At 40.8% G+C, this 288,358-nt stretch overlaps 5 protein-coding genes and 1 pseudogene across 7 annotated transcripts; 2 read left to right on the top strand and 4 right to left on the bottom strand.

Annotated features, from left to right (window-relative positions):
* Nucleotides 1-58,280: 58,280 nt before the first annotated feature.
* LGSN (lengsin, lens protein with glutamine synthetase domain) lies at nt 58,281-89,668 on the bottom strand. Its single transcript, XM_084752405.1, has 6 exons — nt 89,565-89,668; nt 77,541-77,658; nt 76,707-76,868; nt 65,413-65,539; nt 63,147-63,435; nt 58,281-59,521 (listed from the first exon to the last, which is right to left on the bottom strand). The coding sequence occupies exons 1-6, from the start codon at nt 89,592-89,594 to the stop codon at nt 58,322-58,324; spliced, it is 1,926 nt and encodes a 641-aa protein (XP_084608531.1). The 5' UTR covers nt 89,595-89,668; the 3' UTR covers nt 58,281-58,321.
* Nucleotides 89,669-96,968: 7,300 nt separating this feature from the next.
* LOC311582112 (uncharacterized protein) lies at nt 96,969-253,097 on the bottom strand (the record flags this gene model as incomplete). The annotated part of the gene is made up of 5 exons (XM_084754865.1): nt 96,969-97,058; nt 99,830-99,908; nt 134,299-134,374; nt 219,609-219,729; nt 253,012-253,097. The coding sequence occupies 4 exons, from the start codon at nt 253,095-253,097 to the stop codon at nt 99,850-99,852; spliced, it is 342 nt and encodes a 113-aa protein (XP_084610991.1). The 3' UTR covers nt 96,969-97,058; nt 99,830-99,849.
* LOC311580665 (large ribosomal subunit protein eL21-like) lies at nt 169,267-169,799 on the bottom strand. Its single transcript, XM_084752336.1, has one exon. It carries the CDS (start codon nt 169,765-169,767, stop codon nt 169,288-169,290), a length of 480 nt encoding a protein of 159 aa, XP_084608462.1. The 5' UTR covers nt 169,768-169,799; the 3' UTR covers nt 169,267-169,287.
* Nucleotides 253,098-253,756: 659 nt separating the features above from the next.
* Nucleotides 253,757-257,432, top strand: LOC311582114 (uncharacterized protein). The gene is made up of 2 exons (XM_084754868.1): nt 253,757-253,890; nt 257,009-257,432. Exons 1-2 carry the CDS (start codon nt 253,852-253,854, stop codon nt 257,102-257,104), a joined length of 135 nt encoding a protein of 44 aa, XP_084610994.1. The 5' UTR covers nt 253,757-253,851; the 3' UTR covers nt 257,105-257,432.
* A 47-nt stretch (nt 257,433-257,479) lies between these two features.
* PTP4A1 (protein tyrosine phosphatase 4A1) lies at nt 257,480-261,911 on the top strand. Of its 2 annotated transcripts, none has more exons than XM_084754863.1 (5): nt 257,480-257,612; nt 258,775-258,867; nt 259,151-259,281; nt 259,878-259,952; nt 260,509-261,911. In XM_084754863.1, the coding sequence occupies exons 1-5, from the start codon at nt 257,508-257,510 to the stop codon at nt 260,783-260,785; spliced, it is 681 nt and encodes a 226-aa protein (XP_084610989.1). In that variant the 5' UTR covers nt 257,480-257,507; the 3' UTR covers nt 260,786-261,911. The 2 variants fall into 2 exon arrangements, with proteins under 2 accessions (XP_084610989.1, XP_084610988.1); XM_084754862.1 differs by having other exon boundaries at nt 260,505-260,659.
* Nucleotides 261,912-278,622: 16,711 nt separating this feature from the next.
* Nucleotides 278,623-279,162, bottom strand: LOC311580548 (large ribosomal subunit protein uL15-like; annotated as a pseudogene). Its single transcript has one exon. The product of its transcript is annotated as a large ribosomal subunit protein uL15-like (transcript).
* Between the last annotated feature and the right edge of the window lie 9,196 nt (nt 279,163-288,358).

Genomic DNA, 288,358 nt, shown 5'->3' with positions numbered 1-288,358 from the left:
CCTGGTGGCACTCAGAGGAAGGACAGCAGGCTACCAAGAAGAGACTTGATACCCTATGAACATATACAGGGGGAGGTAATCCCTCTCAAGAACAGTCATAGGGGAGGGGAATAAGGGGAAAATGGGAGGGAGGGAAGAATGGGAGGATACAAAGGATGGGATAACCACTGAGATGTAACAAGAACAAATTAGCAAAAAAAAAAAAAAAGATGGCTCATGAAAAATGAGGACGGATTACAGAGAACTAGAACAGGTAATACCATCTCTGTCACTGTCAGTGTGCTCAATTGTGTTTTGACAGAAAAAAAAACAATTGGATCTTTACACGTTGTTGTGTTACACATGGTTAAAGCTTTTTTAAAGTCAGTTGTAGTGGTGCATGCTGTTAATACCATCACTCAGAAGGCAGAGGCAGGAAGATCTCTGAGTTCAAGGCCTGCCTGGACTACAAAAGTTCCAGGATTACACAGAGAAATCATGTCAACAAAACAAAACAGAATCTTAAGTAGTCCATTTGTCACTTGCTCAAAACAGGTAGGCTGGGGGAGGGGGCAGCTTCACAAGCCTGCCCACCATTTGAAAAAAGAAAACAGGCTGCCTTATGCAATGCTAACCTTCAGTGTCATAGATTTGCAACAGTATTTGGAAGAACAGTACAAATATTTACAGAGTTATAATGAAGCATGGAAAATACCACTCCCAGGAGCCAGAATGCTATTGCATTTCTGTTTTGTGAATAACTAAGCATATCTTTTGCCTACTCTATTGGAACATACAAGCTTCTTATTATAAAATTAATGGTTATTTTTCTCAGTAGATACTACTTAACAAAGTTAAATCAAGACCAAATAAACAATTTAAATAGACCTGTAGCAGTTTAAATAGAAGTAGTACTTAAAAGTCTACTAACCAAAAAACTCTCAGTCTTTCAAAGAAAAGTTAATGCCAACATTCTTCAAATTATTCCACAAAATAGAAATAAAAGAAACATTGTACAATTTGTTTTATGAAGGTACAGTTACCCCAACACCTAAAACACACAAAGACTCAACTAAGAAAGAGAAATAGAGACCAATTTTCCTCATGAATGATGCTAAAATTCTCAATAAAATATATGCAAAACAAATCCAAGAACACATCAGAAATATCATCCACCATGATTAAGTAGACTTCATGCCAGAGATCCAGAGATGGCTTGACATAAATAAATCAATAAATGTAATCTACAGTATAAACAAACTGAAAGACAAGAACACATGATCTTCTTATTAGATGTAGGATATGCCCTTGACAAAAATACAACACAAATTCATGATAAAATTCCTGGAGAGTTAAGAATAAAAGGGACATATCTCAACATAATAAAAGTAGCTTACAGCAAGCCTACAGCCAACATCAACTTAAATGGAGAGAAAGTAAAGTGTTTCCACTAAAATCAAGAACAAGACAATGTTGTACACTTTTTCCATAACTATTCAATAAAGTATTTGAAGTCTTAAGTAGAGTAATAAGACAAATGTAGAAAATCAAGAATATACAAATGAGAAAGGAAGAAACTAAAGTACCTTTATTTGCAAATATTATAATGTTATACATAAATGAACCTTTAAATTCCACCAGTGAAACCTCTGTAGCTGATAGACACTTTCAGAAAAGTAGCTAGATACAAAGTTAACTCACAAAAGTCAGTACCTCTCTTATATACAAATGACAAAAGGTCTGAGAGAGACATTAAGAAAACACTTAGCATCAAATAGTATAAAATATCATGGTGTAACTCTAAACAATGCAGTGAAAGAATTGTGTGATAAAACCTTAAGACATTGACACGAAGATACCAGAAGATAGGAAGATCGCCCATGCTCGTGGATCGGTGGAATTAATGTAGGAAAGATGACATCCTACCAAAAACAATCAACAGATTCCATGTGATCTCCATCAAAATTCCAATGCAATTGTTCACAGAGCTTAAAAGGTCAATTCTCAGTTTCATATAGAAACACATAAAAACCAGGATACCAAAAAGAATCATAAATAATAATGATAATATAATAATAATAATAATAATAATAATAATAATAATAATAATAATAATAACAATAATAATAAACTGCTCAAAGAATCACCATCCCTGCCCTCAAAGTGTACTACACAACTGAAGACATAAAAACGCATGGATTGGGGAAAAAAACAGACACATTGATTAACAGAATCAAATTGAAGTCCCAGGCATAAATCTACACACCTATTGACACATGAATTTTGGGAAAGAAGCCATAAATACATATTGGAAAATAGCATCATCAACAAATGGTGCAGGTCCATCTGGACAACTGTATATGGAAGAATCTAAATAGAGTCATACTTATTATTACCCTGCACAAAAATCAATTCCAATTGCATTAAAGACCTTGAAATTAAACTAGATACACTAAATCCGACAGAAGACAAAATTAACAAATTGCCTCGAACCTTTTGACACAGGGAAAGATTTTCTGAGTAGAAAATTGTTAGTATGGGGACTAAGATCAACAATTAATTAATAGCATTTCATAAACTGAAAAGCTTCTACATGGCAAAGGACACCACGATTCAGACAGAGACAGCCTAAAAACAGTAAAATATTTTTCAATTCCACATTTTATAGAGGGCTAATCCTAAATATATAAAGAACCAAAAAAACCTAGATATTCAGAAAACACATAATCCAGTTTTAAAATGGTGTACAGATATTCCTCTGAAGAGAAAACTCAAATGACTGAGAAACACTTAATGAAATGTTCAATATCCTTAGCCATTAGGGGAATGCAAATCAAAGGTACTTTGAAATTTCATCTTACATCTGTCAAAATGGCTAAGATCAATAAACAAGTGACAGCTCAAACTGACCAGGATGTGGAAGAAGAGGAAAACTCCACTGCTGGTGGGAGTGAAACCTTGTACAACTGCCATGGAAACTACTGTGGTGGTTCCTCAGGAAGATGAGAATCTTTGTACCTTAAGGTCCAACAACCACTCTTACAGATACACACAAAGAATGCTTCATCCTTCCACAAAGACATTAATCATGTTCATTGCTGTTATATTCATAATTGCCAGAAACTGGAAACAACCTAGATGTCCCCCAACAGAAGAATAGATAAAGAAAATGTGACACATTACTCAGCTATTAACAGAAAGTGAAATAATGAAATTTGCATGGAAAGGGATGGAACTCTAGTTTCTATCCACTAAAAAAAAAAAAATAATAACCTGAGGTAATTTAGAGCCAGAAAGACAAATATGGTATATATTTACTTATATGGGATATTAGATATTAAGTCAATTATAACCAAGCTACAATTCATAGGGCCACAGAGTTTAAATATAGAGTAAGGGACAGGGTAGGAAGGGAAAGCAGATATATCTCCTGAGAAGTGGACACATGTTCCTATCCCTAACCTAGATAACCTAGAAGCTATCTCCAATTGATCACTCATTTTCTAATGAAAATTTAGTTTTCTCCAAGGGAGTCTCACTGGGCAAACAAACTAGTCTTAGGATAGGCTGCATGCCCAGCAGGACACACCACAGAGTAATGAACTCTATGAACTCTTTAGATGTTTCTTATCTCATAATGTTACGTCGTGGCTTAGTCTTTATCGTTTTTTTTTTCCTTTTTCTTTTTACTTTATTTATATATTCTCTCTGTCCCTCTCTCTCTGTCTCCTCTTTGTCTCTTGTTCTCTCTCTCCCTCTCCCTTTTCCTTTCTCTCTCAGTCCTTTGCATATATATATTATGGATTTTAATTTAGTTTTTTTATAGGATTCTTTAGTGAGAATAAGAGGGTCTCTGCATCTATATATGTTTCTTGTGCCTTTTTCTTGAACTCTTTTCTTTCTGTTTATTTTGTGTTATTCCAATGTGTGTTGTTTTTGTTTTATCTCATTGTATTATTATTATTATATCATCATCATCATCATCATCATCATCATCTTCATCCCATGGAGTCTTGTTTCTTGTTTAATGAGAGACAGAAAGGGAGTAGATCCTGATGGGAGGAGGATAAGAAGCAACTGGGAGGGATAAGAGGAGGGGGAAATGTAATCAGGAAGTATGTGACAAAAAGAATTATTTTAATTAAATAAATAAATAGAAATTAAATTAAATTAAGCCTTTGCCATTTGTCTTCAGAACTTTCAACTTCACTGTGAGGTCTTTCTCTAATTTTGTTCAAATATATATTAATCTTTCCCATTTAATGTGTATCTAAGTTTTATAACTTTCCCATTTATAGATTTTTATGTCAAGATTATTTTATTAGAATGGTCTTACCATTTTTCAATAAAATTGTTTTCTGCTTACAAATTTCTGAATCACTCGCCATCCAGAAATAAAAATATGATCCCTATATTGTGTGTGTGTGTGTGTGTGTGTGTGTGTGTGTGTGTGTGTGTGTGTGTGTGTATTGAAACATTCAGTATATACACACACTGAAGCATTCAAGTTGATGTGTACAGAATCACTTATCTAAGCATTAGGTCTGGTCTTTTCAGTCGACTACAAGGAAAACACAGGTAACTTAAGCCACAGTTATTTCTCACACTTCTGAAAAACAGGAGCTCAAGAACAAGGTGCCAACATGTCTGTGTCTAATGAGAAAGCATTGTCTGCTCCTCTGAGCCATCATATGACTGAAAAGGAACAAAGGGATTTTCTAGACTCTTTCTAAGGGCACCGACATAACTCACACAAGTTTCACTCACACAGCTGAATCACCTCCCAACATTTCCTAAATTCCTATAATAATCACAGTTGAGGTTGGCACTTCAGTATAGAAATCTGTGGAAAATACAGTTTAGTCTACGTGTGCAATCAGACTGAGAGTATTTTACTAATAAACACTTATTAAAATTATCTTCTAGGTCTCAATTTGATGTCTTAATGTCTTAAAGCTATAGTTCGCTACACATATATATTTGAATTAGAAATACAGCTAATGAAATGAAAAGCCGGTTTTCTAGATTAAATTATAAAACCCTGCACACTGTTCCTAGGGTTCTAAAATACTTCACAAAGAGACTGCTTGTATTTAACAGGGCCAAGTGTTTCTCAAACATTCCTATCAGGACTTTACTCCTCATTCATAAGCAAGTGATAGTCTGGTTAAACACAGGCAATATAATTTAATTCATTACAAGAAACAGATGCTCAAGGCAGCAGAAATTAAAATCAAATGCTTCCAACAGCTAAAATTTTATGACCAAACTTATTATTTATACTTCCCCAAAGTAACAATAAAACTGCTATGTTTCAGATCTCTTTGGGGAAAATGCAAATAGTTTACTCAAATAAATCCCTATAAAAATCCATTAATGCAGCAGTAATACAATGCAAAGTACCATTTGTTCCCAGAGAAAAGAATAGACAAAAATGTTACAGCATTTATACTGCATAGCATAAAAATATAAAGTATATCCATGTGTGCACATTTATCAACAGAAGAGATGTACATAGCAACAGTGCATGAGTTTTTAATCAGCACGAAGGTCAGCTATTTAGAGGAACCCATCAGTGTTGGAGCCTCCAGCGCACCCTAAAGCTGAGTATGGCTGATGAACACCTTCTCTGGGGTACACTTGACTTAGAAAACTCTAGAAACAGTGTTTGTATCACGCTCGTGCTGTTTCGAAAGATATTTCTCCCCAGTGACATAAAAATGGCTGAACTCCCAAATTCCTTTCTGCTTCCTCTTTTACTTTCCCATGGATAGATAATCCTGGGTTGTTGTTTTGTTTTTTTTTTTTATAGTGATATGCAACACTGTGGGCCTCAGCTATTGTGTGAGTTCCAAAGACCCATAGGCATAGGAACTATGGTTGTGAACTTCTCACTGTAGATGTATCTCGAGCAGATGGCGGCCCAGCAGCTACCTACATCCATCAAGAGCTAGGGGAACACGGAAGCCAATGGCTACATGAAGCCATTCTATCAGTGTTGCCAAAATATGAGAGAAAGAAAGAGAATGAGAAAGAAGAGCTATTTAATCAGAGCGTAAATGGGTGTGAGAGGAAAGTGTTCTGCTTGATCTTGGGAAAAAGATTCACAAAGGTGTAGAGTAGGAGGAGCTACAGTGAAAATAATAGAGGCTGCTATTTTTATTCCTTTTGCAGATAACAGCGGTATGCTGAATTACCCAGTTCCCCAAACCACAGTGTAAACTGCTGTACTTTTTAAAAGCCAGCTGAAACATTAGACCGGATAATGCTAAATACCTCCTGCGGCATATATCATTCATCTGACTGGGATTATATTGCCTACCATTTAATTGGGGTTCTTTTTCCTTTTGGCTTACATATTCTGACCTGACTGAATTGATAAAAGGAAATGTCCCTTGGGTATATTTTGTGATTGTTTTGACATGTATCCCAGGCCGGCCTCCTTAAACTCTTATGTTGCCAAGGCTGGGTTTGAACACTCTGATTTTTTTAAATAGTATTATTAGAAAGAATTTTTTCTCTCTCATATTATGCTACCCTAAGTTTCTACAAAGGTGTCAAAAATAAGATGGGGCAGGGTGGGGGAAGTCAGTCTGTTCAATAAATGGTGCTGGAAAAACTGAATACCCACCTAAAGAAGAATAAAATTAGGTCCACATCACTCACCCTGCACAAAAATCAATTCAAAGTGAATTAAAGACCTGACTTGAAGACACTGAAACTGCTAGAGGAAATAAACTTGAAGATATAGGTAAAGGCAAGAACTTTCTGAATGGGACTTCAATAATACACCAAACCGCCCTAGGAATTAGCAAATGGGACTATGGGAAATTAAAATATTTCTGCAAATCAAGACTATCTATCAGCAAAATACACTGACAGCCTGCAGACTAGAAGAAGAGCCTTGTGAGCTGCTATACTTTAGTGAGGGGCTTAATATCTAGAATGTATAAAGAATCATAGGGGTGGGGTTGGGGATTTAGCTCAGTGGTAGAGTTCTTGCCTAGCAAGCTCAAGGCCCTGGGTTCGTTCCTCAGCTCTGGGGGAAAAAACCCATAGAAGTGCAGAGACAGTTCAGCCATTAACAGCTAGGCTCACAACCGAAAAATCAAAGGAATGTTTTTAATGCATAGGAAAAAACAAACGAACAAACAAACAAAAAAACCTACCTATAAAGCAAATGGGCTAATCAGATAGTTCTCAAAGGAAGAAACACAAGTTGTCAATAAGCTTTTAAAGAGTGCTTAACACCCTCAGCTATCAAGAAAAGGCAAGTTAAAACTACTTTGAGATTCTGTTTCATCCAAGCCAGGATGGCTATCGTAAGGAAAAGAGAAATGTCAAGGCTGAAGTAAAGGGTGAATGTTCATTCACCACTAATGGAAGTGAGCTCTCAAGACAGTTAGTATGGCGGTAGCTCAATAATGTGAAAATAGAGCTTCCGCAAGCCCCAGATAAGCCACGCCTGGGCACATATGTATGCAAGGAGGCATCTATAGCCAATCACAGAGATACCTGCTCATCCACATTTATTGCTGCATTATTCACAATAGCCAGGAAATAGAGTCAGCCTAGATATCCACCATCAGATCAATAGATAATGAGAATGTGCATAGAGAGACAATAGAGTTGTATTCAGCTATAAACATAAATGGGATCATGAAATCTGCCATAAAAATGGATGGGTTTGGACAGTATTATATTAAGCAAGGTAATTCTGACTCAGAAAGATGAAAATTGCATGTCCTTTCTCATGTACAGATTATAACTTAAAATGTCAATAGGAACAACTGAGTGTGGGTATATGTTGTGAAACTAGTGAGGTGACTGCAAGCAGGGCGAAGGATGTGCTGAGGAAGGGGAAAGGGCAAGTACAGCGGGAATGTGAAAGCAGAGAGGAGGCTGTGTGGGTGGAAGAGTAAAGGGGGAATCTGGGAAATGAGGAAAAGACAAGGAAGGCAAACCCTATCTGTAATGTGATCCACTGGTGAGTTTCCAATACCGTACTATTTCTAAAGTTAACATTTAGCAGTCTCGCCTGGTTTAAACCTCCAACTCTCTAGAAGAATATTATTTTTAAATGTCTCTGGTTTCGGCAATAGTACACTACCACCAAAATTCAATTCCATTCAAATTCTAACAAACTCATATAATATTAAAAATTCATTCTGTCATCACATGCAGCTGTGTTTGACAAACTTCAGGAATACTTACCAACACAAAGTCTTATAAACCCAGTGTGTATTTTGCTGTAAATAAGCTGCATATTTCATGACCTTCTGTTGAAAGTATATCAAGCCAGGCATGGTGTTACACACCTTTCACCTGGGCACCTGGGAGGCAGAGGCAGTTGGATCTCCGTGAGTAGAGAGCCACCTTAGTCTGTATAGTGAGTTCCAGGTCAATGGAGGCTACATAAGTAGCACTGTCTCAAAATACATTTATGTGTGTGTGTGTGTGTGTGTGTGTGTGTGTTTGTGTGGGGGATAGGGGGTGTTTGTGTGAGAACTCTTTTATTAATCCATAGATTCAGCATCAGTTAAGAACCTTACTATTTAATTTGTTAAATAACATATTTAAAGGACACATGGTTTGGCTGGATGACCAAAATATGTCTGCACCAAAACTGAATCCATAAGAGCAGTAAAATTAATTGAGAAATGAGGAATGGTGTCTAAGGCCATCGATAATTTGCAATACATGCTACAGTAACTCTCTTTCTTTTAAGAGTCATTTGTTTTCATAGCAGAATCACTGGGCTTTTTTACTGACATTTTAATAAAACAATTTCTTAAGTAATTAATTTTATACAGCATACGTAGTCTGCTTAATTCCTTATCTCAGTCCATCTTGTTGGTTAACTGGCTGCATCAGTTTTCCACAGCTATTTACTATCAATGAACTAAACTTTTCCAATTCTTCCTAGGAAGTGAAAGAATTTCAATCTACTTTCCACTCAGTGGCCTTAATCACTTGTCACTCAAAATGCCAGCATAATTCTTTCTTTCGTATGGGCTATACTTTTTAAATCTGGATACTGTTCTATAGTTATAAAAATTGTCGTCTTTGAGTCAGGTTTTTCTTTCAAAATCATTTCACAAAAGAAATTTCAAACAATTTAATTATTTTCTACTATTTAAAAATAATATAAATACAGTGTACACCTACAACAGGGATAAAGCTGCATAACATCACTTCCTCTGAAGCTTTTTTGGTTGTTGTTGTTGTTGTTGTTGTTGTTGTTGTTGTTGTTGTTGTTGTTCCTTTTAACATGAGACTAACACTAATTAGGGAGGCCTGACAGTGGTGTTGTACTCCTTTAATCCAAGCAGAGGCAGAGACAGGCAGATTTCTGTGAGTTCGAGGCCAGCCTGGTCTACAAAGTGAGTCCAGGACAGTCAAGGCTACACAGAGAAACCCTGTCTCAAAACAACAACAACAACAACAACAACAACAACAACAACAAAACTAAGTAGGGACCAAAAACTGTATCTACAATTTCCCAGGGTCCTGTAATATCCAAAAAGCAATTAAATGAGGAATGAACTAGTATATTTTAAAAAATGTCCCTGAATGCAATTGCTTGCCTTTTTATAATTCCCCAGGTGAAACTGAACCAAGAACAAGTCCTAGAGAAAACTAAACCCAGGGCCGGTGAGATAGCTCACTGAGTAATGGTGCTTGCTCCCAAGCTAACAAGCTGAATTCGCTCACCAGAATGGAAAGAGAGAACTCTCTCACTGAAGCTGTCCTCTAGCCAGTCACCACATGTGTGCCATAGCATGCACATGGGCACATAAATAAACTATAATGGATACATAAATAAACAAACAAACTAGAACTTTTTCCCCAAACAGTAAATATGTAGAGAATCCTAAAACTAGATCCAGAAAAGCCCTATTTGATTCAGATAAATCTTTAAATTACTAAATAAATTGCTTCATTTATTCTGCATTTAAGATTATTTTCCATTCCAGCTATTCAGCTGAAAATCCAGTTTTCAGATCAAACTGGATAGATAGTGGACACATTAACCCTAACTGATGAATTGCTATAGAACTGAAAATTGACTGAAACACACATCAAATTTAGAAAATTCACTTCCGTGTTTTAATGGCCAATACAATATTATTTTTAGGATCGCCAGGTGTGCTTTCATGGATGATTTTATATAAGTTGAATTGTCTTTAAAGGAAAGCAACTTGATTTTATTTATTAAATCCCATTACACTTATTAAGGGGAAGTTGTTGAGATGTGAAGGGAGTTCTAAGAATGAATCATGTCCCATCCCAAGCCCCATGCTATCCTGTCATCTGACCTATACCAGCCCCTAAGCTGTCTTGTCACGTGACCTGTCCCATGCTCTACGCTATCTTGTCATGTGACCTGTACCAGTCCCTAAGCTATCCTGTCATGTGACTAACAGCAGGCTTTGCCATCCTATAGGCATCTGGATCTCTGCTCCTTCTGGTGCTTTTGAATAGTTTGCTGCTTTACTTTACTCTGGACCCATGAGGCAAAGCAACCCTTTCTCCCTTAAGTTGCTTTTGTTTGGGTATTGTCACAGCAACAGGAAAAGGAACTAGGAATAAGAAAGACCATTCAGACAGGGCAATAGCTAGGACAAATAAAGCAGTTACATGCCACACCTAAACTAAACATCTCCAGGCTCTCATTTTTCCTACAGGGTTGGTACCTAGTATCTCTGTCATACAGGTGAGGAAAGTGATGAAGTTCACACTGCTAACAAGAGTAAGGCATCTGACCAGAGAGATGGAGTAGCAGTGAAGAGCTCTTGCTGCTCTTCTAGAGGACCCATGCACAGTCCCTAAAACCCATGTCAGATGTCAGATGGCTCACAGCTGCCCTATAGCTCTGGTTCCAAATAATCAATGTTGCTTTCCAGCCAACACAAGCACGCATGCGCGTGCACACACACACATAGTTAAATTAAAATGTTAATATATATTTTTAAGGAATAAGAGCGCTCAGATATGATATCGCACTGAATTCTATAAAGATCCTAAATGTTGCCCCCCAATTTTATTATTTATACTTTATAGCTGGTTTTTAAAATTAACCACATTCAACAGTTAAACTATCTTATTAGCTATGTTTCCTTTAGATTTGTTTCCAGTCCATTGCATTGGCACTTGTTAAAGGAGCTATTTTGATCTTACTATTAATAGCTCCTGTTCTCTCTCATTTTCTTGACAACTTAACACTCATTTACTTTGTAAAAGGACCCTCTGCCTACTGAAGGAAGGAGGAAAAAGAGAACCAAGTGTCTGTTCCAGGTTTAATGTAACTTTTAAATGCAAGTATAATTTATTTGTGGGGGGGGGCGGGAAGAGAATATTCTCATCCAGTGTAAATCACTAGGACTCAGTATGGTCTGGCTACGAGGCAGTTACACAAAGACAATCATGTGCTCTTGAAGCCAGACTCCAGGTGTCCAAATCCAGCTTCACCACTGCATTCACCAAAACTCATACATTACACTGTGTTGTTGCTTTGATGTTGTTTTGAGGTTTCGAGAAGATTAAAAAACAGAGAGGCATCTAGAACCATGTAAATCATATAAAGCATTATTGAAAAGTGTTCTAAAGTATTTGACATGGAGAGAAAGACAGGAGACTGACCCCCACTAAGGATACCATGTAACAAATCATAGTTATGGTAAATGTGTGCTGTGCAAGTGACCCAAAGGTCTTAATCCTTTGTTCATCCATTGCAAACTGAGACTCTGCAATTTGTTCCAGATCTGAGTCGTGTCCTTCTTTGAAAATACTCTCTTTCTTAATGAATTTTACCTTATACCACTAAAAGAAAACAGTACAATAAAGGGATAAGATTGTGGCTTATATTCTACTAACTTTGGCAGTATACTTAAAAACAAACAATAAGATGTTTACATTATCTAGCACTCTTGGCTACTAGTAAAAAAACAGGAATAATGGTTCACTGATGTTGTCTGAGGGATGATTTGCTGAAATCCTGCATCATAATGTATACACTTCAAGTTCCTAGTAATTACAGCCCAACATACAGAGACCTGAGGAGCTCTCCTCCCACTCTCTTCCTGTACTCAGGCCACTTCCAAACAGAATGGAAAACTGTCCAAATCTCTAGAGTCAGGTATGGTTAATCACAGCATCTGGGAAGCAGATACAGATGGATCAGGAGTTCCAGGCCAGCCTCAGTTATATAGCAAATCTGAAGCTAGCCTGGGATTCAAGCGACAAAAAATATAAGCAAGCAAATAAGGAACCTTCCTCAGGACCCTATTGTGTTGGATTTACACCATAGTGTACACCTTAAGGCTGTATAATCTCCTATGGCCTATTCGCCCTTTCTTCTATAGGATGCTGATGAAAATGATACAGCCCTAAACTTAAGTAAAAACAAGACTACATTGAAAAGATCTTGGCCAGTTGTGTGCTCTCTAAAAATTATTGTGCTCAAGATTATCTTTACCACAGCTAACTCCAGATAATTTCCTTCATGGTCAAACTCCTTGAAAACTTTCACTCTAAGAAACAGAAGTTTGATCTATCTATTCTTGGGAGTTAAACACTACCACTAGAAAACCAAGGTGAAATAATTATTAAATAATCATTCCAATGACATTTTTATCCAATGCTTTCTTCCATTTGAGTCTAAAACTTACTCACACTGTGTTTTTATTACATGCATTAATTAGGACACTGTGTGTTGTCTCAACATATGCACGTAGTGTTCACTAATCAAATCTTTTCCTGTCCTTACATTTATATTTGGAGCCTTTACATTCCTGTCTTCCAGGTCTTCATAAAATACATAATAGTTTATTATGAACTGTAGTCACCCATTGTTTTAAAGTGTACTTATTAACTACCTTTCCTTGTTGAGGCCTGTTTTAAACTAAAGGGGAAAATTAAAAATGCTCTACTAAAATAGAGTTTAGAGTCAAGTTACTTTACTGTGAATTAGAGTATGTGGTAAGGAGGGGAGGAATATAAAAATTATTTTGTTGTGAGATAGACATCTTTGAAATATTCTCCTTTGTTGCTTTTTAGCTAGCTGAATATTCTGCTACATGACTGTTGATGTCACCTATGATGTCATGAAGATGGCAGCCATACAAAATGCAGCCTACCAACTATGTAGTTCCCAGTATCTCCTTAAAAGTTCTAGAATGGTCTCTGGCTAAAGACCGGTGCAACACACATCAAGCCATGTTGACAGTCTCCTCCAGGTGGTATCCCTACTGTGTTTAATGTTTTTCTGCTGCTTCCTATCTCTTGCTGGCTTCTTAGGGGTTTTGATGATCTAGGCAGAGGCAGAAGTTGCACACTCAGTCTGGATCTGTTCTGAGGGTCAATTTCACTGTCATACTCAAAACCTCCCAATCATGTGTTGCCTTAGCAATGTCATCAGCAACCTCTTTTGGAGCAGAGATGAAATTTGGGTGCCAGGATGGTTTTGATGCCAACCTCACCTCCATGGTACCTGAAGTATATGACTTTGACCTCACTGGGGCCAAACTTGGGTTTTATGGTGGAGGTGAATGGTGTCAGAGAAACCTAGTTTTGTAATGGCCAAAGTTGTTCCTCCTCCAAGCCAAAAGCCATGAAAATAATTCTAAAGAGCAAAGTTAAGCCTTTAAACCAGGATTGCCGCACATGCCTTTAATCCCAGCACTTGAGAGGCAGAGGCAGATGGATCACTGTGAGTTCAAGGCCAGTTTGGTCTACAAAGCGAGTCCAGGATAGCCAAGATAACACAGAGAAACCCTGTCCTGAAAAAAAAAAACAAACAAAAACCAAGAGTAAATATAATAATAATAATAATAATAATAATAATAATAATAATAATAATAATAATAATTCCTTTCATATGGCCACGAAGATCACTGGCATCTCTCTGGTGGAGTATGTATGGTTATTATGATGATAACCCTGACTGTAAGCTTGATAGGATGTCTGTCTTTATTTCTCTTCCTATTGCTATGATAAAACATCCAGACCAAAGTAACTAAAGGAGAAAGGAGTCTACTTCAGCTCACAGTTTAACATAGAGTCTGCCAGGATGAGGAAGGCATAGCAAGAGGAGCTCAAAGCTGTTGTTCATATTAAGCTCACATTGCAAGAAGACAACAAGGGAAGGCATGGGTGCTAGTGTAGGAGCCTGGTTTCCCCATGTTATACAGTTCAGAGCACCAGTCCTGGGAATGGAGCTACCAACAGAGGGTGGGTGTTCCCACCATACACACATGCTCAGAAGCCCTTTTCCCAAGTGATTCCAAGTTCTGTTGAGTTGACAATTATCACCAATCACTATAACTGTCGTGAAAGCAAATCTCCAGGCACGTCTGTGAGGGATTATCTAGATTAGATTCACTGAGACAACTGAATCTTAAATATGAGTAGAAATGTTCCGATAGCTGTTTACTACACTGAGTAAAGACAAGGAAGCAAGCTGAGCACAAGCATTCATTGTGTTCTGCTTCCTCGCTGCACACAGGATATGACCAGCTGCCTCACACTCCTGAGGCCATATCTTCTCTGCCCTGGCTGACTGTCACTGCAACTGTGAGCCAAAATAAGTGCTTTATTCATTAAGTTGCTTTTGTAGGTAAGGTATTTTGTCACAGCAGTGAGGAAAGCAACTGAAGCAAATATGCATTGTTACCTTTACTAGAATGTTCAAGTTCAGTAGAGAGGGGAGTTAGCCTATAGAACAGTAGTGGGGAAATATTCTTGCCACAGTGGCTCCTGCTATGTTAATGCCAATAAATTTGTAGATATGTAAGTCTCCATAAATCTAATTCTTGAAGGATAAGATAAAATATGTCATTTGTAGTTTTCATATTTGTATGAAAAGCCTAATTTTGTCATTTTGAAAACTACTCTTTAGCTCCAGGTAAAAAATTAAAGTGGTTTACTAAGTGATTGCACTTGCTGCAGTGAGAGCAAAGGTCAAGAAAGACTTTATGCATCTACTAACACAAAGAATATTAGTGAAAATAAGAAGAAATTTCCTAACTAATGAGAAGAAAGCAATTATAGTGATATCGGATTACAAGCATGAAAGTTCATGAATGAGAAATACTATTTAGTTGTTCAACAAAAAGAAAATCAGAAAAAAAGAAGCCAAGATACAGCTAAGATGTCAGCAACTTTGAGTAGAAGACAAATAATTGAAAAAAGATAAGTGTGATTAAGAATAATAAAAAGATAAATTATAAGAATATTGTGACAGCACAGAGGAATGGCATGAAGTTTAAAAAGAGAAGTTAATTAAGACTGTTTGGAGGATTTAGAAGTGGCATGAATCTTTTTTTGTTTTGTTTTGTTTTTAATTTTATTTTATTAATTTATTCATATTACATCTCAATGGTTATCCCCTCCCTTGTATCCTCCCATTCCTCCCTCCCTCCCATTTTCCCCTTACTCCCCTCCCCTATGACTGTGACTGAGGGGGACCTCCTCCCCCTGTATATGCTCATAGGGTATCGAGTCTCTTCTTGGTAGCCTGCTATCCTTCCTCTGAGTACCACCAGTTCTCCCTATTCAGGGGACGTGGTCAAATATAAGAAAAGCATGGGAGAATGGCAAAGTTGAAGGATCCAGAGGATCCTAGAAACCTACAAGAAGAAAATTATGATAGGCAGATTTGGGCCCAGGGGTCCCACTCAAACTATGGCACCAGCCAAGGACAATACAGGCCATAAACTTCAACCCAGATCTAGGGATGAATCTTTAAAACTGTGTGAAATCATGAGTTTGGAGAGACCACAGTACTCTAGGTGCTCCTATGGAGTACTCTAGTTCAAATCCCAGCACCCACATCAGAAACACACAACTGCCCATAACTCCAACTCTAAGGAATCTGGTGCCCTCTTCTGGGCCCCAAAGGCACCTGCACAAACCATCTATAGACAAATACATATAAAGGTAATTATAAATAAAATATTTTAAATTGGTCTAGATGAGAAAATAGAATGAGCAACTGAAGCAGAGGATAAAAGGTATGTGGAAGCATGGGAACAACTTTTCAGCTAACTAAAAATACTTCTGCATTGCTAGATTGCAAGGGCTAGGCAACTTATAACTAGGAGGAAAGCATTGAAAATAATTAGTATCATCCTATGCTTATAGCACCCTAGTATAGAAAGAATTATTCTTTCTATATCAATTAATGCAATAAAATATTATGGCAACAGTTTTCTTTAACCAGCTAGTTCCCCAATGATTGAGACAGAGAGACTCTGATTTATGATTCAACTGTAAGCACTGTGCTGTTCAGATTCTGACCTACTCTAATCCTAGTACCTTTAAACCCCACATAGAAGTTAATTACTTGCTAATTTGATGACTCCTTGGATGGCTTCTGCTACATCAGACTGTCCTTACAACCATGTGATCATCGCCATCTTGCCTCGCCTCGACTTCCCTCTCTCTCCAGCTTCCTGTCCTCCTGCCACATCTTCTGCTGTCCGTTCTCTCCCTCCTCCCTTTCTGCTCTCAAACACAAGCCTGGGCACCTAAAATTCTACATCACTCTCTTCTGCCCAGCCATAGGCTTCAACCTCTTTATTTAACCAATCAGAGATAATTAGGGAACATTCTGTATCGTCACATAGTTACAGGAGATGGTTCAACATTTATAACAATGTCCATGCAGGGCTGTAATCATATCTCAAAGCTTTGAAATCAGCTTTGAAAACACAGTTGGACCTTCCTCTAATAACTTAGACTTGAACTCTGAACCATAGTCCCCCTCAAAAACAATCAAATGTAGTGCAAACAATTTATTTTCTTTTCCTACCAATCAAGGCACAATCAATAGGATAGCTACATTAGCATATGCAAATTTTGTTCCTAAAATGCAACAAAAATAAATCAAAGTTTATACAAATGTACTACCAGGACAGAGAGCAAGGTTTCTTCCTAAGCAGGCAGCAGAATTTGACAGCATTAATCATGTGGGTTCTGGCCTTAGGCCATGCCAGAGTCACAGGATATGTGCCAAGGAAAACTGCAGATTTAGAGTAGAACCAGCTCAAGAGAGAAAAGTGAATTGTTGTTAACCAAGGTGGAACAGATGAACCAGCTAAGCCCTTTGATGTTGGACATAGAGCTCCAGTACTTGGAGTTTTTCCTGCTGGGTTTCAGTCATTTTACTTAAGAATTTCTTGCCTATACCCAACGTCTTTCCCTTTGAAATGGTAATGTATACTCTGTGGTATTGTATGTATGTAATTGCTTTTTTGATTTTATAGGGAGTTACAATTAAAAGATTGCTTTGAGTCTCAGGAGAGACTTGAACTTTGAAACAGCCTTGAACCTGAAAGCCTATGGGAACTAAAGGCATTTTTCCACCATGATATGGCCACAAGCATGGGGCTGTGAGGAGACACCATGATAATGGCAACTCTTAAAAAGAAAAACATTTAATTAGGGCTGGCTTTACAGTTTCAGAGGTTTAATCCACTATCGTCACGGCTGGAAGCATGGCAGCAGGCAGGTAGACATGGCGCTTAGTGAGGAAGCATAGTGCAGAGTGAAGGAGCTAAGATCAGAGGCGGCAGGAAGTGAGCTGACTTAGCCTTCTGAGACCTCAAGGCCCATCCCCTAGTGGTGCACTTCTAACAAAACCACACCTACTCCAACAAGGCCACACCTCCTAAAATTCTACTCCCTCTGAGGCTATGGGGATATTTTTTTTTCTTTTTTAGTTTTATTTCTTTTCTTAACATATACATTTATATTATTACACATAAGTAAAATAAACTACATACAGCAGGACTAACCACAAGACAATCAGGAATTATATAAATGTTACATTCATAGTGAATTGGCTATTTGTATTTAGCAAACTTGAAGGAAACATCTTTCCTATCTTAGTGAGTCTAAAATTCTGAATGAAAATCAATATCTATCATATCTCATCTCTATTAACTTAAAACATCTATACAGACCTAAAAAAAACATCTTAACCCCTAAACAACTAAGCTTAATTGTAAGACTAAACTATGTGGTCTTCAACCCCATCAGAGACTTGAGAAGGAATAAAACTTAATTACCTGAGTGAACCAGAAGGGCAGGTTAGCAGCTTCCAAAATGAAAAGATGACAAAGACAATTTACTGCCTGAACAGTCACCCAAAACTCTCTATTACATTGGAACTTCATCTTCAGCCTTCTGGCCCAATATATGTCTGACAGACATATTTGCGAGGCAGGAACTATTGAGGACTTGCTTACCCTGTCTTGGCAGAGTTTGGCCATCGACTCTGCTATGGGGCTGTTCTTAGTCAAACTGCCACTGGTAGGATGAGGAGGAGGGCAGTGGAACATTGACTTCTAGACATGACAGTTGCTGTTGCAGCTATCAGTTTACACCGACTGTACAATATCAAGCCAGGAAAACTTCCAGTTTGAACAGAGAAAGGGCTCTGAGGCCCTACCCTTATCAGAAAAGCTATTAATAGTTAACGGCTGCTAAGGGAAGGAGACTCACTCTCCTTTGAGGTATGACGGCTGATAATTTGCCCATGCCTGTGCAGATACATGCTTATCCACATGCATATGGGAGATAGGAGGGAGAGGTGGAAAAATATAGTGATGGACAGATATGGCAAAAAATATACTGTATAGATGTATGAAATTTGGAAATGATAAATAGATAGCATTGTTTAATTTTTTAGGTTTTAAATTGCCAAGTTGTGATGAGTGACTGAAAAAGCTCTGTTCAACATTTGGCTTAACCACGGATAGAGCATCATGCAGTCTCTCATGGCATCAACAGTGATCCCCAGCCGAGGGGAACTGTTGTTCCCAAAGAGCTGGTAGCTGTTAGTAGTTACAGTTTTGCAGTCACAACATACAAAAGAAAAGAACAGTGACCTGGAACAGAAGAGAAAGAACAACCAGGTGCTCAGTTCCTCGGTGAATATGAGTGTGCTCTATTGAAAGATGATAGTGATGACTCACAATGACACACACAGATGGCACGAAGCCTCCCACCATATTTTCAATAGGGCCACTGAGTGGCAACAGGTAAATAATATGCAAAGCACATTCAAATCCTCCCCAAGACAAGATGTGGGTGATAAGCAGTTCTCACTCAAAGCAGCGATGAAGAGTTAGTCTCCTCAAGCAAATATGTACTACATGAGAAGTGCATGTTTATAAAGGAATCGGAACCACGTGGCATATTTGCTGCATATGACTGGTGGAGGCATAGTAGGAACTGTTGAAAGAGAAAGCAGAAGTAACAACATGCCCCCCATACTAGCCAATGTGGAGCTGTTGTGAGAAAAGAGTGACAACAGGAATGAAAGGCACAAGGATTTTATGTTCTGTGGCATCCTTGAGAAGAGCACAGAAGAGATGACGGATCTAATCCTAGAGACACTAATTGTGGTGACGTGCTGTCAGAGACCTGAGATTATAGGACACCAGATTGTCCACTCTCAACACTCCTTAGGTGACGATGTTCACACATGTGTTTCTAAAATCCTGCAACTGATTATGTGGGTTAAATGTAACCCAATGAAATGAGAACAGAAATGATGTCTGTGTGTCTTCAGGGAAGGAGGCATTCTCCCAGTTCTCTCTCTCTCCCTCTCTCTCTCTCTCCCTCTCTCTCTCTCTCCTCTCTCTCTCTCTCTCTCTCTCTCTCTCTCTCTCTCTCTCTCTCTCTCTCTCTCATCAGTGCAGCTAAACACAAATTGTTGACGTAGTGTTCACACTATCAGGGCTAGGTTTAAATCCAGTGTTATTAGTCTTCTGAGTCTCTGCTCACACCAATCACTGCACCACGCTATCTCTCACACACAAATCCCATTTGGGAAGTCACCAGGAGAAATGAACATACATAGAGCCCTCTCTTAGGCCCGCCTTGGAATATTACAGGGAGTTAGAAGTGCTTACAATTATTCTGATATCAAGAAACTGTCAATCCATGGTGTGTTTGTTTGTCTTTGGTGCTTGGTTTTGAGGCAGGAAAAAAAGGAGTGAAGTCAAGCCAACCGTGCATAAAATTAGCATACTAGGAAACGGGTTGGCAAAAAGGAAGGACGAACATATCTGGCTAAGAGCTTGGTCACAGGGATTCTCTTCCATGCCTAGAGGTGACCTGAGGCTCATTGTGATGCTAAAATGTACAACCAACCCTCGGTGGATTTTAAGATGCTAATGAGATATGCAATGTATGACAGTTCTACTTGGAACTGCATGGAACAGAGGGTGCCTGGGAAACCATGGGCTATGCAATGAGCCAAAAAGCCAACACACCCACACACAAAAGGCCCCACACTTTGTACTGTGGAACCACTGAGATGCTAAAGATCCATCTTTGCTCTGGCCTGTTCCCTACTGTAGAAGTACATCTTTCTCCGATAAAGGGGCCCTGCTGTATGGTAACTGTATACCTCTATTCGATCCTTTGTTTCGGGACACAGAAATCTGGAACTTGCCTGGAGGTGCACAGTGTTTTATGCATTTAATTCGCATGACCTGCCAGAACTATTTACTCTCTTTTATACACAAAAGTGGTCATTAGAACCATTAAACGAATGGCCACATACCAAACAGAAGAGCTAGCAGTAAACCCCTAGGCCAGGCTCACACCCCACTGCCTCTGGGAAAATGATCTGTAAATGTGCTATAATTACCCTCCCTTGCACAGTGATTTCAGAACATGTTGTTCAGAAGGAGCTATGTATATATTTCTGAGAATATATATTCATATTGTGTCTACTGTACAGCCCTGTTTTTTAAAAAATTGAAGAGGCTTTTTCTTCTCCAAATAAAACAGGTGTGAAGTGAGAAACTGATATTATTTCCTCTTCTGTATATTATTTTAGTCCTGGTTGACATTTATTGGCAATGCATAAAGCAGATTAATTTAATGAGATGGATACATGTTTAAAATAATACACATAGATTACCTGAGTTCTCTGAACATCAGGTATTCTGTGTGATGTATTTTTAGAGGTAGACTGAGACTTAAAAAATTAAAAATATCTGACTTGTGACAGAAATATACACACATACATAAATGTAAAAATATTATCAAAGGGAGCATGAGTAACTCACTCTGGCTAATATTTGTGATGACTAATTTTGGTTCTCTCTCTACAAAAGCACGCGCGCGCGCGCACACACACACACACACAGGTAACCTATTCACACTAAGAAACACATCTCAGAGGCCAGGCATGATGATGCACACTTTTAGTCCCAGTGCTCTGGAGGCAAAGACAGGTGGATCTCTGAGTTTGAAGGCAGCCTACTCTACAGAGTGAGTCCAGGACAGCCAAGAACACCCAGAGAAACCCTGTCTTGAAAAACCAAAAAAATAAAAAAAATAAAAAAAATAAAAAAAAATAGAAATAGTGGGCTCACTTTGCCTCCTATAGCTGGGTCTTGAATTTTGATCATTTCCAAGACTAAGCTATTTTGCTTGAAGCCAATTTTTGAGGCTTCTGTTCATCATCATGGAGCTGTCAGAGATACTCGACCCAGTAAACCCAGAAATTCCTTGGATGTTTCTGAAGTCCCACAGGCAGAAATGTCAGCAAAGGTCCTGAAGAAGCTGACCCTCAACCCTAGTGCCAAGCAGTCAGTACTTCCTTGCATTGCGGTAGCTACCTGATTAAGAACAGTTCAGTCTCATGAGGTCCCATTTACTAATTGTTGACCTTAAGGCCTGGGCTGTTCAGGAAGTTATCTCCTGTGCCAATGTGTTCCAGGCTCTTCCCCACTTTTTCTTCTAACTGATTTAGTGTCTCTGGTTTTATGTTGCAGTCTTTAATCCACTTGGACTTGAGTTTTGTGCATGGTGACAAATATGGGTCCAATTGTATTTTTCTACATGTAGACATCCAGTTAGACCAGCACCATTTGTTGAATATGCTATCCTTTTTCCATTGAAGAGATTTGGCTTCTTTGTCAAAAATCAAGTGACCATATGTGTGTGCATTCATTTCTGGGTCTTTGATTTGATTCCATTGATCAACCAGCCTATTGCTGTGCCAGTACCATGCTGTGTTAATTACTGTTGCTCTCTGTACTGCAGGAGACATTATCAACAGAACAAAGCAACAGCCTACAGACTGGAAAAAGATCTTTACCAACCCTACATCTGACAAAAGTCTAATATCTAAAATATATAAAGAACTCAGGAAATTAAACACCACCAAACCAAATAATCCAATTGAGAAATGGGGCTCAGAACTAAAAAGAGAATTCTCAACAGAGGGATATCGAATGGCTGAGAAACATTTAAAGAAATGCTCAACGTCTTTAGTTATCAGAGAAATGCAAATCAAAATGACTCTGAGATTCCATCTTACACCCATTAGAATGGCTAAGATGAAAAACTCAAGTGACACCACATGCAGGCAAGGATGTGGAGAGAGAGGAACACTCCTTCATTGCTGGTGGGAATGCAAACTTGTACAACCACTTTGGAAATCTATCTGACACTTTCTCAGAAAACTGGGAATAGGGTTTCCTCAAGATCCAGGTATTCCACTCCTTGGAATACACCCAGAAAATGCTCCACCACACAAGAAGGACATATGCTTAACCATGTTCATAACAGCCTTATTCCTAATAGCCAGAACCTGGAAACAGCCTGAATGTCCTCAGTAGAAGAATGAATAAAGAAACTGTGGTACATTTACACTATGGAATACTACTCAGCTATTAAAAACAAGGAAATCCAGAGGTTGTGGACAAATGGATGGAACTAGAAATGGTCAAACTGAGTGAATTAACCCAGAAGCAGAAAGACTCACATGGTTTATACACACTAACCCAAAAGGCACGTCCCATGAAACTCTTCACTTACCAGGAGATTGGGATAGATGTGAGGACATCCTACTGAGACTCTAGGTAAGAGAAGTATAGGAGATGGGGAAATAGAAGGACCCAGAGGGTCCTAGAAACCTACAAGAAGAACATTGTGATGGGTGGATCAGGGCCCAGGGTGGGGACTGCTCAAACTACTGAACCAACCAAGAACAATACAAGCAGTAAACATCGAACCCCTACTCTGATCTAGCCAATGGACAGGATATCCTCTACAGTTATGTGGAGAGCAGGGACTGACTTTGACATGAACTCTGATGCTCCATATTTGACCACCTCCCCTTGGTTGGGAGCCCTGGTGGCACTAAAAGAAAGAATACGCAGGCTACCAAGATGAGACTTGATAGCCTATGACCATACAGTGGGGGAGGAGATCCCACTCGGTCATAGACCTAGGGGAGGAAAATAAGGTGAAAGCAGGAGGAAGGGAGGAATGGGAGGATACAAGTGGTGGGATAACAATTGAGTTGTAATCTAAATAAATTAATAAAATTAAAATTAAAAATTAAAAAAAAGAACAGACCAGTCGAAAGCAGAAGTGAAAAAAAAAAGTGCCTTTCCCAGGAGAAGGGTCTGCACGTTATGATATCCTATAGCAAGGATGAAAAGATTTATTCAGATTGAGAGGAAACTAAGACGTCTTCATGGAAATGAGTATGAAGAGAACAGTGAGCCGTTCAGATGTCTCTGCACTTTCTGCCTATATTAAGGATGGGATTCTTCCGAGAATACTAAAATAGTGAAACTTAAGATAATCGATTTAAAGTATACACTGTCCTTACTGCTGATAATGCCTTGCAGCAGATGTGAAAGCTTTTTTTTTTTTTAAGATTCAGTTTTTCCCAGGGCTAGGGAATCTCTTCCAAACTCATTAACCTTTAAATTATAGAGAACGTGTGGAGTCCGAATGCATGCAAAGTATGTGAATGACTTAAGTTTAATTTGACCCAAAGAAGCGAGAATGAGTAGACAGTACTGGGTGAGCTTCAGAAACCTCACGTCTGGGGGTAAGAAAGAATGTAAATAGAACTTGCAGTAGTTTGGTTTAGAAGGTGATGTGAATACATCTTTGGATTTTCTAATTGGCATAAATTAGTGATAAGGGCAACCTTGTTATCTTAGTAATAAATAAATGCACAAAATAGATTAAAATGAACCATTGGAGTTTGGGGATTTTTTTTCTACATGTGTATGCCAATACATGTACAGGTCAGAGTGACTTGTCAGTATTTGTCCACCCATGGATCACACTCAGTTGATCAGGCTACCAGACTTTGTGGCAAGCACCTTTAACCACTGAGCTGTCCATCTGGCCTCTTGTTTACATTTTTGTGTCTATGTGTACGTGTGTTCCATGGAGACAGTGTTAAGGGTCAGTTCTCCCCTTGTGGATCAAACTCGGTGTTGCAGGAATCCTGGCAACCTGATAGATGTTTTTTTTTTTTTTTTTTTTTTTTTTTTTTTTTGGAACAGACCTTACTATGCAGCCCCGCCTGGAACTCATTCTATGGACAAGAAAAGGCAGAGACTCAAATTCAATAGAATCTTTTCTTTGCTTCTAGGGTCTTGGGGATTAGAGGTATGTGTTATTAATGCTGCTTATTTTTGTCTGAGACAGATTATCCATGTCCTGGGCCTGCCTCTATCTCCCAAGTGCTGACACTAATGTCTGCAAAATGTTTGCCTATGCATTTGTTCATGCTATGTAATCAAGAATAATTGATCAGTATACTCCTTTTTAAAAAGAAAGAAAAAGAAATAGAAACATTGAAGAGAACTCAACCTAAAGTTAAGATAAAATCACAATAAAATCTTTGATGGTTATTCATTTTTTTAAATGTCAACTTAGCAACCCTGATTAAGTATGATCTATTTCTTTTGTTTGTTTTTTATTAATTTTTAAAAACTTTTTACATTATGTAAAAACATTTACATAAACATAAACATATTATTATACATATATACAATAAACTACCTATAGCAAGAACTGTGACACAATCGGGAATTATATAAATGTTACATTCTTAGTGCTTTAGATATTTGTATTTGGCAGTCATGAAGAAAACATCTTTCCTATTTTGTTGCATCTAAAATTCTGAATGTAAATCAATATCTATCACATCTTGTCATTATCAACCAAAGACATCTATCTAGACATGAGAACATCTTAACCCCTAAACAACTAAGCTCCATTGTGAGACAGAACTATCTGGTCTTCAACCCCATCAGAGACTTGAGAAGGAATAAAATTGATTACCTGAGTATACCAGAAGTGCAGGTTAGTGGCTTTCCAAATGAGAAGATGACAGAGACAGTTTGCTACCTGAATAGTCACCCAAAAGTTTCTATAACATTGAAGCATCATCTTCAGCCTTCTGATTCAATATATCTGACAGACATATTTTTGAGGCAGGAACTATTGAGGACTTGCATACCCTGTTTGGCCGTCAACTCCGCCTGCATCCAAGCTTGCCCTTTTTTAGTCAGAATTCTGTCTGTGGTAGAAACAAGGACATTTTTCCCAGTGGCTTGGTTGCCCCACTTGAAGCCATCTCCATAAGGAGGTCCTTTGATGCTCATCATTCTCTTTGAGGTAGGCTGGGTGTTGCCACGAGTTAACCTGCCTCATTGTCAGTGAATCTTTAAAATAAGAACATCTTTAAGTGCCATATTCTGTATGTCTCTGAGGTTTTTGAAGACTTAATCTAACTATTTTACCTTAGCTTTCTATAATGACCCGTTTCTTAACTAATCAAATTTAAGTTTTAAGCTCTTATTAATAAATCATTTATAAATATAACTAATTCAGTCTCTAAACCCTAGTCTATTTTAAACAAGTAACTACAAGAAAATAGCTGCTCTTTTTCTGTAATACTAATATCTTCTTAACAGAAAAACATAGTGTCAAAGGTTTTAAAAAAAATCACCTAAAATAATATCAGAAACAACAAACATTATTATTAGCAAATATATATCACTCTTACTTCTACTTGAAAATACATAAGACTGTACATTTCCACAGTGCTAGAAGCTAGGAAATCAGGAAAAAACCTGGTACCAACTGGTTTGGTATTTGGTGAGGTCTATTTTCTGCTTATAATGTGGTACCATTTTGTTGTGTCCTCTGGAGGACAAATACGGTGTTGTCATATAATAAAAAATGATGAATGCGCCAGAGAGCCCTTGGCCACCCCGACTTTACAAGCCCTCACACATGAGGGCAAAATCCTCAGGACTTAATCACTTCTTACAAATCCCATTTCTTAAGGAAATCATAAAACGGGTTCAGTTCCAACATAAATTTTGGAGGGATAAAATCATGACTGTATTTTCATAGTACTTTAAACCATTCTAACATATATATTAGATATATATTATCTATAAATATTATTAATAAAAATACATATATATATATGGTTCTGAAAATGCAAACATATCAGTTTCAAGTTTTTATTCTATGCAAAATATTTATTTATTTATTTATTTATTTATTTATTTATTTATTTATTGCATCCGAACTGTAGTTTCCCCTTCCTCTCTTCCAAATACCTCCCACCTCCCCTCTTCTCTCTTCCATTTCTATTCGGGAAAGGGTAGGCCTCTCATGGGTATCAACCAGCCATGGCATACCATGATGCTGTAAGACTACTCACCTCCACTCATACTAAGGATGGATGAGGCAACCCAGTAGGAGGAAAGGGTCCCAAAATTAGGCAACAGAGTGAGAGGCAGCCTCTGTTCCCACTGTTGGGAGTCTCACAAGAAGATCAAGCTACACAACTGTTACTTATGTGCAGAAGGCCCAGGTCAGTGCCATGCGGGCTCTCAGATTGTAAGGTCAGTATGTAGGAGGCCCGATGAGCCCAGGTTAGTTGATTCTGTGGGTTTTCTTGGGGTGTCCTTGACCCCTCTGCCTCCTGCAATCCTTCCTCCTCATCTTCAGCAGGATTTCCCAAGCTCTGCTTAGTGTTTGGCTGTGGATCTCTGTAACTCGTTTCTATCAGAACTGAGCTGGGTGTCAATTTATAATTATAGCAGAATATCATTATAAATCATTTCATTGGCATTATTTTCCATTCATGCTTGGTTCTATTCTAGGTATCTGGTTTATCCAGCCTCTAGGTCCTGGACTTCAAGACAGTGTCGGGATGGCCTCCTTCTCGTGGAATGGGTCTCAAGCTGGGTCAGTCATTGGTTGGCCACTCCCACAGTTTCTATACCACCACATCTTTTACTCCAGCACATCTTGTAAGCAAGACAAATTGTAAATCGAAGGTTTTGTAGCTGGGTTGATATTCACATCCCTCCTCTAAATGTCCTGCCTGGTTGGTTCAGGCTCCATATTTCCGGTTACTAGGTATCTTAGCTAGAAACACACTCATAGATTCCCCGTAGCTCTCACTGAACTAGGTTTTTAGTTTGACCCAGAGATGCCCCCTTCCAATTCCAGTTGCCTCTCCCAGTACTCTGTGTTTACGGAATGTCTTGTGTATTGTATAGATGTATCGCTTGTCAATTAAAAAAACCTATGGCCTCTAATAATAAAGCATAAGGGTTCTGTAGCCAACAAGAAGCATTGTCTATGCATACTTATGCATGTCTCAGCCAGTCTCAGAGCTAATCCCTCGTCCCCTCCTGATCACCCCTCCCTCCCTCATTCCCTCTCCCTCTCTCCCTTTGTTTCTACCACAGACAGAATTCTGCCTTAAAGAGGGCAAGCTTGGATGCAGGCAAAGTCGATGTTGATGGCCAAAGTCTGCCAAGACAGGAGAAGCAAGTTCTCAATAGTTACTGCGTCACAAATATGTCTGTCAGATATATTGAGCCAGAAGGCTAAAGAAGATGGTCCAACATTATAGAGATTTTTGGTTGACTATTCAGGTAGCAAACTGTCTCTGTCATCTTCTCACTTGGAAATCCACTAACCTGCACTTCCGGTATACTTAGGTAATCAATTTTATTCCCTCTCAAGTCTCTGATGAGGTTAAAGAACAGATAGTTTAGTTTTACAATGAAGCTTAGTTGTTCGGGGGTTAAGATGTTTTCAGGTCTAGATAGATGTTTTAAGTTGATAATGACAAGATGTGAGGGAGATAGATTTACATTCAGAATTTTAGACACATCAAGATAGGAAAGATGTTTTCTTCAAGGCTGCCAAATACAAATACCCAAAACACTAAGAATGTAACAATTATATAATTCCTGATTATGTCATTGTTCTTCTTACTATAGTGGTTTATTGTATATATGTGTAATAATATAAATGTATATGTAAAAATAAAAAATATTTATTTAAAGAAAGATAGAGATGTAAATTTCTTTTCTTCAAATCAAAAATTACCTCAAACCATGTATTCTAAATACTTTTCCTATCCCATCCTGTACTGACTTGCATTAATGCCAAATAAATAAGTACTAAAAAAACAAAAACAAAAACAAAAAACAACTATGGCCTATAGGATAGGTAGACTAGAAGGTGTGAACTCTAGCTGACAGAAAAGATGGTTCTGGGATAGCACCAGGCACTTGAGAGTCACCCAGGAATGTGTGAGGACAACAGATTCATGGTACCTAAGCAGAGGCAACCAGCCACATAGCCGACCTAAGTATAGAATAAACTGGTTATTTTCAGTTATGAGTTAGTCAGAGAAGAGCCTAGCTATATGACCTAGGTATTTGTAAAAATATTTTGAGTCTCATGAGTCATTAATCCAGGAACTTAGGGCCAGGAGGAAAAAACACTGAGGCAATCTCTCCCTCCATCCTCCCCACACCTGATCCCTCCTGTTCCCATCCCCACCCCTCCCCTATCCAGATCCACCTACTCCTGTCCACCTTCAAGGTCCCTTCTATGAAAAATATTTTAATACAGATTCTATCTGATAATCCTTACCTAATTTCTAGCCCTGTTCACTTTCACTTCTTGGCAAATTTTATAGTGTCTATATATAGTACCTTCCACTGCCATTTCTTCAAATTAGGGTCATGTACAACATATGGTTCCTCAGTTTTCATCAACAAAGTAAACTGAGCTTCATGATACATCAACAGTTTTCATAGTAATCCCATTTTGATGGATGGAACATGGAGCAGAAGAATCCAGTGAAGGAAGCGTGGGGTGATATTCACTAGAAAGCCGTAACAATGGCTGTGAGTCTGGGTTCTTCCAGCTCACCTGCAACCATCTGAGACTTAACAGAAACATAATAACTTCCAGAGTAATTAAGCAACTATTCCAGTGCTGGCTATGTATATAGTCAGGAATTCAGAGAGACCTTAGGCGGAGTTCCTGAGGGAGGTCTACATAAACATCATTACAGAGGCAAAAATTCGACCATTTTCCTTACTTGATTTTTGCACCGTTAACTATACTAACTAAATATATCTTTGTTACCAACTTTTTAAATTTTAGACTAGCTTAATTACATGGATTTACGTATCTGATACCTCTTGCAGCTGTCATAAATTGCTATAAATCTGACATCACAAAAGAACAGAATCTGGATGTGGTGGCATATGCTCAGAGTGGTAGCATTTGGGAAACAGAAGCCAAAGGACTGTCTCCAGTTTGAGACCAGTCTGAGCTACAACGTAAGTTCAAAAAAGAAAAAGAGATAGGTTATGGAGGGCATGGAGGGGGAGGAGGGGGCAGAGAATGGGGAGAAGGCAGAGGGGGAAGAAGGAGGAGAAGGAGTAAGAAGAAGAGGAAGAGGAATAAGGGGAGGAGGAGGAAGAGGAGGCAGAAGGAGGAAGAGGAGGAGCAGGAAGAAGAGGAGGAGGAGGAGAAGGAGGAGGAGGAGGAGAAGAAGAAGGAGAAGGAGAAGGAGAAGGAGAAGAAGAAGAAGAAGAAGAAGAAGAAGAAGAAGAAGAAGAAGAAGAAGAAGAAAGAAAGAAAGAAAGAAAGAAAGAAAGAAAGAAAGAAAGAAGAAGAAATAGGGATTCATTCTCACTGGCTAAAATCTATGTGTCCTCTGATTCCCACAGGGAACATACAATTCTTCAGAAAATCTTAGATGAATCACCCAGCTCAGAAAGCTCAGAATCTTTAATTTTACCTCACCAAAAAAGCCCTTTCTGTCATCTAAGGTAACAAACAGTTTTGGGTCCCAGAGAGTAGACATGGCACCTGGAGGGACTGCAAGTTTGCCTGCCCCAGTAAAGTATTACCAAACCAGTTGCTAATATTTTATGTCTTAGAAAGTTGTAAAATTATAACTAAATTTAGGAGTTCTTTTTTTACATGTTTTGAGGAGCCTCCATTTGATTTCCAAAGTGGCTTCAAAAACCAAAGTGAGCCTGCTACAGAGACACTGGAGTGTCCATGATCATTGCTACACTGTTTAAAATACTCAAGATATTCAATTAGCCCCACTGCCCATCGACAGATGAAGGGTAGAGAAATGTGTTGTGCAGACATAGTGGAATTCTACCCAGTCACAACGAAAACCAAATGACATTTCCAGGAAAGAACGGAACTCAAGAGGATTAGGAAAGGGGACTGATAAAGACAAATGCCAATTTTTTTTTCTCTCACTGAGAAGTAGGGGAGGGGGAGGACAGGAATCTAGAGGGGAAGCACCAGGGATGCAGAAGAGATGGACAACTGGAAGATGAGAGAGACAATTGAAGGTTATAGAAGAGTTAAGTGTAGCCAGAGCCCATTACACACATAGAAATGCCCCCAGTGAAACTCCTCACTTTGCACAAGTGCTTATCACCAATTTTTTTAAAAAAATTACTGTAGCCACATAGACTAAGTAAAACACATATTTCCTTTCACTGAAGTAAAGAAATCACCAATGTTTTTAAATGTCATGAAATAAATTTTAGACAGCATTATTTGATGGACCCAAGATGTGTCAATAAAAATACATAAAATGGCTTGAAAGGTAATGACATTCAAGCCTTTCTCTTAGGAGCATTTGACAGATGCATAGAGGACTTTTTTCATTTTTAGTTTAGTTTTGTGTTTAAATTGACATGTTAAAAACTCCATATATTTATTAGTTATCATGGTATTTTGACATACATATACACCCTGTAATGTTAAATCACAGTAAGCATTTCTTTCTCATGAAACTTTAGTCATGATTTTGTTAGTAAAACGTTCAGAGTCCTTTCTCACGGCACATGGATGCATGCACAACAGTTGTTACCTTATCTCTGTCCTACAAGACATCACAGCAGCACTTCTTGGTCCTATCTAGGACTCACCACCCACTCACCAGATTTTTCCTTCTGAGTTCTTAAAAGACAATGTTAATGTCAATGTGTGTCAGTAATTTATTCCGCAAAGAATACCATTTAGTTAAATTGGAACTAGTGCCGTTGCTGGGACTATGCCCCAGGTTCTTTTGGTAATAAGAAAATAGCAACTTCAATTGTTTCTCTGATTAAAAGTAAGGGAATTCTGGGAGTTTCCGGCATAGAGTGACAGGTCAGAGACAATAAAGAGCTGTGTGGATGTTCTAATTCTGAATCTTGTCTTTTCCTCAGTTCTACGCTAGCACAGGCAGGAAGAAGCAAGGACTGGTAGCTTGACCTGAAGGAAAATCCACACAAAGAAAATTCCAATTATTAAGGTCACCAGAATGGATCCATCCCAGCAACTGTGAACTAATTAAAACTCCTTCTTCATCATACCTACAGACAGTGATAGGAAAAGCTCTCTTCCTAGAAAAAACAAAAAACAAAAAACAAAAAGAAAACAAAAAAACAAGAGAAAGGCGTCATTCTTAAGAAAAATAAATCCAATAGCATTTATGAAGATATGCAGGCTGGAAGCTGCTTAGACTGTGAGCCTGACTCTTCAAAAAATAAAAGCATAACATTTTTATTAAGTGTTCAGCCAACCTAGATGGCTGGCAGATGGCTGATGATGTTTCCCTTGTTTGCTGGTTGCTTTTGTTGACCATTATTGCATTCTGTAGGTGGATCTGACACTTTATTCTGATTAATAATGAGTAATTATAGAAAATATTACTTTAACTTGTAAACCTTACCTGATATGCATGGGTGGCCCGTGCATTCCAAACTAAAAATGCCCATGAAATTGAAGTCAGAACATGTCATCTTTTCTCATGACTGCAACCATGGCAATTGGGCCCAGTAAAAGAGACAAATTGGAGTCTATACAAGGCCTTGGGTACCCTCCTACTGCCCACAGCCCCCTTGGCTTTCCGACTACCTCCTCTCCTCTTCCTGGCTGTCATCTCCCTGGGGCACCCGTCTCTCTAAAGACAGAAAGAATCCTGCCAAAAAAAAAACATTGACCTGTCTTGCAACCTTCTTCTTCCTGGGGACTTCAGGCTAACTCCCTCACCTCCTTCAAACCTTTACTTAAAGTTCTCTCTCATACAAGGAGGCCTGACTCAGCTGTCCTTCACAACACCGTACAGTGGCCTGCTCCACTCCTCCGCCAACCCCTTCCTGCTCCTCGTTGACACTTGTAGCCTTTAATTTCTTATGCAAGTGACTGAATGACTGATGGCTCGTCGACTGATTTCTTTGTTGTTGCTGTTTCTCCCAAACTTTATGTGAACAGTATGATGACCAGAGGTTTCGACTATTCTGTTTGTTGATGTACTCAAGATCACGGAGTTCAAATGAGGACAGAGCAGGCCTTTTTAACTGAATGTTGAATAAGTGAGTATAACCTGAGAAAAGAGCCTATTAAGTATATCCTAAAAATGTTTAAGTCAGGTGGTGTTTTTTTTTTAAACTGTTTTTTATAGATTGGCTAAACTCAGAACTTTAGATGTTAAATGATTCACTCACATCAAGCAGCGAGTAAATGAGCTCAATAGCTTAAATATTTTCAACATACCCCAGTGAAATTTCATTTTCTTCCATTCAATAATTGCTTCTTAAGTGGTTATGCCGTAAAAGGTATCAAGGTATAAAAATGGTAAATGTGAGTAAAACATGGAAGTTACCCACAAGGAACTTGCCTTTCTCAATACATTTTTTTGAATGGGAGCACTCAACAACTGATGGAGGATCAGTCTGGCCACCTATGATAAACACACATGCCCCGTGCTTTGCCCTGATCAACCTGTCTGAGGCCCATTCTGTGATTCCTGGCTGGAAGACTTCACCTTAATAAAGAATGTGTGCTTTTGTCTCTGACATTATGAAATAGACAGTAATCTCCCTTCTGTTCTGTCTTTTTCTGTATTTGCCTTTTAAAGATGTATTTAATTTTTAGTTCATGTGTATAACTGAGTGAGTTTATGTGCACCATACACATGTATGTGCATGCAGAGGCCAGAAGAGCCTGCTGTATCCCCTAGAACTAAAGTTACAGATGATTATGGGTTGTAGAAAATGGGTGCTGGGAACCAAAACCAGGTCCTCTGAAAGAGTAGCAGATGTTCTGCATATCTTAACATCTCTCTAGCTCCTATTTATTAATTAATTTATAATAATTTATAGTAATTTCATATAGGTACAAAACACAGTACAGTATGCCAAAAATTCTATAGTGTGTTTAATAATCAGAACAAAGTAGGTGGCATCTCAGACATACATAATTTCCTTGTGTCAGAGTATTCAAAATCTTCTCTATTAGCTATTTTGAAATGTGCAAGGAATTGTCTTAACTATTGGCTATATTCAAACTATTTTACTGTGGAACACCTGGAGTAATTCATTCTATGCAATTGTACTTCTGTATTCATTGCCCATCCTTTCTCTATTTGTCTCATCTTCAAAATCTTCCTGGATCTGATAATCACTATTCTTATCTCTACTATTTTGAAGTCAATTTTTGTTTCCATACCTAAGTAGGAATATATGGAGTTTGTCTTTCAATCTCCGGCTTAATTAATAACATAGTTTTCCAGCTGCGTCCGTGTTGCTGCATGACAGAATTTTATCTTATTTTTCAATGTTACTTTATGTGTATGGATTCTCTGACTATGTGTATGTCTATGAACCACAAGCATGTCTGGTGCTGTTGAGACCAGAAGATGCTGTTAGATCCTGTGGAACTGGAGTTTACAGATAGTTGTGAGCTTCCATCAGAGTGGTAGGAATTGAACCCAGATTTCTCTGAAAGAGCAGCCAGTGCTCTAAACTACTGTGCTACCTCTACAGACCCCCCAAATTTTTATTTTATTTAGTTTTCTTTTTAATGCATATTTTATTTATTATAATTTATTCACATTACACCCTGGTTGTTATCCCTTCACTCTTATCTTCCCATTCCTACCCTCCTTCCCTCTTCTGCCTATTCTGTCCCCTAGTCCTCTGATGGGAAGGGGGATGCCCTTCTACCTCAACTGTCTGGTAACAACCCATTAGGTCTCATCAGGATAGCCTTCATCCCTTTTTTCTCTGTGCCTGCTAGGCCATCTTGCCAAGGAGCAGTGACCAAATCATGGGTACCCGAGTGCATGTCAGAGGTTCAGCAGCGTCCTCCCTCCCCACCACATGGAGAATCAGCTGTCCATCAGCTACTTCTGGACAGGCGTCTTGGTTCTCTGCATGCGTTGTCCTTAGCTGGTGCATCAGTCTGTGCAGGGCTCCCTCTGTCTAAATCTACAGGCCATGATGGTCTCCCTGTGGAGCTACTGCTCCTTCCCTGACCTTCCATTCCCCCCCCCCAATCTTCCCTACAACTTTCAATGCTCAGCCCAGAGTCCCAGTATCTCTCCAGATACCTTCCCGGGTGAAGTCTCTCAGAGGAGATCTATTTTGGGCTAATAGCCACTTATAGGTAAGTATATACCATGTGCGTCTTTCTGGGTTTGGGTTACCTTACTTAGGATGGTCATTTCTAGTTTCATCCATTTGCCTGGAAATTTCAAGATTTCCTGAGTTTTAAGAGCAGAATAATATTCCATTGTGTAAATGCACCAGAGTTTCTTTATCCATTCTTCTGTTGAGGGACATCTAGGTTGTTTCTAGATCCTGGCTATTACAAATAAAGCTGCTATGAACATAGTTGAGTGTATGTCCTTGTTGTATAGTGGAACGTCTTTCAGGTATATACCCAGGAGTGGTATAGCTGGGTCTCAAGGTAACACTATTCCCAATTTTCTGAGAAATTATCAGATAGACTTCCAAAATGGCTGTACAAGTTTGCATTCCCACCAACAGTGGAGGAGTGTGCCTCTTTCTCCACATCCTCACCATCCTGTGTTGTCATTTGAGTTTTTTATCTTAGCCATTCTGATAGGTATAAGATAGAATATTAGGGTCGTTTGTTTTGTTTTGTTTTGTTTTGGGGTGTTTGTTCAATATTTTTTACATATACATTTATATTATTACACATATATACAATAAACTACCTATATCAAGAAGAACCATGACATAATCAGGAATTATATAAATGTTACATTGCTAGTGTTTTGGCTATTTGTATTTGACAGCCTTGAAGAAAACATCTTTCCTATCTTGGTGCATCTAAAATTCTGAATGTCAATCAATCTCCCTCACATCTTGTCATTATCAACTTAAAACATCTATCTAGATGTATGAGAGTCATTTTGATTTGCATTCCCCTGATAACCTAGGGACTTTGAGCATTTCTTTAAGTGACTCTCAGCTATCTGTTATTACTCTGTTGATACTTTTCTGTTTAGCTATGTACCTCATTTTTAATTGGGTTATTTGGTTTAGTGCTGTTTAATTTCTTGAGTTCTTTATATATTTTTAAGATATTAGCCCTTTATCAGATATAGGGTTGGTGAAGATCTTTTCCCAATCTGTAGGCTGTCACTTTGTTCTGTTAACAGCATCCTTTGCCTTACAGAAGTTTTTTAGTTTCATGAGGTCCAATTTATTAATTGTTGACCTTAGAATCTAAGCAGTTGGAGTTATATTCAGGAAGTTGTTTCCTGTGCCAATGAGTTCCAGGCTCTTCCTCGTTTTTTCTGCTAACATATTTAGTGTGTCTGGTTCTATGTTGAGGTCTTTAATTCACTTGGACTTTAGTTTTGTACAGGGTGAGATATATGGATCTATTTGCATTTTTCTACATGTTATTTAGTTTTCTTTTGGGTATATGCACCATCGTGTTCCTCCAAATATTAACTGATAGATACCATTTGTTTTCATTCCATGGCTATTGTGAATACAAATGCAATGAAAATGGGAGTGGAGATGTTTTCCTGACATTTGATTCCATTCCCTTTGGATATGTCCCTAAGAGCAGCACTGTTGGATTCTACGGTAGTTCTACCTCTAGTTTTGTGAGGAACCATCATACTAGTTTTCACAGTGATTCTATTCATCTACAATTTCAACAGCAGTTAACCAAGGTTCAGTTCTTTCTGGATCCCGACACAGTTTTGTCTTTAAAATATTTTATATCCCGTAATTAGGAGATAATTACATAGACAAACATATTTCTACCATCCTTAACTGCTAGGCTCCTACTAAGTGGGTTCCCCTTTTCCTTTGATATGATGTGTGTATTGAGACAGAAGGAAAATAAAAAAGAATTTAAGCAAATATTTCAGGCCTAAAATCTGGTTATTCTCCAGAATGGAACTTATGCTACAGTATTTTCAGATGCTAACACATTTTGACAAGGCAATAGAGCAAAAGATTATTAAATTAAAGAACCAAATTAGCCCCCCCCCAAAAAAGAACCATAAGATTTTCCACTGGCACCCATTCCTAGTTTCTTCATAATTGATCCAGAACCATGCTTTTCTGTTTATGATAAAGATGAGAAAAGACTGGACTGAGTCAACTCTGGGGAAAATATTGCATCATTGACATGTAATGTGATTTACATTAGATGTGAGAAAATATTAATGCTTTGAGTCTGACTATGAACCAAGATCTTGCTTCATTTTGTGATTTTCACAAAATCCATCCTAATGTGCAAGGTAGGTGAGCTCAAAAGCACAAATAAAATTGTGTGTGTGTGTGTGTGTGTGTGTGTGTGTGTGTGTGAGCACATATGTATGTATATATACACATATGTATATAATCACTATAGAGTCTGGTTGGAAAAGAATAAAAGAAGAACACTTTGTAACTGCCTTTTGAGGAGTAGAAAATCTATGTATCATGGTGGATCAGGTATTGGTCCTGAAAAAAAAAAAAGAACAGTGAAACAAAAGACACATAAATGATCAGGCACACAGCATAAAAGGATGTGTCATGAGTTGCTCAGTTCTGCGAGGTTATGGTACATCTAAGAGGAATGCAGACTAGAGACTGAAACTAAGACGTGAAAGTACTGTTCAAGCAGGCCAGTGTTGGGGGGAGGGTGACCAATATCTAAACTAAGCTTCAGAATGTATTTCTATCATGTTATTAATAGGAAAATAACCAGCAAGGCAAAGAAACTGTGTATGTAAGATGCCCCCACTCAAACATGTGAGATTATTTCATACATACTTTGATATTACAGATCCAAGATGGAGAAGCATGACACAACTCTAATATGTTTTACCTAAGCAACCTCTCCCAGGTGTGTGCTGCCCTGAGAGACCTTGCCTGTTGGATTATTCTTTGGTGTGGCTGAAAGTTGTCTGAAGAACCCAACTACTGAGAGAGGCTGAATTGCCAAGCCTAGAAGAATCTGGCCTTTCCTTAATTACACAAGTCCAGTCTCAGAAATGCTAGTCTTTTGCATGAACACTTGATAATATGTTGAGCCCCTACTTGATGACTGCTGCTTGAAGTAGATGCCTACCACTCAACAACTGCTAAAACACAGCTGCCCTAGGTCCTACCCTGTCCCCAGTCACTGGAGAATGAACCACGCAGCTAAGCATCCCAGTTCTAACTAAGTAGGCATGACTCATGATTAGGTTCTCTCTATAATTATAAATGATACAACATAGAGGTCCACTGGAAATCTTCCTGTTCTGTCTCTTTTCCCCCTGTTAGTATGTATAGAACACATGTGGTTCTCACATCCCTAGAGCTGCTGGGGCCTTGGCGGCCTTCTTTCTATATTAATTCTTCTCATATGCTCTTCTAGACCCATATAATGACCAATATTTTAATGTAAGGCACTAATAGTTTAATGCTTCTAAAAGGACAATGCTTCTGGCGCACCAGCAGGTCCTTAGGGTGTTGTAGAGTAAAAAAGGAAGAAAGTCTGCTGTAGCAATATACCACCTTTACTGTCCTTTTTCCTTTTTCTCTAAACTGGGCTTCGAATAGCAGGAGATGGCTGTTTATCAGCAGATCATGTGGTTTTATTTTATTTTTGTCATATACAATCATACATTTTGCTCATGTGAAGTATTCCAGACCTTTGAAATTGATCTGTCAAAAAAAAAAAGATTATTCTATTTAAATTCGACTCAAGATTGACTTTCTTTTTCTAGACTTTGGAAGGAAGTGAGATGCAAATGCAACCTAACAATTCCAAGATTATATTTCTGGTTATGCTTGCATTTCTGAAATGGAAAATAATGAATCTATGGATGAAGGTTTTAATACTGGTGATAATTGCAAAGGCTTTTAGATGATTAGCTGGAAGATACTAATAAAATCACACCGAGACTGTCTAAATTTTAAAGGTAATATAATGAGACTAAAATAAGGAACAACCCAGACTTTTTTTCTCTTAATAGGTGACAATTAAGCCTTATGATTGCTCCAGGCTTAGTATTCTTCTCTACGAGTATTATCACTCATAAAAAATATTTTTACAACATAAAAACGATATCAACTTCTTAATATTGTCCACATGACAACCATGCAAAGCCCCTTACCTGTGACTTCACAATGTAACAAAAGAATGACCAAGCACAGACAGCATCAGACCTGAGAATGGCTCCTCCAAGCTTACACGACTGTACATGGCAGCTGTAGGACCCAATCCCTCCTGTCCTGAAGTACGATGGGGTTATCTGATTGGATGCTGTGTATATCAAAATTTAGGTTTAATACTTTTTCCCAAACCTGCTTTCCTCAGTCTCCACATCTCCTCCTCTTTCCCTGTCTGGAAGGGGACTTTCTAACACAAGTTTCTCTTCCCTGCACACTGTTTCTGTCCTCAGCCATCGGCAGTATTGTTAGCCATGGAGCTAACAAGTCAATAGAAACTAATGTAACAGTTGTCAAATCAGATACCATAATTCTGTTCTCCCAGTGGGGTCCGCAGAAATGTGACTACAGAGGTGTTTTCATAATTGCAAATCTTGGAGGAAGAGCCCTGTTTAATCAAACTGAGCAGAGGTCTGGGATGAGGCTGTTGACAGTCTGTGAGGTCTTTCTTCGTCACAGCAAGTTTAGAAACCACTGGGTAAATCAAAGCAGAAATGATGGTCAATAGTCCTTACAGGCCAAGGACAAGCACCACTCAGCTGCCCTTCTGATCACCTTTCAATGCTTTCAAAACCCTGGTCCTGCTCAGACACTGGCCCAGATCAATTGCTTCCGGATGTCTGGAGTAGGGCCTGAGCCTGAGGACTTTTTAAAAGCTCCTTGGGTAACCACATGTGCAGTCAGTGTTGAGAATCCATACTTTAGTGATGGGCACAATCTATCTGGCCATTTCATTTTTATCCCCTGGTTCATGTCTCTGTCCCTTGTTCTGTCTCTAGATGGCAATTATAGAGGTGTCCTGTGAATGTAACTGCACGATTACCATCTCTGGCTTGAATGTCTAAATGGCCTGTCTTCTACCTAATCAAAATATTTAAGCACACAAAACTGAAATTTAAAAAAAGAAAATTTACCTTAAGTTTTTTTCATTTATCTCAATTTATATCTAAACTGATTTTAAACATTAAATAATTTTTTAAGAATTGAGTTTTAATTCCATCTGTATAAGTACAGCATTGTATTTCAGATGTGTTTTCCTCCCATCCCTTAACTCCCAGAATAACAACTCATGAGACTCAGAATATAATTACAAATACTTAGGCCATATAGCTATGCTCTTCTCTGATGAAACCATAACTTGAAATAACCCATTATACTAAGTTACCTTCTGCCACATAGCTAGTTACCTAAGCTCAGGCAACATGCATCCATCTTCCTCACTTCTTGCCAGCTGAATCTCACACATCTGGCTCTGTACCAGAATCCCTTCTGCCTGCCAGAAGTCCCACCTATTTCCTCTCTAATCTATAAGCCATAGGTTTTTTTTAATTGACAGGTGTTGAATTTATACAATACAGAAGAGATTTCTTCTATACCTTCTTTAAAATATTTTACTTTTGTTTTGCAGAGACGAGAAAGATGTGTCAGTGCTTAAGAGCTTTTGCTGCTCTTTCAGGGACTAGGCTTTTTTTCTTAGCACCCACATGTCAGCTTACACACACCTTTAATCCCAGCACTTGGGAGGCAGAGGCTGGTGGATCCCTGTGAGTTCAAGGCCAGCCTGGTCTACAAAGTGAGTCCGGGATAGCCAAGGCTACACAGAGGAAACTCCGTCTTGAAAAACATAACCAAAACCAAAAATGTCTGTATCTCTAGTTCCAAGAAATTTTCTTCTGACCTGGTGAATATCAGGCACACATGTGATGCACAGACATACATGAAGATAAACACCATTGTGCTGAATGGTTTTAGTCAACCTAACATAAACCTAACCAAGAAATATCTAAGAAGAAGGAATCATGTAGTTTTATTAGTTTTTAATTATTGAGCCATCTCTCTAGGCAAGGAAGAAGGAATCATAACTGAGAAAATACCCCCATTAAGATTGACCTGTAGGAACAAAGCCACACCCTACAGACTGGGAAAAGATCTTTACCAACCCTACATCTGACAAAGGTCTAAAATCCAAAATATATAGAGAACTCATGAAATTAAACACCACCAAACCAAATAACCCAATTGAGAAATAGGGCTCAGAACTAAAAAGAGAATTCTCAAAAGAGGAATATTGAATGGCTGAGAAACACTTAAAGAAATGCTCAACATCTCTAGTCATCAGAGAAATGCAAATCAAAACGACTCTGAGATTCCATCTTACACCCATCAGAATGGCTAAGATCAAAAACTCAAGCAACACCACATGCTGACAAGGATGTGGAGAAAGAGGAACAGTCCTTCATTGCTGGTGGGAATGCAAACTAGTACAGCCACTTTGTAAATCTGTCTGGCGCTTTCTCAGAAAACTGGGAATAAGGCTTCCTCAAGATCCAGCTATTCCACTCCTTGGAATATACCCAGAAGATGCTCCAGCACACAACAAGGACATATGCTTGGTTATACAAGAACATGGTTATGTTCATAGCAGCCTTATTCATAATAGCCAGAACCTGGAAACAGCCTAAGTGTCCCTCAGTAGAAGAATGGATAAAGAAACTGTGGTACATTTAGACTTTGGAATACTAATTAGCTATTAAAAACAAGGAATTCCCAACACTTGTGGACAAATGGATTGAACTAGAAATGATCATAATGAGTTAACCCAGAAGCACAAAGAGTCAAATGGTATATACTCACTTATATCTGGACACTAGCCCAAGGGGCATGTCCCATGAAAGTCTTCACTTACCAGGAAAGTGGGATAGATGTGAGGATGTCCTATTGGGACTCTAGGTGAGAAAAGTATGGGAAAATGGGGAAATAGAAGGATCCAGAGGATCCTAGAAACCTACAAGAAGAACACTATAATGGGCGGATCTGGGCCCAGAGGTTCTGCTCAACCAAGGACAATATGTGCAGTAAGCGTCAAACCCCTACCCAGATCCAGCCAACTGACAGGACATTCTCCACAGTTAAGTGGAAAGTGGGGACTGACTTTCACACAAACTCTGGTGCCCCATATTTGACCATGCCCCCTTGATGGGAAGGCCCGGTGGCACTCAGAGGAAGGATAGCAGGCTACCAAGAAGAGATTTGATACCCTAGGATCATATACAGGGGGAGGAGGTCCCCCTCGGTCACAGTCATAGGGAGGGAACTAGGGTGAAAGTGGGAAGGGGGAGGATACAAGGGATGGGCTAACAATTGAGATACAATATGAATATTATCAATAAAAAACTTAAAAATATTTTAAAAATATTGACCTGGAGACAAGATTGTAAGAACTTATCATTAGTGATTGATATGGGAGGGCCCCACTCACTGTGAGTGGCACCGTGCCTGGGTAGATGGTACTGGAGTATATAAGAACTCAGGCCATGCAAGCCATGAGTAGCAAGCCACTAAGCAGCACTCCTCCATGGTCTGTACTTCGATTCCTGCCTCCATGTTTTTGCCTTGAGCATTTGCTCTGACTTCACTCAATGACGGAGTATGATCTGAAAATTGTAATCTGAAATAAACTTTCTTCTACCCAAATTGCTTTTCATCATGGTGTTTGTCACAGCGATACAAATCATAACTAAGGCAGAAATTGCCACTGGATTGTAGGATATCACTGTGTGACAGGCCTATCCACATTGTCTGAAGTTGGGGAGTAGGGTGTGGAACTTTGGGCAGAACAGACACTATTGTGTAGGAGTATTGGAAGACAAGGATGCTGAGAGCAATGTAGGCAGTGCAAGCCTGGCTTGTAAGTTTCATAGGGATGTAAAAACCACCAGAGCCAGGCGTGGTGGTACAACCCCACACTCAGGAGACAGATACAGGTGGATCTCTGAATTCAAAGACAGCCTGATTTACAGGGTGAGTTCCAGACAGAGTTATAGTCAGGGCTACACAGAATAATCCTGTCCAAAAAAAAAAACAAACAAACAAACCAAGAAACAAAAGTAAACCAAATAAAACACAGCAAAAAACTAGACCTGTTTGGGTGATATTGTAAGTTAAGAATCTGCAGTTCTGGTCAGCTGGGATTAAAGGGTCCATTGTGATTCAGAAGAGAGGAGCATCGTTAAGTCAAAAACTTCTGGGCAGTGTTTCCTTAGGTTCAGCACACAGAAGCTATGGTCCAGACAGAGTTAAGGCTGGGTGTGCATTTACTGGCAGCCAAACTTGGTAATAACTAAGAGTTTCCCAGATGACACTGGTTTTTGAAGGCATGCAGGAGTCATGGATAACAGCTAAGGCAAGGCCATTGGTGAAGGTGCAGCCTCAGTTGCTGCAGCAGCCCCAGGATTGAAGAAGTCATGGGGAGAAACTGAGGCTTGACACCCTGTGGAAGGGCCAGAGTCCCTAAAGAGAACTCATAAGAGGTTATTGGTGAAGACACAGGCAGGTTGTAATGGAGACATCAGAATTTTGGAGTTGACCGTATGACAGAATGATTACAAAGTACAGAAGCAGCTGTGGGGTGGGACCAGTCTGATGTGCTATGTATGTTGTGCACGGCAGAGTCAGAAAGGTGAAGCTTTTCCAAACCCACTGGAGATTGTGAATCCCAGACACCTTTACACTGTTGGACTTCAGTTTTCCTTTGCTCTGATTATAACTGTGCCCTGGTGCTTCCTTTTCAAACTAAGTATATGATTTTTATTTTATTTTACAGGAGGCCACAGTTAACAGTCTTTGAAATGTTAGAGAGGTTTGACGTTTTAAAGAGACTTTGGGTATTTTAAAGAATCTAGTCCCAAGATGCGCTCCTCCATCTATTGAATTCTGTTAGAGAAGCTTACCTCTGTACTGCTTGCTTTCTTCTCTAAGATCTCTCATTCCCGTTTTTTCTTTTGTCTGTACTTTTATCATTGTTTCCATTTTCGTCTTCAGAACTTGAACTGTTTTATTGATTTCCTCCATCTGATTGTTTGTATTTTCCTGAATTTCTTCCAGTGCCTCTCTAAAGGCCTCTTTTATGTCTTCAACCTTTTTGTCTGCACCTTCCTGCATTTGTTTATGGATTTTCTTCATTTCTTCCATTATTGTCTTCATTACTAAGGATTAGATGTCATTTTCTTGTATTTCAATTGTGTTTGAGTTCTCAGGGTTGCTTTCTTTGGGATAAGTGGGATCTGGAGATGCAATACTGTTTCGGTTTTTTGTTGTTTGGGATGTAGCTCTCTGATGTTGGGAGGTAGCTTCTGGAGTCCCTCATTGGTCCTTGAGAGCAGTTTGTTGGTGAGTGATTATAGGTCGGGGGCCTTTGCCTGTGGTGGTCAGGGAACTCTTCCCTGGGACAGGCAGGTGACCTGGTCTCAGCGCCTGAAGACTTTGCTCTACACTCTGGGCTCCCCACTGGGTCAGCCAAGGTATGTGCTGGTGCTCTGCAGCCCCAGTATCAGTTCATGGTAGTGTATGTAAAGACAGTTGTCCTGTCTTTGGCTGGGCTTTGAATACCCTGCCCTTGGGCCTTGGGGCTTTCTGTCCTAGGCTCAGATCATCCTAGTGTGCCTGAATCCCTGCTCACTTCTAGCAGTTGTTTAGGTTTCTGCCTGATCCTTCCAGGTAGTGGGGCCTAGGTTCCACCCTCCAGAGAGTGAGAAGATTCTGCCTTCTTATTGTTGTTGGTTAGCTATATTTCTGCTGTACCCACTCAGGCCTGCCCAGCCTCTCTGAGAGCATGGAAGGCCCTGCTGGGCTATGGACCCTGGCTAGGCTGGGTCAGTTCTACCCGATTGTGCAGGACCAGTCTGCTGGGGCAGATGGCTAGGTTTCTGCCCCATCCCATTTACGCCATGCAGCTGTGGCTGTATAGAGTGTCCACAGCCATCTGGTCCCCCTGGTAGCACCTGGGGCTTTCTGTGAACTGGTGCAGGGCAGGTGGGTGGGGATTTGAGGACAGATCCACCCATTTTCCTGAGGTTTCCCAGGCCAGGAGCTCTGGTGCTTCACTGCCCGTAGTTCAGTCTCATATACTGAGTTCATACTATAGAGCCCAGATGCAGTTTGCGGGCAGGTTCTGGTCCAGACTCTGGGGACTGGGCCCTTGTCCTCAGTGGGCACTTGATGACCCGAGGCCAGATCCGCCTGTGGTCTGCACTGTACAGACCCCTCTCACCTAGTGTTCTCCAGGTCTTGAGGTCTGTGGCTCCCAGTCGGGTCCATAGTTACCTTCCTGTAGATCAGATACAGTGCGTGTTCAGCACCGCCAGTGGTACATAAGAAGCAACTGTAAGAGGTTCGTGGTATTAAGCCAGCACGGGCAAGATAGTGAGACACCATGTCCAATACATTTTTGTTTTTCTATTCTTTGTATTTGGAGCCCTAGGCTCCAAATAACTGCATGCTTTTTTCTGTGAGAGACTAGACATACCATAGATAAAATCTCCAATGTTATTGAAGATTAGAAGTAAAAGTACCAGAATTGGATGCAGTGTGTTTACATCAAACTGTGCTGTTACTACCGTTGCCAAAGGGCATCATCAGTAGAGTGAGGATGATTCAGGTTCCTGAGAGAAAATGGGAAGCCAGCAGCTAGCACTGAGAGCAGAGAACATCCCGAGTCAGACAATCTGAGCTAATAAGGTGATAACAGAATGAAGGGTCCTGTGCCAGCAGCACCTACTGGCTTTTTTTTTTTTTCCTGGAACAGGTTTGAATACACTTTTTGTCTAAAACTTGCCCTCATTGCTGAATTTTCTCCTCTGAATGTGTTTGAACCTGGGCCAAGGTGCTTTCAAATTCCCTTAAGGGTTGAGATGCTATCTGCAGTTTCTGTCATAAGAACATAAAATAGGATAGCAACAGTCTAGTGATTGGAAAGCAGAGAAAAATTGAAAATTATCTCCAGCTTATGTCTAAGTCAATTTAAATCTGAGGATGGGCTCAAACTGAAGCAGGACAAGCTCACAGTTTTATGAGCCAATTCAAAGTGAGTTTTAAAACAAATTTAGAACCTAAAAGGCAATTTAATTCAAAATTCCTCTAGGCAGAAAACCAATGGGACTGTAAAATAGCAAAATGCAAATAAAAGAGCAGATTCAAGGGTAAAAATATTTTACAAGTTCCAGTGACAGGACAAAAATTCCATTTAAATATCAGGTAGCAGGAAACTGCTGTTGTATAACATAAATGTGTGTGTATACATGTATATATTGAGGGTTTTTTTTAAAGGAAAGTACTAGAAATTAGCATATTTCAAGAGAATTTCACGTCTGTTGATCACTCAGCCCTGGGTGAAACAGTCTACTTCTAGGGTCTTATATACCCTTAAGAGAAAAGCACAGTAAAGTTGGCCCTTTGGCCACAAAGTTGTTGGCTCTGTATCTACCCAAAGCCTCTAACTCTAGTCTGAAAGGCCTAAGCATTTCATTATCTCATAAGTAAAGTACTTTAAGATCTGATTTCATCCTTCTAACTTCCTGTCCCTATAACAGTGTACAATCCTAAGCTTGCCCTACACAAAGGGTGCCATTAGTTCAACAGGGGAAGGCAGCGTGTTCCTAAGGGTTGGAAAATGTTTCAAGGTTGGTAATGTGTTCCAAATTTGTCTCTTCCTAAAGCCACATTCCAAAGGCGGTTTTAATTAAAGTTGATGAAACTAATCTCCAGCAAGGAAGAATATTCGTCCTAACTGATAAGGGCAAACATTCACTGAGTAACCAGGATTCCATTTCTTCCTTTCAGCAACAAGCTTACTCTCAGTGATCCTGTTTCCCACTGTCTTGTCTCCTAACTACAGGAACACTCCATTAGCCTTCCTGTTTGTTTGTTTGTTTGTTTGTTTGTTTGTTTTATGAGCTTGTCATTCGTAAAATTGTCTTACTTTCCAGGAATTTTTATTCCTTTTTCTCTAACTGATTCTAATACTTGATATTCTAGTGACTACTTCATTTATTCTTGAAATGAATTTGGGTAACAAGACTCAGTCTTAACCAGAAATGATATGCTTATAGGTATAGTGTCTAACTTCATGGCAACTACATAGTTTCAAAGTGAATAAAGACTCCTGATTTACCCTACAATTCATAGAAGCTAAAAGGTGAATCCCATAGTGAGTCTTCATTGATCTAGAGTAAAGCACAGAGAAGCTGACCATGTAATTCTGCTGTAAACATTATTGATTTACTTCTTGATATACAGAGGCTCCCAGGTAGCCTTATGGTGAGATGCTAGCTCACCAAGCAACAGCAGGTAACAAACTAAGTCACCTGATGGAAAAACCCTGGCTTAATGCATCCCAGTGGTTATTATTATGTTTCCAAACTTAAAATTGTATTAATTGTTTGTCATTTTCTCAAGAAAAGCCCTTCCTTAGCCAGTTTTACATGCCCATGGACAGTGCAAGCTGGTACAAAGAAATCATGAGAAAAGATCCTTAAAAGATCATGTGCCAGCTTCTGGGATGTATTGTAGATTTTTTTTCTCTCAACAAATAAATCACTAAAAAGCTAAGGTTACTAGTGTATGTCAAATTCAAGGAGGAAATAATGCTGTGACCATCATTAGTATACATTCATTTTAAGATAGGTTGCATTTTATGAATACTTTGAGGACATTTTGAATACTTTAATTTACCCACGTTTTGTTTTCTATTTCTAAAAGTCTATCCATCATTATTTGATTGAAAAGTATACATGTGGTAGTAGAAAATAAATTGTTATTCTAAAAGTGCTTCTGTCACATTCAGTAGAAAATTCATATCACCTTTGGCAAGATTTTGAATCTGAAATGGTTTGGACAACGCCTTAATGTTATAAAATGTGTGAGGTTTCTGGTTCTAGACAGCATTATTAACTTTGCATTTTCACTCTAAATTTAATTATAGATATACTTCTTTGGGAGGTATTTTTATTCAAAAGGTTATCACACATCTGTTATGATTTAGAAGCCTACTTTCCTAGAAATCTCTTAAAAAAGAAAACTCCTTTTAGAAAACATTGATGTCAAACATAATTTTTCTATATGCTTCATTTTGTTCTCTGTATAAATTATTCAAGTATGTCTTTCTTTTAACCCAGCATTTTTCTCTTCCAACTTATCATAAAAATGTATGCTATAGTGAAAAAAAGGAGTGAACAGATTTTAGTTTTCCCTAGTGTTTAGGGAATGCACTCTGATTTCATAGGTAGCAAGATGTCTTTTAAATTTGCAGGAATATAAAAATCTATGTTGTGCATGATTATTCTAGAGAGTTCTACTTGAGAATGCTGGCATCTTGTCTTATATTCACAGAGCACGTTTACAGGGAATGATGTTTGAGGGGATGCTTAAATCTCATTAACACTGTATTTTCTCTCAATCAAAGACGAGACGCTTCTGAAGTGCAGAATCAGTAATAAACTAAATCTTAAATCACATGCACTGCGCTGGATGATGACGACTACTACAATTGATAGCCTGCTTGGATTCCAAGAATTTACTTGGTAGGTAGAACTTTAAGGTATCCTCTGCCTTCCATACATGCTCATGTGCCATGATACACATGTGTGAACACAAGAACATGCAAATAAGTAATACATGTAATCAATAAATACCTACAAATTTTAAATTGCACATACTACTAAAAAAACTTTCTTACCTTGTCTAAAGCAGTGAGAGTTATCATGATCTGGAAGGAAGAAAGCTGAAGTCTAAATAAGGTTGAAGCCTTCAATTGGTCTTGGCTTTTGCTTTCTGTGTTTTCGCCCCATCCTGGCCATTCCCAAGCAAAGTCCTTTTTAAAACCGTAACCCAAAACTAAGAAAATGTTAAAGCAAATGGACAAGGCAAAGAGACTTAACATTGTCTACCTTGTCACAAAATAAATAATTCTGTAGTTCACCTGCAAGCATGATTTATAATACACACATTATAAATGTCAGGTGCCATTCAAGTGGCTTTTCACATAGTGACTTATCTGAATTTTTCTAGTTTTAGCATGATCATAATTCCACTAATGCAGAAACTAAACATAGACAGTCTTTAAAACCTTTACCAGCATCTCAGAGATAGTAAACTGTACTCCTGGGACTCAAAACAAGGTAGCTCACTCCAAAGGCCACACCCTGCTCAACTGTGCTTCCCCAAAAGGCTTAATGTCCAAACTTTGTGTATGAGTTTTCTGTAATGATCTGAATCTACTATAGATAAACATACTCTTTCCTCTATTTTGAGTGTGTGTGTGTGTGTGTGTGTGTATGTGTGTGTGTGTGTGTGTGTCTGTGTGTGTGTGTGTATGTGTGTGTGTGTATGTGTGTGTATGTGTGTGTGTATGTATGTGTGTATATGTGTGTGTATGTGTGTGTGTGTATGTGTGTGTGTGTGTGTGTGTGTGTCTGTGTCTGTGTCTGTGCAGTGCAAAGGTCAGAGAACAAACTTGTAGAAATAAACTCTTTTTTTTTTTATCATGTGATCTCAAGAACCAAACTCTGGGTAAGAAGTTCCCTCTGGGCCATCTTTTAGCCCCCAAAATTTGATTCTTAAAAAAAAAATTTCAAACCAAGTAAGTTAGAAGCCATCCAGTCAGGCACTCTTTTTCATAGTGTCTTTCCAAGAAGGAGTTCATGATGAAGCAAAACCATTCACATGTCAAGAAGCTTTTAACTGCTGTGACTGCAAACGTGACTAATGTCAACACAGTGGCCCTAATGGCACTGCAGATAACATACTCTTTTAAAGCATGTAAAAAGCTATCCTCTTACACTAAGGAGAGATCCTGGATGTTAGAGCAGCTGTTTGGCTTCTGCAGCAGTTCACAATAACAAAAATAAGCCCCAGGGGAACAGAAACAGGAAGCAAGAGAGAGGCCTCTAGAAAGCAGCAGAGTCCTTGAGAGCTTTCCCTAGAATTCAAGCTCTGTGGGAGCCCCTGTGAACTGCTGGGCAAGAGTTGTTCTCAATCTTAAATAAGCAGAGGAACTGCCTGTACACTTGTGAAATTGCATGCACCTGGGCCTAAGGCTTTGCCTTTCTGAAGAGCACAGAGGTGATGCTGTGGCTACAGCAGGAAGCCACTAGGAACTATGTTGAGCAGTGTGCTCCTTGTCATTCTTTTTTTTTTAATATTTTATTTAACTTTAATTTATGTGCATTAGTGTGGGGGTGTCAGATCTTGCAGTTACAGACAGTTGTGAGCTGCCACGTGGGTGCTGGGAATTGAACCCGGGTCCTTTGGAAGAGTAGGCAGTGCTCTTAACCATCGAGCCATCTCTCCAGATCTCCTTGTCGTTCTTATAACTCCTGCAATCACTTGCTCTGCCTTGCTCGCTCAGTATTCATTTCTTTTCCCTACGAGGCTGAAAAACAGCTCTGGAAATACATAACATTCAAAAGGCCAGCTTCCTCCTCAACAAAGGGTACAGAAATATGCTATTAGGTCACTCCGTACAAGGGAAGACTTCCCAGGTACAGGGCAGGAGCATGAATTAGTGAGTGTCCTTATGTAGGGAATGCTTCACACTTCATCTCCACAAGGCTCTACTATGTCACGTGAACTTGCCAGGTACAGTTTGTTTGTTGCATGATATTGGCAGCATTAAGAGTTTCATGCCCTGTACATAAGGAGTAAAATTCACATACTCTGTAGATTTCAGCCGAAGTCTCCTTAGTCTTTGCTTAACTTTAAGTTCCCATTAGGCCAATTCAGATCAAATTTTCACTTGAGTGTTAGATTAAATCACACTGTCATCTAGTGTCACATTTTTTGAATGAAATGTCCAAATGAACATAGCATAACATATTTATAAAACTTCCTGGCAACACCGTCTGATCTCATGTGAAGAATTTTTAACTTGAGAAATAAAGGAAAATAATTATTGTAGCAGATTGGCTGATAAAGGTCAAAAGGATATGTTCACTTTCTAGATGGAGGAATTATGGCTCAAATTAAAAGATCACTTGTTCATGGTTGTTTGCCAAGATCATAGCAGACTTGATGTAGGTCATGTGTGGGGTGAGGCAACATTGCCCAGGGCATCACTTAAGCTCCACACTGGATGGAGGGCATGGCTAAAACAGAGAGGCCCATAGTGCCTTAAAGTACTGAGGTAGTTCTGAATCTGCAAAGGTAGGAACTGGGGAGGGATGGGTGGACATCTTAGGTACGTAGAGAGAAGAGAGTGCATGCTTCGCTAGCTTTCCCAAGCTTAAAAATAATTGATGACAACAGCTGACCAAAGACCAGGCACAGGTAATTTTAAGGAGAGGCTAGTTAAGGCAAAGACTAGAAGAGTAATATGTAAATGCTTTCGTATGAAAGAGTAATAAAGAGGGCTGAGTTATACACTGGATGAGTTGAGCTCCAGAAGCATATAGGTTTTCCAAGTAGAGGTGCAATCTTGGGAAGTTAACTTAGCAATCATCTGTCTGGCATTAGAAAGTCAAGACATAAGATTTGCCATCGACATCTACTGGCTCCTCACTTCACCTTGTAAGCCTGGACTACTCCTATTTTAGTAGAGAGCACAGCCACATGGAAGAGGTGTGTGAAGCTAAACTGAAAACTTTAGAGTAGGCAGGTTCAGCATCACATACATGGCTTGTAAATATAAAAGATTCAAACATATGTGGGCTGCTGTTTTAGCACACATTTTCTGTCATACAGAGAAAGCAACGAAGATAACCAACATATACAAAAAACAGAGGCAGCATAATAGTGGCATACAGAGAGATACAAGGAGAAAACATGTAACATGTGCAGGGTTTGCTACCATACTTCGGTCCCCACTGAAATCCATGCCTCTTCCTCCTCCTCCTCCTCCTCCTCCTCCTCCTCCTCCTCCTCCTCCTCCTCCTCCTATAGCTAAGGACTAGGGTCGTCCAACAATATGAGAAAAAAATCCACACATTTAATCAAATATAATCTGATATCTATCATGTCTATCCAAGAGTCTTCAGCACTGAAAATTGGTGTCATCCATAGATATAAGAACATTTCTTAAATAAGAAGAGGATTAAAAGAGGGAGGATCCTAAGCAAAAATCACCATTAAATTTCAGGAAAAAGAAAAGAGACAAAAGGAGGTGAGAAGCAGCCAGAGAGAAAAAAAGAGCTGCACCCTCAGCATCCTGCAAATCAAGAGACAACCACTGTAATACAAAGGCAGAAACCAATGGTGTCCAAATGTTCAATTCTGCTTGTCTACTAGTTGTGAGATATAGAGGAGGAGCTGTGACTAGGGGTTAACAGGAAGATGGTCACTATTAGCTGCTGGGGGAGGGGGGGCAGGGGGCGGAGGAGGAGGCAGGTATTGGTGGGAAAGGAACAAGAATATTTGGGGTCCGTGATGAGAAACTATGAGCAGTAAATAGACTGGGTGAAGTCTGATTACATAACCGAACATTAACTTTTAAAGAGAAAAGAAAGGATAAGGCTGCATGTGGTCACAAGGCAAGGCTTTTGGTCTTTTGCTTTGTTCCGATTTCCCCCAGGTGTGCCTGTCTGTGTGATACAGACATTAGAAGGGCGTCGATGTGTTAACTTGTAGATTGTAGGTATCTGGAAAGGGTCACACCATAGAAGAAGGCATCCGAGGAGCCCAGAGGGTTGCAATGCTGTGTAGACCTGCGGAACATGGTAAGGCTGAGGGAAGGTGGCAGCTCCCTGGATGGGAACTGAGGAAGTAGCGCTTGCCTGACAGGAACAGCCACCCTTTTCCTTCTTCTAGTCTGGAAGTCATGGGCTCTGGTTGAGCCCTGCCATCCAAGGGGAAATGCAGGTGATGCCAAGCAAATCTATAACTCAGCCTAGTGTCATTTAATCAATGGCACCTCTACACTGTTTCCTCTACCTCCCAGCATATAAGCTCTGTGCTGTGTCTATAGACATTCAGAAGTGTACTTTCTTCTCTCAGCTGTGTGGAAAGCTGTCATGGGACATACATATTTTCTGGTTTGTTCCCATCTCCTCAATAACTTGATACAAATATCTGTCTAAAAACAATTGTCTGTCCATGAATGTGAAAGCTACTCAGAGTTTAACTTCAGCATAAATTGACATCTATATTTCCTTTTGCTTCAGACATAATTCTGTTTCTTTCACAAAAAAATTAGTTGATAGGCACTTTTCTAGTGGTCAGAGAAAGAAAACCTAGAGAATTTTTTAATAATTTAATTTGTATTTTGTATAATTTACTTTGTTGAGGCTCTTATACGCTCATAATGTAATTCATGTAAATGAAGCTCCAGCCAAGGAAAAGTTGCAGCCATCGCTTTCTATCATCTTTTCCATAGATCATAAAATAGGAAATATTAAATGATAAAATGCTTTTAGATTGGTGGAATAAAAATTCTTAGTTCTTTTCAGACCTTCTTCCCGATCCAGTGCGAATCTATCCATAATGTAAGAAACCTGGACTAACACCAAGCAACTCATAATTCAACTACCGTTTCCACAGCTTCTTATTAACATCTCTTGAATATGCCCTGAAGTATCAGTGACGCTGTATCCCTCCACTGCTGCTATCTCCTCTCTTGTTGCATGCATTTAATATCTATTAAGCAAATATATTCAAATGCAAGTCGCACAATTGGAAATTTCTTTATGGTGTTAGAATACCTAATACATTTTTTCCATTTCCCCTCATTGACGATTTGGTTGCTTTCACATGTAATATTAAGCTTTGTGAGGACCCCGGAGCGCCAGCACTCACTGACTGTTTAATGGTACACTGCTGCCCTCTAGCGTACATTCGAAATTTAACGTGCAACAGTTTATGCAAGCTTTTGTCCTAGCCATGTAAACTGACAACCATTGCTTTTAACGGAATCAATTCTCAGCAGTGCACAGTATTGAATGACTGGGGCTGTTGGTTAATTTCTTCTCTTTCTGGATGAAATTAGCATGGCCGAGTAAAAAAATAAATCCTAATCTAGAAAAATAAAGCCTTTACTCACTTCTTGGTTGAGGGGCAGCACCATCCCATTTAACACATCTTCCCCCTTCATTTCGGCTATTGTTGAAATTCCACATATATTATTTTTAACTTATCACATTTATTTATTCATTCATTCATTTTTTCATTCATTCATTCATTTATAAGAGGTGCACCTGTCATGGCTCACATGGAAGTCAAACATGGAAGCCTGACAGTCTGTGAAATCTGTTCTCTCCTCCCATGTGAATTGTGAAGGTCAAATTCAGGTCATCAACCTTGGCGGCAAGCCCCTTTACCCACTGAGCCATTTGGTTGGCCCCCTGAATAAATTATCTCAATCTACCACTCCTTAAACAGCCAGACAGAGGAGTCACATCATTTATGCTCTTGTTGAGTACTGAGTGTTTGCTGAAGATAATCTCTAATGATGAAAACATCATTGAAAATGGAATCAATTAAAATTCTTAAAACTGTCAGAAATTTCAGCGAGGTAATTTTTATGTTCAAACATTTATAGAATTACTTGATGTTTGAACTTCTATTCTTTGAGAAATGTCTGAAGTGGTTCCAGGGCATGCTGTTTCTCTGTGATGGGCTTTCTGTCCTAGAGGGCTACTGGAAAGACAGTGCCTTGCGGAGAAGTTCCACTGAATTTGTACTCAGGCGTATTGATGAAAACCGGGGGAGCCACCACATTTAACTGAAGTGCATACTAAGAAGAAAAGGCCTAGTTACTTAAGTATCTACCTGTGTTTTGGCGTTTAGAACCTTAAAGCTGGCAGACAACCCGTAGGTGTGGCTGGGGTTATATGGTCCATGCACTTAGGAATAGTATAGAGACCAAGAAACCGACAGGACAAACATAAGGATTTGGCCCCAGCCCTCCCTTCTCTGAATCTTACATGCTAACTTCTAACATGAAGACTTGCATTTCTCATAAAACTGGAGGGCCAATAGAGACAAAGCCCCTGCATGATGAATGCTATGTTCTCAGAACAAATAGATGGACCTCTGCTTATTCTGAATCTAGTGTATTAAGTTACTCCTTATCTTCTGATTAACAAGCATTTCTTGCATCTCCTTTTAGAAACTATGTTTCAGCCATATACATATATATAAATACATACATACATACATACGGAGGTTAGGCACCTTAAACAGGGAGGAATATATATGCTTTAAAATATTCAGTAATTCGCAGAATTTGAAAGGCCCAGAAGTGCAGGTTATGCCTGATGCTCCAAAGGGCCTCACAGGAGCCATCACTGGGCAGCAGCACCACCTGGTGTCACCTAACCCTTTGATGCCTGTCACATCTGCATCACTCAAGCCTACTTACTGTGGGCTTCACACAGCTTCCATGTATGCACCTGATTGGCAGTCTTTACACCTTGGCTGCAAGAGAAACTGAAAAAGAGAGATTCTCATTTCTAATCTTAGAGACAGTATCCACAGGGAGGCAACTGCACAAAGTAAGGAAACTTTGAAAAGGTCCTTGTGGCCAAAACTGTGACTATTTCCCTCCAACTGTTTAATATAATCTCCCTCGAGATAATCAAATTTTGTTTCCTCAAGAGCTTTTAGAAACTTAACAGTTCTAAAGAAACACACACACACCTCAAGGCCAATAAAACTGTAAATCACAGCTTCTCGTTGGTGTGTCTCCGGCTGTCTCCGGCTGTCTCCGGGCGTGTGAGTATGTACGCATTACATGGCACTAGGGAAGTACTGCAGTATGGTTTTCTTTATGCCCTAATTTACATCTCCTAACTCTATAATTAACCCAAAGAATAAGGTATATAAAGGAAAATGTAGAAACATGTATGTTGTTCATTCTCAGAACTCACATTCTACTCAGGTAGTGAAGTCTGTTAGTCTGTTTCAGGCAACAGAAGAGCTGTAAGAAGTCATTGTTAACACAGGAGATGTTTAGAAAGAGATGTTCTAATACCTAGAACAGGAAACCCTCTACAACTGATTCTGACCAATAACCCTGCATCATAAACACCGGTAAGACTGTTCTGGTTAGCAAGCGGCCGAAGATACTTGCTGTAGCTGCTCTGTGTTGCCAACACATTCAGGATTTACTGGACGACTTCAAGTTTTATTCATACTGAAGTTTTAGATCTTTCATTGCCTTCAAAACTATTGTTCCAAGTTTTACTGTTATTCAGACAATATAAAATAAAATTTTAGACTATAAAATATCTTTTAAAATAGTAACTTTTTTATTATGCTACTAATGTTTTACATTTTACTCTTAAAGCATAGTTTTTAATTTAGAGTCTTATGTATATTCATTTAATAACCAACTTCAAATTCAGTAATCACATTTTCCCTAAGCTTTGATTAGAACAATTATGGTAAATGAAAATAAGAAAGTAATTTCTGTAAAGAGATTCAAAAGGCATCCTTTTCAAGCCATAAACCAGCCTTCTAAATAGGTTTTTTTTTTAGCATAGGGACTACATTAAAAAATTGTTCTGTTTTCCTTAAGATACTCGGATTCCAAGCTCTTTCACGGTCCACCCACTGTCTTTGTCTTGATCTCCCCTAGGATTGCAGGTGGCTTATCACACAAAAAGATGCTCAATGCATTGCATTGAATGGCTTTCTGGTCTCTCCCCGCAGATCAGGAACACAGAGGCGGTAGCAGGACATGCCCTGTTCCACAGCTGGAATCTTGGGAACAGATCAAAGAAATAGAAAAGGAAGTAACTAAAAATTTACATCTACCATACCCCAAGTTTTCCTTGGTCATACTCAGTCTTGGCCAAATCTCACCTTTCACTTTTCTTTAACGAACAAAACTATGCAACTGCACACATCTAATGTGAGTCTCTATGGAGGCTGCCGTAGCAATGCATGCTATAAAGCTGTCTTGTAATATGTTGTTGAATGTTTTCTGCTGACTAACTACAATACACTTAGACTGGTAACTTTCCCAATTATATAATACCCTCACAATGGGACCTTGCATACTGTACTTTTTAAATTATGCTGGTGATGTTATAAAGACAATGAAATAAAGGCTGAAAGCACTGTGATTAGCAGAGTTTTTATAGAATCTTATAGTAGTAAAACCAAGAAAAGCAGTAGATAAATTTCATTAAGGCCTGTGAACTTGTGAAAGAGTCTATACAGCTCTATTAAAGTAAGAAATAACACAATTTTGTGCATGAGTGGATCCCTCTAATTAACTCAGATCCCCACTTTCAACCCCAGAAATGTAAAGTTTTCAGAAACTGTGTTTCACTTTTAGATCTTTTATATCTATCCTTTATACCCAACACACACACACACACACACACAACAGCACAGCACAGAGAGAGAGAGAGAGAGAGAGAGAGAGAGAGAGAGAGAGAGAGATATGAAACATGGTGCTTTGCTACAAATATTTCATCACTCTACCTTCTAGAAGAAATTGGCTAGCCTCATGTTCTAAGGACCAGGCAGCACGAAGGGTAAAAACAGAAAGGAGATTCTAAGACACTTGCTTTTGTCCTCCAAGGAACCTGGCTAGGGCTTGCATAGGCTGCTTCAGCATAGGGTCTGGCTGAACTTAATAACAGCAGTACATTCAATACAGAGAGGGCTCAGAAAACCACTTTGGTTTTCATTGTATCTCCCCAACTGACATGGTGAACTTTCATTACTGAAAACAGAATTTTATTCTCTGAGTTTCACTTTCTTCCCAGCCTGTATTAGCCCCCTCTAACCCTGGACTCCATGTACAGATTTTATTCTGTTTCCAAACACTTGTCTTCTGCTGGAAGATGAAAATAAGCTAGCAATGAAGGGCACACTGACTATTACCATTTACCAGGAACTAAGAACTTTTAACAAGAAGAGTGAAGCTAAATTCTAGTGTTCTCCTTAAGTATTTGCAGTCTAAATTGAGACCACAGCCAGTTTTAATTGAACATAAAATCTCCTATTTGATCCTAAGCAGTGGAACAGTGTTTTCATTTGCAAGTAAGTAGATATTGGACTTGTTCCCAAGAGAGGCTAAATTCAGTGATAAGTTGCAATATTATCACAGTCAAAGAAAGGCCTGGAACATTTTCTAGTCTCCAGAGAAACACCAACCTCTGTGGCAATGTAATTAGTAATTCAAGTGTGCATTGAAGCTACAGACAGAGCCTCCGCCATGCAGGCAGCCGTCCTCCCTATCTGAGGAGCAGAGACTTTTCGAATGGGATGTCTGCTTTCAACGAATGGACCAATGCAGAGCAATGCAACCCCCTCTCGCCCTTGGTTCATCAAGCATTGCTTAAAGAAAGGCTTCTAACACTTTGTAAGTCTGACCTCTCTGTTACCTGACTTTTTGTCATGTAGCTCAATTCTAGGAGACATTACAGCCTTGAAATCCTCAAACCTCTCAAAAGGTGAGAGGGAAGTGTGGAAAGTGAAGGGAGAACTTCTGTGGCCTGTCATGTCCTACTTCGTGCAACTTGACATGTTTACAATGTCATAGCAACGCAAAGCTGACCTCAGCAAGTTTTCATTAATAGGATTATGCTAACATACCTGTCTCCCCAGTAAGAAAAACCTATGTCGATACTTGGTATTATTTCTTCTTTTTACCCAGTCTTTAAAAGTGTGATTTCTAGTGTTTGTATCTTTCTTTAATGTATGAATACATGGTATGACCCAAACCCTACGCAGGCTAAGGGCACAAAGGAGATGACAGACTGTCAGGCGGAGTAAGTTTGTTTATGCTGCTTCACCACAAATTTATTGCTTATGTCTGAGATCAGAATCTCAGCAGTCCCATTTCATCTGCCCAGTAATCCATGCGGGGGGGGGGGGGGGGGCAGGGAAGGTGAGGGGGGGTTGGGGGGAGACAGAAGCTGTCCAGTGCTGTTGATTATAAAGTCTCAGTCTTTCTTTCTGATATAGTAGCTACTTCTCTTAATCACATCTGTAAAGCCGACAGTTCCGTCCTATATAAAATACTCCAGGAATTTATTTCCTTCTGCATCTGTTTCTTCATTTTCCAATTCATACTTCTTCATGGCAACAAAATAGCGTATGAAGGTCTCTCCCAGAGCCTGCTTCAGACATTGATCTTGCTCCAGGGCTGCAAGGGCATCTTCCATCTTCAAAGGGATCTCGGAAGGTTCTGGTTGATAAAGATCCTGGCTCTCATCTGAACCAGCCCCAGCACCGTCACCGCTCTGAAGTCCGTCCAAACCAGCAGCCACAGTGGCGGCCAACACCAGGTAAGGGTTCGCGGTGGCGGAACCCAGTTTATTTTCTATCTGGGTGCCCTTTTCACCATGGCACTTGATGTTCAAGGCACAGCTGTTGTCGTTGTATCCCCACGTGGTGGGCACACTGTCCTTTAGGTCTCTGCTGTCCTTGCAGTAGCGTTTGCGGCAGCTAACCGCGGGGGCCATCAGGCAGCTGAGAGCAGCAGAGTGCTTCAGGAGGCCTGCCAACCACTTCTTCCCAGTGAGGGTGAGCTGCTCCACCCCAGAACCACTGCAGAACATGTTTGTCTTCCCACCCATATCCCAGACACTATGAGACAGAATTCCTGAATTGCAGAACCCGGTCTCAATTACAAGGCTCGCTATGTAATTATATTTCCTGGCTACTTCTCTGACACCTGTTCTGAGGGTGAATGCATTATCCGCTGAGCTAATGCCAAACTCGGGGAGGAAACTGATCTCCATCTGCCCAGGCCTGGTGGAAGAGGAGAAGCTCTCCACGTTGGCCCCGGTGTGGTACAGACCATCAACCAGCTCCAGCATGAAGGGCTGGTCGTGGTCACTCAGCAATGTCGAGGCAGGAAAAGATATGGTCTTTGAATTGATCACTTCTGGCACGGCAAAAATGCAGAAGTCATAGATGAAGGCAGACAACAGAGAGTAGCCGGCGTCCTGCAGCTGCCGCAGCTGTCTCTTGGCGATGTACCTGGGAGACGTCGGCAGAGGCTCGCCGGTTACCGTGAAGGTGTCACAAATCACCCGAGCGGTCCTCTCCGCCCACGGCAAGACTCTGAAGGTCGACAGCTCTGGCATGAGGACTATGTCACTATTGAAGCATGTGGCTCTTATGTGATTCACCTCATTGTCCTTAGGGTTCGGCATCAATTCCAGATAACCACGGGGCATGAAGACACCGTGGATCACTTTTTCCTGAAGAAAAAAAAAAAAAGGATAAATTAACTAGGTACCGAAATGTGAAGACAAACAAAGCAGGGAAGAAGATCTTGATAATAAGAAATGGAAGCTTAATATCTGTGAGTTAGCATTAGCTATCGGATAGAGTTTTTAAATTTCAGAATAAATATCCAAAAATTAAACCCTGAAAGAACTGTTTTTGAGGACTGTTTTACAATTTTCATATTTTAGCATAAGCCTTGATGTTCTCTCTTTGATGTGGAAAACAGTACTCGTAAATGCTTCACATAGCTATAAATAAATGATTTAAGGATAAAGAAAGGTACTATATAGCAAAATACAAGGATGTATAACTTCATGGAAATACTTTAAATTATTAGAATACATTTTTATAGTACAATTTCTAAGAACCTCGGGACTCTTCACAGCTATTTATATATACTCTCAAGAGCTTGTTGACTTGACTGGTCTAAATCTGCACTTCTCTCCGCCCTTCTTATTTTTGTTTGTTTGTTTGTTTGTTTTGTTGGTTGGTTGAAACAAGGTCTTCCTGTACACTCAGGCTTGCCTTGAATGCACCGTGTTGAACAAGAACACCTAGTCCTCCTGTCTCTGCTTCCTGAGTTCTGGACTTCCAGGTGTGCACCACCACATCTGGCCCCTAAGTTTGCTTTTACCATAACTAAGGAAGGGACTCACAGGCTCGTGGGAGTTGTACCCATAAATTTTACGCATACCCACAAGCATCAGCATATTCACACACGTCCACATTGTGAGATTTCTCTATGAAATAGTTTAATACCAAATTTCACTGAAAGAAATAATGTTATTTCCCTAATTGATCATGGTTAGTTCAGAAATCTACATGGTAGAATTTAAAACGAGGGTATGTGCTTTATTCATGAAATTTCTGAGAGATCATATAATCTAACACTGTGTCATACTCCCTACGCGCTGCATAGTGGAAAAAGCTGGTCACCACTGGGCTCCAGCAGTCCTTTACAGACTGGAAGAATAGCAAAAAGTCGCACTTTACTCCTTAGACTATTTAATTTGTAAGTTTCAGAGCACTCTTTTTTAAATATTCTCTTTTTTTATGCATTTTTGGACATGTAACAGAAATCTAACCATTCTCCATTTGCTGTGAGACATATATAAACTTCTGTATGAATGTATTAATAACTGTTCATGGTAATAAGATATATATATATATATATATATATATATATATATATATATATATATGTACACATATGGAGAGAGGGAAGGAGGGAGAGAGGAAGGGAGGGAGAGAGGAAGGGAGGGGGAGAGAGAGAGAGAGAGAGAGTATACTGAAGCACTAAATGGCTTTATACTGTAAGACAGATCTCTCTGAATGCGATAGAAATTTTTGCAGATTAAGTTGAAACCCTAATGACACCTGTTATTTGGAGCACAATTAAAGCTACCTTTTGAAACAAACCAAAGATTTCATTATGAGATCTACTGTAATATGTCATATTTTTATTAAATCTAGGCTAGACCTCACATTATCCACATATAATTTAAATCAAAGCATCCCTTTGACAAAACAAGACACTATAAGTTTGTTGGAAAGTTGGATGTGCTAATGCCTGCAAGGCATTTAGCACAGTGCCAGGCATGAATGAAACCATTTAGACTCTGGAGAGGTCATTTAATCATAGGTTTCCTCTTTGGCCTCTTCCAGTGGTATATCAACCTTTTCCTTTAGTCTCAGCAGATGATCTCTCTTTGCTTTTTTCTTTAAATCAATATTTGCATTTAAAATAAGAAGCAACACTTAGTTCAGATAAAGGATAAAAGGAAGATTAAAGCTGAGCTGAAGGCAGTAGATACAGAAGCAAGACATCGCAGAGCTGCTACGTGATGGGCCACAGCCGAGTGTCTCAGCACTAAGGCTGCCTGGCTGCTACAAGTTGATTCTTAATTCTAAAAATATATATTAGTTTATCTCTTCTAGTTATTAATAATCTAACTTAATAATTTCAATTTGGTGTGTTATTTCCATAAATAAACGTGATTTAAAATTATTCTTATAATCCCAGTGCTGAGAAAAAGAAGTGGACATGGGCTCCCACGCCTAGGCAAGAACTTATCTGCAAATGGCACCCACTTGCAAAGGAAAAATGTGTTTTCTCCAATGGAGTCTCATTAGGTATATTAGTCACGCTTCAGGGTAAACTCCACCTCCAGAAGTAGATGCCAAACACATTAATTTTGTGATACAAATCCTAGTGATTTCTGTCTCCCAAAGTTCCAAAATGGATTTAAAGTGTTTTGTTTAACAATTAAAAAGTTAGAAATAAAAGGACAATGAACTAAGGCTTACAGGAAGGAGAAATATTTGAAGACAGGAAGTTAAGAATAAGCATACTACTGAAAAGGATATGTATTCTCAGAATACAACAATTCTCTCCAAGCCCAGTCATGGAGGAAAAGTGTTTTTGACAAGTGGGATAATTGAACAAGAAAATGCATGTTTTCAATAGCAGCTTTAAACACAGATATCTCCTTTTCTTTCAGTTAAATCACTCTTCAGCCCATGTAAAGGTGGGCTGTATTGGGAAGGTCACTGAAACACTGGAATGGTGGTCTAAGTATTTAGTTTTCAAGAACTAGTGAAATAAATTATTACAATTTGTTAAATACAGAAAAGGTTCATGTTGAGGTCTCAGTCAAGTGTCTGAAATGCCAATTCTGTTTTTATATTGGTTTTAAAGGAGATTTATATGAATTATCTTCTGGTCCTGCTCATAGTAATTTTCCATTTTCTTATCAGAATTAACTAACATTTAAAGTTCTTAACTGAATTTAGAAAAAAACCAATATTGTTAGACTATTTAAAGACAAGACCAAACACTTTTAAAATCATCGATTGATTAATCAATTGATTCATCATGTGTGTACATTTGTGAGCGTGTGTGTGTGTGTGTGTGTGTGTGTGTGTGTGTGTGTGTGTGTGTGTGTGTGTGTGTGTCCCAGACTGCTTTACTTTTATATTTTCTTAAAGATTGGTACTGGCTGATAACCTTTCTCAACAACCTTGATGTTTGGTAACCCCAACAAAATAGTCACTAAAATGAATACATAATATAAAGTAAACAAATCCTAAAACATCTCCACTAATACAAGTTTCTTGAGGTTACTAGTCTCATCATTTAATATTCATTAAGTCATCTCACGACAATTGGGTATTTTCATATCTGTATATCAGCTGAAAGGATATGCTTTTTACCTAGCAAATCATCTCTATTTAATCATTGCTACCTTTCATGTTTTCTCTTGGGTCTTGGCTTGCAATTTTCACATGTGAAATAAAATAAAATCTTTATAATTGCAGCATAAAAAGAAAAGATAGTTCTGTGGAATAAAATTATTCAAGGCAGAAGGACTGAAATCGCCAGGCTTAATTAGTTTCCTATTTCTATTGGGTAAAGAAACTGTTATTGTGCATTCATCTCCTTGGGGAGCAATAATGTGGGGGGGGAGGGGCAAGGAAAATAGCAAAACAAATTATTGCTTTTCAGCTCAAATGACTGTGTAGATTACAAGAAAATGCAGATGAGCGTTTGCTTTCTACTGGTCATGAAATCACACTCATCATAACTGTAAGACTCACTTGAAAGAATTGTGCAGGAATGCTCTTAGATCTGGAGACACCGTGCAAGTCTGTTGCTTCAAATCGTACAAACTGGAGGTGATTCTTGGCCATTTCTTGTTTAATGTGTTTCATTCTAGAAGAAAGTTGAGGCGGTGTCAAAGTCTGAGCATTGTCCTTGGTGTGATCTGTAGAATAAGGATTTGAAGTCACCAGATCGGAATAGACCAAAAGGCAGAAGGGTAGACACAGTGAATTAGTCACTAAGGTTTCAAACAAGAGCATCGTATGTCCATTGCATGGATCATAACTTTACACAGAGATCTTACCTCTCTCTCTCTCTACCTCTACAGTCATCCTAAAAGCACTGTCTAAGCACCCTAAGCAATTGTTCATCAGTTAGGACTTGTCAGCCTAAGAAGATGGTGACATCATAGTGCTTGCTGAAAAATTTTGCTCACGAAAAGCTTCACTCATGGAAGACAACGGATAACCTGACAGCGCTGGAGACATACATATCACCTGTAGATGCCAAAATTAAAGCTTTGTGGCTTCTCGGATTAACCTACGATATCCAAACCAAACATTCCTATATACTTGGAGATAAAATTGTATTTTTATTTTCTGTTGTGCTGACTCATTTTCCCTTTCCATTCCTTTCCTTTTTTTTTTTTTCCCAAAAGTTACCTTCCATCTATGCAATGGCATCTGAGTCTTAGAAGTACATCATTATATCAAATGTCACAATTATTTAAACCAAGAAAGATATCAAGACGGGGGATGAGGGAGGGAGAGTGGAAGCAGGAGGCAATGATAGAGGGGGCTAATAGGAATATAAAGTGAACAAATTAAAAATAAAATGAATAAATAATTTTAAGAGATATTGAGAATGGGAATGGAGATGAAAATTCACTCGGGATTATGCAGCCAATTTTTTTAAGTAAGAAATATAATAAAATGTCCATTTCCAAAATTTTATTATTTTGGCAATTCTAAAACTTTGGAGCTAGGAAAGACTTTGGATAAAAGTTAATCTAGCCAGCTCATTAGCCCCAGAAAGACACACACAGCAGCAGTCCAAGTCTCTTTGTCTATCTCTGTTTCTCTGTCTCTCTGTCTCTGTCTCTGTCTCTGTCTCTCTCTGTCTCTCTCTGTCTCTCTCTGTCTCTGTCTCTCTCTGTCTCTCTCTGTCTCTCTGTCTCTCTCTCTCTCTCTCTCTCTCTCTCTCTCTCTCTCTCTCTCTCTCACACACACACACACACACACACACACACACACACACACACACACACATCACTGTCAGTTCAGAAACTAGAATAGTTTTCTGGATTCCAGGTAGCAGGCCGGTTAACAGGACATAAATGAAGTCCATAGATAGAGAGGTTCTCCCCAAAGTGTGCATTATAAATGTCACTGTCAGCTTTCTGAATCTCCTTGTTCCAGAGACAGCCACATCTTCTCAGGCAGTGCCAACATTGTCCCTTGACATGATGGTGAAGGTCAGAGTAAATGGTTTTGGCCATATTGGGTGCCTGGTTACCAGGGCTGGCTTCTTATCTGGCAAAGTGGAGGTTGTTGCCATCAACGACCCCTTCATTAACCTCAACTACATGGTCTACATGTTCCAGTCTGACTCTACCCATGTGCTGTGTTCAACAGCATAGTCAAGGCTGAGAACAGGAAGCTTGCTATCAATGGGAAGCCCATCACTCTCTTCCAGGAGCGAGATTCCACTAACATCAAATGGGGTGATGCTGGCATCAAAATGTTGTGGCGTCTACTGGTATCTTCACCACCATGGAGAAGGCTGGGGCCAATTTGAAGGGTGGGTCAAAAGGGTCATCATCTCTGCCCCTTCTGCCGATCCCTCCCATGTTTGTGATGGGTGTGAACCACGAGAAGTATGACAACTCACTCAAAATTGTCAGCAATGCTTCCTGCATGACCAACTGCTTAGCCTCCCTGGCCAAGGTCACCCATGGAAGCATCATGGAAGGACTCATGACCACAGTGCATGCCATCACTGCTACCCAGAAGTGGCTATGTATTGGCCCTCTGGAAAGCTGTGGCATGATGGCCATGGAGCTGCCCAGAACCTCATGCCTGCATCCTTTGGTGCTGCCAAGGCTGTGGGCAAGGCCATTCCAGAACTAAACAGGAAGCTCACTGGCATGGCCTCCATGTTCCTACCCACAACATGTCCATCATGGATCTGACATGTCAACTGGAGAAACCTGCCAAGTATGATGGCATCACAAAGGTGGTAAAGCAAGCTCCCAGGGCCCACTAAAGGGCATCCTGGACTACACTGAAGACCAGATTGTCTCCTACAACTTTAACGTCGACTCCCACTCTTCCACCTTTGGTGCTGGGGCTGACATTGCTCTCAATGGCAACTTTGTAAAGCTCATTTCCTGGTATGACAATTAATATGGCTACAGGAACAGAGTGGTGGACCTCATGGCCTACATGGTCTTCAAGGAGTAAGAAGCCCTAGACCACCCACCCTAGCAAGGACACAAAAGCAAGACGGAGGCCCTCAGCTGATGAGGAGTCCCTGTCCCAACTCAGCCCCTGACACTGAGCCTCTCCCCGCACAGTTAGCATCTACCATCAATAAAGTTCACTGCATTAAATGAATAAATAAATAAATAAATAAATAAATAAATAAATAAATAACCCGGTCAGAACTTTTAGGAAGAGTAACAGAACACAGAGACTCAGCACAAATCAAGACACCCATATTCTTCCTCTTGTGTCTAGCAATCTTCCCAATCTCTGTCTCTGTCTCTGCTTCTTCGCTGTTAAAATACTACCCAATTGCTATGAGGATTAAACAAGGTATTTAACAGTGCTGTGAGTCAATAAGCACCATGTAAGTGCTACTTAAATGCAAAAAGTTAGCCCAATTACTCTAACTCCAGTAAATGGTACCGTAATCATGCCCACATTTGAACACACATCAATCTGTCACACCACAGACATCAAACAGCTATAATCTTTAAGTGATAACTGGGTATCAGTTTTCAAGATATAATTAGGCTTTAAAATAAGCATAAAGCTTGACAGATTGAGCAGATTTTAAATACACAAAGCATGAGGAAAACAAATTATTGGTTTCACCTACGCACGTATATTAGACATAATGTCCTATCACTGACTTATCTGGCTACTCCAGGACCCCTGAGGCTTTATAACTACCATATAACCTTCCATTTAACACAAACAATTAAGCTGTAGCAATTAGAATGCTACATGCTAAATTAACAGTTGGTGTGTTCCCACCCTTCTCTGAAACACTGGGTGTTCAGCTCAAGCAGAATAAAGCTTCTTATATAAAATAAATCTCAAATGCAATTTAAAATATTAAAGTTTTCAAACAACCAGCATTGCAGATATCATAAACAATCCTCTATGTACTGTCAAGCAGACTCTTCTCCGGCAAGAGAAAAAAAGGGGGGGGGTATTTCTATTGCCTCACCTGTGATGAGGTCATTCCATTGCTTCAGCTGTGATGAGGTCATTACATTGCCTTACCTGTGATAAGGATATTCTATTGCCTCACCTGTGATGAGGTCATGCCATTGCCTCACCTGTGATGAGGTCATTCCATTGCCTCAGCTGTGATGAGATAGCAGTTAATAATCTTACTGGCTCTTTGTCTCACCTGTATCTTCTAAATTTCCCACAAAAATATGTCTTGTTTTATGTTTTCTTTTTTAATTTCTAAGCACACAAATTATCAGGTTTCATGATGACATCTTTTTTTTTTTTTTTTTTCTTTTTTAAAACTTTTTATTAATATATTCATATTACATCTAAATTGTTAGCCCATCCCTTGTATATTCCCATTCCCCCCTCCCTCCCGCTTATCCCCTACTCCCCTCCCCTATGTCAGTGACCGAAGATTCTTTTTTTTTTTTTTTTCTTTTTTTTTTTTTTTTTTTGAAGTTGATTTTTTATTTTTTTTTTTTCTAGAAATAAAATATTTTTTTTTAATACATTTTTATTAAATTATACATATTACATCTCAGTTGTTAGCCCATCCCATGTATCCTCCCATCCCTCCCTTCCTCCCACTTCCCCCCCCTACTCCCCTCCCCTATGTCTGTGTCTGAGGGGGATCTCCTCCCCCTGAATATGCTCATACGGTATCAAGTCTCTCCTTGGTGACCTATTATCTTTCCTCTGAGTGCCACCAGGCATCTCCATCCAAGGGACATGATCAAATATGGGGCACCAGAGTTTGTGTGAGAGTTAGATCTTCTTCTCCACTCAACAGTGGAGAATGTCCATCGGCTAGTCCGGGTAGGGGTTCAAGGTTTTTACTGCCTATTTTTTCCTTGGCTGTTGCCACAGTTTGCGGAGGACCCCAGGGCCCAGACTCGCCTGTAGTTTTCCAGGACCCACTGGATCCTTCCATTTCCTCTTTCTCCCAGGCTTCTCACACCTAAAGATTCAATAGGATGTCCTCCCCTCTTACCCATTATTCTGGTAGGTACAGTTTTTCATGGGGACGTACACCTTGGGCTAGTGTCTCGATATAAGTGAGTATATACCATTTAGCTCTTTTTGCTTCTGTGTGAACTCACTCATTATGACAATTTCTAGATCAATCCATTTGTCCACAAATTTTGGAAATTCCTTGTTTTTAATAGCTGAGTAGTATTCCATAGTGTAAATGTACCACAGTTTCTTTATCCATTCTTCTGTTGAGGGACACGTAGGTTGTTTCCAAGTTCTGGCTATTATGAATAAGGCAGCTATGAACATGGTTGAGCATATGTCCCTGTTGTGTGGTAGTACATCCTCTGGGTATATTCCAAGGAGTGGAATAGCTGGGTCTTGAGGGAACCCTATTCCCATTTTTCTGAGAAAGCACCAGATAGCTTTCCAAAGTGGTTGTACTAGTTTGCATTCCCACCAGCAATGCAGGAGTGTTCCTCTTTCTCCACACCCTCGCCAGCATGAGGTGTCAGTTGAGTTATTGATCTTAGCCATTCTGATGGGTGTAAGATGGAATCTCAGTGTCGTTTTGATTTGCATTTCTCTGATGACTAAGGAGGTCGAGCATTTCTTTAAGTGTTTCTCAGCCATTTGAAATTCCTCTGTTGAGAATTCTCTGTTTAGCTCTGCGCCCCATTTCTCTATTGGGTTATTTGGTTTGGTGGTGTTTAATTTCTTAAGTTCTTTATATATTTTGGATATTAGACCTTTGTCAGATGAAGAGTCGGTGATGATCTTTTCCCAGTCTGTAGGCTGTCGCTTTGTTCTCTTGACAGTGTCACCAGCCTTACAGAAGCTTCTCAGCCTCATGAGGTCCCATTTATTAATTGTTGATGTTAAGGCCTGGGCTGTTGGTGTTCTGTTCAGGAAGTTGTCTCCTGTGCCTATGAGTTCCAGACTCTTCCCCACTTTTTCCTCTAACTGGGTTAATGTCTGTGGTTTTAAGTTGAGGTCTTTAATCCACTTGGACTTGAGTTTTGTGCATGGTGACAAATAGGGGTCTAATTGCATTTTTCTACATGTAGACATCCAGTTAGACCAGCACCATTTGTTGAAGATGCTGTCGTTTTTCCATTGAATGGATTTGGCTTCTTTGTCGAAAATCAGGTGAGCAAATGTGTGTGGATTCATCTCTGGGTCTTCAGTTCGATTCCATTGATCCACTAGCCTATTGCTGTGCCAGTACCATGCTGTTTTAATTACTGTTGCTCTATAGTACAGCTTGAGATCAGGTATGGAGATTCCTCCAGCGGATCTTTTATTGTAAAGGATTGTTTTTGCTATTCTGGGCTTTTTGTTTCTCCATATGAAGTTGAGAATTGTTCTTTCAATATCTACAAAATATTTAGTAGGTATTCTGATAGGGATTGCATTGAATCTGTAAATTGCTTTTGGTAAGATGGCCATTTTTACTATGTTGATTCTTCCAATCCACGAACATGGTAGATCCCGCCATCTTCTGATGTCATTTTCAATCTCTTTCTTCAGAGGTTTAAAGTTTTTTTCAAATAAATCCTTCACTTGCTTGGTTAGGGTTATTCCTAGATATTTTATATTGCTTGTGGCTATCGTGAAGGGAGTAATTTTTCTAATTTCTTCCTCTGCCTGTTTGTCATTTGTATATAGGAAAGCTACTGACTTTTTTGAGTTTATTTTGTATCCTGCCAATTTGCTGAAGGTGTTTATCAGCTGTAGGAGTTCTCTGGTGGAATTTTGGGGGTCACTTATATACACTATCATATCATCTGCAAATAGGGATAATTTTACTTCTTCCTTTCCCATTTGGATCCCCTTGATCTCCTTTTGATGTCTTATTGCTCTGGCTAGAACTTCAAGAACTATATTAAAGAGGTATGGGGAAAGTGGGCAGCCTTGTCTGGTCCCTGATTTTAGAGGGATTTCCTTGAGTATCTCTCCATTTAATTTAATGTTGGCTATTGGTTTGCTATATATAGCCTTTATTGTGTTTAGGAAAGTGCCTTGTATTCCCGATCTCTCCAGAACTTTAAACATAAATGGGTGTTGGATTTTGTCAAATGCTTTTTCTGCATCTAAAGAGATGATCATATGGTTTTTCTCTTTCAGTTTGTTTATATGGTGGATTACATTGATGGATTTCCGTATGTTAAACCATCCCTGCATTCCTGGAATGAAGCCTACCTGGTCATGGTGAATGATGTCTTTGATATGCTGTTGTATTCGCTTTGCGAGTATTTTGTTGAGTATTTTTGCATCAATGTTCATAAGAGAAATTGGTCTGAAATTCTCTTTTTTTGTTGGGTCTTTGTGGGGTTTAGGTATCAATGTGACTGTGGCCTCATAAAAGGAGTTTGGTAATATTCCATCCATTTCTATCTTTCGGAATAGCTTGAATAGTATCGGTATTAGCTCCTCTTTGAAGGACTGGTAGAATTCTGCGCTGAAACCATCTGGCCCTGGGCTTTTTTTGGTTGGAAGACTATCAATGGTTGCTTCTATTTCTATAGGCGAAATAGGGCTATTTAATTTGTTTATCTGGTCTTGGTTCAATTTTGGTAAATGGAATCGGTCGAGAAATTTGTCCATTTCCCTTAAATTTTCAAATTTTGTGGCATAAATGTCTTTGAAGTAGGTCCTTACGATTCTTTGTATTTCTTCGGTGTCTGTTGTTATGTCTCCCTTTTCATTTCTGATTTTGTTAATTTGGATAGCTTTTCTTTGTCTTTTAGTTAGATTGGCTAACGGTTTGTCTATCTTGTTAATTTTCTCAAAGAACCAGCTCTTGGTTTTGTTGATTCTTTGGATTGTTGTCTTTGTTTCTAATTTATTGATTTCAGCTCTGAGTTTGATTATTTCCAGGCGTCTACTCCTCTTGGGTGTTTCTGCTTCTTTTTTTTCTAGGGCTTCCAGATGTGTTGTTAGGTTGTTTATGTGGGATGACTCCATTTTCTTTTTAAAGGCACTTAGTGCTATGAATTTTCCTCTTAGCACTGCTTTCAATGTGTCCCACAAATTTGGGTATGTTGTTCCATCATTTTCATTGAATTTCAGGAAGTCTTTTATTTCTTCCCTTATTTCTTCCGTGACCCATGTGTCATTAAGTAGAAAGTTGTTTAGTTTCCACGTGTTGGTATGCTTTTTGTTATTTCTATTGTTGTTGAAGTCCAGCCTTAGACCATGGTGATCTGATAAGATACAAGGTATTATTTCAATCTTCTTGTATCTGTTGAGGTTTGCTTCGTGACCAACTATGTGATCAATTTTAGAGAACGTTCCATGGGGTGCTGAGAAAAAGGTATACTCCTTTGCGTTTGGGTGGAAAGTTCTGTAGATATCTGTTAGATCCATTTGATTCATGACATTGGTTAATGAAGTTATTTCCCGGCTTAGTTTTGAAATCAAAGTCCTATCCTTGAGTGAAAGTGGGGTGTTGAAGTCTCCCACTATTAATGTGTGGGTATCGATGAATGGGGCAAGCTTTGTTAATAACTCTTTTACAAATGTCGGAGCCCTTGTATTCGGAGCATAGATGTTCAAAATCGTGATGTTTTCCTGGTTGACTTTACCTTTGACAAGTATGAAGTGACCATCCTTGTCCCTTTTGACTAATTTTGGTTGAAAGTCTATTTTATTAGATATTAGAATAGCTACCCCAGCTTGTTTCTTGTGACCATTTGCTTGGAATATTTTTCCCCAACCTTTCACTCTGAGGCAATGTCTGTCCTTGTGGTTGAGATGTGTTTCTTGAATGCAGAAGAATGTTGGGTCGTGTTTATGCATCCACTCTGTTAGTCTGTGTCTTTTTATTGGAGAGTTGAGACCATTAATGTTGAGAGATATTAATGACCAGTGATTGGTAAGTCCCTTCATTTTTGGTATTTATAACAATCGAGTTTTTGTGAAGTTGTGATTTTGCAATGGTGTAGTTATTTATTTCTTATGTATTTTTGGTTGTAGTTTGACCGGTTGGGGTGGAGTTTTCCTTCTAGTAACTTCTGTAAAGCCGGATTTGTTGCTAGGTATTGTGTGAATTTGTTTTTGTCATGGAATATCTTGTCTTCACCTCCAATGGTTATTGATAATTTTGCTGGATATAGTAGTCTTGCCTGGTATCTGTGTTCTCTTAGCGTTTGCAGAACCTCTGTCCAGGCCCTTCTGGCTTTCATGGTCTCTGCTGAGAAGTCAGGAGTGATTCTGATAGGTTTGCCTTCATATGTTACTCGTCCTTTTTCTCTTGCCGCTTTTAATATTTTTTCCTTGTTCTGTATATTTTGTGTTGTTATTATTATGTGGCGGGAAGATTTTCTTTTTGGGTCTATTCTATTTGGTGTTCTGTAGGCCTCTTGTATGTTCGTATGCATCTCCTTCTTCAAATTGGGGAAATTTTCTTCTATTATTCGGTTAAAGATATTTTCTGGGCTGTGGAGTCGGTTACCTTCTCTTTCCTCTATCCCTATTATTCTCAAGTTTCGTCTTTTCATGTTGTCTTTTATTTCATGAACGCTTTGTGTCAGGAACTTTTCAGATTTAGCATTATCCTGGATGATTGTTTCCAATTGTGCGATTGTATCTTCAAGTCCTGATATTCGTTCTTCCATTTCTTGCAATCTGTTAGATAAGGCCACCTCTGAGATGTTTGCTTTCTTTTCTGATGCTTCTCGATCGCGTTTTTCTTCCGTGCGTTCTTTTATGATTTCTTCCATTTTTATCTTCAGGTCATGAACTGTTTTAATAATTTCCTTCATCTGGTTATTTGTGTTTTTCTGAAATTCTTCAAATGCCTCTTTATATGACTCTTTTAAGTCATCAGCCCTCTTGTTTGCTTCCTCCTGCATTTGTTTACAAAATTTATTTGATTCTTCCAATATCATCTTACTTACTAAGGATTTGAGGTGGTTTTCATTTATATCCATTGTTGTTGGGTTCTCCAGGTTGTTTTCATTAGGATTGCTGGGATCTGGAGATGCCATCCTGTTTTGGTTTTTGTTAGCATTCTTTCGTTGTCCCCTTGTCATTTTGGTGACTCTAATGTTGGGAGGTGGTTTGTAGTGACCTTCCCTGTTTGGGAGTGGATAGTTGATGTCTGCTTATAGGTAGGGTGCCCTTATCTGTGGGGAACAGGGAGTACTTCCCTGGACCAGGCTGGTGATTCAGATTCTACTCCTGTAGATTTTTCTCAACACCTTAGGCTCGAGGCTGAGTCCCGCGAAGTAGGTTTCTGTTTGGGCCTTTTCCCCTTACTGCTGTATCTCAAGTCAGCAGTATTGGGATCTAGAGTAAGGTCAGCACACAAGCTCTCTGGTTGTGTAGGTTGATCCCAGCTGTCTGTCTTTCCTGTTGCTTTGTAGCCAAGACCCCAGGTGGATCAGATCTTCTGGGTTGTAGCTGTCTTAGGAGCGTTCAGCCTTTCCCATGAATTTGGGAGTTCTTGCTGGGTCTGCAGGAGCTGACACAGCTAGGATCTGCCTGTTGGAGATTACAGGATCTGTGCCTGTAACCATACGGTTTCAGGCCACTGGCAGTATCTGAGGAGGTAGCAGTTTCCACGCCCCTGTATGCCAGGCCACTCCCAGCTTGCTATAAATTAGCGGTTATACCCTGCACATATGAGCCTCAGCTCCCTATATTGTGGGATACAGCTAGGGAGAGCCCAGTCAGAGCCAGCAGTTCGTCCCCGTGGCTGGGGACAAAAGCAGGTTAGATCGCTCCCAGACGCTTTAAGGCAGCAGTTATTCCCTGCCAGCAAGGCCCACAGCTCCGGATAAAGTGGGCGGTCCTAACGAGGGCGCGCAAGAATGACCCCTGCTAGGTCTATTGATCAGGTAGAGCCCAGTCAGAGCCAGCAGCTCGTCCCCGTGGCTGGGGACAAAAGCAGGTTAGCCCGCTCCCAGACGCTTTAAGGCAGCAGTTATTCCCTGCCAGCAAGGCCCACAGCTCCGGATAAAGTGGGCGGTCCTAACGAGGGCGCGCAAGAATGACCCCTGCTAGGTCTATTGATCAGGTAGAGCCCAGTCAGAGCCAGCAGCTCGTCCCCGTGGCTGGGGACAAAAGCAGGTTAGACCGCTCCCAGACGCTTTAAGGCAGCAGTTATTCCCTGCCAGCAAGGCCCACAGCTCCGGATAAAGTGGGCGGTCCTAACGAGGGCGCGCAAGAATGACCCCTGCTAGGTCTATTGATCAGGTAGAGCCCAGTCAGAGCCAGCAGCTCGTCCCCGTGGCTGGGGACAAAAGCAGGTTAGACCGCTCCCAGACGCTTTAAGGCAGCAGTTATTCCCTGCCAGCAAGGCCCACAGCTCCGGATAAAGTGGGCGGTCCTATCGAGGGCGCGCAAGAATGACCCCTGCTAGGTCTATTGATCAGGTAGAGCCCAGTCAGAGCCAGCAGCTCGTCCCCGTGGCTGGGGACAAAAGCAGGTTAGACCGCTCCCAGACGCTTTAAGGCAGCAGTTATTCCCTGCCAGCAAGGCCCACATCTCCGGATAAAGTGGGCGGTCCTAACGAGGGCGCGCAAGAATGACCCCTGCTAGGTCTATTGATCAGGTAGAGCCCAGTCAGAGCCAGCAGCTCGTCCCCGTGGCTGGGGACAAAAGCAGGTTAGACCGCTCCCAGACGCTTTAAGGCAGCAGTTATTCCCTGCCAGCAGGGCCCACAGCTCCGGATAAAGTGGGCGGTCCTAACGAGGGTGCGCAAGAATGACCCCTGCTAGGTCTATTGATCAGGTAGAGCCCAGTCAGAGCCAGCAGCCCCTCCCCTCGGCTGGCGACAAATCTCCTGTATTTTCCCTTTCTGCTAGAGAAAGGCAGCGTGCGTCGCCTTAGGGCAGCAGTTATTCCCTGCCAGTAAGACCCACAGCTCCCGATAACCTGGGTGGATCTGTCGCGGGCCCACAAAGATGGGCCCAGTTAGTTCAGTTGTTTGGGGATTGCCGGCAGTCGGGCCACGCAGCTGGCGCCAAAGGCAGTTCAGACCGCTGGCGTGAATCTCCTGGCGGAGTACTGCCAGTTCCCTTTAGGGCAGTAGTTAGTCCCTGCAAGCGTGACCCTCGGCTCCCTATAACGTGGGCGGACCCACTGGGCTGTGGGAGCAGACCACGCCGGTTGCTAACTGCCCCAGTTTGCAGGGTCAAACCTTTGTGTCTGGCTTCAGCTTGAGCGCAGGACGCGGACGCGGTCCCCAGATCTAGTTGGTTTTGGTGAGACTCGCCACCTGTGTTTCCACCCGGGTTAGGCAGGTGCCGTCCGCAGTTCGGCGCGGTGTGGATGTACAGGATCAATGGTAGTTTCACCCTATTCGCTGAGACTCCTCAGGCTTGGGGCTCCGGAAAATCTCCTCCCCAAATGGCGAATTTGGGTTTTTTGTGCTGGCTACAGCTTGATTGTGGATTCCTTTTCAGAGTTTGGGGAGTGCGTTTAGCCCTCGGGGCTGTCGCTTGTCCCGGGGTTGGACCCCCTGGTGGTCTGCGGAGTTTGGGGTCCCACTCACCTACAGTTCTCAAAATCCAGCAGTCTGTGGTTCCATTCAAGTCCCTGGTCTCCTCAGAGAAGATCAGCTATGGTGCCTACTGGTCGGCGCCATCTTGGAATCCCTCTCCATGATGACATCTTTAATCAATATGTGTCATTGACATCTCCCTCTGGCTGCCCAATCCTCTTTCTTCCTTCCAAAAATCCCCTCTGTTTTATTTTACAATGAAAAAATATACATTCACTTAAAGTCAACCTTTCAAGGTAAATATTCTTATCACCATCCACTTTTCAAACTGGTTGTATACCTAAGAAGTTGTCATGAAAAGCCCTGCCCTCAAAAATATTTTAAATGACCACATAGGGAAACTATAGGCATTAAACATGGCATTAAATGAAAAGGTGGGATAATTGGGTAAGGTGACAGACTGTGAAAATGAAGCACAGTTATCCAGAACATCCATGCAACTTGTTTTCATGGTTAAGCTGAAGCTGAGCAGTATCTATTTGTCATTCTCTTTTGTGTCAGTCTATGACTGCCTGTTGTCATAGCTTCAATACCTATAGAGATGTTGCCCGTAATAGGCATTCAATAAATATATTGTTAGTAAGTATATATGTGAATGAATCAATTAATATATCCTACATGATCTGACCTTATCTAATCAGTAAGTAAAAATTTGCACTGTACATTTTAGAATATATATCCTTAGTATCCAATTTTTCACTTAAAAGTTTCATTCTTTCACCAAATAGGAGAACCCTGTCTAGCCTAAATTCATTTTCAGAGCATCAACTCATCTTGCTGCATCATAGCCTGAATTTCTTCCCTTCAAATAAATCATATTTGTTATTTCCAATTAATCCTCTCGGTCAGTCTTTCCCGGCTGTACATGATAAATAGCAGGCAGATAATTACCAGTTCAGGGGCTCATTTGTTTTTCTTCCAGTGTGATTCCTGGGAGGTGCTCTCCTATCCTGTCCCCTAGGAGGACTAATAAATTAAATCAATGAGCTTTTATAGAGGAAGTTTTACTGCTCTGTTTAGGGGGGGAAAAATAAGAAAACATTAAAGAAGAAAAACCTTAGAGCGCATGAGCATCTAGAAGGCCTTAGAGAAATGTCCTCCACATTCCGAGACAATGGGGACATATTCAGCTCCCAAGAAAGCCACTGCTGTTTATAAGAGATGAAATAGCTCGCTGTATCCCCGCTTTATACTCCATAGCCCACTGTATTCCCCCCTTTCCAAACACTGTTTATTTAACCTTTTCAATAAATACCTCTTTTTTAACCAGTTTCTGTCTCTCGTATCCAAGAGGGTATTAACCAACACACTTATGCACCAGAATCATTACTCAGTAATCCAGAAACTTTGAATGATCACATTTCATTTTTAGAGAAGATTTGAGCACTCTCCCATGGCAGTCTCTTGGTTTTCTACCTCAGTAGCCTGAAGGGTAATGATGCTGCAAAGAGCTTCATTACAAAGCGGTAGAAGTTCTCTTCCATTCCGACTCTGGGTCTGGGATCTTCACCATCATCGTGTCATCTCGAGTTCAAAAGGCAGAGTTGGAAGCAAGGGTTAAAAAATTTTTTTCTGTTCCTCCAGAATCTTTCCAAGTAGTTGCTTACCAGCATTTGGGTTGAAGTCAGCATCAGGAACACTGGCCTCAGCACTGAGAAGTGAGTGGTTTCGAACTGACATCTGGTTCTGGTCATCTTTGTCATTGTGGGAGGGACAAGAGTCAGCAGAGACAGGTTTGCTCAGATCTGCTGTTCGGTTTCTGGACCTCTCTGTGGGAATAGCATTAAAAAGGCCAAAGCACATTGGAATTGTTTTCAAGCATCTTTAGCACCGCATGGAGAAGAATGGTTGAAAGGATTCCTTTCCTATGCAGTGGCACACCAAACAGGGACAGTGGGTATGGCCTGCCCTAGGTGCAGGCTGTAAGAATGTATAATGTCTATAATAGAAAATTAAAACAGTAGTAAAACCTATTTGATATGATTTTTGAAGTTAGCACAGGTTAACGATTCCCTTTGCCTCTTTGGAACAGCAGAAGTGATGTCTACACTTAACCCCACTCAGCACTGCATACAGATTGTTAGAGTTTCAGCATGTGGATGAAAATTCTCTCCAGACATTTCCTGTGGCCTCCCACATCTTTAGCCATAATCTTCACAATCATTCTCTGTACCAAAGGAAGCTTGTTTCCCACTCTGCTTTGCATCCCTTATCCCCACCCGACACCAGCATCCTACTTCCTTCCCTGGAATTCTAAATATTCTGATTGGCTATTTCTATATAGTTAATGTAATCCTACATTCTCCATCTTTCATGTAGCAATACATTGTGTCTTATTGTCCTTTTTCTCCTCCAGAAGAAGAGAAATGTGTTGTGGAAAGGAACACAAAAGAGATACAGCCACTGTCCACACCAATTGTGAGGTCACAGTAGCCACCTACCGCTGGAATTGCCCCCATCCATTGAGCAAAGATGTTGTTTGGTGACCTTTTTTCTTGTCCTTCTCAACTTGTTCATCCGGCTGCCTTCAGTCTCATTACCTTCATCTTTTGTTGTGTCCTGTCATAATTATTAAACAACAGCCCATATAACAAATCATGCAAGTCGCTGGATTTGGATGTCAAAGATGCACGTCAGGCGAACAGTCAGGTTTAAATTGATCACAGAACATTCATCACAGGAAAGCCAGTTCCTAATCCCTTTCAATGACTCAAAGAGGCTGAATTCTCTCTACCTCCTTTGATATGTGTTACAGAAAATTGTTAGATAAGTTAAGCTCTTGTCTAACTATTCAAAGGTTTTTTTTTTTACTTTGGAATGTTTTAAATTGTTTAGCCCTTAATAATTGATAGAACCCATTTCTTGTCTTTTAAAAATTGTTTACTTTATGAACTTTATATTTTCTAATCTTTTTTACCAAAAGCATGAGCATCTGAAATTTTGGGTTCTCCTCTTTTCCCTCGTTCTCCCTCACCCTCCCTCGCCTTTCTTGCATCGATATTTACTTTGATTCAAAATGGTATTTCACTCACCTACACCTTTTTTGAAACTCGACTTTTTTTTTTTTCATTAGAGTATACAAATGGGCTTCACTGTGACCTTCCCATATGTGCACAGTAGACACAATCGCTTCTATAAGATGACACACAAAAGGGGTCACTAAAAAGAGAATTTTAACCTAGAGTTCATGCTTCTAGGGTATGTGTGCATGTGTGTGCGTGTGCGTGCATGTGTGTGTGTGTGTGTGTGTTTTCAAACTTTAAATGTTGGCATGTTGGCTTAGAGTGAGAGGAAAGTGGCAAAGTCAAGGTAAAGAGTAGTCTAAATGTTTTGAGCAGTTGTCTTTTTAAAGAGCAGGTTCTGAAAGGTGCCATATCCATGGCAAAGTCATATAATTACACATCCAGAGCAGTTGCCGGCAGAGCCATACGAATTCATCATAAAATCAATTCAGTGTCGGAAAACTAAAGAGCAATTTTTCTCTGGTGATACCTAACTATGATGCATTGTGGTTATTGTTACTGAGTGAGAATATATTTCACAAAACAGTCTTTTTATCTTATTTAGTTTTAGGTTAGCATAAAAACTGATGAGTTTTATTGTAAAGTCTTTTCTTGTAATTTTATAACTTATCAGAAAACTGCACTCTCTTTACTTCAGATAATCTTACAGTTGATTGTATAGACTTTACCCCATATGATAAGTTTTTTCTAATATTTAAAGACTTCATTCAAATATTCACATAAATTTCCTAGTATGCTTTTGATCAGATCAAGCAGTGATATTGGACATATGTTATCTGATACCCTATGAGCATATACAGAGGGAGGAAATCCCCCTCAGGAACAGTCATAGGGGAAGGGAATAAGGGGAAAATGGGAGGGAGGGAAGAATGGGAGGATACAAGGGATGGGAAAACCATTGAGATGTAACAAGAATAAATTAATAAAAAAATTTTTTTAAATTACATGGCCAGAAACATGTAATTTTGTTTTTTACTGTCTTTACATGAGCACATCTTACATTTTACAAAAGTGATATTTGGGAAGCGTATCACTGGACTCTGAGCTGGCTGATGTTTGCCTTAGTCTGAGCCCTCTCAATTTACAGGTTGAAAACCATTACGTGAGACAAAAGTTAAGACACCTCCAGCTTCAAACTCCAGTGTCAACCAAATAATCAAGAGAGTCACAACATGCTAAATTCAGCACAATGTCATGCAAATTTCCTGCCATAACTTGTGAGGTAAGGAATCTCCTGTTTACAAATGAGGAAAGTTCAAGGCAACAAAAATGCATGGAAACTGAAGTTCCCATAAAAGTCTTCTGAATTTTTTCCAGGTTCTATTCTTCTGCCCAGAAGCCAAAGGCCCAAGCCAGTCTTCTGTCCTTGCATGAGGCAACTAAAAGGGAAGATTTTGTGACAAAAGCAGACATAATTTACTGAGGTCCTAACCAGAAAAATCCACTAATAAGAGCCCAGAGATGCTGAAGTGCATGCCTCATACTCAACAAGATGCTTTTCTTTTAAAGAAAAGGAGTTGGTCCTGATAAAGAATACCTTTTAGGGCTAAAAGATGGCTCAGTGGTTAAGAGCATTGACTGTTCTTCCAGAGGACCCAGGCTCAATTCCCAGCACCCACATGGCAGCTCCCAACTGTCTATAGCTCTAATTCCAGGAGATCCAACATCTTCACACAGATATACATACAGGCAAAATACCAATGCACATAAAATAAAAACATTTTTTAAGAATTCATTTTAACCAGGTATGGTGGCACACACTTTTAGTCCCAGCACTCAGAAGGCAGACATGGGCAGATCTCTGAGTTCAAGGCCAGCCTATTCTGCATAATGAGTTCCAGAACAGCTAGGGATACAAAGAGAAACACTGTCATATTTTTTTTCTGTCTTTAAAAAAAAAATATGTTTTATCCTGTATTTTGAGTTTTCTCGTCTATAATATATAATCAGACTATAGACACTGCTATAATAGCTGAAACAAATTTACTGGATCCCCAGGGCTATCCCACTCCAGTAGAACACAATTATTCTTAATCTTGGAATTGTACTCAGCTACAGTATAAATGATGTCCTGATGAAAATCCTATTGATTACATAGTCCTTACAATATTACCAGGTGAACGTTTATTATTACCTTTATCACAGTCACACAAAGATTAGGTGATTTGCTCAGGTCTTTATGATGGGCAAGTAAGAATTCAAACCTAAGCCACTTTATTTATGATATTTCCCACATTGTTACAGCCAAACACTTGACCTAAATCAAATTCCATTCCTGTTACATAATGTTACCTATTAAACTCATAAAACATGCTTTATTTCCTCCTTATATGTTCTCTTTTGGTAATTTTTAAATACTTTTTTGAATAACAGCTAAAACCATCTTTTTTTCATGTCACTAGAAGCTCTGAGGGGTGATGTTGCAGCCTGCTGTACACAAGGTGAAATCAAAGATGTGAAAATAAAACACAACCCAGAAAGACTCCTGCAATGTAGTGCAGGCAAAAGTGTTTTCATAGCAGTTGAAGTCTTTCATAATATGAGGAATTAAATATTCCTAGGTCACCCTAGGTCAGGGACAGCAGAATCTATTTCCACAGCTAACAGACAGAACCAGTGGACCAGGACTGAAGAGAGGCAGGTGCTCCCTCTAGGGAGGAGCTGCCAGTGGTTCTGTCTGCAAAATGCCTGTCAAAGCATTGCCCCAAAACTGTCAGTTCCACACATTGCCAAAGCAGTCCAGAAACAAGGATTCGGTTAGCATTTTTATCTAGTAGAGAAAACATCCTTGTTTGTCCTGAAGTCTTATAAATTAGATAAATAGATGATAGATAGATAGATAGATAGATAGATAGATAGATAGATCAATCGATGATAGATAGACAGACAGATAGATAGATAGATAGATAGATAGATGATAGATCAATCGATGATAGATAGACAGACAGACAGATAGATATAGAGAGATAGATGATAGATAAAAATAATCTATGCAATTTGTTCATGATCACCCCTACTTCCTTCCTAATCTCTCCTGCCCCCATCTTGCTGAAAAGCATGGGTTTTTTTTTCAGTTTCACTTTTCTAGACTTGTAAATGTTGTGAACTAATTTAGCATGAAAGATAAGGAATGAAGAAGAAACGTTTCTCAACCTTTTCACAACTGGAGAATGGGTGAGTCTACAGGGCTCTTAGGCACACTACACTGTGATAATCCTGCCTCTTCCCCAGCGACAGTACTTAGTGTGACACTGAAAACAAGTGATGCTCAAAACACCTAGTCAATCACACAAGATGATAACAGTTTAAGAGTATATTACAGGGCTAGGGAGCTGGCTCATCAACTAAGACTGTTTGGTGTCCTTGCAGAGGACAAGAGTTCAGTTCTCAGCACCCACCTCAGGTGGCTCACAACCACATGTATCTCCAGTTTTAGGTAATCTGACTCTCACTTTTAGCCTCCACAGGGGAAGAACACATAAACATATGCATATATGCATATATAAACATATGCATAGATATGCATACACATGCTCATGCACATAAACATATAGATAAAAAAGAAAGCCTTTTTAAAAAAAGAACCAGAGGTGTCAGAGATACATGTAAACAAGAATACAGCCCACAGAATCAGCTGAATGGAACACATGGGTACTTGCAGTGATCAGGTAGCTTGTAGGGGTCTGACCTAGGTTCTCTGCATATATATTATGGCTGAATAGCTTGGTGGTTTTTTGGGTTTTGTTTTGTTTTTTTTTTTTTTTTGGTTTTTGTTTTTTGTATTTCTTTCAGGAATCCTAACAGTGGGAACAGGAGCTGTGCCTGGCTCCTTTGCTACTGGTGGTACCCTTTTTCTCCTACTGGGTTGCCTTGTCCAGCCTTGCTGAGGTGAGATGCGCTTGGTCTGACTGTAGCTTGTTTTGTTGTGTTTGGTTGATGTCCCTGGGAGGCCTGCTCTTTTCTGAGAGAAGGCAGACAGGGAGTGGTTCTGGAACAGAGGGGAAATGGGGGGGAGGGGAGGTGGCGGGAGGAGTGAAAACTGCAGTCAGGAAAAGGTACAACAAGAAAAAAAAACCATACACCTAGTGTATGCCAGTTCACTCTTAGAAGCTTTATATATGTTAATTTATTCTCAAACAATCCCTTGAAGTGTGCATTACAGGCTGAGGAAAACTATATCAAAGAATGAAGGGGTTAGCCCCAAATCACTTATCACATATGCTGGAACTAAGATATGGACCCAATTAATTGAATGCAGAGTACCAAGTATTTAATTGACAGTTAATGAACCCACCAAGCACAATTGGAGTCCAGGGTGCTGGAACACTGGAGCTAGGTGCTAGAAGGTCTATTGCAAAGTTACTATCGTTAATGAATAATAAGGAGGTTTCAAATGCCCCAGAGGACCAGAACAGCTAAGGGAAGTTTTTAATTTCGTTTTATTTTCCTTGGAAGGGGGCCACAAAGAAACTCCTCTGAGTTGTTCTCAGTCCTATCTGTTTATCAGTGTTTTGCCATTTGTGAAGCAGTCAGATGTGCAGCTGTTCCTGATTGTGTCATTGTGTTAGACAAGCAGTGACTGGTGGGCATTAACTGTTGAAGGGGTGGTGACTCGTGGTTATCTTTACATGGGTAACACAAGTCTCCATTCTAAGTACTCTCATGGGCCATGGGCCAGCCTCAGCATGGCCTTCAGTGTCCCATTTGAATAGCTATAGGTTCTCAACACAATACACTGACAGACCCTTTTAGGAGATAGGGGCATTAAAAATAGGGCTAGGATTTTCCAAGGGACTAAAATGGCCAGCATACATGTCTGTAGGCTCTACAGTACTTTTGTCATTAGGTAGGTAGCCCAGTATTAAAACATTTTACATTTTTCAAGCATGGGGACAAAAGGTCGCCAGCTCAATCCTTATCATCAAAAAACAAAAGATATTTGAGCCGAGTATAGAAAACGTGTGAAGAAAACCAGATGGCAAGGATGTGAATGAAAGCACAGGTAGGCAATTTTGGGATGGTGAATGGGCACAAATAGACAAATCTAATTCATCTTAATTTGTATAAATCTCAAGATTCCACCACAGCAGGGTTGTTTGATGCTTGGCCATTTCCATGAGCTCTTCCTGTCATCTCGTGGTCTCCAATAGCTATGAAGAGCATTCTGTGTTGCAAGCCGTTTCCATGGTCCTTATTTCACTCATTGTCTCTCTCCAGAACTTTATTCCTATGGCTCAACAGAATTCCGTCATTGTGAATTTCAGCTTGCTCCCTTGACCAAACTAGAGAGCCTTAACCTGAAGAAATTCTGTCAAGCATTAAACTCAAACCCTAATTCAACCTAAAAATTTCCCTTCCAATATAATAACCAATGCTATTTAGCTTATAATTAGCACTGGTTTCATTTATCCATTTTTAGTTTTCTTTAACAGTTACCTTTTTAATGTCAGTACTTTATAAGCCACAGTTTGAAGTAAAGCCATCAAAGCATTTGCCGAGCACTCTAATTATATTATTATGATAGGCTCATGAAGAGATAAACAAGGTTTAAAAAATAATTGTCACCAAGTTTTCTTCTCTGCTACAAATACTGTACTCAAGGATCAATAGTCATCAAAGTTATTAAGAATATGTCAAAAAATAAATGATATTCCTCTAGTCAGCTTAAAATGTGTTAGCCAAGGAAAGGGGGAGGAAAATATTGACTGAATAAATACAGGCAGGAACACACTGTACACTTACATCAGCTCTTCTAAACATAGGTATTATTGGCCCAAGATCCCTGCTCTAACAACTTGGTTTAATAATCTCCCTATGTACTGTGAGTCCATCACCACTGGCAATCTACCAATGGAATCTTGCGGCAGCCTAGAGAAAAACTGAAAGGGTTATTGTATTACGATGTTTCTTTTCAGTGAGTTCACAATTTAGAAACAGGTACTTCTGCTGCGCTTGGTGGTTGCGCCTTTTGTACCAGCGCTGGGGAGGCAGGGGTCAGTGAGTCTCTGTGAATTGGAAGTCTGTCTGAGTTCCAGGCCAGCCGGGGATACTCAGTGAGACCCCAGCTCCAATAGTAGTTATAACAACAACAATAATAATAATAACAATAACAACAATAAATAGTGGTGGTGGTGGTGTTAGTAGTTGTGAATAAGAACTGCTTCAGTTACTCATTCTTGTCGCCTGAGTCCCCACAGCTTTCCTCACTCTCCCTGCAACCAATGGTGCCCCCTTTCCTACGGCTGCTACTCCGGTACCTTCATAAATCACAATGATAATCACACAACTGCTTTGTTGAAGCTCCATCCACGGTTCTCCATCGCTTTTCGAAAAAAATTCAAATTACTGTTCTCTGAGGCCCAAGATCATCCAGCCTCATCAAGTTTTGCAGCTTCTGCATCTGGTCTTTTCTTAAATAAACCCCATCTCCACCTTTTCCAACTACTTTTTCTCATCCCCTCTGCCTGTGGGTCCTTCTTTCCTGTTCTGGACACATCTAAACACTAATCCTGCATATGGTTGGCTATGGCCCCTTTGCGAGGTAGGTAGATATGGAAGGCTTGAAATTACAACTTTTACTTTAGTTTCTTTTCCCTGTTTTCCAGACACCAGCCCCAACCTTCAGACTGCTTGCTCTGACCCCTAAGTGTTCCCACTTTCTCTGATATCCCTCTCCCTGTGCATCTGCTCACAGACATCATCCCTAAGCCTGTCTGCTTTCTTGACCTCTAACTCAAAAAGTGTTTTTCTTCCTTTTATTCATCTCTCTCCTCCTGGCAGATCTCCAGCTTGATTGTCTTATTGTTCTTTTTGTTGTTGATGATCTTTTCACTCAAACTCCAACAAAGCTGTACCCAGGCTTCCTTCATTTTAAAATGAAAATAATTAAATTATTTAAAGTAAAATATCTGTAAAACTAAGAACCTGTAAAAGGGCCCTGCAGTCTCTTGTGACAATGTAACTCAAAAGTGACTGGTGTGCTTATTTGAAAGGAAGAACTTACAAAAGATGATTTACCTGCTTTCTTATGAATCTTTACTTAAAATAAGTAAAATTGCAGATTGTCACCATCTCCAACACGATCCTCTGATATATGTATACACTGAAGAATGGGTAAGGCAAGCCATTTAACATGTGCATTATCTCACACATATTTTGCTTTTCGACCATTTGAAAACCCACTCTGTTAGCAGTCTTCAAACATACAATTATGTTTATTAACTGCAGCCGTCACAGTGTGCAGTAGACCTTGTGCACTTCCCCTTCTTGTCTGGCAGACGTTTCTGAGTCCCTTTACCTCCCAGACTCTGGGACCTGCCAGCTCAATGTCCATTAGTACAAGTTCAAAATTTTAACCTCATATATAAATGCCATTTGTCTTTCTGTATTTGGCTTCTTACATTTACTTTGATATCCTCAAGGTTTATCTATGTTATAGCAAGTGTCACAATTTCCTTTTCTTCAATGCTAAGTAGTATTGTGTGTGTGCACATAGGTGTGTGCATTTTATATATACCCGTATATATACATTTTCTTTGTTTACTTACTCAATAATTCTTAGGTTGATTCCATATGTTGGCTATAATTAACAATACTGCAATATGAGCCACATGCACAAAACCAATAATGATAATGATAATAATTAATTTCACTGTGGTGGTTTGCATGAAAATGGCCCCCATAGGCTCATAAACTTAAATGCTTGTTTCACAGTTAGTGGAACTGTTTGGAAAGGATTAGGAGGCATAGTCTTGATGAATGAGGTGTGTCACTTTGGTGGGCTTTGAGATTTCAAATTCCCAGGTAGTGCTCTCTGTCTCTCTGTCTCTGTCTCTGTCTCTGTCTCTGTCTCTGTCTCTCTCTGTCTCTGTCTCTGTCTGTCTCTGTCTCTCTCCCCCCTCTCTCTCTCTCTCTCTCTCTCTCTCTCTCTCTCAAGATGCAAGCTCTCAGCTACTAATCCTACATAATGCCTGCCTGCCTGCCAGCTCCTAGGCTCCCTGCTGTGATTGTTTTGTAATCTAACCTTCTCTAATTAGAGTCTCCAGATGAAATACTTTCCCTTATAAATTGGGTCATTGCGTTGGTCCTAGTGATCCGTGGTGGCATCAGCAAAGTAACTAAGACAGCTATAATGAGCACAGAAGTGCAGGTATCCTTTCACACAAATGTCATACATTCAATTGTAAAGCCCAGTAGTGGAATCACTGTATCATGAGAGTAGCAATGTCTTTAATGGGAAGTTACAATTTATTATTAGCTTTGGGACCTAATCATAATACTACCCACTACTAATTTCTTCATTTCAATTGATAAACCACATAGTACCCTTCTGGAATTCTTATGTAATGTTGTTAACTAACTTTCACTATCATTAAAACACCTTTCTTTAATCTACATGCTTTTCTATCCAGACTTGAGGACAATGATTAGTTCTGTCTAAGCATTGCCATCCTGAAAGTGCCAGGAATGTATTTAACATAGAAGATGGCATGTCCAGCCCAACAAGCTGGTGAGCAGATGCCATCTCAGGCATCTCTGAGAACACAGCAAAGAATACCTACAATAGAAAATTCTGTACCAGGAAACTCTATATAAACAACAACTTCAACAAAGGAAAATTTTTTTCTAAAAATCTGAACACTTGTTATTTCTCATAATATGAAGGCAAATGGTAAAGAAAGAAAAGTAATAAAGAGAGCAAGAAATTCAACTGATTCCCTGCACTTTTGCTAGTTTTAATGTTTTCATGAGTGAAGTGGAACTTAAAAGAAAAATCGTGACTTTAAAAGTGAAAAAAATATATATACATCTTCACAAAGTAAAGTAAAGGTTTGGTGGATGAGAGAAAGACAGCAAATATGTTTCAAAAACTACATTTCAAAAAGTAAAAAAATTAGGAGCTGGAGAGATAGCTCAGCAGGTAAGTGCACTAGCTCCTGCTCTAGACAACTGAGGTTTGATTCTCAGCAACCACATGTGGCTCACAACCATCTGAACCTCCATTTCCAGGGAACACAGCTATCTCTTCTGCTTTCCTGGGGCACCAGGCACATACAAGGTATACAAATATACATGGAGGCAAAAGGTGAGAAATAATGTTTTAAATTTTAGATATATATTCAGTATATATATATATATATGATACTAGGCTTTTTGTTACAGGTTGAAGAGCTAAGACTGTTATTGAACTGTCAGGAAGATATCAGCTAGTAAACTATTGCAAATAAAAACATGAGACCTAATAAACAAGAACTGTTTCAGTCTGTGATTTTAAAAAAGCCTACTACCTATATAACTGGAGTATTGTCTTTAACGGCTAAAATAGACACATGCACTTAGGAAAAGCTATGTGGATCACAAAAAAAGAAAGAAAGAAAAGAAAATGTGCTTTTTCTGATCAATGTTGTTTAGAATTTGGCTGAATATGTGGTTTTTTGGCACCAAGACTAAGACTAAAAACAGTTCATGTCACTGACATCCTGGCAAAATGTGTTTGGGTTGGGGAAGTACCCAGCCTAAGGGATTTCTTCACACGCACCATCTGCCCATCTGAACTGGTGGAGCCTCTGTTCAGCTGCCATTCTTTGATTTGGCTTCACGCTGTCTGGTGTGGAGGCAAAAGCCGGCCCTGCTCTGAACTTTACTTAACTGGAAAAGGAATGTCATCCTCAGTCTCTTGCCCTCTTCTCATACACATTTCTCTTCCTCAGATTATAATCCTATATCAGAAACGATGAAGGGAGTTTCTCAGTGGAGAGCCAGGTGAATGCGGTGGTGCTTCGTTGTGTTTATCTAACACCGTATTCTATTCAAGTTGCCAAGAAGTTTTCAAAGCATAGTGACACATGCCTGTAATCTGGCCAGTGAGACACTGAGGTACGGGTAGTGCGAAATATGAAACCAGCCTGGGCTTCATAGTGAAACCCATCTCTGACAGAGAGAGGAGAGGAGGGGAGGGGAAGAGAGGGAGAAGGGGAGAGGGACAAGGAGGAGTTCTCACAAAGATAGATGTCTCTAGAAAACGGTGCTTTAAAATCGTGTTGCAGCCAGTAGGTGGTGGCACATGCCTTTAATGCCAGGGAGAGGCAGAGGCAGGTGGATCTCTGTGATTTCGGGGCCAGCCTGACCTATGAGTTTCACGACAGCTAGGGCTACACAGAGAAACCCTATCTCAGAAAACAAACAATCAAATCATGTTGCTGGTTTTCCATCTTCCTAAATTAAACAATCAACACGTGATCAAGACTGCTCTTAGCGTGTAGGTCAAAATACTTTTCATCGAAGCTGAGACAAGAATCCTGGACTGAAATAGTGAAACCTACGCTAAGGTAGGAAACACAATGCCTCCGCGGACTAGCGGAAGTGAAATGTAAGAAGGAAGGTGATGCAAAGGCCCCACTCACTTTCCTTTCCTAAGCCTCATTTACATATGCAAATTCGCTTTTTGAAAAACCTGTTCTCCAAACTTCCATGCCCCTGCTCAGCTGCTGCTTTCATAGGCCTGAGGCTGCAGGCTAAGCCAGGCCTCCTGCTGAGTGAATCTCTCTGCCTGGTACAGCTTTGCCAGGTTTCTGTGTGGAAAGTGGGTTCATCCCTATCTCCCTCCCAAAGCACAGTGCTCTTATTTGTCATACGGAGAACATACCCGATTCTTACACAGACTTGCTTCTTCCACTAGATGGGAAAGCACAGACCATGTCTGCTCTCTGTATGTCACTACCTCATGCACAATGCACTGGCTGGCCAAGTTCAACTTCCTTTATTTAGTTTATAGAAAAGCTCATTCCTCTGAACTTGACAATAGCTTACTTCCAAGGCCACACTATAGTCTTCCAAAAATGTTCTGTTGGAAACACGGTGCTAAAAATTTGGGTCCACACACATGAAGAAATGGTGAGAAAATGAGACGTGCTCACGACTGATTACCTTACCACGTTCCTGACCCATCAATTTCTGTCACTGCCTAACATGTGCCGTGTTTCAACCAAATAATTCACACACACACACACACACACACACACACACACACACACTTCTCATCTTTAGTCATTTAACCCTAAAGCCATTCTTACAAAGAATAAGAATGTGACAGAACATGCTTTGTGAAAAGCAAAGACCATTCTCTAGCTAGTAACCAAACTTGAGATGAAATTTTAAGTCGTTCTTATTTTTCTAAAACCGAGTACCTAATGAAGTTATTGTAAGTGATTGTTCAAACTAAGCAAGCCTTGCTAAGTGAAAAGTCCAAGTTGTTCAGTTGTTTTAAAAAAAAAACAACTGACTGTGCTGAGCGGAAGGGCGCTTCTTCACAAACTTCTCGGAGGCACACATACAAATCAAGTCACCACGCCCTCATTCCCACTGGTGCTCAGCAAATTTACAGTCATGAAAACCTACACTGTCAGTACTTTGGTAAGTAATATTTGGTTATTAGCTTCATACCTCCTGTGGAAGGTCCCCTTCATCATTCATCTCAACACGTTTTTATGCAAATCAGCTGCGGTAGCCACGCTCCCTTCAGCGACGGCTTTCAGGGTGCGTTTATATGTAGACCGCCAACAAACAGCATCGGATGATGAATCCCACAGAGATTCTTTCCAGGGGGATCCAGCAGGTAATAAAAGATAAACATCAGACTCTGTCGTGCCCAAGGCACAGCGTGTGAGAAATACTCTGGAATAGCCTGGTGGCAAATGCTCATTTCTGCCTGGCTCCCTGCAAACAAAGGGACACAAAGCTTAAAATTGTGTTGATTGACCTTTTTTCACCCCCTCCTCCAACCTAGCGAATATTTGTTATATAACAATCGTATTCTGGAATGAATCCTATTGTACTAATCAGATGGTGAAACATTTTGTAGACAGCTGCAGTATCAAAGCCCAGAGACAAAAATACAAATGGAAAAGCCGGGCGCTCTGAGTGACCTAGATTCGTACCAGTGGCAAAGATGTGCTCACTTCTAATTCACTCACTTGTTTTCCGTTGTGGCAACTGTCCTGCCTCCAGATTGGGCTGGCCCTGTCTTCTCTCACTACACTAAGGCGATCTTTCCTTAGCCTTCCTAACACACCCGGGCCGGTCCTCACTGTCCTCACTACGCATGAAGTCTTCAGGCTGCCTGCCCCACAGGACCCTTGAATGCAGTCCTGAGTCCACCGGGAGCAGTGGATAACACTTTCTCCATAGTACTCAAGGGAGTATAAAGCCCATTTCCTCTGCCCCCAACAGCAACTGTAGATGTAGTTTGCTAGTTTCTTCTGAATCAAACCAAATGCACTAGTGAGCATATATTCTCCAAGACCGGGCACTGCTCTCCAGATCTTCTTGGCTTGACAAAGCCTTTGCCACTCAGTCACAGCATTATCTGGCTTCAAAAGCTCTATTTCCTGAGGACAATGACCACTGTTCTTGTTTGCCTCTCGTAGCCCTGCTCTTGCCTACTGGCAGTGCCTCTGTTCCCTGCTGGCTGCTCTGCACTTGGTCTTGCTTTAGACCTAGCCTTGATGCTGGTGCTCACCTGGGATAGCATCCTGAAAGTCTTCCCCCAACAGACTTTCCCAAGAAAAGCATCTCCACCTCCCATGGAGTGTTCGTCATGCTTGGGTTCCCTTTCCCTCCTCCTCAGCCGGGGTGTTTCATTTTCACCATGCCTTGTGCCAGAGTCTCACCCAGGCTTCTTGTCAATTCTCATCTCTTAAAACTATTTCTTCCAGGACTTAAAATAGGCACTATTATTCCATGGGAAAATGTCTGTGAAAAAAATTCTAAAATGCTTCTTTATGTCAGGAAAAACAGCTGTCGAAGGTGGATTACATGTTAGGATATAGTTTCTCATATTTATCTGTTTACTTACGGAGATGCACACAGCACAGTGCACACGTGGTGTCCATAGAGCATCTTGTGGGAACCAGTTCTCTGCTTCCACTACACAGGTCCCGGGGACTGAACACAGGTCCACCAGGCTTGGTGGCAGGTGCCTTTTCTCACTGAGCCATCTCATGTCCTCACATCTTCCTATTAGGCTATTTTTAGAGTCAAATCTTTCCTTTAGTTCAGTGTGTCATTTCTCCTGGGAGTTTGTTATCTTTTTTTCATTGTCTTTATCCTATTTTAGAAATAACTTCACCCCATGGGTTTCTTTTCTACCCTTTCCTGAGCTCTTGATTTCAGGTCAGATAACTAGTATCATTTATGTCCATTTTTCTAAACTTAAATCAATCCTGATTTAAACAAATTTACAAGTAATATTTTATGGAGACCCAATGTCGGATTATTCATTATTTGAAGGCATTTTTCTGAAATTGTGTAGTCATTATTTTATGTTTGTATACTCGACTCTTTTTCTTTAGTTTCTTTGTCTTTCCACTAGTTTATCTTTGTCTTTGTTTTCAATTCTATGAATTTCAATATCTTCCCAGTTTACTATCTGTGGGAATTAAACACAGAGCAGAAGGCTTGGCAGCAAGCACCTTTACTCACTATCTGTCCACCCCTCCTTATAGATTTTAATAACTTATTTAGTTTACAGAACAGAGATGAAGTAAAAAAAAAACATGTGCAATGCTTTGAAATATAGTCATTCTTTATGTGAAAAACCACAGTCTAAATGCCTCTACTTCTATCCACCGCTATACCTTTTTCTTTAATCCTCCAAACAGGAATTAACCTTATTTTTAGTATTCAAGATAATAGAAATAATATGAAAGACAGAGTTTTTGTATCCTAACGAATCTATAAACAGCCATATTTTATTGAACTGCCTATTTTTTCATTACAAGGGTTTGCATGTCACATGCAGAGCATTTGTTGCTGTATATATGACACCACAATAACATATCAAGCTAGAGAAGCCTTCACTCAGGGCTTCCCATGGCCAGTTACAGCATCCGTTCTGTTCAGGCTTTCACTCCGTTATGCTTGCTGCCTGTGGACTTCACTTCTAATCGTCTGAGAAATGTTCTCCTACATGTTACATACAGTCTTTTCCCTTACTCTGTACTGCAGATTATTTTAAAAGCAGCCCCTTTCTAGGTCCGTCCCCACTAGTGAAGCTATGTAACTACTAAAAGTAAATTGCGTTTTTCAAAGTTGTTCTTCCCAGTTGTACCAGTTATTCTAATGTGCAGTTTAATGAAATAATTTATGGCAATGCATTAGGACAAAAGTATCTCTTACATTCTAAGAGACTAGAAATTTTGCTGGACCTCACAGCAGCCAGAATTAATGTACCTTAAGGTCACTTAAGACTAAAGACTGCTATCTTACTGTGTGCTCACTCTGCTTGTTTAACCTGTCTTTTAAAAATAATAATAATGTAACTAGCAGTCTTACTTACCTTGGATTTCTCATGTAATCAGCTTTTACAACCTAACCTTATGCTGAGCTGTAATCTTACATTATGTACTCTTCCACGTCCCTGAACCAGACTAAGACAGACATGATTTAATAATTATTTGCTGAAAACAGCAAAAGAAGAGGTTCAAATCTTTCTTCTAAAACAACTACCCTTCAAAAATACTGAACATGATATTTGGATATCAATCATAGACAATGATGTTTGTAGTATTATTTGTTATTTCAGGCAGGTGGGGTCAGTTGGAGCCAGTGACTCAGTTCCTTTTAAGACTCTATTGAAGATTTCTGTGAAGTATCTCATTTCTTCCTCCTGTGATGCTTTCTGTGGTGTCGCTTTATCAGGGACAGACTTGCAAGACAACCACAGGCAGGCACCGCTTCAGACTCATACAACACACAGACGAAGGATGGGAGACACAGGACCATGAAGTCAAGAATTCAAATCTGAATTCATTTTTGGTTAGGGGATGCCAAAGAGGAAGTGCTTTGATTTTTGTTCCTTAATGTGACAAATTAGTGGTGACTCGGTGTTAATACTACTAACATGTTTAATCCACACATATTTTCAAATGATATTATTTTGTCAAAACTAAACTCAGTGTCATAGAAGGAACTGAAAATTGTACATGCTTAATATTTTTGTAAGATGACTCTACTATGAAGAACTAAAAAAGTTATTACATCAGGATTACCTTACAATAATCTTTAGGAAATAATAACCTTTAAAATCTTCTTTTTTTAAATGATGACAATTTTAATGAACTACAGTAGTAGACTTTCCAAGAAAGAAAACTGGAATTGCTTCAGCAAGTGTCTCTGCAAATACCACAGCTTGCAGAATGTTAATTCAGGTGAGGCAAAAAAGGAAGTGTGGTCCCAGAGGACTCAGTAGCCAGTGTTGTTTCAAACTCCAAGGGTCTGACACCAGATGGTTTATTTCAGGCATATTTAAACACTGCATGATTTGGATGAAAAAAATTCCTAAAATTATTAATTAATTAATCCTATGTGCACACCATGATTGCATGGAAGCTCTTGTAAAGTACAAGCAACATCTCCCATTTCTGGAATGATGACACTATAGACTGGCTGATATAAGCATAAGAGCCTGGGAGCTGGGATGGCCTGGTCATGCATATACCACAGAAGTCACCAGACTGCTCATCACAGTCCTTCCCAGCCTCTGGGTAGAAAACAGGCTGCATGTCGCTCCCTTTGCAGGGACAACCCTGTGTGTTTAACATTCCTGGATCTCCTAGTACTAATCTGTGAGCACAAGGACCTCCGTGCCTCCTATAAGTGGGTATATGTGCGTCAGCCAAGAGCCTAGTAGGAATTAGGGTAAGATCGGGAAGGGAATCAGGCTTTAGAATGCAGAATCAAGTCAGGAGAGATGGTTCAGTAGTTAAGAGCCTGGATTAGAGTTTGGGTCCTAGCGCCCATGTCAACAGCTCAGAACCGCCCATAACTCCAGCTCCAACATCTTCCTCCTGCTCCGGAGAGCATTGCATTCAACACACACTGAGACACACAATCAAAATGCACATGTAAGAATATGTGAATTCATATAAAGTGGGTACTTTTGCCAATCCTTGTGCCTTTGCTTTTTGAAAGCCTAGAAACTAGCACACAGGCTCTTAGGCACTCTTCACTGTCCTGCGTTGTCCGTGAGGAATGGAAAATCATGCATGACCACTTGCTGCCAAATTTCCCGTCTCCCATAGGAGGGTACGGAAGATTTCAAGTTTTCAAGGTTTGGAATAGTTAGCATTTAACAATTTAGGATCTAACAATGCGTATTTAGCACCGTTAAACACTGAAGATGTCAGAAGATCCAGTCTATGTGAGAAAATAGAGGTTTCTTTCTGCAGCAGAAAACAAGTGCTCGTTGAAGGCTTGAGTGTAGTGGATGTAAACATGGTTTTGGTTTGATCTCAAGTGTGGGATGTGAAGCAGACTTCTGTGAGGATGTGTAGTGTTTATCTGCTGGAAACAGACTTGTGAGAGGGCACATGATGTTTGTCTGCTAGAAGAGGAACTGCTTCATTTGAAGGCGTGGTCTTTGCCAGCTGCTCAACATCCTGGTGTGGACTCTGAGAGGAGGTATATATGAGCCTTAAACCAGAGGCGTGGTGTTTGCCTTTTACATCACCTCACATCTCTTGGCTGCTCATCACTTCAAGAAGCTCCTAGGGAGAAACACTCCAGAGAATGCTTCAAGGTTCCGGGTTCCGGCTGCTGCTTTGGTTCCGGCTGCTGTGGTTGCAGTAACTTTTGCTGTTTAATGGGTCTGCTGGAATCCTGACGATGAAGAGTAGAATCCACCCAGGGAACTGAGTCTAAAAAGATCTACTTCTCCTGTCCCCATTACTTGAAGGAGGAAGAAATGCAGAAAAGATGTATTCCATGCAGTGTTGCCTCTTCCTTCTCAAACACTGCTCATTTCATATGAGAGAGAGAGAGAAAAAAAATTCTTAACGAGAAAGACATACTTAAGAAAATATTGAAGGGCAACTTGCAACCTGAACTTCTAGCCAAGAAAGAGGCAACAATATTTTTCTGAAAAGGCCAGTATAAGTATCTTGTATTTCATGGTCATACAATCTCCATTCCCAGACCCCACCTCTGTCACAGTCAGAAGAAGGCGGCCATAGGCAACAGAGAAACAAATGGTTGAGTATCACTGGAATGTTAGTTACTGAAACCAGTGGAAACCAAGCAGAGGCCACTTTGCCTACCCCAACAGAGAATTTGGCCAGCAAGTGCGCATGCTCGTACCCTGTCATCCTCCTGAGAGGCTGTAGTGCTAGTGATTAGCCCATGATGCTGCGGCTGTTTGGCGCGTGCTTGGTGCGTGCTTGGCTGTGCTCTAATTCAGCATTATGTCCTCAGCTTACATAAACAGAAAATGAATGATGATGTGTCCCATTCACGTTATTCAACTCTTGAAAATGAAAATAAACCATTTTAAGAAGTCAAATCAACAAATAAATAGTTTGCTTTTTAAAAATCTCCTTTAATCAAGTCCACACGTCCGATAGTATTCTTATTTACTGGAGTGTCAAATATTCTCTTAACAGTCATAAAAGAAGGCATAAATTATGTCTCTTTAAAGCAGTTTTTTCTTCTAATTGTCTCTGTGTGATTCATAAGGTAAAGTCATTTTCCCTGGAACTATTTATGATTTGTTTTTTAAAAGACAGATTAAAAATACAGTAAGCCACCAGACGCGGTGAGGCATACCTGTAATCCCAACACTCAGGGAGTCAGAGGAAGGTGGAACTCTGTGAGTTCGAGGCTAGCCTGATCTACAAAACAAGTCCAGGACAGCCAAGACTACACAGAGAAACCCTGTCTCAAAAAACAGAAACAAACAAAATCCAACAAATCAGGCTACAAAGATGGCTCATTGGATAAAAGCACTAGCTGCTCTTCCAGAAGACATAAGTTCCATTCCCTGAATCCACATGGTAGTGCAAAACTGTCTGTAACTCCAGTTCTGAAGGATTCAACGTCCTCACACAGACATGCATGCAGGCAAAACATCAATGCACATTCTTAAAAAAAATAGATGATAGAGATAAATAGATACAGAGGTACAGAGATACAGAGATAGGTAGGTAGACAAACAGACAATTCAATAAATCAAATGAATATTTTAGAGCAACTATAATTTTAATCATGGAATGCCATTATATCAATAATTTATGGGGTTGGAGAGATGGTTTGGTGACTGAGAGCACTTCCTGCTCCTACAGAGGGCCTGGGTTTGGTTCACAGCACCTACATCCCTCACCATCCTCTTCTGAACTTCTTGTGTACAAGGCATGTATGTGTTTCCTTTTATACATGCAGGTAGAAGACATATATATATATATATATATATATATATATATATATATATATATATATTAGAAATAAATAAATCTTCACCAAAAATGGTAAGAAAAGAAGAATTTATATGCTGGTCTTGATGCCTTAGGCCTATAATCCCAGTTGCTTTGGAGTTCTCAGGGAGGAACGTCACAAATTCAAGACCTCCCTGGCCTCTAGAGTAGGTTCAAGGACAATCTGAGCAATTTAATGAGACTGTGTCTCAAATTTTAAAAAAAGAAAAAGAAAAGTGGAGTTTCAGGGTGTGGTGATGCACACAGCTAATCCCATGTCTTAGAAGGAAGAGGCAAGTGGATCTCTGTAAGTTCTACACAAGCCTGGTCTACGTACTAAGACCCTGCTACAAAATGAAATAATAAAATAAAACAAATGGCTGGGGAGAGAAGTCCTTGCTTCAAATCTCTAAAATAAACATAAAATATTGAAATAAGATCAATTACTTTATAAATATTTATACACATATTATACGCCATTAGAAAGTTAGCAGTCTTTTACTAGTTCGTTAGTTCATTCCTTCATGTATAGTTTCAGCCCACTGCAGGCATGGCTGAAAGCCGCACCATTGGCCAACTTAAAGGCAGCTACTGCAACCATCTGCTGTGCTTTATTGGATGTGCTACGGGTCTGCAGCCGAATCCATGATGTGGCTGCGGTTTAAAAGTCTTCCTGTTACTTAAAATTAGTTTCCTAGGGGAGAAAGCAAATGTTAGTAAGTGGCCCAAGAGATGCATAAAAGTAGCAGATTGTCAATAAATCTATTTTCAGCATTTTTCATTCGCCAACCTTTGTTCAACACCTCTTGCATCCAGAGAGCCGAGTCAGTCAAGTGATTGCAGCCCCTGAATCACAATGCAGAAGAGCCAAGCCTTTCCCCATCCCTCCTCTGAGACAGCATATGGGGAGACTGCTCAGCTCAAGTACTTCTCTTGCCAAAACCTTGTAATCTAATAGAATAAATCTAGAGAAGAGAGACTGAAATGATTAAAGATATTATGGGATTTGTTTTAGGGGAACAGATTGCAGAAGCTGGAGTTTACCAAGGACCAACAAGGGGAAACGGTATGCTGTTTACTATGAAGTTACTGCGTTCTGATGAATTATTGAACAGGACTGGGGGAGTCAAGGATGTAAATTAGGTAATGGCCTCAATCTAGCCTTTCATTGCAGTGAGTGCAGGAGGAGAAAATGAAAGCACTGTGGTTCTGGTTTGCTTTATGTGTGTGTTACAGTATAACGCACAAAGTATAAAACACAAAGTTTGTGCCTACCTTGAGGAGACTGGTAAAGAAATTAGATAACAACAATCTTGATGGGAAAAAGGAGTTGACTCATAAGGCAAAGCCACAGAAGAAAATAGCTTTCCCTCAGTTACAAACCTGTGTTTTAGGCCACTATACAGCCATGACAGCAGTGGAAGAAGGATACTTCTACCTGATTATTCTTGGGGTCTGTTTACAATCATTTTAACTTAGCATTGTCAGAGGATATGTATATATTCTTACACATTCCTGAATTTGCCACAAAATTTCATAATGTAAATTAAGTCAGTTATAACAAGTTATGTAAGGAACTCCCAACCTTGAATATTATTTAATTTTTTTAAAAAACCAAGCTATATTTTAGACAACAAAGAAAAATGTCACTAAGACATTTAATTTCAATACCTTCCTTATGACTCTTAATTTAACAGGACCTTCATGTGGAAGGAAAAAAGCAACTCTGACATACATGTAATACAGAACGCATGTACCCACTGCCCACACACACACCAAACACACCATTAATTGATCAGTCTGTCAATGTAATAGGAGGAAGAAGAGGAGGAAAAGGAGCAGGAAGATAAGGATAAAGGGGAAGAGGTGAAGGAAGAAGGGGTAGGAAGAAGAAGAAGAAGAAGAAGAAGAAGAAGAAGAAGAAGAAGAAGAAGAAGAAGAAGAAAATTTTCTCTATCTCCTGATCAGCTTTCTTCCTTTCATTCAGTCCAGGACTCCAGCAACGAGATGGAGCCACCTGAGGCTTCACATTTCACATCTCAATTAGTCTAATATAGATAACCCCTGGAGGGCATTCTGGAGACTGACTTGACCTGTGCACTCCTTTACAGCATGCCCAGACACTTGTCTCTTGAGCGATCTTGGGTCCCCGTCAAGTTGCCAGGAGTAAGTATCACAGATGAGGGTGATCGAAGGGTCTTCCAAACCCCCCCAAAACAGCTGTCTACTCTTCAGCCCTTCCTCTTGCCTGCTCTCCTTGGTTTAGAGAACTGAGTCCAGACCCTTGAACATGGCTAATACTAACTCACAACCCCAGCATGGCATAAATATTTGAAACCAGAAGAGGAAGGAAATAAGCCCCAAATATCTTGGAATATGATTTTTTAATCCCACACAATAGGGGCTGGAGAGATGGTTCAGAGGTTAAGAGCGCAAGCTGCTCTTCCAAAGGTCCTGAATTCAATTCCCAGCAACCACATGGTGGCTCACAATCATCTATGAGATCTGATACCCTCTTCTGGTGTTCATGCAGGCAGACCACTGTATATATAATAAGTATATGAATCTTTTTTAAATCCCTTACAATAATTCAATTTCCAGAAAGAAATCACTGAAACCAGGTCATTCAGATTTTCTTATCCATGCTTATTAATTAAAACTGCAAACAGTCTTCCAGTTTATTAATTTAATTTGATTCAAAGTCTACATAAGAATTAAATTAAGAGGCCTAGGGAACCTCCATCTGGCTCAGTGAGGAAAGTGTCTGCTGTGTGTGAGCATGATGATCCAAGTTTGACCCCTGTCACCCACATCCAGGTGTGGTAACTGGTACTTGTGAGCTCAGCAAAGGAGAGACTGATTGGCCAGTCAGAGCCACACTGGCTAGCCCTTTCACACTCACATCTCACTTGTAATAACACAATGAGTTGGGTTTTTTTTTTAACACTTATTTGTTTGTTTGTCTTATGGGGAGGTTATGTATACCATGTCACACATGTAAAGGTCACAGAACTCATAGGTCTAGACTCGTAGGAGTCTAGAACAAGTTTAAAGAGTTGCTTTTCTCCTTCCACCACATAGGTTCCAAAGATGAAGCTTAGGTCAGCAGGGTTGATGACACATACCTTGGCAAACTGAACCATGTCAGAGGCCCCATCAAGATGTGCTTAATATATGAAGCCTCAGCACTTCTGAGCCTGTAGTTCAGTTGATAGAGTGCTTGACTATCGTGCACAAAGCCCTGGGTTTGGGTCCCAGCTAGGAGCTGTGCCCTATGACCATACATCTAACACTTGAGAGATGAGGGCAGAAAGAGCATAAATCCTAGGTCATCCTCCCCAATATAATGAGTTTGGAACCAACCCTGTCTCAAACAGCCAAGCAAAGAGGCAGGGGTGAAGAGACAGTTCAACTATTAAGAGAACTTTTCTTCAAGAGGCGCTAGGTTCAAGAGCCAATACTCACATCAGGTGACTCGCAGTCACCTATAATTCCAGGTCCAGGGGGTCGGGGGGGATGTGACAACTTCTTGCTTCCATGGCCCCTGCACACACAGTCACATACACATAAGTACAAATGGGAAGTTCATGTTATGCTTAAACATAACTTCAAATTTCTTATAATAGTCCCTTGCCAGTTCATATTGTAGCTGGAAAATAAGTTGAACAGTGCCATGACTCCACGCCAAAAATAATGAGTAAAAAAATAAGTCTATAAGCTAACTCATTACATAGGCTTGCATCATTTTTAAATAAGTCTTTTCACATGTTAACCCATTTCACTATAAAAGAATAGGCTTTCAATGAGTGACATATTGATTCTTTTTTAGTTATTTTCATGAGCCTGAGAAATGATGTGGCGTTCAAGAACATATCACTTTTAATTTTATTTATGAAACAGAAAAGACAAAATATGTTACTTGAATAAATGTATGTGTCAAAAAGAAATTACCCCGTTCCCAGTTCCCATTTACAAATAAGCCTGTCTATCAGATTTGTCTCTGCTTCTCTGTCAGTCCCCATGGTAATCCATAATGGAAACCCTGGCTCTGGCAGGTGGCCTGGGTGGCATGAAGGTAGTACTCCTTATTCTAGTGCAAAGAAGAATAGATGAGTCTCCAAGGGGTGGGGGTGGGGGTGGATATTCTGCAAAGTACAAGCAGCTGCAGTGGCAAGAAGAATCCTAAAATTGGATCCTTAGGCTGTTTCCATGTTCTGGCTATTATGAATAAGGCTGCTATGAACATGGTTGAGCCAATTTTCTTGTTGTGTGCTGGAGCATCTTCTGGGTATATTCCAAGGAGTGGAATAGCTGGGTCTTGAGAAAGCTCTATTCCGAGTTTTCTGAGATAGCACCAGATAGATTTCCAAAGTGGCTGTACTAGTTTGCATTCCCACCAGCAATGAAGGAGTGTTCCTCTCTCTCTCCACATTCTCGCCAGCATGTGGTGTCGCTTGAATTTTTGATCTTAGTCATTCTGATGGGAGTAAGTTGGAATCTCAGAGTTGTTTTGATTTGCATTAAACCCCTACCCAGATCTAGCCAATGGATAGGACATTCTCCACAGTTGAGTGGAGAGTGGGGTATGACTTTCACATGAACTCTGGTGCCTCACATTTGACCATGTCCCCTGGAGGGGGAGACCTGGTGACACTCAGAGGAAGGATAGCAGGCTACCAAGAAGAGACTTGATACCCTATGAGCATATACCGGGGAGGAAATCCCCCTCAGGAACAGTCATAGAGGAGGGGAATAAGGGGAAAATGGGAGGGAGGGAAGAATGGGAGGATACAAGGGATGGGATAACCATTGAGATGTAATATGAATAAATTAATTTAAAAATTTTTTAAAACCTAGATCCTATCTGTGCCTGTTAATTTAATGTCAACTCGATACAAACTTGAGTCCTTTGGGAAACAGGTACTTCAGTTAAGAAACTATCCTCCATGAGACTGGCCAGGAGACAAAGCTATGGGGTTTTCTTCATTGGTGACTGATGTGGAAAGGCCCACCTCACTGTGGGTGGTGCCAACCCTGGACAGCTGGTCCTGAGTTGTATAAGAAAGCAAACTGAGCGAACCAGGATGTGGAAGTCAGTAAGGAGCATTTCCCCCATCGCCACTTCTTCAGTTCTTGCTTCCGTGTTCCTGGCCCAACATGCCTTAGTAACGGAGTGTGACCTGAGCATTGTACAGTAAAACGAATCCCTTCCCTCCCCATGTTGCTCTTGATCACGGCATTGTGTCACAACAGAAACCATACCTAAGACTCACTCGTCTACTTATTCCTTTAAGCTGTCTTTTACACACTAATGAAAGATGACGTGCTAATGCAATGAAATCCCGTGGTTTTACTATATGGAGATTATCTAGGTGACCTAACCCAAATGCAGGAGACATTTGAAATCAGTTTCCTCTGACTCACAGCAGCAAAGGGGCAACTCAGAGACACTGAAAGCCATCAGAAGGTTAACAAGTGCTACCTGAAGATAGAGGGGACCACAAGATGGGCAACGAGACCAGCCTACCGGTGATATGGCAGGCCCACATGTGACCACAGGAAAGAAACGGTCTCAGTCCTGAGAGAGAGAGTGCCACATTTTCCCTAAACCCTGAAAGAGTTTAGGAGGTTGTTTTTGTTTTGTTTTCATAAAGTTTTTTATATTATAACCTGGTCCAAAATCATAACTTCAATTTTGGCCTTAAAAGAAAAGATACCAGAAGAATGTGTGTGTGTGTGTGTGTGTGTGTGTGTGTGTGCGTGCGTGCGTGCGTGTGTGTGTGTGTGTGTGTGTGTGTGTGTGTGTAAATGAGCCTGTGAGATGGGGTGCTGCTGTGTGTATATAGTGGTTAGAGAACAGCTCTGTGGAGTTGGTACTCTCCTTCCACCATTATGTGCATTCCAAATATCAAACTCAATTACTTGGGCCTGCACACGAAGACTTTACCTTGTGAGCCATCTTGCCGTCCCTCAGAAATGAAATTATAAAATAATAAATAGGCATTTTTTTTTTAGTTTGCGAAAGTACTGGCAATTTCGTATTCTAACGTAGAAAGCAAATATAACTGCAAAGGAATATAAATACTAGAATTACTTGAATGTCTCATCACCAAAGGTAAAACCTACATGGAATGCAATGTCAAACCTAAAGCCATCTTCGGCAACTGTCAAGCAAGAACAAAGCTTTGCAGTGATGGTTCAGAGATCCAATCGCCTGTTGATCTGGAATGAGGCATGTAGCCACTTAGCTGCAAGGGACGCTGGAAGCGCTTGTCTCTATTGTGGTCAGCCATACATCTTGCTGGAAGGCATGGGTTCCGTAACTAAAGAAGCAGCAAGGATGAGTCTGCATAGCAGTCTCAGGCACAGTGACTTTCCCTGAACAGGTTTCCATACTTAATGAAAGAAGATCATTTCCATAGACTAAGTTTACAAAATGAAATGGTTTGTTTCCAGACTCCATATTCCATTTCTTCGGTCCATTTGTTGATTATTATGCTACCTCTATGTCATTTTACTGCCACTCACTATTTTAGCGTGTATTTTGTGACACGGCAACTTAACCAGAAATACATATTTACTCACTCTCTGCCTGGCCCTGAAACAGAAACCCTCACACTCTAACAATTTCCTGCCCGCCAAGTGTGCTAAAGGAACCTTTGGCTCTCATATTTAGCCTTGACCCCAGTTGTTGATGGAGCCTCTAGGCCTTACATTTCCTGATTGATAGGATTATCCTCTTTACTACCTCGATGATACGAGAGTTGATCACCAGAAAGACCAAGCCATGATGACAAGTTCAGAGTTCTCAATCCAAAACACCCAACAGCAGGAAGAAGCTGAAATTTGAGTTAGTAATTGATAGAGTCACTATTATATAAGTTTATCATGCAGGCAAGTCGCCATTGTAGATTAGAGGGCATGCAGCTGGCTTGGTGTTTACCCTTCTCCTTTGGTAACACACAGAGTACCTTCCAGTACCATGAACAGTAGGAGTGAAGATTTTAATTAAGCACTAGTTCTACTTTTTCATGTTTAATAAGATGGATGTTGTCTCCAGCAATAGGGCTTACCATCAGCTTGTAGCAATAGTCTGAGTTATTCAGGGCTTCCATAGGGCCCCTTCGGCAGACAATTCAATTAGATGTAACCCATTCCCAGTTGGTGAAAGATGTCTACTTGTGGCGTTTTCTCCTCCATTATTTTTTAATCTTACTGGTATTTTGCTTTTATATAATGGTTTTCAATTTTGTGTTTTATGGCTTTGTCTGTGGGTGTGTCTGTGTCTCTTGTGGTCTTTTCTTCTTTCTTTACTCTGGTGTTTTGTTTTGCTTTTTATTTGCCTGTTTGTTTTCTGGAAGAATCCTGGAGTTAGTGGGGGAAGGTAAACCATGATCAGAATACATTGAATTAATTTTCAATAAAATAAATAATAATTGATACAGACCACCAAAAGTCCATGAGCTGTGAGCACTGAACACATGGAGGTACTACATTGGTGGTATGCTCCAGATAGGACATGGAGAAAACTTTCAAACCCTTCTTTAACTTGCCTTATTAAGCACCTGCATGCTTACCTGCCTCCTTTGTTGCTCTTTTCTAATAAACTGATAAGCCTGAGTAAAAGGTTTTCCCAAGATCTAAAACCCACTGCTGGCAGATGACTGAACACAGGTAGGTAACACTGATGTGTGCTGAGAGAAAAAAAGAAAAGAAAGAAAAAAGAACCTAACATCTGGTACCAACATGAGGAATTTGAAGTGTAGACAGAGAATAAAGGAAAAGGCCTTTTAGAGAACAAATCTGCTTTCATACTCCCTTTTCAAAACTCCTTTATACAGAAATTTTGAAGCCAGTATATTTAAAGCAAGCAATAAAGCAATGCTGCCATTTTGAATTTGCATCTATTTGTAGGATACCTGGGGGAAATTGACTTCTTTATAGTTTGTAGTGGTATTATAGCAATATTGTTCTCCATTTACTTTAGTCATCTGTATTCCTTAGTTAAGTTGAGTGGTTTTATTGTTGATCAGATATACAATTTTGAAGTCATTTCTAGAGTTGGTGAGATGGCTCAGTAGGTCAAGGTGCCTGCCACGCAACCCCCAACAACCTTGATTTGATTCTCAGAACTGAGGTAAGAATAGGCAGATGCTGAGGTACCTGTCTGTAACCCCAGCCTTTTTACTCAGATGGTAAGATGAGAGGCAGAAACTGGAAGCTTGGCTAGAAGCCACAGCAAAATGGGAGGACAAAGAACAAACTCTTGGAAAGTTGTCCTCTGACTGCTGCAAAAGAGCCTTGACAAAAGAGCACTTTCCTGCCCACCTCTTCACCCCCATCTCACCCTCTATCCCCCCCCCACACACTAAATTAAATAAATCTTAGTCATTTTTTTTCTGCTTCTGTTTTGTTTCTACTCCGTCATCTCATGATTCATGCCCTACTTCACTCATTCACTTTTTTTTTCCCTAATGGATTTTTCCAATGTGATATAAAGTCTAGGAAGGTCTCTAGACAAGGGGATGTTTTTCTACAGTTGATGACACATGATTCATGAAATTAAATGAGATAACTGATAATAAAGTCCTTTGAAAATTTGGAAAGTTACTAAATAAATGTGTGTTCTTATGTTCAATTAGTCACCAGCTGAAAATGTGCAAGCTGCATGACTAACAGGGTTTGGGAAGCCTCTTCAGTAAATGGTAACTCATTAAGAATCCCGAATACTTGCCGAGTCATACGTGACTCACGCCGCACAGTCCATTAGTCAGGAATGACTTGTGCAGAGCTATTCCTAGTATTAGAAAAATGTTAACTATGGGGATGAAAAATAAGATGTAAGACTAAGCCTGCCTCCAGGCCTGACGCCTCCAAAATCTGAAGCAGAAACTTTTTTTCTTCAGGGATCAAAAAATCAAACAAAACCATGTATTCGTCATGGAAGATAACAAATGACTCAGCCATTCAGTGATGGGCAAGAGCTAGGGAATTTAACCAAACTTAAAGGTAGCAGTTGAGGAGAATAATGAGCTTAAAAAACAGGAGCCACAAGAGAAAGAAGAAAGACTGTCAGAAAGATCCCAATGACGAGGGACCATCCATGAGCTCTTGGGTTATATAACATTTTTGGTTTTATTCTATTTTTTTTTATTTCATAAAGCTATCTATAGCATATCATCTCTATAAGGCACCACCAGGCTTGTAGGAGACAAAGGTAGACCAATGCAGTTCTACCTGGAGAAACAAGCCCCTTAGGTGGAGCAGTGAGGCCTCTTTTATTATTCATTGCCTTGGCCCATGGCAGAGTTCTAACTACAGGAGAAGCATGGATTAAAAAAAAAAAATCTTTCTAAAGGTAGAGGTTAAAGCAAAGCACTTTGGATGTGTAGTTTGTTGGTATTCAGCCTTGAAACAAGTGCAGTTTGTGCTTATGGAGATAAGGCCAGGCAAAAAAAGCCAAAGTCTGAGCCGCCATGCCCTGAGCAAACAACGGAGCACTCAATGGTGCATTAAAGAAGGCACAGAGCAGAAGCGGCTTAGACAGATTGCTAAGACCTTATTTACCTGCCAGAAAAGCCTGTTGGTGAGGTGGAGGGGTGGGGGCATATAATTCAACCAGAACTCCTTGAGATTCCCCACTACAGTATGAAATGGGAGTGTCAAGGGAGAGACTGGAGAACGGGGCCAAACGCTTGCAACTGGAGATGAGACACATGGTCAGCAAAACTCTACAGAGCCCCCAGATTTCCAAGGTACAGACAATTTTATTTTTTTATTTATCTATTGGGGGAGGGTGTGCAAATGCTTTGTTGGGTGTGTGGACATCCTAGGATGAGAGAGAGGGAGGGGGGAGGTTCATGCCAGTGCCTTCGTTGGTGTGTGAAGGTCCAGCAACCTCCTCTTCCTCTTTGGGTTCCAGGCATGATCTCATTTGTCAGGCTTTTCTCCTCTCAGCGAGGGAGGGCTTCTTTAGCCTGTTGAGTAGCCTCACCAACCTTATACATCCTATTGGTTATTCAGTCATGCCCTAACTGAAGAAGTTATCCTATGCATTTTGTGGTACCCAGCAGAGCCTGCCACAAGCATGAGTCCCAGACTCTTTCTGGGGATGTACAACAGGACAAGTTACAAGTCAGAGAGGGCCAAATCGTGAGAAGACTGCTACGCCTCAGATGATTCTATCTCAGGCCTTTGAAATCTGAGTCGCTGAGGCCAAGAGCCAGGGAAGAACTCCAGTCACACATTAGATTGGGTCCATCTGTGCTTCCACAGCTCCCGTAGGTCTGATGTCCTGGTGTAACAGGGTGAAAGTCTGTACTCAGGACTTTGTGACACTGACACTGACAGGGATCCTGGTGAAGGTGAGTCCTGCACGGAGGCTCTGTGGAATGACGCACTTCCAAACTCACTCAGAAAGCGGAAGTAGAAACGACTATCTAAGATATGCACTAACTAAGCTAGCTCATGACAGATAGTGAAAGTGAGTGACCTTTGAGGCTAAGAGAAGCTTATTTAAGCACAAACTTATTTTTGCTAGATGAGGGACATTTATGCACAAACACGAGTACTTCAGTTTCCTTGTGTCCAACTTTCTGCATCTATAATATGAAAACCATTATTTTCTTAATTACTTGACAAACTTGTTATCAAAACCAGGTCTGCTAGGATATTCAAAGCACTACAGACAAGGAAACATTTTGCATATTTTACTTAGTCCTAGCACTGATCCAGCCATCCAGGGATCATCTCAGAGCATTCAGAGTAACTGGAAATAAAACTGAGAGCTTCTTGAGTTTTACTTTATTTTGGGGATTAATGGATGACACACTGAAAACTGTAGAATCATCAAGTACAATTCAGAAAACGAATTAGCAAAGAAAGAAAGTTGTTATCAGCCTAATAAAAAGGAACTGACCACTCAGTCACTGCCATCCAATATGTTTACAGTGTCGTGGCTGAACAGTTCCACGCCAAGAGTCCTGCATTCCCGCCCTAAACTCCAGATTATGGTGCATTTTGTCTTCAGAAGGGGATTAGATCCTGAGAGTGACAAGCTAAAGAACTACATGAGGGTCAGAGAGATCCCCACTCCCTCTGTGAACAGGGTAGCCCAGAGGAGGCTCACTGGTCCCAAATCCCATGTCACTTCTGTCTTGTTCTCCTCACCCTACAGAGCAGAGATACCATTTCTGCTCCTATAACAGAATTTAGGACATTTTGTATAACAGCCTGAAAAGACTAAGACTACATACACACACGTACACACACACACACACACACACACACACACACACACACACACACAACACACAAGTAAAATCATTTTTCACAAAATAAAACTAAGTGACAACTCAGTAATCTTAATTGCCTCAAACCCAATTGGAGAGTGATATGTTTTTTTCGTGAGATGTCAATTACATAAACTGTAGCCTGTTCAAACCTGAAGCTGGTTTTATTTGTTTGTTTCTACATGCTAAAGGAGATATCAAGAGAATTAGGACTTTCCATCAGGATTTCCCAATCTATAAAAGAAGGATCCCTTGCAGTGAAGAAGCAGGTGTTGTAATTAAAGTAAATTAATTAAAACAAAAGTAATTGTAAAAGAAAATGGGATTGAGGCAAGAATGATGTTTCTGGTTTAAAAAAAAAAAAAAAGCAGCCTGGCAACTTTGTTACATAAGGGAATTATACCAGCAAGCAAACAGCAGGTGGCAGGCAATAGCCACACAGTCTCTCTAGTCATCATCGTGCCTAGGAGCTAATGAGTCACCAAGTGTGGGGCTTTCCAAAATTCACTTATCAGAAGTTTGTTTGCGTATGGAACATTCCTTGATTGTAGCCTTTCTATTTTCGGATAACATGATTGTGCCTTATCAGAGGGACTACACTAGAATCATTAACCTTTGAAATGTTCCTGATTGTTCATCTAACTCCTGAGGGAAGACACAGAATTTCTCCCCTCACATGTGATGTACATATGAGGCAAACTAATTAGCTGGGATTAAGAATTCATGGAATCAAGACTACAGGAGTTTTTAAAATCTAAAATATAAGTCAGCTAATTCATTAAGGAATGAAGTCATTAATTTACTGGTGGATGTGTTTGCATATACGGGAGCTCTGGGATTACTGTTGTCATCAAAATACACCTAGGTATAAATGAACAGTGTAGTAAAACACACACACAAAGATTAATAATCATAATCATAACAAATACAGTAAACCAAAGTGAATAATATCAACAAAAATGATTCCTTATAGGACGTAGGAGAGGAGACTCAGTGGTTAAGAGTGGGTACTGCGCGTGATGGCACATGTATTTAATCCTAGCACTCGGGAGGCAGAGGCAGGCGAATTGCTGTGAGTTCGAGGCCAGCCTGGTCTATAAAAGTGAGTCCAGGACAGCCAGGACTCTTAACACAGAGAAACTCTGTCTCGAAAAACCTAAACAAAACAAAACAAGCAAAAAACAAAGAATGGGTACTGCTTACTGGTCCCCAGCACTCAAAGTCCACAGGCAAAAATAAAGGAAGGAAGGAAGGAAGGAAGGAAGGAAGGAAGGAAGGAAGGAAGGAACGAAGAGAGTCAGTTTTTCTTTTTTCTTTTCTCTCTTTTTATTTATTTATTTATTTTGGGATGCATAAAGGGCTTTAAAAAGTATAGGTCCACAGCATTACCTCATCTACCATATTTTGCAGTCAGTGGCAGAGAGGACATCTGGAGACACAGGCTGTTTCTTCTTTGAACACAGCGGCCCACTCTGTTGTCTGGAGCCTCGTAAACTGTAATCCTATGCGGTTCTCACAGTTGAGTCTCCACACCTAAGAGGCCTCAAGGGAAATAAACAGCAAAATCTCTGTGGCCTGGATTCTGTCATTTCCTGTTGCAGACGTGCACAGGTGCACCTTTTGAACAGCAGAGGTCAGCAACACAATGAGGAAGGACAAAGGAACCTACAAGAGTACTGTGGCCAGACTGCATTGTCAACAGAAAAGAAATGGGAAGCAACTTTCCAACACTCACACAAACACACCCACATATACACCATGTATACACACACACCATATACACATATACACACTATACATGCATGCACATACACATATGCACACACACATACATGCACACAATATGTATACCACATACACATTTTACACATGCCATACACTAGATACATACACACTAGACACACAATATATATATGCATATATATGCCACATACACTATATATACACCTCACATACAAACACACACACAGCATACACACACAAATATACATGCACACAGTATGTATACCACATACAAACTATACACATAACACACACTATACACACACATGCTACACACAATATATGCCACAAACACTATACATATACTACATATACACAAAACACACACACACACACACACACACACACACACCACCCTGCACACAATTTCTTGGCCCTCAGTACTCATCAGAGCCTCTAAACCATGTGGATCAGCCCCTGGCAGTGATACCTTTGGGATGTGATCAGAGATGCATAAGCTTCTGCCTATCAAGTAGTTCCAATTATAAAATAAAATTTAAAGCGCCATAATGGATTATAAAGTAAAAATTATAAAGCAAAAATATAACTCTTATATTACCAAAATTGTGTCATTTCACTGATAGCTAGACTTTTTTGTTTCAAAAGGAAACAAATTATTTTTTAAATGGAAAAACAAATATTTATCTCTATATTCTTTTGACACATATTCACTGAGTGTCACGCACTGCTCTGACTACTGAGCTACAAAAGTAAACAAAATATTTCATGTCCCTTTCCTTGTAAAACTCAGAGTCCATACCGTCAGGCAGAAATGAAGGGAACAACTAAACTCAATGTATTGTAGATCTAGTGGTAGGTCCTAAGATAGCCCAAGTGAAGTGTCACAATTGAATAACTTAAGCAACCAAAAATTATTGTTTCATGGTGTTGAGGGCTAGGATTATCTACAGCGAACTGGCCAGGCTCTAATCCCTCTGAACCTTGCACGGAGTAACCCAGCTGCACGCATTTTAATATTGACTAAGGTCCAACCTGACAACCAAATTTCCATCTCAACCAGAAGCACTTTGCTTACAATTTCACAGCCCGAGCTACAAGACACACGAATTCAACTCCTAACCCACACAATGAAAATGGAATTAAAAGGAAACAAGGTGAACCCAGAGGCCAGGCACAGGGAGTGACATGCTTATAATTGCAGCCCTGGGAGAGCAGGGGAGGGGTGAGGCAGGGGGATAGTGAGTTCATAATAGGCAAGGTTTTGGCAAGACTCTGCCTCTAGAGAGAGAGAGAAAGAGCTGGGGAGTGCACCGTGGAAGGTTGTGCATTTGGGGGTGCAGCTCAGTAGACTGCTTGTCTAAGTAAGCATGCATGAGATGAGGCAGGGGGACCTGGCTTTAGTCTCCAGTAGAGTGAATAGGGGTGAGCTTTACCCCCCCACACATCCCATTTAGGTGGACAAGGAAAGCACATTGACAGAAAGGTGAGACGTGCTGAGGAGATAAGGCTAATCAATTGTGCTGTGCACATAACTAGTAAGAACCTTCTGCAGAAGAAGGATTTTGATTTTGGTTTTGGTTTTCGAGACAGGCTTCCACTGTGTCACTCGAGTTGTTCTAGAACTCAATCTATAGACCAGGCTGGCCTCAAACACACAGAGATCCACCTGCCTCTGCCTCCCTGCTGGGATTAAAGGCATGTGCCCCATCTCCCTCCCCCCCTGCCCCACCGCCTAGAAAAGTAGGATTTTTAGTGCCACTTTTTCACTCTCTAAAGTATTTTTAGGACTACAACAGTTTGTTAATAATGAGAGCCACAACTTTTAACAAGTAGATGGTTCTTGGTTGTCTTCAGCATGTGTCATGTGTCATTCCGGAAGTAAATAATCACTTTGCAGTCTCTGTATGTCAGGTGAACTGTTTTTTAAAGATTTTAAAGATTTGTTTTATTTAAAAGTGTGTGTGTGTGTGTGTGTGTGTGTGTGTGTGTGTGTGTGTGTGTGTGTTTGTACATGAGCACACATAAATATACATATATACAAATGCTAGTACGCCCACATTTGAATTTGTACATGTGAATATAGTGCTAGAAGAGGCCAAAATGAGGCCTCAGATGTCCTGGCACTGAAGTTGCAGGTGGTTGGGCAACAACAGCGCTTTCTCTTAACAGCTGTGCCATCTCTCCAGCCCCCTCCGCCAGGGACACTTTACCTAGAATACAGCAAAGGAACAGGCAAATGTGAGGCTCCTTGCCTTTACAAAGTCTAGTATTTTTTTTTAGGACATGGATTCGTGTAGCCTAGACAGACTTCGAACTTGCTACAATGCAAGGATGACCTTGAATTTGTGATCCTCCTGCCTCCACCGCCCAGATGATGGGAGTACAGGCATGCACTCCTTTTCCTTGACCACTGTTCTAGAAACTGAAGATACTTCGGTAAAAGGAGGCACGACAGCAGAGAACCATGACCTCTCGTGAGGAAGCCATAAAGAGTTCCTGATCCAAGGACTCGCCTGACAGTGAACTTCCTTAACGCAGCATTGCCTTGCACAGCATCAGCTTTGGCAGCATAGCTCACAGCCCTCCAACTTGACTGTCACAAAGCCAGCTGCCCCTGGATGGCCCGATGTAACCTTAATCAGCTCCCAGAGGCCCCCGTGTTCAAAAGTTAACCTGCATTTCCACCCTCTTGACACTTCACAGTGAAGAAATGGCTCAATATCGAAAGCATAGCTCTCCTCTCATTTCCAGATTTCTCTCACCCCTGTTCGCTCCATTCCTGCCCTTAGTAGGAAACATTGTTTTGTTTGACTTTTGCTTACTGGTCTGTAGATGGACTAAAGTTACATGAAGGCCACACATAGAAGCTGCTCACTGTTGCTGCTAACACATGAAGAGAATATGTCTCAGTTCACTTGGCAATGTCCACATGCAGGTATGGAGCAAAGGCGAGTCCCTTCTGTGGCAACTGAAGTCACAGTCTCCCTACACTCCAGTCAAACAGCACTGGCAAACCAGTGACCCCTGAGACCAGCTCTGTAAAGCAAAGAATGAGGTATTCCCTGGTGCATCTGTTCTGGGTGTGATTTGAAACCTGGGCCACCTTCAGATTGTCTTCCAGAAATGGGCCATAAATTTAAAACTGAGGACCATCTCCTTGAGAGCCATCTGGTGCTAGTTTTTCTACTGCACCTTCTGTGAACTCAAAAAAAAAAAAAAAAGGAGGAAATAATAATTCTTTTCTTTGCAGCGGCTGAAGTAGTCATTAAAGTTTGTTTTTATTTCACCTACAAATGAGAACCAGCATTTAGAGCAGGCCAGGTTTTATTAATGTGATGGCTTAGGGGGCAGAACAGAATGACTTGTTTAATCCTGGTGACTATGGGGAGTCTAAGCTTTCTAGAATCAGACCACATGATTTCTCAGGTCTGAGAGGATGATGGGAGAAAAACAAACCCAGAGCAGACTTGTTCAGAATGGCTTCTTTTCCCGAGAGTCGACACATGGTTTTCCTCTGTTCTTTCCTTCGCAGAATAAATACAGTATTTCTACTTCCTCTCATTTTTTTTCATGGTAAGACCTTTGAGTCTACCCTTTCCATGGATACTTACTGTCACCAATGTCAACACCTCCTCTACTCTGCATCTTTCTTAAGCTGTTGACTTTAAGAATTACATTTGTGTAACACATGAAGGTAGATGTAACTTTTTACCAATATATAACCTATTTTATTTATGGTACAGGACAGATAGAGTAAACAAACAAACTCTCCCAGGGTCTTCATGTCCTTGAGACACCAGCTAGACAGCATTGTCCCAGGTACAGCAGACAGTTGATTGTGGTAAGACTGGAAAGTTCTTGCCAGCTGTCTGAACTTAAAACTGATTGAGAACCCTGAAGTACGAGAATGCTCAGTGAAGCTCAGCTTCTGTGGTCAAACTGACCTAGGGCTCTGTGCATCCCCCAAATCCAAACAAACTAACGGAGGTTGGAAGATGCTGTGTCTGTCTTAACTCATTTTTAGTAAGTTCATTCCATTTTATTTTTCCTTAAGTGTGTCTTCATCCTTAGTGTGGGCAAAAGAGAAATAGGAAGAGAGGCCAGCAGAGTAGTAAGACACCAAAAGGGAAGTTTCTAAATTCAAGCTGAAAACAGGAGCATCCGGTCCTCTGCTCTGGTTTTGATATGGACTCATCAGGGTGATGATAACATATAAACTGTTCTCATGGTGTTTTAGGAACTATAAAAATGCAATTTAGAGAAGAGTGGCAATGATTATCCTTACCTCAACCCAGTTTTCCTCTCCCCATCCATGCACCAGAGATATTTCATTTCATAGAACGTCTGCCCAAGAGCCGCGCGGCCTCTGGTGAGGGACTCAGCACAGACAAAGGCTATGGAACGCCAGCTGGCAACCTTGCCTTCCCCTCCACTCCTTCTCGCCACAGGCATGTTCTTTGTACAATTTGAAAAGGCTCTACTGAGATACTATGATGAGAAAAATAACACACAAGTGAACACAAAGTTTATTCCCACATTGTACATCTTTTTTAGGCGGAAGAATAGTAACCGGAGTAGATTAATCTTGTAATCAAGTCAGCTGACACCAGTCATAAGAGAAATGTGAGACATGCCTCTTAATATGCCACAGTGAAGAGACCAAGTTCTCATTTTCTGGTCCCTTCCCCAGAAAAGCAATATGTCTTGTATTTGCTCTTCTTATTTAATTGTTTATAGCAGTGTGTGTGTATTATGTGTGTATAGCATATATGCATGTGCAATAGCATGCGTGTGGAAGTCAGAAGATAAAATCAGGTTTTCACAGTAAGTTTCTTCCACTGAGCCATCCCCTCAGCCCCTTAGGTGGTCTTTACTAGTAATCTTAAACCTGACTGCCACCCAGATAAACTTGGCAGAGTCTTGCCAAAACCTTGCCTATTTTGAACTCACTATCCCTCTGTCTCACTCCTCCCCTGCTCTCCCAGGGCTGCAATTATAAGCATGTTACTCCCTGTGCCTGGCCTCTGGGTTCACCTTGTTTCCTTTTAATTCCATTTTCATTGTGTGGGTTAGGAGTTGAATTCGTGTGTCTTGTAGCTCGGGCTGTGAAATTGTAAGCAAAGTGCTTCTGGTTGAGATGGAAATTTGGTTGTCAGGTTGGACCTTAGTCAATATTAAAATGCGTGCAGCTGGGTTACTCCGTGCAAGGTTCAGAGGGATTAGAGCCTGGCCAGTTCGCTGTAGATAATCCTAGCCCTCAACACCACGAAACAATAATTTTTGGTTGCTTAAGTTAAGGAAAATAGAGCCCAAAGAGCAGCAGTGAGAGCACAAAGGCTTAGAGGAGACTGTGAGCAGATGAGACGGGGCACTCCTTGACCGTACAAAGAGCAGTGCTGTGATTAAAGGTGGACAGTACAATGTGTCGCTGTTGTCCACAGTTGACAACGTTAATCTTCTTGGTCTTGCAGATCCTGCGTCTGAAGCACTCCATGGCTTCTGTGATGCTCCAGCCTTTTTTCACCCCAGAGACCACATACTTTTCATACAACCACTCAGCAGAGGTAAACTTCTGGGAACCATGGTGCACTTACTTGATCTAGTGTTTGCCTTGGATTAGATACGAGGGCTGTATGCTTCAAGATGAGATTCTATCAAATTCCTCTCTCTCTATGGACTTGTCAGCATTGCGATTATGATGTGTGGCACCACCATGCTGGCACATGAATGCTGTGATTCTACGAACGCAGGAACTGTCATATCCAAATCTCTCTACTCTAACGCTCAGAGCGCTAAAGTTTTCTGATGGCTTTGGAACTTTTCTGCTACCCATCCAATGGAGACAGTACTTGGGCGCTCCTGGGGACAAAGAACACATGGAGGCTGACCATGCCTGACCAGGGACAGTGGTGTCTGAAGGCTGTACCTTATTGTGAAATAATGTCAGAACCAACTTAAATTATTCTCTATTTCACAACATACTGTCCTGCAATGCTAAAAATGAAGAGCCATTCAATTACAGAAGATTAAGAGAGTGATGAGGAGGTGTGTCACTTTTGAATCCTGTACCACAACTGCCATTCTCTTGCTGTCAATGGCATGAGAAAACATGTAACACAGTGTAGTATCTTTAAAATATGTTATCAATTTAAAGGTGACCTTTCTGCCTAGTTTTAGTTTAAGTCTATTCTGTTAGCTATTAGACTAGCCATGCCTGCTTGCTTCTTAGTTCCATTGGCTTTAGAATTCCTCTTTTCATCACTGTACCCTGAGGTGGTGTCTATCTTTGATGACAAGACAACAAAATATGGATCCTGTTTCTAAGCCAATCTGTTAGTTTGCCTCTCTTTATTGAGGAATTACAATCTTTAATATTCAGAGCTATCATTAAAAGATGTGTAATAATGTTAGTTCTTTGTGGTGCTTTCTTAGTTTTCTTTTGATTAACTCTTATGGAATCATCTATTCCTTGTGCCTGCCTGAGGTGTTTCTCTCTCTTCAGGCCCAAGAGTTCCTTTTAGTATCCTCTGTAGAGTCTGTTTAGTGATTATAAATTTCCTAATATGCTTCGATTATGAAATGTTTTTCCTTTTAAGTTATGCATTATAGTTTTATTGTTTCTGCTGCTTTTTTATTTCTTTCTTTCTATTTTCTTTTTTCTATAGCAGTCTTGACTAGCATCTGTGGTCTTTCATAATGTTCAGAACATTAATACATTAATTCAAGCCACACTGGCTTTGGAAGTCTCCATTGACAAAACAGCTGTTATTATGATAGGCCTGTCTCTCTTGTAGTTTTCCATATCTTTTCTTTGTTCTGTAAACAAAGTGTTGGTATTTTAACTTCTACATGATGTGAATATTTCTTTTGGTCCTGTCTATTTGGTGCTCTGCATGCCTTTTGCACATCCACAGGCAACTCTATCTTTAGATTAGGGAAGTTTTATTCTATGGTTTTATTGAAAACATTCTGTGTCTTTGATTTGAGTTTATTCTATTTCTCCTATGCTTATATTATATCTAGATTTTTGTCTTTTATACTGTTACAAAGTCTGTGTATATTCCATTCATAGGTATTTTTATATTTGACATTTTCTCTGACTGAGTGACCCATTTTCTCTACCTTGTTACCCAAATTGATCTTCTTTCTTCCTCTTGAGCCATTCTATTGGCGAGGCTTTCTGTTGAGCTTCTTGTTTGATTCACTGAACTTCTCACTTAGAGATAATTCAATTTGGCTTTTCCTCCAAAATCTCTCTTTATTAAATTCTACTTTTGTATCTAGAATTATTTCCTTTATTTCTCTGAACTAATCATGTTCTGTGGTGTTTATTTTGGTATGTATCCATATCCTCCTTGGGCTCCTTGAGCACATTTATAATTGCTATTCTGAAATCATTGTCTTATAAATCATATAAGTCAATTTTTCTAGGGAATGACACTATGGAAATTGTAACTTTGGGTAGTGTATTAGATAGGGCTTCTATTGCTTCGAAGGAACACAAAAAAAGTGTTTATTCAGTTTACACTTCCATGTATTGTTTATCATTGAAGGAAGTCAGGACAGAAACTCAAACAGTGCCAGAACCTGGAGGCAGGAGCTGATACAGAGGCCATGGAGGGTTCTGCTTACTGGCTTGCTCTCCATGGCTTGCTCAGACCACTAACACAGGCATGGCACCATCCACCATGGGCTGGGCTTTACCCCACTAATCACTAATTAAGAAAATGTTCTATAGCCAGAGATTATGAAGGCATCTTCTTAATTGAGGTTCCGTCCTCTCAGATGACTTTAAGTGTGTCAAGTTGACATAAAAGTAGCCAGAAAAGATGATGACCTATTGTCCTGGTCATCCATGTTGTTTGTGTTTTCGCAATAGGACCTAAGCAAGACAGTTAGGCTGTAAACGGGATTTCTTGTATGTACATCTATCAAACTTTTGTCGACAGGGTATTTGGATCATCGCTACTACACCAACATGTCAGGTTATGGGTCAGCTGAACAAGGCTTAGGGTTTCAGTCTGAGGGGAAACAATTGTTGATGTGGGAATGGGGTATCAGAAGTGGTCCCAGCTAAGCAAGGGCTAGGTGCAGGTTCTGAGACTAGGAGAAAACCTTCCGTAGAGTCGGAAGGTTCTTGTTGCAGATCCTCAGAGGTCTGTGGAAGGCTCGCAGGTCTCCACAGGTGTTCCTCAGGTGGCATGCAAACAAATGATGACTCGGCTATTGCATCTAATTTAGTATCTAAAGAAATTAGCATAAATTCAGTAGTTTGTAAATCTTACTATTTTATAGTTCTGGACATCAGAAATGCATATTAGATCTACAAGGAACCTCAGCCAAAGGGAAAAAAAATCCTTTTCCTTCTCTTCATCCTATAGAAACCGTCTGCAGGCCTTGGCTTATGCTCCCTGCCTTTCTTATTATTGTGTACACCATGTTGTTGCATGGTATGGTCCTCTGAATTGCAGCATTCCCTTCAAATGGAAATGCTTGTCCCAGGAAGGAAGAGGAAGCTCATGAACTTCAGATGGCCAACAGGAGGCAACCAAAAGGCCACATATCTACAGAAAGAAAAAAAATAGACGATGGCCCTTACCAAAGTACAAAAGAGGGTAAGATTTGGAGACTGACCAGCCAAAGTGAAATGTTTGAACTGTGGGACTGATCACAGCTGTGTAGATTGTTCCAGGTTTGCACTTTCCGGGAGTATCCTTGTGTGAAGGCAGAAGCTCTCTGGTGATGCTATATCTGAGCTGCTTTTGAGTCGTACCTGCTCCCTGTGGGTAGGCCCTCTCCCATGCTTTTATTAGGAACCTCCATTTTTAAAAAATCGTTTTATCAATTTGGATGTTGGTGCCTTCATTACTTTGGCCTTCTGTTGGCTCAGTTTCCGGGATGGGTAAATGTGTGTGTGTTTCATCTTCAGGAAGAGTCTGTCACATATCACATGTAACCTTGGTTACAATGCCTACATATAGCTGGCATTCTATTTCTTGGTGGCTTACCAATCTCTTTTTTAAGGAAATATTATGCAAGATTTTTCTTTAATTTTTGTTTGGTTGTTTGGTTTGGGTTTTTTTTGTTTTTTGTTGTTGTTGTTGTTTGTGTGTTTGTGTTTATATTTGTTTTTCAAGACAGAGTTTTTCTGTGCGGTCTTGGCTGTCTTAGAAACAGGTCTGTAGACCAGGCTGGCCTCAAACTCAGCTATCTACCTAAGTCTACCTCCCTAATGCTAATATTAAAGGTATGTGCCAGCACCACTTGGCTGAGATTTTTTTTAATCTTATTATTTAGAAAAGGACATTGTAACTAGAAATGAGAATTTTTAAAGTTACTAATTTTCAAATGTTCAAATGACGTGGGTTTTGTTTTCATTTAGTTGTTGAGACAGGCTTTCATATATCCCAGGGTAGCCTTGAACTCACTATGTTGATGACGATGACTTTAAACTTTTGATCCTCTTGCCCCACTCTCCTGAGTGCTGGAATTCCAGGGATGTGCTCCTGGAGGCAGATATCAGGAATTTGGGCACACTAGGTAAGCACTCTGCTAGGTAAGCACTCTTCGAGATAAGCACTCATTGTCTCCAAGTGTTTCTCAATTACACTGGCAGCTGAGATTAAATAACAGGCTCTTTTATTGTTCTTGATGCCATAGGTGGTTCCAGAGACAGTATGAAAATGTGTCACCAAGAAACTATAATTAAGTTTTTCTTCTTTATACACCAAAATGGCCAATGGGTTCAAATACTTGGATCTATGGAGTTCCAGAATTTGTCAGTTATATTAGATACGCCAAGTGTTAACTTCAAAAATAAGAGCATTGTGGGTAAATCTCATTATCAATATATACTCCATAGTTAAATGCACACATACATTAAAACAGTATGCGGCAGCAATTGTATAAGTGTCAATTGTCATCAAGTCTATAACAATGCAGAAATCATTCATATCATCATTAACAACTGTAACACTAGTTTATGTTGAAACTGCAAAGAGAATCTGAGACACACATAGAAGGATTGTTCTTCAGACTCCCTAGGCTTAACACGAAACAAAACGTACGAACGTTCATGTATGGGAGTGCAGATCACCAGCCTACACTATCTACAGAGTCAGGCAAGGTGGGTGGGTAAGGCACTTATGGCGGCGCACACTGTACTGCTATATTACCTTGTAAGTATTATTATTAATCAACTCTGATCATCTTTTAAATGCATGCGTGTGCAAGTGTGGAGTTCATATGGTAAATATAAGGGCTTGCTTCCCGCCGTCCACCTTGGTTGAGGAAGGATCTCTCTTCTTGTTTCGGAAGCTTCGCTACAGAGAAATCTGTGCCTACAGCTGGCCCACAAACTGCTGAACGCTTCTCCTATATCCGCATATGAATCAGTAGGGCTGCTTGGATTACAGGTGTGAACTACAACATCTGCATTATGGGATTGGAACTCAAGTAGCTGGGCTTGCCTGGCAAGTGTTAGCAACAATATTTTTTGGTCACATATATACTGTAGTCTAGGTGTCATGGTAATAGTTTCCTATTGATTACTTGATAAAAAGGACCAAATGAAGTGAGTATCATATTGTCCCCACTTTCCTTGATTCTCAGTAATTTGCTATAGTCACACACTAAGTGCAAAGTAAACACAAACAGCAATGATGAGTTTCCAGGCTCTGATACAAGGCACTGTGATTGCTCTACAATCTATCACTGGTCCTCCACATCCTGTTTGAAACACATTATGTTTTCCATGTTCCTGCCGCCCAGTTGCTTTCTGCCTATTCTTGAACTGGCAGGGATGTGCCTCTCTAAGCACTGGGCATTCCTCAAACACAGAGACAGGGTCTCTTCTTCCTAGTCCTCCTGCCTTTTCTTTTCTTTCTTGTTTATGAACTTGTGGGTGGGGTGGGAGGTGCGGGGCGGGGGGGGGGGGGGGGAGGGGGAAAAGGGTGGCAGACCACAGAGAATTCCCGAAGAAACACCACCTCAGGCTCTCAGGCTCTTAACAGACAGCAATGCAGGCAAACATCCAGAAATACATCTGAAAACTGAGGGAAATCGAAATTATTCCCCACTGTCAGTTTTCCTAATCAATAATTCTATTTACTTGGTGTCAAGCCTGTGGAGGCAGAAGATTACTTTGATGTTCAAAGCCTCCTCTGGCTGCCAATGCTGACATGTAAAACCACAGTGCCTGGATTCGTTATTCCACACTCTGCCCCTCCACAATGAAGCAAACAGCAGTAGCTGCATAACTGACATCTTCTGCATCGCTTTAATTTCTTTTACAATTATGTGATATCCTCTCATTTGAGCACAGCAGAATTTCAGGAGTAAGAAAGTAACCATTAGAGAAGAGGCCTTGCATGAAAGAGGGAAGTAGAAAATTACTACCTATTTTGAGGTTTTAGATTTTGTCTACCTTGAGCTCTTGAATCAGACTACCAGGTGGAATAAGACTACCCTGGGTGACTGCTTCCCCCAGGGCACACAGAGTACCTTTCAGGAGTGACACACCTTCACAAATGGCCACTGGTTTTATCTAAACATCATTCAGTGAGAGGTAATGCTGTTCCTGAATTGTCAAAGCCGGCACACAGCAGAACGAAGGGAAACCACACTCCGTGGCGTACTCACTTCCTCTCTAACCTAGAACATGCTGCTCTCATATTAAAAAAAACAAAAACAAAAAACAGAACAAAACAAAAAAACTACTTCAGAAAAGAAACAGGTGCACACCAGTTATAGTACACATCTAAAATGAATTTTACATTGATTTTCCTCTACCATAGAGGCAAAATAGTGCAAAAGGAACTGTCGTTGTCATTCATGTAATAAACATTTGTGATTTTTTTAAATGTAGAATCCAGTACATTTTTTAAAGATCTTTGGTAATTGATGCTAACAAACCTTTTACAAACTATGGCCAGAACAGCAGGTAGAGAGAACAAAGTGGGTCAGGTACAAACAGCTCAGCAACCAGCCGGGCAGCAGGATGAAGCTAGGCAGGTTATCTATCTTCAGGAAGCTTCAGTTCCTGCCTGGCTTCATCCATTTCATTGGTCTCCCCATCTCTCCTAACTTAGCTTTGAGAAAATTGTTCACTCAATCTTTTATTTTAGTTTTTTTATTTATTTTATGTGAATGGGTGTTCTGCTTGCCTGTGTGTCTGTATAATATGTTGGTTTCTGTTAGCAAGAAATTCAAAAGAGGACATCAGATCTCCTGGGACTGGAGGTACAAACAGTTGTGAGCTGCCATGTGGATGCTGGGATTTGAACCCAGGCTCTCTAGAAGAGAAGCCAGTGTTGTTAACCACTGAGCAATCTCTCCAGCTGAGTACTTATCTTGATCTGGCCTGCTACTGTCTGTGGTACGAATACATCAGTGGCCAACTGGGTAATGTCTGTCCACACTTGCACACAGTCCAAAGGAGCACAACATCAGATATGCTGGGATTAGTTACCTCATGGGCAAAAAGTACGAAATCTACTTAAGTTCTTCTGAAAAGAGCATCTGAGTATAATGTAGAAAGTGAGGATCAGCTACCTGTGAAAAAATGCATCCTGACTTTAAAAAGGAAGGAAAGGAGAGACATATGTCAAAGAAGATTACAGAAGGTCACCTTTACCTCATCTTGACCCAGTGTTCAATAACTCAGTGGTTCTTGGAAGTGCCTCAGGAGGGTTTTATAATACAGTCACGCGTCACGTGAGGCAAGCCCTGGAAGATGATCTATGATAATGTTTGTCTTTTATTTTAACAATCGTTTCTTCAGACTTGGAAAACAGTACTCTATTTAATGTGAGGAACCTGCCATAAAATTATGTTCTAGCTCAAGATCTTTCTCTAAATGATGAGTTGAATTTTCTCTGCCATGGTATCCAGGCAGGGCAGAGACTAGATAGAAAGCAAACTGCATGGACATTCCAGATGAGGATTCTGCAGACACATCTCAAAGAGGAAGCAACATTCCTTCCCAGAGCGCACACCTATTTTTACCAAGCAGTTCTTGGGACCACACAGCTCATGAGCATCATCACGATAAGTCTACTACTTAACAGGTAGAGTCTTGCGCTGTTGACTCAGTAGGAGTCACTTCTAAGTGTATTTTTTTTTCAACCTTCCTTTAGATGTTATGAAAGTCACCATGTTCATCATGTTGCCAGTTGCTTGATGAGAAACAGTTTTTGTTTGCTTTAATCATTTGACATCAAGATAAAGATGGCTGTTTTCTCTTTCTGGTCTCTAAACATGTTTGTCTGTTCTCCTGACACCACGTGGATTGAAGCTGCCACTTACACATATGGTTTTTGTTCCATATTTGACACAAGTGGTTTTTCATGTTTGACTTGGGCTAGTTTGGTTTGTGCTGCTGTGATTCTGAGATGGGATCTCACTATGCAGCCCAGACTGTCTTCAGGCACATGGTCCTCCTGTGTCACGTTCCCAATGCTGAGATTACTGGCATGTGTTATAAGGCCTGTCTAGAACTGAAGTTTTTTATAAATCTTATAGAAACACAGAAGTACCTTGCAGGGTTTGAGAAAGAAAGTAGAGGAAGTGCCTTTTCAGAAGAGAACTAAACAAATGGTGTCAAGGAAAGGTATATAATAACATTGAAAACTACCTAAGTATTGCATTTCCAGTCACAAAGATAGAGTATGCTTGATGTATGGCCCATGCTAAATGCTCAAAAACTATCAAAGTATTATAGGGTGAAATTGAAATCAGTTGAGGGTCATGTAACATGTTGTAATATCATTCTTATTCCCCAATTGCTGTCCTGCACTTTGCAGTATGGTAAGAAAGCCTACTGAGGGGGCGAGGGTGGTGGCACATGCCTTTAATCTCAGCACTTGGGAGGCAGAGTCAGGAGGGATGTGAGTAGAAGTCAGCCTGATCTACAGAGCAAGTTCTAGGACAGCTAGGGTTACACATAGAAACCCTGTCTCAAAGGTGGGAAAATAAATAAAAGCAAGCAAGCAAGAAAAAAAAAAAAAGAAATGAAGGAAGGAAAGAAAGAAAGAAAAGGAAAAAAGAAAGAGAGGGAAGGAGGAAGAGAGGGAGGAAGGAAGCAAGCTTACTGAGCAGACTTTTCAAGCACAGCCCAGAGACCAACAACTTGGGGGACCTACGCAGATGTGGGAAATATAAAGGAGCCAGCACACTTCTGGGTTTAGACACCACTGCCCCGCCCCCCACATCTCTGCTGCTGTTGGACCTTCTACAGCAGCACCTGTAGAGGTAACATCTCTCCCTGTCTTAAAGGCCTCACCACTTCTCTGGTAAGAACGTAGCTAAGTTTACCTGGCCCAGAGCTAACAATCATGGCAGCGGGCCTCCAGATGCGTGGTGGCCTAGAAAGCAGCTAGCTCAGCACTTCTTAGTCATTCCTGGAAGCTCGGTCAAGGACTCACCTCTCTAGATCCTCTGCTGATTCTGAAAGAAATAAAAATGGCTGAGAAATATGCAAAGGGGTATTCAATATTCTTGGGAAATTAGGAAGCGCAAATTAAAACAACTTTGGGATTTTATTTTATCCCTGTTAAAATGGCTAAAATCAAAACCAAACAGACAATTTAAAAAAAAAAAAAAACAGCTGACAACAAATGCAAGGGAAGATGTCGGGAAAAGAGAATCCTCGCTCATTGGTGATGGATTGCAAACTGGTACAACCACAGTGGGAATCAGTTTGGAGCGTTATTAAATAAGTAAGTAGATCTTCCGTACTTTCCAGCCAGACCACTCCTCGTCACATGCCCAAAGCCACCTGACACTTTATTCGCATTCACTTTTTAATACCCCACTTCTCAAAGACTGTTTGACAAGTAGAAAATGCTCAACAGAGGTTCAGTGAATCAAGCCAGTCAAACAATTAAATGACAGAAACATTTCATTTTTACTAAGAAGAGCCTGGGCTTCAAGTATGGAAAAGGAGACAGCTTGTTTGGCAGGAGCACTGCTCTTGGGCTCCAGTTCTGCCAGCCACATGCCTCCTCTCACCCCCCTTTTTTTTAATCTAAGAGAATCCTTAATTGAAAAGGTTCCCAAATGACAACACCAAATATGTTTTTTAAAAATCAGAAATGGTGATATAAATAAGAAGCAATCTCTGTCTTCAAAGAGCTCACCGATCTTTTGGAGACAGAGACCTGTAAAAGCCTACTCGCTTTGTGGTGTGTAAGGAAAGATAATAACGAGCCACGTGCACTTCTAAGGGATAATGTTTCCTTACATGCTATAAACCTCTCCGGGATTCCACGAATGTGTAAAGGACAGAGGGGCTGAACACAACGCAGCCCTACCAAAGTGAACAAAGAGGATGTCAGCAAGCAGGTCACAGAGATGGGATTCAGCCAGCTACCCAAATTGGACATATTCATGACTGTTTTTCCAATGCAATTTCCCAAGTGTTATGCTGGAAATGCAGAGATCCTCCTAGTAACCTTTCAGGGACTTTATCCTTTTGGGGGGCATTCCCTCTGGAGAACGCATTAAACTGTAACACTCCAAAATCCAATGTTGTAAATTAAGGCACAAGTTCAGTATTAGTAGCTATTTTTAAAAACCCATCACTAAAGTACATAGTGATGTATAAATAGGTAACTGTAATTGGCTGTTTATACCTACCAGCCATGAGTAATAAATGTGCTGACCAAGCACAGCGATGAATGGCTGCTTGTATGCTCCAGCTACTAAGTAGAGCAGACCATTTAAGTAGAACTAATAAACACAGATTACCTTGGAGGAATGCAACTTTTAATAGCAAACGCCAGTTGACTTAACCTGTTGCCTAAGCCTGAGTGGGAAGTTTCAGAAGGAATAAGTATCATGATCTGAAGTGTCAGCCATGGGCAATGTGAGCACCAGTCTATTATCTTTTGCTGTAAGCTCTGGTTCATTCAAGAGAATCTACAAAGACATGTGCCGAGATACCTGTAATCTCAGAATCATTCAGCTGAGGCAGAAGAAGTGTAAGTTCAAGGCCAGCCTGAGCTACATAGCAAGACCCTAAAACTTAAAACACAAGGCTTCTCTGAGATTTTATTGATCAAGTTCCCCTAAGTAATCAGATGCCACACTCTTTTTAGCTGTAAAAAACAAACAAACAAACAAACAAAAACCCATTTACCTGTAAAAGAGATAATGGAAGTAGTTCAGGCCTATAAGAAGGAGTAAGGTAAAACTGAGTAATGAACAATTCAAGTGGCATTACTGCTGAGCATGGGATGAGCATCAACTAGGACTTTCTACTCCCTTCAGTTTTCTGAAGATAATAGAAAAGGAGAACATAGTGTAAAAGTCACAAAGTGAGCTTGTATGTGAAATTTTAACGAGGACAGACATTGCGAAGTTTCACTAACACCTATGCCTTTGAAAGCAATGGAGAACTCCTTGAAGCTGCTGAACCTGGATTTGCAAAGCATCAGTCTGCTTTCTCGTGTCTTTTAAGGCAAGGCTCAGATGGACAGGAGCACACTTGAAGAAGATATCTGGGGTCGTGCATATAGGCTGTTCGTGTTACGGTGCATGGGGTTATGTGAGAGTTATGCGATTGTCCTGTTAGAGTCCCGTGCTACACACTGCAGCCCCTCAGAAGAAGCAAGCTTATATGAGTCCTGCATCTCGAGGAACTTAGTCTTGCCACAACCAAGCAGCACGCAGACTATCCTTCCCAGCCTGGGCCCTGATGAGGGTATAAGCCTAGCTGACACTTTCACTACTGAATTCTGACACACTCTGATGGTTTACTCTTGAATGTAGTATGATTCGATCTGCAATCAACTAAAACACACACCTCTGCCTATAATCCCAGCACTCAGGGAGGCAGAGGCAGGAAGATCTCTGTGAGTTCCAGGCCAGCCTGGTCTACAAAGCAAGTCCAAGATAGCTGAGGCTACACAGAGAAACCCTGTCTCGAAAAACAACAACAACAATACAAAAAAAGACGTGCACCTCTGAGCAGGTCTGAGGGATATTTCTGAGGGGAGAAGATGACCCCTCAGAAGGAGCCCAGTGCCTCATGGTGGTGGCCCGGATAGAAAGTGGTCTCAAAGGAAGAATAACAGGCTACCAAGAAGAGACTAGATACCCTATGAGCATATACGGGGGGGGGGGAGGGGGGATCCCCCTCAGTCACAGTCATAAGGGAGGAGAGTAAGGGGAAAATGGGAGGGAGGGAGAAATGGGAGGATACAAGGGATGGGATAACAATTTATATGTAATATGAATAAATTAATAAACTATATTTAAAAAAAGAAATTGGTCTCAGAGAGAGTAAAGTGTTGCTACTTGTGTGTTCATCTTCACTCTTTACTGATGAATGAATCTACTTTGTGTGGCTTCCACTACCATCCTTTGCTAATATTGGAACTCAACATTTTTAGCTTTCCAATGTGAACTGAAGACCCCTGGCCTTCATCCAGGCCTTCTTCACCATGCTGATTTCTCCAGCACCCAGCTTCATGGTCTAAGAAGCTCCTAAGTTCTCAGCATCTCCAGGATGAGGACTGCTGGTATCATGCAGCACGATCTAGTAAAAGCCCTTTCGATATATATGTATTCATTCTTCCAGTTCTGCTTCACACAAGGACCCTAATGCAGACCCTTAGCTGACTCCTGATGCTCAGAAACAGGGATAGTAAACATGTGTGCAAGTCACTAGCCTTTTGAGAGTTATCATAGCATATGGTTCCAGACAATGCAATACGATCACAAATAACGTCATGCACATAGATTTGGCAGCTTAGATTTAAATTTTCTTTGAAAAAAATGTAAATTATCAAAATGTATATCTTCCTCATATGTGACATGTCTCTTCCCATTGTAACTTGGCACACGAGGAAGGTCCAACAGACGCTAGATCTCTTATAAGAAGGTAAGATACCATTCATGAGCCTTCACCTCCCCCCCCCCAAAAAAAAACAACTCTACCTCACACTGAGGGGTTAGGACTCCAATCTTTAAAACTAGATAGTAACATAAGCTAATATCAATTAACTGTGTTTACGACGGCTAGCAATGAATAATGATGGGTTGACATTTTAAAATATCTTTTATAATATCACCAAAATATTAAACATTTCATGACATATTGGATAAAAGGCACCAAATGTCTCTTTAGTTTTTACAATCTTTCTTTAGATACACAGTTGGCCAAGAGGTTTTATCTGACAATTTTCAAGGGCTCCATAACACTGTTTGACGTGTGTCTAGCCTTCTTAAGCATTCATTTACATAATTGTCAAAAACAACTAACCTGACTTTTATCAAATTTTGACTATTTCTAGCCATTGTCATAGTTCTTAGCCACCGGGATTCTAGGTCAGATGACCTTGTTCAAAATTCCTGCTTTGACAGTTAACATCTGCATCGTCTGGCACAGGGACTGTAATACTTTACAGCTGTTTCCATGTTTCAACATGAAGACGGTAATTGCTAACAGCCCTGGAAATCAGATACACTGTTCTGTGCCTCCTCTGCCACCTCCTTGCTGAATGAATTGAAATGTGTTTAAATTTCTGGCATTTCTGGTTTTCTGTATTACCTCCTTGGTAAAACTGTACCTGCCTTAAAATGTGGTCATGAAGATAAAAAGATAAAATTTGCCCGCAGTGATGCAGTAACTGGCACGTGACGTATATTAGCCCTATGGTTTCCGCCCATGCTGGTATAGACTTCACACACCCTCACAGTGTCAGCGGCTACACTTCTTTTCTTCCAATTACCTGTAACTGGGACATTATATAAACACAGTAAAAAATACCCATTTGTCAAAATGTTTTGATTTTTTTTTTAATCGACAGTAACCCAAACAAAAGTCATCCTTTATATTATTAAAAAATTGGAGTGGAATATGAATCTGATGCTTTTATGAATATTTAATAAGACTGAAATAAAAAGTGTTTGAGACCACTTCTCAGCCTTTATTTAGAAGTAACCTTTTTTTTTTTCAAATAAAATCTGACTCAGAAGACTTATGCATAAATATGTATAAGGCATGGAAGGCAAGCAAAGTGCTTTAGTTGAAACTGTAATCTCAGTAGGCTAATGTAGTGACTTCATACTACGTATTTATATAAAATTGTACCAACCCCTGTAGTAGGCTCTGGGGCCTTACTTAGGGTAAATCAAATGTAAGAAACCATTTGAAACGTGGTCATTTGGCAATATCAAGTTACAAAAGGAGAAGGGCTTTATGATGGACATTTTAACCAGATAACTAGGCTAGTACAGGGCACTTGGGGATGTGGTAAATATTAGAAGTGGGCTGCACAAAGCAATCTAAGTAAATTTAGGAGCAGCCCTGCATGTGGTGAGCAGCTGGTGCTCCCGGCCCTTGACATGTCTCTTTCCTGGGGAAGAACAAATTCCCTTTAATGTCCTAGGCAGTGATGTCTGGAAAAAATTCTAAGCCAGAAATCTCCATCCAGCTCATGCCCTGGGGACATACAGAAGCCCAGATGGAACCATGTGTTGAATTGGTACAAAACATTATTTGTACATTGTGCCTAGAGTTGCCTGATTATTCTCAGGATACAAGCTCTCCATTTCTGTAATGATCTGAAGATTCCAAAATGACTCCAGGACCTAAAACTGACTAGAACTCCCTTGAGCTCTTTAAAAATTAATGTTGACTGTCCCAAAGATGCCCAGAGATTCCCTGGTGTAAGGATATGAGCATGGTTTGGATTTTTTCCAGTGTGTTAGTGACTTTTCTATTGCTGAGATAAAGCATCAACACCAGGACAACTTGTAGAAGGAGGGGTTTATTTAGGCTTATATTTCCAGACAGATGAGTCCATCCTGGCAAAGAGGCATAGCATCAATCAAGCAGCAGGCATGGTGACAAGAGTAAGACCTAAGAGCTTACATCCTCAACAACAAGCATGGAGCAGAGAGAGAGAAAAGTGGATGTGGAGAGAGACAATAAACACTCCAAAGATGCCCCTAGTGATATATTTCCTTCATCAAGGCCACGCTCCCTAAATCTTACTGTCATGGCCAATCTGGGTTGACACTTGACTACATCTGAGAGCAATTAAAATGTAAGCTCCTGGACAAACCTGTGAGTCATTTTCTTTCTTTCTTTCTTTCTTTTTTTAAAAGCTGGTCACACAAGGATGTTCGTTTATTTATAAAATGTTAAGGTGTGTATGTGTGTACATATTTGTTCAACATAATTTTTTAAAGTAGACTAGTTTGAAAATAGGAAAATTTTACATCTTGAAGAAAATGAAGCTTTGGGAAGAGAGATATGAAATAAATCAGGGAGAAAAGCATTTAAATTTTAAAATTAAAATGAGAATGTCACATTCCAGAAAAACTCCCTTGCATATAATTTGTGAGAATCTAAAGTAGTTTGGGGATTATGGAAGCCTTTATGGATATATCAAAAAAAAATAAAGTTCGTAATTTTTTTAGTGCTGAGGTTAAAACTCAGGGCTGTAAGCATGGCTGTCAAACATGTCATCCTTGAACAGTTGTCCAAGGTGCCCTGGAGTTGTACACTGGGAAGAGAATTTATGACTTTGATGATGGATCAGGAGATTCCCAATAGCACAACCATTATTAATGGCTCATTTCTTCAAGGATTAAGTTCTTATGAGATCTTAGTTTACACCAGGGGGGAAAGATGAGCAAAAAGTTAAAAATAGAACTCCCATGTGATCCAGCCATCTTCCTGTTGGTCATATCATGACATATACTTGTGTGGGAGACATCTTTGCTTCTATGTTCATTGACGTCATTTTAAAATCTCCAAAAACTATTATAAGAATGGATTTGAAAAGTCCGATCATGAATAAATAATAACTGTTTGAAAATAAGTTTAACTTGATTTGAGCAGCATACATTATATACTTGTATCAAAACCCAATTGTACCCATTGATATGTACAATTTTAATTTTTAATTTTTTTAAATTTATTACTCTCTCATATACTAATTACATCCTGACCTCAGTTTCCCCTCCCTCTACCTCTCCCAGTCCCTTTCCCACCTCTCCCCTCCCTACCCACTTCTCCAAATCCACTCCTCCTCCATTTCTCTTCAGAAAAGGACAGGCCTCCCGGGGACATCAAGAGAACATGTTACAGTAAGATGAGGTGCATCCAGCCTCAGGGCTTGCATAACTACCAGATTCTCTGTTTTGCCAGTGTGAGACAGCCATTGGTGGACTAGCCTGTAACTCAATCCAATAGGTCACACATATATTCATCCTAACACTTGCAATCTTTTAGAGATAACCTGCATAATATGCTCCCCAAACAGTGCCACCAAGTGGGAATGAGGCAGTCAAATATCTGCATCTACAAAGGACATTTTGATTCAAACCACTGCACCCACGCACCAGGTGTTATGGTGTGAACTAACGTTTATACAGAGACTCCCCCAATTGTTTTCAGTTTTCAATTTCCAGTTAGTTCAAATCAAAAGAATAGCAGATGAGGGGACTTAGATAGAGGCATCAGAAATGACAAAGGTGACATTAGATCCTTGACTTAGACATCACTCCATTTAAAGGCCATTGTCTTCCACATTATAAATCTCAAAATTCACTCTCGTGGACAGAGACTTCAGCCTCTCTTATTGCACACTGGTCACTGGTTTAATAATCATGAAAGAAAGTTTAAAAAGAACAAAAAAAGAAAGAAATTTCTACTGAGTCTGTATGAATTGCCCACAATTATGGTAAAACACTTGGGTGTTATCAAATGTGCAAATAATCAGTGACTATTTGAACATGTAACATTCTAAAATTATTTTATGTATTAACACAAGTAAGACAAGCAAAAAATAAAGAGGAATAAAATAATTGTTGATATATCCTAAGACCAAAGACCCAAAAGCAAAGATAAACTCTAAAAGCAATTATATTCTGGCTTACTTTTACATACTTCCTCTGTGTTCCCACAGGGCTGCTCCACCAAGGGGCAGTGTTCAAATCTCAGGCACCAGAGTTCTTATCAGAGGCAGTCCCTCTCTACCCCACTTCCAACCCACTTCCCCACATACAGAAGGGAATGCAGGCTAACCAGGTGAGGCCTGATAGGTTGTGGTCACACAGTCGGGGAGGAGGACCCCACCTGTCAGAGGTCTGGGGGAGGGGAATAGGCAGAAGAGAGAGAGAGAGTAGAAGCAGGAAGATAAGAAGAGCAAGGGGACTACAATCAGGGATGTAATGTGAATAAATTATTTTAAAAAATAAAAATTTTATAAAAATAAAAAAATGATAAGGAAAGAGAAGTTGGCGTTTATTTTGTGATGTTTTCTCCCCACATCTAGTTTCTGGCTCCCACCCTATTTAGCCACGTTTCTTCCTGACCACAGTGGTTTACGAAGAGCACACACCTTGTTTTAGCTAAGTGGATCACTGGGCTAGAAATAGAGATGCTGTGCGGCAGTTCTAACACTGAGTCGTTCTTTGACCTTAGGCAACCTTTCCAGCAGAAATCTCAAATCATCCTAATCAAGTGAAAATGTCAGTTTCCACCTACAGAATGTAAGGCTCATGGGCTGTGCTATGACTTTCCTCCTTCGCATGAATAAAGGTCACTCCCAATAAAAGCACTCTGCTAGGAATATATTCCTGTGTGGATGCTACATTTAATTATCTGCTATGATTTAACCTAATATAGCAAGATAGTAAGATGGAAGAATATGCTGTTGGTTATTCTTTAAAGTTAAAATTAAAATAATAGTAGCTTTCGGTGTGTACATACTTTAAATAGATTACCATGTTTATCTTAATCTTGGAGTCAGAAGAGTCACTATTCTTGGTGTCTGTATTTAAAGTCTTGTAATTATTGAAAGGCATGGACATTGGATTGTGTGCTTTCTGTGGCATCCACATTTCATGACTATGCCCAAGCATGGTGTGTCAGCCTCAGCACATGAAGATATCAACATGGTTTTAGAGATGTGGTACTTAGTGTTGTGACAAGAGAGACACTGGAATATCTATGAGGGAAGAGCCTGCCTGGTTCGAGTCCTTTAGGAAACTGATCATAAAAGTCTAAGCCTTATCCAATTGTGGTAATACACATGTACAGTGCCCACACATGGGGACCCAAGGCAGGGAAAACAGACATTTCAGACTAGTCTGGTTACACAGACATCCTAGGTAACCCTGAGACTACAGACTAAGACCCTGTTTAAAAACAAAAATGAGCCAACATAGAGCTTTTAAGTACCCTGAACCTCTCTCTAACCTACTGACCAGTGGTTTGACTATTCATCCAATATAGGTTTCCACAGTCATCATACTGGCCGGCACAGTCCACTCCATAGCCAAGCTATGCCAGCACCATGCTCAGAATTGTGAGCTAACACATTTCTTTTCCATATAAACTTAGCTCATCTCATGTATTTTGTCAAAGAAATCCTTTAATATTCTTCGTCTTTTCCTTACTGCATATATGTGTCAAATAACCCCCTTTTTTCCTGAGGATTTTTTTATTCAATGAGTATACATTTTCATTTAAATTAAAGAGTTGTGTGACAGTATTTCTATGAAAATATGGACAAACATCTCTTTACCCCCAGATAGCAAACCAACCAGAGACCAAAGTAAGAATATCATCCAAGTCAAGCCAAGTGAACCAATGAGTTTCAGTGGGGTTATATACAGGAATATGCATGATGGTTACTGACAGGAGACAACTACATTCTCCAAAAGCCTACCCCAGCATGAATAACAGCTGAAAACTTGGAGCACACTGCACAACTTGCAGGCAACTCCACGCATTAGATAATATCTCTTTCAAGCAATTCAAGATGGCTGAGCCTAATCCAGATAAGTCTGTTGGTCGCCATCTCTTCCAAGTAGCCCAGTTGGTCTCTATCTCTTCCAAGCCATTCTGGTAGCCTCTGTCTTTTCCAAGCAGCTCACCTGATCTGAGGTTCTTCTCAGAGACTCTTGTCTGAAAATGTCTCTTGGCAGTCTTACCACTTACATACTCTTGGAGTGGGAAGGGCCTAGTAACACTGATGAGTTTCAGGGACTTCCTGAAGTTTGTGTGTTGCTTACTTCCCTAGCTTAATTACATAGCTTCTGCAATGGATGGAAAGTTTCACCTCCCATTAGAACATCCTGCATTTGAACAGGCTTCCACCCAAAGTGAAGGTTACTTTTTTCAGAGGAAATTGCTACATAATAGAAAATTCTACAGTGCTACACAACTTAATAATACCATATTGTATACTTCAAAACTGAAGGATCCCAGGTGTTCTTCAATAGAACCAAGAAACATTTAGAGATGTGGGTGACTGTGGTGGTGCTGGTGGTACAAGGAGTTCTTGGACATGCACAAATCATAAACCTATGCCTATGAAATAATTAAGTTCTTTGTGTATTTATTATAGTTCAAGAAACTAGTCTTTTAATAGATTAAAATTTTTTAAGAAAATTAAATATTCCACCATTTCCTGGAAGAGTTTGAGTAGCTAGAGTCGAAAGGTATTTTTCCAACATGCAAGACTCCTACAACTACATGGAATTCCAAATCACTCATGTATTTTATTCTACGAGTTTCATCCCATGCTCACACAGATATCACACAGGTTGTGTTATGTGAGCTTTCTCTTTTTAAAGTCACTGCTGTATTTTTTCTTTCATCTAAACTCATTAAATATATGGGACATGCAGGCACTGAATAATGCAAAAAAAAAACATCCAAAAGGAAACATTCTTATCCTCTTTCATTTTCTCAGCCACTGAGAAGAAATGAAAGATTTTTTTAACTACATACTTTCATCTCATCTTCAAATTTTGTCTTCCCCTCCTATGAACACAGATCTCTGATGGGGAAAAGTGGCTGGCAGAGGCTCTAGCTAAGCCTCGGCTCCACACTTCCTCCCTGTGAAAATATTACTGAAAGACGTGACTCATTACCACTGATGCCAGTGCTAAGACTGATCGTCTTCTGACAATGCTGGGCAGGAGTCTTTGTGCTGGAAGCATTCAGCATCTGTGGAGTAGAGGTCAGCAGTCAATGGAGGATACTAAGGGCCAAACTGAGAAACCAGGAGTGTACATCTTTGTAAGGTCCATTTCATTTTTATTAGTGTGTATAAGGTGTGTACTGGCTAGTTTTATGTCAACTTGATACAAGCTAGAGTCATCAGAGAGGAGGGAGCCTCAAATGAGGAAATACTTCCTCCATAAAATCTAGCTGTAGGCAAAACTGTAGGACATTTTTTTAAACTAATGAGTTATGGGGAAGGGGCAAGCTCATTTTGAGTAATGCCAACCCTGGAATGGTAGTCTTGGATTTTAAAAGAAAGCAGGCTGAGTAAGCTACAGAAAGCAAGCCAGTAAACAACACTCCTTCATGGCTTTTGAATCAGTTCCTGCCTGTAGGTCCCTGCCCTGCTTTAGTTCCTGTCATGACTTCCTTTGACGATGAACTATGATGTGTAATCATAAACGAAATAACCCACACACACGTCAACTTTCTTTAGTCATGATGTTTTATGATAGCAATAGTAACCCTATCTAAGACATGGAGAGAGGGTATGTGCACATGTGTACAGATGTCGGCAGAGGCCCAAAAAGGACAGTTACAGGAGGTTGTACACTGCCCATTAAGAGTACTGGGAACCAAACTCAGGTCATCTGGAAGAGTAATATATACTCTCAATTGTTGTGTCATCTCTCCAGACCCATTGATATGTAAAATAAGATAAATATAAATTGACATTTCATCCCACCTCATTTGGGACAAGAGTCATTAAGGAAACAAATGTTGATTAGGATGTGGGCTTAAGGGAATTATTCTGTGTTGCTGGTGGGGATGTGGGAATGTAAACTAGTCTAGCCACTGTGGAAATAAGAAAGCATGTTCCTCAAGAGACTAAAGGTATATGTAACATATCCCAGTGCCTCCCTCCCGAGTATTTGCTGAAAGGCTCTAAGTCAACATACCACAGAGGCACATGCAGACCAGTGTTTACCACAGCACATTCACGACTATTAGGCTATGGCAGGCACCTAAGAGCCCAACTATGGAGGAGTGGGTAAGGAAAATACAGTACACATACACAATGGAGTTTTTCAGCCTTTAAGTCTTTATGTTATTTGCACAAGAGAGGGTACATCTACAGATAATCATATTAATCGAGTTAAATTTCAGGAAGACAGATATGTTTTCTTTCTAATGTTACCCTAGATTTTACATCTTTACATAAAATCAAGACTGTGTACTGGACACAGAAGTAGGAATGAAACTGTCTAGGGTGATAAAGAGGACTGATTTCTTGGAGGTCTGGAAGGAATACACTCAATTGGTAGTATATAGTTGTATAGCCATGTGCGTGTATAACACAGTACCACACACAATGGACATATGCAGTGCTCGGTAAGGAAGAGGTGAAAGCAGGATGTGCCTGTCAGATGTTGCTACATCAGGAGAGGAGGATGCGGTAGGACAGAAGTGCCAACAATACCCTGCTGATCACTCAGAATGAGAAACAGACAAGGGCAGAGGGAACCAAACTAAAATTGCATAGGTGACTCGGGTTTGATGATGTGTAACAGCAACACTGACAGGATGGACAGTGAACAAATCAGATGATTCCACCATATAATGTTTAACAATAATGCTTAAAGAGCACATCTGCAAAATCATAGAGTAAGTATGTTAACTAAACTCCAAAACAACTAGAAACAAGGTGTTCTTTCTCTGGGAAGACATCGGAATTGTGCAAAGGCAAGACTGGACCAGTTAGTTTTTCCTTCAGACTTTCTATTTTGTTTTGTGTGTGTCTCAGTTCATGTACTGTCTAAGTTCATGTACAGAGAAGGCATTGGATTCCCTGCACGTACAGCTGTTCATGAGCCACTATGTGGGTGGTAAGAATTGAACCAGGGTCTTCTGGAAGAGCAGCCTGTGCTCTTAAACACTGAGCCACCCCCCATCCTCCTCCATTTCATTTTAATATTTGGTTAAACAAATAGCTTAAGCTTTAAAGGAATTATTGTAGTGAACACTTTTCTTAACCTAGTGGTCTTAGGCAGGACAGTTACCAGAAGGTTACAGCAAGCCTCAGCAATGATATGAAATTCTGCCTCAAAATTATTGTTATTGTTGTTATTGTTGTTATTATTATTATTATTATTATCATTATTATTATTATTATTATTATTATTATTATTAATTAAATGCAAAACAAAGTCTTTTCCCCTATGGATGACTGAATATATACTTTTTCCTATATTTTACTTTAATTATAACTACAACTCTTAAATATTATATGTAAAAGAAAAACAAGCAAAAACAAACAAATAGGAAACGTCTGGGAAGTAGAAAGAACAGCTTGGCTATACAACTTAGGACTTAGGATCATTCCTGTATGCAGGCTCCTGGTTGCTTTGTTTTTGTTTCATGTGTCATAGTCTTAGAGCTGAAGAAGAATCAACAGGAGAATCCCAATGAGTTCCAGTCAAAGAACTAACACAGGATGCCATACCGAGACAAAAAGCTTACAGCTGTCATACTTAACCAAGCAACACAGAAAACACTGCATCCCATCCCAAGAATGCCCACCCACAGTGTCCATTCCCACCCTGGTAGCAAACCACTCCTTCTAGCTCACACACACACACACACACACACACACACACACACACACACACACAGATGCATACTTCTTACACACGTATGCACAGACACACTGCCTATACTCTCGTACACATACATGTACATACACACACATACATGGACATGCACATGTTACACACACATACAAATATACACTGTTTACACACACACATGCACACAGATACACACATGCTTACACGCATGCTTACACATACACACACACTGCCTATACACTTTCACACACATACATCTACATACACACACCCATTCACACACAGGTTACACACAAATACATGCGTGCAGATACACACTGCTTACACACACACACACACACACACACACACACACACACACACACACCACTACTGTTGCTGCTGCTGCTGCTGCTGCTGCTGCTGCTGCTGCTGCTGCTGCTGCTATTTCTCTTTTATGAATGTACCAGTACTGCACAAAGGTAATCAAGGACTGCATAGAGCTATCGATTTTAAATCCTCCTACATTAAGTATAAATCAAGAGCGAGCCACTGTCCTAACATTCTAAGTACTACAGTGTGAAGAGGCTCATGAACTTGGCATGTCTTGTCGTCCATTGCTGAGGCTGCTGGATTTGACTATTCATACTTTTTGTGTTTAGATCAGACTCCAGTTCACAGAAAATTACCTAGCAGAATTTACAGGACTTTTCTCCTCTTCCCCTAACATCTTGATGTTTTCGTTTTTGGGTCTCTACAATAATAAATACCATGAACATTGTTTTACTAAAAATTAACAGAGAGAGAGAGAGAGAGACACACACACACACACAATAAGAAGTTTCTTTTCATTTAAAGGGCCTCAACATACATTATCAATTCAAATCAATTTGTTTTTCTTTTACACTCGTGTGTGTGTGTGTGTGTGTGTGTGTGTGTGTGTGTGTGTGTGTGTTTGTGTACAGAGGCACACTTATGCAATGGTATACCTGTGGAGGTCATAGAACAACCTTTCTGGAATTGATTCTCTTTTCCCACTTTAGGTTCCACAAATCAAATTCAGGTGGCCAGAGTCTTTACCCCCTGAGCCAACTTGCTTTTCCAGATTCTCACATTTTTAATGTACTAATTAAAAAAGACAAACATAGTTTATAGTAGTTTGATGGCCCAAATCAATTCTCTTTGATATTACATTCTCTAACCTTTTAACTAGTGATCCAAAGATGCTGGTTCTTAAATTATTATAAATGTGTTTTTCTCCTTGTGGGTGGCTTGGCTAAAATAAGGTTATAGAAAGAGACACTGTCTTCTTGTGACCAGATTATAGGGGATTGTTATCAAAATCAGATGGCCAAATCTCAGCTCACATTTAAAAACCAGCCTCAGGTGTAACGAATAGATGAAATTTCAGACAATCACTTCAAATAAAATTACAATTGATACTGGAAAGCTATTTTCTTCAACATACTGATAAGAAATAAAAGCTGGCTCCTAATCTTCTATGCATCTCAGCATTCAAGAAAATGGGATAAAAAAGGCCAAACATAGTCATTTTTAATTCAATACATGATGGGAGACATATGACAGGCGTGAGTTATAACACTCAGACTGTGGTTTCGTAACAGAGGTAAACAACCCATTAAAAATAGAGCGGCTGTCCTGGGCTCCTCTTCACACTGAGAGCAGCACTCCATTGCCCTGTGTGTTTGTTTGGTCTTGAACCAAGCACTACTATTAATAAGATCTCTCAAACCAAAATAAAATGTTTGCCAAATAGAGCAGGTCCCCACCTACCATCTTCCTCCAGTGAACCCCCACTTGTGTTTGCTTAGAATCCCTTCATAATTAAGGAAATCTGTTTTTGGTTCTGTGGCTTGAGTGTGAGGTATTTGTCTACAGGAGTGGACAAATGAGTAAATAGAGGCATACTTCTTTTAAATAGAATGTCCACAAATAGCATCGAGCAACAACTTCTAGACTGACAATCTTGTGACCCAGATGATCTGCAAATTGCTACTGCTGTTCACTCTGTCTTAATCAGGCAAACCTCCCACATCACTCCCTCCTGGGAAGAAACCAGCCGTCATGGATGCTTCATATGATGGAAGTCTGTCCCAAAGGCTTTGCTCAAGGGTACTTTTCAGGAAAGCTTTAACTGACATTGTAGAAAGTCCTGATTCACTTCAGTAGTTCTGGACAGTTTTTTTTTAAAGTCAAGAAAGTTAGTGAAGGGCTGTTGCAATTGTTCAGTGCTTAAGTACAATGGCTCCTCTTCCAGAGGACCTCGGGTCAATTCTCAGCACCCATCTGGTGGCTCACAACTGTCTGTGACCCCAATACTAGGTAGGGGTTCTGACATCTTCTTCTGGCTTCCAGGGACTCTACAAGCATATGGTGCACAAACATACATCTGCATATACCCATACACATAAAATAATAAACAAGCAAAAAAAAGCAAGAATTACAAGTAGGAAAAATAGTAAAAATATGTTATTTGGATAAGGCTCCCTTTCCAAAATGTTGGGACTATATGAACCCAGCTGCCATATACTCACTTCAATCATGAGAATCTTAAACTTTATTATTAATAGTGTCAATGTGTGTACATGTACATGTGTGTGCCACAAAGGTATGCATGTCCCACAGTGCACGTGTGGAATCAGAGCACAGCTTTCAAGAGTCTGTTCTATCTTTCCATTGTGGACTCCAGGGGTTGCACCCGGGCTATGAGGCTTGCATACCAAGTGCTTCTACAAGCTGGGCCATCTGACAGCCCCTTCAAGCTATTCTTTAAAAGACAGCTTTTATTTCTTTTCCAACAATTATGAGCAATACTTATAACAGAGCTGTTGCTAATAACGTGGAGAAATTAGACCATCTGAAGAGCAAAGACTAAAAAGCTGCACAAAGCAACAGGAAGTCTGGAGACAGCAACTGTAAAAGCCAGTTCCCATCTTCAGCAAGGCCAACAGGAACTCAGGCTCCTAACATCCTGCCCCAATAGCCATATCGTGTTGTCTTTTATCTTCACATTGCCTCATGTTTGTGGGCCCTGACCGTCACATGCTTATCCGTGGAAGGAGCAAAATGAGACTATGGGGAATGTTGTTCATACCTAATCCCTTTTTTTTTTTTTCAATAGCCAGCAATTACCTGGAGCGCTGCGTCACACCTCTAATCCCAGCACTTGGAAGGCTGAGAAATGAGGATCCTGAGTTTAAAAGCAACCTGGCCTATACTGTGAGCTACTGCATCCGAAAAGGAGCAACAAAAGCCACCACCGAAAGCAGCAACAGCAGCAAGAAAGCAAAATATCTCAGACATGCACAGAGGTGATTTCTCCCTATGTCCTATTGACTATGAATGAGGCGAGGTGTGACTTGAACATGCTAATTTGGACGAATTACAGTGCTTTGCCTAGTTCTGTGCTGTCCTGGATAAATGAAGGGGTGGCATTAGAGAAAACTCAGAAGCCAGGAATAAAAGGTTGACGCCTGTGGGGGCTGAGACAGGAGGATTGCCACAAGTTCTCATCTAGCTTGGGCTACAAAGTGAGGCCTGGTTGCAGGGGGAGGGGGGGTGAAGAAAAGGGGAAGAGAGGTAAGGAGAAGAGAGGAAAGGGGAGGAAAAAGTCTATTTGATGGGTCCGAGCCTTATCTACTTGATTTATGATTCAGAATAAAAAGATATTTAAAAGCTAATGAGTGATCGTGTCTTACTCAATTTTTATTTGCTTCCGTCTGGGTTTCTGGAAAAAAATACATGTCTGCTAATGAGCAAATAATAAGACCTTGCTCTTCTAGAAAGCCTTGTAGTTTACCAGGGGCCCATACACAGAGCAGCCCATTTGATCCTTACAAAGATTCGTGTGAGTCAGACAGCAAGAGCTTCTCATCTTTCCACACAGATGAATAATCCGGAGTTCAGAGAAGACAGGCAGCCACCCAGCTGTAATTAAATGCTGGAACTAGAACACCAGGTCGAGTTGTCTGACTACAAGCTCTGCCCACCAAGGCCACGCTTCGGCCAATGTTGCTTCTGAGACAGGGACACATCAAAGTACATGTGCCGGCTGGCACCTGTGGAAGAGGACGAACAACCTCTTGCCTACCTCAGGGCAGAGAGTGAACAACATGCCGATACCACCCTCCAGCTTCCATGTACACATGCACTTACACGCATGCAAACATGCATGCACCACATATGCACACATACACAGGAGTGATCTCATCTGCCTCATGAGTGCTGAGATTATAGACAAGCCACCCTATACTCAGCATTTATATGAGAGCTGAGGGTTTGAACCCCAGTCTTCACATGAGTGGCAATACCTTTATTTACACCGTGAACCATCTCCCCAAGCCGCAGATTATGTTCCTAACTGAAGCCGGTTAGGATGTGCTTTAATGTCATACACCATACATTGAAATTTTTGCTTTGGTACTTACTGACTAGGTAACCATAGGAAAGCTGCGTAGCCCTGTATTCTGTTGCTATTTCTATTCTGTAGACTGTCACTATGGAGCTAGGGTGATGCCTCTGTGATGACAGCATTTGCTGTACAAACAGTAACTTCGAGGAACGCAATTCTGATAACCTAAATTCACTTAATTGCTAGATAGGTGTAGTAGCCCACCTGCAACCCCAGTACTCAGAAGATAGGTACAAGGCAACCTCGGGCATGTCCTTATCTCAGGAGCAACTACATTGACAAGCTCTGGGTGCAAATTCAAGATCCTGCCTCAGTGAATACGGTCGAACTTGATGGAGCAAGTGTCAGACTCATTCTTCCCCACACATGCATACACATATGCACATATGCATAAGCAACACAGACACAAACTAAATCAAGTGAAATATTAAGCTCCTTCTTTTAATGGTGGCATGAGGTTGAATCTATATGGCTTATGTGAAGTGGTAAATTTTCGCATTGTGCATGCGGCATCTTACACCTGTGATATTGTGACTGCAAATGATCTTGAATTCCATCAGAAGCTGCAGATGTGTGTAATTTCACTAAGAGGTAGCATAGCTAAGCTACAGCACCATGTCAGTCAGCTTTCAGCCATGCAATCTCCATGGCTTCTGGCCCTTTCCAAGTTCTTGATAGTTGAAGTTTTCATATGTCTGACATGTTTCTGGGACTAGGGCATAAAATTTTAATATTTCTTCACAGTTTGGGTTTCCTGCAAAATTCCTACTGTGTTTTAAAAGGACATACTTGAAATTCAAAAAGGTTATTTGCCAGGTAGTGAGGAGCACCTTAATTTACCTGGAGGCCTCGAGTTCTGGAAGACTATACTGTAACTGCAGAGACACCCGAGAGGTGTAAACTGTACATTTGCTTTGCCTTTCTCTGCAGGTACATACTCTATACAGGGTAAAGTCCCTTTCTTTACCCCAGGAAAATTTATTTTCTTTTTAAACTCTTCCTTTCTCAAAATATAAGGAAACACGTCTTTCCGAAAACAGTTGCAGATTCATCGTCTGTGGGATTTCTCGCCTGCAGGACTATCTTCCTCTCTTCCCAATCATACACACGTACATGCCTCATTTCATCGCCGTAGACCAGTGTTTCTCAACCTTCCGAATGCCCTGACCATTTAATACCATCTCTCATGTTGTGGTGACCTCAACCATAAAATTATTTTGTTAGAACTCCATAGCTACAGTTTGCTACTGTCAGGAATTGTAATGTAAATATCCTGATGTGCAGGATATCTGATATGCGACCCCTGTGAAGGGTCGTTGGACAGCCCCCTGTCCCCCTCCCCCACCAGGGGTCAAAATCCACAGGTTGAGAACTACTGTCAAAGACAACAACTGATTGGAAGAGAAGAACAGCAATAAAGTTACCACTGTAGGCGATAACAAACCAGACCCTCTCCAGAAACTTCCTCTCCTCTTTCAGGATGCTGCAGACTAGACAACAGAGCTATCAAATGATTGATTTTTTTTCACCATAGTATGCTTACTACAACTAATATTTTATAATTTTTGTTATACCCACTCCAAATCCTCCCTCCCAGGCATCCCTAGCATGTTCCTCTCTCTTGTGTAGGTTTTGTGCAAGCGGCCACCATTGCTGTGTCATGTTCAGAAGAAAGAATTTCACAGCTCTTACATTCTTTCTGACCCTTTTCCCACAGCATCCCCTAAGCGTGGCGCTAAGGTATTAAAGTTGTTCCGTTTAAGATGAAGTATTCAATTGTCAGTTACTCTCAGCACTATAGTCATGTATAGTCTCTATATTAACTGCTAGCTACTGCTTCTCTAGACAAAGTTGAGGGCAGAACCAGTCTACAGATATAAAAATAAACATTTAGAAAGCAGCTTGACAACATGTCCATTTAGCAAAACAACATTAGTCTCTCTCTCTCTCTCTCTCTCTCTCTCTCTCTCTCTCTCTCTCTCTCTCTCTCTCTCTCTCTCTGTCACACACACACACACACACACACACACACACACCAGCTATGATTGATAATACCAAGCATGAATTCCCTCCTATGAAGCAGACATCTATCCTCACACCTTTGTGCCACTTTTGCACTAGTGATGACATCTTGCATAACAGGGTTTACCACTTGGTCATACCATTGATAGATTTTTCTCTCTTTAGTAGTCTGAATGAGAAAGATTTCCTAGAGGCTTGTGTATTTGAACACCCAGTGCCCTATCAGTGGTGCTGTTCGGTGACATGATGTAACTTTTAAAAAAATATTTATTTATTTATTTATTTATTTATTTATTTATTTATTTATTTATTATTTATACATATTCTGCTCACATGTGTGCCTGCCCACCAGAAGAGGGCACCAGATTTCATTGTAGATGGTTGAGAGCCACCATGTGGTTGCTGGGAATTGAACTCAGGACCTTTGGAAGAACAAGACAGTGCTCTTAACCTCTGAGCCATCCCTCCAGCCCCATGATGTAACTTTTAAGGTGTGGAATTTTGCTGGAGGAGGTCTATTATTAGGCTTTGAGAGTTTATAGCCTCACCACATTTCTAGTTCCATCTCTTAGCTTCTTTCTTGTCACTGCAGTTAAGATACTATCTTTTACCTTGCTGCCAGTTGCTGCCATGCCTTCCCTGCCATTATGAACTTTAACCCTCTGGAGCAATAAGCCAAAATAAACTCTTCCTTAATTTGCTTTTGGTCATGGTATTTGTGGTGGTTTGAATAAGAGTGGTCTCTGTAGCCTCATGTGTCTGAACGTTTAGTCACCAAGAAGCAGAGCTGTTTGAAAGGATTATAAGGGTTAGGAAGTGTGGCCTTGTTGAAGGAAGTGTGTCATTGGGCATGGCTTTGAAGTTTCAAAAGCCTACACCACACCCAGTCTCTCTCTGTCTCTCTCTCTGTCTCTCTCTCTGTCTCTCTGTCTGTCTCTCTCTCTCTCTCTCTCTCTCTCTCTCTCTCTCTCTCTCTCTCTCTCTCTCTCTCTCTCCCTCTCCCCACCCCTCCCCATTGCATATCAGGATGTAGCTCTCAGCTGCTTCCCCATCACCGTTGCCTGCCTACCACGATGCTAAAGGAGTAAGCCTCTAAAACTGTAAGCAAGCCCCACAATTAAAAGCTTTCTTTTAGAATAGTTGCTTTGGTCATGGTGTATCTTCACAGCAATAGAGCGGTAACTAAGACAGACTTTGATCACAGCAGTGGAAAAGTAACTAATACATCTGCCAATGAACTGCATAGCACTTTCTAGCATGATGAAAACTAGCCATCAGAGAGGAAGTTTTCAGATCAACTACATACTGATTCCTCTCTGTCCTGCAGCTTCTGTAGGTGGTTTCTTCAGCAGTGATATCTTAGCATCTAGGAAGTGCCCTTTCTTCAGGTGGGAGCACTGAGGCATAGAGACATTAAGTAACTTACCCAAAGCTACTCAATTAGTAAATAACAAAGGAAATATCTGCACAGGAGGATCAAACCCTAATGCCGTGCTCTATATCACACTATCTCTGACCTGTGACTTTTTCTCCCAGTGTCTGCAGCTATAAATCTCTACTCATCTCCAAGTGCTGCCTCTTCACACTGAAAAAATCGTATAAGCAAAATATCCTTGTACTTAGTTATCATGGGTTCTGAAATAAGTACACATATCCACAGAAATGAAAAATACATAATATTCAATAAATGAACTCATTTCTCAAAATCACTTTGCCCAGGCTCGTCCCTCGTAGGCCTTGAGTGTTCAAGTCCTGGTGGCAACAAATGAACTGAACCTGAGGGTTCCCTGCTTTGAGACAAAATTCTCTCTGATGTTTAAAACAGTTGTAAGTATTTTCACTATAAAAGAATCTTTGTTTTTCCACTCAGCTCTGCTTGTGAAGAAATCTTAGTACATCTAGTCAGGGGACTGAGAGGAAACAGACAGGACAGGGACAGGGAGTAAAGTAAAGTGTATGCCTACAGAAGAACAAACTCCTTAAAGAGAAACCAACAAAGGCCGCTCCTCAGTCTGAGAATAACTAGGTGCCATCATCACCCTATGATTAGAGAGGGTTCCTGGAGCCCAGAAAGGAAAAGTGCAAGTTCACACAGGAGACTGCCCCTCTGTGTTGATTACCTCCTTGAGAAGGTTACGGTCATTCCATGGGACCCAGAAAAAAACTAATCCTGAGGAATAAGTTCGAAAATGTCTTCCATTTTCATGAGCATGGCTCCTCAGACCCATGAAACCAGAGCAGGCAAAGGTGCCTGTGGTTTCTCCATAAAAGGCAGCCTCTGGCCAAGCAAGAAGAAGACACAGTGGAGACGTAGAACCTGAGAAGTCTGCTGTAAACGCCTCATGTGCTTTCCCCCCTTCCCAGTGAGACATGTCTGTTGGCAAGGCCCCTTTTCAGCTCAGCTTAGGTAGCCAAGTTGCTAAGACCACACGGGGGCAATTTCTCTGACATTTCTAAGAATGTTACAATCATCACAGCAAACTACCTGTTCCTCTGGCTCTCTCAAACTTTCTGCTGCCTCTTCTGCAGAGGTACTTGAATCTTAGATGCAGGAGTTGTGTTAGGGATATCAGCTGGGATGGGTTTTTGTTTTCTAGAAAGATCACCATCTGTTGTAAAGATGAGGGGTGAGAACCACACCTGCCTGTAGGAATAAGGATAAATATTTAGGGTATAATTAGGGAGTATGCTGATTACTAAGGTGGGGGTTGTAAGTTAGCCACCAAGATCCAGGACTTCACTAGCCTCAGGTAATTAGGTAGGTTTCCAGTTTCAGGCATGATTTTATTCTTGTTGAGTCCAATTAGAGAGCTGTTGGTTGCCAGCAACATACGTATACCACTAAGGCACACTTAGTGTCATTGTGGTATGATGGTCGTTGTGGTTCATAGACATCATAGCTGGGCAGGACTATTGTTTGCTTCCTTCCTTTGGAAGCTTATATGTCACCTTCTGGTACCATAAATACTAATCCTCAGTCAGGAAAGTTTCTGGTCACTTGGAGATAGTGACTGACTATTCATTGGCAAAAGAAACTTTTTTTCTGAAAGAGAAGCTTCCTCATCTATGAGCTACATGTTTCAAGGAGCAAGATGTACTGAAGCCATGTTTACTCTGCAATCAACAACAACAAAGTTATCATAGATGTGGAGTCATTTATCTGTGCCCAAAAATCCCTAATCTACCAACTGAAGCCAGTCCAGGGGATGCTGGTTGTACTGGGAGAGATCATGTAAGATAGAGGTGACATTAGAGGAACATGGGCCAGGGCCAAACAGCTTCACAGAGCGTGGGACTGGGTTCCAGATAAGACCTGGTTGGCTAGAGCACTCTTAAGGATAGAGAAAACCGGAGCTCACAAAGCTCCATTCCCATCAGAGTTTACACTTGAAGGCACTGCCTATGAAACTAGTAAACCTAGTTGCTCTTTATCCATCATTAGTATGTGTAACGAGGAAAGCTCATGAACACTAATGATGTGACAGTGTATTACAACAAAGTTCTTTGTACTTCCCCCCCACACACACACACAAAGTCTCTTGCCCAGAAAGAAGCTGGTATGACTGTTTTAGATTTTGTTGTTTGTTTTTCTGGTTTCCCCCCCCCCCCCATTCTACCTATAATTCCCAATTGATTTCCCACTTCAGTTACAATAAAATCCAGGACTTAGAAACATGACAAAACACTTTCAGATTTTCCCGACTGGACACCATAGCTAATTTGTTTATCATAAAACCTGTACAGTAAAGTCACATTCAGTATCTTCTTACAATTCTTAAACTAAAGCAGATGTTTAATATATAATCGTATAAAATAGCAAATACTAACAGTGAGTAACAAATGAAAATAATAGGTGTTTTGTGTTTTCCATTTAAATATGTACATGTGTTAATAATTTAAAAAACATTTCTTATATTGAGCCTTAGTTCAAAACATTTTAGATTCACTGTGACCTCCACCCTACTTCCTGATTTCACACTCACCCCTGTCCTTTGGCATGCTAAGCTCTAGCCAGCTGCTAACCTTGTGTCCTTGTACCCTGACAAGTGGCATTTCCCACAGAAATACACACACACACACACACACACACATACAAAAAAAAAATCTACCCTCAGACATCTAAGAAGGTGAAATGTCAATTTCTTCAGGTTCAAATGTCACATTGCCAGAAAGAATGCCCCTGGCCTTGTAATACAGGAGACACCATCGTCACTTCCTCGGCTTTTACCCTAACATGTTTTTCTCCAAAGCGTTTATCAAACGAAATGACACACATTTGTTTGCTGTTTTCCTGCCCCACCGTTAGACTGTAAACTCAATGAGGATGTATGATTCATTGTACTCTCTGCTAGATGTACTTTGGTCCCAGCAGGCCAAGAACAATGCTTACCACCGGGTGTATGGGTTTGAAAACACTGCTGCAATAGCATGAAATAGGAAGTAGCATGCTTAAGTAAGACTCTTAACAAATCCTGGGTTGGATCCCCGTTTAGAGCTAAGTGTTTCAAGGTCTCCCACTCTCTGTACTGTGTCTGGATGTGGGTCTGTGCATTTGTTCCCATCCGCTGCAGGAGGAGGTTTCTCTAATGTTAGCTGAGCAAGGTACTAATCTATGAGTGTAGCAGAATATCATTACGGATCATTTTATCCTGCATTTTTTTTTCTCTTTTTAGACCAGTACTATTGGGTTTTACTCTAGGTCCCTGGGATACAGCTCCCTTTTTAACTGCAAACACGCCTGCACGCACACAAGCCTCTTCTTCATGATTGCCGTCTGCACTCTGACTACTGATGGCATCAAAAGATGTTTCCAGCTAGGTGAAGCTTCAACCAGGTGGCTCATTATACAGGAAAAGAGTTCAGGGGGAGTTCATGTCTTGCCTTGACAAAGGTCTGAAGGGGTTCCTGAGGCAAGATTGTCTACCATTAAGTCCCACTTTAAAGGCCACTGTTGGCAAAGCCTCCCCTATAATCTACATGAGCCTTTAGATGTTTAAAAATCCTGTGACTGAATAATTCTTACACTCATTCAGGCATGGTGGCTCACACCTGAAATTCTGTAGCTCTTGAGAAATAAAGACTGAAGGGTCATGAGTTCAAGGTCATACTCCTTTGGCCACACAGTGGGTTCAAGACCAGAGTGGGATGTATGAAACCTCATCTCAGAAGAATTTCCCAACTATATTAAGGTCTGTTTTTGCACCAAACCCAATCTTATTCCCAACATTTTTTTTTACCTCATAAATCTAGTTTTTAAAAAAATCTAGTTAAGTGTTTTAATTACACATACGCCAATTTTTAATATCATCCCGAATATAGCTATTTTTACAGTATATGCAATTCATTTCAAATTTTAAAAGAGAGAAAGATGATGTTTTTTTTTTCCAAAGACGCTACCCCATGCTGGTTTATTAGCAAGGCAGTACACCAAAACCAATTGCTTTCAAAAACAAATAAGTTGGACCTCTTCAATTACAAGTGTTCTGGCTCAGGTTTTCCATCCCACTTTCCCAGGACCAACTCTCCCAAGGCTCCATTTTGTTTTGTTTTGTTTTGTTTTTTAAAAAAGAAAACAATGACAATCATTTCCCAAATAGCAAGGATCAGGGATATCAGAGAGTAACAGAGAGGGCTGGCCCAGACCCAGAGAAGACTCATCAATAATTGCAGAGCCTTAAAGCATAGAAAGACATTAGAGAATACAATGATTTATTTATTTATGTTTCTGGGAACTATTTATGTGTAAAATATTAGTGATCTATTTTTTTTTGTCAATCACAGCTCTTAATACTGAAACAAAATGCTGAAGAGAGGCCACCTATTATTGTAAAAGAATAAGAATTATAAATATATCAACTCATAAATCAGCTAATTGTGAGTGATCTTATTAAAGATTAATTATCCCATGCAAAAAAATCAAATGTCATAAGGTCTTAGGTAGTGAAGGAGCATCTGGATATGTGAGTGGGCAGGGCCAAAGTTGACTGAGTAAACTGAGTCAAGTTGGCTGAGTACAGGGACTCTCTGAGTAGCAATGACTTGCTTGAGTGATGAAAAGAACCAACCCTGCAAAGGAAAACATCTCCCAGAAACAAGAGCAAAGACTCTAACGTAGGAAGACACTTGTAGAGTTTGGGATAAAAAAAAAAAAAGCCAGGATGGCTAGAGGAGCTGGAGCCAGGAGAAGAAGGTAGTGATATCACAGAACTAGTAGGTTTCAGATAAAATGTGTGTTAGGTTTAAAAGAATAGAGAGATTATTCTGATTAAAATACTTGCTGTACAATCATGAGGACTGGAGTTTGAATTACAGCATTATGTAACAAGCCATAAACCAAGTAAACACTTACTACTCCAGCTCCAAAGGATCTGACACCTTCTTCTGATCTCCCCACATGCACAGTCACATACATGTGTGTGCATGTACTCAAGCAGACACACACACACACACAAATAATGTATATATTTTAAAATAAAAATATATGTACTAGGTTAAAATAAGTATTGTTCATAATGTAAAAAAAGAAAGTGTATTGCTGAAATAATTCTTAGAAGACATTGTCTCTGGTGTTATAAAATCATCATCATCATCACCATCATCATCATCATCATCATCATCACTTGGTGGAACCAATATTGCTCCAGTACTCAAACCACTGACACATAGCACGAGAGACAAACAAAGGAAGAGAGAAAGGAAGTAGAAGCTACAGGCCAGAATCTCTCAAGCCTCTGAATGTGAAACTTCTTAATAAAATATCTGCAAGGCAAATCCAGCCGTACATCAAAAAGAATGTCAGAGAGAATGCAGTGGGATTAACCCAGAAATTCAAGAAACATTCAACACATGCAAATTAATATGTGTAGTACATAAGTAAAATGAAAAATAAAGCCACATTTTTCTCAGTAGTTGCATTAAGATGCATCCTTCTATTTCCTCATTCTCCCAGGCTTCTCACACCTAAAGTCTCAATAGGATGTCTTCCCCTCTGACCTACTTTCCTGGTAGGTACAGTTTTTCATGGGGACGTACACCTTGGACTAGTGTCTCGATATAAGTGAGTATATACCATTTAGCTCTTTTTGCTTCTGTGTGAACTCACTCATTATGACAATTTCTAGTTCAATCCATTTGTCCACAAATTTTGGAAATTCCTTGTTTTTAATAGCTGAGTAGCATTCCATAGTGTAGATGTACCACAGTTTCTTTATCCATTCTTCTACTGAGGGACACGTAGGTTGTTTCCAAGTTCTGGCTATTATGAATAAAGTAGCTATGAACATGGTTGAGCATATGTCCCTGTTGTGTGGTAGTGCATCTTCTGGGTATATTCCAAGGAGTGGAATAGCTGGGTCTTGAGGTGTGAGAAGCCTGGGAGAATGAGGAAACAGAAGGATCCAGAGGGTCCTGGAAAACTATAGGCGAGTCTGGGCCCTGGGGTCCTCCACAAACTATGGCAACAGCCAAGGAAAATATAGGCAGTAAACCTCGAACCCCTACCCAGACTAGCCGATGAACAGGACATTCTCCACTGTTGAGTGGAGAAGGAGAGCTGACTTTCACATAAACTCTGGTGCCCCATATTTGAACATGTTCCTTGGATGGAGACGCCTGGTGGCACTCAGAGGAAAGATAATAGGTCACCAAGGAGAGACTTGATACCCTATGAGCATATACAGGGGGAGGAGGTCCCCCTCAGACACAGACATGGGGGAGGGGCGTAGGGGGGAAGTGGGAGGAAGGGAGGAATGGGAGGATACAAGGGATGGGCTAACAACTGAGATGTAATATGAATAAATTAATTTTAAAAAAGATGCATCCAAGAAATATAACAAAGGTAAAACATGAGGAGGGTAGCTTCTTGTGGGTTGGAGGATTTTATGCTGTTAGTATGTCCCTGGTACCCAACACAGTCTAGTCATTCAGTTCAATCCCCACCAAAATGTCAATGGCATTCTTTACACAACTAGAGAAGACCATCCTACCATTCCTTCTAAAATATTTTACTTAATATTCATACATGAGTAGACGTTGATGAAAGCCAGTCCCTATTAACTCCCCTCCAATTCTTTTCCCATCCCTCCCCCCATCGCTTGTGCCTCCAACTTCATGTGCTCTCTCTTTCTCTGCTTTTTTTTTCCCCTATCCATTTCTCCCCCTCCCTCTCTTTAATACCCACTGAGTCCACTTAGTGCTGCCTGTCTGAGCATGGATGCTGCCCAGACTCGCCTATAGTTTTCCAGAACCCGCTAGATCCTTCTGTTTCCTCTTTCTCCCAGGCTTCTCACACCTCAAGACCCAGCTATTCCACTCCTTGGAATATACCCAGAAGATGCACTACCACACAACAGGGACATATGCTCAACCATCTACTGGCATGTCGGCAGCCTCTCAGAGGCTGTATCCCTGAAGAAAACATACTCTCCCTCCCCTACAAGCCATCAGCTGCCCATAGCTCCGCTGAGCAGTGTGTGCTTCATGAGCCCCTCCCTGCTCCATCTGGGACTTTGGTCTTACTCACACAGTCACATCTACTGTGAGTGCATGTCTGCGACAGCCTTGTCATGCCCAGCAAATACTGTGTTGCTGCAAATATCTACTCGTTCTGACTCTTAGATTCTCTCTGTGCCCTCTTCCACGTTGGTCCATGAACCCTGAGGTGGAGTATTGTGCAGATGTCCCAGTAGTGGTCAGGAAATGAGAGATGATGCAGCAGCATTTCTATGGAGCTGTAAAAAAATCATTTTGTGCAAACCTGAGCACAAAAGCAACGTTAGAGATGTCACAGGACCCACAATCAAAACACACTGCAATCATAACAACAAAAGTGCGTGTGCGCACACGCACACACAGATAATATATATTTTAAAAATAAAAATATATGTATAATTTTTCTCTCCTAAAACTGACACACTGATGAATAGAACAAGATGGAAAACCAAGAAATAACACATATATTTATAGCCAATTAACTTTCATCAGTGATATTAAATTTTAAGGGAAATGACAGCTTTTCAACAAATACTTCTGTGTAAACTGGATAGCCAAGATGCAAAAACATCAAACTAGACCCCATCTCTGACCAGTCACACACACACACACACACACACACACACACACACACACACACACACACACACAAAATGCCTCTAATAACTAAATAGGAAACTATTAGGAGAGAACATATAAAAAACACTTCAAGATGTTGTCATGATCCTTGGATAAGACAACAAAAACAATATTAGACAAGTAGGGTTGTTTCCAGTGAGAAACTATCACACAGCAAAGGAAACATCAGAGCAAAAAGACTGCACACCAGCAGAAAACATTCAGAAAAGATTCATCCAAAAAAGATGCTAATATTCCAACTACATAAGATATTCAAAAGAAGGTTGAAAATGGGCTGACCTAAATAGACATTTTCAAAAATGAAGATTTTCAAATGACCGAAAGATCAGAAAATAAAATTCAAAACCAAAATGTCATCTGACCCATAGGATACTGTTCTGCTTTGAGCATAAGTTCGCAAAGGCTCATGTGTTGAAGCTATAGCTACAACTGGGAGCAACAGATCCAGGCAATTACAAACTGAAGCCATGAACCAAAATGAACCTTTCTCCCTTTAACCTGCTTAGCTTAGATATGGCATAGTAGTAAGGTCTGGTTTACACAGATTGGTGTTGTTAAAATGATTTTTTTTTAAAATATTGGAGATGAAACAGAGGATGAGGAACACAAGTCAACTGGTGGCCAGATGTGCATCAAGGGTGACCTAGTAACCCCTCTGCTAGGTACAGTCACAAGCAATGTCTGGGAAGTTGCATCCTTATGTGTTTACTGTAGCACTAGTTACCAAGGTACAGAGTCAATAATGGTGTCCTATGGCAGATGAATGCGTATGGAAAAATATGTGTGCACACAATGGAACATTAGTCAGCCTGGTTTTGGTGGTGGTGGTGGTGGTGAGTTGAGTTTTTTGTTTGCTTGCTTGGTTGGGTTGGGTTGGGTTTTGTTTTGTTTTGTGGAGACATTAGGGAAACTAAAGACAATATTTAAAGAAATGTCAACCCCAGAAACTTTTGTACTGCACATCGTCTTTTATATGTGAAAACAAAAAAGTTGGTTTCATGGAAGAGGTAGAGTGCTGGTGATTAGAAGCCGGAGATGATAGAGGGAGGTGAGCTAGAAGGAGGCTGCATACGGAGGATCAGCGTAGCGTAAGGAATAGTTTCTGGTGCTGTATAGTAGAATGCTCACAGATTGCCAAATTTTATTGTATTTTTCAAAATAACTAGGAGATAGATGTTAGAAATTTCCTAACACAAAAAAATAGGTGTTTGGGGACATATAAAGGCCAATTGTAATAGTTTTATTATTACACATTGTACACATCAATGTGCACAACTGTGACATGTCAATTGTTTAAATTCCTCTTTCAGAAGAAGAAAATTACTCATCCTACATTCTGGGAATGCGGAAGATATCATCTTATCCTTACTAAAAGAAGATGAAAGAAAAATAGCTGATTTGAGCTGGGTGTGTTGATACAGGCGTACAGTCCCACCACTTGGAAGGCTGAGGAAGGAGACCTCCAAAGTAAGCTGGCTAGCTAGACAAGGCAAACAGGTGGGGTTTGGGCTCAGTGAGAGACCCTGCCTCAGAAAATAAAGTGGAGAGCAATCAAGGAAGGTTCCCGGTGTCAACTTTTGCCCTCCACTTGTATCCCATGCACAAAAGTATCCATGGGCATGCAAACATTCACACATACATACACAGGACACACTCATACACATTAAAAAAAAGTGTGGTGAGAGATAATGCAGGAAATTGTAAATAGAAGCTATAGTTTCAGTAGTAATAAGACATAAAGCTGAGTTCATAATGGCATAACATACTGATGTGCCGATTAATGCACCAAAATGTAGGTGTTGTGAGAAAGCATGCAACAACACATAAATATCAGCACACACTAAGCAAAAGCTATTCAGCTACTCAACAATGCAGGGCTGAACCATAAAACAAAGTGCTTTGTTTTTCATTTAGTGCCTGTAGAATAGAGTGTAAAATGTGGAGCAGGAGGTTATTTTGTGTTTTGTTTATAGAGGCTCTTTTCAATCCTGTTTCCAGGCACTGCCTAGACCTTTTTTATACTCTGCCAACATCAAGGAGGTATAGAAATTTTCTATTTAAAAATGTCTCTAAGTGGTTATTAAACACCACAATTTTAACTAATAGCTGTTAATTGGCTAATCTCATACAGAAGTTTTTATCACCAAGAAAGATTGGTTTGTTTTCTTGACAATGCCTAAAGAGTTTCTAGCAAGTGTTTTTTTGTTTGTTTGTTTGAGAGTGAGCTTGCTTTCCTTGTTTCCTTTTTCTTTTTTTTTTTTTCAGTAGTGAGAATTGAACCTAGGGTTTCATTTAAGTTTGTATAGCACTGAGCTATATTGCCAGTTCTCTTTTTATAATTTATTTTGATACATGGTCTTGTTATGTTGCCCAGGCTGGTCCTGAACTCACTCTGCAGTCCAAGAAGGCATTGACCTTGTAACTCCCCTTCCTTAATTTCCTGTGTAACTGTTGCTACAGGCTTAAGATACCAGACAGATTCTTGGCTATGGCACTGTGGTTTCCTTGCACTTGAGCCAGCAATGATTCCTCACTCTAAAACAGCACCCCAGAACTACTCCTGTGTCTCTTTACTTTCTCTTCTTCCCTCCTTCTATGCTCTGGTTTCTGACATTACAATTCACTTAGTATCTTTATTTCCTGCCTCTTTCTGCTGTGACACAATAAAATTCTCACAAAGACATGGATTTTTGTCCACTGCTCCATCCTCTTAGAAAGCCTCGAGTGCGCGGCATGGACCTGAGAAAAAGTTTGTTCAGTGAGTGAATTGCCTTCTGATATGAAAGTCATTATACACTCTCCTGGTTCTGACCCAGTTCTAACACACTTTTGAGCTTCTCAGTTAATGCTGAATCTTAAAGTGATGTGATAGGTTTTATTTGGCCCGAGAAAAACTCAAAATCCCGAAGAAAATAAAGCTCAGCAGGTTTCACTTTTCCACTTAATAGCACCAAGCCCACCGCCTAATAAAGCAGCCTTTCTGTTATTACAAACAGTTGTGCACTGGAACATCTGCTGAGCAAGAAGGCTGGCTGTCTCCACCACCAACAAAGCCCTGGCTTCCTCACGTGGACCGTGAGCACTTGGAGGAGGCGCTCTGTTTGTGTTCTGGTTCTCAGCTGCGGGCTTGGGCTGAGTGCAGAACTCCAGTTGCCAAGTAAGCAGTGCCGCTATGTTTAGAATTTAAACACTAGCCTACAAAATTAGGGGATTTGGTTCTGCAACCTTACCTGGCTCAGTGTTCTTGAGATGTTCTGTGGTTTCTAAATGTCAGAAATGTGTACAAAATGATTATCTCAAATGCCTTCACAGAGATGAGAAGTTACATCCAGTTAAATTTATAGTCTCTTTAAGTGCAATATTTATATTATTCTCCAGCTTATTTCCCTGTTCATTTGTATTAAAGGCCCTGAGATGCCAAACAACTCTTGGCATGTATCAGCATATTTTTAGTCCACTTAGAAATTACAAACAATCATGTTAATTTTATGTCAAATTCTTTTGTTTATTTATTTATACATTTAACCTTTGGGAAGTTTTCAAGGAACTCCCTCCTAGAGTCACATTACAGATGTTGATTCCAGTGTGTGAGTGTTCCAGCTATATATAGTTCAGGGATGGCTTGTATCCATAAGGCAAGATAGAAAATCCAACTCGGCTGTCCAGCAGAATTTAGATGACATTCTCCGAAAAAGACTCTAGCAAGGCACATGTCTTAGATTTTCACAGTTCATTAGAAAGAGCCTCTTTCATTAAAATATTACTTCAGATGGTAAAGTCACATTTCAGAAAGACATTTTCCAATGTGAACAACAGTCTCCTCAAGTTGCTAGGCACTTGGCAGACTCTACAGAGAGGACACCATGCCAATTAGATGAGCACCATCCCGCTGTTATTTCACAATGTCCTACTAAATAATTTTGCTGTACTAAGAAAAAGAACATGTAAAAGGCTCACTGTGTACAAGGAGGAAGACTGGATGTCTTACATTCCTAAATCAGGGAATGAGCGATGTTGACTTTTTAAGAAACTAAAACTTAGCTTATACCTAAATCTTCCTGGCTTTCATGCTAATGGTTCCATGGAAGAGATGAAGCACTTTAAAAATGTCTGAATCATGACCCACAAGGAACAACTTTCTAGGCTACTTCAACCCAAATATATTTATTAAAAGTTAGTGTTTTAGATAGGTTTCTCCTGATATGATAAAACACCACGGCCAAAAGTAGTTTGGAGAGGAAAGGGCTTATTTGGCTTCTGTATCCTGGGTCATACACAGTTCATTGAGAGAAGCCAAGGCAGGCACTCAAGCAGAGCAGGAACCTGGGGACAGGAGCAGATGAAGAGACCGTGGAGGAGTACTGCTTACTGGCTTGTTCAGCCTACAATCTTACACAGCCCAGGACCACCAGCCCAGGGGTAGCACCACCCACAATGGGCTGGGTCCTTCTTTGTCAATCACTAATTATGAAAATGCCCTGCAGGCTTGCCTATAGCAGGATCTTACGGAGACATTTTCTCAACTGGGAGTCCCTCTTCCCAAATGACTATAGCCTGTGTTAAGTTGATACAAAACTATCCAACTCAGTTGTCACATTTGAAGTCTACTTACTAGACTCTAGTACATGCAAGTAAAATTCTTATTTCTTACATTGGCTTGAACCCTATACCTATGAACCGACAACTATGAAATTTTAAGTGGAAACCCCTACAGGAGCAACAGAGAATAGGAGAGAGAGAAAAAGAAAAACACAAAAACAAAGGAGAAAAGAAAAGATAGCATCTGTTGTTACCATCTTAGAAATCCAAAATGGCAGCTGCTCAGAATTCCCAGAAAGCAACACTCCAAACTGACCCAGGAACACAAAGTCCCCAATGTCTGACCTATGCCTGAAAAGTCTATAGGAAATGCTTGAAGAGGAGTTAGTAGTTGAATCACAGAAAACCACAGGAACAAAACATTAACTCTGAGAAGAGCCGAGAGGTAGGGGTGGGGGTAGGGGTGGGGATACAGCATGAAACTTGTAACCATTCCTGACATAAACACACTACAGACTGAGCTGAAAGTGACATCACCCTTTCCAAGGAATGTGAGGGCTGTAGGAGCGCATTCTCTGAATGGGCATTCAGAACAGCATGAAGAGAATGAAGTCTGCCTTACACTGATAATGCAAACCGAAAACTGTTTCTGTCATAAAACCGTATTGAGTGTGTCACCTGCACACATCAAGGCCAATAACAGAAGCGGCTGACAGAGTTGGCTGCCATCTTATGAATACAAGAACTAAATGCAAGGAGAATCAAAGGGCATAGGTTATTATGTAAGTCTAGTCGCATTGCTTGAAATATATTCACAATTAAAATAATTTACTTTTGTTTCACTTTTTGGTGTTGTTATTTTTGTTTAGGCAAGTTCTTACTATGTAATCTTGGAGGGCCTAGAACCCCCCTTGTAGACCTCAGACTCACAGACATTTGCTTTCCACTGCCTCCCAAAAACTGAGATTAAATGCGTGTGCCACCACATTCAGAAAAAAAATAAACAAGGTGAGTAGGGGCTGGAAAAACATAGCTCAGTGGTTTAGAGCACTTGTTCTTCTTGCAGAGGGCCCAGGTTTGATTCCTAGTATCCACCTGGCAGCTCACAACCATCTGTAACTCAGGTTCCAGAGGATCCAATATGCTTTTCTGGCCTCGGTGGGTACCAGATACACAAGTGGTATACAGAAATACACTCAGGCAAAATACCCATTCAAATAAAAAAAGTTAAAGTGAAAATAATTGTATTTTTTAAAAAGCACAAATGGAAAAAGTAACATTCAAAAATATTCACATGTATATAACACATTTGCTAAGACAGTCATAGATCAATATAATGGATAATTAAAATAGATTTTAAATTCTTTTTTAAATTAATTTATTTATTAAGTATACAGTATTTTGCATGCACTTATGCCTACACACCAGAAGAGGGCACCAGATCTCATTACAGATGGTTGTGAGCCACCATGTGGTTGCTGGGAATTGAACTCAGGACCTCTGGAAGAGCAGACACTGCTCTTAACCTCTGAACCATCTCTCCAGGCCAGATTAAAAGTTCTTAAGCTAAACTTGAATTCAAGGGATAAACCCATGGCTTGTGGTATGTTTATTTCCTGTTTTGTTAAGGATTTTTTGCATTAATGCTCAGGAGAACTATTGGAGTTTGGGGTTGTTGTGGTGGTGGTGGTGGTTGTGTTTAGCTTCTAATGTCCGAATGAGTTCAAACATGTTTCCTCTTTGATTTTCTGGAAGGGGCCATTCTTCTTAGATCGCATGTCTGGTAGCCTCACTGGGGAAGTTGTCCAGGTTTTTGTGGAGGTGGGGAGTGGGAATGCACTTGCTGACTCTCACAGGTGTTAATCGTCTAGTCGAGTTGCCTGTCTCTTCTTGGGCAAACCTTTGTAGCTGGTGACTTCAAAGGCATTTAATAGCTCATCCTACTTTTAAATTTATTGGAATAAAATTATACATAGCATTCTTTTAGTGTGTGTGTTGATGGGTGTGTGTGAGACAGACAGACAGACAGACAGAGGTGAGAGAGGACCAGAGGTAAACATCAGAAGTCCTCTGCAATCTTCAGTACTGTTCTATGTTATTTAGTTACTTATTTGTTTTGAGACAGGGTATCTTACTGAACAGGGAGCTCGCTGTTTCAGCTAGACTGGCTTGACAGTGAATCCCCAAGATCAAGCTGACTTTGCATCGTCATCCCACTGCTGGAATTACAGCCACATACCACTGCTGCCAACTTTTCTGTGAATACTGGAGATCCAAACTCTGGTCCTTGCACTTGCACAGCAAGCATTTTACCTTCCGAGCCATCCCCTTAGTCCCTTTTTAAATCCATTTTTCAAACTGTGTGTTGAAGTGTAATCCTTTAGTTCATCACTAATATTACCATAACCTTCTCTCCCCTATCTCTGCCCTGTTCTGTCTAACCTCCAAGCTTACCAAATGTATTGATCTTTGCAAAGAAGTAATGGCACAATCTGGGGGTATATTTCCTGCTTTCTACTTCATTGATTTCTTCTCTTATTTTTATCATTTCCTTCCGTATGCTTACTTTGGACTCTTGTGTTCCAGTTTTTCAACTATTGAACCTTGAATAACTCATTTGAGTCCTCTCCTTTCCTCACATAAGCATCCAATGATGTAAATTTCCCACTGGTGATGGAGCTGTACCCATGTCAGGTGCTACTTCTATTTCAATCGGTGCAAAATATTTTATGATTTCAACTACGCTATCTTCTTTGATCCATGTTTAATTTAAATTAGAGTTTATAGTTTACTTTTCAAACATTTAGAGGTTTTCACGTATCTTTGTTTTTATTTTTATTTATCAATTTTTCAACCAGAAAACATACTTTATGTGATTTTTGTTTCTATCTTGCTACTCTCACTGAAATCTGTTTTGAGGACTACATTATAATTTGTCTTGACTTCTATATTCAGGTGTCTTCAGTGGAGCTTGCTTTGACTAGGTCACGTTGGATTGTTATTATTGTTGCTGAGGCCCAATGCATGTCAGGTAGGAACCACTGAACTATGGCCCCAATCAAGTGGGTGAGTTACTTTTCTACTGTTCTTGTGGTTTTATGTTGAATCCTTACTGGACATTCCACCTACCAGTTCATTAACAAGAAAGCAGGCAAAAGACTTGCATATTTCTCCTTCTGGTGTTTGCTTTGGGTATTTGGAAGCTCTGTTCTTAGGTACATATATATTCTGGGTTGTTAAGTTTTCTATACTAATGTAAGCCTTTGTAAACGCATGAAGTGTTTCTTTCTCCCTCGTAATTGATCTCTCTGGTGTTGATATAATTACATCAAAAATTTAAAGTGTCTGCATCACAACTGGTTTCTGTTATTACCAGCCTGTGTCACCATACTTAATTCTCAACACAACTCTATGAACTAGGTCCTATTATTAGCCCTAATTGCCACGGGAGAAAACATACTGCATTCACCCTGCCTGGTGCTGGCTTCCGAAACCTTCATGCTACTTCCCAACATAATTTTAATATTTTTCAATGCTAATTTTTATCATTTATCACATAAAGTAAATAAAATACCAAAAATAATGTGTATTTCTTTTGTTTACAACCAAGTAAGACGTTACAAAAAGTTGTATGTATGCACAATGTGTGTGTGGCCTGTGCATGCCACAGTCCATGTGCAGAGGTCAAAGGAAAACCTTGCGTTCAACTTGTTGCCTTCCACCTTGTTTTTGAGACTAGGTCTTTTTATTAATTTTCTGCTTCATGGACCAAGCTAGCTGGCTTGAGGGCTTCTGTGGGTCCTTCTGTCTTCACAAGCCAGTAGTAACTCCAGAATTATAGGTGCCCGTACTGGGTGATTGACTTTTACATGGGTTCTGAAATTTTAAATTCAGATAGTCACACCCTTCTAGCAGGTGCTTTTTGCAACTAGGCCATATCCATAGCCCAGGGCTTTAAAATATTGCCTGAGAATTTTTAAAATATTGATTGAAATATTTTAATTTCAATAATTCTTTTTTTTTTTTAAGGAAAGGGAAGGAAGGGAAAAAGGATGAAAAATCCCTTACCACTTCTCTATAAACACCTGTCTTGAACCACTTGTATTTCTGTTGTCTGTCTGTTTCTATTTAACTTAGTTAATAATTTAAATATTGGCAGATAAGAAGCATTAAGCCACGATCTGAGCTGGAGGTTTTTACATTTTAAGAGTGGGAGCCACAACATCCCCAAGCCATAGCTTGAGAGGAGCTGAGGGATTAGCTTGTGTCTTTCAAGAGGGCACGAGTGGGAACAGAGGCCTCCGAAGATGCTCACTGGCCGGCCTCTGAAGATGCTCACTGGCCTGATTTAGTACAGCCTCCTCTTCTGACTCAAGGTCCCTGCTGTGTGGGCTGTGGACTACCACCCCACATTGTCTCTGATCCTCAGAGATTAAAAACACAATGAGGCCTCGCCATAGCGCTGGCTAAGAAGCAAGGAGCTGGAACTGTTGAAACAGAGAGGGAGCTGTTGCTCCAGCGCACTGCGGCGCGCCTCTCTGAAGTGGGTAATGAAGTTACCCTGAGCCAAAACTTCTAACAGAAGCGTATGGAGTTCCTAAGTGTCTACCCACGTTACGATACAGCCGCTCTGCCTAAACACTGGGAAAGCAGCCTTCGATTCCAAAGCCTCCCCTCCACAAGTTCATGCTGTCCTCACCTCGGCTTTCTCCTCCCTCAACCTGTCAGCCAGAATCCATGATAGTACAAATGCCTAAAGGTTGGGCCTTTGACCACACATGGCCAAAGACTTGGGTTGCCTGAGTTCGTTGAGACCAAATTCATCACCTAATAGATGTATATCTGTTTTCTAAAGAAAAAAAATATATAAGCTGGAAATTTAATAACTCAGGCTGTTTGCTATCTAGACTTTTAAGACTTTTTCAGTCCCACTCAGACTGTAGTGATTCTTTCCATATGCCACAGGCCACCCACTAGTGTGGGAACCGTGTTCAACGTCATTGTACTGCAACACCAAGCTAATGTTTCCATAGAGGCTAGAAAGATTTGGGGATTTGGTTTGGTTTAGTCTCTGTTGGATGAAGTTAGGAGACTCTCTCTCTCTCTCTCTCTCTCTCTCTCTCTCTCTCTCTCTCTCTCTCTCTCTCTGTGTGTGTGTGTGTGTGTGTGTGTGTGTGTGTGTGTGTCTCTCTCTCTCTCTCTCTCTCTCTCTCTCTCTCTCTCTCTCTCTCTTTCTCAATACAAAGTCTTGTATTGTTATGTTATGTATGTTATGTAGCCCAAGCTACCCTGAAATTCACTGTGTAGCCCTGGCTAGCCTACAACTCACAGTAATCCTCACACCTCAGCCTCCCGAGTGCTGGGACTGTAGGCATGAGCCATGGTGCTGCAGGTATGAGCCATGGTGCTGCAGGCAGGAGACATGGTGCTGCAGGCAGGAGACATGGTGCTGCAGGCAGGAGACATGGTGCTGCAGGCAGGAGACATGGTGCTGCAGGCAGGAGCCACAGTGCCCAGAATTGGCTTTAGGTTTTGAAACAAGCTGTCTGTCTATAGCATAGAGGGACCTAGAACTGAGCTTCAGAGTCCTCATGTCTCTACCTCCCCATGGAAGCTATAGTTTTATGTTGTGAAACAAATATCTGTGCTATAGCTTTCTCGATGGTTTCACTCCCATTTCTATGTCTCTGACACATTTTATTGCAGAACAAGAAGCAAGAAGGAACTCTGCTCAGGGTCTTAGAAGGAAGCTGAGCTCTGAACCTGAAAGTCTGTATTGGGAACCAGCTGAAGCTTGAGACTTCAAGTCCCCTAGACATTCCTAGTCTCTGTTTTGTCGCCTGTGACAATAAAAGATGAGGCTAGGTGCTCACCAGGGACCTGTGGAACTCTGAGGAGAGTCAGAAAAGCCTTCAGTGAGAGAATGTGCCTTGGCAACATCAAGCCAGGTGTGTGTTTTCCAAAGTGTTAATGATTGATAGGTTGTGTGTGACACTGAAATCAGTTAAACATGACTCAAATATTGACACATCCTTCCCATGCAGTGTGTTTTCCACTATGGGACAGTATTGGGCAGTGGGAAATTTTTCAAATACTTTTACTGGAAGAGACTAATTAGGCTCACTTTCCTGCTGATGTTATCTACAGCTCAGACGAGGGCACTAGAGTCGTGTGAGTGCCTCTCTCTTATCCACTGTACAAAATAAGGCATCAAGAATTGGTTAAACCACTTGCTCTCAGGCTGCAGTGCTGATGATGCTCCTAGAACAGCAGCTTCACGTCGGAGGTGGTTTTAGTAATGATACACACCACTCCTCGAGGCTGATCGAAAATGGAAAGCAGAAATCAGGGCTCACGTTCCACAGTCCAGCCACTGTCTTCTTTCAAGACAGAAAAATATCAAAGCATTTCAGCTCCCTCAAAAGACGAAAAACCATACCTTTTCTGTCAGCAGGAATGACTGTTTGTTGTTTTTCCAGTGTTAATATAAAAAGCTTTGGAAAACACTCTAGCTGCCCAAATGTTTGGCAAATCACGTTATAAGTTGGCAGACACAATTCTAAGTTTTAAATTTTATGCTAGGGTTACAGCTTGTTCATACAGGGTGAGTTCCATATATGTCTGCCCCCATCCCCTTTTAAGACAAGGTCTCAGACAGTCCATTTTGACCTCTCACTATGAGGATGACCTTGAACTCCTGGCCTTCCTGCTTCTGCCCTCTGTCGTCACAGGCATGTGCCAACATGACAGGCCACCTTGTTTTATAAAGTAGGCTTTTCCTTTCCTTATTTTGAAATAATTTGGGAAAGCTTTAGTAATTACCTAATTGTGCTGGAATTCAGGGATTCGATGACCAAGCCCAAATTCCCTGAGTCCACACCCTTCATTGTGCAATAATCTTTGATCCTATCTCCTTCTGGGCCTTTTCCACATCTGAATCCTCTCTTTAATTCTGCTTATAAATGGAGGCTTTTCATTCTTTACATTTCATTTAATCCTCCACCTGCTGAACTTCACCTTTTTATATTTAGTTCTGTTGTCTTCCTCAAGTATCACCCAAAAACATACCGTGGTTTTCTAGCTGGGAAACAAACAAACAAACAAACATGCTTTCTTTAGCCCTTTGCCAATATTCTACATGTGTTGCTCCTAAAATGATACACTGAGAAATTAAAAAAAAAATCTCTGTCTTTGTCCATTTAACACTTTAGAATCTTTACCTGCAATTGTGTCCTCACACAACAGCCTTTACACTTCTCCGTGCTAAATAGTGTCCGCCATGGCCTTGTTCTTTGACGTTTGGAGGTTTCTTCTACTCCATCCCCTGCTACTGTGTAAGTGGACACTGTCTTTCCCAGAACCCCAGCCACTGTCCCTGCTCGGTCCTGGTGAGCTGCTCCCATCGGAACCTGTGCTTCCCGAGAGGACCAAGTCACCAATTGACAGTAACCATCACAAGCACCAGGAGAAAAAAAGGGACAGCACGAATATAGGGAACTTCTGGTGCCTCAAACCACTGTAGTGTGATAATAGTTATAATTCATTGGAAACTTTAGAAAGAACCAGGGGAGAGGAGTTTAAAGTTTCTCCATACAAAGTACTGATGTTTAAGTTGGTAGGAATATTGATTACCCAGATTTGGTCATTATACCTTGTATGGATATCAAATTCTCACACGATACCCCATAAACATATCCAATTATTTCATTCCAGTTAAAAATAAACATCAAAATGTGACAAAATTGTCCCAAGTTGATTGAGACGAACTCTTATTTAATATAAATGAGGAGTTATAATTCATAAAGTAATACATAAACACTTCATGTGCTACTGTGTCTGACTAGGTATCATCTTTGGGCATAATCTTTTCATTGTTCTATTAACTTTTTTGAAAGAGTATTAGAATGTTTTCAGTAGGTTTTGTGCACCTGGGAGATAGGCCTCTTGTGGTGCCTGTTGCGGATTATCTTATTTAGGTTGATTTAGACAGGAAGATCTGCCCACTCTGGGTGTCTCCATTCCCTGCGCTAGGATCCTGGACTGTAGAAAAAGGAAAAAGTGACATTCATCTCTCTGCTTCTTGAATGTGGATGACATGTGGGCGGCTGCCTCAGTGGCTGCAGCTGTGACATACCCACTATAACGGACTGCACGCTTGAACCATGGGCCATCACAACCCCTTCCGTCCTTCTGTCCTTAACTTGCTTTGGTTAAAATGTTTTATAACAGCAAGGGGGAAAGCAACTAATAGAGTATTCTTTATGCCACCTCACTCTATTTGCCTGATGCTCAGCCTTCCTCAGCCCTGGTAATAACTATTCTATTCTGTTCTGAAAACATCAACCTTCTTAGCTCCCACATAGGAGTAAGAAAATGTACAGTGTTCGCTATTCTGTGTCTGCCTCGTTTCATTTAACATCTTGTGCTCCCATATTGCTATGGTAGATTTATATTTGTATAAAATTAGCCATACTGATACAGTCTCTATGAAAAATGATAAATTATGTTAAATGTTTTGTGAAATTTATGTTTTTCTTTTTTGGGGGGGCGGGAATGAAAAGTCAGTACTTCATTCGTAAATTAAATATGTGACTTTCAAAAATCCTTGCCATCAGGGCTAGGGAGAGAGCTCAGAGGGTAAACAAGAGCCCCAGAACTGAAAAGGGCAGGTACAGCCCGCATGTGCCTGTGATCCCTGCACTAGGGGAGCACAGAGTTGCATCCCAGGGGCTCACTTGCTAACCATGTAGACAACCGATAAACTCTGGGCCCAATAAAAGATGCTATTTCAAAACTAAAGTGGAATTGAGGAAGACACAGGGTGGACCTCTGGTGTCCACACAAACTTCCACACATCGGTACACACATACATACTGTCCTGAATATGCTTTGCCAGAAATATAGATGAACATGTTTGTGTCTTTCCATGATATCAGGGAGCATTAACTGACAATCAATTGACAAGGTACAGCAGCTTCAGCAGCAAAACTTTGCCAAAAAAAATCCTTCCTACTCAGGTGATCTAGTTAAGACAAATGCAGGTTCTTCCAGTCTGACCTTAATTACTAATATTAAGGCTATTATGTAACACATAGTAAATATATCTGTGCACATACAAGTGGCATGCAGAATGAATACAGAAGGGTTTGAGAAGTTTTCAAATCGGGAAGAAAGGAGTTAAGAAGCATCTTTACTGATAAGGTAACAAACCCAGACCCATAGAGGAGCACCAGGCATGGGAGAGTAGTGCTACAGAGCAAAGACATAGTCAGCTGGAAAGACGAGAAGGCAGGACCTGATTGGAGTGGGAAATGGCTGACTCAGGTCCCGGTGGGCAAATGGATGAACAGACAGACAGCAAGACAAGCAGGCCACATCAACAGCAGGGAACCAAAGTGGCCTGGAGCCCAAGAAACAGTTGAGCACTCTCTTCCTGTCAGTCCTTGATGACATACCAACTATCAGACAACAGATGGGTGTGTGGCAATGCCATGGCAGTGTTAGCAAACCCATTTCTTAACAAGGTATAGTTGGAGGAATATGTCCTCTAAGTTCTTGGGCCTAATTTCCCTGATCTGATTTTAATATACCTTTATGACCCATACAGATTTATAATGGCCCTCTTTATAAGCCCAGGAAGAAGTTATTGATGAGTTTGTGTTGCATGGGTGATGCCAGACATAGAATGCTGTTCACATGCCCATCCAAGAGTCCAGTCATCCTCTGCCCCAAAATGAAGTCAATAGCTGCTTGTAAAATAGAGTCTGTCTGGGCAAGGCACAGTCTGAAAAACCAGTTTTTATACAGTATGGAGTAACTTAGAGCAGGGCATAGCTTGACACACACACACAAACACACACACACACACACACACACACACACACACACACACACACACCCCTCTCGAAACTGGAAACATGCTTGCAAAACTAAAGCACAAATGACTAATAAAATCTGCTCTCCAGAGCCTCCAGGCTTGAGATCTGGCTTCTGTTTTGGGATTTATATCCCAAACAAGCTGCTTCTTAAACATTAATCCACCCTCCTCAGTATCGGGAGACTAGAATCTTGGTGACCACAAGACATGCCCAGACTTGTTCGAATTCTAGAGTAAACAGCTCTGGCCCTAAGGTCAGCTCTCTTGCACAAGAAGGCTAAGATGTACTCAAGGAAGCTCTAGCTTCTGAGGCAGAAAATCTGCATGTATAATTTATGCAAATAGTATTAATAAATGCAGGGATCTTTTCCTCCTCAGTACAGTTGACTACTATTAGGTATTTCCCTCTCTTTCCTTTAATACATCTCTCCTTGTTCTCCTCCTCCTTCCTTTTCTCCCTCTTTGCTGCCCTCTCTCCCTCCTTTCCTCTTACCAGATCTTTCCAGATTCCCCACAGCTGCTCTGATACGCTGAGGCAGAGAATTCCCTGACGCTATCCCTTTGATTTAGTGTGTCTGCATATGTGTTTTGCCCAGTAAGCCAAAAGGTACTTAAAAACAGGGGTCTCATCTTACTCAGGGTGTGTGTGTCTGGTGTCCAGAAAATAACCCCTGGGAAATTCCATGACTAATAACATTTACAGATACATAATCCCATATTTTGTTTTTGTTTTCAAAGCCCTGTTGCCTAAGCAGTTCACCTCAAACTTCTCTACTCCACATCTCTACAATAAAGAGATGAGGCTATGTCCTGATCTAAGTTATAACATGGTGTATAATAAAGCAGTGTGGTTCATTTTTCTCATTGTCCATTGGCCTAGGAGATCCATTTTATAAGCAGCTTTTGACTCTGTTTTGAGAAAAAAGGATTACAAAGGATTACTGTAGCCCCTGGATGGACCCAGACACTGTACCATCTGTCAAGCACCATTATTCTCCTGATGTAACTGCCATCTCCAAGGCTTACAACTCCTAGGTCTACTCCTGGAAGCTTCTAGCCTCCATACAGTCTAATCTAGTCCTGGAATGTTTTCAGCCTCTGAGACTTACTGCGGAATAAGCCCACCCTTACTTGTTCTTTCTGAGCTCTGGGCTGGCTGGTTTAACTCAGCTGTTCTGCATCAAACTGCTCTCCAAGATTGCTGGTTCAAACTGGCTTCTCTCAGTTTCTCACTGACTTATTCTTCTTGGCCTCAAACTAAACTCTATCAATCTGTTCTAATCTTCTGGCTCCTTATCCTCTGGCTCGTTCTACCTCACCTGTATCTAGCTTATCCTCTTTTCAACCTCTCTCTGTAAAACTCTCCCCGTAAAACTGTCTCTGAATTCCATGAACCACACTGCCTCTCATCTCACTGACTCAACCAAACTAAACAGAAATGACTTGAACTCAAAGATTGGCAAGCCTCTGTCTCCTGAGTGCTGGGATTAAAGGCATATAACACCATGCCTGGACCTAAACTTTTCTTTACCTGAAACTTGCTCTATAACAAACTGGCCTTGAACTCAAGATATCTGCTTGCTTCTGTCTCCTGAGAGTAAAGGCATGTCTGTATTCCAGCCAGATCACACGGATCTAAAAGGTCTTCAGATGTGATCTCTTGCCAGAGAAGCCATGTTCTGAATTAAAATTCTTCTAAGGCACCATCCATTTAGCCTGACAAATGACTTATTCCTGAAATTATAAAGGGAGACACACTATAAGTTTAGTGGGGGTAATTGAAATTTCAGGGACACATGAGCATATTTAAATCATATGAGGGAAACCAGGCCCAAGAACTTGTGCTATACACCAACCCGAGGAAAGGGTATAACTCCCTCACTGTGCTAGTTAGGGTTACTGTTGTTGTGATGAAACATCATGACCAAAATCAAGTTGGGGAGGAATAAGTTTACTTGGCTTATACTTTCACAATGTAGGCCATCTGAAGGAAGTCAGGATAGGAACTCAAACAGGGCTGGAATCTGGAGGCAGGAGATGATAGAGAGGCCTTGGAGGGATGCTGCTTACTGGCTTGCTCTCCATGGCTTTCTCCACCTACTTGGTTTTGTTTTGTTTTGTTTTGTTTTGAGTCAGGGTCTCTCTGTGTTAGCCTTGGCTGTCCTGGACAAGCTTTGTAAACCAGGCTGGCCTCGAACTCACAGCAATCCACCTGCCTCTGCCTCCAGAGTGCTGGGATTAAAGGCATGCGCCACCACGCCCAGCCCCACCTACTTTTTTTTTTTCCAGGCCCTTTATTTCCTTTTGCACATTAGGCCATGAATTCATAGGGAATGGGCTCCAGCAACTCAGGCTCCTTCCCATTAGTCCTCACAAAGTGAGCTTCTCTGGGTGGCGCAGGCTGGCGCTTCAGCAGGACCCAGGTGCCCTTCTCCTTGGCTTCCTTCTTCTGGTTGTTCTCCTTCACGCGCTTCAGGAAGCTGTTCCTGCGCTCAGAGCGCTTGATGTGCTCGATGCGCACGTTGATTCTCTTGGCGCGAATCTTGCCCTTAACCGGCTTGTTCACAATGATGGCCACAGCATGCTGGGTGACGTTGTAGATTCTTCCTGTTTTGCCGTGGTAACACTTATGGGGCATTCCTTTTTGAACAGTACCCATTCCCTTGATGTCTACAATATTACCCTTCTTGTAGATTTGCATGTATGTGGCCAAAGGAACAACTCCATGCTTCCTAAAAGGCCTGGAGAACACATAGCGGGCGCCCCTCCTCTTTCCCTTTGTGTTTGTCATTTTGGCGAGTTATGGCAAGATGGCTGCTGCGGCCAAAAGCCCTACTTTCTTACAGAACCTGGAACCGCCATTCCAGGAATGGTACCACCTACAATGGGCTGCGTACTCCCCCCATTAATCACTAATTGAGAAAAATGCTGTACAGCCAGATCTAATGGCATTTTCTCAGTTGAGGCCCCCTCCTTTCAGATAAATGACTCTAGCTTTTGTCAAGTTGACATAAAACTAGCCAGCACACTCACATAAAACCCACAAAATGGACACCTAACTGTTTTGTACAGCTTCGCACCAGCCCATCACGTGATATCTAATATGCACAGTCAAGGTGGTGAGCTCCCAGACTTGACTCAGTGTCCCACTATTCACACAGCCTACACGACTGCCTGACCAGTCTGCCTGTTTACCTGTCTAGACCTGACTGGAAATTTCCTGTTCCTGACTCACTTCCTGCTCTGGATTTGGTTCAGCCTTTCACCTTGCTGCTTAACTCTGCAAATTCTCATGTCTTAATCATTTATTTCTGTTCTTTTAGTCTGGACCATAGTTCAACATGTCCAGGGAAATTACTGATGGTACAGAATACACATAAATAAATTTCTCACTCTGGTAAATACAGATTTATGTTTAGGTATGTCTTAGGAAAAAAAAACATAGACAGTTAAATAATCACCAATTTCATGGATATTTTTCCAAAGGTGAAAATTGTGAAGGAAATCCTTGGGTCTGAGTGTTTGGGGAACAGTTGTTGCATTGACTATTTTCTTTCTAGGAGCAGAGACCCCATGGTAGCAGAAGCCAACCTCCAAAACTAGACACCCAAGTTTAAATTACAAGTTTTCACTTCTAGTTAGGTAATGTTTGTCATTTTTTAAAAATCTCTCAGTATTTCTGTTCACCTATCTTCTACATAGATATAACAGTCATGCTGTTACTTTGTAATTGCTGAGAAGATTAAATGTGCTTATATATTTTTAGCATCTGTCACAATGCCTGACATATATTACATACTATATAAGTAAGTACATGCTAATAACCCCACCATCATTGTTTGGAAGAATATTTTACAGTTAAAGAAGATCACAGAGAAAATACCCTCTAGCTTGTATCATGGAATCTAATTCCTTCATCTAATTCAATCTGTCATCTTGCATAAGGCTCCATAAACCTAAATGTTCTTATTCCCAAGGACCAACCAAATTGTGATGAATTTTCATGAACATGTATATACAATGCTCATCATCTTCTCTTTGATACAGAGTCTCACCTCCAACTCCAATTGACTATGACACAGATTAAACTGGCCTCAAACTTGTGAACCTCACCCCCTGGCTCCGCTTCCCACATACTGGGATTACAGGTGTATGTTGCCATGCCCAACTAACATTTTCTCTTAGTACTAAAAACTATTCTTTAAAATCTATATTATTTGTTTGCTCCTTAGACTTAAAATCTTGCAAAGGCTTAGATGTCCCACGTGACAGCTGACTGCAAGACTCCTGATGTATTCATGAAGCATACTGCTGGTAAAAACAGCCATGCTTGCATTTAGTCAACCAAAGTAGGCATTGATATAGAGACCTTTAATTGTGTAAATAGTAGAATGTAGGTGCTAACATGTGAATTGAAAACTCGAAGCTTCCTGGGAGGCTTTGACAAAGTGTGTCAAATGTACTGTCTTTATTTATTTAAAACTTGCTATAACTATCTTATTGATGAGGAAAGTTTGTTTTAGAAATATCAAATAGTTGGCCAACCAACACTGAGACAAAAATAATAGGCAAATCCAAGACTAAAGAGAAGTTCTTTTATCTTTATCTTTGGAGATAAGCAGATTTAGATTTGCTACATAATAACCTAACTGGAAAAGTGCATAATGATGAGAACAAATCATTCAGGAGTTGAGAAAATGGATCCATAGTTCACTTTGCTGTGTTAATTTTACGCCATTTGAAATTTTTCAATAATTTTTGAAAGCTGGGTTGTTTTTTAAAGGGGATTTCAGGAAACAGAAGGTAGGATATGAATCTTAGCCATGCTCCTTGTCTGCTCCACATCACTGAAAAGGCCTGAGCTCAATTTCCAGTATGTAAAATGGAAACAGAAGTAAACTGCACCTCCTTTACAAGCAAGCGAGAGAAATGAGATGGGCTAGTCTGGTACATGTAAGTACAGCATGAGCCTTTGACAAAGACACTATCCTAACTCCTAGTATTTGCCTTCTCTATGAAACAAGCTCATACCACCTTGTACAAAATACTAATAAACCCATTTATTTCTTCAATAAGTAAACATTTAAATTTTGTGCAAGCCACATACTAAGACCAGATGGTTTGACAGCAAACAAAATAGCAAACACCTAGTCTTGTTGAGCTTAAACTATGGTGAAAAATACTATACATATTTACATGTGTGTGTGTGTTTGTGTGTGTGTAGGTTTGCATAATCAGTGAGGAGATGTCATTTGGTTATTTTGTTGCCACTAAATCAGCAGTGCTTAGTACTTGGCTTGAAACATATATATATGTGTGTGTGTGTGTGTGTGTGTGTGTGTGTGTGTGTGTATACACACATATATGTGTGTATATGTATATATATACATATATGTATATATGTATACATATAATGTTTCAGAGATAGATACTATGTTTTATAAAACATGCAAGTAATTTAGATTTATTAGTGGAATTAATATATTAAGATAGATGCAATATATAATGAACTGCTATTTTATGCAGAATGATCAAAGAAGTGGCCAAAATTATACATGGTCATCACTAAAAAATGAATAACTTAAACTTTAAAAAATATATTTTACCTTTGTATATATGAGAGAATATATTTGTGTGTGTATATAAATACATAGATGTATATGGGGGGCTGGAGTTGCACATCTGTTCAGTGACACAGAGGCCAGAAGAGAATGTCATAGGCCCTGGAGTTACAGGTGCATCTGGTGCAAATGCTGAGAACCAAACTTGGCTTCTCTAAAAGAGAAGCAAGTGGTCTTAACCGCTGATCCCATTCTCCTGCCCCATGAATTATATAAACTTTCATCCTGTGTTTGTCCACTTCCTATAACTATAACAAGACACTAAAAATAATTGCATTATAACTAAGAAAGGTTTATTTTGCCTCAGAGTTTCAGTGGTTTCAGTTTATGATCATTAACCCTGTTGCATTGGCCTTTGGCAAAGCAGAAAGTTTCTCACCTGAAAATGGCCAAAAAGCAAAGAAAAGAGAAAAAAAAGAGTGAAAGTCTCAATATACTCTTCTAGGGCATGATCTAACATCCTTAAGGTTCCTCCTACATGTTCAATGTAAAGGCCCTTTGTAGATATACCAGACCCAAACTTTAGCAATGTTTATTCAACCAAAAGTAACTAACATTTAAAGTTTCCTAAAGGGGCCAGTAAGATAGCACAGACGGGAAAAGTGCTTGCCACCAAGCCTGATAGGTGGGCTCAGTCCCCAGACACACATGATGAAAAGAGAGAGATGACTCCCACAAGTAGTTTTCTAATATCCTCACGTTTACTGTGACATAAATAAATAAGTGTATTTTAAATAAAACTTAAGTTGTCTCACTGCATTTTACACATTGGACTAAGTCTGTACTCTTGTAGTGCCCCGGCCTGCGGGCTTCGACTAAAACTCGGGAGGGAGGTCACCTGTTGAAAAAGCAAGACACAAAGAAGGAGAGCAAATCTGGTTGATCAAACTCTCAAACTTTATTAGTCAGGCAGCAGCTTTTATAAGTCAGAAGGCAGGGAAGCATATTGCTATAGCAACCCAGCTGCATGCTTTTCTCAAAACATAGAGAATTCCAGGCAGGGTCTTAATGTCCTGCCACAAAGGGTATCTGGCTCCATCTTTGTCTAGTCTAACTGCTAAACTATAACAGGGTTGCCCCATTTCTATCTGTCTTTAGTCTAACTGCCGACCCACAACAGGGTCAGCTAGTTTCTGGTGAAAGGCAAGCTCTTGGAAAAACAGAGACATAACAGTGCAGGCTCTGACAAGATGGCTGAACATTGGCCATATGGCCTATTGTCCCCAACATTGTAGTCTCACAGAACTCACATCTATGTGGTGAAAATGCTGCATAGTGGTGTTCTGCCACTGCATTTCTACTCTTCATTTCTCTTTCGGTGACATTGTACCATCTTGGGACTGCCCATGGCAAGAGCATTTACACCAGGAACTTCAGCAAATGCAATAAACCATAACCTAGTTTATTGTTAAATGATTGATATCCTTAAAAATGATGAATAAAATGTCAACAATTTAGGTTAAATTTAAGATTTTGTTATAATATACATTCAAGTATACTTGCACTTTTGGAGAGAAACTGTTGTTGTTGTGCCAGATACCTCAGAGTGAGTTTCTCTAATAAGGACTTTTGATTAATAAAGTCATAGAGATCCAGGCACAGTGGTGCATGCCTATAATCCCAGCACTCAGGGAGGCAGGGGCAGGTGGATCTCTTTGAGTTTGAGGCTAGCCTGGTCTACAGATTGAGTTCTAGGACAGCCAAGGCTAAAGAGAAATTATGTCTTGAAAAAAAAAACCCATAGAGACTTGATGAGCCTTGCTGATATCCTGGAGGGGAATATGTTCTGTTAAAAGTAGAAGAAACAGGAAACACAAGCCACTACATCTGGAAGAGAGCAAGTCAAAGAAGAATCCATGAGGTCAAAGGAGTAAACAAATTTGGACTGTATTGTCCTCATAAGTCATAATAAAGACTGATGTTTAATGTGAGGGAAATGTTGAGCAGAGGGGTAACCTGATCTGACTTGCCTTTTTGTGGAGTGTTCTGGCTTCTGTGGAGAATGGTCCACAGAAGGAAACATGGGGCTACAGGATTACTCGGTAGACAGTAACCAACGGATAAGTGAGAGTGGTTTCCACTGCTATGGCAAGAAGAGGTTTTCTTTTGTTTTGTAATTTATTCAGATTACATCTCACTTGTTATCCCCTCACTTGTATCTTCCCATTCCCCGCCTCCCTTTCTCTTTCATCTTATTCCCTTCCCCTAGGTCTGTGACAGAAGAGAACCTCCTCCCCTACCATATGATCACAGCCTATCAGGTCTCATCCTGGTAGCCTGCTTACTAAAAAGATATTTTTAAGTCAACTTTTAGATATATTTCGATGGGAAAGGCAATGATGCTTCTGAAAAATTGGAAATTCAAGATGGTCAAAAATAGTTTCAGCATTTTAGTCCCAAGTACCCATAAATACAAAACTGATGTCTACTGAGTTGAGGAGAAGACCAAGGTTCTTTTTACCAAAATTGGGAAGGTCAGAAAAGAGGAGCCATAACTTGGACTTTGGGTTGCCTTTCAGACATGCTAAATATGAGATGCCTATGAAGCATCTAAACAATCATGGGTAAAGAGATTGAAAAGCAAGTTTATGGTTGCTAGATGATGGATGGATGGATGAATATACAGTAGATAGATAGATAGATAGATAGATAGATAGATAAGAAATAAAGAGATTCCAGTATATTCACATACACCACACACACACACACACACACACACACACACACACACACACACACATACACCACAGCTAATGTATAAAGCCACACGTCTAGCTGAGATCAAACAAGAACTGAGCTGACATAAGAAAAAAAATTAATGTATGAGGGCTGAGCCCTGCAGCACTCCAACATTAAAGAGTCTAAGAAATGAGAAGGACAATTACCAGACTGGAAAGTTGTACCTGAAATAAGAGAACCCTGTAACTATAAAACATTCCTTTAGGTCGTTATTTATTTCTTTGTATCCTACTTCTTTCCAACAAAGGCTTTGAAGCAGTAAACAATAAAAACAAATAATAACCTAATAAAATTGAAATAGAAAGAAGTGAGTCACAAAAGACAGATCAAAATGCAGGAATTATGAGAACATTGCAAATGTGTTGGATTAGTGTAGACTTCACATTTGGTTCTTTGTTTCCTAAAGCTCAGAGCAAAAAGAAAACATAACCCACATCTTAGTTTGTAGAACTGCAGTGATAAAATATCATCTACTTGCTCATTACGACAACAGAAATGTGTTGTCTTAGAGTTTGCAAGGCTGAAAATCAAGAATCAAGGTGCCCTGGGTTTGGGTTCTCCTGAGGCCACCCTCAGGGGACAGATGATCACTCTCCCTGTGTCCTCAGCTGACCTTGTCTCTGTACACATATACCTGATTTCTCCTCTTATTTCTGGCCTCCCCTGAAGTAGGGCCCCATTCTTATGATCTCTTTTATATTTAATTACTCTTTAAAGGTTCTGTCTAAATTCACCTTAAAAGTTACTGATTCCAGCTGGGCGTGGTGGTGCACACCTTTAATCCCAGCACTCAGGAGGCAGAGGCAGGCAGATCGCTGTGAGTTAGAGGCCAGCCTGGTCTACAAATTGAGTCCAGGACATCCAAGGCTACACAGAGAGACCCTGTCTCGAAAAAGAAAAAGAAAAAAAATGAAAGAAAAAGCCAAAGAAGTTACTGATTCCAAATGTGTACTTGAGGGAATATTATTCAGTGTGTAACAGTTAGTGGCACAAGTTTTACTATTAAAAAATATTCTAAAGCATATTCTCAAGTGGGCTCATTATTAGAAATGTCACATCAGCCCTTTTTTAATGGGGGCTATTATCTTCACCAGTACTGTTAGTGTAAAGACGAGTCTAGAGAGAATGTTCCTGAGCTGGTCATATAGGGTAGAGCTAGGAAAACCTTAGCTTCTGTCCAAATGTGTTCTGTGAGAAAGACTGTCATTTCTCTGTGTTGATGACATTCTAAGGCTTTGATGATGAGCATCAAATGAAAAGTTCTAAATGATGGTTCTTACTAAGAACCAGGTCGGCCTGAGGGAAGCAAGCTAGATCACATTGGAAATGAAAGTAAAGATCCAGTGTCCAGAATAAAGCTCATGGAACCTGGCTAGCTACCAGTACTCAAAATGTCTTGAGCCACGAGATATTTTTCTCTAACTACTGAAAAGATGATTCTTTGTTGCAGTGTTCAGCCTCATGCATGGTAGGCAAGCACTCTACAACTGAGACCTATACCCAGCCAAGACTCAGTGATGCTCTCTGGGAGATGTACAGCAAACATTTTTATTTTAACCTAAAAAAATAGATAAATACCTGTATAAAGCTCTAAAAGCATGCATTTAGCCAGTTTACTGTACATATTTACTTAGATCTAAGTCCTCGTTCTGATAAGCAATAAGTTGTGAACCTTAAAGGGTTCTCTATTTCCAACTCTAACTTGGGTGACAACTTCTTGGTCTTCAGGCTTCTTCCTTGTCTCTGCAGCCACAGTTTCAGCCACTTTTCTGATATATGCCCTTGCATTTTGAATCTTTATGTTCCTTTGAAGATTTAGATGGTGCACACGCATGTCAATTCTGGTGGTCCATGAATAAGTCTTATTTTAGTTCTCTGTCCAAAGCATTCCCATCCGAACTTTGACCCCTTTAACCTGCTCTAGACTGAAACAGGCTTGGGTTTGTGTTAGTTGAGAGTTTGTCTGAAAGCAGAAGTGAGACACGGGATTCAGAAAATGTTATCAGACCCCAAGATTCCTCAACATATAAAAGACTGTGATTTGATGGTGTTTAACAGGCTTTAGTTCCTGGTGTGAGGTGAGGCAGGAAAAGCCACCTTCATGTTCCAACAGACTCTGTTGTGAACTCCTGAGAGGGTGCAGATCCCAGTAAAGAACTAAATTGTAGGGCTACATCTAATTCACTTATTCAAGAGAAGTCTCTTCTGCTCCCAATAAATTATGTGCAGTTCCAAGTTAGTGTTTAAAGATTTGGAATTTTCTGCCCATTAGAAGGTAGTGGAGGGAGGAGGGGGTTAAGAGATGGTTTGGTCACTAAGAGCACACTTCTCTTCCGGGAATTTCAAGTTTGGTTCTCAAAACGCCCATCAGACATCTAGCAACCACCTGTAACTCCAGTTCTAACGGATCAGATGTCCGTGTCTGGCCTCTAAGGTAATGTATACCTTGGGACTAGGGACCCTAATTCTGCATTTTGATTGGTTGTGGTAAGAATATTTTGAATTGTCCAATGATACTTTCAGTTGTATAATTTTTAAATTTTATTCATTTGATTCTACGTGTATGAGTGTTTTCTTTCATGTGTGTATGTGTGCCGTCTGTGTGCAGTGCCCATGGAGGCCAGAAGATGGCATCAGATGCTTGGAACTGAAGTATGAGTGTTTGTGAGCTGCAATGGAGGAGCTAGGGGTTTGAACTGCAGTCTTCTGCAAGAGCAGAAAGTGCTCTTACCCACTAAGACATCTCTCCAGATCTGTGTCACTTAAAAACAAACAACAGCCGGGCATGGTGGCAAATGTCTTTAATCCCAGCACTCGGGAGGTAGAGGCAGGCAGATCTCTGTGAGTTCGAGACCAACCTGGTCTACAAAGTGAGTCCAGGACATCCAAGGCTACACAGAGAAATCTTATCTTGAAAAAAAATAAATAAGAGGCAGGTGGATCTCTGTGAGTTCGAGGCCAGCCTGGTCTACAAAGTGCGTGCACGACAGCCAAGGCGACATAGAGAAACTCTGACTCAAAAACAAACAAACAAACAACAACAAAAACGGAAACATTTCTGTATGTAAAGAAAATCAAGCCAGGTAGTGATGGTACACACCTTTAATCCCAGCACTCAGGAGGCAGAGGCAGTTGGATCTCTCTGACTTTGATACCAGCCTGGTCTACATAGTAAGTTCCAGAACAGCCAAGGCTACACACAGAAACTCCATCTCAAAAAGAAGAGGGAGGAGGAGGAGGAAGAGAAGAAGGAAGAGGAGGGGAGGAGGAGGAGGAAAGAAAAAGGAAGGAATAAAGAAACAAAGGAGGGAGGCATGGAGGGAGAGAAGGAAGAAAGGAAAGGAGAATCAATAGGTTAAAATAAAATTATAAATGCATAATTGTCATCCATCCTTGGTTCTCTGGCTGGGGAGAAAATAAAAGTTAGCCATTACTGGGCTGAACTGGAAAGTATGGGTGGCCTTAAAGGAAGATATAACTTAGCTGCAACTAGCTGACACATGAGAATGTACAATTGAGCCAAATTTTGTCATATCAAAGTTGGAATTTGAATAAGAATCTTCTGACTCCTACGTATTAGCACCCTCATCAGTTTTTTAAGCAAACGTATAAGTTATGTAGAACTGTCCCCACTGGCCCATCTACAAAACAACTTCTGAACCTAATGCTCAGGGAACATTGCAGAAGATGGGGCAGAAAGACTGCAAGAGCCAGGAGTAAGGGAGTTTCCTGTGGGACTACATCTCCTTCCTAGCAATGTCAGAAAGAAACTACACACATAAGGTTTCACCAACATGACTGTTAGAAGGGCCCTGCTGTTTGAGGTCGCAGTCTCCCAGTCTGCACAGCCATTCAGAGGTTGGTGTTAGGCGCAGAACTCCCTCTCCTCAGCAGCGCTGCTGGCTCTGTCTGGCTCCATCTGGAGAGAGTCTTTAGATATAGATGCCCCTAACCATATTTGATATACGGCCCTCGGCACAGCTCCCTGCTAGATCTTCCCTCCCTGTTGTTATAGGACAATTAGGTGCTGTGTTCCCCCTCATATGACAGAATCTTAGAAGTTCTTGATTTCAACCAAGTTTGTAAACCTGTTCTGGAAGACCCACCCACCCACTCCCAGAGAGCTATATAGCCTTTGTTCTCCATGAGTAAAGTTAAACTAGTTCCTGAAGTGGTTCCCAGAGTGTTTAATCTCCGTCGTGGTTATCTACTTCTAGGCTCTGTCTCTCGTCTTCTGCTCCTCCTCCCTTGGTGAGCTGGTGGCCAACAGCCCCCCAAGAAAGAGGAGAACCATACATGACTGCCCAAATGTGAGGTGAACAAGGATAATACCAGGAGACATGCCAAAGTGGACAGAGAAAGTCCAGGGGGCCTCAATAGTGAACCGAAGAATATTCAATGTGGAAGAAATAGTCTTCCCAGGACAGGGCACACCAGCTGTTTGTCCCATACCAAATGGCCAGCCCTGAAAACATACATACAAGTCACATTATACAGACTGAGTAGGCTATATTTAAGAAGATATCTGTGTGTGTGTGTGTGTGTGTGAGTGTGTATGTGTATACACACACACATATGTAGTAACAACTAATGAAAACTAGAAAACTAGACTAGAAAAGAAGACTAGAAGGGCCTAGAGGGGAAAACTGGGAGTAGGAAAATGATATAATAATATTGCGATCTCAAAAACACATATTTTTAATTTAAAAAATAATTTAAAACAGAAAAATCTTAAAAGTTGTGTCTCTGCTATGGGTATCTATTTGTACTTTATTATTATTGTGTGAGAGTGTATTACATGTTTTTGTGAGAGTTGAGTAACAGGTCAGAAGCACGTTTCTAACATTTCAACTACTAGTAGTTGAACACCCCCAACAAGAATGGAAAATCAGAAATGTTTTAAGCAGAACAGACTTCAATAACAAATTGGGTTTTTTTATGGTAAGTTAAAATTAATTAAATGAAACTAGTTTTAAAACAAATAACAGGATTTTGACACACACAAGGTTCGATGCCAGCAGGTCATGCTCAGAACAGACTGCCCCAGAACAAACCAAGAGCAGAGGCTGCTGAAATCTGCGGAATGTTGTAATCAAAGCAGCCTTTCCCAGGAAGGGGGAAAGGGCAGTGAGTGGGTAGCAAAGTTCAAGTAGGTAGAATGCCAGCCCTTTCTGTCTGACATAACTCAGATCAAGTGCAGAGTGCAGATAAAGGAATATTATGTAACTTCTGTGCTGTTAGATGTGATGAAGACATGAAACAGAAGCTTAAGGAGATTCTTCACTAGGCAACAAAACCATTAACAGTCCACCTTGATGTCATAGTGCTGCACGTAATTACACTTGTTTATTGCAAGGCTTCAGATGGGCCTCTCCACGGCTTCTTCATGCAAAGCCTGCTGTGACGGGCTTGTTAGAAGACAATGATCAAAGCCAGACAAAATCTGAGGTGTAACAAAGAGCCACATATTTAGTGTTGACACAGCCATTCTAGTCCGCTTACCCATGTGAGATGCTAAGAATCTATTTGGGAAACTGGTAAAGCACCTCACATGGCCGTAGACTCTACTGGGCTGGTACTGAAGAAACCTGGCTGGCAGCGCACGGGTGGGGCTGTGAGAACCGCACACCTGCACACTGGCGATATGGCTGCCTGTTCTCGCTGCATGGTTATCTCAAGAGGGAAAGCCCAGAATGTAAACACTCCAAGAAAACTGGAAGGAGTGTGGAGGGTTCTGACTGCCCCCTGAAAAGGCTCTGAGTGCCCCTGGTGCTAAACTTTATTCATGGAAGCTATTGATCAAAACCAGGCCAGCTGCAGTGGAAGAGAAAACGGACGCCCAGTGTCTCTGCAAAGACTGTCAGAGAACTTCTCAGCTGACTGACTGCATCACAGACAAAACCTTCCATGAGCCTTGTAAATCCTGAATAATCACCTTCCTTAACATTACTGGTCCTCACAGACACTCTGAGATATGTATCCCTTACTCTGAATCAGAGACTTTTAAGTGAATCTTTCCTACCAGCCAGTCAAGCCTAGGGGCATGACAAAACATCTTTTATTTGTTCTTTTTTCATTTACATGTGCCCTATATGCATGCAACTTTAACTGTTAGAAGAGAATTTCTCACCCACAGTTTGTAATAGGACCACTATTTTTTTGTTTGTTAAACTTTAGTATATAGAATGTCAGTTAATCTTTCATGAAGAATACAAAGCAATGTTCCCTGAACTTGAAAATCAGGACAGGCAGCAGGCTCCCTCAATACATGGTGTGCTAGTGCTGTTGGTTTTATGTTACTGTTCCTGGCTGATCTCAAATTGCCTCTGTTTAATAGAAACTCGTTGTCAAATTCTTCCTTTGTTCTTGTTTTAAAAGGTGTTTCTGATCTCTTATACTTTGCAGAGATGTTCTTGTTTTCTCCCAAAATGATCAAATTGCTGCATTTTCTTTTCTCGTGGCTAATAACGGCATTATCCCAAATCAGATGCTTTGTTAGAGAAGTTTAAGGTTAACACAGAAATGGAGGGTTTCTTTGAAATACACCTTAATGATTTTTGTTCTATTCTATAAAGCCTAAGAAATGCTTTGCACCCTGTAGTAACTAGGTCTGTCTTTTTGTCCCTTTGTGTTTGTGGGAGTGGGGTGCTGATCTCTGCAGAGCCACTCAGTGGCTGCTTCTTTGGTCCTTCCTCTACAACACTCCCATACTTTCTTCCTTCCTGTGCCCCTTCTCCGTTTTTCTCCCTCCTCTTCTTCCTCTTCCTCCTACTTCTTGTATTCTTTACCCCTCTTTTCTATTCTGTACAATTGACCTGGACTGAAAGTAAAGAAAAGAGAAAGAGGGAAAACTAAACCTGAAGCTTTGTGTATCCTTTACAGGGACTCATGGAACTGAGCCTATGGACATTAGAAGTTAGTTGTCATTTAAATTAAACTAAATGGACTGCTTGGAGTGGAAAGAGAAAGTTAAAAAGCTAGTAATCAGAGCTAGAGAGATGGCTCAACAGTTGAGAGCACTGTCTGCTCTTCCAGAGGTCCTGAGTTCAATTCCCAGCAACCACATGGTGGCTCACAACCATCTATACTGGGATCTCATGCCCTCTGTGTACATGAATACAGAGCACTCATATACATAAAATAAATTAATCTTTTTTTAAAAGCTAGTAATCAATTAAGCTAAAAAGAGGCTTCTGATACATGATAAGTAATGGGCTAATCCAGTGACAGAGTGCCTGGTGACTGCCAGAGACGCGGAAACACAGCGGGGAGTGTTTTTTTTTTTTGGTGGGGGAGCCCTGCCTATAATTTTTTTTCTTTTTTTTTTATTAATTTATTCTTGTTACACCTCAATGGTTACCCCATCCCTTGTATTCTCCCATTCTTCCCTCCCTCCCATTTTCCCCTTATTCCCCTCCCCTATGACTGTTCCTGAGGGGGATTACCTCCCCCTGTATATGTTCATAGGGTATCAAGTCTCTTCTTGGTAACCTGCTATCCTTCCTCTGAGTGCCACCAGGTCTCCCCCTCCAGGGGACATGGTCAAAGGTGAGGCACCAGAGTACATGAGAAAGTCATATCCCACTCTCCACTCTACTGTGGAGAATGTTCTGTCCATTGTCTAGATCTGGGTAGGGGTTTAAAGTTTACCCCCTGTATTGTCCTTGGCTGGTGCCTTAGTTTGAACGGGACCCCTGGGCCCAAATCTGCCTATCATAATGTTCTACTTGTAGGTTTCTAGGACCCTCTGGCTCTTTCTACTTTGCCATTCTCTCATGCTTCTCTCATCTAGAGTTCATCAATAAAAGAATGGATAAAGAAACTGTGGTACATATACACTATGGAATACTATTCAGCTATTAAAAACAAGGAATTCCCGAAATTTGTGGATAAATGGATTGAGCTAGAAATGATCATAATGAGTGAGTTAACCCAGAAGCAGAAAGACTCAAATGGTATATACTCACTTATATCTGCATATTAGCCCAAGGGGCATGTCTCACGAAAGCCTTCACTTACCAGGAAACTGGGACAGAGGGGAGCTTTTCTTTAATTCCTTTTTATTTTCTTTGATACCTTTTCACATGTTGGAAGCTTAGCTGGGTGGGATCTTGCTCTGCTGTCACCACTCTCTTTATTCCATTTAGCACCAGGCTTTTCTTCAATCTGCTTACATTTCCTCCAACTGTACATTTTCTATGTTTCCTTGCTCAGCTTCCTCTTTTACATTGTAGATCTACATAAGACTGGCCACTGATAGCCATGCAACAAAGTTATGATAAGGTTGTTTTGAAATGTGGTCTGCTAAAGCTGTTAACCAATAAGTCTTCAATTTAGCCTCAGGTGGATTTCTTTGGACACTGGCAGCAGACATTTTCTGCACCAAAATATCACAAGGACAGTCCCTAGGACCCAAACTGATATTCTTCACCCCTGAAACCTCTTGTGCCAGGCCTCCACAGCTCAAATCACATTCAGCACCACTGCCGTCCATGTTCTACTATGATGGTCCATTAAATTCTGCCTAAAGCATTCAGCTGCTTTTCTAATCCAAAGTCCCAAAGTCCACATTCCTCCAAACAAAAGCATGGTCCAGCCTATCACAATACCCAGTCCCTGGTACCAACTTCTGTCTTAGTTAGGGCTTCTATTGCTCTGAGGAAACATCACCTACTCTGATAAAGGAAAACACTTCATTGTGGGCTGCCTAGCAGCTTCATAGATTTAGTCCATTGTCATCATGGTGGGAAGCATGCTGACACACAGGCAGAGATGGTGATGGAGAAGAATCTGGAAGTTTTACATCTAGGTCCAATGGAAGGAAGGAGAAAGGGTGTCGCCAGGCCTGGCTTGAGCATCTGAAACCTCAAAACCTGCCACCCTTGACACAATCCCTCCAACAAGGCCACACCTCCTAAGAGTGTCACTCCATATAAGTGTATTGTAGTCTTTTTCATTCAAACCACAACTGTTTTCAAAGTACAGATGCAGGATTAAGTTACCAAAATAAAATAAATAAATAAAAAGTAAGTGCTCGTAGGCAGAGGAAAGGAGGTAACAGACTCTTAGAAAATGGACCAGCAGTGCTCAGTATTATTCATGTTGCAATTCCTGCCTCAACAGACATTCAGTTTCCCCTCACCCACAGGGCATTGGTCCCAGAACACCTACCTCCTTCAGACATCAAAATCTGTGGATGTTCAAATCTCAAATGTCTTATAGAAAATGATGCGGTCTGTACATAACCTATATAATAGTCTCTTGTGTACCTTAAATTTCCTCTGTAACTATAATTATAATTATTAAAAATATAAGGCCAATTTAATACAAATGCTATATAAATAGTTTTTATACCATATATGCAAATCATATTCTGAGGCAAAGATGCAATTGTTTTCCATACATTTAATTCTTAATTGGTTGACTCGATGGAAGTAGACTCCAAGGACATAAAGGGCTAGATGTATAACTACTAAGGTGGAAAAGGCAAGAGGTGTGAAAACAAGTTCTTTGTTCCCCTAAGCCGTAGAATATCAGAGATGAATGGAATCCTCATGGGTTGATTTAGTTTACAGACTGTAGCAGGCATGTCCATCCTTTCACATACTATGTTGTCATGTACAAAGTTCATCCTCAAGAATCATGTCGCCTCCACCAGAGCTAGAGGGTAGGAGCCTGTTGCTGAAGACACCACACACTTTACATGCAGGACATAGAGGAACTAAGTAGGAACTGACCTAGAAGCTTCTTCTGTGCTAGCATGACTTCTATGGGAAAACAATGCTTTCTCATTGGTGGCGGGGCCTGCTCCACAGGACAGTGGGCATGTCTGATACTATACATCTGGTCAAAAACCTATGGCTGTAGAGGTCACAGGCCCTAGCAGAGAACCTGCTACTGTTGTTTTGCTAAATGGGCATGATGTCAAACTGCCTTCTAAACATTTATGTTTATAGCCATGGAATAGTTAGTTTCCCACTAAGCCTTGCTCAGAAAAGTCTGTTTTGACAGTGGGAAGCAGTTAATGCAGAGACCAATAGCTGGTCAAGGTGCTGAGAATAAATACTTTGACTGTGGGCTGTTCATTCCTGAACGAGACATCTAGATGAGCCCTTGCAAGGGCCAAAAACGTCAAGAAAGAGTAGGCAAAAAAGAGCCAGAGGATGGGGTAGGGAGCACTGTGAGATACTGCCTTTTGGGCATGACACAGTCAATGTCCTTATGCATTCACAGTAGTTCTGGTTATCTGCTCCAGACCTGTACAAAAGGGTCCATCAACATTACACCACCCCTACCTGGAAGCTAGTGGTTGCTAAGGAAGGGAAGACTCATTTTTTTCCAGGGTCTAGCCACTGGCAGCTTCCTCATGCTCCAGTAAATAATATGTCATTCACACAACCCCAATTTTTTTTATATTTTCATTTTTTTATTAATTTATTCTTGTTACATCTCAATTGTTATCCCATCCCTTATATCCTCCCATTCTTCCCTCCCTCCCATTTTCCCCTTACTCCCCTCCCCTATGACTGTGACTGAGGGGGACTTCCTCCCCCTTTATATGCTCATAGGGTATCAAGTCTCTTCTTGGTAGCCTGCTATCCTTCCTCTGAGTGCCACCAGGTCTCCCCCTCCAGGGGACATGGTCAAATATGAGGCACCAGAGTATGTGTGAAAGTCATACCCCACTCTCTACTCAACTGTGGAGAATGTCCTGACCATTGGCTAGATCTGGGTAGGGATTTTAAGTTTACAGCCTGTATTGTCCTTGGCTGGTGCCATAGTTTGAGCGGGACCCCTGGGCCCAAATCTGCCTATCATAATGTTCTACTTGTAGGTTTCTAAGACCCTCTGGATCCTTGTACTTTGCTATTCTCCCATGCTTCTCTCATCCCAATAGGATGTTCCCCCCCCCATCCCAGTTTCCTGGTAAGTGAAGACTTTCATGGGACATGCCCCTTGGGCTAGTGTCCAGATATAAGTGAGTATATACCATTTGACTCTTTCTGCTTCTGGGTTAACTCACTCATTATGATCATTTCTAGCTCAATCCATTTGTCCACAAATTTTTGGAATTCTTTGTTTTTAATAGCTAAGTAGTATTCCATAGTGTAAATGTACCACAGTTTCTTTATCCATTCTTCGACTGAGGGACACTTAGGCTGTTTCCATGTTCTGGCTATTATGAATAAGGCTGCTATGAATATGGTGGAGCATATGTCCTTGTTGTGTGGTGGAGCATATTCTGAGTATATTCCAAGGAGTGGAATAGCTGGGTCTTGAGGAAGCCCTATTCCTAGTTTTCTGAGATAGCACCAGATAGATTTCCAAAGTGACTGCACTAGTCTGCATTCCCACCAGCAATGAAGGAATATTCCTCTCTCTCCACATGTGGTGTTGCTTGAATTTTTTATCTTAGCCATTCTGATGGGTGTAAGATGGAATCTCAGAGTTGTTTTGATTTGCATTTCCCTGATGACTAAGGAGGTTGAGCATTTCTTTAAGTGTTTCTCAGCCATTTGATGTTCCTCTGTTGAGAATTCTCTGTTTGGTTCCAAGCCCCATTTCTCAATTGGGTTATTTGGTTTGGTAGTTTTAATTTCTTGAGTTCTTTATATATTTTGGATACTAGACCTTTGTCAGATGTAGGGTTTGTGAAGATCTTTTCCCAGTCTGTAGGCTGTCACTTTGTTCTCTTGACAGTGTCTCCAGCCTTACAGAAGCTTCTCAGCCTCATGAGGTCCCATTTATTAATTATCACACAACCCCAATTAAACTCAGTGGATTAAGTAAAGAGCATAAAAATACAGAGGGGCTTTTTCAATGAAGAAATGATTCAAGGAGAGTGGAAGAATGAACAAAGGGTAAGTTAATATGACCAAAATATATTATATGCATGCATGAAACCAACAATGAATATTTTTAAAAACCACACACACACACCTAATGGTGTTTTAAGTTTACCACTTTGTATTGGGCTGTAAACATAGTTATCTCTGCGTGCAACCTAAAGGCCATAGGTTAGCAACGTGTCTAGATCATCCACTTTCTAACAAGCCAATCATTCATTATCAATTACTTATTGGGTACCTACTGTGTGCCAGGTACCTCTGTAGTCGCTGAAGATGCCGAAGGGTGCAAAACTGTATCGTTGTGAAAGTCACAGTTTAGTGGGACGTTTTCCTTAACATTATGACTTCCACACTCTATTTGAAACATCCTAAATGGACTCTCCTTAGCTATGAAATCTGTATCTTCTACCAACTGCTAAGATCAGTAATTATAATTCCAGAATTATAAACTATAATGATTCAATCAGAACCTTTGGGTTCATTATCCTTTCCCTTCAAGATAATCATTTCCTTACTAAAGTATGCAATTCATACACTGTGTCTTAGCGTTTGTCTGCAAAAGTTAGCTCTTCAAATGCAAACAGCCTTCTCATCTAAAACTACTGCTCTGTACCCCACACCTGGATACAGATGTGGCTGAAAAGAAAGCAATAATGGTCTAAAAAAAAAGTCAGAATATACAACATGGGGTCTTTTAGTCATCAAAGTCAGGCTGCATCAAATTTTTCCATACACTTTCACTGCTGTGACCTAGAAAGAGAGAAGGAAAACTTAACCTTAGCATTTATTTCCCTTGGTAGAGTAGTAGCTGTCTTCTTAACTTCTTTCAAGGCACTTTACTTCCTTTTGTTACTTTGTGGAGTGTGATGAAAGAAATATTGTTTACTCTCACTCACAAGCATCCATGATCTCCTGTAGCCTTTACATACTTGGAGCCCTGATACGTCTTGCTGACAAAACCAAGACAAAGCTGTTTCCTTTTCCTGTTAGAACCATAGATGTCAAAATGTAACCGTGTGAAAAGGGTAAGACGGCTGAGATCAGAAGAGAGAAGAGGTGAGGTTGGTGAGTGCTGGCTGAGGCAGCTGGGACGCAGCTCTTAAAACCTTCCTCTTTCAGACTGAGCAGCACCCTGACAATTCATCCGTGGGGAAATCCACCGGCTTTAGAGCCCTAGGAATCCCGAGCTGGCTTCTTAGAGTTGCATTTGAACTCAGATCAAAACCACTTCCATTTCTGTCTCCTTTTTTGACTGCCTCCTACCTCCAAGTTTAACTTCTCACAAGGAAAAGTCTGTAGGTTTGGCATATCTGTGACAGGCTCTTTGTAGCTGAGCCAATCTGTGAAGGTTCTGACAGTCTGGTGGCCCGTCTCCAGCATGTACTGCTGAAAACCTTTCTTTCAAGTGCCATCCGGAGAGCGTGTGTCTGCATCCAAATACTCTAAGCCAATTCAAACTCTGCTTGAAGCTATGTCTACAAAGAGCTCTTCTGAAACTGTTTGTAAAATGGCTGTCCACTTTCCTGTGCCCTAGATGTAATTTGTCTTCTTTCCTCTTTCCCTGTTTCCATTGCTAAATAATGGGTTTACCTAAATGTATTTTTAACTCCACAAACATCAATACATACTGAAGGTGAACAGCACATGGCTCTGAGGCTTTAATTCAAATTTCTATCTCCCCAATACCTAGACCATGGGAAAATCCTCAGCAGATGACAGACAACCAAAAGGTACTTATTAAATAAATAGATGTAGGCTATGTGTTAGTAGGACCATTCATTGGGGTGAAACATCTACTGAAATAAGCTAGTAACTCTGTTTTCCAAGGCTATGAGCTCCTAGGTAATATCCAAAATGACTTGTTAAATAAAACAATGATCTTAATGTAAGTTGGCAGCATCTAAGGTATGGCCCACTGCCTATACTCTAATGTATGTGGACTCTACCCACTTGCTAGGGCTGCTGAAGAAATTACCATAGACCAGGTGGTTTATATGGCAGAAGTTTTCTCGCCGTTCTACAGCCATGATGCCTATTCTTTTAACAAATTCTTTGACCAATAGAGTAAAAGAATCAGCCCACAGGCCAACCTCTGGGAAAGATGACCTATGGTCCAGACTCTTTTTTTATAGATTAACATGATGCCTTTTATTTTTTGGTCACCACAGTGTTTCACAGCCCCCAGACCCTTTATCCACTTTTTAGCAATAGAGAAGTGACAAAGGAAGTTCCTTGTGCATTCCTTTCTGCATTTATCTGTAAGCCCCTCATAATAAAATGCTACTGGGTTGTTACATTGAATAAGGAGATGGTTGTAAGGTTAGAAGTCCATGATCAATGTCTGGTCTCTCCTGCGGTCTCTCTATTTGGTATGTGCATGGCCGTCAGGTCACTGTATCTTTATGTGGTCTTTCCTCTGTGTGCCACTGTTCTACTTTCCTTTTCTTATAACAACACCAGTCATAATTGGGTTAGGGACACTCAATGCCTCATTTCAACTTAATTATCACTTCAGAGAACAATCTCGGTGATCTAAGTAGGGGAACTAGCAGGAACCATGAGAATTGGAGTAATCCAAATCACTGAACTGAGCTGCCCAAGTGCTTCTGTTCACACACATTCCTCAGGTAGGACCTGGGGAAGCCAACCTGGAGTGCTGGGCTGTAAAGAGAACTACCAGGAGAGGACTTACCCCCTCCACTCTCTGACATGCCAAATCTTAGGGGAACTTGGAGGCTCCAGACATCAAGGTTCCCACTCCCATATCCCCTACCTGGCACCAACTGTATTCTGCCAGAAGCAGAGGAGTAATTTCACCTGTGTCAGCAATTCGCTCCATGAATGTTCTTCTTAATGCTTATTTTCTATTATTTAATCTCTACAAACATTGTGTATGTATGTATGTATGTATATGTATATATATATATATATATATATATATATATATATATATATCATAGTATTTTGACTTATATATTGTGTACATTTCTTTACTATCCTTGGTTGTTTATCAACTATCAGTTATTGAAGTCAAGGGGCCCTTGTTTTGTTAGTATTGCATTTGCTTAGTTGTACTATCTAGCAGCTATGGTTGCTCTTGCAGCCAACATCCTACTCAAAAAATAATACAGCGTTTGCACCATGCATCCTAAGGCCCCTGGAATGAGAAACTGTTTTTTTAAATTTAATTAATTTATTCAGATTACATCTCAATTGTTATCCCCTCACTTGTATCCTCCCGTTCCTCCCTCCCTCCCTCCCCCCTCCCTCCCTCCCTCTTTCACCCTATTTCCCTCCCTTAGGTCTGTGACAGAAGGTGACCTCCTCCCGAGAAATTATTTTATGATCTACTCATCTCAACTCCGCTATGACTATAAGTCTACTATGAACATTGCAGACACTTCAAATGAAAGAGTATAGCAGATAGTTAAAACAACAGAATATCACAAATTCATAAATCCCAAAGCACCGGGCCTCCCCATCAAGGGGATGTAGTCAAATATGGGGCACCAGAGTTCATGTGAAAGTAAGTCCCCACTCTTCACTCATCTGTGGAGAATGCCTTGTCCATTGGCTAAATCTGGGTAGGGGTTCAATGTTTACTGCATGTATTGTCCTTGGTTGATGCCATAGTTTGAGCATAAGCCCTGGGCCAGATCTGCCCGTGATAATGTTCTTCTTGTAGGTTTCTAGGACCCTCTGGATCCTTCTATTTCCCCATTCTCCCATGATTTTCTCGCCTAAAGTCCCAACATGATGTCCTCCCCTCTGTCCTATTTTCCTGGTAAGTGAAGACTTTCATGGGACATGCCCCTTGGGCTAGTGTTCAGTTATAAGTGAGTATATACCATTTGACTCTTTCTGCTTCTGGGTTAACTCATTCATTATGATCATTTCTAGTTCAATCCATTTGTCCACAAATTTTTGGAATTCTTTGTTTTTAATAGCTAAGTAGTATTCCATAGTGTAAATGTACCACAGTTTCTTTATCCATTCTTCTACTAAGGGACACTGAGGTTGTTTCCATGTTCTGGCTATTATGAATAAGGCTGCTATGAACATGGTTGAGCATATGTCCTTGTTGTGTGGTGGAGCATCTTTTGCATATATTCCAAGGAGTGGAATAGCTGGATCTTGAGGAAGCCCTATTCCTAGTTTTCTGAGATAGCGCCAGATAGATTTCCAAAGTGGTTGTACTAGTTTGCATTCCCAGCAGCAATGAAGGAGTGTTCCTCTTTCTCCACATCCTCACTAGCATGTGGTGTCACTTGAATTTTTGATCTTAGCCATTCTGATGGGTGTAAGATGGAATCTCAGAGTTGTTCTGATTTGCATTTCTCTGATGACTAAAGACACTGAGCATTTCTTTAAGTGTTTCTTAGCCATTCGATATTCCTTTGTTGGGAATTCTCTGTTTAGTTCTGAGCCCCATTTCTCAATTAGGTTATTTGGTTTGGTGGTAAAAACAACTTTCAGAACAAAATTAATGAGAAAAGGTAAATATGGTCACCTTACACTGATTAAGAGGACCGACAATCATAAGGATATTATGCTCTTAGTATACTCATTTTTGTTTGTTTGTTTTTTCAAGACAAGATTTTTCTGTGTAGCCTTGGCTGTCCTGGATTCACTTTGTAGATAAGGCTGGCCTCAAACTCACAGAGATATGCCTCCTGAGTCCTGGGATTAAAGGTGTGCACCACCACACACAGCTTACACTCAATTTTATAAAGAAGTAAAGATACATAGTGATCCCAAAACAATAGTAATAGATGACCCTGTCACCCTACTCTCATCAATTGATATGACATCCTGACAAAATATAGAGAAATGTGTTAATTAAATGACATCATAGATGAAATTGACTTAACAGCTACAGAACATTTCATCCAAACACAGAGAAATACATATTTTTCTCAGGAGCCTGTAGAAATTTCTCTTTAAAAGATGGTCCATTAGGACACAAAGCAGGTCTCAATAGAAATAGTTTTATGGGGCTGGAGAGATGGCTCAGAGGTTAAGAGCACTGGCTGCTCTTTCAGAGGTCCTGAGTTCAATTCCCAGCAACCACATGGTGGCTCACAACCATCTATAATGAGATCTAGTGCTCTCTTCTGGCCTGCAGGCTCACATGCAGGCACAGTATTGTATAAATAATAAATAAATCTTTCTTTAAAAAAGAGAAATAGTTTTATAACTTTCATTTGATCACAATGGAATGAGTAAAAACCAAATAGACTCATGAAGATTAATCACACTATTGAATTATGAATGGATCCTTGAGAAAATGAGGAAGAAAATAAAAATATTCCAAAAATAAGTGAAAAGAACAAAACATAAAAAAGCAACTATTTGATACAATGAAAGTGATCCTGCGACAGATGTACAAGACACTAGGACCTCAAGTAAATAATAATTATAAACAGTAGAGCACTGAAAGAAGAAAGTGATGCCTAGCTAGAGCATTAAGACAAAAAAAAAAGGAAATAAAAGGGATGCAAATAAAACATCCAAATATCATTATTTGCAGAGTATATGCTTCTATATATAAATGACCCTACAGACTCCACACTCTTTGAACTAATAAATACTTTCAACAAAATGGCAGCATGTAACATTTACATAGAAAAATCAGTAGCCTTCCTATTTACCAAAGACAAACATACTGAAGGACAAATCAGGAAAGCAATCCCATTCACAAAGGCCTAAAAACAGTTGAAGGGTAAACCTAGACAAGGAAGGAGGAGCCCTCTGTACTACAAACTTGCAAACACTGAAAAAGGAAACTGAGGAAATCACTAAAAGATAGAAAGACCTGCACAGCCATAGTCAGAAAACCATCACAGAACATAGTCACTGGCACAGAAACAGACAAAGGGATCAATGGGATAAACAAAGAAGAAAAAAAGACCCAAATAAAAGCCCATACAACTAAAGCAACCTGATCTTTACAAAGACGCAGAAAGCCATGGTGGAGAAAACAAGTAGAATTGTAAACAATGGCGCTGAGGACGTTGATACCTATGTGTAGCAGAATGAAACTAAATCCTGCCTACACCTAGCATAAAAAGAAACACCAAAACAATCGAGGACCTCAACATAAAGCATAAAACCTCTAGAGAAAGAAGGGGTCACACGTCAATACGTGTGTGTGTGTGTGTGTATGAGAGAGAGAGAGAGAGAGAGAGAGAGAGAGAGAGAGAGAGAGAGAGAGAGAGAGAGAGGACCTTCTGAATATTTCCAATTGCTTAAGAAATGAGGTCACTAATACATAATGAGAGCCCATGAAAATAAAAGTATGGGCCGGGCGTGGTGGTGCACTCCTTTAATTCCAGCACTCCGGAGACAGATGCAGGTGAATTGTTGTGAGTTCAAGGCTAGCCTGGTCTACAAAGCGAGTCCAGAATAGCCAAGGCTACAGAAAGAGGCCCTGTCTCAAAAGACAAAAAGAAAGAAAGAAAAGAAAAGTATGTGTACAGCAAGGGAATTTATCACCCGAGTGAAGTGTCACACAACCAACTAAGGTCCAATATTAACAATAAAACAAATGTCAAGAATAATCCATAAGCCCATGCTAGCATGAAACAGCATATCTTACCAGAAAACTGATAGGTAAAGGACTATTATATAAACAACTAGAGAGCTTTGCAGAAATGCTTAGTCTTCTGAATAGCGTTCAGGTTTGCACTGGCCTCAAACTGGCATTGCACACTTGCAAGATACATATTAAAATGATGATTTACTATTCAAGCCATTACAATGAAGAATATTTCTAAAACCCAGAACCCATAATGTACAATCTCTGGACCAACTAATATTGTGGGGGAAATAGCCAGGACCTTAGCAAGTAAGATCTCAGTGCTGAGGAGCTGACTTCCAAGCTAATACTACTGAATGGGTTCACATCCAATAGCCCACATGTATCTCCAGTCATAGCTACATATTGTAAAGGAAAGACACTGATTAATTTTGTGCCTCTCACTTCCTTACTGTTTCCTTTAAAGAAGACAATTGATCTTTGTTATTTTCTAATTTAAAGCATGAGATGCTCCAACAAAGCCAAAATTCTCTGGGTTTCCTTTCAAAAGCTAATTTAGCCTAGCACCCCAGACTCATTGAATAAATCCCTGGAGGGCAGGGCATAGCACCTACTTCTCCCAAGGTCTCAGGTGGTTCTTGTGTGCAACGAAATCTGGGCATTCTTTTTAGAAGCTGACAAGTACCCCGTAATCAAAATATTTATTTTATTGGATGCATGGGGAGAATGGGGTTATTATTAAGTAGCAGGAAGATAAGTACTAGTAATAATGTTTTCAAAATACACCTAGACATTCATCCAAACACCATAATGCCCATAAGGCTATGGACTCGCCTATAAAAATTAAAACCACAGATCCTAGTGGGAGCTCGTCTTCCATGTGAGGTTCTCTTTGTCAGCGTTTTTCAGGGGTGAACATCCTACAAGCAACCAAACAGATCCTGACCACCAGCTACCATGGCACCTGCCAAGTCAGTGAGCTTGCCAACTTACCATAGATTCAATCAGGAAGGAGACAATGAGGGCACATTCATCAGGACAGTTTATTCCACATGTCACAGTTGACCACAAGAGCACCATGCCATGCTCACACAATGCCTATAGCAGAGAAGCAGATGGAGCCAAGGTAAGACCAGCACAAGAAGAGAGTCTGGGCTACAGTTGATTAGCAGCTAAAGACCCCCAAACTTAGAAAAGCCTCCTTCCTTTAAAAGAACTGCTAGTAAACCTCTCCTCTCACCCCTATAGAACATCACCTTTATTGCCCTAATTGGAAAGCCCGTCTGCCTCTGACTCAGAGAGAGATAGTATCTTTATAACCCTGGACTACCTCCAATTAGGGAAGGGAATTTATTGACTTAGAGGGGAAGTAAATTTGCTCCCTGCCCTACAGCAGCTTTGCAAGTGCCCTTAAACAAAGCTGCCAATCTTCTCTGTTCAAAATCATCCAGGAAAGCAAGAGTACATTTTAATATATTTTGCTTTGCTGCCTCAAAAGTTAACCTGGGTATTAGAGGACTCAAACTTCTCCTCTTTCATGTACTACAAAGAACAGACCTTTTCATTTATTACTTTTCAGCAACATGAACAGAGACTTCAAGCTTTGTTGGTGATGGATCATTTCCCAAGCAAACTCTTGCAAGGATCCCGAGAAATATAAAAAACAGATGTAGGGAGAACTATTCTTTAAGGAGATAACTGTGGGTCCACCGAGAGCTGAACTTCACAATTGGCTATTCCCCCATGATATTCCAAGCTAGATTCAGGCCCAGGCTAGGCATCTGAAGCATCCCCAAGACCCCCCAAAATAGTTAAAACTATGGTTGTATTGAAAGAATAGTTGCTGAGTTACAGTCAGTCAATAGACCTTCTCATCAGATTAGCAGGTTGTCAAGCACTAAGAAAAGGGGCACATAGATAATTCAAAACAGTTCTGACATCAGTTGGGACACAGGAAATTCTGGTGGCTTTAATTAGACACTCATTGGTGACGCAAGTAGTTTGGTGGCCATTAACAAGAAACATGTCCAAAGGTGACCTTAAAAATCGCTGTCATCTCTATGCCTATTCGCGTCCTGGTTTACTCACGTGTTTTATTCGGCAAGATATGATACTAGCAGGGTGTGATGGGGCATACTATAATCCTAGGACTAGAGCAACAAAAATGGGAAAAGTATGCGTCTGAGGACACCCTAAGCAGCACAGCAAGACCCGGTGGTAGGTATAGATAGATAGGTAGATGACTGATGGATGGATGGGTGATAGATAGATAGATAGATGATAGATAGATAGATAGATAGATAGATAGATAGATAGATAGATAGATGATATATAGATAGAAGCTACTAAATATCAGACATCTTGTTACTATGTAAATGTTAAGATGTGACCCAAATAGAGCTCTGGCATGTGGCACATGCGTGTAATCTTAGCACATAGGACACAAGGCAGGAGTAGTTCAAGGTTATCCTCTTCTACATAGAAAATTCAAAGCCAGCTTAGGCTACCTGAGACCCTATCTCAAAAATAACAGGATTTGATGCTGATGAGAGAATTGGGGAAAACAGAACCAAATATTACAACAGATAAAATTATGTAATGTCCTGGAAGCCCATGAGCTTTGGCCACACCTCCCCCACTCTGCCCCACCTAGGTGTATAGGCATTTATTCAGCCAATCAGGAATGCAATGTTAAACAGCAATACTTGGGGTACATGACAGTCTGCTCATAAATAGTAAACAATTCTCAACAGAGGACTATCGAATGGCTAAGAAACACTTAAAAGAAGTACTCAACATCCCTAGTCATCAGGGAAATGCAAATCAAACAAATTCTGATATTCCATCGTATACCTACCAGAAGGGCTAAGATCAGAAATTCAAGTAACAGCACATGGTGGGGAGGATTTGGAGAAAGGGGAACACTCCTCCATTGCTGGTGGGAATGCAAACTTGTACAACCACTTTGGAAATCAATCTGGCTCCTTCTCAGGAAATTGGGAATAGTTCTACCTCAAGGCCCAGACATACCACTATTGGGCATACCCAAAAGATGCTCCACCATACAACAAGGACATTTGCTCAACTATGTTAATAGCAGCTTTATTCATAATAGTCAGAATCTGGAAACAACCTAGGTATCCCTCAACCAAAGAATGGATAAAGAAACTGTGGTACACTTAGACAGTGGAATACTACTCAGCTATTAAAAACAGGGAAATCTTGAAATTTTCAGGCAAATGGATGGATCTAGAAATGATCATCCTGAGTGAGGTAACCCAGACCCAAAAATACACACATAGTATATACTCACTTAGTGGATATTAGCCTAATAATACAGGATAGCCACACTACAATACACAGACCTAGAGAAACTAAATAACAAGGAGGACCCTAGGGAGAATGCTTAATTCTCATTCAGAAGGACAAATAGAATTGACACTGGAAGCAGTTGAAGAGAAGGAACAGGAAGGGAGCCTACCATAGAAGTCCTCTGAAAGACTCCACCCAGCAGGAGATCCAAGCAGATGTTGAGATGCACAGCCAAACTCCAGGGTGGAGCACAAGGAATCTTATGGAAGAGTTGAGGAATAGAGAGACCTGGAGGAGTCAGGAGCGACACGAGAAGGACAATGGAGCCAACAATTTTGGCCAGAGGAGGTGAGTGCTGTAGAGATTGAGGCACTAACCAAGGACCATGCATGGTGAGGATCTAGACCCCCTGTTCAGATGTAGGAGATAGGCAGCACAGTCTCCTTGTGGGTCCCATAGTATGGGGAGTAGGGACGACTTCTGACATGGACTCTGGATCCCCACTCCCCAGGTTTTTTACTTTACCCTTGCCAGACCACAAAGGAAAAGGACCCAGGCAATCCAGATGAGACTTGATAGGCTGAGGTCAGATGTTAGGGGAGGAGGGCTCCCCGTTCTGAAGACTAGGGGAGGGAGAGAGAGGATATGAGGGAGGGAGGGTGGGATGGGAGGCTACAAGGGAGGGGACTACAGTTGGGATGTTAAGTGAGCAAATTAAAAATTTTTTAATTAAAAAAAAGAATCTTGGGGGGTGGCGGGCAGGGGAGAAGCAAGTAACAAATAGAAAGCACCAGACCATGCCCAGACAATTCCGGGTTTTCTCACTTGCAGGAGGACTTAGCTCATATGTAGCTAGGAAAATCTAACTGAAGGATATATTTAGTAGGCATTATCATTTGTAACAAATGGTTTATATTCTCAACATCAAAGTTCAAGACACTTATTTCTCTTAGAAGCAATTACTCTCTGCACAGGTTACTTATTATGAGTTTATCTTGTCAGAAAAACAACTGGATATTATTAATACGGAAAAGTCTCCCTGATGTGCTGACTTTGCTCACTTATTATATGTTTTTAGCATTATAGCAGTAGATAAGAACTTTTAAAGCCAAATGCTATAGTGAGAATTCTGGAATTTTGCTTTCTTTAAAAACACCAAAATATTATAAGAATATGTTTTGTTTTAATCCCAGGTGTGAGGAAAAGGAGGCTGCTCCAGTCTGTTCATAACAACTAACTATGATTTGCCTTGTGCGCTGGCAAAGGTGTGGTTCTTGCCAGCTGTAGATAGTTTCTGCAATTGTATGATGTTTGGAATTCTGGGAACTTTTCAGAGGGTATATAAATACTAGCGCCCCTAGAGGCAAGATGGATGGTTGTAACAAAGATAAACTAAATGAAAAATTTTAATTGCTGGGATCTGGAAAGATGGCTCAATGATGTGTTTGCCACACACGTGTAAGGACCAGGGTTCAAATCCCCAGTACCATAGGAAAGCCAAACTGGGTTGGCAGTATGCCTATAATCCCAATATTTGAAAGGTGAAGATAGGGAATGCCCAGACACACCATCTAGCTAGACTAGAAAAACTGGAAAGCACCAGGTAAAGCAGAAAGCCCAGGAAACAAAGTGGAAGGTGATGGAGAAAGACATCTGACATCAAACACTGGATTACACACACATGTACATGTGTAAATATATACACAACCAGACTTCATGTACATTATATACATGCAAATGCACATACAAACATCATGCAAACACACATAAACATGCAAAATAATAAAATTCAGGTGTTGAATCTTGACAATTTGACATGCTTAATACTGATACAAAACTTTTTGACAATTCATTTAAAAATAATTTTGGACAAGCAAGCAAGTATAGTACATAGCAGAATTGGTATTAACTAAAGAGCACTAAAATAATACTGATGTAATACTAAGCATTCTTAATGTGTTTCATTATTTTTAATTGTGTGTGTGTGTGTTCATATGAGTAGATGGTCCCACAAAGGCCAGAAGTGTCAGATCCCCTGCAGCTAGAGTTACAGATAGTTGTGAACTGCCCAACATGGGTGCTAAGAATTATATTCAGATTATATGCTAGACCAATATACAATTTTTTTGTATTTTTGAGACAGGGTTTTGCTGTGATCCTGACTGTCCTGGAACTCACTCTGTAGACCAGGCTGGTCTTGAACCCAAAGATCTGCCTGCGTCTGACTCCCAAGAGCTTGGATCAAAGGCATGCACCACTCTCAGCCAGCCTCTCTTGTATATACACCTTTAACATCTAATCTATCTTTCCAACCCATAACATTGTTATTTTTTAAATATAATATTAGTGGGCAGGAAAGATGGTTCCGTGTGTAAAGCGCTTGCTTGGAAAACAAGAGAAATGGCATTTGATCCCTGGGCATCCTAATTACATTCTGTGAAACCCATAGATTAGTGCCTTGCTCACCCATCATCAGAGAGGCTTCTTCCTGAAGCAGATGGGAACTGACACAGAGCCAGAGATGGTGGAAGACCCTAAAGAAACAGTGTCTTCCGGGCACAACAGAACTGATGCACATATGAACTCAAAAGGACCATGGAAGCACCTACCAGTCCTATGTAGGCTCAAACCGGACAAGATCCCAACACTGAGAAGGAAGTGGACGTGGCTTGCACCCCTGGCCAAGAAGCTGTCTACAACTGATACCTGCTTGCAATGGAAAACTTACTTCTCTCCAGTGGGGTCTCACTGAATAGATTAATCACACTTCAGGGTAGGCCCTGTGCCCAGTGGTTCACCAATGCAAAGTGAACTCAGTGGTGTATTTACAGATTTTTTTTTGTCTTATATTGCTTTGGGGAGCATTTTTTGACTTGCTGGTCTTTTTCTTGTTTGTTTGTTGTAGGTCTGTATGTGTTTCTTGTTGTTTGTAGGTTTTTGGTTTTTTGGTTTTGGGTTTTTTGACACAGGGTTTCTGTAGTGGATGTAAATATGTTTTTGTTTTGATCCCAAGTATGGGATGTGAAACAGACTTGTGCGAGGGTGTGTGGTGTTTTTTCTGCGGAAAACAGACTTGTGAGAAAACAGGTGATGTTTGTCTACTGAAAGAGGAAGAGGAACCACCTCTTAGTGGGGTATGGTATTTGCCAACTGAGAAACATCCTAGGATGGACTCTGAGAAGAGACAGACAGACAGACAGACAGACAGACAGACAGACAGATATGCCCAAAACAAGAGACAGGGTTTTTTGGTCTTGCATGTTCACCACTCCACTTCAAGATGCTCCTAGGGAGAACCACTCCAGTGAAGGCTTCAAGGCTCAGGGCTCTGGCTGCTGCTCTGGGTTCCAGTGGCTGCAGTTACAGTCACCTTCGCTGAATTGCTGGTTTACTGTTTAACTGGTTTATTGCAAGCCTGCTGACTATGCCAATGGAATCACTCGAAGGAGCTGAGTATAAAAAGGGGCTATCTCGCAGGCTACCAAGAAAAGATTTGATACCCTATGAGCATCTAAAGGGGGAGGAAGTCCCCCTCAGTCACAGTCATAGGGGAGGGGAGTAAGGGGAAAATGGGAGGGAGGGAGGAATGGGAGGATACAAGGGATGGGATAATCATTGAGATGTAATATGAATAAATTAGTAAAAAGATTTCAAAAAAGGGGGGGGGCTACCTCTTCTGTTCCTATTAACCTCTTTTCTCTCCCATCTAGGGTAGGCAGGTTGGAAAGGAGGTGTGAGCATTAAAGGATCCCAAATAAAGTATGTTTAACAAAGTTCAAAGTCTAGAGGTTTCCCTGTGTAGCCTTGGCTGTCCTGGACTCACAGGCTGGCTTCGAACTCACAAGCCATCTACCTGCCTCTGCCTCCCTGAATGCTGAGATTGCAGGCATGCACCCCCACATCAGGCTTGTTTATCTTGTTTTTAAGAGAGAGAGAGAATAGGTGTGAAGTTTGGTGAGTAGGCAAATGGGGAGGATTTAGGAAGATCTGGGGGGAGGAAAAAGTGTGATCAAAATATAGCGTGAAAATGTTTTTCAGTAAAACGAACACAAACAAAAAAAAGTCAAGCATTGTGCCACATTCTTGGGGAAATGGAGCTGGGCAGGTCTCTGCAGCAGTATTGGCCAGCTGAACCTAACTTACTTGGTGAACTGCAGAACAATGAACGACTCCCATCTCAATAAAAAAATGGATGACATGCAAGGCATGACACCCAAAGTTTTCTTCTGACTTATGCATGCACACACACACACACATACATACACACACACACACACACACACACAGGAAACTTGCTTATACATCTACACATAAAAGCATTATTATATTAACATTGTTATTTTAGAATAAATTACTATTTTGATGAAACAATTACAAAATTGATTCATCTTACATTTTAACTGACAAATTAATATTTTTGCTCTATAAAATTAATTTTTCAAGTAACATATCAACAGTAAATTATCCTAAAGATATGGCTATCATGTTTATTCAGTCTAAGATTCTGCTATAATTATATCTAAGTAGCCTAGAATGAAATCTACCTTTAAGGCCGAGCATGGTGGCACATCCTGTAATCCCAGCACTTGGGGAGGCAGAGGTAGACAGATCGCTGTGAGTTCGAGGCCAGCCTGATCTACAAAGTGAGTCCAGGACAGCCAGAGCTACAGAGAGAAACCCTGTCTCAAAAAAAAAAAATTTTCAATTTAAACTCTGCTTTAAAGTACTTTTTTAAATATTGGATTGACTGTTTTAGCTCTTTCTTCAGGCCAAAACCAAAATGAAACATTATCGAATGTGTATGAGTGCATGTTGGACCTCTCAAGGGCCATATGCTGATGTGGACCCAGAGTATACATCCACATACGTCTTATTGACATTCTGTTTCAACTACAAATTAGTGTGCTGTGGCTTATCATCTTCACTGCGTTTTCCCTCTAACTCATATTTCTCCAGCCAGGCATGTTCAAACTTCCTCTAGTACCCGTCTGGTAAACGTGGGCATGTTCTGAACTCTCCCAAAGCAGGACTCACCCGTTGAGTACAGAGGCTAATAAGTTCAAGCAGCTCACAGTAAACGCGGTGCCAGCCCACCCCTCCTCCCAGCAGCTGTTAGATGAGCCCGGGTTACCTTTAATTTATTAGCCAAGGACAAGTTAATTGCATTGTTTCCACAAACTGGAACATGTTGTTCATGGTAACTACACGCCGATTCCTTTGAAACCTACAGTAATTACACAGTGACGGTGCATCTCCCAGCAATTGCACGAGCAGCTGATGCATGTTTAAAGCTGTGTGTGACCTAAGCATTGAGGCAGATACTTCTGGCAGGGTTTATGTTCTGTTCTTACTCTGTTTCTTAAGACATTTCTTGTGTAAGGCTAGTGACTTTGCACACAACTCCAGCCCAGCCAGAAGAGACGGCAGTGGCAGCCTTGACATTTAAAGCAGCCACACAAAGAAGGTAGCAGGCCTTCTCCAGGCATAGAACAGTGTGTCCTCATGGAAAAAACAAAGTGTCAGTGGTTGCCAAGTAAATACACACCTATATAAAGTTCAGCAAACACACAGATATAATGGCTTGTGTTTTCTGTATAAACACAACTTAAGCCACACTTCAGGCTAAGGGCTTCTGAGAAATTATTGCACTGTTTGGGTATTTAGAACGTCGTAGGTTTCAGGGTTTGGTCTCATAAAGCCAAAAAAAGAAGTGTCGGGTTTTTGTTTGTTTGTTTGTTTGTTTTGTTTTGTTTTCCCTGAAGTATTAATTTGGCTTTGAGCTTCACATATTCTGGAATACTCTGCTTTGGTTATGTTCATGGAAATAAGCAAGCTCGTTGGTCTTTCTTGACGTTTCCCCAGTGGCTTGCCATCTTCTCCACTTCCCAAGCCCCTTCATGAACCTTTCTAGTCTGATAAGGAAATTGATATATTCATTATCTCATTTTTCCCTGGATGTCTGTTTTGGCTAGTCACTTCAGCAGAAATGACTGTCAGGAAATCAAGGTCGCAAAGACACTTGTGGATTTAAAATGAAATGGGAAGGTAGTTTGGTTACAGAACTTCTCACATGTCAGAAAATGTAAAAGCATAGACTGCGACGAGCACAGATTTCTTACCCAGTTTTACAAAATACATTCAGAAGTCTGCCTAAGTTCATAACCTCAAATATGCCTTTTCTTCCCTTTTCTCCAAATTCTTCAGTTTGGATGGGAAAAAATATCCCTTATTCAATCTGGCTGTTTGAAGTTAGCACCTCTGCAGCAGGCTCCAGGGCTTTAGCCTAACAATTTTGTTTCAGCATTTAATCTAGGTGTGAAAGCATATAGGCCATCCGCTGACATTGATTTATGGGACACACAGGATCTTGTGCATTTCCTATTGAGGAAAGCAACTCCTGTCCTGAGAAGGAAGCTTCCTCTCCTGACCGTGCCCACACTGGCTGTGGGGCTCTCAGCCACGTCTTCTGGCCTCTGTGTCTGTGAAGCAATCTGGCTTGTTGGCCTAACATGCCTGAGCCCCATGAATAATTGCTGCTCCAGATTCAAGTTCATTCCTTTGATGCTTCATTTCCAAGTAGCCCCTGGGAATGACTTCTCAAGTTTTATAACGTACGACTTTATAAAATGAAAATTGCTTCTCAGAGATAGATTTAATTTGCAAGTAGAAATGAGTCTCTATACCTTTCTTGGACCAGGAAGAGAGCAGGAATCTATAAGTCCACCATGCAGGGTAGACAGAATACCTATGTTATGTCTATGTATATGTATACATGTAGAGATACCTGCAATGAGGAACAACCAACGAAACATGTCTAGCACACTTGTCTCTGTCACTTTGTGGTTTACATTCTAATTGCAATTATATGATCACATTTTAAAGGCTGGGAGGATTGGCACCCTACCAATTACTGAATGGCCTATGATTCAATTTCTCAAGTGACATAGAATTTAGAAAATTTAAAAATCACTCTGCTCACTTTTAAAGAAAAAAACTTCATAAATAAAAATCGTTGTTTTGCTTTCTCCCTTTTGCTTTTAATATTTTGCAGATTTAAGAGTTTTTACGTTTAATTATTTTTTAATTCTTTAATAAAAAATATATGCACATAGCCCTGTTCATTTCCATTGTTATAATTATAGGTTACATTTATTGAGCACTTAAAATGATATGACTTTGATCTAATGGGTTACACAGATTAAATCTCACATTCATTAAAAATATTAATTTTATCTCTATTTTATTTCTATTTATAGCTCAGAGAAGCTGAGCAGCTGCCTCAATATCCCACTTAGAAATTATCAGAGATTCTCTCTACCTAAAGTTAAATTTATATATATATATCCCTGTTCTCAAAGAACCTAATGACAAGATCAGTCCAGGAGGCTGGAGAGATGACTCAGTCTGTAAAATCCTTGCCTCATAAGCACAAGGATGTGAGTTTAACCCCCAACAGCCACAGAAAGGAAAAATACCTCATAAAAACAAAACAAACAAACAAAGCCCACTAGGGAGACAGAGAGGGAAGGATCCTTGAAAGTTGCTGGCAAGCCAAGCCCAACTGAATTAGGATGCGCCATGTTAAGCGAAAGGTCTTATCTCAAAAACTACGGCAGTGCGAGGCTGGGGATGTACTTCCTTTGTGGCCTATCATTTTGGCAATGGAACAGAAGGATTATTTGATTCCTCCATCTGAATCTCATTGTTGATAGAAAAGACTTCCTCTTCATCCTTCAGAATAATGACACATATGGGGAGTATCATCAACAATCAGAACTTTTGCAGACCATGACATATTAGGAGCTGGAGATGGTTCATTTGTGACCGTCCAGGAGAATGGAGTTCGATTTCCAGCACCCCCGTCAGGTGCTCACAGCTGCCTATAACTCCAGCTCCAAGGGCTCCAATGCCTTCCTCTGCCACTTCAAGGATACTCAAACTCACATGCATAGACCCAGATGCACAGACACGTACATATGAACAAAATTTAAAATAAATATTTTTGAAATGTGCTACATCAAGGGTTTTTCCAACCCAAACAAAACTTACCAATACTGTTGAATCTTCAAAAGGAGAAAGAAATGAACCTGAAATCTGGAATCTGTTATATGTCACATGACTAAACTCACTATCCAGTTTCTGTTTCTGGAAGAGGTCAAGTCAGATCAAGCTCCACGGTCTTGAAATGCCATCCTCCTGTATCCAGCAGTCCACTTCACTAGAAAAGTGTTGTGCTTTTTAAATAATAAGTTAGACAAAACTGGCTAGGAGGAGTGGTGGCGACTCCGGCCAGCTCCCATGACCCTCCCCATGCCCTCCTCCCAAGGATTAACAGCCAACAAGCCCCACTGTGATGATCCTTGCCGAGCAAACCCAGGCAGGACTCCTTACGACACTGGTAACGAGCCTCGGGGGGACAGTCCTGTATCTAGAGAGCCCATTTTTCTTTAATCTGTCTAATTGATTAGGAGCATCTTTTGAATGAAGCAGGCTCCCACAGGTGAAAATGATAGCTACAGTTGAGGTGATGTACGCAAAAGAAGTGTTCCACAAGATGGAAACCCTCATCACCCAGAAGTAAAGATAGAGAACCAGGAGTTGAAAGGTGCCAGCTATCAGCGCGTGCAGATGACAGCAACCGCTTTATCCTAACAGAAAATCCAGCCCCTCATTCCTCCCATTTTCTCCCTCTTTAACCCTGTACCCAAGATTAACACCCCCAATTTACTTAATTGCAGTTGTGTGCTCAACCTTTCGCAAAGGTGCTGAGGTTCTAAATATAAGTCTACGGGCTAAATCTGAAAGAGTGGTTCTTAATCTATGGGTCACAACCCCTTACGGGTCAAACGGTGCTTCCACCAGGGCTGCGTACCAGATATCTCATAACAGGTATTTACATTCCAATTTATAACCACAGCAAAAGTATAGTTATGACATAGCAACTTTTTCTGGTTGGGGTCATCACTACACAAGGAACCTGTATTAAAGAGTCAAAGCATTGGGAAGGCTGAGAACCAATGACCTAAAATAATATAATTTCTCTAAAAGAAATGTGCTATTGCTAGGAAAATAAAATGAATAATGAGCAGCCACAAGTCACAAATCCCCAATATACCACCCTTAACAATTTTAATAAATGATCTTGCTTATAACTAATCCACAATTGTCCTGCTTGGTTTTTATAATCCTGACATGAATCTACCCATATCTGAGAAGAGGGAATCTTTTTTTTTTTAAAACACTTATGTATTTATTATTTATACAGTATTCTACCTGCATGCCAGAAGAGGGCACTAGATCTCATTACAGACAGTTGTGAGCCACCATGTGGTTGCTGGGAATTGATCTCAGAACCTTTGGAAGAACAGTGCTCTTAACCTCCGAGCCATCTCTCCAGCCCTGAAAGAAGGAATCTTAATTGAGAAATGCCTGTACCAGGTTGTCCTGTGGGCAAATATGTGAAGTATTATCTTGATTAATGATTGATGGGGACACCACAGCTCACTGTGGGCTGGTGATGCTGGCTTATTTGAGAACTGAAGGCTGAGCAAGCAATGAGGACTAACCAAGTAGCAGAAGCCTTGGTGTTCCTACCCTGCCTGAGGTCTTGCTCTGACTCTCCTCAGCAATGAGCTGTCTCTGGGAGCATAAAACGAAAAAAAAAAAACCCTTTCCTCCTCAGGTTGCTCTGGTGTTTTATCACAGCAACAGAAGCCTTAACCATGACAACTACTCAGAACAGTGCTCTAAGATGATGCTGTAGGTCTGGCACAGTCAGCAGGAGGATGCTGAGTTCTACGTCAGCCTGGGCTATGGGAATGCTGGGAGAGGACGAATTCCTCCTGAGTGGATGTGTATTGTCAACATGAGCACAGTTGTGCCAAGGACCCCAATGCCTCAGGCCTATGGGAGTGACAAAGCCTTCCTCTGCTCTAAGTGTGTTTACAAGTGATCAACCAATGTGTGCAAAAACTACGTACCATGGCTTCGTCTTCCTAGATGACTGCAGCCTGCGACTCTACCAATACCCACCCCTCTTGTTCAACTGTATGCCATAAAACTGCCTTCCAGCCGGGCAGTGGTGGCGCATGCCTTTAATCCCAGCACTCAGGAGGCAGAGGCAGGTGGATAGCTGTGAGTTCGAGGCCAGCCTGGTCTACGAAGCAAGTCAAGGACAGTCAAGGCTACACAGAGAAACCGTGTCTCAAAAAACAAAACAAAACAAAAAAAAAACCTGCCTTCGATTTAGATCAGTGGTTCTCAACCTTCCTAATGCTGCAAACGTTTAATACGGTTCCTTGTATGGTGCTGACCCCCAACCATAAAATTGTTTTCATCTCTCTGGGTGTGGTGGGGCACGCCTTTAATCCCAGCACTCCAGAGGCAGAGGCAGGCGGATCACTGTGAGTTTGAGGCCAGCCTGTCTACAAAGCAAGTCCAGGACAGCCAAGACTACACAGAAAAACCCTGTTTCAAAAAAACAAAACAAACAAACAAAAAAATGAACAACAAAAAATTGTTTCTTTTCATCTCTACTTCATAACTATAATTTTGATACTGTTACAGATTGTAATATAAATATTTGTTTTCTGATAGACTCAAGGAATCCCTGTGAAAGGGTCATTTGATCCCCCTCAGTTCCCCAAAGAGGTGGCCAAGCACAAGTTGAGAGCCACTGGTCTGCATGCCTAAGACAATTGCAACAGTTACAGGCTGCTGTTGCTGTAGGTTTTGTGCTGCATCAGATGGAACTGGAATGCAACCCACACCATCTCAGCTTTTCTGTAGGAGTGTCTGTGTGTCTGTCTTTTCTTCCTTCCCTTGTAGCACCTGCTGTCAGGTAGTCACAACAGGCACGACAAGAAAGTGTTTTGTCACAGGTTCTCTGCTCATTCCCACACTGGCAGCTGGCCCAATCAACAACCATCCTTCTTTTCTTTTCTGCCCTTTCCCATCCAAAGTACCTGAATCATGCCACATCTGGAATCTCCCTGGCTGGTAACTGGTTTTTCCACTGTATCAATATATCTTCCCCCATCTTTTGCAAGCATTGTAAAGAGGAGGCAGGGAACAGTGTCACTAGGCTTGTCTTCTCTCTCTCTCTCTCTCTCTCTCTCTCTCTCTCTCTCTCTCTCTCTCTCGGGGGTGGGGGTGGGGGGAGAAAATGGTTTATTCATCTTACATTTCCACACCACTGGTCATCACCAAAAGAAGTCAGGACAAGAACTCAAACAGGCAGGGAACCTAGAGGCAGGGGCTGATGCAGAGGCCATGGAGGGGTGCTGCTTACTCGCTCCCTTCGTGGCTTGCTCAGCCTCCTTTCTTTTATATATATTTAATTTATTCATATTACATCTCAATTGTTATCCCATCCCTTGTATCCTCCCATTCTTCCCTCCCTCCCATTTTCCCCTTACTCCCCTCCCCTATGTCTGTGACTGAGGAGGACCTCCTCCCCCTGTATATGCTCATAGGGTATCAAGTCTCTTCTTGGTAGCCTGCTATCCTTCCTCTGAGTGCCACCAGGCCTCCCCATCCAGGGGACATGGTCAAATGTTGGGTTTGTCTTCTCTCTTTAAAAGGAAGCTGTGCCCTCCTTTATTTTCAGTGACATATGAGCCCTTAGTTTAAAGGCCCTTAGTAAGAGTTGTGCCCAATGATAACCCAAATGAAACATAATTGTTTAACTTGAGGCTCCTCAGGGAGCAGAGGAGAGGTGAGTGGTGCTTATGGTCTTTGTTGAGGTACTTAACAGAGCAGACCTGTGAGAAATAGTCAGATTCAGCCCTTGGAAGGATTCTGAGGGGAAACAAATTAAGTTTTGATTAAGTATTGACTTTTCTCGGAGCAAAGAGAATGAGATTTCTTCTCCCTGCTTTGCTGATAAAACATTTTTTTTTTATCCAGTCTATTCTCAGACCATTTCCTATCTTTGATTGATAGCCTAGTTAGGCTACAGGTGGCTTAAATAGAAACGGTATTTTCAGAGAAGTAATATAATTGAAAGTCATCAGAAATAATCTGGAGAAGCCTTTTCATTCTTTCCCAAATAAGGCAAACAGCTACAGAAATGGATGAATTACCACTGGGAGTATGCCATGGCTTGGGTACAGCATGTATATTTGATCTAGAGGTTGTGTTTGCTCAGACAAAGGAAGCTATCTCAGAGGAAGAAGACTAAGGGAAGGAACTGGGAGAATGGATGCAAAGGCACCCCACAAAGACCATCTTTAAATGCTGCTCCTACAGGGTGCCCAGCATAAGCCGAGACAGCATAGAATCTTGGTATATCCTTGCCAGACAGGTCCATGAATGAACGACCATCCCTGCTCTTCATAACACTACCCAACAATAAGTACCTGACTTCTTCAACACTTTTTAAAAGTGTGTGTGTGCGCGCACACGTGCGCGCCAGAGGACTCTCGTGAGTCAGTTCTCTTGTACCACCTTGTGGAATCTGAGGACCAAGCTCAGATCCTCTGATCTTTGGACCCCTGTATGAGAGCCTCTACTCCCTAAAAGTATCGCGCCATCCCTCTTTTTCTCATTTTTGGTTTCTGTTTCTTTTCCTTTCTTTCTTTTTTTGGGGGGTTGGGTTTTTTGAAACAGAGTTTCTCTGTGTAGCCTTGGCTGTCCTGGACTCCCTTTGTAGACCAGGTTGGCCTCAAACTCACATCAATCCACCTGCCTCTGCCTCCTAAGTGCTCCAAGATGGAAGAGTAATCCAGTACTTGTGTGTTTATGTCTTTATATGATAAAATAATAAAATCAACTAACAGACATTCTTAGGTAATGCATGTTAATGTCTTGAGGGATGAACAATAGATGACAAAAATGTAAAGAAAGTCCTATAAATAGTGCAGAGTCATAAGGTCAACCAAGGGAATGCAGGAGGGTGGTTATGTTAAAAAGAATATTTCTAGGGACTGGAGAGGTGGTTCGGCAGTTAAGAGCACCCTAATTAAATTCCTAGCACCCAAACCAGGTGGCTCACACCTACTTGTAACTTGAGCTTCAAGGGATCTGATTCTTTCTTCTGATGTCCATGGGTGCCTGTACTCTCATCACATACACTCACAAAGACAGACAGACAGACAGACAGACAGACAGACACACACACACACACACACACACACACACACACACACACACACACTTTAATTCTTTTTTTTTAATTTTGGAGTACACTTCTATTTAGAGTTGTCTTGCTGACTTTTTTTTAAATTTGTTCACTTTATATCCTGATTGCAGCCCCCTCCCTCCCTCCCCTAGTCCTCAGAAAGGGAGAGCTCTCCTCCCCTAACATCTGACTGTAGCCTAACAAGTCTCATCTGGACTGCCTGTATCCTCTTCCTCTGTGGCCTGGCCATGCTGCCAGGGGAAGTGATCAATGCGTGGGGACCGGATACATTTTAAATTTTTTAAAAAGTGTTTCTGGACCAGCACAATTTCCTCCCAAGAGAGGTGTTAACTATAACATTTTATTTATGCATGATTTATAGTTTTGGGTTTAACAGCATGAAAATTTGTAGTAAAGGAAAATACTCCCATTTAAAATTTTTAATGGCGTGGGAAAGTGTTCACAGTAGAACAAAGGGTTCAAGAGTACAATGGAAATAGGCATGGTATCACAAACCTATAATCTCATGATTTAGGAGGCAGAGAGGCAAGTAGGTCCAGCATTGGAGCCAGCCTAGAAGACTCGGTCTCTCTCTCCCTCTCTCTCTCTCTCTCTCTCTCTCTCTCTCTCTCTCACACACACACACACACACACACACACACACACACACACACACACACACATACACACACACACACACACACACACACACACAACACACACACAACACACGCGCGTGATTTCATGAGGTGAGTGTTTGCTATGAAAGCCTAAAGGGCTGAGTTCAATACCTGAAGGAGAGAACCAGCTCCTAGAATTTGTCCTCTGACCTTTGCATCTTCACATATGATAATGATATTTTACTCTATTTAAATTTAAAAACCAGACACAGAAAGAGCCTTCTATATGTAATATCTCAGACATGTTACTCATGTTGTATACACAGCATAAAAGATTGTACTTCATGCTACATGTACCTTTTCAGTTTACATTGCTGTACACATACAAACACATCTTTAATTTATGGTAGTGGGGCTCAAACCCAAGAAGTCACGCATGCACGGGAAGACCCTCCCCGTGCAGCCCTGAGTATTTTCTTAAAGGTATAATATAATTTATATCTTTTACATTTCATTCTAAAAAAAAATGACGTGATAAACTTAACATAGGATAAATCTTAACCCTAACCCACTTCAGCTACGATAAATACAGGCATTTGATACGTTGCAGTCATAAAACTTTAGAGCTAGGAGACGTCATAGGGGATCGTTTCACACACGCCTCTATTTTACAAGCGTGGAAACTGAGCAACAGACAGGTAAGGTGACCAGGTCAAGGTCCGATGAGTCAGCTGCAGACCAAGGGACCCGGTGAGTGCTCACCTCTGTTTTCCCCGCCAGCACTTCAGCCGGCCTCCCCAAGGAGAGCAATGCCTTCTACTCTAGAGAAAGTCCTCCCTACTCGCCAGAACTCCAGCATGTCGGCATCAGAAGAAAACAGTAGCACCAATGAAGAATGTTTGTAGCATAAATAACAACATAATAAGACTCGAGTTAAAACTAATTTGGGGGATTTTTTTTTTTTTTTTGAAGTTTTGACAGAACTAAACAAAACCAGCAACTACGTGGATGCAGGGGCAGAGGCAGCTGCCGTGCAGCAACACCACCTCCAGTGCTTCCGGTGCGGAGCAGTGGCAATGTGTGGGGCAACTGTTCTCCGTCACAGTGTGTTTTGACAGGTTGTGTTTGAGTTCCATTTCATTTGCACTTTAGCCCACTTCTGTGCCGTGTAATCTGCACAAACACCACATGATTTCAAAGGGACTGTCCCCGGGAGAAGATAAAAATTACAAATGAGTCAAAATAACAGCTCAGAAAGTTCTAGTGGCTAATTAGCTCACCTACTGTTTGACTATTTTTCCTTTCTCAAATTATTCTTAAATACTTGAAGACACATCAATTTTACATTTTTGGCCTGTTCACTCACATTTTATTATAATTATAAATTTACAATTTATTATTGTATTAATGGCTAGGTTTCATTGCACTTGCTTTTTCATGTTGGTTTGGGTTGTTGGTTTTTGGTTTTTCCAGACAGGGTTTCTCTCTGTAGCCTTGGCTGTCCTGGACTTGCTTTGTAGACTAGGCTGGCCTCGAACTCACAGGGCTCTACCTGGCTCTGCTTCCTCGAGTTCTGGAATTATAGGCATGCACCACCATGCCTTACTCCATCTAATTTTAAATGTGAATGGAATGCATAAATTGGAAATTTGCAACATGAGTAGTTTCCATATGTAAACTCAGAAAAATCACAGCTGACCTGGTGGTATAGGCCTGTGATCTCAGACATGGTAGCAACTGATTATAGCTGCAAGTCTGCATGGGCTACAGGAAAATGATCTATTTAAATAAAAATACTTTTAAGTTTTGAAACTCGCTGATAAATTCAAAATCATAAAATAATGACTTGTGGTTCAGAAAAGGCTCTAAAGCATAGCTGGCATCTGTAATCTGACAAAAGTGCAGACGCTAGCAATTCTTTTTGTGTCCAGGCAATGATTCAAAATTCTCAATGCTGTTCTATGGGACTTTACTGGAGGGTAAAGGCACTTCCCACAAAAGCCTGGTGATCTGAAGTCAATCTCCAGAATCTATGTAAAGGAAAGAACATGCTCCACAAAGCTGTCCTCTTGACCTCTGAGTGTGTGCTGTATACACACATCACCCATCCACAACAATAATCATTAACTTTTTACCAAAAGGTGACTGTTACTAGAAATTGGTCATTAACATCAATTGTGTGCAGAGCACCATGGTATACAGTTTTCTTTTCCTTCCCCCCCCCCCCCCCCCCCGTTTTTCAAGACAGGGTCTCTCTGTGTTAGCCTTGACTGTCCTGGACTCGCTTTGTAGACCAGGCTGGCCTCGAACTCACAGTGACCCGCCTGCCTCTGCCTCTGGAGTGCTGGGATTAAAGGTGTGTGCCACCACGCCCGGCTCAGTATACAGGTTTCTTACAATAATATGTTCATTTATTACTACAATGACCAGTGGAATACCAAATCACTTCTTACTAGCTATGTAAATTACTGAGGTTTTAACACAACCTTCTCGCTTATGATTTGGATGAGCATAATTGCGTACTCCTGTGAAATGTTGCTGCAGAGAGTAAATGAGATGAGTGAGGTGTTAATGCGTCACTAGACATCATGTCGAAGTTACTGCAGGACCGAAAGATTAAGACAAGTGAAACACGCATACAATCTGTGTCATCTGTCTCCACTACACTTTGGACCTCAAGGCTATACTACCCCAAGTTCTTTAACTTATTTAAATTAAATAGAATGGGTGGTACCCTTTGAAGATTCAGCATAAAAATTATTAGAAATATATGGGTTACTGAGATGGTTCCATGAGTAAAGGCATCTGCCACCAAGCCTGAGGACCTGTGGTCAGTCTCTGGAAACCACATAATAGAAAGAGAAAACCAACTCCTGGGAGCTGTTCTCTGAGCTACACACACACACACATACACCCATGGCACTCTCAGGCATGTAACGCACAGAGATAAGTAATTTTAAAAAATGTTTTAAAAATTAAAATGGAACTTTTAAAATTTAAGTAAAAAATGTTATGTACTAATGGGTTAGGTATTTAAATATAGGTTGATAACAAAATGATTTGTGGGAAAGCTCTGTCCTGAATGGGTTGTTGTTGATGTTGTTATTTGGGGGTTTTATTGGTGTTTTTGTTGTTGTTGTTGTTTGTTTGTTTGTTGGGGTTTTTTGTTTTTTGTTTGTTTGTTTGTTTTGGTCAACTTGATAAAAGCTAGAGAATTTTATAGGAAGATAAACCTCAGTTGATATAAATGTCTCCATAAAATGAACTTAGGCAACTCCATAGGGCTTTTTCTTAGTTTATGATGGTCGTGCAAGGGCCCCGCCCACTATAGGTGCTGCCATCCTGGGCACATGGTCCTGGATTGTATGAGAAAGCATGGTGAGCAACACATGGGAAACAAGCCAATAAAGGGCACTCTTCCATAGTCTCTGCTTCAGTTCCTGCCTCCAGGTTCCTGCCTTGAGTTCTGCTCTAACATCCCTCAAGTGATGGACCATGACAGGGATGTGTAAGCCAAATAAGTCCTTTCCTCTACAAGTAGCTTTTGGGTGTGGCTTCTTAACCACAGCAGTAGAAACGTAACTGAGACATGCTCTCAGACACTAACCATTTTTGTTCTTCTGGACTTATCCTTTGGACCCTGGTCCTGTTCTCCCTTACTGCTTGTGAAGGACCAAAGACACAGAGCAAAATCCCAAAGAGCTGTATCTCTCTGAGCCAGCATCTCTTTGGTGTCACAGTTCCCTCTGTCTTATCCCATGCTTCATCAATTTAAAGCACCTTTTCTGCAAATGGTCACAACACTGAAAATCTCTGTTGATCAGAGAACAAAAAGTCAAATCATCAAACTTCTGGTCATGAATCCCTCCAAGTTCCCAGTGTTACTTGTGGGTGAAATAAATGAAGAGCTTGTGGAGAAACTAAATGTACCCCTTATCTTAATCAGATTAGGAATGGTATTAATACATTCTCAGACGTCTTTTAAAATGTTAGAAGTTTTAGGCAAAATACCACCCTCAAGTGTGACACGTGCAAGTCATGGCATTTGCTCTTCGGTTGCTATTCACATTCCTGCGTCTTCCTTTGCTGCGAGAGCACAAAGAGCTAGGCAGGTAGGTAAAGGCTAAAAATCCTCAGAGTCACACACACACACACACACACACACACACACACACACACACACACACACACAAGAACCTAGCAAAGCGAAAGCTAAGCATAGCAGCCTGCAGGAGCAGCCAGGCCTGTAATCCCAACTACTTGGAGGCTGAGGCAGGAGGATTTCAAATTAAAGCCTGCCTGAGCTACAGAGTGAGTTTAAGGCCACAGGGTTATCCTAGTGAGAGCCTGTGTTACAAAAGTGAGAAGGAGGCTAGGGATGTAGCTCAGTGGCAGAGCATGGGTGAGACCTCAGTCCAGTGCCCAGTACTCCAAAACACAACATGTAAAAAATAAGCCTTGAGGCATGGAAAGGAGGAAGGGGGTTGAGGGGCGGAGACAAAGGAGAAAGGAAACGAGAGAGGTGGAGGAGGACAGGATGAGCTATACAGTTTGGAGCCATCTGTTAGCCAGCCGAAATAGTTCTCAACGAACTTAGAAGCCATGACCTAAGCCACCTTAAAATATATCACTAGAAGAAAACCGATCACAAGGTTACAGTGACTTTCCCCCCACTTACTCTTACTGGTCCTAAGACACCTTTTTGTCCCTTTATTATCTGCTGTAAAATCTAAAACCATCCCAAGGACAGCAAAGCAAGTCCCAGAGAAGTTGAAACGTGTCACAACTCTCAACAAGCAGAAGCTGAAAATAAGACTTTAATCTGTCTACCAGCCAGTTGTCTAACCCTGTCAGTAATTCTATGAATCCACCTATGAAAAAGGTCAGCAAAAGCAAAGGCTTCATTGCACAAGGGGAGATACCCACACCCCTTCCTTTGCCAGCAAGGCCAGGTGAAATAAAGAGCTTCATTGTTTCCGTAGGTTGACCCAGCAACTTGGTAAGGTTTTCCTTCCACTAACTCAGGAGGTGAGATAGAATAAAGTGATATAACTGTCTTAAGGTAAAAGCACTTCAAAGAAGAGCCTAAGTACCCTGAAGCTTGGATGTCCTGAGTTTGAATTCTGGCTCTGGGACTCCCAGCAAACCAAATTAACTCCATCTCCTGGGGACTCAGTCTCCCCACTGTAAGACAAGGGTGATGATAGCACTCACGCTGAGACAGCTACCTGACATTCACCACCCACTCCCCCTCCTTCGTGAGCAACGAAGTTCTTAAATTTAACTGGACATAAGAATGGCTGTGGGAAACTCACAACTAGGTGTAGCCATCTGTTTGAGAGCAGGCAGGATAAGAGGGAAAATGGTGTTTGCTACTTCTGGGAAGTGTGCTTACAGTGGGGCTGTGACTTCCTCATCTTCCTCTTCCTTCTAGATTATAGAGCAATGAGCTAGCTTAGAGCTTGGCAGCTTCCTCTGTCCCTGAGATAACTTTGGGAATGAAAGCCACAGGTGCCAGGGTAACTGAAAGAGGCAGAATCCCTGCTTACCCTTTGGTGTTGACCCTGAACTGACCTCTGGGCTCCTTTAATGAGAAAGACAAAGAAAATGACCAAAGATGTCAGGTGGGAGAATTTAGCTCCTTCTCAGCCAACTAACCCTAACTGATAACACTACCACCAAAGAAAGAAGTAGATAGCAAAGCCGATCCTGTGCCAGCCATATAGTAAGTATGTCAGAGATGATTCTGGTCACTATTGTGTAGCATTATTAGTCGAGATAAATAGTTACAGGAATGAGATATCACTTCCTTTGCTGACCAGTGGCATTGAATAATTAGAAAGGCATAGTCTGTGTCCTGGAAAGCAACTTCAAGTGTGTCTTAGTTAAGGTCATCTATCATAGGTGTGATGAAACACCATGACCAAGAGCAGCGTGGAGAGAAAAAGGGTTTTTTTTTGGCTTGTACTTGGAGGTAACAGTCCATCACTGAGGGAAATCAAAGCTGGAATTCAAGCAGGCCAGGAACTTTGAGGCAAGAGCCCAAGAGCCAAGGCAGAGGCCATGGAGGGGTGCTGCTTGCTGGCGAGCCCCAAAGAAAACCATCAAGCTTGGTGGAACTGGATGGGGGGGGGACGGTGTCTGCACAAACTGCTGTACCAACCAAGGACAATGTATGTATGCAGTAAACCTAGACCCCCTGTTCAGACCTAGCCAACTGAATAGTTCATTCTCCACAGTGGTAGGAAGAACAGGGACTGCCTTTGTCATGAACTCTGGGGTCCCCAGTTTCATCACTTCCCCTTGGTGGGAAGGTCTGGTGGCACTCAGAGGAAGAGGAAGCAGGTCATCTGGATGAGACCTGATAGGCTGTGGCCATATGATGGGGGAGGGGGTCCCCTTCTGTCAGAGGTCTAGGGTAGGGGAATAGGCCAAAAGAAGGAAGGAGGGGAAAAATAGGAGGATACAAGTGAAAGGACAGAAATCAGGATAAAATCTGAATAAATTATAATAATCACTTTTTAAAAGTTGTACTGGGAAACACCCAAAGGGGCGGGGGCGGGGGGGTGTAAAAAGAAAAAAAAAAGGCCCTATAGCTGGTTTGTATAGAGGTATATACTCATTTGAAGTTCCTTCCTTTCAACTGACTCTAGCTTGTGTCAAGTTGACATAAAACTAGCCAGCACAAGGTGTAGGAATAAATTACCTACAGTAAAGGAAAGCGGTTAGATGAACCTGGAATAGCTTCCAATCCCCATGGTAACCACATGCTTCCTGCACCAAGTGTTGCCCGGTGTTCTCAGTGTGAAGGATTTGAAAGGTAATGAGAAATTTAAAATAAAAAATACAGGTGTGTGTGTGTGTGTGTGTGTGTGTGTGTGTGTGTGTCTGTGTGTGTGTATGTTAAAGTAACTTTTATTCTCCTGGCTCAATTCTTATCTGGGAGGCTAACTGTCTCCTGCTAACCAAGGCCTAGTCCTGGAAGCTTATAGCCTCTGTAAAATCTAACCTAGGCCTAGAATGTTTTAGCTTCTGAGACTTACAGCTTAATAAGCTCACCCTTCCTTGTTCTTTCTGAGCTCTGGGCCGGCTGGTGCAACTCAGCTGTTCAGGCTTAAAATTTTCTCCCAGTTGACTTAAAATTCTGACTTCTCTCTCAGCTCAGAATTGCTCTGCTTGGCCTCAAACTAACTCAGCAATCTGCTCTAGTCTTCTGGCTTCTTCTCATTTTCTGGCTTATTCCATCTTTACCTGAGTTCTCTCTCTCTCTCTCTGCAATTCATCCCTCTATTACTGTCCTGGTAAAAACTGCCTCCTCTCTCTGAAAAACTGTATATCCTGTTCTGCCAAATCTTCTCTGATTTGTCACGTTTTCTGTTACTCAATTAGACATCACTTTTAAACATGGGTGCTTCCTTCTACAAACTAACTTTACCTGTGCTTGGGATTAAAGGCATGTACGTGGATTTAAGCTTTCCTTTACCTGATACTCTATTCGAGGCTGGCCTTGAATACAATTCTGTTTGCCTCTGTCTTTTGGATTAAAGGCATGATTGTCTTCTGGCTGGATCACATAGACCTAAAAGATCTTTGGATGTGATCTCTTGAAGAACAGCCATGTTCTGAATTAACATTCATCTACACATGTATGTATATGTGTGTATGTGTGTTTGGGTTTTTTAAATAATTCTTTAAATCAACCCTCCTAATGATGATTTCAATTTATATGTTACAGAGTTTTAAAAAGGGGAGTATACCCTAGACAAATATATAATTTCTCACCAGATATTGTCAAGGGTCACTTAAAACTGCTAACTCACCCAGGTGGTGGTGGGACATGCATTTAATCTGAGCACTATCAAGGCAGAGGAAGGTCTGATCTACAGAGGGAGTTCTAGGACAGCCAGGGCTTCACAGAGAAACCCCATCTTGGAAAACAAAACAAGACAGAAACAAAACAAAACAAAAAAAAAAAAAATCTGGTAACCCTGTTACCAAACACACAGTGTGTCTGTTCACACCATGAGAGATAAATAAACACAAAAATATACAAACATTGACAAAACATAAAAATCATTAGTTCGGTGCAGTTTCCACTGCTAGTTAAGTACATGTTGAGCAAGTTCAGGTCAGATTTGAAATTTCAAAACTATTTCCTCTTCTCATAGTTGTTTGGATTTCACAATGTCAGGTAAGGCTGTGGGCCTACTCTGTGTTCTTTCACACTAAGTAAAAGCAATACTAAGAGTACAGTAACTGACTAACTTATTGACTTACCAGAACCGACTTTCCATTAACAGGGTGAAGGCTGCACTTGCCAGCTTTGTCTCGCATACTTGGCACATGCTTGTTTCCTGCCATGTGGCATAATTACAACCCATTATGTGATTCAACTAAACTAACGTGTAGGCTATGAAAGGGAAATACAGGTCAGACTACTAAAATCCACGTTTGTCGCTAAGTAATTGCACCTTTGACAACTCTTAATCAATATTGAAACTATAGCTGATCTCTAACTGTTATACTTAACTTGAAAACAAGTGAGAAAATTAGAGAATGCTGTAACTGGATAATCCACTCTTGAAAATCAGACGTCAATACATCATCAAGGTACAACCAGTTCACTACAACAACTGGGTGTGAAATAAACATTCAATAATATTACAACTCAACCAACACAATTACTTCCTTTTGTTATATAAACCTGTAGGATGGTTTCATTCGAATCCACCTGAGATCTGTTTCAGAGTCTCCACATCTGAGTCCATCACATTTTAAAACAACAGGTAAATCTATAGGTAACTTTTATCATTGTCAAGCAAAATTTACTCACCAGCTCTCTTCCATCCTTGTGCTTGGGCACCACAGAAATTATTTTCTGCTCTCTTCTGTATGTGTTCTTCTTCTTTATTTTTAATCTTCCATGGTGAGAATTCTGGAACTTTGGTTTTTTTCTTTTAAAATAAACACAAAAATATTGTAAGAATGCATGTTTGTTTGTTTGCTTGTTTTTTAATCCCAGATGTGGGGACACAGGGCTGCTTCACAGGAGCCAACTATGGTTTGCCTCGTGCTCTAGAAGAGGCGTGGTTTTGCCAGCTGCAGAAGGTTTGTGGGACTGTGTAACATTTGGAGTTCTGGGGTCTTGTTTTACAAATGCTAGAGCCATGGTAACGGAGGTTGGCAGATGCTGGTCCTTCAAGCGGCCTGGGTGCGGTTCTTTAGTAGCAGTGCACAAAGACAGAACAACAAGAAGAAGAGATTAGATGTCCTGATGGTGTAGATCAAACTCGCCCAAGGAACTCAACGCCCCTAATCAGCAGGAAGTGGTCTAACGATAACATCACCCCTTTTCTGACCACTGGCTTTATTCAGGGATCTCTTTCCTTTCCTCTGTATCCTTTTTTTTTCTTTCATCTAGTGTCGGGGGGTTGAAAGGGTAGAAGAAAGAAGAACCTATAAAGCAGCAAATGCTGGTTATAATCTTCAATCTTCCTTTATTTCATAATATCTGAGAGTGTTTTCCTATTTGACTCATATAAATGGTCAGAAGTGTTGGCCTCAGCTTTTGGGAGAACTATCATGTTTATTTTGGTTTTCGAGACAGGGTTTCTCTGTGTAGCCTTGGCTATCCTGGACTCTTGTAGACCAGACTGGCTTCAAATTCACAGAGATCCACCTACCTCTGCCTTCCTAAGTGCTGGGATTAAAGTCATGTGCCCCTACACCTGGCTATCAGGCTATCAATTAGTGTTTCTAATACTAAGAAAAATAGAAAAGCATGTAAATTGAAATTACATATCTGAAAACAATATCTTGGGATCTGTGTCCTGTGTTCATTATAGCCTTGTCAGCATTTTTTGGGATGGATGCCTTGTATTTGGTACCTATTTCATAGGTATGCACACAGACACACACACACACTCACACAGGGTAGATATACAGACGGAAGTCAGGGACAACTTTCGGAGTCAGTTCTTTCCTTTTACTGTGGGTTCTGAGGATTGAACTCAGGCCATGATGGTGTACCTTATTAAGCCACCTCACCAACCCAATAATCAGTTTTAAAATTCCAGCAAGAAAAGTAAAACTGCACCAGATGTGATGGCACACGCCTTTAATCCCAGTACTCCAGAGGTAGAGGCAGGTGGATCTCTGTGAGTTCAAGGCCAGCCTGGTCTACAAAGCAAGTCCAGGACAGGCAAGACTAACACAGAGAGGCTCTGTCTCAAAAAATAAAAATAAAAATAAAAATAAAAACAAAACAACAAAAGTAAAATTGCCAACAATCCTTAATGCTATACAGAAGATATGTTTGGCTTGTTATATTCTAATATAAAATAAGTCAACATTATATTTAAGTTTGAAGATAATTTATTAGAGTTTAAAAAGAAAATTTCCAGGTATGCCCAGGGGAGGAAACTGAAGAAAATTTTAAAACTATGCTATTTGAGTTAAGGTGGCATGCTCAGACACTTGGCAGACAAGCAAGCACATGGCAGAGAGAGAATTTTGAAAAAGAAGGAAGCCAAAATGCCAGGAAAACCATACTTGGGCTCTAGCCGATATCCAAAACAAAAAGAAAGAAAAGGAGGGAGGGAGGGAGGGAGGGAGGGAGAGAGAGAGAGAGAGAGAGAGGGAGGGAGGAAGGGAGAGAGAATATCAGGCTTTATTCAACTTTACCCAAATAAAATTATTTCAGAAGCTCCTATCTTATCAGGAAACTATATCCTTTTGTGTAGGACTAGTCAAAGAAGTTAATTACATCACAACAAATATAAACAAAAAGCACATAACCTCTTTGAAACATAAATGGTGGATGGATAATTTCTATTAACCAAAATATAGAAGAAAAAAAAGTAGCGTAGTTTGGAAGCAAAGCAGATACATTTAGCTGAACCTGTGTAAAACGCAGAAAGAAAGAGGTCAGGGAGGGTGGGAGAGAATGTCTGTTTCTTGACATGTACAGACTGCAAAGTAAACTCATTCACTGCACTCCTCTCAATGTCGGGAGACTGTCAATAACTGGAATTGAACTCATCTTCTTTTCTATGTTTTATTTGAGTGTGTGTCTGCGTCTGCATCTGTGTCTGTGTCTGTGTCTGCGTCTGTCTGTCTACCTCTCCAAGAGCAGGAAGAATACTTAACCCCTCAGCCATCTCTCCAGCCCTGCCTGAGCTTCTGTGTGGACTCTGGAGATTTGGGCTCCGATCTTTGTGCTTACACAGGTCTTACCAATCACTAAGCCACCTGTCTCAGTCCCAGTATTGTTCTGTCAAGTATTCCTACACAGAATAAGTTCCAAATATGCTTCAATCTGAAAGTCTGCTTTCCCTAAGAGTAATTCTTACTTGCTTGTATAGGTGATAGAACACTTAAAGTGTCGGGGAAATAGGATTCATGGCAATTACTCACACACAAAATCTGTGAATCCCCACAAGGAGACCATCAAGGCCAGCAGGTCTGGACCCACAAACTGATGCGCCAAGCAAGGACAATGCATGCAGAGAACCTAGACCCCCTGTCCAGATGCAGTGAGTGGACAGTTCATTCTCCATGTTTCAGGGGGGTGGGGGGGCAGGGGGATTGGCAGCAGCAAGGGCTGGGAGCGGGCACTGCTTCTGACAGGAACTCTGATGCCTGAAATTTGATCAATTCCCCTTGGAGGGGCGGCCTTGCAGGCACACAGAGGAAGGGGATGCAGGCCATCCTGATGAGACCTAATAGGCTATGGTCAGATGGTTGGGGAGGAGGATCCCCCCTGTCAGAGGACTAGGGGAGGGAAATAGGGTAGAAAGTAAGGAAGTAACAATCAGAATGCGATGTGAATACATTATAATAAATAAAAAGTAATAAAATATTTTTAAATCTATGAATCCAATTTTCTCCTGCCACAGTTGACATAGTTGATAGCCAATAAGTGAGTACTTGGGGGCTAGAGAGATGGCTCAGTGGTTAAAGGCACTTGCTGCTCTTGCAAAGGACCTGGGTTCCACTCCCAGAACCCGCACAGGGGCTCACAGCCACCTATAACTGTAGATTCAGAGGACCCAATGCTTTTCTCTGACCTCTATGGGCAACTGCACACAGGTGTTGCACACACATACACCAAGTTGCACACACATACAGGTAAAATAAAATATTCTTTTAAATGCTGATTTGTTTAAGATTATTCACTCACCCACTGGCACAGCCCAGAACAGAACTCAAATCTCTTCCATCGCCAATGCTCTCTGCCACCCACCTCAGTCCATGACTCACATGTTGAGTTCATGTGTAGACCAGTTCTCAGCAGGCGGCTGGATCCAGATGTCAAGATGGGCCCTGAGAGGCTATTTCACCACTATACATTTATGCCTTTTTTAAAAAATTAGGATCTTGAACCCCAATTTCTCCAAACACTTTCAAGAGCTCAACTACCAGTTTCAACAATTACTTCTGTCACCTGATGTCAAATAATTTGCATAATTCTAGCAGGAAGAGTTCCAGAAGTCGTATGCAAATGTAAGCAGGATCACACACACACACACACACACACACACACACACACACACACACGCCTGCTAAGAAGACTAATGAGAGAAGTGGAAGATAGCTAACAATTAGTCCCCACAGTAGACCATTTCTGGGCATCTTAGGGGAGCTTAGTCACAATGGATAACACAGGTCAAGGTGTCCTCAGATGCCACCCTGACTGTTAGACTCTTCATCGTTGTGACCAGATACCTGAGAGAACCTATCTGAGGTGTGGAGGATTTGTTGGTGCTCATATGTTCAGATGATTCAGTCCATAGCTGGCCAACTACACTTCTCTCAGTGTGGTAGTTAGGCTGAGTCATGGCAGGGAGGGGTAAAGTTTCTCACTTCGTAGTAGCCAGGAAACAGAAAGAGAAAACAGGAATGGGAAGAGACCAGAACCTAGGTGTACCATTAGAGATATCTCCCAAAGACGCATCCTTCAGCTGCGTTCCATCCTGCACAATTCTACCACCTCCCAATAAACCTGTCTACCAATGGACTGTGTCCTGTTCTGATTCTGAAACTTCTCTCCCAGGCACACACTAGCAGTGTGCTTTACAGTGTTAGCTCAGAAACCTCAGAAGCTCAGAAAAAATAAACCAGGATCTCCCTCGCATGCAGGTCCTAGCCCATAATGTATGCGGGTGTCTTAGGTCTCTATGATGAAACACCATGACCAAGCACAACTTGGGCAGCAAAGCCTTTATTTTGTCTTAAGTAACAACCAATCACAGAGCAGGGACTCAAAGCATGAGGCAGCAACTGAAGCAGAGACCTCAACCATGAGGAACACTGTTAGGCATGCTCTATCTGTTAAACCTGAGGAGAAACCCAATTACACAACTGTCTTATTAAACAGGCTTTATTTAGATTGGCCAGCCAACTGCCTCTCCCTAAAGGAAGATTTTGGAGAGCAGACCCTCCCTGGCTTTTGCGGTCCCTACTATGGGGAAGGCTTAGGGCTGGTAGAAAAAAAGCTGTTGCGATGATTGGCTCTTAGTTAATACGTGGACATGAGTTGGGGACTCAGGCCTCAAGGCTGCCTGTGGGTAGATAAGCGTAGGAATACATCCTGCAGAAGGGAAGGCATCAAGGTATCTGGGAAGGCATATTAATATTCTCGTAAGGCAAAGGGCCAGTCATATTTCACAGGTTCAGGAGTTCAGCAAGACAAAGTTTAGCAAGACATCATAGGGTGACAAGTTCAACTTAGGTTGAAAAAACATGCTTTGCAGGATACATGGCTTAGGAAACAGAAACTATCTCACTGGCTTTGGAGATTCGATCGCAATGTATAACAATGTGGCTCCTTAACAGCAATGTGACTTCTGTTTTGGTTTCACACATCTATCTACATGCTTTCTTTTTTATAGATAGATAGATTGATTGATTGATTGATTGATTGATTATAGATAAATGCTCTGCCTACATGTATGCCTGCACACTAGAAGAGGGCACCAGATCTCAGTATAGATGGTTGTGAGCCACCATGTGGTTAGCTGGGGATTGAACTCAGGACCTTTGGAAGAGCAGCCAGTGCTCTTAACCTCTGAGCCATCTCTCCAGCCCTCTATAAGCTTTCTTATACAACTGAGGACCACCTAACCAGAAATAGCACCACCCACAATGGACCAGGTGCTTCCCTATCAATCATCAATCAAGATGATGCCCTACAGACTTGATGATAGGCTATCTGATGAGGTGTTTTCTCTACTGAGTTTTCTTCTTCTCCAATGACGCTAGCTTGTTTCAAAATGACAAAAAGGGGAAAAAACTAAAACACAACTAACATACACATGTATAACTCAGAGTATAGTTTGAAATTTAAAAGGGGGAGGAAAGCGGGAGGGAGGGAAGAATGGGAGGATACAAGGGATGGAATAACAATTAAGATGTAATATGAATAAATTAATAAAATATATATTAAAAATAAATTTAAAAGGATATCAATAAAGGATAATATTGGGTAACGAGGGAGGCCAGAAGTAGACAAATAGACACATGAATCATGTTTTTTTACAAAGGAATATAAAACTATTTTTTCTCCTAGTTTCAATTCCATCAGAGGATTTTTTTTTCCCTTTAATGTGAAGGATAAATGAAAAATACAAGAGAAGGGGTGGCTGGTAGACTGCACAATAGTTAAGAGCACAACTGCTCTCCTGCAGAGTACCAGGGTTTCAGCTGCCAGCACTCACACTGGCTGATTCACAAGCCTCTGTAGCTCCAGCTCCCAGGATCCAACACCCTCTTCGGTACCTTCACTCATACATGCACAGACGTGCACACACGAACACATACATAATTCAAAAGATAAAACTATTTTTAATGTAATCGATAGTGCAGGTGTAAGATGCTAAGTGAACATCCATTGTGCCAGGGTGGTCACGACTAACTGCATACCCTTGGAACTGAGTGGGGTTAGCGTGGTTTCCTTCTGCTGTGTGATTTTCTTATTTGTGAGTTAATTAGGGGAAAAAATGTATTCTTACTTAATGAATGGCATATGTGTGCTTTACTAATTCTGTGGGTTGTTCTCAATCCAATCAAGACCAACCACTACGCTCGCCACAACCACTCCCACGACAAGGAGAGGAGCAGAATGACTGGCAGGTAGGAAGCACTTTCTCTCTCAGGCAGAAAGTGACTCTACAAGTTGCATATTGCCCTAAATTACACTATTCGTCTCAGTTAAAAGCACGCAGCCTATACTGGCTCCTGTATTTCCTGTTAGATATTCTGCTGGTAAAACTATAATACTGTCTGCGGAGTGAAAGGTCCTGTTCAGTGGGCCCACTGCAGTTACCATGGGAGACAGTTTAGTTGCGGAAGTAATGAGATGATTTTCCTTGTTAAAGAGAACCACTTTTAAGGATCATCAGAAAACAATTATAAAGCAACTGTCCTGGGTGTCTTTTCAGTGTTTCAGTGCATTCTTGAATATTGTACACAAATTAAATTCCACTAAGACAAAAACATAACTGAATGTCTCTGCAATAAGCCTACTTCCTACTTAAAACAAGGCAAAGACGGTGTATTTTATTTAGAACGGCCCATGCCAGATTATTTCTCAGAAGAATAATGTCTTGCTATGAGTCCCAAGTTTTCAAGAAATGATATTTAAAGCAGTAGAAATAAAGTGTGTGTGTGTGTGTGTGTAAATTCTAGGACCAATAACACATCTCAGTGAATAATAGTACTTGCCACCAAGCATGGTGTTTAATACCAACCTGTGTTTAACCCCCAGGATTCAAAACATAGAAAGAGAGAATTAATTCTACAAGTATTCCCTCTGACCTCTACATGCATAGCATAACATGTGTGTAGCCATGCATATGTACAGAGGGAGGGAGAATGAATCAAATTAAATCGAATTTTGAATTTTTTTTAAGATAGAAAGTCTCAAGTGGGCTTTCCATGTGGATTATAAAATATGCTGGAGCCTGGGGACATATTAGTGATGCAGTTTTGTGAAATAATGGTTCATAGGTAAAAACAGAAAGTTCCCACAGCAGTTGAAGCAGGTGTCTCCCCCCCTACAGAACAGCAACTTTGAACTTTTAATACTTGAGTTAATTAGTAATAAGCTTTAAAATTTGCATATAACTATATGCAAAAATAATTTTAAAACTATAATGCATTAATTTAATTTAATATAGTATATGTAATTTATATATAAATATTAATTTAAAATATGTATATACTTAAATCATCAATTGAAAAATATATAAATAAAAAGGTTAATAGGGAAAGCCTTGCCAGGCAGTGGTGGCATACACCTTTAGTCCCAGCACTTGGGAGGCAGAGGCAGGTGGATCTCTGAGCTCAAGGCCAGCCTGGTCTACAAAGGTAGTCCAGGACAACCAGGGCCACACAGAAAACTCTGTCTGGAAAAAACAAACAAAAAGGCAGGCTGGGGGTGTGGGGAAGGTTTGGCCGAGATTTCACTAAATGATTCTGAGCTTCCCAGAAGCCAAAACAAATAGAAATCAAGGCATTGGTTCTTTTATTTGGCTCTGATAAAAGAAAGCATACAAGTTCTTGTAAAAATCATAAATACTTTCCCTGGTACTAAATCAGTGTAGTAGTGTATATGAATGGGGAAAAAAAAACAAAACACAAAAACAGCTATTGGATATTGAGAGGGTCAAAATGTTCAGCTGCTGCCCTGAAGCTGCTATGGGGGCATTTTTCAAGGTTGTTTTTTGTTTTGGTTTGGTTTGGTTTGGTCTTTTTTTGGGGGGGGTTGGTTTTTTTGGTTTCTTTGGTTTGGTTTTTGATGTTTCAAGACAGGCTTTCTCTGTGTAGCCTTGGCTGTCCAGTAACTCACTCTGTAGACCAGGCTGGCCTCGAACTCACAGAGATCCATCTGCCTCCGCCTCCCAAGTGCTGGGATTAAAAGCGTGTGCCACCACCGCCCAACTCAAGGTTGGTATTTTTAACAGTCTTAGTATGTAGCCCTCACTGCCCTTGAACTGACCATGTAGACCAGGCTGCCTTGAAATCTATGGCAAGCTTGTTGGCTCTGCTTCCTGGGCATTGGAGTTCACCTCTCAAGCATTTTATAATGGAGAATTTTATAATTGCCATGCCATGGGGCTGTTTGAGCTCATGCTGAGTTCTTCATAAACTCTTGTTGTGACTTGATTTAGGCACTCAGCCTAAAGGACATCAGAGCAGATGTAGGAAGAGGCTTGCCAGGCAAATGTAGAGACCCAGTTCAGAGACTGGGTGCCCACATAAAAGCCAAGGGCACATAGAAGTCTGCCTAGAAGAGACAAAGTCTCCAAGGCAGGGTGGATAGAAAACCTGGGCAAATCGGTGGGCTTTAGCTTCAGGAAGAGAACCTGCCTCAGAAACTCAGATAATAAAATGGAGAAAAATTGAGGAACATACCCAGTGTCAACCTCTGGCCTTCATGTTCACAGGCATAAAAATGCACCCAGTCACAGAGGGGGTGGGGGGGCGGACAGAGAAAGGCAGACACACGGAGAGAACAGCATTTCTGAAAAGGTGTTTGAAGATGCCTTCCGTCAGATTATTTGATGCTACTTTTTAAAGATGAAGGTTTCTGGGCCTGCCTCTAAAAACCTCTAAATGAGAATTTGAGACATGGATCTGAAACAGATGAAGAAAGACGAGGGAGAAAATAATAAAAGGAAGGATTCTGTGTTTCTTAACCAGTCTCTTTTATGGAAAGGATTCATGTATGAGTCTTCTATTCTAAGAAGAACTTTATTCATCTTAAAGATTTCCATGAGATACAGTGCATGAATTATCCACAAGAGAAAAATAACTACGCTTTGGCTTTACACAATGTTATCCTCTTTAAAAACAACTCCCATCTTCGTCAGCATGCAGCTTGCACCTTAGGGGTTTCCATCCACGCCTGATCTCTGAAGGCTCCCGCCTTTGCGTTGACTCATCTGCTTCTGTCTGCAGATCCTTGTTGAATACGCAAATATCTTAAGCAGCGTCAGAATCGGGGCGCCAACACAAGTTGGAACTGGCTTGCGTTGCCTTCTAGGAAGCCTTCCTCAGGACCAGTCTGTTCCGAATGGCCATGGCACTTCTTTCATGCACACAGTTTACATCAAATGTTGCTTATGCACAGTCTTTCCTTCTAGATGATAAACTCTTTGAGGCTGCACCACGTGTCTTACACATCCTGGTCTCTCCACTGCAAGTCACAGAACTTGCATAGGACAGCGACTAACAAACGTAAGAGTGAACAAATGGCCTAATGAACGGTCATCTACTTCCTGAGTCGTTCCTCCTTCTTGTTACATTGCAGCTATAGCCAATCGTTCTACAAATCTAGAGGCTATAAGCATCTAAGCTGCCCCATGCCATGTAAACAGTGTTATAAAATAAACTTTCTTACTTTGTCTTCAGCAGCAGAAAACAACATAGCGAGGAATGGCTTCAGTGCAGGGTTTCGGATTTCTGTTCGGATTCTCGGCGTTACACACCTGGGCAGCAGTGGGACATGAGGACGGTCTCATCTAATGGAAAACAGGAGCCAGAAAAAAGGAAGGGGACAGGTACGATTCACCCTTCCACACTCTCCAACTAAACCACACCTCCTAAAGGTTCCAAAACCTCCAAACGTAGGGCCGGAAGCCCAGCGTGGTGGACTGCATTGACCCCAGCACTCAGGGGGCAGAGGGAGGTGGAGACCCGTTTCGGTAAATAAATAGTTTTAGAGTTCACCCAGTTCGGGGCTAAGACCTGTAACTCCTGAGGCTGTGGAGACACTGCATTTTCAAGCCTTCTACTCACTGCGTAACAGTGCCCATACGTTAGACACACACATTTTAGTGCTACCTTAGGAATAACTTTTACCTTTCCCTGAGAAAACTGAGGCTCTGGGAGCTTCACTAACCTTCTGGTGGTCACATAACGAGACGGTGATTTTCCAGGAGCCTGACAGGTGCTCCTTTCACGGACACAGCATGGTCTTTCAGGAAGGTGGTGATGATGACAATGATGAGCTCGCCTGACAGGCTGCTCTGTTTCCTCTTCGGGGAGTCACTTCCACACCAGGAAGAACCTGAAGGAGTGACTCACAATTCCTAGCAACAGTGCCAGCTTGTGTGCAGCAGTTCTGGGCCATGAGGGTGATGATCACGCCAGGGAGTCAGATGTCTGCTGGATTTAGCAAAGGATCTAAGGGTCAGAAAGGGAAACAACAAGCCTAAAGGCTGTTGCTTGTTCTGTGGCTCTTGGGGCATCTCTCCCCACCCTTCTTCCCAGGAAGGAGCATGGCTACCAGAGGAGGAAGGACAGCAAGTGAGAGGTAGGTGTGGCTCATTCCCTTCCCCTTCTTTCCACCCTAAGAACACCCATGTTACTGGCACTCTCCTACAGAGGATTTATACCCTAGACTGTAACTTGTAATAATATTTTTTAAAAAATTTAACAACTTTATAGAGCCGTCATATACTTCAGATACCGAGTTTTTCTAGAGTTTAAATGATAGTATTAAGCATTGTGGTTTACAAGTCACTAAGCAATAAGCACAGCTAAAAAAACAAACAAACAAACAAACAACTTAGAGAGAAGGATTTCAAGTTCAAGGGCAACCTAGTGCAACTTGGTGAGATCCTATCTCAAAATTCAAACTAAAAGGAAGGCTGGAAATATGTGGTAGAACACTCACCTAGCATTCCTGAGGCCCTCGGTTGAATTTTTGGGACTGTAAATAACATCTCACCTGTTTCTTCCTACCATATGGACATAAGAGACATATGTTGAACAAGGCAAATACTGAATTAGAACAAAGATATAAATAAACATTTCCTTCATCAGTTAAAGTTATTGCCCAAACTTTTAAGCAAAAGCACGGGCCAGATTGGTTCATGCCTTCCCTTACTGCCCTCTTCCTCCTTTACCCCTCTTCAACCTTTCTATTGACAACCTGAGCCCCCCTTTCTGCCACTCTTGCCTGTAAGTCTCCTCCCCTTCTTTCCCTTTGTGGAGAAGCATTCTAACCATTCAATGAATTCATTTGTTTGCTACATCTAGTATTAAGCTTTATTTGAACACCCTACTCTGTTTGCCTAAAATAAAATAAAAAGTCAGAAAATGAAATAATTGTTAATGAACCAAGGCTGAAAGAATTATCTGTTTTGTTGCTTCCCAAGGTCACTCTAACAGCAGAATATTAGGTTCAGTTTTTCTGAGACATGTCGCACCCACCCACATCTTATGTCAGAAAAATGCGTACTTATTAGGAATTATTAGGAACTGTCAAAGGCCCCGAAACTAATCAATTTTAAATATAAAGCCCTGATACCATGGCTCATACCTATAAACCTAGTACTTAGGATGCTGAGACAGGGGAATTGCTGCAAGTTCCAGGCCAGTCTGACTTACATTGTGAGATTAAAAGAAAAAGGAAGAGTTAGCAGTGGTACAAGCTAACTTGTAAGTAAGTAAGTCAGTCTGACTTACATTGTGAGATTAAAAGAAAAAGGAAGAGTTAGCAGTGGTACAAGCTAACTTGTAAGTAAGTAAGTCAGCATTTTGCTATTAGAGAAATAGGATATTTTGCTATTATAAATGATTATGTAATCTGGCAGTTTACCATTATTTTGATACCTTTATAGGACTATGAGAAATATTAAAAAAAAAAAGAATAGCATCATGAAGATCACCTGTTTCTTCAGATACCACAAAGATAACAGTAAAGATTCCTAAAAACAAGCAACAAAACAAAGCAAACAAAAAACCAATCTAAGCAAACAGGCAGAGAGAAGTCAAACTGGAGCCATGCAAAATGATGTAATGATGAAACACAATCATTAAAACAGCCACGAGGTTAATTACTTAACACGCTTTTTCATCTACTGGAGTCAGCAAATTATCCCAAGGTGAAGAAAGGGTAGTAGTGAGCCTTGTCAGCGGAGAGCCGTGGGACACAGCTCCAGACAAAGCCGGCCTGAAAAACAGGCCCAGAAGCTCTGTATTGAACTCACAGGGTGATACTGGAAAACATCCAGAAAAGGTGTGCCTGCCTTTCTTTCATTTCCAAGTCTATAGTTTACCTGGATTGTCCAAGATGCTCCAGGTGAACCTGGAAGCGCCAGGCAGCAGCTGGACACAGATGGCCCCTTGCTAAAGTAGCACACCTGCTGCCAAGCTTGATGAGTTGAGTTGATCACTAGGATTCACACTATAGAAGGAGATAACTCAACTCCCACAAATTGTCCTTTAATTTCTTATGCCAATGGGCATACGTGCCTGGGCATGGGAGGTACATAGACACATATAGACACACATACACATACACACACACATACACACACACACACACACACACAAACACACATGCAAGCGCAGGCACAATTAATTAAAGATATTTACATCCTAATTCCTGAAATGTGTGGATATTAAAAAAGAAATCCTTGAGTGGAACTGTAGCCAGTGTTGGTGGCATACGTCTGTGATCCCAGCACTCAGGGACCTGAGACATGGGCATCTCGAATTCAAGGCCAGCTTGTACTACATAGTAAGCCTCTGCCTCCAAAACAAATTGGAAAAAAATATGATAATGTAAAATAGATTTTTAAGGATGAAATTATAGTTGCTTATTAATTAATAATTAGTACACTGTATGTAGTACATCCTGTGGAACCAGGGAATATCAGAGCATTAACAGAAAGAAATCGCCAACACTGCCTTTATAGAAGCACTGATCGAGTGGAGCAGATATCGTGGATGATGCCTGTAATAGCGCACTCGGGACATGGAGAAAGAATGGCCACAATATGAGAACATGGAAGGAAACAGAGAAAGGAAAGAGAAGGAGGGAGGGTGGGAAAACAAAGAGAGAGAAGGAAAAGAAAGCGGTACCAAAACAACTGTCATTTATTTTGTGTTAAAGGACTTTATAGATTAAAACAGTGAGAATATATATATATATATATATATATATATATATATATATATATATATATATATATATATATATATATATATATACACATACATAGACACTAATAGGTTCTTAATCTCATCTGCCCACCCCCAAGGAATAGTACTTACAAAAACTATGGAATTATCATTTCTTCTTAGATATGAGGTTGCTTACTCTTTTCCTCTAGTGTGTGGTTGATAGACTGGAGTGCATGGTTTACAAAGAATAAAAAGGTAGTATAACTGAGCTGTGCATCCTAGAACTGGATTCGAGGTTTAAATGGCCTTGGACATCTGGAAGACCTGTCCTAAACAGACTGAAGAGCAACTGTGTTGAGAAACTTGAGGGGGAAATCACTATTCAGGGTTTTTTTTTAAACCACACAAACTGGAGTGAACTGTTGAGCAGACATTTTAAATGAAGAAATCTCAGTCCAGCATGAATTGAATGCCCATCAGTCAGTACAGCAATTCTGCTAAGCTACACTTTGGAGCTGAGGTAACTGCACTGGGAGGTGAAATGCAGAGACCATCATCTGTTTCCGTGCCACAGGGCAGTCTCTTCCAGGCCAAGCATCAGAGCTAGGAGAAAGTGGTCTTCAGAAGGCTTCCAGCCCTGAGCTTCTGGGTCAGTCACCCAAGGGCAGGGGTTGGATAAGGTCAATACACCCAGTACTTGTAAAACATTTTACATACAGTTGGGTGAGGTGGCATGTCCATAATCCCAGAACTGAGCTGGCAAAGACAGGTGGATATCTCAGTGTTCGAGGCCAGTCTGGTCTACATAGGAAGTTCCAGGGGAGCCAAAGCTACATGGTGAAAATTTGTCTCAAAAAAAAATTATAAGTTATATATGTAACACCGAACCAAGTTTTCCAACAATAAGATATATAGACATGGTCCTGTGATTAAAGGAGGGTTTGATAGTGTTTAAAACAGAACACTAATGTGACTTCCTTATTGTCTTAAAGGGTAAGGGAATTATGTTTATAACTAATATTATTAGTGCCATTTTTCAATTGTGTATATGCCATTATTTCTTCACAGTTTAAACTATAAAGTAAACCAAATGTAAATACTAATAAAATAGAAATGTTTAAAAACTATGAGTCCTAACGCAACCCAAAGCCATAATAACCTCAGATAAATTAGTCACAACCATTGTGCCCATGCGTATCAAAGACCAGAAAGCTGGCAGCTCTTCAGAACATTTGGACTAGTTAAAAGTCAATAGCCGCGTTTATTTGGGGCATAGGTCACATTATCACTCTGTTTTGCTGGTACTTGAGAGCCAGTCGCACAGGTTTAAGGCTATCTTATTAATGTCACAATGGAGGCATCCTAGGAAAGAACTGGATTAAAGTAATCATGTTAAAAAAATATCTGATCTCACAGGCCCTCCTACAAAACAAACCCACCTCGTTTTATCTACAATTTAATCCAGACTTAGAGACAAATGATTGATTTATAGTCTCCTCTTTAACATCCGTGTTGAGTCTTAATCTCAAGAATAATCACTGCTCAGAAGCAATCCCTACTTTATAGAAAAGCACCACTATAGGAAAAGGCAAGCAAGCATGACTGTTATTTACTGCGTGGCTTTTCAGTACAGTCAACTTTCCATGTAAGGATTCTGCATCCACGGATTCAGGCAACAGTGGGTACAATACAGTGGGGGAAATTCAACTGGACTAAAATATAAAAACCTGTCCCTTGCTGGGCAGTAGTGGTGTATGCTTTTAATCCCAGCATTTGGGAGGCAGAGCAGGTCAGGTGGATCTCTGAATTCCAGGCCAGCCTGGTCTACTGTGCAAGTCTGAGACAGCCATGGCTACCCAGAGAAACCTTGTCTCGGAAAACCAAAAAGAAACAACAACAACAAAAAACCCCAAACAAACAAAGAAAATATTTTCTTGCCAGTATTCCCTAAATCACCAACATAGCAACTATTTACAAAGCATTTACATTGCATTAAGCGTGCTAAAGATTACCTAAACTACACAGAATGGTCTGTGAAGGTTCTGCACAAACACATCACTTTTAATGAGCTTTGCACATCCAGACTTCGGTGTCTGAGGGAACTCTAAATCCTGTTCTCCTCAGAAGACAGGTGACTTGACAGTCTTATACAAGGACTTATAGAAGGACTTGACAGTCATAGCAAATGTTGTAGTTCAGATTCCCCCTAACCCATCCCAGACCTGAAAGTCTCCTCAGAACACAGCATAAACGTTCCTCGGTTCTAGTTATTAGGAAGTGCTTTCAAGGCCCCTTTTTTCCTCTTCAGTGCTTCTCTTTGTATATGTTTTTGGAACTAAGAAGTTAGTATCTTGGGTTTATTTGGTGGTGACAAGGACAAAACACAGTAAAGATGACAACTTCCAGCCTCAGGACAATTAGATTAGAATCTCGTTAATCTCCGGGATAGGATCATGACATAAGGTTTTCAGTAATGTCCAGAGGAAAGCCTCTGTTGTACAGGACCTCCCCACCTCCAACGAAAAGAGCCAACTGCCTGGGCTCCAAAGCTAATCCACTTTTGCTGGGCGTGGTGGTGCACGCCTTTAATCCCTGAACTCTGGAGGCAGAGGCAGGCGGGTCGCTGTGAGTTCGAGGCCAGCCTGGTCTACAAAGCGAGTACAGGACAGCCAAGGCTAACCGGGAGAAACCCTGTCTCGGAAAAAACAACAACAACAAAGCTAATCCACTCTCAGCCCGAGGACTTGAAACCTGATGGAATTCCCTTCTTTTTCAGTCAAAATAAAGGTTAAGGTGGATTGATTCTACTAAAATCCATTAATATCTCTATGAATGAAAACCCCAAGGGAATAGGGACCCTCACTATGGTTGCTTAGAGAGGAGGAAGATGGGACAATGGTTGGCCACCCTGATTTTTCTGTGCTTTGAGGACACAGCTGTAGTCAGGAATCTGAGCAGGGGCCTTAACTGCATGAGGAAAAAGGTGGGACAGCCTCTCCATTAGGATACAGTCGGGCCCAGACAAGGACTGTAAAAGGGGAAAGCAGAAATAACGTCATAGACAAATTTCACTTCCGTCAGAACTAGCCTTATTCAGCTAAGTAGAGATTAGTAAAATAGAAATATAAATTATCTCTGAAACAATCTTTGCAAAATAGTAGGGACAAATTTGCTGACAAACACACATGCAGATGTTCAAACACTTAATCATCCCCATTAAAGTTCTTCAGAATCTGAGCTGAGGTGTCTGCTCGTCAGGATGGCAGGTTGTTCTAAAGACGGCGTTCTCCAAGTTTCCTGTCAGACGCCCACATCAGAGAGGGAAATGCAGGGCTGTTCCTGCAGTTCTGGTTGTTCCAAGGTTTAGAGAAACTGTTTCAAACTCCCTCAAATACTGTTAATTGGTTTCTAGACTCCATTAAAAAAAAGAAAAAGAAGAAGAAGGGGGGGGGAGCAAAAAACAAAACTGAAGCTGAATAATTTAGAAATTGAATTGTAAAACATAGATGTCAGATATTCCAGTAAATTGCAATAGAAATTAGATTAAACCTTCAATTGAACAAATTTAGTGATGAAATTACATGTGCTAGTATTTAAGGGTACTGTTGTATAAACAACAAATAATTGAAAGGATTTTTGAAATTTCGTCCAGACAGATAAAAATACTTGCAGAACGTGAGTGGAGCGCAGTGGCGCACACCTGTAATCCCAGCACCTGGGAAGCAGAGGCAGGCACATCTGTGAGTGTGAGGCCACTCTGGTCTACAAAGGGCAGCCAAGGCTACCCGGAAAAACCATGACTCAAAACAAACAAACAAACAAACAAAACCGTTACCGAAAGCAAGAAACAAGATGGGATAAAAACTTAAGAGCTGATGTGGTGGCACACAATTTGAGGCCAGCAGAAGGAAGAGTAATTCAAGGTCATTCTCAGTTACGCAGTGAGAGACCAGCTCAGTTCTGTGAGACTCTGTATCTAAAAAAATACAATTAAAATATAAAAGATGGAGAACATATTTGGAAGGCAGTTCAACAATATTATTTTTAGAGAGCATGAAAATATGCTAAAGAATATGTCCCTCCAATAATAACTCAAAAATGTCTACTGTCCAGAATTGTCTGAGAAGCTAAATAAATACACCAACCTCCCAACTCCCTTCTCCCTGGTTCCTGTTATTTCCAGCTGGGAGCCCAGACATCTGAAGATATTATTTGCCACATAAGTTCCCTGAAAAGCTAGTCTCCCTGATATGTAAGCCTCTCTGTAAGAAGAAATTTAGAGGACCGAGCACATTCTAACATATAGAACCTGCTTAAAATTAAAGAACACATAAGATTTACAACAAAACAAGGAATGATTCGAAGAATACCATTGACCCACTACCTAACATCACATCACCATGCGCTTGTAACCACCTCTGCATCCTTTGGGATTTACTCCTTTTCTAACCACAACTATGGCAACTGCCGTTTTTCATGTTTGATCTCTGCTCTGCTCTGGGGTTTGAAAGGAGCAAAAACCAAGTAATCTCGAAGACAATAGTCAAAGGATATAATTAGGAAATGTTCTAAGGAAATTTGAAGGGTCGGCAAATATATACATGAAGGCTTGTTCAAACTTGCTAGCAATCACAGGGACCCAAAATTCTATAGGTGTGGATGGTAAACAGTTGCAGCATTGTATAATGGCCAAGTGCTGGAGAAGAAAGGTACAGAACATTCACTCCGGTTGGTAGAAGGGGTACATTTACACAACCTTCTAGAAAACAATCTAGAATTCCTTGTTCAAATCAAGATAGCTATAGACTGTTCTGTTTTTCCTCCTGAAAAAAAAAAATGTTTCACAGACATTGAATCTGTGTTTTCTTAATGTGACTCCTAAGAATTTTTCTTTTGTGCTAGGGGAGTTGGAGCACCGTTTGTTTTGTTTCCTTTTATTTTGACACAAGGTCTCTCTGTGTAACCTGGTTGTCCTGGAACTCACTGTGTACAGCAGGCTACCTCAAACTCACAGATCCTCTCTTATCTCGGCCTCCAAAGTGTTGGGATTAAAGGTATGTACCTTCACACACAGCTTTTTGTTTTCTGTTTTGTTTTGTTTTGTTTTTCAGGACAGGGTTTCAACATGTAATAGCCCTGGCTGTCCTAGAACTCTCTTTGTAGACCAGGCTGACCTTGAACTCACAGAGATCCGCCTGCCTCTGCCTTCCGAGTTCTGAGATTAAAGGCACACACCACCACGCCCAGCAACTTTTTATTTTCTTAAAGGTGATAGTGAAAGATATATTTTATGTCCATGACTACTAAGTGGATGGGTAAAAAAATGTGGATGAGCTACCATCCAATGAGCAACTGAAGCAGAATAAGGCTTTTTTTTTTTTCAGATCCAGTCACGGATCTAAAATACCTAGGTCTGATGGCACACACCTTTAATCCCAGCACTTGGACCCTGTCTCCAACAAAAAATTAAATAAAGATAAAAAATAAAATGAAAAACAAGCCTCCTACCATAATACCATTCATGTAATTTCAAAACCATATATTCCAAATGACGATATACACCAAGTACACTAAGTATTAAGCAACGGAAGTTTTGAAATAGGCACACACAAAATAACCCAATCAAAGGTGGATGAACAGTGTGCCACACCCTGAATACAAGAAAGTCACCTGATTCCACATCATTTCAAAGAAGTCTACAGCACATCCTACCTTTCTTTACTCTCTCTTTCTTTAGTTTTCTGTCTCTGCGGCCTAGAAATACTTAATGATCAATTTTCTTTTGAAAATTTTCCTGATTTGCAAATCTTTGATTTGTACTGGAAGATTCAAATTTGAGATTCAAAGGAATCCAGCAAGGTGACGGTGTGTCAAATATTACAATGTGCGTTTCTAGCTGCCTCTCACAGGGCACCTTGTAGCTGCTGAGATGACAGGGAGCAACTGGGCACCATCAGAAAGACATAGCTCAGTAACATCTGAAGCCAAATACTTTTTGGTTGTTTCCTGTTACTCTGACATTCTACCATTCCTTAGCAAGGTCTCAGAGGAGTTCAAGATGACTCTGATCATCCTGCCTCTGCCTCTCTGGCTTCATTCCTCAGCAACTCATAAAAACACACACAGCGACACATGCCTACAGTCCTAGCACTGGGGACTTGAATGCAGGAGAGCAGGGAGTTCAACGTTACCCTGAGCTGCATAGGAAGCTAGAGACCAGCTAAGACACAGATCCTGTCCCAGAATAAATTAATGAGAGAACTGTTCGTATGCTCTGGTAGCTAGTGTCCATTAGCCCAAGAGCATCCTGCATCTAAAGGGAAAGTTTCACAACTCAGAGAACCCCTCAGTCACAGTCACTTTTCTGACCACTTGGATGCTAAACATAAAGAAGGCTCCTACTGGCAGATTGAGGGTTTTTTGTTTGTTTGTTTCTATGATACTCTGTTTACTTCTTAGAATTTATTAGAGGATAGGATTTTCATGGTAAAATAACTGGTCCTTGTTTACAGTCTAATCTTCACACTGAAAACCAGCTCTTTAAAATAAGCAATCTTATGCACCATAGCCAGCATGTATCTCATACTGTGAACAGCACCTGCCTGGAACAATAGCCTCCTGTATAACAAAGCCATTCAGAAGGCCAGCTGGGAGCTGGGAGCTGGGAGCTGGGAGCTTGAGAAAGGCTCACACACTGTGCCCACTCACTGGCCCGCTTCCCCAACAAGAAACCAAGACTGGGGGGCGGAGGGACCCAAAGCTTTCCCAAGAGATGTCAGGTAAGCCCTGCAACAGCTGCCGGTAAAATGAGAGTCACAATGACAACTGCCTGCCTGGCTCCATCTAGTTTACTGTGTAGCTGTTTCTCATGCCGCTCACAGTTCTACACAAAGCAGCCTTCATTCAAATACTCAAGCAAGGTAGACCCCATTCCACTCCTCATGTCTTTTGCATACACAGGCATCAGTAGTCCTCTGTTATCTACTTTTTAGATGACTAAGTCCTTTACATGTCCAGGGTTCAATACATCGTTTGGTATTTCAATTATCTAGTACCTCCTTCCTAGTAAACTGCGTACCCCAACCACCACTACCACCGTGCCTTGGAAATCCCCAGCTATTTCACAAAAGAGACGAGGTGGTAAACACACTAACCCACTTAAATGGTGAGGTACTGAAATTGTTTCTGTCCCAAGGACAATGTCAATAGCCTTGTTATAAAGTTTTTTTTAAAAGACATTGATATTTTAAATTTATCTTGCAAGATAAATACTAAGGATTCCCACATACTTTGGGAGGGGCGGGGTTCAAGACAGGGTTTCTCTGTGTAGCCTTGCCTGTTCTGGACTCACTTTGTAGACCAGGCTAGCCTCGAACTCACAGTGATCTGCCTGCCTTTGCCTCTGGAGTGCAGGAATTAAGGGATTAAAGCCGTGTGCCACCACGCCCTGCTTCTTCAAGACAGGGTTTCTCTGTACAGCCCTGACTGTTCTGGAATTGGATCTGTAGACCAGGATGGCCTGAAACTCACAGTGATCCACCTGCCTCTGCCTCCTGAGTGCTGGGATTAAAGGCGTGTGCCACCGCGCCCAGCCAGCCTTATTCTTTATTACATTTTTTTTTTACCCCGAAGACAAGATTTCTTTGTGAAGCCATGGTGGTCTTGAAACCTTCTCTGTAGACCAAACTGTCCTCAAATTTAGTGATTAGCCTGCCTTCAGAGGGCTCGCTGGGGTTAAAGGTGTAAACTACCATGATTGGCTGGGTATTTATATAATGTTAGAGTACAATCACAGAGATAATTATTAGTGGAACAAAAAAAAATTATTTTAGAGAATAAAGAACTTGTAGTTACTATCTTAACAAAAGGGCCAAAGCCAGTGTTTTCAGTAATGGGAGAAATGCATGAAATGTCTCCTGAGCCTGTGCCTATAAACAAAATAATCTTTTCAGGGACATTCCTAGAAAATATGTATATCCTGACTCTCATCATGAAAATGTGTTAGAAAAACAGAAACTAAAGGACATTGCAAATAGCTTTTCTTATCAAAAACATCAAGGTAATAGTGAAAACTGGACTACTGAGCCAGGCATAGTGGCACATCCCTGTAATCCAAGAACTTGGCAGGTAGACATAGGAGGGTCAGGAGTTAGCCAAGGTCATCCTTGGCTAATAGGAAGTTTGAAGGTAGCTTAATGTACATGAACCTCAGTCCAGACCAACAGACGACTGAACTGCTGTTTCCAAGTTGATCCAGAATTATCTTTTTCTATAAGAGCATTACGTGGGAACTTTGAGGAAACCCACATGACTGTGGATGAGTAGACAATTATATTGATGCTATTTTCTTTGATAGTTGTACTGTAGTCAAACGTCGGTGTTCTCATTTCCTTTGAAGGCCATGGACCTTTCAGAACTCTAACGGGTTCATATCACAGCTGTAACTTACTTGCAACTGCTAAGTGAACAGAGAAGCATACCAGATATAAACAGACACACATGTAATATGCCCAGGAAGCTAATATCTGGGGATCTAGGTCAAAAGTACGTGGGAGCCGGGAGCTGGTGGTACACGCCCTTAATCCCAGACTCGGCAGGCAGAGGCAGGTGGATCTCTGTGAGTTCAAGGCCAGCTGACCAACAAATGGAGTCCAGGACAGCCAAGACAACACAGAGAAACCTTGTCTCAAAAAAATAAATAAATAAAATAAAAACAAACGAGAAACAAAGAGCTAAATAGTCATACCTTATACCAAAACCAAAAACCTCACAAAATTTTAAAATATTAAAACCAGATGCATTGCTACGTGCCCACATTTGCAGCTACTCTGAAGGCCGCACATTGGGCATGGTGACGTACCCCTTTAATTCCAGCATCTTAAATCCTCAGAGGCTGGAGGACTTCTGAGAGGGCCAAATTGGTCTACATAGTGAGTTCCAGGCCAGCTGGGTTACACAGTGAAGACACAGAGCAAACAAACATTTCAGAGCCTGAGACAGTATAATCATTTGGCCCATAAGCTTGGGACCAGAATTAAACTGTCTCTTAAAACAAACAGTTGAGTGAAGGAATAAAGTGATGGTGACGGCTCTTCTTGGTTGCCTACCTGATTACAACTGAAATTAACAAAAATCTAAAAATAGAAAGCACATCTGTTTGACGTAGGGAGATCTTTTGTTTGGTTGGTTGGTTTGGTTTTTTTTTTTTTTTTTTTTTTTTTTTTTGGTTTTTTGACACAGGATTTCTCTGTGTAGCCTTGGCTGTCCTTCCTGGATTTACTTTGTAGACCATGCTGGCCTTGAACTCACAGGGATCTGCCTGACTCTGCCTCCTGAGTGTTGGGATTAAAGGCGTGTGTGTGCCACCTCACCCAGCTGGAAGATCCGCTTCTAATCCTGTATCTTGAGGCAGGAACACCCACCTCTAATCTGGGCCACACCTTCTGCTGGGCCTATATAAGGACAGGGAAGAAGGAGGCGGTTGCTTTTTCCCTGCTTGCTATCGCCTTGCTAGGAAGTCGGTTCCTTCACTGGAATCCGGGCATCTGTACTGAAGACCAGCGGAGACAACTGGACTTGTGGACTGAGCAACTTCTGGATCCTTAGCCTTTCCATCCATAGCAAGCCATTGGATTCACTGGACTGTGGCCTGTAAGTCATTCTAATAAATCCCTTCATTCTCTAAGTTCTGTTTCTCTAGAGAACCCTGACTAATATAGTGGTGATAGTTGGCTTTCATTTAGAAAATGAGCATACTTCTTTCAAAAATACTTCTCTGGGCTAGGTGCATGGACTTCAGCGGACTTTAGCGTGGTACTCAGGGAGGCAAGCAAATCTCTGTGATTCTGAGGCCAGCCTGGTCTATTTATTAAATTCTAGGGAACATGATGATAAAGCCTCAAAAACAAAGGAGAAAAAAAAAACCCTGTTCTATGGCTCCACCAAAGACACTGAGATGACTCTTAGACTGGGACCCAGTATTACTCTAAGGGAACTGGTGGCTGATGCAGACCTCTTAAAGAGTAAGCCCCTATTCCCTCGATGCCTTCCTTTCTTTAAGACTTTCTAATAGCCTTACATTTTATATTCTTCCTTAACATACTTCAAAGAGGACTCCAACCGTGTCTCAGTGCCAGAGTACTTGCTTAGCACATGTGTGGCCCTGTGCTAAACGCCCAGCAATAAACACACATTGTGTGATTGTTCCTCTACAGGACAGTCTGTTTCCCTGTTTCTGGCATTCAAAGAATCCCATGAACTGTGTCCGGTTTTTTATTTTGGTTTGTTGTTGCTGTTGCTGCTGCTGCTGCTGCTGCTGCTGCTGTTTTTCCTATGTAGTGGGAGAAGTTGAGAAATGGTTTATTGAGTCATTTGGTGTCAAAACCTTTAATCCCAGCACTTGGGAGACAGAGGCAGGCAGACCTCTGAGTTACAGGCCAGTTCTGGTCTATGGAGAAAGTTCCAGGACAGCCAGTGCTATACAGAGAAATGCTATCTCCAAACAAAGCAAAAAACATTGGATTTAATTATGTTAAGGGGGGGGCGGTAAACTGTTTACAAGGTTTAAAGACTTTTAAAAATGAAATTTTCAGTCAGATTAGTGGGGATCATACTGAATTATCCACAGTATTTTCTTTGGCATGGATATCACAGGTCCCAAACGCTGCTTTCTTTGCTATCCTATTCCTTCCTGGATTATAGCTATTTGTGGTGTGGGGGAAAAAATGATTTGTTGTTCTTGTTGGTTTTTCAAGACAGGGTTTCTCTGTGTAGGCCTGGCTGTCCTGGACTCACTCTGTAGACCAGGCTGGTCTCAAACTCAAAGAGATCCACCTGTGCTGGGCATGGCAACACATGCTTTTAATCCCAGCACTCAGGAGGCAGAGGCATGTGTTTCGCTATGAGTTCCAAATCCATCTTGGTCTACAAAGTGAGTCTGGGGCAGCCAAGGCTAACACAGAGAAAACCTTTCTCAAAAAAACAAAAACAAACAAAAAACACAACAACAACAAAAGAGATCTGCCTGCCTCTGCCCACCCCCAGTGCTATGATTAAAGACCTGTACCACCACTGCCCAGTGGGGGAGGTGGGGAAGATTTAAGTATCAGCGATAATAGGATTATCCAGGGAGGGGAGGTCCTTAGGAATATAAAAAGAGTTGGGAGACCTGGACAGCACACTTAGAGAGCTAAGGCAAGCTACCAGTACAGCAAAGGGCTCTCTTCTATCTACAGAGAGAGAAAGCCTTCACCAAGAGGTGAGTGAACCACCCTAACTGGTCTCAAACAGCCAAAAACTCTTTCTTGGTGGTGGGTGGTGGTGGTGATGGCACAGGCCTTTAATTCCAGCACTTGAGACACAGAGGCAGACAAGTTCCAAGGCCAGCCTGGTCTACAGCCTGAGTCCAGGACAACCAGGGCTCTGTTACACAGAGAATCTCTGTCCCCCAAAAAACAAAAAGAAGGAAAAAGGAAAGTTGCAGGACTTCAAAGCTATGAAATAGGTCTTTCTCAGGACTTATACATAACATTCAACTCTAAATACATTTGCTTTTAGATAATATTTACTTTTTAGAATCTTGTATTTGGTTTGTGTTTTTCATTTTTTTTTCCATTTTTTGTTAACATTTTTTATCTTGTTTTGGTAAAATATACATATAGTGTTATTTATTTCTGGAGCCTGGGTCTTATGCAGCATTGGATAGACTATACCTAGCTATTTATGCCAGGTTGTCATTGAGCAAAAAGATCCTCCTGCCTCTGCCTCTTGAGTGCTGGATCTAAAAGCATTTGCCACTACACTCAAGCCTTTTTAATTTTATTCCAATTTGTTTGTGGCGATGTCTCACTATGTAGCCCTCAATAGTCTGGCTATAGTTTACTTTTTTTCTAGTTGTGTATGGTAGTGTATTTCCACAGCACCCAGTTAGAGCCCAAAGGACTGTTTATGGGTGAATTATCTCATTGGAATCTGGGACCCAGAGCCTGGGCTCAGTTCATTGGGTTTGTATTCTTTGTCTTTATCCATTATGCTAATCTCACAGCCCATAAGTCAGTGTTCTTGGAAACTGGTTCCATAGGAATCATTCTGAGTGGGCCAGAATTGCATTTAGCTGCTTCTGTAATTTACAAAACAGTTAGAAGGCATAGCTACATATATTGGCTAAATCCAAACTATAATTTTCAAGTTCAAAATTCTTTTTCCTAATCCACAAGTTCCCAGGAACTCTTTCCTATCACCTAATGGTATAATCTGCTGAAACTGCACAGCTACTTTCAATATAAGGCTAAAATGTAGTTTTTAAGACATATATTCTAGGGTCATAAAGTAATAAGACATCATTGGTGACTGATTTTTGTGGCGACTGAATAATTCTCACACAATTTGGGTCTCTCTGGGGCTGTGCTGAAGGGTGAAGGCCAAAGGTCAGAGTGTTTTTTTCTTATAAAAAAGGTGGCCTAAAAATAGAGTTGTCACTCAAGAAAGTAATTGCAGCTGGCTTAGAATCCCACTACATGGCACAACTATTTTAGTGTCTCAATAGAACTAGGTTTGTCAGTCTTCCCTGGAAGTCGGCAAATACTCTAGACCTTGGGGCTTCAAAGAGTGACTTCACTGGACTACGTAGTTTACTAGCAAGGAATGCATTGCATCATTGCTGGGTCAGGTTGGTTCAGGAGGAAACTGGAATTTTGTATTTTTGTATATAAGGACAGGGAAGTTAAATCATGTTGAAAATTTATAGAAACTACAGGTGTTCAGGAAATGGTGGTGAGCACAACTCTACTTAACTATTGGCCAGCCTGGGGCTGCAACTGTCATGGGAAATACTTAGCAGCTTGACTCAGGTCATTTAAGAGGCAATTGCTCTAGTTGCTGAAGACAGAAGATAGGATAGGATCCTAGCAGAGCATCCAAATTAGCAGTCTGGTCTAATTCAATAAGATTAAAGGAATAGTGGGAAATTCCATTACCAAACTAGAAAATGCCAGACATTTCTTTCCCTTTTTTTTTTCCTATTTAATGCTCTACATATTTTTAAATGAAGACTAAAAGCACAAATATTCAAATTAACAGATGGTTGACTGCTCTCAGCCAAAGCAATAAGAAAACTTTACAATTCTCACCAGGAATGTATTTAGTTACAATTCAGTTCTTCAGTTCTTTTTTTTAAGTACACTTCATTATGGAAGAATCTTTTTCTATTTTCAAGTTTCTGATCTCTCTTGAAATGTCAAAGCACATGAAAAGAATCTTATTCCATTATAATACTGGAAGTGTCTGTCTCAGAGATGGGAAATTTGTGTACCCTATATTCTAGACACAGGAACTTCCCTGGAAGATTATCTTGACCTCACTTTCCTTACAACAGGGCAAATCCCCGAGCAGAAGCAAGCATTCCTCTGCAGAGCTCCAATGGCCCCAAATTCCATTTAGTTATTATACCTTGTCAATAGATACTTTATTTATGTACATTTACATCATATCTGGGAAGTCTTGCTCATGCCTGTACATCCCTATCTTTTTCTTGTTTTTTAGAGATAGGGTCTCACAATGTAACCTTAGCTGGCCTAGAATCTACTATTTAAGGCAAGGTTGACATCAAACTTTAACGATCTGCTTGCCTCTCCCTTTGATTCAATCCCTAGCATGATGAAGTAATTTAAAATATTTTAAAATTTTAATAAACTTCAAAGTAGATCTAGACACCCCCACCTAATCACTGCCCTCATCTCTTTAATTCTTTTACATGTCAATGTATACACATGCATGTGCATACAATAGCATGTGTGTAGAAGACAGAACCACTGACAGGAGTGTGTTCTCTTCCGTCTACCATGTGGGTTGTAGGGCGAGAGCTCAGGTTATCAGGCCCTTTGGCAACTGCTCTCACCCACTGAGCCACCTCCCCTACCTAGTTTTCCACTTTGATAAGAGGCCTGGTACCCGGGTTAATAGGAGCATTTCTCCTATTGCTGCCATTGCTTACTGATGCTGTCATAGTTCTTGGAACTACAAAAAAAGAAAAGGTTTTATCTGCCTGCCTTCAGTGACGTCCCCGTGTGGCACACCCACTTTGTGTTACCGAAGGCATCACATACGCCCTCACTCTGCCTTCAGTGACGTCCCCGTGTGGCACACCCACTTTGTGTTACCGAAGGCATCACATGCAGCCTCACTCTGCCTTCAGAGATGAGTTTTCGTCAAACACCAGCATCTGTACACCATAACCATCCTGGACAATCAAGAAATCTGAGTGCTTATCCTGCACCCTGCAGATCCCAATGTTATGAAAAGAAAAATGAGTCTAAGAAAGCAGTTTTCAGTTTTGACTGGCTCATTTCACTGGGTTTCTTCTCCCGTTCTTTTATAACTTGGGATAATTCTTGGATGGAATCCTGCTAGTGTCTGTAAAATGCAATCAGAGAGGATAAAGGAAGTCACTTGAGTTAAACTGCATAGAGAAGCAAGGTACATTGCCACTAAGGACTTCCCCTCAGCTCTGAGAAGAGGGACTCTTCTGTGGTCACGTGGATGGAATGTTTCTCTTATTCTTATTCTTCCTGCTAACATTGGATGATCTTCCACTCCTTGAGTTGTTCTTGTTTTAAGACAAGGTCTCACTATGTAGATACAGGTTAGCTTAAGACTCAGAGATCTGTTTGCCTCTGCTTTCTGAGTGCTAGGATTAAAGGTATGTTCCACCACATCTGGCCCTACTGCTGTCTTTACCGGGTTGTAATTTGTTCTGAGGTGCTAGAGATCCAACCTAGGCTTGGCTATGCTAAAGTAGCTCTCTATGGAGCAACTCTCCCCCCCACCACCACTGCCCCCACCCCACCCCCACTGGCCCCAGTAAAGCTGACACAAAGCCAGCTGGGCATGGTGGCAGATGCCTTTAATCCAGCATGCAGTTGTCAAGTGCCCCTTTCATTCCTTCTCCCCTTCCATATTTACTAAGTTAAAATTGCAATAGTTTGATTTAGTTACTTTGTTGATTCAGTGGTATTCTAAAAATATCTGGTCTATTACTCAAATCTTCCAGATAAAGTCCAGACTCCAGCATGCTATTTAAAACGCACTAAACGTGTGCCCTGCTCTACCTTGCTGACTTTCTAGCTATTTGAAGCTTATGGTCACTAACCTTGTGCCCTGCTCTACCTTGCTGACTTTCCAGCTATTTGAAGCTTATGGTCACCAGCATGGAAACCACAGTTTCTGAGGCCTCTAGCGTTTAAGATCCACAGTTTCTTTTGCTCAGGACATTCTTTCTACACTAATTACTCCTTGCATCCTTAGTATTAGCTTTTCCTCAGCTTTCCAGACTTCTAACCAACAGAGCACTTTGTTACTTGTAGTCTGCTGTGCTGAGGGCACGTCTGCCTCTATAACGACATTTTTCATACTGTGCTAATCATTTCAGAACTTTTCTCTTACATTCCATGTTTTCATGGCAGAGAACATGCTACATTAATTTCCTTGTGCTTAATATTACTTGGCACATGGCAGACATTTAATAAACGACTAGCACAATCTGTGTTAATAGTTTGTGTTGATTTAGATTGTTTGGAAACCTGAGAGATAGTTATCTGGCATCAGACAATGAGATTACAAGATGCAATCAAACAAATGGATACTTGTGTTGGACTTAACAGCCAACCACTACCTACTTACTAATTTTTATGTTATAGTCATACATTTCTCCTAAAAGTTGATTAATAGCTCATGTTCATATTACTGAGTAAAATGAGTGATAACCGACTAATATCAGTGACTTGGGAATGAGTTGTTGAGTCTGTACAAATTCACTTAAGTGACAATAACACGCATCTTCTTGGAAAGCTTTTGTACAGAGAATTGTAGATCTGCCTTCCCAGTAAAGTCATCCTCCGCTCACCTTGCCTCTGCCTCCCAAACACTGAGATTAGGGGCATGTACCACTATGCCCAGCTCTGACCCTCACTCTATGTTTATGTTTTTAATCTCTCTTCATCTATATAGAAGTTCTATTGGGACAGAGATCATGACAATCAGCTAGGAGAGAGCACCTGACATGTGTTAAGCAGTTATCAGATACATGTTGGGGTGGGGGAAAATGTCTGCTAGCCCAAGGGGTGAAAACTGGGGCTTGAGCAAAGGAGTAAGTCAGGAGGGCATAGGACCCAAACTCTGGTCAACACATTGTTAAAGAGAATGGTTGCAAAGGATGTTTGAGGAACTAGGAATAGGGTGTCCTAAAAGGATGGGAAACTACTTCATAATATCTAAATATTGTTTAAATATTTGGAGGAAGAAATAGGTAGATTTGTGTGAAGTTTAAGCCAGTCAGGGCTACACAGTGAGACCGTCTCAAAAGAAAGAAATTCACGATAGGAGAACTTTACATTTTCAGTATTTTCCAGAGGTTTTTGCACTCACTTTCCCTCATTCAGTGTCCTTCAAGAACTATCAGAGTACACAGGTAGCAACGTTTTCTCCACCTGTCCAAGTAAATGACACATGTGTTAGCTGGGGGAAGTGTGGCTACTGTAGCTTTTTTAAAAAGACTGACCGATCCTCTGTGTGTAGAAAGTTGTTCAAGAACAGTTGATGTTCTTATAACGCAGCTTCGGTCAGTGTCTGTATGATCTACAGCCTAAATACCAACTCTGTAGATTGAATCTCTCAGGTGCCGGCTTTGCCATAGAATGCACTGCCAACCTCCAACCCTGACTTGCCCTCCACTCCTTCCCTCTAGCCACACTAAGTTCTCTCTCCTCAGCTCTTTTGTGCTTCCTCTCAGACTGGGGTAACCCAGCATGCTCTAGACAGTCACATGAACACCACAGACCTGCAAAGTTCCAGTTCCCAAACATTCTGTATTCAAGCTGCAGAACCACAAGAAAAAAGTTTTGCCAGGTTTTCTAAAAATACTTCTTCAAACTAGATTCTACAGGTACCAGAATGTAAACCACAGGATAAAATGCTAAATTGTTTGGGGCCATAGTAAGAACTTTATTCAGCCTGAAAAAAATTATTTTAACACTAAGTGAAAATAATACTATTTTCTTGACTAGTCTGCCTTGTCATATACTGATGTGCACACTGAACTCCCAGAGTAGTATTCTTTATATTAAGTAGCAAAGTTGTTAAAGTAAAATTGTATTATCTGGCTTGAAGACTACATGAGCAATTTTCAACTTTATATTTGAGAAGGGAAAGAAAATGCTTATAATGCAAATTAGACTTTTCTTAACTTTTAAAAAATGTTGAATTCCTCACTCGACTCAACTTTAGAAACTATTACCTCTAATGACTGTACTTGGTAATTTAATATCGTCACCTTAGCCAGGCACAGTAAGGCACACCTGGAATATTACCACTTGGGAGATAGAATGAGAAAAATCAGGAGCTCAAGGCCAGTGTCCACTAGAGAGTGAGTTCAAGGTCAGCCCATATCACATGAGTAGGCTCTATCTCAAAAACAAACAGTACAAAAGCCACAAGACCCAAAAAGATGTTTAATGTTGACCCACCTGGGTTCACTCATGGCTATCTGTTTCTATAGTGCTCTCCCTTCCTGTGTGATGGAAAGCTTGTCTTGTCTGACTCTATAAAACACAATAGTTGGCCTCTGGACTTGGACTTGAGGTTAGATTCCTTGAAATGTTTATTGCTGCAAACTTAGCTCCTCATTGGAAATTGCTACCTAAAATTCCTACAGAAATTTTTTACATAGTATTGTGTTTTTATTCATCAAAACATCTCTGAACATAGTAATATTTCCTTTTCCCCCTCTTTTCTGCAGTACTGGGGATTGACCTGAAGGCCTTGCAAGGCACTCTAACCACTGAGCAATATCCCCAGATCTCTTGCTGCTTTTTATTTGGATATTTGGGGGGGGGGGGGGGTGTTTGCAGAGGCCAGAAGAGGGCATCAACCCTCACTCTAGAGTTACAGAAGGTTTTGAGCCGTTCAGTTCAGGTGTTAAGAACCAAATTCAAGCCTTCTGGAAGAGCAGTGCTTGCTCCTAGTCTCTCCAGCACCTTTTTGCTTTTTAAGACAGAGTGGCACTGGATCCTCTGGCCTTCAAAGCAATTGAATTTACAGGTCTGTACAACTAGACCAAACTAGCTTAAAACATGCCTGACAAAAAGAAATAATGATTTGCTACAGGGTATGTTTTAATTTTTAGCACTACTTAAACATTTAAGTATATGCCCATTAAAAATTTAAGTGTGCTACTCATTTTTCACTTTAGTAATAGGTATTCTAAAGAGCACTGATAGTGGACATTGCCGTATACCTGGGTTTGCTTAAACCTTTCTTAAATTTGGTAATGAGAGCACTGCCCAAGTATCTGCACACAGCTCTGTCCATCCTGGAATTTGCCAGTACTAAATATACCACATACACGTTGCTTGGTGTGCTCCTAGGCTGATACTGTGACTTGAGAGCTTTCAGGCAAACAGTAACACTTCCCTTTGTGAATGTTGTCATTCATTGGCCCACACAATCCAACAATTCTGAGGGTGAAATCTATCTTCTATACACTTGGCATAAATGGAATCATTGTTTCCAGATGTGCTGTGCTTATCAGATTTTCCTCTATCATCATCTGGATTTGGTTTGTTGCCTTCTAATCTTCCATAGAGACCTTCCTTATCCCCTCAATGATCTTCTCGGCATTGGTTTTTATATTTGGAATATTCTGATGAAAGCGCAAAGGGTGAGTGTTGTGAAGTAGCTTCCAGGGAGCATCTTGTTTGGCAGAAGCGGTTCTCTTCCATTTAGGGCTTCTCAAGTCTAATCACTGGTTTTTCGAGGTTGTTTTCTTGCTTCTCCTAAAGCCTGTTAAATAGAGGTGCTTACAAGCGGATAAAACCTACTGACTCGGTCCCGAGGGATCTCCTTGTGTGATGCTGAGATAATTATGCCTGAGAATCAGCAGCTTCACACTACTCATGACTAGAGCAGATGCCCTCAGCACACCAAAAGACCACTGCAGCATAGGACACCAAGTAACAACAGCTGCCAAAGAGACGGGCCAGGCCTGTCTTGTGGGAATTTAGTGGACTGGCCAGCAAGTCTACATCTGGCTTAAGACACATTCTCTCAGCAGCAAAGGATGCAACTATGTCCCTTTATGAAAGAGAGACATAACAGATAAGGCCCCCGAGAGAGGATCAGTCCTCTTGAGAGCAGCCCAGCTTCCGAGGGCTCAGTAAGGACCACATCAGCACTACCCTCAGTAATTACAGGATCTGTGGATTACACAGCTCACAAATTACATCACAAGTTCTGCAGAAAACTACTTACACCACTCGCTGATTTTTTTTCCTTGCTTTCTATTTGCTGATCTATTTTCGCTCACCAAATTCCCCTTTCGAAAAGGCGTCATTATTTTGTTTTACTGTGTTGCCCAACCTTTGGAATGAGAGGGACCAGTTTAATATGTCTAAGAATGTTATTATACAAGTTGGCCAACCTATTCACTAATTCAATCTGCCCATATTTTTCCCAAGCTCGAGAGTTAATACTTACCCAAAGTCACTAGTCATATGAAAGGTTTTAGTTCCGTAATATTGAATCTGTCTTCTGTTGAGTTCTCTCGGCTGTTCAACTTCCCTTTACTGTCCTAAGATTTTTCTTTTAATCTTCCTGAATTTTCTTAGGACTTACATAATTTAATCGTTACCCCACTTTCCCTCTCTGTGTGAAAGGCTCTATGGCTCAAGTTCTTGACTTAAAAAAATGGATCCCTGGGCAAGTGATTTTAATGACGCAGAGTTGGCCTTTGTTTGTTTGTTTGTTTGTTTGTTGCTATTACTTTAAAGGTCTGGCTCTTTCGGTTTTTTTTTTTTCAAGTGCACTTTCTTTGCTTACAGAGTGCGTGTTTATAAGAAAGTTGAGTAACTGTGCATGGCAAGTCTCTAAATATAAGTCCTAATAAATCCTAAAACGCAGTACACAGAGAGTTAGGGCACATGGCGATTCTCATGATTTCTGCAGTCTAGTGTGCAGAAAAACAGGAAAACAAAAGGCTTCGGCGTTATTGGAAAGTTGAGTTCTGTTTACCTGTCCTAGACGGCTGAGCAGAGAGGGGTTTCAGAAGATGAAAGCTGCTCTTGTACGGCACAGAAACTACTGCAGTGAGGCCGAGGCCTAGATTAAAGGGACACTGGGACAGGACTGAAATCAACAAAAGGGGAAAGCTTAGCTTTTGACGCAAAAAAAAAAAGAAAGAAAGAAAGAAAAAAATAACAACAGTCCTTGATAAAGTCAGAGATTCTTAATTAAAAAAAAAAAACAAACGCTTCCCCTTAGCAAAAGCTAACCTTTCATTATCTGTGAGTGAGCAGCAGTACAAAGGATGCATGTGATTTCGAAATGCCACAGGCGAGCCAACTGCAGTTGCCAGCATCAGCAGTTTGGGGGTGCAAACTAAAAGAAAAAAAATTTTTTTTAATTTTTTTAAAGGAAAAAGAAAGGCTCGGGGGCAACTAGGCTTCGCTTGCCTCAAAAAAAGCAGAGACACTTCCCGCGTTCCACGGGCTACACTCTGCGGGGAGCCTTCCCACGTGGAAGTGCCGGTGGTGACGAGAATCCCGGGTCCCAGCCTAGGGCCGGGAACTGGAGCGGTGAGTCACCCGCCCAGCGGTCATGCGACACCAATATGGGGTGATGACGGAGATCCTGGGGCGCAGGTGCCAAGGTAAACGGTTGGCGGGCTCGACAGAGCCGTGGCCTCGGGCGACAGGGTTCCGCCTGCCGGAGCCGGGTTCCAAGTTCAGGCGACCTCGAGGCTCTAAGCGGCGAGCGCGCTCAGGAGGACCGGCTCGCGCTCCGCGCCATTCATCAACCGGTTCGCACCGGTGGCGGCCGCCGCCGGTGACGTCGGCGTGCCGGCCCCGCCCCGCGCCGCTGGCGTCCCGCACCGTGATTGGCCGCCGCCGATGCCCACGTCGAGCCGGCTATAAAGGGGCAGGCTTGTGACGCAAGGGCGCCTGGGCGCGCGCATTGGCTCTGGGTTGCGGCCGGCTCGGCGACGCTCCTCGGGCAGCTCACTGCATGGTCGTCTGGTGCCCCCGCCGCCTGCATCGCCGCCGCCGCCGCCGCCGCCCCGCGACGCCCACCGCCGCCTACCCTGCCGCCTGCGCCGCCTCGGGACCGGCTGTATGATTAGGCCACAATCTTCAATGAGTAGACATATTCCTGTGAGTACCGCGGGCCCGGCCTTTGTTACGGAGCCGGAGACCGAGGGGAGGGCGGCCGGCGGAGGCGCCGGCTGCGGGACCCGGACTCGGACCGGGAGCGGCCGGCGGGACCGCGAAGCCGCTTTGTGCGCGCGTGCGACCCGACGGCCTTTGTTCCGAGAAGCCGCGCGGGCGTCGTGGACGTGGCCGGGGCGGGGCGGCGGGGACCGGGACCCGGCGCCCGGGGCCTCCCAAGATGGCCTCGGTGGCCGCCCGCGCTCGCCACCGCGAACCCGTGATTGCGGACCTCGCGGCTGTGCGCGCCGCTCAAGCCCGGGCTTGCCCGATCTCCGCCTGGCGTCGGTAGGGGCGACCGGGGGCGGTGGAAGGGGTCCCTTGCCCGGCCCCGCGGCTTAGCCGCGCGTGGGGCTGTCTGCTGTTGAGCCGGGAGCAACAGGAGCCGGCTAGAACTGCGAGGCTCCTGTTGAGCGAGCAGCCCTGCACCATTCCACCGCTGTGGAGCTGTAATTTACACGGCGTTGGAACGGTCCGTGGACTGCTTGGAGATCTGGATTCGGGGGAGGGGGGGGGTCATGCCTTCCTGGCTTGCTTCCCCCCCCCCCCCGTTTGCTTCGTGCCAGCTTCAATTGAAAACCAGAAAAGCTAGATCTTTCCCGGAAAGAAACGGCGCTTCACACGCGCTAGATTGGGTGCGTTACCTGAAACCTAAGTGTATTTGGAACAAAATTGGAGAAAGCAGATGGTTCTACAGACTGGTTTGATTCTGCAGTCGGACAAACTGACTTCAAGCTTATGAGGCGCGCGCGCACACACACTGATTATTTCTCTCTATTATGTACTGTTGGTGCATGCAATTAAAATGGGAAGATCTCTCCATGTGTCTGGGCTGCCTACCATGTTTAGTTTTTACCTGTGATGAGGAAATGGGGCATATTAGAAGGATGGCAGTGATCTCCAGTGTTTTAATAAAGGTGTCCTCCAGCCACTGGGTGGCTCCACTCATATCAAATCAGTTCAGAATTTTTTTTTCTGCTTTCCCAGCTTCCTAATGGAACTCCTAAAGTGCCAAATTTACTAAGAAAAAAATTTAGGGCAAGAAACCGTGTCTCAAAAGATATTTAACAATGATTTCAGATTATTGGCCTCTCCCTGAAGTAGTAAGTAGTATCTTTACTGGTAATTTAGATACCAGGGTTTCCAATCCACCGGTCTTGGAAGCCACATTTCAGAAAACTTGGAAATAAGTTAGTTCTCTTGCTTGTGGTTCCTTTTAGTAAATGAAGTCTTAGCATTGGTTCCTTTGTTTCGACAGAAAAGAAAAGGCAGGAATTTTTACTGGGTTTTGTTTCAAACATTTACTTTGGGAGTTTGTTCTGAAGAGCAGTGGTTGTCATTTGAGCGCTCTTGTCATTGTGTTCCTTCGTTCCTCCACAAACTGCCTAGAGTACATAGACATGAAGTGTTTAGTCAATGTTCGCTTACTTATAGTGGGTTTGTTTGAAAGGCTTTTTTTATGCACATAACTCAGGAAAAATGCCCTATGAATATTAACTATTTGGTCCTGACATGAAACTGGTTTAATTTTTTTTTTTGTTTAATTAATTTTTAAAGGGTAACTTAAGATGGGATGTATTTGTATGTGTTAGTAATTATATACCATGTGTTTGAGATCATTATAAAAATTTAGCATAAATTCCCTTTTTAGAATTGGACTTTAGTTTTAGAGCAAAGAAGTGGAGGGGTTTTTTTTTGGTTTTGGTTTTTGTTGTTTTTGGTTTTTCAAGACAGGGTTTCTCTGTGTACCCTTGGCTGTACTGGACTTGCTTTGTAGACCAGGCTGGCCTTGAACTTAGCGATCCGCCTGCCTCTGCCTCCCTAGTGCTGGCATTAAAGGCATGAGCCACCACGCCCGGCTAGAAGTGGAGTTTTAAAGATAGTATTGTGTATATTTTATTTGAACATAGTTTGTCTTGAGTAAATTGTATCTACATTTTGATCAGAACAGATGATGTAAAAGTACAAAAGTTCTTAGGAGTTGTTTTGCCGATGAGTTTTTTGTTTCCTTGCTTTTTGTGGTTGTTCTTGTTGGGTTGGATTGGTTTTTCGGTATAATAGAGCCCGTGGCAGTCCTAGACTCAATTTGTAGATCTCAGAGATAGGCCAGCCTCTGCCTGCCTCCTGAGTGCTGGGATTAAAGGTGTGCTGCAGCAGCAGCACCACGCCCAGCCCAGAAGTTACTGATTTTTAACCAGGGAATTTCTTATGGTTATCATTTAGAGAGTAATTATTCAATACAGCATGGGGACAAGCCAGCCTGGCATTCCAGTCAGCCTTCATCAGGATAGAATCCCACCCTCCCACACATTACCACCAGAGAGTAGCAGCAGGGCTGGTTCTATGGCCTGCTTCATACTATGAAATACTTGGTGATGCTTTTGTACTTACGCTAGAAACTGCTATAAATGTGCAAAAATTATTTGTAAGTGGCAAGGAAAGTACAAAAGGGAAATGATGTGGGCATGACTTATTTTAAACTAGAGAGACCAGCACTCAGGAGGCAGAGGCAGGTGGATCCCTGTGAGTCCAGGCCAAAAAAAAGTATCTGGAAAGACCAAACCGTAGATAACTCCTTACTTTTATTATGGTAGCTTAATAAACATTAAATATAAAAGCAAAGACTAGTGAGCAACTGAAATGTCTCCCTGTGTGAGTTCAGTAATTATGCAAAGACTGGGAGCTTCAAAGCTCAAACTATGAAGTTTATATTAGTGTGTAAATAGCAAAATAAGGCAATATAGAAAGTAAAGCATATAGTTTGGATCAGCATAAAAATAACCATTAAAAGGAGTATTTAATGAAATAGGTGTGTAGATGTGTAAATGACAATTCCAGATGTAGCAGTGACTTTCTTTGAACAGTAATTGTTCAGCAGCTTTATTTTAATGGGCTTCTGACTGATTGCTTTAGGCCTATTGGTTTTAAATGCCTTGAATTTTGTAATGAGAGTAAAAGTTGGTGTCTCTCTAATTTGAGCACAGTTATGTACTTAGTGGAAAAGCATGACATGTCCTTTTGAATTGGAAAATAACTTTTTCCCCTCTCTTTTTCTTCTAAACAGCAGTTCTGTGGTGTTCTTGGTCACACATTTATGGAGTTTCTGAAGGGCAGTGGAGATTACTGCCAGGCACAGCACGACCTCTATGCAGACAAGTGAACTGTAGAAATTCATTACTACTCCACCAAGAAGCCCCCATAAGAGTGGAGAACCTGGACACAGGAGTGTTGAATTGAAATCTGCAGAGCATTTTACAAGAGCTCAGACCTGGATGGGGCAAACCTCAGTGCACTTCCTTTGTATTGCCTCAGTATTACTGGATTGAAGAATCACTGCTTCTTGTTAGGAGGTTCATTCATTGCCCATTTCTCCCAATTTCATACTCAAAGCACTGAGAATTTCAAGTGGAGTATATTGAATATTGAAGTAGACTTCAGGTTGTTTTTTGTTTTGGGTTTGTGTTTTGACTTTTGGATCATTTCTGTATTCGGTTTTTTAAAAATTCTTTCATAACCCTATTGGGTGTTTTTTTGTTTTGTTTTGTTTTTTAAACAAAATTACCATGGCTCGAATGAACCGCCCTGCTCCTGTGGAAGTCACATACAAGAACATGAGATTTCTTATTACACACAATCCAACCAATGCGACCTTAAACAAATTTATAGAGGTAAGACATACTTTTAATGTGCATTTTAATAGTGGGGCTACTTGAAAGATGTAGCTACAGTTTTCATACCCAGAGAGGAAAGGCTTTAATGTGTTACACCTTGAGAACTATATGCCTTTGATTTTGCTTGGTAAATTTACAAGGCAGAGGCTGCACTTACAGGTTTGGTTTTTTCCCCATATATCTTCTTAGCTTAATGTCTTTGATTTTATTTGTGCTTTGAATCTTATTTTTCAGCTGTTAATTCTGTTTTCTATTGGCAGATATATGGCCTTCCAACTTGCTTATACTAGGAATTTGGAAGGAATTTAATGCCAAGTAACTTTTTAAAAAAGATGTATTTATTTATTTTATCTGTGAGTGCTCTGTCCGCATGTACACCTTCACCCGCCAGAAGAGAGCATCAGATTACAGTATAGATGGTTGTGAGCCACCATGTGGTTGCTGGGAATTGAATTCAGAACCTCTTGGAAGAGCAAACAGTGAGTCCTCTTAACCCCTGAGCCATCTCTCCAGCCCACCAAGTAATGTATAATTGGGCACACATTCATGAAATATAAAAACCTATAAATGCTCAGAGGTAACAAAAAGGGAAATATTTGAATGCTATGGGTTTTTTTGTTTTGTTTTGTTTTTTAAGAATTGAAGCCTGGATTTGAGCCTTTGAAATTATTTTTTCAGTCAGCAAAGTACTTTACTGCACATGCATGTAGACCCAGGTCTTCTCAGACTCCACATTTCAAAAGCCTTGAACAGTGGTGCATGAGGCAGGGGCACCTTGGAGTCACCAGCCAGCCTAGCCTATTTGGCAAGTTGTAGGATAATAAGAGATGATCTCTCAGAAAGGGGTGAATAGGACCTGGAGTTGACCTCTGATCTCCACATGCACCCAAGTACTCACAGAAACTAGATTTAAGGGAGTCCCCCCCTCCCCCCAGCGTAACTAAAATGTGTGCTATTCAGCAATCCTTTTCGCACTTAGATACTATTTACAACCAGCCTCTGTAAAGCATATGACAGGTTTTGCCATTCTTTGTTTACCAGCATAATCGAAAGTGGTGAAGACTGCACACAACACAGCAGTAAGGATATGGTTCCAAAGGCCTTGTTGGGGTGGCGGTGTTGTTTAATGTTTCTCTCCTCTCCTACCCCCCACCCCCAGGAACTTAAGAAGTATGGAGTTACCACAATAGTAAGAGTGTGTGAAGCAACCTACGACACTGCTCTTGTGGAGAAGGAAGGCATCCATGTTCTTGTGAGTACTTGAGGTTTCATGTGTTTGTTATGCTACAGAAGTCCTATTCAAATAAATCAGACCCCAAGATCAGCTTGCTAAGCCAGGACAAAATTATACAGAGTTAGTATGTGATCAAACACTTGTTGTTCTTTGGGTTACAGAGCTGCTGTACAGCCCAATTGGGCAGGAACTTGCTATGAACTCAGCAGGCCGCTTCCTAATCCTGGATTTTAGGAATACAGGGACACTCCAATATACCTAGCTAATTTAAAGGTCTAAAATATCTCTTCTCTTAATTTAGGACTGGCCTTTTGATGATGGGGCACCACCATCCAACCAGATTGTTGATGACTGGCTGAGCCTTGTAAAGATTAAGTTTCGTGAAGAACCTGGTTGCTGCATTGCTGTCCATTGTGTTGCAGGCCTTGGCAGGTAAGAAAATTGCCTGATTTCTTTCTAGATCCATGTCTCAACCTTCCTACTGTTGTGACCCTTTAATTCAGTCCCACGTCTTGTGGTGACCTCCAACCATAAAATTATTTTGTTGCTACTTCATAACTAATTTTGCTACTGTTAGGGATTGTAATATAAATAATCTGATATATACGATCCACAGGTTGAGAACCTTTTGTTCTAGATAAAGGTCTGAGTTAAAAGTACTAATACACAAACTCACACTCACACCCACTCACTCCATGCTAGACAAATACTCTAACACAATACCATACCCCTAGCTTCCCTGGCTTTCTTTAAGCGGGACCTCAGTGAGTTTACTCCAGCTGGCTTGAACTTGCTGGCAGGCAGACAGGCTTTGAAATTGTAGTCTTCATGCCTTAGCTTTCCAAGTAGCTGAGATTCTAAGCCTATAGCATCATACTCAGCCCTAAGATTTTTAATATAAGACTACAGTAAGATGTTTATACTTATTGCAAGATGATTGATAATTATATTTTTGGATCTCAGAGCATATGAACAATTTTTACAGGCTTTAGTTTTAAAAAATAATGATCATAATTTTTACCTTCCAGAGCTCCAGTGCTTGTTGCCCTAGCATTAATTGAAGGTGGAATGAAATATGAAGATGCAGTACAATTCATAAGACAGTAAGTAATGTGCTGTCCTCTTTCCTGCCTATTTGTATTTTCTTATTAAATAAAACTGAGCTCAGTAAAATCCAAGTCATGTATCAATTAACTTTTTGTTTGTTTGGGTGTATATATTATGTTCCTGTGGGCATTGAACCCATGGAGCTCAAGTTTTGATGGTTGGTGCCTACCATGTGCTCTGGAAGAGCATCAAGCACTCTTAACTCCCCCCACACACACCCCAAATTGTTATCTTTTAAGATAACTATTCTAAGACCAAGGGAAAAAAGGACCTCATCTAACCTTTTTTATATTCATGCAGATAATTGTTGAACAATTTATTCTGCTTTATGAGTCCGTGTGCTTGTTTGCTGAATATATATTGCTTGCTAGCAGGGGGGTAGCTTGGTGGGGGGGGGGGGGTTGGGTTGGTTTCGCTAGTTTCAAAATCATTCATAGAATAAAGATCAAATTATTTAAAAATCTCAGTGCTCAAATAGGTCCTTTGGTCTTTGTAGTCATCTTCCTTGATACCAGAAATGGCATCCTTTGTCTTTTCCTTCCTTTCAGAAAGCGGCGTGGAGCTTTTAACAGCAAGCAACTTTTGTATCTGGAGAAGTACCGTCCTAAAATGCGGCTGCGCTTCAAGGATTCCAATGGTCATAGAAACAACTGTTGTATTCAATAAAACTGGGGTGCCTGATGCCATTGCCTTGGAAGTGGAACTTCAGATGGGACCTAATTTTTTGTCATACATAATTAGCCAATGTGTTGGCTTATTGAATGAAGCTTCCACGGGAATATTGAAAACCTTTTTTTTTTTTTGGTTTTTGGTTTTTGTTTTGTTTTAATCAGTTTTACCAGGCCACAAGCTTGACAGAATTGCAGCCTCTATATTTGTCTTATGATCAACCTGTTGGCAAGATTTTTGCTAGTCAGCATTTAAAATGTGCTTATAATTTGTACCAATTGACCTTTCCTAAAATAAGGTATTGAGTAGTCATTAAATGTACTCCTGTGCCAGAATATTATTAGTATATAAGGAATTTTAGAAAGATTAGGTGCCAAAATACCCAGCACAATACTTGTATATTTTTAGCATCATATAAAACCAAAATTCCAGGAACTAAGAACACTCTAGACCTTCCATCTTTTGTCCCTTCAGTCATTTCAAACACTGCAGGGCTTCTCTCGTTACCTGCCTGCTCACTCTATGTTTACATCTCCCACACTTTACCATATACAGCAGGTTTGCTTAGCTGTCTTTTTTTTTTTTTTTTTTAAACCAAGTCTTGCGCTGATTATTTAATGTCTTTGTATGTCTTACTTTGTGCTGTTTTGGGAAACCTCTGTTTGAAAATCAACTTTGTTACGGAAGCACATATCTTCTTCAATAATGTCTGCAGACAAAAAGCCTTATAGTTAATTTAATCTTTGCACTCAGGTGCAACTTAACAGGGAGGGCCTGCAAAAAGAATGAGAGGAGGCTATAAAATATTTTTAGTAATATGTTGCCTTTGTCTCGTGCAGAACATGTAGAATGTGCTCTTTAATTTAGTAAATATTTTTAAGAGGTAGAGATACATTGTTGTAGCTAACCAATTTTTAATCAAAATTTCTGAAATTCTTGTTTTCTTCCATACCTATCAGAAGCTGTTTTCCAACTTGTTTGAATTATGGTTTTCCCTTCTCTTCCCAACCTCTCTTGCAAAAAAGAAAAAGTGGGGTCTGCTAACAAACTGAGCAGACATATTTTATATGCCTTTTGAGCTATGTAACTTAATAATTGGATACTTGATCATTTGTTTTATTATGTAATCGATAAAATGGTGATGTGTATTAATGTTAGTTCAGCCATATATTTATACTGTCTGGGAATGTGTGGTTATAGTTCTGTGGGAGAAATAATTTGTCAGTGTTCACCAGCTTGTAAAAACTTAGTGCGAGAGCTTCAACATCTAAATAAATGATGAAATGCATTTGTCACTGAGGTCATTTTGCTTACAATTAACTTATTTTGTAGAAAACAATGGATTCAGTTGCTATCATTTCAATTTCTGGACAGATACGAATCAATTGATTTTGTTGTGTGCTGTGGGAGAACAGTTTGTAATAGATGATGACCTTGATTTTTAATTCAGTTCCATCAGTCATTAGTATTCTGTAGTTTCCAATCCAGTTTTCTCATTTTAAAGTTCATTACATGCCTGTATATATTTTAAAATTAATTTGAACCTGAGTATTTGGCACATGATGGCTTAATAAATTTTAACTTTAAATAATAATCTAAAATGTTTCATTTCCCTAGTCCATGCTTAATGTTAAATGAACAGGATTTTTTTTTTTAATTGAACTTTTGGAAAAATGATATTCCATTTTAGGATTTAAAATTTTACTTGTCTTTTCATGCCATCTAGCATTAAAAAATTACTGGTCTGTAAGCCCTCCCTAAAGGATACACCTTTACCACACAGTTCATAAATAAACATTTGTGCTTATTGGGAGAAGAAAGGTGCTGTTAAGATTACTGAAATCTTTTAAGTTTGAAAAGTTGAATTAATTTATTGAGATTGTATATATGGTGCTAAAAGTCACTTTGCTTTATGAACTTACCTCTATGACATTATAAACTGAGATTGCTTTATATTTTGTATCTGTAAATACAGCAATACCTGATAACATCCAAAAAATACCGTGGGTCTGGTTAAGAATGTAAAAACAAAAGCTGAGTTCTTCAATGCAAATTGGGAGATAAAAATTTGCTTAGTAGGGGCCTGGGAATATAGCTCAGTGAATAGAGTACTTGCCTAGCATACAGGAAACCCTGAGTTTAATCCTCAGTACTACATAAATCAGGTTTAGTGGTATAGAGGGCTCAGAAATCCAAGGTCATCCTCAGCTACATCACTTTTAGCCTGGTCTATATGAAATGCTATGTCTAAATATGTAATATGCTTGCTTGAACCTGGGTACTTTCAGTAAATAATATAGTGACTATTTGCTCTGGCCTCTGTGTTGGAATCATGATGTTATTGATGCAAGTAATGTGATTACTGAATCAGGAGAAAGTCCCCTAAAAGTAGGTCCCACCAGTCATTTTGCAGTAGCCTGCAGCCTTCATACACCATTGCTCTTAGTGTTTACCAACACTTAGCCTTCCTCCGCACTCAAGACACTTCTGTGATCAAGTCCCAGTATACTGTAAATGGTAGCTGCGGTCCCATAGCCTAGTTGTAATCTTAGTCTTGGGGTTTGTTGTGTTACAGTCATCTGGCAAGTAGCTGCAGACATTTAAGAGTCCTGCAAAGGATATAGAAGATGGTGTTGCCAGATTCTATTCAATAGTTACTCCAACCCTTACCAATATTTTTTTTTTTTTGGTATGGAAGCTTCAGGAAATGTTACCTGGGGAGAATGCTTTAAATGGAAATGGAGGGTAAGATACACAAAATAGCCCCTGCTCACTGTACACAGTATGCTTCACATTCCTGATTCCTTGACTGTATGTGTGTATGTGTGTGTGTGTGTGTGTGTGTGTGTGTCTTATCTCCTTAAAACCTGAATTTAAAGTTAGATTAAGGTAAAGATTAAAGACTGCTTTAAAAGTAACAGTGTTTCTGCATTACCTTTTGATAACTACACCAAGCAATACTGAAAAAAAGTAAAATGTTAGTTTCTAATAGATTGAGACTAGAACTGACAGTGGTATAAGAGACACATGGCCACATTACCCAGATAATGCGTATAGTTGTTAATAGCTGCCACTTAGTATGAAGCGTTTCTCAAAGTTCCATTTTATATAAGAGTTTTTATTGGTTTGCTGCAACATATATACAGGATATGAACCTCCAGTTAGTAAGTTAATAGGTGGTAAAGTTAGGAAATCAAGCCTGTAGTTAAAGCAGAGCGTAGTGGTGCATTCCATTATTAGACAAATCTCCGCCTTTCCAGGCCAGCCAGAGCCACATAGTGAAAAATCTTGGTGGAAAAAATAGAGCCTGTATTTGAGCCTTATATATACCAAGCCATGTAGCTTATGTGGATATATATGTGTCATATGCCAGAGTGGCAGCCTGTACTACATGAGACCTTCAAAACACAAGAGATGAAAAGGGAGGGAGAAAATAAGGAAAGGGACAGGAGTCCAGCCTGAAGGAGACAGTTACTCACTGAGCGTGATGAAGTCTATACTGCTAACTTGCAGCATGGCCCAATTGCTACTAGTCTGGGTTTCTATGTGTAACCATGCTGGCTGTGCTGGATCTCACTTTGTAGACCAGGCTGGCCTTGAATGTACACGGAAATCTGGGTGCTTTCCTACTGGAATTAAAGGCATACACCACTACTACCCAGCTCTGAGCACTCTTAAATACCTCCTGTCTTCAATTTTTCCCTAATTTGAATGCAATCATGAGGAACTTGAAGTGTTTCAAAAACACCCCTGTCCTCATAAAACTCTTTGACCTGTCAGTTTTTTATGTGAAAGAACTGTATTGTGTCTGTCTGTGTTAGGATTTATTTGCCATTAAATGGCATGTTTATTCACTTTTTAAATTCAGTATTGTGATGACCAATCTTGGTTATCAACCGGACACACCTAAGAGCCCTCAACTGAAAAGAATTGCCCAAATGGCCTTGTGGCCTTATCTGTAAGGCAATGTATGTAAAAGAGGCCAACCTCCTGTGGGACTCACCTGAACATGAAGAAGGAAGCAAGCTGTCAGTAGTGCTCCTCGGTTTTATTTCCTGCCTTGGCCTCCCTGGGTGGTATTTATAGTGTATAAGCCATATTTTCTCTCAAGTTGCTTTTTTGATCATTTATCACAATAACAGCAAACTAGGACAAATAGACATTTTAGGAGAAGCTTTTTTTTTTCCCCTTTCTTTTTCTTTTGTAGGTTTTATTTTCCAGGGCCGGAGAGATGGCTCAGGGGTTAAGAACACTGTCTGCTCTTCCAGAGGTCCTGAGTTAAGTTCCCAGCAACCACATCGTGGCTCATAACCATCTATAATGAGATCTGATGCCCTCTTCTGGCCTGCAGATGTACATGCAGGCAGAACACTGTATACATAATAAATTTATTTTTTTTTAATTTTCCAGTAGCAGTTGTTTTGAGACAGGCTCTAGGCCTTGCAGACCTCAAACTCCCTTTGTGACTGAAGATGACTTTGAACTTCTGACTCTCCTAAAGTTCTGGAGTTCTAGGTATGTGGTGCTGGAGATAGAACTCAGGGCCTCATACAGCTAGATAAGCAGCCTACCCACTGAGCTTCGTCTCCAGCCCAGAGGAATCACTTTTCTTTAGAAAGTACAGTCTGGCTTTTCAGCAGAGCTAGGATCAAAAGGAGACACATGGTTCCCAGCTTGAGAGAACGATTTATTTTCTTACTTGATGGGAATCTGAACTTCATGATTAATCAGGAGTTCTCATTGCACGAACAATTACATCCCAGGTATTGGGCACTAATGACAAGTGATGAGATTACATTTTTAGGTTGGTTTTTTCCCCCCCAAATCAGGTTTCTTTGTTTTTTTAAAGGTGATTTTATGTTGTGTGTATTTATTAAAATAAAAAAGATGAAAAAAATTAGGTGCTTCCTTGCCTCTCATTTTCACAAATCTTAACTCTAAGAGACATAAGAGACGACCAGTCAGAGTTCACCTGACTTCAGTGCTTTCTGTTGAATATGCAGTCTTGGCTGGTGGTCTTTATTCCTTTCACAGACAGAATCAGTCCATTCTGATCATGTATGTGGCATAATTCTTTCTGGTTGACATTAACTTTTTTCTTCCATTAATTTATTTACTTTACACCCCAATCACAGCTTCCTCTCATACTTTCTTCTCCTCCTCCCACCTCCTCCCTTTCTCCTCAAAGAAGGGGAGGCCTTGCATAGATACCAGCCCACCTTGACCTATCAAGATGCAGTAGGACTAGGTGCATGTTCTCCTGTTGAGGATAGACACAGCAGCCCAGTTAGGGGAAAGGGATCCAAGGCAGGCAACAGAGTCAAAGGCAGCCCCTGCTCCAGTTGTTAGGGGACCCATATAAGACCAAGCTGTACATGTTATATGTATGTAGGACACCCAAGTCTGGTCCATGCATACTCTTTGGTTGGTGATCCAGTCTCTGTGTGCCCAGGTTAGTTGGTTCTGTAGGTTTTCTTGGAGTGTCCTTGACCTCTCTGGCTCCTTCCACAAGATTCCCTGAGCTCTAGCTAATGTTTGGATATGGATCACGGCATCTGTTTTCCATCAGTTGCTGTCCTCCTAAGAGGACAGTTATATGCTATGCTTCTGCCTGTAAGTATAGCAGAATATAGTTAATTGTGTTAGATTAATAGACCCATCAAAGGATGGGTCTCAAATTGGGCCAGTCATTGGTTGGTCATTCCCTCACCTTGTACTCCATTATCCCAAGATAAATAGTGCTGGCTGTCCAGAACTGGCTTTGTAGACGAGGCTGGCCTTGAGATTCACCTTTCTCTACCTCCTGAACACTGGGATTAAAGGTGTGTACCACCACACCTAACCCAATAAGACTGCTTTTAAACCTTGCAATTTTGGGACAACAGTAGAAGGTCAAAATGTAAAGATGAACTGCTGGGTGTAACGTAGTGTTACTTGGACCAAAGCAACCTCTCCCTGTATTTAAAAAAAAAAAGCCACTCATATGCCTCTTCTAAAAATGTGCATATATTCAGATAATTTTCAGTGGAATCTGTCCATCCATTAAAACACAAACTTTAAGAAAGAAAATACAAGAGGGACAGTGGTGGCACACACCTTTAATCCCAGCACTCAGGAGACAGAGACAGGCAGATCTCAGAGTTCAAGGCCAGTCTGGTCTGGTCTACAGAGAGTCCAGGAAAGCCAAGGTACACACAGAGAAACCCTGTCTCAAAAAAGCAAAAAACAAAAAAGAAAAGGAAACAGGAAGGAAAGAAAGGAAGAAAAGAAAAAATACAGCCAGGCGCAATGACACACACCTGTAATCCAGGCACTCAGGGAGGCAGAGGCAGGTGGATCCCTGTGAGTTTGAGGCCAGCCAGTCTACAAAGGGAGTCCAGGACAGCCAAAGCTACAAAGAGAAACCCTGGCTTGGGGGAGGGGGGGAGGAAGAAAATACATAGACATCAATGAAGTGATATTTGGTCATAGTTATGCTTAATATGCTATACATGAAAATAAATCCAGGCAAATTTGGCATTGCTCGCTGGCACACCCAAATATTCAAACTCTTCACAGAAGCCCAGCTCAAAGCAAATTCTTGACAGGATGAATGTCTCAATGTTAAGTGCTGGCCCGGAGTTGCTTGGCTGATTGCACATACAAATCAGATTCTTCCTGGTGTTAGGTAGGGATTGATGGGGACATTGTGGAAATAAAGGGGAAAAAAGGCAACTCCAGAAGCAGAACTGGTCTTTAATCAAGAACTCTCTCTGTGGAAAAAAGGCAGCTCCAGAAGCAGAACTGGTCTTTAATCAAGAACTCTCTCTGTGGAGGAGAGACTGTGTGCATAGGAATGGGAGGCTTGGGGTTTCAGAGAACAGAAAAGGAGAAATCTAGGGAATGGAAGAGTCTGTCCATGGGTCAGTTCTCCCTGAAGTCAGGAAGCACTAGAGGGGTTAGTATCTGGGTGCCTGATCAGAAGCCTCCACAGGTGTTACCAGTAACATCAACTTCCAGAGCTTCTCAGTCCACCTGAGGCTTTGAGATAATTAACCGTGAAAGTAAAATATAGAGGATCTAGAACTTGCTAACAACTTCTACTTGGGGGTGGGGGGTGAGGAATGTTTCTGCCCTCTAATTCTACTTCATGCGAAGAAATGACAAGGCTATTGTGGTTTAGTTCCACTAGCTGATGACATAATGAAAACTGCTTCTGTGGCTGGTTCTTTGTTGTTCTTGTTCTTGTTTCCAAGGCAGGGTTTCTCCGCTATTAAAGACTATCTTTGTTGAAGTCCCTATCTGTATTCATTTTCGACACAGCTGGCTTCCCTGTGCGTGCATTCTACCTTAAAAAGATAAGGTTGTCAGGCTTAGAATAAAGCACTGTTTTTTTGAGTCAGGTTTTCACAGGAAGCCTTCATTATTCTATTTTAAATAGACTAAAACACAAACTTTAACTTGTTCTTCCAGGCTTTAATTATCATTTTTTTCTTTTTCTTTCTTGTTTTCTGTTTTTTGTTTGTTTTTCTTTCTTTCTTTCTTTCTTTCTTTCTTTCTTTCTTTCTTTCTTTGTTTTTGGGGTTTTTTGTTTTGTTTTGTTTTGTTTTGTTTTTATGAGACAAGGTTTCTCCATGTAGCCTTCCTTGACTGTCCTGAACATGCTTTGTAGACTAAGCTAGTCTTGAACTCACAGTAATCCACCTGCCTCTGTCTCCCAAGTACTGGGATTACAAGCATATGCTGTGGCTGCCTTTATGCAGCTGGGGTTTTTTGTTGTTATTGTTGTTTCTTTGTTTTCTGTTTTTGTTTTGTTGTATTTTTGAGACAGGGTTTCTCTGTGTAGCCTTGGCTGTCCTGGACTCACTTTGTAGACTAGGATAGCTTCAAACTCACAGTGATCCACCTGCCTTTGCCTCCCTGAGTGCTGGGATTCCAAGTGTGCACCACCACGCCCTACCATTTTTTTAAACCTCTTTCTACAACTTTAAATTTGTGTTTGTTTGTTTGTTTGTTTTTTCCTATACAGGGTTGGGAGAGATGACCAAACGTCCTCTCTCATGAGTATCTTCTGTACATGAGAAAAACTATCTCAGGGTGCCCACGAGGACTTACAACGCACAAGTAGAGGTAGATGGTGGAGTTTCAGGGTTAGGGTCCATCATGAGTGTGAAACTGTCAGAGATCACACATGAAATTATGACCAGGAGCTTCACGAGTGAAGTGGTAATTTGAGTGTTTTGCCTGCAGAGCTCTGATGAAGGCTAACAAATCATGGGGACCCTAGAAATAGTGGATCTTGCCTGGCACAGGCAGGTTGTCACTGTAGATGGGCACTCAAGATTACTTGTTTTTTAATTTCAGAATAGAAGCCTGTTCAGAAGTCTTTTAAAGGAATGGCTCAATAAATCTGTGTTTATGTTGAATATTCAGACAAACCTTCCCTAGAGTCTGTTCAGTGACTTAAACTCCTCAGGGAATAAAGGCAAAATCCCTTGGAATTACATTAGAATCTCACTGTGAACCTTCACAGAATACAGAGACTAGAAATGCCATTTTGGTCTACCAGTTAGCTTTATGGAGGTTAATAATTGGACCCTGGGCCAATGTGGTAGTGTAAGGTGACCCCCAGTGGTTTTCATGGCTTGGCATTTAGTTCATCAGTGTCATCTTATTTTGCCAGGGTTAGTGTTTTAGTGTGTGTGTGTGTGTGTGTGTGTGTGTGTGTGTGTGTGTGTGAGACCACAGAATAAGGTGGCCTGGATGGCACAGTTCTGAAATTACAGACAACTGAATACAGCAACTTCTGCACTGAGCTCTCACGGAGAAAGCTGTTACCCTGCAGATACCCACTACCACCCATGGAAAGGCCCATAGAGAAAGAAAGTGGCCTCTGGCTTCAGCCAGTAAGGAACTGAGGCTGCAAGGTTGGAAGTAGATCCTGTAGCTTCCAGATGTCCCTAGATCCATTGCATCTAAATCCTGACCCACAGACACAGTGGGATGAATATGGTATAACTTGATAATTTGGACAGTGATTATTGTGTAACAATAGATACCCAATACAACAGTGCCCTTACTGTATGGGAAATTAAAAGAACTCTCATACATAGTACTGCCGTTACGTCTGGACATACATCAGTGTCCACTTTTTTAAAAAGACAGTTTGCTTTTTCTAAACATCACAAAATTTTCACATCCTAAAATCAATGATAATTGCTCTGTATTATGAGATATCCAGTCACACCAGATTTTCCTTGATTGTATTATATTTTTAAGAAATTGTCCTGGCCTATGCCTTACCTTGCCATGGAAGGAACATAAGTTTATCTCTGAGAATAATATAAAAACAATTCTTTACAGCTACATATTTGTTGAGTGTGTGTGTGTGTGTGTGTGTGTGTGTGTGTGTGTGTGTGTGTGTGTACAGGAATGGACACATCCCACAGCCCGCAAATGTGGTCAGAGGACTTTCGGGAGTGGATTCTCTCCTCTACTGTGTGAGTTGGGGACCACATTTAGGTGGTGAGGATTGACCAAAGTGCCTCTGCCAACAGAACCACCTAACAGCACACTGAAAATAATTTTTAAGCAAACATTAGTGCTTCAGTTAGCTAGGCTTGGTTATGAATGTCTGTAACCGTCCCAGCATTGGGGAGGCCAGGCAGGAAGGTTTGGGGATCCAGGCGAGCTTGTATGACATATGACACCCTGTTTCAAAATAATACTAATGATGTTTTCAAGATCACACTGGTAGTTCTAACCCAAAATTCAGGACTACATGGGTTTATTTATTTATTTTGCTGCTAGAGGGAGGGTCCCTTATAGCTTCAGCCTTCCTATGTGACTGAAGATAGTCTTCAACTCTTAATCTTCCTCTCTGTACATCCAAGGTCCTGGGATTATAGCCACCCACTACCACATCTATCCAAAAGAACTTTAATTGACAAATGATAGTTTTATATGCTTATCATTTTATGGGATACAATGTGATATTTTGGTATTTCTATATTATGTAATGATTAAACTGAACTATGATGCCCATCATCTTATATTCTTATCTTTTTCATATACTGCAACACTTAAAATATACTCATTTAACAATTTAAAAATACAGATTATTACTAACTATAGTCACCATGCTTGCCCAATGGAGCTCAATAATATCCAGTTTTGATATAAACTTAAGACTCTTTGGCATACATCTCCTTAGTCATTGCCCCCAGAATTATATAATTGATTACATAATTAAGTTGAGCAAATTAATTATATGCCTTATAATAAATTAGTTGATTGATTGATTGATTGGCTGACTGACTGATCCTTCCTTCCTTCTTCAGTATCACTGAGACTTGAACTCAGAGCCTCAAACATTCTAGGCAAATTCTTAAGCTATAACACTAGCCCCTTTTACATGTGTTTTATTACTTAAAACAATATTAAATTTAAATATTTTTGATATTTCCCCTCCCCCAAGTTCTTCTAGATCCTCTCCCCATCTCTTCCCACCCAACATTAAGTTCTTTCTCAAAAACTGAACAAAAACCCAACCCAACAACAACGCAAAACCAAGAATACAAAATAAAACCATGCCCCCTCCACCCAAAACCCACCAAAACTGTAACCAAATAAAAACATACAAAAAAACTGTAGTGGCTATTATATTTTGGTCAACCACTCTGAACATAAAGCCTCTCCTGTAGTGGTTGACATATCCAGTGTCACTCTACTGAAGAACTGTGATTTTCCCTCTCCTGGCAGGTATAAGTGACAGCTGTTAACCTTTACTCTAGTGCTTATGGTTTTATGTATTCATTCATCTCCTCATTATTAATTTTTTAAAAAATATAACAATTCACATGAGCTTTGCTCATGTTGATTTAGAGGGCCTTGTTTGCTTGGTGTCCTCCTTCCCCTCTGGCTCTTGCACTCTTTCTGCCTCCTCTTCTGCAGGGTTCCCTGACTCTGGAGGGAGAGATTTGGTGGAGACACCCATTTATGGCTGAGTGTTCCAAGGTCTCTTTCTCTCTGAATAACATCTGCCTTTGGTCTCTGTCTTTCTTCCCATCTTCTGTAAGAGGAAGCTTCACTGGTGATGATTGAGCAATGCACTGATCTGTGAGTGTGGCACAATATGAACAACGCACTGATCTGTGAGCATGGCAGAGTGTGAACAACGCACTGATCTGTGAGCATGGCAGAGTATGAACAATGCACTGATCTGTGAGTGTGGCAGAGTGTGAACAATGCACTGATCTGTGAGCATGGCAGAGTGTGAACAATACACTGATCTGTGAGCATGGCAGAGTGTGAACAATGCACTTATCTGTGAATGTGGCAGAGTATGAGCAATGCACTGATCAATGAGTGTGGCAGAGTATCATCAGGAGGCATTCTTTTTTTTTTTTTTTTTACTTCTTACTCTGAGATAGGGTCTGACTGAGTTTCTTGGGCTAGTCTTGAATCTGTGATCTTCCTACAGTCGCTTCCCAGTGATGGGGATGTAAGCACGTGCCACCACACCCACAGGAAAATGTTACTGCTCTCCTCTGGTGCTGTGTAGTTTGGTAGCTCACTCAGGAAAGTCTAGGGTAGACAAGCCGTCTGGTGACTTTCCTGGAGTAGTCAAATCAAATAACTTGTGTAGAATCTGCTGCTCCTCGATAAGTCTCCTATGACTCAAGCAAGGGGAGAGTTTAGTCATAGTTCTGTCAGTTCTTCAGATCATCCTTCGATGACATCATCTGAGTGGAGAAACCTTGTCTTTCCTTCAGTCATCCATCTTCTTCCTTGATTAAACAAACAAACATAATTTGTCAGTTAAACAGACTTCGTCATATCTGACAACCCCATGAATCTGAGCTCAGGTTGCACACCATGGTCTCTGTGACAGTAGTTGACAAATACCAAGGAGCAGACACAACCTCACAACAGTTAAATTGCCGTTTTTTGTGAGTTATTACCCAAGTGAAAAAAAACTTCCTGAGCTGGCCATGTGGATGCAAACCTGTAGTCACAGCACTCCAGAGTTTGAGGTTTAGCCTAGGCTACATAAAGGAGCAACAGTGACAGCATCCAAAGCAAAAGGCATTCCAGTTTACACTGATGTACAGACAAGAGGAAGAAATGCAGGTCTAAGCCAGTCGTGGCAATGAAGTCTCTCTATGATTTGTCCAGGGAGAATTTATGGCTCTGATTTGACTGGTGAAACAGAATGGATTTTGCTGGATTCTTCTGTAAAAGTTTCCCTTCTTTCTTTTTTTCTTTTTTTCTTTTTTTTTGTTGTTGTTGTTGTTTTTTCGAGACAGGGTCACTCTGTGTAGCCTTGGCTGTAAAGTTTCCCTTCTTAAAGTAAGAGAAGGCCTTTTTGGTACCAGTGCATTGGCTTCCTGCCTAGCACAAGGTTAGCTAAATAGGCAATCTCTCGGCGGTAGCCATTTTGTAAATACAGGGTGGACAGGGTTTATGAAATAAAGATGGCCAAACACAGACAGGAAAATGCCACTCAGAAAAAAATAAAACCTTCTGTAAATACATTAAGAATAAATTATTTGCTATAGTAATTAGATCTCACACAAATTGTTGTAGAATTGAAGGTCTGAAAGAAGACAGAGGACCAGAGAAACAGGCATCCAGCAGTCCTACCTTAAGTGCCTGTCTGAGGTAGACAAACAGTAGCTCACAGAGAATTCAAAGAAAAGCTACTGTGACAGTTGCCAAAGCAGCGTTACAAAGGATGTGTTCCTGTGGTTGTCTCCTGACTTCATCCTTTTTTTGGGGGGGACGGGGAAGGTTGTCTGTGTGAGCATGTTCCTGGTGTCTGTAGCTTATAGTCACTAGATGAGATGAGTCAGAGACTGCTGTTGATGAGGAGACCAGCAGGTGGCAAGAGAAGCAAAAGGACAAGTTGGGATTCTGTCCTTCCTTCACCCAGCAGCGACCTCGGAGTACCATGTCTCCTCTTCCACTCCCTTTCACATTCATGCAAACTCCTCTTTTGACAAGAGACTCCAAGCCAACACATCACAGAGATCCTTACACACCAGTGCTTACTGCAGCACTCCTCATGATAGCCAAGTGATGGAACCAGCCTAGCAGCCACAGAGGATTAATAAAACACAGCATACATACACAGCACACATTTTCCAGCCATAAAGAATGAAGCTATGTCATTTGGAGAAGAGTGGGTGCAGCTGAAGAAAATCATGTTGAATCAAATAAGTCATCCTCAGAAAAATACATAAAATTAATTATGCATGTACAAAATGAAAGTAAAAGCAAAGCTGTAGAGGACCAAAGGGAACTAACTGGGTGAAGGAAAAAAGGAAAGGTAGTGGTTATGAAGAAATCAGTGTACAGTATGTGTGTGTGTGTGTGTGTGTGTGTGTGTGTGTGTGTGTGTGTGTTCAGATGTTCTTGTGTAATTAATACTATGAAAAATGAGTATTACACAATGAAAAGTTTTAAGATAGAAAAGGACCATTCTCTTAAAGTATTCAGACACCTTTACTCCTGTTACTGAAGTAGACAGGATGGTGATAACAAAAAGAAGACCTACTTATAAGCGTCACTCTTGTGGAGTTTCAGGTCTAAAAAGAGAGGTAAGTTCCCTAGGAAACAAGACAGGGAAGGATGAGAAGTACCCTAGGAAAAAAAAAAAAACCAAGCGAACCATGTGGAAGCAAAGCGAGGGATCCAACGTGAGTTTGCATAAGGATGTAATGTGGGAATCCAGAGGATAGTGATGCTCTGATCCAGGCATTAGCCTTCATGGATTCTGATTGGCAGACACCCAGTGTGACACTGTCTGTGAATCCTTAGTTGACAGTCTTCCAGATACCAGGATCTCTCATCTTGTGGTGGTTTGAATATGTGTGGCCCCCATAGACTCCTGTGCTTGAATGCTTGGCTCATAGAGGCTGGCACTATAAGGAGATATGGCCTTATTGGAGAAAGTGTGTCACTGTGCAGGCGGGCTTTGAGGTCTTCTCTGCTCAAGCCATGTCCAGCCACAGACACTGCCCCTGCTGCCGTTGGATCAAGATGCAGAACTCTCAGCTCCTCCAGCACCCACTAGGTTATAATTATATCCATTGTTTTATCTCTCTCATTTCTGAGACTCATGAATGGGGGAAGGGGAGTGCGGGGCTTAGGTAGGTTCTGGTTGAGGTCCCCAGTGCAATTACAGTGGTGGGAATGAGGATTGTGTCAGCTATGGTGATGTTATAAGCCTCTCCAACTAATCTCAGGGGTTTCCACGAGGCATTTCCATGAGAGTTTGTGCCGGCATCCTCAGACCATTAAAACTCCTCAGATATAACTTGCAACCCCAGAGTCATCCTAAGGAACACTTATTATCCGTCTCTGGATATCTCAGATTACGAACTAAATTAAAGACAAGAAATCGTAGCTAGTCTAGTTTCTCAATAGAAGAGAAAGTATAGTTAGTATACAGTGAAAGTCACACAAGAGATATTGCAGCCTGCCAAAATCCAACTTTGGTAGGTCCAGGGGAGATGGGGCACAGAACTCAGCATTTGTTTTATCTCTTAGGTCACCAAGATGGTGACTCAGGCAGATTGAAAGAAGAAGAAAATGAGTAGGAAGCCTTTCTACTGACTCGGGCCTGACTGTGCTATTGCTAAGGAGGAAAACTTCAACTGACAACTTTTTTTTTTAAACCTGCAGCCAGGGCTGCAAAAAACAGCTTCTAGCCAAACAACTGCAGGGGGTTGTAAAAAGGATCTTTGATCTGAGATCAGCTGCTGAGCGGGAACTGCTGAGAGCTGCTGAGACCTCCACAGGCTAAGTAAACTTCAGCCTGCTTGCCTTAGAAGGCTTATGGTAAGGCCCTGAGTCTACTAACTTATTTGTGAATCGATGGAAATTAAAAAGAGAAGAAGTAGGCAAAGACCACTCATGCACACACACTCAAGAGGAAAAAGGTGGATGAAGTTAAAAACTTCAACCTTGTTTATAGTCTGGTCATAGTTTTTATATTTCTGAGACAATGCTGTCTGCACTAGAAAAGGAATTACCTCATAGTCAAAAAGGCAATTAGTAATCACAAAAACACAGATGAATTTGAAAAATACATGTATTTTAATGGGCTGGAGCGATGACTCGGTGGCTAAGGGCACAGACTGCTCTTTCAGAGGACCCAAGTTCAAACGCCAGCACCCACGTGGCAGCTCACAACTGTCTGTGACATTCTCACATAAATATACATGCAGGCAAGACACCAATGCACATAAAATGAAAGTAAATAATTATTTTTAAAAAGAATGTGTTTTCCATTAAAAACAACATTTCTTATCTATGCATCCATTACATATGTTCATAGTGGGTCCAGAATGATGGAGGTTGGCAAGGCCCAAAGGTTAACAGGCTCCAAGAGGTTAGAAAAAGATACATGCCTTTTCAATTAGGACTGACCTGCTATACAGCTATCTCTTAGTTTATAGTGGGCTCAGGACAGTAATTTTATCTGTCTTTCATTCCAAGATATAAAGTAAAATTAGAACGACACGATTCTATGCCATAAGCTGACAAAATGTAAGGAATTACAATGAAGCAGTTTGTATTTTTTGACATTTCAGAAATTTCTTGATAGCTTCATTATATTCTGGGCTCATGGGAAGCTTAAACCAACTTTCCTATATTCATGGTACATACGAGGATTCGTGTGCCATCTCCAGAGTGAAAGCTTATCTGAAGTCACAAATCTTGTTTCAAGCCTGTCTTCTTAGTGAGGCATCTTGAGGTCTGCAAAAGTATTTGCCAGAACCCAAATTAATTTAAAAAAGAAAGAAAGAAAGAAAAAGAAAAGAAAAACAAGTATTTGCTGAAGCTGTAAAGTTTCTATTAACTTTTTAACTTCTAAAATTATTTTAATCAAATCAGGAATTCCACCACCAGGAATTAATTCATCTGAACAGCGGTGCATCTTCACAACGATCCTGTAGGAAGTTTGTTCAATCAGAGGGGGTAAACATTCAGAAAGTGAGTTTCCACACCAAACCAGATTTTTGAGATATACAGCAGCACAGAGAAGAAGGGATGTCAGCGGCTGGAAGCAATTCTGGGGTGAATTGCCATACAAACCTTGCAAAATACCAGACTACCTTCCAGAAAGCCCACATGTCTATTGAACTTTCCCAAATCTGTGGCTCTCGACAGTAGCCTTTGAAAAAAAGAAAAACAAACAAACAAAAACAAAAACAAAAACAAAACCCAAATCTGATAGGTAGGGTAGGAGAAAATCTGGGGAGAAACAGATGGAACTGATGAGCATTTAAAGAGTGATATGGAAGCCTAATGCTTTCTGCAAACTGATATTGGGGCCCCATTGCTGAGGACAACACCCACACAACTCACAGAACGTGGAGAAGTCCAGCTGGTTCCTACGTGGAGCCTTCACCCCCACATTCTTGTGTCTTTGCTGCAGGAAGGTACTCTGCAGGCTACCGAAAGAAAACCATAGCCACCAACCCAGCCACAAAACCTTTGACCTACAATCTATCCGGCCTGCAAGATATGCTAGGGCGATAGCAAAACAGAACTTCTGGGAATAGCCAACCAAGGTCTGATTTGACTTAAGTCCTGCTCCTTGAGACTGGCACTGCTTGGGTCACAAAGAACCAGAGACTTGACAGTCCAGAGACTTAAGGTAACACCAAACATTATTGCTCAAACACGCGCACACATGAGTTTATTGATATCCGTATCTATATCTACATCTATATTTTTGAGTTTATTAACATATATAATGACTCCTAATGATATTCTGCTATACTCATAAATCAGTGCCTTATTCAGTCATCATCAGAGTAGCTCCCTCCAGCAGCAAATGAGAACAGATGCAGAGACCCACACCCAGACTCTATGCAGAGAAAAATCTAAACGGGATGTATACATGAAGCTTCCTCTCCTCAGAGCTCAGGAAAGCCCTTGGAAGAGGAGGTAAAAAGAGTGTAAGACCCAGGGAGGATGGAGAGAACCAGGAGAACAAATCCCTTTGAAAGCAAGACACAGATGAACTCACAGGGACTGAAACAGCAAGCCTACCAGGTCCTCTGGATACATATTAAAGCTTTTAGCTTAGTACTTTTATTTGACTCCTGACTGTGAGGATTAGTGAGTTTCTGATTCATTCGTTTGTTTGTTTGTTTGTTTGTTTGTTTTTTGAGACAGGGTTTCTCTGTGTAGCCTTGGCTGTCCTGGACTCACTTTGTAGAACAGGCTGTCCTGGAACTCATAGAGCTCCACCTGCCTCTGCCTCCCGAGGGCTGGGATTAAAGGCGTGAGCCACCACACCCAGCTAGTTTCTGATTCTCGTGCCTGCTCTTGGAATTCTTTTCCTTCTGATGGGTTGCCTTATCCAACTTTGATATGATGGTTTTGCTTTATCTTATTCTGTTTTATTTAGTCATATTTGTTTGTTATCTCTTAGAAACTTGTCTTTTTTTTTTAATGACAGAAAGAAAGGGAACGGATCCAGAGGGGGAGGGGAGGTGGGGAGGAACTAGGAGGAGTAGAGGTAAGGGAAACTACAATCAGGATACATTGTATGGGAAAATAATCTATTTTCAGTAAAAGGGGGGAAAACCTGCTACACAGTACCTACCTCAGGTATAGTCTTTGTTTGGGTTTTTTTTCCCCTTAATATTAGTTGAACCATTTTTTCATCTTAATTGTAAACATTGGTGGATAAATAGGTAATAAGACAAATGAGGGACGCGTGCTTGTCTTTGGTGGCACACCCAAGCAGCATTAATAACCCTGCCTACAGTAATGAATCAGCAAATTCCCACCAGGCCTCTCCATTGTGGTCTGGAGGCAATTGAAATAACAAATTTTATCTTGAAAAAGATCCCTACAAAACCCAGCCGTCATTCTACCATTTGTGTATCTTCAGATTGTCGTATGCATAATAAGTAAGCAAAATTCGATATGACCATAACACTTTACAGTTAGCAAATGAATAAAATCATATGGCTGAACAGACTGCATTCTCTCTTTTTTTTTTTTTTTTTAAATGTTAGCATTTAATTAACCTCCTCAGGCAGCTTTAAGCCACCAGGACACAGGCACCTCCAACACCCTTAATCTTCTCTTCAGCTCTTCTGCTAAAGAATTTGGCCTTCACAATGACTGGCTGCTTAGGGAGCTTGCCCTTCCCCAGAACTTTGTAGTATCCCGACCGCACAACATCGATGATGGGGGCAACCCCGGTCTTGTTTTTTGCAGCATTGACCCGTGTCTGCTCACTGACCAGTGTCCACAGCTTATCCAGGTTGACAGTTGGGCAGAAGCTTGGTTCCTCTTTAAGTGGTAATGCCTCATACCAACTTTCCCAAAGTAACCTGGGTGATATTTGTCGAAGTTGATCCTGTGGTGGTGCATGCCTCCAGCATTCCCGCGGCCCCCGGGGTGCTTGCGGTGCTTACCGATGCGGCCGTGCCCGTGGCTTACGTGGCCCCGGAGTTTTCGGGTCTTCCTCAGTCTGGATGGCATGGCGGCGGCAGAAAGGAAAGAGGGAGGGACCTGCGAAGTCTCGCGAGGTAGCCGGCGCGGGGGCGGGACCAATGCATCCACAGACTGCATTCTCATTGAAGCTTTTTTTTAGTGGCCTCTGGACATTCTTATGCATTTCTAGGGAAGTGTGGGTGACAGGCTCCCTTCATTTGTGTACACATGTCTCATGTTCTTTACATTTTCTACAATAAAGCATGAATTACTTTTGGGCCATTGTGGAAAAAGACATTATGATTTTATAGGAAAAGCAAAGGACATTCCATGATATCTGGTCTTGCTGCTACTGCCACCTTGCTTTTCCAGCCATTATGGACATTCTTCTGAACCCAAAGGTCAAAACTAGTAGAGCAGCTAAGGATGACCTTGAACTCCTTAGCACTGAGATTACACTCATGCAGGCATGTGCTACCATGCCGGGCTTCAGGTTCCTTTGTCTCTTAGACAGAGATCTGCCCTCCCTTTTAAGGCACCAATCCTTGCTGTGTGTGCTGCCCGTACTGGTCTCAACCTCCTGAGTTCAAATGAATGCCCATTTCCACTTCCCAAGCAGCTAGAACTCCATTCTAAAAAATGTTCAGAGATTTGTTTTTATTTATACACATGCATGCATGTCTCTGTTTCTACCACTTGTATGCAGCTACTCTTGGAAGCCAGAAGAGAGTCTTGGATCCCCTGGAGCCAGAGTTGCATGCAGTTGTGAGCATGGTTGTAGGGAACTAAACTTGGGTCCCCTGGAGCAGCAGCAAGTGCTCCTAACCACCAAGTCCTCACCTCTTCAGCATCTAAACTCACTTTCTTTTAATGGTCTATTTTATTGTTATCTAATGTAACAAGAACATGCAATTAATCAAAAGACATTTATTATAAAGTTGATATTTGACAGGGATAATCTTATCTCTTCTTTAAAATTGTCTGACCATTTTTGGCTCTTTTCATTTGAGTATTGAATTAATTTACCAAGTTCCATGAAAATACTTTTGGGACTTGCAATAAAATCAGATCATTTTGCTGGGCAGTGGCGGTGCATGCCTTTAATCCCAGCACTTGACAGGCAGAAGCAGGCAGAGCACTGTGAGTTTGAGGCCAGCTTGGTCTACAAAGCAAGTCTAGGACAGCCAAGGATACACAGAAAAACCCTGCCTTGAAAAACTAAATTCAAATAATTTTGGAAGGATCCTTGTCTTTATACTGAGGTCTTAGAACTGGTTTGAACAACTTTCTAGTCATTCTAGGGCATCTTTTATTATGATATAAAAGATTTTAATGTTAAATTATGAGCCGGGCGTGGTGGCACAGGCCTTCAATCCCAGCACTCAGGAGACAGAGGCAGGTGGATCGCTGTGAGTTTGAGGCTAGCCTGGTCTACAAAGCGAGTTCCAGGATAGCCAGGAGTATTACACAGAGAAACCATGTCTCAAAAAAACCAACCAACCAAGCAACCAAATGAACCAAAAAACCCTTTAAGTTATGCATTTGCCAATATTCATAAGACTGTGCAAAACAAAATGGTGAAACTATAGACTTTGGTTTGTTTGTTTGTTTGTTTGTTTTTTAGAAGAAATACAAACCTTATTAACCATCACCATTTTTATTAAACAATAAGCTGTTTCTCTCTTTTCATGGAAAATGGTATATAGGGAGCAATTGTACCCACAAAGAATGAAATTTGATATGTTCATGAGTACTAGGGTAGTCTCACGGCCACGACTTAACAATGAAAGAATTACAGCCTGCCTTATCAAGAGTCAGGAGGCAAAGCAACCCCAAGAAGTCAGGAGAGACAGCTCTTTCATCTCCTTTCTTCTCACAGAGAGCTTATCAAGTTGATGTGTATGTACACAGTGGGTCACTCTGAGCTGATGTCTCCTGAAATGATGGCTGCAGTCATGTTTTTCTAGGTTGGTTTTTTTTTACTTTATTAATCTATTTTTGTTACATCTCAATGGTTATCCCATCCCTTGTATCCTCCCCCTTCTTCCCTCCCTCCCATTTTTCCCTTATTCCCCTCCCCTATGACTGTCCCTGAGGGGGATTACCTCCCCCTGTATATGTTCATAGGGTATCAAGTCTCTTCTTGGTAACCTGCTGTCCTTCCTCTGAGTGCCACCAGGTCTCCCCCTCCAGGGGACATGGTCAAAGTTGAGGCACCAGAGTATGTGAGAAAGTAATATCTCACTCTCCACTCTACTGTGGAGAGTGTTCTGTCCATTGTCTAGATCTGGGTAGGGGTTTAAGGTTTACTGCCTGTATTGTCCTTGGCTGGTGCCTTAGTTTGAACGGGACCCCTGTGCCCAAATCTGCCTATCATAATGTTCTACTTGTAGGCTTCTAGGACCCTCTGGATCCTTCTACTTTGCCATTCTCCTATTCTTCTCTCATCTAGAGTCCCACTAGAATGTCCTCCCCTCTGTCTCAGTTTCCTGGTAAGTGAAGGCTTTCGTGGGACATGCCCCTTGGGCTAATATGCAGATTAAGTGAGTATATACCATTTGAATCTTTCTGCTTCTGGGTTAACTCACTTATTATGATCATTTCTAGCTCAATCCATTTATCCACAAATTTCAGGAATTCCTTGTTTTTAATAGCTGAATAGTATTCCATAGTGTATATGTACCACAGTTTCTTTATCCATTCTTCTACTGATGGACACTTAGGCTGAAACTATAGACTTTGATTCATAGCAATAGGTTAATAGTGGTTCATCAATTACAGCAAAACATCACACCAATACAAGCCATTGTCTATGCACTGTGAACATGGTTTCTGCTTTCAAATAATTAAGAGTATAGTAGTGGAGACAGAGCATTAAACAATTAATAGCTGTTGTGCTACAAAAAAAGCAATGCCTGACCTTTATGACATGTTTAGCTTCCTGGATTTTTCCCAGCCTTTAAATCAAAGATTTCTTCCTTGGTTTATCCTACACAGCCACTGGACATGCTTCAGTTCTGGTGAGACCGTGAGTGCCATTAGATTAGACTGATAGCAATTGGTATCCCAGATTAATTGGTTGGTTTCCTATCAAGAAAAATGCACTTCTACTAGTAACAGGATGATGCCACTCAAGAAATTCGCTCCCTTGGCCACAACTCGCAGTTGCTAAAGCATGCTGTGGTGTCACTGTGCTCGCATTCCACCATCCACAACACTTAAATAATGCCACCAATACCAGCAGGGTTACCTAGATCAACAATGGCTCAGCTTCCTTAACAATTATACTTTATTATGAACTTATTAAATGAGTATACCTCCCTTACAACCCTACTAACCTAAATAAGAGGAAAAGGAGATTAAAGAAGACAAGAATGAAACCATGTTGGTATCAGTTCCTGGGAATGATTCTCCTGGCATAGTCAACAGGATTTCAGTAGACCAGCAATTCCATGAAAGTTGCTGCTGGAATCTGGAGCAACCAGAACCTGGAGCCTCAGTAAGAGCCCAAAGCTTTGAAGCCTTCCCTGGCGTGGTTCTCTCTAGGAGCCTCTTGAAGTGGAGCAATGAACAGCCAAACAATACCAAGACTCAAAAAAGCCCAGCCTCCTGTTTTGGGCTCATACATATCTATCCCCAGTCTGTACTAGGATGTTTTTCAGCTGGCAACAGCCAAGCCCCCCTACCAAGTGGTTAACCAAGTGCCCCCCCCCAAGTGGTTTGACTTTTAAGTGGATAAACATCACCTGCTCTATCACAAATCTGTTTTCCACCCCACACTTGGGATCAAAACAAAAACATGTTTATCTCCCCTACAGATCCACCCTCCAGAGTCTTTGGATTTTTGTGAAGATTTAATTATTATTTCTATGTATGTGTATATATGAGTTTGGTTGTACTAAATGCATGAAGATGCCCTTGGATTCTAGAAGGCATTGGATCTTCTGGAATTAAAATTACAAGCAGTTTCCTGGTGTGGATGTTGGAACTGATTCTAGGTCCTCTGCAAGAGTAGCAAGTGTGTACTCTTTAGCTCCTGAGTCATCTCCTCAGCCCAAGTGTCTCTACCTTTCATGACAGCTCCAAGGAATTCTTCACAGTGTCTATAACTCAGTTCTTGCTGTGTCCTAAATAGTTCATCAGCCCAAAGCTCAAAACACTTCTGTCAATGATAGTGACTTTTGCACCAGGCAAAGTATGGCCCAATCCCAAGAGTTTACAATGTCTGCTAAAGGATTTCTTCTGAGCCCTTTTTCATTTCATACATTCTGAGTATTAGAGTACGTAACAACTGCTTGTTAATGAGGGAACAATAGGTTCTGTTCTAACCATATCCAAGAAGAAATTTAATTTGTGACTTAAGCTGAAAATCACATATTTTGACAGACTAAATGAAGCTTTTGGAACTACATTCAGTTTCAGAAGATTATATCAGAGGCCGCCTCTGTCTTAAATCAGAATTGCTAATGTTTTCTTTCAGCAGTTACTGGATTAGTTGTTATGTTCTGGATGGAATGCGATGATTTCTATATAGTAGGCAAGTACCCTATCAGTGAGCATCATCCCATGTCATAGATATTTTTGAAATCAGTAGGAAATAAGTATTTCCTAAAAGAAACATTTTTGTTTTGCTGTTTTACTTGTAGTGATATTAAGAGCCTCTTACACAGTGGACTACATAAGTGTACATTAAATTGATTTGACAATTTTTGTCAAGAAATCAGTCAGAATTACAGGAAATGTCACTATGGGTACTCTAAAATCCCAAAGACTATGTTTTCTGGAACCAGCTAGATGTTTTCTCTGATAGTCCATACCTCAGAGGGGATATTTATTTCACTGTCTCAAACAGATCACTTTCACTCATTGCATAACTGAGGCATAGATCATGAAATATATATGGGCCCCATGTCATTTTCTATCAATATTTCAGGATACCAGCCAACTTCCTGTCTTTGTTAAGTTACTATTTAAGGGGTCTTGATAGAGAACAGAAAACCAAACACACGAGGAGCTATAAGGTACTCTCCACTCCTTCAGGCTGCTCAGTAGTCTCGAACTACTCATGTTGGACACAGCTTGAGGTTGAGAGCACAATAGGAAGCAGCAAACATCCTCGTTGGCTGCAGGACCAGCTGCATATCCGTCTTCCTGTGCTCTCAGATTAAGGCTCTAAAAATGGTAGAGTCCATACCAACTGAAATGTAAAACCACATCCCTTTCCCTTACCACCTGGCCCTCAGTGACAGCCAGATTACAAGGCTTAGCAGGAATTACTATGCTTACTCATCAGTGGACATGGAACTGCCCCCATTCCCCGGAAATCTATAAATGGGGATTCTGCACTTGGCCACATGACCTGAATACTCCTCAAAGCCCCTGCCATGCTGTTGTCTCTCTGTTCACCCCACTAATAACTTCTAATAAATATTGTATGGCTAGAGGTGTAACTCGGTGTTAAAGTGCTAGCATGTGTGAAGCCCTGGTTTCAATCCCCAGCACTGTAAGAAAAAAAAATTACTTAATAATTCTCTTATACAAAAGAACAATTGTATTGTGCCCATTGATCCTAAAACCTGAAACATTTCAGAAAAAGCTCTGTCTTCAGAGATATGATGAATTCTCTATTTAGTATTTTGAGCTCCAGATAAACAATAGTTAGGGCTGTTATAATTAAAGCAGTTGGCTTTTTATGTATATGTTAAATGTTTATGTATATATAACATACATATATATACATACATAATATTTATTAGAAATTATATATGCTGCCTATTACAAGGAATGCCAGACAATTAATATTCTAAAAGTCATGTATTAATGCCAAGCATGGTGGCACATGCCTTTAATCCCAGCACTCAGGAGGCAGAGGCAGGCAGATCGCTATGAGTTCGAGGCCAGCCTGGTCTACAAAGCAAGTCTAGGACAGCCAAGACAACACAGAGAAACCCTGTCTCGAAAAACAATAACAACAACCAAACAAACCAAACAAACCAAAAGTCATGTATTAAGTCCCTAAATATCTCTCTTTGCTGAGGTTTTGCTTGTGTTGATTAATGGGAGTCCAATAATTAGCAAGTATTTAAAATTTATTTATTTACTTACTTGATAGGTACAATCTTAGTAGTAAAGACCATGATCTGTTGTCTGTTGGGTCAACAGAAATTGAAAAGTGACTATGGCTGTTTAAGTGAGAACTGTCACCTTTAGGGTTGGATATTTGAACACCTCGTCTCTAGTTGACGGCATTGTTTAGAGAGTGCATATCGCTTTGCTGGAGGAGCTATGTAACTGGTGGCAGGTTTTGAAAGTTCATAGTCTTGCCTTTCTTCCACCTTGCACCCTCTGCTTCATGTTGTGGTTGAAGATGTGATTTCTCAGTTTCCTGTTCCTGCCACTGCTGGGACCACAAAGTTCCTTGCCTTCACAGATAAGCACTAAGGAAACCAGGAATGTTAAACACACAGGACTGGCTTTTCAATGAGAAAGGTGTATAACCTGTTTTTCCTCCTAGAAGGCAGGAAATGGAGGTGATTGGTAACCTAGAGATTTATGCTATTTGTAGGGTCAGGCCACATCAGATTTTCATAAATAGGACAGAGGTAGTTAACCTAGGAGACCTTTGCATAATCTATATGCCTGGGGCTCCCCAAGCTCCCAGAACCATGACCAAAAGTGGTCATATTCCAAATGACCTCTATGCTCTCTGTATGACCAAGACCACACCAGATCCTTCCCTAGGCCATTATGATAATACATGTATCCTATCTCTAGAACCCATCTTCTTGGAGGAAGTGACATATACTTTGAGGTGAGTATTTATAGAGTTATGCCTCTTTGTGCACAGGGGATTATGTTACACCAGGAAACTCCTTTTTCCCAAATGGCTTAAATATGCTTATAACGAACTGCTCAGGGTCAGACTCTAAAACTTTGAACCAACCAGATTCCCTTTGTGCTTACCACCATGCCTGCCTGCTCCCATGTTTTCCACCGTAATAGACTTTTATTCCTCTTGAACCATGAGCAAAATTAAATTATGTCTTCCTTAAGCTTCCTTTGGCTATAGTTTCTTATCACAGCAATAGAAACATAGCTAATACCGAGAGCCAGGCTTAATGGCTCAGGACTGTAATCCCAACACCCAGGAGTTACAGGCAGGGAGAATGGTATTTAGGTCATCCTTTGTCAAGGAATTTTAATCCAGCAACATGGCACTCTGGCAAGGGATTACATCCAAAAGCCTAGGTCTTTGTAATCTGGCTGGAATACAAACATGCCCTTAGTACACAGCTTTAATTCTTCTGGCTGGAATATAGATACAACACGCCTTTAATCCCTCTGGCTGGAATTTAGCACACACCTTTAATTCCACACAGTGAAAGACAAAGAGATGAATCAGAAAAAGATTTGACAGAATGAATCAGATAGGATGCACCCAACTCTCATGAAGACAGACAGGAAAGAGAAACTACTCAATTGCAGTGCAGAGAGAGAAAGCTAGGGGGTTTGTGGAGACAGTACAGTAGAGTTCAGAGTACAGTACAGTTTGGTGCAGTTCAGTTGAGGCCAATTTAAAGCCGTTTTTTTTTCCAAGCAGAACAATTCATCAAGAAGTCAAGAGGAACCATTTGAATCAGCTAGCTTGGAGAGGAGTGTTGAGCCAGAACAGCTAAGTTGAACTAGCAGGCAAGAGTTCAGAAAGAACTGGAAAAGGGTGAGCTTAGTCAGCAGCAACCCTCAGAGGCTGAAGGCCTGGGTTATCAGATGGAGGCTGGAAGCTGAAGCCTTCAAGGTCTGGGCTTGCAGAAGATTAGATTGTATGAAGGCTAGAAGCTTCTTCTAGACCTGGGCCTACAGATAGTTAGATAGAAATGCTCTGGCCTCAGCCCAAGCCGTGTTTTGTAAAGGTTGGGTACTGCTCTCATCTTATCCACCCATCTGAGGAAATAAAAGCAACATTTACAATCCTTGGCTACATAGCAAGTTTCAGACTCTCCAGGGTTATATAAGACACTGTCTAAAAACAAAACAAAACAAAATTATCACAATAACTATGTACACATAGAGCAACTGAACCAGATATGAAATCAATCGGGTAATTGTCCATGTTTATTGTGAGAAGGAATGATTGGCTGGCAATCTTAGAATTTCAAAGTAGAACATTTTTCTTCTTCAGTTCTGGGATTAAATTAGACAGGTACATTCCAGCCACCACTGCATGTTTTGTTTGTTTCTTGTTTGTTTCATTTTTTTTCCCTTGATTTTTCAAGACAGGCTTCTCTGTGTATCTTTGGCTGTCCTAGAACTCACTCAGTAGACCAGGCCAGCCTCAAACTCAGAGATTCACCTGCCTATGCCTCCCAGAGTGCTGGGATTACAGGTATGCACCACCACCTCCATCTCATGTTTAAATAGAGGATGAGGCAAGGCTATTCTGAGGGTTAAATGTGTTATATAATGCTTTTATATATGTGGGTGTGTATGTTCACAGATATAAATGCAATATAAATATGATTTTACGTTATATTTACATAATATTATATATGTATATGATTATAAAATACATATTTTAAGAAGCACATATGTTGTAGTCATATTGCATCGAGCAAGGTTGTTGAGATATTTGATGCTTATTTTTAAGAGATGAATAAAATGTGGGTGTGGTGAAATACAGCAGTAATCTCAGCATCTGAACAGCATAAACAGGAAGATGGATGGTTCAAAGCCAGACCAGGATCCTTCTACTTTGCCGCTGATGCCGCTGGTGCCGCTGGTGGCACTGCTGTCTCTGCCGCTGCTGCTTTCCTAGAAGCCTACAAGTAGAACATTATGATAGGCAGATTTGGGCACAGGGGTCCCACTCAAACTAAGGCACCAGCCAAGGACAATACAGGCAGTAAACCTTAAACCCCTACCCAGATCTAGACAATGGACAGAACACTCTCCACAGTAGAGTGGAGAGTGGGATATTACTTTCTCACATACTCTGGTGCCTCACCTTCGACCATGTCCCCTGGAGGGGGAGACCTGGTGGCACTCAGAGGAAGGACAGCAGGTTACCAAGAAGAGACTTGATACCCTATGAACATATACAGGGGGAGGTAATCCCCCTCAGGAACAGTCATAGGGGAGGGAAATAAGGGGAAAATGGGAGGGAGGGAAGAATAGGAGGATACAAGGGATGGGACAACCATTGAGATGTAACAAGAATAAATTAATAAAGGAGAAAAAAAACAAAAAAACAAAACAAAGCCAGAGCAGGCTTTATAATGAAACCCTGTCT

The sequence above is a fragment of the Acomys minous genome, assembly GCF_964271855.1.
Source record: "Acomys minous genome assembly, chromosome: 13".
NCBI lineage: Eukaryota > Metazoa > Chordata > Mammalia > Rodentia > Muridae > Acomys > Acomys minous.
The sequence above is the reverse complement of the archived record's forward strand: the minus strand, read 5'-3'. Positions and strand labels throughout refer to the sequence as shown.

Excerpts from the sequence above, each read along its gene's own strand:
- LGSN (XM_084752405.1), bottom strand. The coding sequence starts at position 89,594 with ATGAATGATGAAGGGGACCTTCCACAGGAG. Across the intron at positions 77,659-89,564 it reads AAGGGGACCTTCCACAGGAG|GACACAACAAAAGATGAAGG; the intron begins GTATGAAGCTAA and ends TAATTATGACAG. Across the intron at positions 59,522-63,146 it reads TTCCTGCACAATTCTTTCAA|GAAAAAGTGATCCACGGTGT; the intron begins GTGAGTCTTACA and ends TTTTTTCTTCAG.
- LOC311580665 (XM_084752336.1), bottom strand. The coding sequence starts at position 169,767 with ATGACAAACACAAAGGGAAAGAGGAGGGGCGCCCGCTATGTGTTCTCC.
- LOC311582114 (XM_084754868.1), top strand. The coding sequence starts at position 253,852 with ATGATTAGGCCACAATCTTCAATGAGTAGACATATTCCT. Across the intron at positions 253,891-257,008 it reads CAATGAGTAGACATATTCCT|CAGTTCTGTGGTGTTCTTGG; the intron begins GTGAGTACCGCG and ends TCTTCTAAACAG.
- PTP4A1 (XM_084754863.1), top strand. The coding sequence starts at position 257,508 with ATGGCTCGAATGAACCGCCCTGCTCCTGTGGAAGTCACATACAAGAAC. Across the intron at positions 257,613-258,774 it reads CCTTAAACAAATTTATAGAG|GAACTTAAGAAGTATGGAGT; the intron begins GTAAGACATACT and ends CCCCACCCCCAG. Across the intron at positions 259,953-260,508 it reads GCAGTACAATTCATAAGACA|CGGCGTGGAGCTTTTAACAG; the intron begins GTAAGTAATGTG and ends CCTTTCAGAAAG.